Source organism: Falco peregrinus, chromosome 3 (genome assembly GCF_023634155.1).
Source record: "Falco peregrinus isolate bFalPer1 chromosome 3, bFalPer1.pri, whole genome shotgun sequence".
Lineage (NCBI taxonomy): Eukaryota > Metazoa > Chordata > Aves > Falconiformes > Falconidae > Falco > Falco peregrinus.
The window spans coordinates 21,243,221-21,521,985 of record NC_073723.1 but is presented as its reverse complement, the minus strand read 5'-3'; the positions used below and the strand labels follow the sequence as shown (position 1 = coordinate 21,521,985).

Below are 278,765 nucleotides of genomic sequence, written 5' to 3'. Positions count from 1 at the left end.
TGCTCAGCTAAGAGACAGCAAAATCCCTCGCTTACGTTTTGTGCCATTTAAAATGTTATCCCTAGAAAAACTGGATGAAGCTAATGTGATGTCTATGAAACCTTATAATGGCCTGTGATGACATGAGCATCCCTGAAATTTCACTAGTGCTGAGGGTGAGGAGGTGGCCGTTTTTATTTACAGCTAGCCGGTGACCTGATCCTGTGAAAGTATGCTTGTTAATAGGCTTGATATGAGTGGGATTATTCTCATTACTCCAGTAAAGAGAGCCCACCAACCGAATAAACATTGGCAGGATCAAGTAGCAGATGAGTCATCTTTTCCAAACACAAAAAGCCAGTGAGCCAGTAAATAAACATGTTAGTCAAATTAACTATCACACACAAATGCCGTATATATTTAAAACAATCTTGGGATAGCCACCACCGCATACTAAAATACTGTTTAGATCTCTGTCCTAACGCAAGTGTCTCCAGCTAACACCGTCCCAACGCACAGCAATCCCCCGTCCACAGCTGTCCCCAGCCAGGGGAACGCTCCTCCTAATCCAAACCATGTGCCATCTGAGCGCCAGCAGATAAACTAATGGAGTCCAGCAAGACAAACATCTGTGGGGTTAACTTCTGCTCTCCTTTGCATCCTCTACAACCTGTTTGAAGTCTGTGGGGCCATACTAAGTAAATTAGAGGGGAATCGTGTTCACAATGTCTCTGCTGTAAAAATAACACTACCATATTCCCCCATGGACATTTCAAATAACTTTCAAGAATCAGTAAATCATTAAATTAATAAAATAATGTTTAAGCCGGTAACTCTTCCCTGAGGGTTTAAAACCTTTTTGTTTTAAAAAATAAAACCTAAAATTAAGTAGGTGAACATCTCCTGAGTAACTTCCAGAGGACCAAACAGGAACTGTCTGATAAGGTCATGCCACAGTTAATTAGACCTCACCTATGGGAAAGTTTTACCAACATTCAGTCCACATTTTTCTTGCTAGATTTTACCCTACAGCTCCTTGCTGGCTCCATCGCTGGCATCCTTTACAGTAAGGAACTGATCACATCAAGAGTCTTTGAAGGCCTGATTCAGTGCCCACTGGAGCAGTGGGAGCACTCCCAGTTACTACAACATGGTTACTGGTCTGGGTATCCTGGCCCTGCCCTCTAGTCAAAGCAGAAAGATGTGTTGTCACAGGTAGGTACGAGGTCTAGTCCTCCAGCAGGAAGCTGGTGGACTTATGTCCAAGAACTTTGATTTAGGACCATTCTGGGCAACAGCTAGTGCCTGTTTTTCAGTGAGGCTGAGAAAGTCAATATGTGTAACGTGCTCATTGTCTGTAAAAGTCAGACACATGTAGGGATAAACACATGCTCACCACTGGGGAAAACAGAGCTGTTTGGGCAGTTTTGATGAGTATGCATACCATCACTCCATACGGATATCGTGCCTTCCAAAAGAGAGCGCTGTGTGGTTTGTATGGACTTTTGTCGCCAGAGCTGTCAACTTCTAAATCATAATGAATCAATTTTTTGGGGTCTTTTTTTCCTCTCATCACTGGCTTAATCCACTAAGACAAATTTTTCACATTGTATTTCATTCTTAGAAGAAAACTGCAGGTAACAATGATGCTTGTTGAGATTCCTTTATCTCAAACCTTATTTTGACAGCACTGTAAATTAATTACAGGACCGGGCTTGGCTGTACTGTTAGCCATTGGTCCCATTTTCATGGTGATTTTGACACTATCTCTAGTACCGTCTTCAAAGCTCCGTATGGGCTGGATGCCATGTGGTTTAACAGTGAGCTTTCTCATTGAAATCCACACAAGTCTAGCACATGGGCAATTTCACAGCATGGAAATGATGTTTCCAAAAATGTACAGTGTCGATATCTTTTCCTTGGGCATGGGGCCCACTCGCTGCCTTCTGAGCTGAAAAACACTCCAGTTGTAGCAGTGGCTTTGCGCAACTTATTTAAGGAGCAGTCTCAGCTGCTGCAGACTTAATAGCTCCACTGATTTCTGTTTCCACCTGATAAAATTACAGCTCATTTGTTTGCTTGTTGGTTTCATTTAAGGTTTGAATTGTGCTGATGATCCTCACAAGATCCATTTCCTTCTGCATCTTTCATTGAGACATCGGTGCTGAATTGGGTTGAGCTGCGATGCAGGAACTCTTCTTCTTAAAACAAATGTTGGGTGAAATTGTGATGCAGGCTCTGGCAAGGAGAGGAGGGTGATGGCCTTTGGTGGGGCTCCAGCTCTGAGACCTGGTCATTTGTCCCTCAGCCCTCTTACCTGTGCCACAGGAGAGCTGACAAGATAATGAAATTTTTTGATCTGGGAATAAAATCGCAGTATTGGAACCCAACACAGTCACAGCACTGAATTCTTCCTGATCATTTAGTAAGGCAAAACACACCAGAACAAAGCAAATGTAAAATGTTACTGTTCTTACTTTGTAGAGCTACTTCGTAGCCGTATAGAATTTTTCTCCACATGGTTTGATTTCAGCAGTCCAAGGGCACAGCATGCATGGCAATGGAGTATCAGACTGTGTCATTTTAATATGGAGTTTTAGCTGTGTTTCATTTCAGTAATATTTCACAGGAGGCTTCTATGACTGACAGGTACCATATAAATAAAATATATGATCATTTCAAAAGCATAACCCGTGGGTTGCTCTCTTGTGCTGACTACAACATTTGCTACTAACATTCTTCCTCAGCCATAAATACAATGAATCAATGAAGCTTCTGGACAAGGTGGGTTTTAAACCAGTCTATAAACTAAACATGTAAAAGAAGTATATAAACCATAAGGTAGAGTACATATATATATGCACCAGTTACTCACTCACTGTCACTTATTCACATGGTGCAAGATACCAAGTTCTTCCTTCTCAATCATATACTTTTAACAAATGTAAAAATAAATCACCAGTAAAAATAAATCAAGTGACTCAGTTGCCCACATACTGTGAACTGTGATATGCCCTACTTGTCAGTAGGTGTCATGCAACACCACAGTTTTTAAACCCCAGGCTTGCATAAATATGTTCCTTAAACTGGATATTCATCTCCAAATGGGTTTTGCTCTTTTTTTAAGGTCATAAATATTCTCATCTGGGTGATGAACAAGTGTAAAGTGAGTATCCAGTAATGACGAACTTGAATTAATTCCCCTCTTTTTGGTTATGCAGTTGGTTGTGTTTGGAAAGGCAGCAGTAGCCAACACAGCAGTGAGCTGTGTAGGCAGGGTAGCAGAGAAGAAGGGAGCCCTTGTTGGAGAGACTAAGCACGAAGGCACAAAGCCTAATACCTTCTCACCTTTGTATTACCTCTTCTTTCCCCTTTTCTCTCCATGCCCCCAATAATCCAATAAAAACTTTTTTCTCTCATAGCTGCAAACACAACTCAATAATGTCATCATACAGATTAGCCAGCTCAATTTTTCTCTAATCCAATCAATAAAATGACCATGCTGTCTCCCTGCTCCAATTTAAGATCGAGGGTGATAACCTGAAAGAAGTAAATCCCAGCCCACTGCTGATCAGACCTTAGGGTATCATTTTGTTTGGTTGCTGCTTCCACAGCTAGGTCATATGCACATCAAACCTACAAACACAGCAATGAAGCTAAATGGGGGGTGGGAATAAAAGTTGATTTTTACAGATTTTAGGCTGATTGGAGCCCTCAAAAAGCTCATCAGATGCCCCATGGTTAAGAAAGTGGCTGGGTGACTGGTAGGAAGGAGGAGGGTTCAGTCACATGCCCAACATTACATGTGCAAGTGACATGACAGATCACAGTGATTTATGTTTCTGTGCCCCAAAACCTAGGTCAGTCCACAGCCCTGAGAGGTTCAGACTGCCCTGAGACAAGGCGTTAGATACAGCAGTTGAGATCAGTCTGGCATTTCCATTCCAGTTCCCTCTGGCTTATTCCTGATAACACTTTGAATGTCTATTGATCAAACAGAAGTTTTTCTATTTGCTCCTGCAATCGAAATCTCATTTGATTTGTTGGCATGAAGCCATCACCAGTCTTTATTATGAAGAAAAAATTTGTTTCCAACATCTATAAAGAAGAAAATTGTTGCAACTTTTTTTTTTTTTTTTTTTTTTTAACCAGCTTTAATGCCAAAGCAGCTGGGGGAAGCAAGTCTGAATTTGTCAGACAGATAGATAGCCCTCATTGTAGAGAAGTGTCTTGGAGTGTTCCGGTTAAAATTGGTTTTGATTTGCCAGAGTTAAGAGCTGTTGAGAATTGCACATGCAGTAAATGTTTTAACACTGATAATGCTGAGTTGGGAACTGGCAGAAGCTCGCTGCTGCCGTAGCTGCGGTCTGGCCAAGTTTGCTGAGGCATAGGATGTAGGAGGCCCCCAGAGGCTATAAACCAAAGGGGCCAGGTGGAGGGATCCTGACCACTAAATGAAGTGAACAGGAGCCAAAAAAGTGCCAAAGCCCCCAGGGGGATCTGACCTCTCAGACCTCTATTAAATCCAGCCCTAAGACAGGCTGATTTTTTTTTTTTTTTCTCCTGCATAGAGTCACACTCTCTAGGGAAGATGTCATGCTGGTGTCGCCAGTAAGGCAGCAAAGCACTCTGACAGCATATTGATTTTGTGCAATGTAAGATACTTCATGGAAAGAGAAAGATTTACCATGTGACTGATAGACAGAAAGGCAGGTAGCTGTGTAATCAGAGAAAATGGAGTCTACTAGAAGCATCTTATTTATGGTTGTTTATTGTGAAAACACAGAGCACCCAAGAAGGACTGTTATTTTGTCTTTAAAAGCTCTTGGAACAGCTTCCCAGCACCGCATGCAGTATTGCAGTTAGTGAACTATTGGACTAAGTAACTTGGACCAATGTTTTGTTAACAGATATGTATTACTAGTAGCATATTTATTGATCTATCACTTGAACTGTGGCCAAATCTTGATTCCAGTCAGAACATCTGGGGTAGCTATAAGCTGTACAATGTACAGCACCAGTACAGCATCACCCTCTTCCCCAAAGAGCACATCACCACCTATTTATGTCATTGTTTCTGCATCCTGTATATGGCTACAGGATACCCCTCTATAGGTCCAACACTGGTTGGACCTCCAACATGCTGGTGAGGAGAGAGAAGACATGGATGGTGGTAACATAGTTGTCTGTAAGGTTGTCAGTAAAATCTATAGATTGAGAAAAGGATGTAAAAGTGGAGCATTCAAACAACTGAAATATACGGAGATGCAGAAATATGGAGACTGAAAGACAGAACTTCATTCATGAGATGTATTCAAATGAATGTCTGCAGATACACAATTTCCAGACACATTACAAGGCAGCAGAAAGAGGAGGGTGGATATGCATTTGCAGAGATATCCAGTTCTCTAAGCATGAGAAATATGTAAATATAACAAATAGCTCAGAGCAGCAGAACTAATGCAGGCCGCTTTCTTATGGATTTGTGTCCTTGCTTGACTATACAGCATATAATAACGTGTGAGCTCCAAATGACTGTTGCCCATGTCTAGGAACCTGACAGTGTTTTCTAGCATCTGACGAAGGGTTAGACAAAGCTTGTGCTGCAACCTTTCCTTCAGTGGAGATGACAGCACAGCTCTTTCCTCTACTTGGCTGCCAATTTACAATAAATCTGTAGGGATACAGTACCTCTGAGATTGTCAAATATGGTTGAAATTAGTCCAGAGGTTGAAAATTTATTAGTAACACATATACATATATACATACACACGTGCAGTGTGTGCTTGCAGAAGCATGGGCTCATAGGAAGACAAACTAAGAGGTCTCTGATCTCGAAGCTCCTCATTCCCAGTGTGAAGCAAAACAGCAGAATGTAGTTTACTAAAATATTCATCAGTGCCTTCTTAATTTTAAATCTGGTTCTTTCTATAGGAGAAAAAAAGAGGTGCCCCTCTCAAGAGCTGAACAAGAGTCAAATGTGCAACTGATCATAGATTTGAAAGCTGGAGGACAATTACACTCCTGTAGTCCCATGTCCTGTATCACTCATGACAAAGAGTGTACAGGTGAGGTAGTTCCCACATGCACAAAGCACAGTTAGTGCCGTAAGCTGAATAAGACTTTGGCAAGACTATATCTGGGAGTCCCACACCCAGTTCTACTGTCATGTGATAACGAAGAAGGATTCAACCTGGAACAGGGTAGAGCAGGCCTCATAGGATGCTCAGGGATTTTGACATTTATTTTTTGAGAGGAGACTTGTTCTTAGCAAAATAGAGGTTGAGAGACAATATGGTAATTCTCCATAAAAATATCAGAGAGGTAAGTGTGAGCACAGCAGAAGTACTGGTTAAATGTAGAGATTGTTGCTAGCGTTAGACGTCACAGTTGTAAGATAATCTTCCAAAATTAGACTAAAAGTGGAAAGGAGCTACTTAGTGAGCAGAAAAGTCAGTTCCTGGATCTGCATTTTAACACAAGTAGAAGTAAACAACAAACTCAGGTTAAGATGTAGCTTAATAACAGATTTTCAGGAGGGTGTTTGACACAGTGATATATGACGAGTAAAACCTGCAACCCAAGGTGTTCTCGATCATCATGAGGTTCTAAAGGACTTCATTCTCCAGTTCAGAGGATGGAAATTTGGAGTTGAGCTTTACATTATGTTGGAAAAACAATGTGACATAGGGTAGCTCTGCAGTGCAAAGTCACATTCAGCATTGAAGGAGGATTGGGATCTACCCAGGAATGAAGGGGAATTTAGGCCCCTTCCCCTACACACCACACCACACCAAGTGGCATACCACGCAAGCTTCCAAGTGATGTGGTTGCAGCCCTATCACTGCCCCCACTTAGCCTAGCACCATGTCAGCTCCTGTTAAAGGCTATCCCATTAGCAAGAAGCACAGTGCTCTAACCTGTTTCATTACTCTATCCTTGTGTTTGCTCATGCCCCTTTACTGGGTTTGTAAAATGTGTATAGGCTATGAGTGGCAGAAAGAGTTTGACTAAAAATATAATTAAGAGAATTCTGTACAAAGCAGATACGATTACTGTTGAAGGCCATAATGACAATGCTGTTGGACACGCATAATTGAATGTCACTAAGCCACCCAACAGCATTCCATGTTATGTGGGTTTGATTTCTTTTTCCTGGATACTGCTGAACAGATTGGTGGGAGTTTGAGGGGAAGAAAAGAGAAAGAATTATATTCTGACTTGCACCCTAGATGCTAAGCCCCACCTTTCAACAGCTTTCTACCCTGAGATTGTTTCTCCTGGTGTGTAGTTGTAGGAGAAACCTCATTCCTAGTGTGGCATATAGGCTGTATTTCGGTCTCTCTTTGTGTTTATCAGTAACATAAATCTCTCTTCTTACAGTGCAGAACATCTCTCGGAGGCAGGAACTCATTGACCACATGCTGCAGCAGTTGGAGAGGCATGCCTACTAATTACTGGCACTCTGCAGCACTTACATCAACATTTGCTGTTGCAAGTAATAATAATGAGCTACAGCATGGTTTGGATCACACAACCAATAGCCTCCTTCCTACTTCTTGGTTTTCACCCTAGTTTGTTCCTTTTACTTTCCACCCTGATCACCTCCCTCATCGCTGGGCCATGAACAGGCTCCAGGTCTGACAAAGCTTCCAAGTTGGAATGAAGGAAAATAAAGGCACTAACCCTGTCTGGAAATTTGTCTGAGATGGAGATTTCCCCTGAGCCACTATCGCTTATTTCAAAAAGTATGTTCAGGTTAATGTTTCTCCAAGGTATGGCAACCCTGGATGTGACAGCATGGGCTGGTCTTACAGAACAGTTTTCCTATATCAAGTGAGCAGGAAGCCTTTGTAGATCATAGGCAGAGAAAACTTGTTTTATGTCCATCCAGTTCTGAGGTGTTTGCCATCTTCATTCAGACTAAAAAGGTGTCATGGGAGCTGATGGTGCACTGAGTTACCGGAGTGAATCAGCAAGGTCTCTTTAAATGAATGGAGATCTAATGCTTTAAAATACATGTGAATGTTAGGAGAATGGAGATTTTATATGGTTAGCTCTTCATGGTGGCCTTTTCATCTTGGCAGGTTCCTCATAAGCATGTAGTATTAGCAAAAGCTGGACGACTTACAGACAGCTGTGGTGGATACTTCAGGACACCGCAGCAGCCTTGACTGTCCTTGTAACAGACATTTACTTCCAGGTGCTTCATAGGTTATTTCACACAAACTGATGTCTGTAGTCTGAGAGCTACTGCTAATGTGCTGGACTCACTCGTGTGTTGCTCTGGTTTGTGACAACGCCACCCTGCCTGAAACAGGACACTGCACCAGCAAGAAGAGCAGAGCATGGTGGGTGCCTTCCTCCTTTTCTGTCCCTGGTCACCTTTCCACCCAAGTGATCTTGGAGAAGTCAGCTTTCCCTGCATGCCAGTGGGAGCAATTGCCAATCCATCTGAGGCAAAGCCCAGCTAGCATCAGCTCAGGAACTCCCCACCTTTTCCTGCAGTACATCAAGAAATTAGATGTAACATCAGCAACTCCAGGTCACATTGTCTTCTCAGGCTGGGCTACACAAAGGATGACTCCCAAAAGATGCCTAAGCCCTCACCCCAGATCGCCCCTCACCAGAAAGTTACTTCCTTATTGCTTTTCTACCTGGTAGACCAAATCACCTTCTTCTTTCTATCCACAGGCCCCCTTAGTCCCTCTTTAGTCAAATTAAAGTACACTAGCAGTCTGGAGACTCACAGAGAGAATTTCAGCAACATGTGCTTGGCTCCTACGACAAGTCCATGCAGGGCACTCACATGCAGCTACACAAAGTGAAGCAAAGTATGTCCTATGCAGCATGTGAAGCCTAAAGTTTAGCACTTTATTTTCTATTCTCTTTTCTTTCTTATTTTGATTAATACTTAAAAAACCCACTTCCAGACTGAAATAATTGCCAGTATCTTGACTGGCAACTTATATTTTCAGGTTTAAGAAGCTAACGTTAATCATAACAGCAGTCCAAAGGGGCGTGTTGCCCAATATCCTATTTCTGAGAAAAAGCAAGGGAAGAGCACAGCCACATGTACTGGTACTGCCACAAAATAACCTCCCTGCCTCCAGCAGCTTGGGGACTACACAGGATGTGCAGGCAGGTTTTGTATGAATGATAATGTGATATATGCTCTTTATTTTTAGTCAGCCAGCACATATAAGAAGCTTCTAGGATTTTAGTTCACTCAAGTAGGAGGCAAAAAGATTTTCAGACATTATTTATTTCTATATATAAAGAGAAAAGTACTGTTTATTTCCCCCAATGAATTCCTATTTTCCTCTTATTCTTAAGGCTCTCCATGCTGGAAAAGCAAATATACCTGTAAGTTAAACACATGTCTTTAGTTGAAACTGATATGATAAAGACTTACTGGGAGGAAAGAAAAAAAAGAAGAGGTCTCAGTTGAGCCTGATTTTTCCGAAATAAAAATCCGTACTGACAAATACTTGTTGAATCAGAAGATGAATGTTTAAACAGCCAGGTAAGCAGTGTTAGTTTGCTAGCTGTTTGCCCAAATCAGACCCAAGATTTTTAATAGTGCCAAAGGTGAGTGTTCATAGGTACGAAAGAACGTCTGTACAATGCATAACAGGAAATTTTAGTGGTCCTACCAAGTCTAGAAATTATGCCACATTCTCTGAGTGTCCTTTCTTGGCACTTGTATATTGATCTGCTACATACATATGTGCTATAACATAGTTAAGTTTCCTAATTTGAAATATTACTGAGTCTTCAGCTCCCACTGATCTCAGTGTTTAGGTTTCTGGGGAAAAAAAACAACAAAACAAAACAAGAAAAAGATTTGGCTGTCTTTTCAGGAGTCTAGATATGGAGACAGAAAAATGGATACTCAAATCCTGGCACCAGATGTCTGATGGCATGTTTGGAGAATTAGTAAGACTGGATAGACAGGAAAAATCGAGAGAAAGGCTTCACCCAGTATAATAGGAATGTATCTGCAAGCAATTATTATGTCATTATAATTTCACAAACAATACGTATTAACCAGTACGCAAATCTCAGTAAGTGCTAAATGAAATGTTAACCGTTATATTCCAAATGCTTTATCACATGAGACGTTTTGTGACATCAGAAACTAGTTTTCCTTCCACTCAATTATCTCTATTAACTGGTAATGTATACTGAATCCCTGCCATGCGTTTTGTAATGCTGATCCTCATTAACTGAGTAAACAGAAATACAGCCTCATTGGCAAGGCGACTCAAGTGACCAGAAAGCAGAGATCACTCTGGCCAGAGATCATCCATCATCCGTCCCTGTGCCAGGGTATGAAGTTAGCATGTAATTAATAGGCACTTAGGGAGAGCTGGACTACAGATGGAGTCCAGAGCAAGCACAACACTTCCACAAAAGCCCACAGCTATGGCAGGGTGCAAGACTTTGCTTTATAGGAAGCATTTGACAATATCAGGTGATTTCAATCCCCCCAAAATCTGAAGCAATTTGTAAAGCAAAATGACATAAAACCAAAAAGCACAGAGCACACAAACGCGTAACTTGCTTTTGTTTTCTCCTAGTCTCCCAGCAATACAAAATTGGACAATTATCCTTCTCTTGAGATATTTGAATTATAAATGACATTTCTAGATCTCTGTAAATGTGTAATTCTCACACTGTCATGTAGCAGGCCTGATGCTTATTAACTTTGACCTCATATATAAAATTCTGTCAAACCAAGGACCTGCTTCAGCAAAACATTTAAACACGTGCTTAAGCTTAAGTGCTGCAATGAAGTTGGTGGGAGTAAAGCTCATATTTAAATACTTTGCAAAGTGGGGTGTCATTATGAGTTGAAAAGCAGTCCTGGACTGCAACTGCTCTGACTCCAGAGTGTCTACATCTGCTTTGTCTCACTCTGGAGTGTTTTGAATGACCAAGCAGGGAGCACAGCTGTGCAGAAACAGCCCCTGCCCCAAAATCCACCAACTTCAGTTCTGCTGGCCTCTCCCCTTCGGTCAGTATAATTGCATGAGCACAGCTTGATTCTCTTCTCACTTCTGTAAGTGTAAATCACAAGTAAATCCTCTGAGGAGAGGACTGCATAGTGGAAACAGGGAGAGACTGAGGCCAGCTCTTCTCGCTGTAGGTACTCAGTAAAATCTCACCAGTGCTGGAAAAACAATCCCTAGAAAAAAAAGAAAAAAGGAAAAAGGTTTCTGTAAAACTGTCACGCACAACAGCTCAAGATTTCCTACTGTGCTTCTGTCATCACCTTCTGATCACCCTTTAACTTTGTAGCTTATCTAATTCTTCCTGAGTTTGCTGAGCCTGCTTGTCCCCTGACAACACTTTAGTGTAAATCCACCGACTGCAGTTACACACAATTTACACCAGCAGGAGCGGGTGAGTGGAGAAACGGCCCTGGTGGCTCTTACCTTCCCACCACTGAGCATTTTTAACACACAAAGACTAAGGATCACACCCGGCAGCTTGTCCCTTGTGGGTTGGGTTGTACAGGCATGGAGTCCATTATGGGATTTATTAACGGAGAAGGTGGTGATGGCAGTGCTGTTCTTCCTGAAATTTGCATAAAATCTGTGCAGAAAGAGGGAGAAAAATTGTGAACATCTGGCTATACCCATAGCAGGTACAGAATTCCATTATCGTGTTGGCACAAGCCTGTGAGCATGGCACTGCTAAATAATTCATTAAATTAGCAGAAGTTGCACGCGGAAGATGTACACTAACGCAGAGGAACACTGTTTTCTATGGCAGAACAAGCTTTACAAGAATGAGGTATTTACCACCTGATGTCGAACCAAAGCCTAGAAGGATGTTGCTCTTCTTCCAGTGTATTTAGTAAGTGATAGAAGCTCGGAGGATACTCATTGCCCAGTCCTGTCGAGGTTCATTCTGCATCATGGGGAAGAAGGATGGCTGCTTTCCCTTCCCATGGCAGTTGTGTTACTGGGCTACAGAGAGACCCTGCCCAAGCACCATCAAGACAGAAGGTGTGATACAGTCAGGACTGACACTGTGTCACTCACTTGGCATAGCAGCTCTCCCAGCATCACTCTCTAGATGAGGCTGATGAACAGCTCTCAGCTAGGCAAGACACGTGGCTTCTGCCCACCTTGAATTCTTCCATTGTGTGGGTGCTGCGTCTCCCAGTCTCTGGACAAGAACGACAAGGCCAGCATGGTGAAACTTGAGCATGAGGCTCAGTATGGAGCACAGAGTTCCCCAGGGCCAGATCCAGAACACAAGAGCGCAGGCTGAGGTTCTTCATGGTCACAGAAGAGCTGCGAGCAAGTTCCGGGGCCAGAACTTCTGCTGCAGTTCAATACATCTCCCCGCGCAGGAGAAGCCTTTCCTCTCTCTGTGTAATGAGATGTCTTGATGTCTTTGGTGTCTGCAAGCAGTTCAGGTACTCACAGGATTAAGCCGTAGAAGAATCTGCTTAAACAGCAACAAGAGCATAACCAGAAATCAGCATCAGCTGGAGAACCCAGACAGAAGCACAATGTTGGCCATTTATTCATGATTAATTCAACCATCTCTAATTTGCCTAACATACAGAATTTGCATTTACTCTGAATTTGCTATATTAGCTTTCATGCAGCATGATGTCTGCTCCATGCAAAACCCATTTCTCATCTCTTCATAATCTAAGTATTTCCAGCCTTTTTCTTTCCTTTTTTTTTCTGTCTCTCTTTATTTTTAAGGCAATGAAATCAAGTACAGTTCCTCTCTATTGTTTCGCAAACAACTGTTGAGTAAAAGAGCAAAACCGTGTCAGATCTCCATATCACCTGAATGAATGCCATTCTCAGAAAAGACAGCGCTTTCATCTTAATTGCTAGCTAGCAACAAAAGTGTTGGAGTTCAGCACTTCAATATAAATCAATGATGGAAAAAAATCATAACCATTTACTAGAAAAGAGAGTATCTTTTATTGTGGGTATTTTATAATGCTGCAAAGAAGGGAGAATTACACAGCCTACTTGCTCTGCTAACACAGTATTTATAAATCCCTATTATGCCAGTTTCCAGAATTTAAAACTTTTTTTCTATTCTTGAGCAATTTTCAAAGTGGTATGTGTTCTGATAAACACTTGAAATGCAGATACCTTGCAATACCCAGCACTTGTGAGTTTACAAATGAGCTGTACAAAGCACTTGTAATTTAAATCTTATTTTTTAAAAAACATACGCAGCTCTGAGACTGCAGAGCTATAAAATAGCAGTCTGAATAGGCATGTGACTCACTGAAATGCATTTAATGTCAGGGCTTTCATTATTTAACATGAAACCTGGCCAGCATGGCTGGCCCAACTCCAGTGGGCACTACAATTCCCAAAATGAACCCCCCATAATCATGTAGCCTGATCTAGTGGTTGCTTAGCCTGGTGTAGTGGTTGCAACGCTAAAAAGGGGACTAGTGATCTGAAATATCCTGCCTTACCTGAGAGCTTCACCTCAGAGATGGGGGAAGCAACTAAAAGTCTATTGAGTATCCAGAAGCAGAGGTGCCTAAAACCACGGACACCAGTGGGTATCACCCTTCCCAAGAGAGAACTTTCTATCAGAGAACATTAAACTGACATTTGCTTTTAAAAAGACCAGTCTCTAATTAAATAGGATTAGTATATCTTGTGATTCAAGATTAATCTTTCTGGCTAAAATGCCAAGACTTTATTATAAACAAAACCAGGCTTTTCCATATGTCTGTGGTGATCTTCACTATGAGGGTGTTGAAGCAGTGGCACAGGTTGCCCAGAGAAGCTGTGGATGCCCCATCCCTAGAAGTGTTCAGAGCCAGGCTGGATGGGGCTTTGAGCAACCTGGTCTGGTGGAAGGTGTCCCTGCCCATGGCAGGGGGGTTGGAACTAGGTGATCTTTAAGGTCCCCTCCAACCCAAACCATTCTATGATTCTATGTATGTTTTATATACATATATACAATTATAAAAGTGTTTTAAATGTGTACCCACAAGCCAGTGTGAACCACTTTCCTTAGTATTTGAAGTTGATATCCAAACTTCTCCAGCAGCTGGTCTCTGTATCCAATTAGTTTTCTTGACAGGACCTGAATATTAAGTTGTTGTGGGTTTTAATTAAATATTGAAGAATTATGGTGACATGGCATGACAGCCTACTGCAAAATAATTTACAATATCCTGTTACATTGTTATTTTAAAACAATTTTCCTAGCATGTTTAATCTTCTTAAAACCTGCTGCTAAATGAAATTACTGTATTTTGCTATATATCAAATAATGATAAATGGCATCTTGCATTTACTTGTGCCTTCCATATCTAAGAAGCAGAGTACTCACTCCTTACCTGCCTCCCTCCTTCTCTTAAAAAGAAAAACATTGCTTTCAGATCAGTACAGATCCTCAAGGGTGTCACTTATATTTTAAAAACCAGGCTTACACTGAATATGTGCTATTACTGTCAAAGGCAGAGAGGTCAAAATGGATATTACAAATCTGTACAAACGTTCTTTTGTCTAGCAGGTCGGGCCAAAAAGTGCCCATTCATGTGTCTGACATTTTGATGCCGTTTGTGCATTGGCTGATAAATGAATCACAAAATCCACCATTCAACAACAATTAGGTGTGTAATAAAATGGGTTGGATCCTGTCCTCCCTTTCAGCTGCAAACCCCACAGAGCATGATGAAATTCCTTGGGTAAGTGCAACCCAGAGAAGGATTTACCTGGTGAGTACCAGTATCTGCAGTTACTGTGTCAACCTAGTTGGAAATATATAGAGAGCTGGGCTGATGTTTCTTTTCAGGTTTTTTTGCAGTGTGCATCCCCTCATTAGCCAAGCAGTGATCCACTGTGCTTATCCTTCCACACATCCTGAGATCCTGTGTTTAAAATAGACCTTCATGATACCAGTATTTGAGTATCACTGGCCACCTGAATGATGCTAGAATGGAATTTTTTGATCAGCTTTGTTTGAACTAAACCAGAAGAGGAACATTAGATCTCTGAGCACACAGCATATTTTTCAAAGGTTAGAATGATCTTTTTTCCTGCACAAGCAGGAAAAAATGCAGAGTTAATTTTGACAGCGCAGACACTGCTGCCATTGTGCAGGCAGAAACTCGAACTTCCCAGCTGTCTTGCTGGCTCAACACTCCATTAGATGTTTGAAAGGGAAGAATACATGCTGGAAATTTTGTTGGGAGGAATAGCTCAAGGGCAGAATGTTAGACTGCTTTCACAAACAGCATTCTGGAAGCCACATTACTACTACTACTACTACTACTACGACGACTACTAAGATGACGACGACGACAATGACGACAACTACTACCGTTATTATTATTATTGTTACTGTTATTGTCATAATTTCTGTTTGCCCCTTTATAATCTCCAGCTTCCAGGGACATGATGACACACTGCTATTTCTCAAAACCATAACCGTAAGCATGGCAAATGAAACTTGTGCCAGCATCATCAACAGAAGCAGCTAAAAGCATGCAGCACTGGTGTCGTTTTTTAGCTTTATGAGGGCTATAGCATACGGATGGTTCGGCTCGCTCCCTCCTCCTCAGACCACAAGGAGCAGGGACTGCCCAGGCAATGTCAGCCTGCTCCACCTCTGGAGGAAAAACATCTCAGCAACAAATGCAGGGCGGGCAGGAACTATTTGTGGGCACTGTGATCTTCTCTTCCCCACCTGCAACCCCCCATTCAATCTCTACAGTGATATTTTGTGCCTGCCTTGGTAGATGATTTCCATAGCTCATGTGCTGCCCACAGAGCTGGGGACGCACGAATCCATATCTAGTGCCTGGCTGACACCCTCCTCCCAGCTGGTGTCGTCTCAGGCATGAGCTCTGGTACTTCTAAGGAGATCCCCATAGAGTGACATACCTTTGTGCAACCCTACCATCACACAGTGTTTGGCCAGGCTGTCCATAGACAAGTCCAAAAGTTTCCTCTCCAGAAGGTACCCCCAGCTCAGTTTTTGGGACTAAGTAGTGATGTGGATAATATGAAGGCAAGCTATCTGCAGGTTTTAATAGCTTTGCTGAGCACACAGGTCATGAAGAGTGTCAGAATTCAATTTACTGTATAATTTTGGATTATCAAGACAGATGTTGCTTGCTACAGCAAGAAATGCCAAACCGAGCGATGCCATGCTAACCTGCAGCTGGAAAACAGGCAAGGTAGAGGTGCCTGTGAGCCAGCCTGCACGTCACTGCAGAAATCCTGCTCAGTGTCAGTCTTATCTGGTACAATGTAAGGGGCATCTGTCTTCTAAAGCCAAAATAGTCAGCAAACTGAATTATTTCAATCCAGCTGCAAACACAGCAACAGAGAGAAGGATCAGGAAACAACGGCATGGATTAAACATCTTCCCACAACGGGGCTGTTTCTCCATGGCACTGCATGGCCCTGCAGAGAGGCGATCCATGCTAATGGCAGCCCTGCGCACAGCACAGGTGACATCTTCGTGCTGGAACAGAGGAAAGAAGTTTTACTCTCCCTACTTTCCCCTTAATGTATACTCATCTCTCAAACTAAGTGACTCGGATTGGTGCCATGGAAGTGCTTTGGGGAGCCCATGTGACGAAAGCTTTAAAAGCACAAAGGGAACTATTAGTTTTTATGAATCCCAAAAGGCTATTCTGAGAGTTGCCCAAAGGGAACACATGAGTAATACTTGAGAAGAAGAAATATTATTTTTCAATAAGGTAAAAAATATTTACTATCTGCCAGTGATGGGCACTGAATGATTTGTGGATATCGCTTTGACAGCACAGTATTTAAGGATGCATTTCACCCTACGTAGGCAATCATCAGAGCAGTATATCAAAACCTAAAAATCTCCTGCTGGTATAGATATTGACTGCATCTGAAAACAAATACATGTATAACTCACCATATATAACTTACCTTAAATCTGTGTGATTTTTAAGTATGTGCATACATATTGTTGGACAAAACTCACAGCTGATATGTTTTGTTTCTCAAGAAAGAAAAATCAAGGCTCTACTTCACATCAGATGCGGAAAATTTAGATGCCTTTCTCATTATTTACTTAGGTAGGGTGGCTGTACTCCATCCTGCCAACCGATGAATAAAAGCTTCCTCCATAGTCAGAGCAGAGCAAAAGGTAGCCCTAGGGATAATTCATCTTTTCTATCTTAGATCTTGTTTTCGGATGGGAGGGGTTGCTCTCTGGAGGTGCCTACCTCTCACCACTTGATGCTGATGAGTTGCTTAGCCCAGAGACCACAGAAGGGAAGTAAAAATAATGTCTACTGGTAAAACAGATGTATTAATATTTTGCATTTATTTAAAAAATATTTTCTCAATGTTCTGGAGCAGCATCCTTATAGCTTGTAGATCTGTGCAAAACGCCCATGAACAGTTTTTTCCTCCTCTGGTTTTAATCCACTTACACCCCAGCCCAGTGGACTGCATTTCTAATTCTGGCTTCCACTGAACTCAAACTGATCAGGAAGGCTGTGGCTATCACTTTTCAGTATACAAGAGTATTCAAAGCCCCAAGTTTTTAATGGTTCCACAGCAAGCAACTTAAATCCCTTCAGTTCCTCACTTTTTTTCCCCCAAATGTTACGTTTCTTTTCAAATTGGTTTGAAATAGCAAATTTAAACAAAGACTTCACATTTGCAGCAAAGATGTTGTGTAGATGTGCATGTAAAACTCTAGGCCACTTGAGCGATGTTATTCTTCTGAGTGCATTGCCCGGTAGTAGCACTGGACCTCTGGAAACCTAATTACACACTTCTGGATTATTCACAGGAGTGAAGCCTAGAAGATCAGTCTCCCCTAATGAGAGATTGCTTCACCCAAACCTGACATGTAGCCACTTCTGATATGGATTGTGGTAGCATTTAATAGTGCACAGGAAGATAACCCAACTAAATTAGGACAAGAAGTGGAAAAAGAATAATGCTGCCAACAGGAACTCCAGGGAGACTGTAAGGCAGATTGCAGCTACCCAAGCTGTAATGGGGCCAAGGGGCCAGGGGGACTGCTGTCGGTAGCACAATAGTGGCTGCACTGTTACAGTGACCTGAAGGTACTAAAACCTGGTTTATCTCTTACACCTTGTATGAAACTGCACCCCCCCCTTTATAACTGGCACAGGTGGGAGTCAAGAGCAATACCTCTGAGTCAGTTCTCTAGTTTGCAAAAGGGCCAGTGTATGCTGCTGCCTGGGTGCATCCTATGCAGCAGGTGACCCAGCTGACCTTGTCTGGCTGTGTGCTCAGAAGGGAGGACTTCAAGCTCTAGGAAGTAATCTGCAGCTATTACATTTGCTATTACTTTTCCAGTGCTTGCTTGCTTTATGGAGCTGTCTGGGGCCATTAGGAAGTTTCTGGATTGTACGAGACTTTTAAACTCTTTGGGTACCTATGAATAAACTGAGCCACATGAAATCATAGCCTAAAGGAAATTAAGAGTCAGAGTCTAATACTGCATGCATGCCTGAAAAAATCTGTGAGTACACCAGCAAGCTTAGATGCCCTCTCTTCATACCAAATTCCTAGTGAGCCCTTGGTTGCTTTTATCATTTTCTGTTGCTCAGCTTCAACCTGAGAGTATTTAAAATGACCACAGCACAGGCACCTGAGCTGGCAGGGCTAGAAAGCATCAGTTTCAGCCTCTTAAATATGAAAAGACTTCAAGCTCTTCTGAAATAAGCCTTTTGTTGGCTGCTCAGAGCAACACAGAAAGTGCTAGCAGGAACATGAAGTTGGCTCCTTAACACCAGGAATGCAATTGTTCAGGCATCCCATGACACACCAGAATACAAATTAATATTAATGAGAAAGCTCCCTCTGCTGAACTTCTCTTCAGCATTAATTTCTCAGCCATGTTCTGTGAGCCTGAAACCACAAGTGGAGTCCATGCAAAGAGAAAGTCTGGCATCTCACAGGGGTGAGAAGCTTGGAGCCCAAATCCGCCCCCGCTGGGAGGGTCCCCTTGCTCTTTGTTGATGGAACAGTTATTCCCTGTCAATGCTAACTTGTTGCATAAGGACTTGCATATGGTTTCTGCAGTTGTCTGAGATGTGCTGCATGCCTAGCAGTGACCCACTTCACTTATTTACTCCTTCACCAGTAGTGTGATACATCTGGTTTAAGGCATTTGAATTGTAGCCCAGAGGTTCATACAGTGCTTCAAATAATAGAGCTGACCGTGAGAAAACAGATTTTTTTCTCCAGGTCTGGGGCTGGCTTCCCAAAGACTACCAAACAAAGTTCACAATGTGATGGATCATTCAAATGATTCACATCTTTGGCCCAAAAATATCTTAATAACTGCTTAAAGCCCTCAATAAAATATGTACTCAGTAACTGTGCTCTTCTGCTGGAACTGGACCTCTCTAAAACTAGGGCAAAGCTTATCTGTGGAGGAGACAGAGCTGGTCAGTCTGCGACTGTGGAATGAGCTCCCTCAAGACTTAAGGTCCCCATTTCTCTAACCTTGCCTTCTCTAAAATAAATACAGAGCAATGTGTGCATTTTTCAAAGAAAACAAAGCCAAACAAAACCAAACCAATTAAGCTGTACCTAAATAAGACATTCCAGGGCACACACTTCCCTCCAGAGGAGGGGAGAAGAGTGAACATCACATGAAAGATATTAATCTCATCACTTAAGGCACCAGTGCAAGGCATTCAGATACTGTCAAGATGAACATATGCATATTCAAAATCTGAGCTATTCAGCCAATTTTTTGAATGGTCAGCTGTGATACTTTAACTTCTCCCTTAAAACCACTTTGGAACTGGAAAACTGAAATGTCCTCGCTTTCGGTAGGGGAGATCAAGGGAGCTATTGACATCTAAAACTGACACAAATTAGTAGGAACTGCAGTAAAAATAGAAAAAGGTGATGCCTGAATACCTATGATGTATTTTTTGGAAGTCAGCACAGCTTTTATAAAGGTAAGTCCTGCCTTAGAATTCCATGATAGGCCTTTGAACAAGGTGGAAATAGGTGGGTGAAGGGGCTGCAGTCAATAAAGGCTTTTCCTTTGCCAAAGGGTTTTGTGCATGTAATTTTTCTGGACGGTTTCACTGAACACCCAAGAAGTTAACGGGAGGGGAAGTAATAATAATGTCTTGTACAGAAAACCTCTGAACTGAAAACAGTTGAAAGCTGTTCTCAGTATCGTGTATGTTTGTCTTATTCTTACATCTTCATTATACAAGCATCTTCGCTCTTTCTTACACATACAAGGATACCAAACTACATAAGCCTTTGATTTGACTGTTTGCCATTTTATTGGGCTATTGATCATTTCAGCACCTTTCATGAACTGGCAATAAAGGATCATCATCAGAGTAAGAAACGAAGTTGGGAATTAGTGAATGAGTTTGAATCTCTCTTTTCCCAATTTCTTCCCACTGGACTTTAAATGGCAGTCACTCTACTTCCCTACTTCAATGATGTGATGTGAAAGACTGAGAGGTGCTTTGACTTTGCAGTAATGAGCAACAGTAGACACCCTATTTATAGAGAAGGCAGGAAAAAATGCATTGTAGGAATACAGACATGGTCTGTCCTTGGTTTTATGAAAGATAAAGAACAGAATTTACTTCAGCAGAGTGTTTTAATGACTCCCAGGTTGAAAGCAGGGTAAAGAAATGCTACCTGGAAGCATAGCAGTGCGCAATAACACAGTGACAATGAATCTCTTTCTTTTAATACGATCATCTGTGGTTCTGTTGACATAGCCCTGTAAGCCATGTTCCTGTGAAGTAATGGAAGAAAACCCTGGGTTACAATTTCCAGGCTCTCAGAGAAATCCAGTTATAGCTTGATATGACTTCTATCATGCCCCTACTAGCATTAGTAGCCTGCAAGAAAAAAAAACTAGAGCCCTTCAAAAAGCTATTTAAGAGAGATCTGCAGTGAAAACAAACCCATGTGAGCCGTAGTCTAGGTTAAGGACTATCTCTGTTAGCAGGGGTTAAACAATTTTCTTCAGAAGTATAAGGTAGACAAATCCTGCTGCAATTCCTTTAGCTGCAAATAGACATCTACTATCTTTGAGATGTTTTTGGGTACCCAGGACAACCACATGAGACTGCCAGATGAGACTCCAAGTTTCCAAGGGGCCCATCACTTTCGAAGGGTCGGCCACGGAGAAAGGTGTACCGAGGGCATCTGCAGTGGCTCAATGAACTTACTTTGTTTTTTACAGCCACAGAATGATTCAAGCTAGATTGAGCTGCTTTGGGTTTTGACTCCTGAGGACCAGAATGAGAGCAGAGGCCTGCCCCACCAGTCAGTATAGATAGGAGCTCTGGCCTTTGCAGTGATAGAAGAGAGCTGTTCTGCTAGCTGTGAATCACTGCCCACTGACAAGGCCCTTCAGCTTCACGAAGCTGATGATCTTTTCTTCTCAAAGCTGTGCTGTGAGCCACTCTTCTATGCAGTAAATCAGATGCCTTTTATCTCAAGCCCAGTGCCTGTGTGAAAAAGTAACAATATACATGGCTCTACTTTGGGCTACAGCAACCGTGAGATGCAGCCACATTGCAAGGAGCAGGTTCCAGAAACTAAGGCAGAATCAATGTCAAGCCTTCAGCACTGATTCGATTTTCTTCTATTTTTACCTGATTTATTGTGGTTTTATGTAAAGGGCTCAGAAAATCACTAGTAGATAAGTGCCCTGGAAATACAAATATAAAAATATACTTATGTTCCTATTTTTCAAATCACTTCTTAGAAGCCAAGTCTTGTGGCCACAAGAAAGGTACATTGCACATGTTAGTAAGTGCGTACGGGAGACACTGAAGTGAAGCTGGGGTCTGCTAAGGAAAGCCCATGATAAAAAGAGAAAGGCTAAGAACCTCTGGGAAAGCTTTAAATATAATTAAAACATGGAAAGGAGAATGTCAAATGGATTAAGGTTAATGGTTCATGAACTGTCACAGCTTGTTCATGAAGAGCATTAATGGTTTTATCAGAAAAGAGTGGAAAAGGGGAGTGTGCAGCAATCTCTTCTGAGGCAATCTGCAGAGTGCTAGCTACTGACCTCAAAGGCATTTCTTGACCAGGTCAAGAATGGACACCTAAAGACTACAGTATATTAAGATGAGGAGGAAAAAAGTCTTAGAAACATGGCTATGCATCCTGAAATCTGATTGAACCTCACTTGGCTTTCAGTTTGATCCAAAAGAAACTGTAGCTGGAAGCTTGGACAGACTTGAAATATTATCTCAGAGCATCTCTTTCAGCTCCCTCCTGCATCATTTGACACTGTCTTTTGATACCACTGTTCTTGTCTCAGTGATTTCAGACACAGCTGGCTTTCCTCCAGGCAAATGCTGGCTGGGGAGCTGGGGGAGAGGCCACTGAGGCCTCTGAGGAAAAGCCCTTGCTGTACATTCTGTGCATGGAGAGGAAATCCTAACGGTGTCCACATCATGTGGAGGGGTGGGAAAGAGGGTGCAGGGGCCATACTGGGGAGCCAGATAAGAAATGGAAATCCCAAATCTGGCATAAAATGTGAAATAAAACCCCAAAACAGTAATATGTTAAGAAATTATTCAGAAATGTAAAGGTTCTGGTTTCTTCAGGGAATTAGTAACACAAAAGTCAGCCTGATTTTGCTTAGCAGAAGAGAAACAATACCTAGCTGACAAGATAGCTCCAAGTACAGGAGATGACTAGTTAGATTACTCTGAACAAAGGCGCTGTGGTGACAGCAAAGTTTCCTTTCCTGTGTCTCAGGGTCTTAACAGATGTTTACTGAGAGCACTTTTTTTCCACTTGGTCTTTTCAAAAATTGAGTTCAAAGGAGTTAGGAATTCACGACCATCAACATAACAAAAGAAGCAATAAACTTATGCATATCAAGGCTGATGTGTCAAAAGCTCCAAAGACCCAAGCAAGCAATACAGTGATGTGCTATGATACAAATAAGATGCTGTAATCCATCTCAATAAATAGTCAGTGTCTCCAAAAAACACACCTTCTGAAGTGAAAGCTTCTCTAATAGAGAAAGGTTTCCCTTATGAAAAGATGTATCTGTTTTACAGGTATTCCAAGCGCTCTTTGTTAATTGGACTTTTTTGCATTAGCAATACCATTCCTATCCTAGTTTCATTTGCCATGGTGTCATTTCTGTCATAATAATTAAGCAGACTGGGGTTTGTTTGTTTGTTTATTTATTTATTTATTTATTTACTTACTTATTAGCACTCAGATGTAGAACCACCCTGTAAATACAGGCAGGCCCTTTCATCTTGACTTTTCAGTTGTGGAAACAGAGACACCTTCACCTTCATGGAGATAAGACCAATATTTTCAAAGTGATCACTACTAGTCCACATCGCTCGCTGATAGGAATTCATTGAGCTTGTTTATTTCTGTTTCCACATTTTGGCCTAATTTAGCTGCTTTACTATCACAGACTAGCTTCACATTAAAGACAGCAGCAAAGTGTGTGCTTCCTGATGTGTTACCCTCCAAAAATGTTCTCTATTTTTAAAGAAGGAGTGGGATCAAGCAAAGACAGGAGTTACAGTAAGGGTAGGGTGAATATGTTTGAAGATGCATTGTGCTATAATGAACCAGAGCTGCCACTGCACACTTTAAAACCTGAACAGCAATTAGTAAGAATGTCATCCACGTGTGACAGCTGCAGAGCCTAGTGAGGGTCACAGATTTCCTCAGGTTTGGTATGAGAAATGAAATTATTTTTATAGATTTACTGTTGCACTGGGAGCTGTTTATGGCAGTCAATGGGTGAAACAGAAGACCCCATATTTTTGGCGAATTATTATAAAAAATGACAATTGTATTTCAAGAAAAGAAGTAATCCCTCTGGTACTGTCATCCAAGCTTTTGAATTCAGTCTACAAGCTCATGGGCAAGCAATGCAACTTTTGTCTGTGCTACAAGCGTAACAATTGCCATAGCCAGTAGTGTTCTGCATCATGGACTTGCTTCAACTTCTGAAACATCACAAGGCTAATGCCAAGGAACCACCTGAGAGGTACAGTTGTGAGGCAGCCAGAATATCATTAAAGCAAGGTCCACAATCATAAGAAAGAAGATGCTTCTCTCATCATATTTCACAGAAAAACATATTAGTTGGACAGCAGCCACTTATGTCCAGTAAGGGCCATCTGCCTCATTACCCAATATCACACACCAGCTGCTGTGCCTACAACTTGAGCAAAAAAGGGTAAAATCGGCCTCTCCCTCTTCAGTGCTCTGTAAAAGAGACATGATCGTGTCCGTTGGTATACCCTCATAGCAAGAGGCGAGGATGATTTGACCCAGCCTTCTTACATGGATTTTAGTGTTAAAGCAGTGAAGCTAATCTCCAGCAGAGTTCTTCCATCCATCCAGACACTAAGGTACTTAACTGACTCTAGTTGCCATGATTAGTTTAGCTGTGAACACTAAGGCATGCAGACAGAAATATGATACTACCGAGACTTTGGACTTAGGCCAGTCAGTCATAAAGGCAGGGGAGTTAGAAAGTATTTTCCAAGCGAGGAGGCACACATACATCTGGGTAAGTTAGTGCAAGCAGTAAAGGATGGGCAGATAGCCACAACTTCTGAGGCACACATGTATTATTTTAAAACAGTTTTCCTTCAGTATGTCTGTCACACCCAAATTTATTATCTTCACATAAAACTCATTCCTTTCACAGAACTGGCTTCTAGTCATCTCTTTCTAAATTATATGGGTTTCTCTAGCACAGTTTTGCTGTTTGGGAGAGGCACTGTAATCATCTGGAGTTACAAGGCCAATTCACACAGAAATAATTCTTGCAGAAGCTCAGTATTAGGGTGGTAATATGCCTTAGGCTCAGTATTCCTACGTCTGGAAGATTCTGAATTTCACTGGAGAGGCGTACTCTCAAGAGCTAAAGAAATGTCTGTCTCTATGGGAGGTTCACTTGCCACGAACTTGGTAAGTTATGGCCCGTCTGTGCTACTGGTCTTGTGCCATGCTGTTATCAGCAAACAGCGTTTATCCACCTTTGTGCCTGCTTTGAGATCTCAGGATACAAACCGGTGATCATAGAAGAAAATCAAAAAGGCAATTCAATATCATTGTGAACAGGGCTGTTAAATTCCTCTGGGCGGTGGCCTCTCTCGGCACAGACTAAGTTCTTGCACATTGTTTGAGTATGATCCATGTCTGTTTTGGTCCAAATGCCTGAAATATTACATGAGAAGGAGAAACAGGGGATAAAAGGCTAAAGGAAAAGCTCATGAGAATAGAAGATCTCTTTTAGTATTGCAGCTGCTTAGCTAGAGACCCTTCTCAGCTGGCCACCCTCTCCCAGGGTGCCACCAGACATGTCCTGTGGGTCCAGAGTCATAGTAGTGACCCACAGCCTGTCTGAAGAGGCACAGCCCAGGCTCAGCTTCTGGAATACTTGTCCTGTGTTGCCTTCACAGGCACACGGTGACCTGGTTCAGGAACGGCACGGCGGCCGACCCCTGGCCCCGCGGTCCATTAGCTCACAGACACCGATGTGGTGGATGGCAAATGGCGTTTATTGCTGAACGACGTGACACTATATAGCCTAGGTTTACAATGTCACTTCCGTCTGCTTACATCATAAACTAAAAGCTGTTGGCTACCTGGAGGGGGGCCCTATGTTTCCATACAGCGCGAGATCTTCCGGGCGCCAGGCCCTACCTAGCAACATTTCCCCCCCCCCCCCCCCCCGCTTAACTAAACAAGCTAAAATAGTAAAAATATTTCTAAAAAAGAGTACAAAGATAAGGCACACTGAGCAATTGGCACTTGAGAAACGACTGGGGGTAATGGAGTGTAGCTTGGGATATTTGGGGAGAGCCAGGGAGAATCAGAGGAAATACTGATCAAGTACATTTTTAAAGCAGTTGCTGGTGTTCTACAAACATGATGTTGACCCTTTCTAGCCGGCTCTGGACCCCCCTGCGGGGGCTGTATCGCCGTTGTCTGGACTCCGCCGGTGCAGAGCCCTCAGATGCGGACAGGCCGCTTGCCGACTCGTCGTCTTCTCTTGTCACCAGGGTATACGGGTTACGGGGGTGTCCGATGATCCGGTCCTGCAGATGAAACCTCACAGTTTTCATTAGTTTTATTCTGAAGGTCTGGCTTGATAGACTTAAGTGGACACCATTTGATTCTGTTATCTTTTCTGACCGCAGCAGTCCTGAGAGGCAGATAACAGTTTAATGTGACAAACTGGCTCTGGAGACCCCCGTTTCCCTCCTCTGCCTGTACATGAACCCCTTTCCCTCCAGCTCTCTTAAAGGTAACCCAAGCCAGTACTTCCAGCTTGCTTTTCCACTTACTTTTTGAGTTGCCCTTGACTGAACCAACTACAAATGTAGAGAAATGTCAGGTTTGATACTGCTGAACACTTCTTCATGGGTTATGGAAACCTGCTGAACCAACTAGAGGCCAAATTGTCCCGTTAACATATGGGCCTCTTGTGCTTCAGGCGGGTGAGTAATCACTTCGGGCATGTTTCTGTCACTTGGAAAGAGCAGCGTGCCCAGCAGCCGGGACCATGCTGGGCCTGGCCTCCCACCCTGTCACCAGCACCTGGAAGAAGGCAGCTCTCCCAGTGCCTGCCACCCCGCCGCCGGCACCTGGAGGAAAGATTCTCTCCTGATGCCTCAGCGAGAGGCCCCAGCGCTGCCTCAGCCTGCGCTTGCAGGCGCACGAGGAGTGGGGCTGACAGCGAGGCCGCGCTGGGCCACCACTAGCCCACAGAGCGGGCAGCGCCACTAGCCAGCCAGCCCGCTGGCTTCCCGGCTCCGACACGCTTCGGAGAGTACAGCTGGAAAGTAAGGACTAGCAGAACAACTGCCAACAGTTTTTAGCTTCTTGTGAGCATGCTGTGTTCTCCTCTGGTTTGGAAATCACGTCAAATCAAGCTATCTTTCACGAAGCTCGTATGTGTGCCAGAACGGTGTACCTGCAGATGCTCTCTGCAGCAGGTGCAGCCCCCGTATGGCGCTTGAAATTGCGGAGTGAAATAATGGGAAGGCAAAGCTCCTGTTCTGATCTTTCCTAGCAAGCCCAGAAGACAAAGGGATAACTAGCAATAAAATCCCAAGCTTCCCTCTGACGGTCTTAACAACAGAGGAAAATGCCTGTATTGAAACACCCGAGGAGAGCCGAAGGGAGGAGGAAAGTTGTGCTGGAACAGGCAGCAAAGAGTCCCAGAGCAGCTCCTAGCACCCGTCTGGGCTGCACTGGGCTCACCAGCCATGCTCAGAGCCTTCACCCCCAGCACAGCTATGCCACTGCGTCCAGCTTCCTACTTTTTGTCCCTGGCAAATAAGTTGAGGAAGCATTGTATTCAGTCTCATCATGGGGCAAGCAAAAGGGTTAATCCATCACTGCCACCAGTATCACCAGCTTTCTGATGTTGCCTTGTTTTAAAACAGGACTTTAAACATTTCTGACCCAGACCATCAATTATTACCATGTGCTGCTCAGTGGCCTTCCTCAAACATTTCTGCAGCACTGCAGCACCTGTAGATGGTTTCGATATACCGCAGCCACTACTTAGCCACAGGTTAACTCAGATGGTCTCCTTCCCTCTTTGCAGTCAGTTTGCTTGCTTTCCAAATGGTAGCTCAGCAATTGCATTTTTTCCCCTTTGACTTAACAACCCCTGTCCTTTCCCACCTAGTAGATCTGTGTGCTTGTCTGAGGGTTTCGATAATAAGAATAGTAGGAATCCTAACCAGCCCTAAACATTCTCTCAAGCCATACAATTTGTAAAGCTCTCAGCTCCTTCACTGAGAAGCTTTCATGGTCAATTAAAGCAAGGATTGTCAAGACGTCTGCTTTCAAAGTCCAGAAAATTCTTTGGTTTGGCACTTTTTAAAGAATATGATTTTTAAAAAGACTACAGTTGCTGAACAGCCGAAAAAGTTGACTCTCTTCAGATTTACTCATAACGATAGGGAACTTGGTTTTCTGTCACATTGTTCTCTATTCAGACAATTGGTGGATATTTATGATAACTCCCAAGTTTCATACATTGTGGGAGGGATGGCTATCCATCTGAGAACACCCACTGAGTGTGTATTTTCTGCAGTTATTATTTGAATTGTCCAAGCTCCTTACAACCCCCAGTACGTCTATATAAACCAGATAGGGGCTGCCAGAGAAGGCTGCTTCTGATTTATCAGATGGCTATCTCTGCAATCTGGAAGACTACATAAACTCAGAGAACTGCAGTGATTTCCCAAGATCATTTATAGCATGTGTAGTAAAAGCTCCTTTTGACGCCCAGCCCAGTACCCTAATGAGAGAAATCAAAGCATTTCTTGGTTTAGGTGGTGGGGGAATGTTGGTTACTAATATTCAGTGTTCATCTTTTCAATCAACAGAAATAATATCTTGAGATAGAGATGACCAACAATTTTCAAAGTAATAGAGAAGTGTAGATATCATCAATAGATGAGATTAGAGAGATGTTGTCTGTATTGCATTTATAACTGGCCTGCATTACAATGAACATATGCAGTTTAATGCAGTTAAAGATAATCTGTATCGCTTGCTAAACACATTCCATCAGTTTTACATTTATGCAGCTAAAGGCAAACGTTTAAACATTTGGTTAATGCACCATATGTCTAAAATGTTTTAGTTCCATCTGACATTTAAAAAATATTTTTATTTCAGTGGTAGCTCACTGAGTAAATTCATTTTTTCTAAAGCCGAGTATCCCATACTCCCTTTTGCCACAGCATTCCTGGACCTGTCCGCCATGATGTCTTAATTTTTTGGCTCACTAATCTAATTCAATCTAATGTAATTGGTTTGGCAGCTCTATTAACTTTTTTTTTTTTTTTTTTTTTTTTTGCATGTAGGTGCTAAATGAGGCAGAATGTGTGCATGGTATGTGAAGCTGCCTTTTTCCACTTGCCCATTTTAAAGCATGATTGCAATTTTATGGACAGGGGCAAGAAAAGTGGGACAACACAGCCCCTCTGTGCAACCCACCTGGCAGCAAATGAAGCATCCTTCATGGTAGATTAGCAGTGAAGCCTGCTGGCAAGCAATGGCACAGTGCAGATCAGGATCAACTTGGTGCAGGCTGCTCAGGGTGACTAATGTGCATGAAAACTGGACCTCAATAAGACGACGTTATGCAGGCAAATATAGAGACAAGAGAGACAATGCAGAGCAAGAGACCATCTTACCTCATCCAAGGGAATTGAGATAATGGCTGGGAACCTTCATGACTGCAGGCTGTGCTTCGGACTCCTCATAAAAACATTAGGCAAAAATATCCAAGCAGGTATTATTAGTTCAGTGTTTTCATTTGATGACTGCTTTTTCGCACGTAACTAACATTCTACTTCCCAAAAAGCTGTAGCTCTCTGAGAAGTGCTATACTGAGGGCAACAGTGCAACGAGTTTTTCACTAGGACACCAAAGCCATTATAACAAATATCAAAACAGCAAGTCAGCCTAAACGTTTAATGAAGCGAGATTCAAACATAGCTTAATAGATTTTCTTCAAAACTTCACAGAAACATCCTTCTTGGTTCTGAAAGAAAATCTTCTAGTTTTCTGTCTGGATCAATTTTGTAAATTAAAATTTACTGCTGAAACCTCATCACGCAACATTGCAAGGAAGATTTATTAGTGTGGTACTAAAATCAGAGTTGGTGCTCTGACTGCAGCGATAGCAAAACAAACTCTCTGCTAATGTTACTTAGTTTAGATCCTGGGTGCCATGCAGAAAGGATACTTCACCTGACGCCACAATCAGGCTGCTCCAAGAGGTAGATTAATTTAGATTCAATGGATTTATGCCATGAGAGAATTTAGCCCAATATTCCTCACTCTGGCTTCTACCTAGGGAAATATTCTAAGATTAATTTTAAGTGGGTTTTGACTGATTTTATTTATTAAATTTCAATAGAAGACCTTGCTGGAGAAAGGAGGAGATCAGCTTTCCTCAGCACAATCCAATTTAGATGATTGTCAGAACAACAGCAGGTGGGTTTGAAAAAAAAAAAGGTAAATATTTTTCAGAACTTAGGGACAATTTCTTCTTCACAGATAGCAAGGCACCGCTTGGTCATGATGGAGTGCAATTTCCACAGGTATGTCTTTGCCTCTGTGGACATCAACATTGGTTTCCCCAACGTCAGTGGAAGGAGGCATTAAGCAAGAAGTTTGCACGGCTGCAGGTTCAAGCCACAAAGGATGAGCAGGACTTTAAGAACAATTTACACAAATGCTTGACAGAGAAGGCAAACGGTGGGTTTAATCAGATCTGCCTTGGACTCAGGGAGAGACTGGGCAACTTCTTGGTTTCAGCTCCCCTGCCGACCTCTGTGCAGCACAGGCTGCTTTGCTGTCACCTCCTCTCATACAGATCCTGCCCTCCTGGCAAAGGAGTAAAGTCCCTCTGCAAGACACTGCTTTATACAAATGCTGGCAAGTGAATCCTGATAAAGTAATCAATCAGTTTAACAGAATGAAAGCCCTGTGTACTAAAAGGTGATGTGAAATTATTGCCTAACCTATTAAAGGAATAAGCCTGCTGTAGCCCAATTACACCTTCACTATATACAATGAAATAGCTTTCAAGCAATTCCTCAACAAAGGAATAAACCTGTCATGAAAGAAAAATTTATTGTTCATCAAGGCTATGTATTCAGGAAGTAAGACTTCCCTCAGGGTCATGTTGGTAGTAACTCAGCATGAGATTAAAGGAAATTAGAGGGAGTCTTCATTGCATTTTACATTTTCCCTTTGTGAGCTACGAAATGTCTATCTGAATCCCTAAATTCCAACCAGCAAATGATTATTCAGTGGAAAACAAAAGTTTAAATTGATAAATACAAAGAAAAAAGTTTATATATGTACAATTTTTTACTTTGTAAGAACCTGCTTCCTAAAAATAATCTTCTTAATAGTTACAGCAGCTAAAAAACTGAAGTAACTACACTGACTTTTGAAAAAATATTCTCCTGATTTGCACTGGTGTAGCTGAGAGTTTAGTCTGTTCTGTTTTCAATATGAAGTTTTCAGACTCCAGGTTCCTGTAGCCATCTATAATTCTGTTTGTAGCCTAACAAAGAAATTGTGAGGTGCAATAGTTCTAATGATTTTCAGCATTAAGTATAATTCCTCTATCAATCTGTGCAAAAAAAGATATACTAAAATAGAAAGGGTCATATCACAGGCTTTTGGTTAGCTGAGCAGCATCTAAAAGTCACAGGTAGAAAAGGTTGTGAAATAGGCTTAAATACTGATTGGATGCCTGGTCTCATTCCGAAAAGTTTAAACTGTATATTCCCCGTGAGCTTCAATCGCTAAAATCTTTTCTAACAGCTTTTCCAGTCTATGCAGGCAACTGTATCTCTCACTAACTGCTTATCTAATCAAGTTGTAATTAGCATGGTTTTCTTTAGAGAAAAATAAAAAATGACCCAATGCTATGTTATAGAAGATGCACATTTGGCGAAAGGAAGAAATGCAAGAGATTTGAGAACTGTCATTTACAAAATGAGTGATGCTTTTCCCATCATGGGTTTTTGTGAAGATCAGTGGAACAATTGCTCCAGATAAATATGATTCCTGAATCATTTAACAATCATTTTAAGAAGAGCAGGTTCTGCTTCTGAGCAATTAGAGGTATGATTAGAAATCACAGAGCTGCTGAGCAGGGAAAGTGAAGCTAGTTATAATTCTGCTCTTCCACAATGGGGTGAAGAATTGCCATATAATTAAGCTTCTTCAAGCTTTTATGGAAATATTTATGAAATTAGAACATCTTTTAAATAAATTACTGGCCTATTTATTATTCAAAAAATGTCGCATTGACAAAATATTCACCCTGGCTTGATTGTTAAACTTGTTCGTGAGTCAGGCTCAGCAAACAGTCAGAAGCTAAAATGCTGAACATTACAACCACAGGACATTTTCAGTCTGTGCTGACTACATGACCCTATCAACTCAGGCAGAAGAGACAAAACATACTGGGATCACAGCAAGTGGAATGGGGAAAATGTGCCTCCCCAGCATTGTCTTCCCTTACCCTGACTACGCAAAGGCTGTCAAACAAACACTATGTGAATTACGGGTCCCCTTAGTTCAGAGAGAATATTGCAGAGCTGCAGGGCTACAGGAAAGCAAGGCAGGTCAATAGACACAATAAAAGTACTTGAAACATTCTCCTAGGAGAAGATACTGCAATGATTGAAGTTATTTATCTGAAAGTCCCAGTTCATGAATAGGAACCAGTTAGCTTAGGATGGCTGAAGTGGTTCAGACCTCCAGACATTGGCTCTGCCTTCTTGGAAGACGTATTTGTGTAGCAGTACTATCAGAGAAGTTTGTAGAGCTACTGCTGAGCACCATGGTGCAGGTCAGCTGGAGTGGGGACCACTAGGGCCAGCTCCCTTCTGGGCTGTGACATAAAGACCTTAGAGAAGGCAGAAAGGACATTTGTGTTCTTTCTGTCTCAAGGCACAAGCTGTAGGCAGGATTGGAGGTGGTAGGAAGGCAAACACTGAAACAACTCAAATACAAGAGCAAATTTCTTCCTGACAAGTGCACGTGTGCTACAGAGCACCATTGAAAGTGAGAAGGTGAAAGAATTAGGTGTGAATACTGCTCTGTTAAAGATAGCATCAGTGAAAATTACTAGTTTTGACTTTCACTAAAACCAGTAATAATCTTTCTTATGCTTACTTTGCAGTCTTACTTCATTGCTGGAGCCAATCTGTAATGAATAGCAGGCAGACAACTCCTAAAGCAGTAGCTCTCATACATGGAAGTCTTCTGGCACCTTCCTTTAAAAGGAGGATGATGGGACACTTCCAGATGTCCTGTCAGAGCTGGCCGACTGTACTGCCCCTTGTGCCCATTGCCAGCCCCAGCAGGCTGCAGCCCCAGGATGGTCTGCAGAGCCCCTCTGCTCAGGGTCACAGTGAAAGGACGAGGCAATGGTCACAGGTTGCAGCAAGAGAAACTCCAACCCAGCACAAGGAAAGAAGATCTCGTAGCAGGAGCAGGGGCCTAGAGGCACAGTGCCACCTCCCTCTTTGGAGGTATTCAAAACCAGCCTGGACAGGGCTTTGAGCAACCTGGAGTAAGTTAGTCCAGCTTTGAGCAGGAGACTAGAGCAGCTGGTTCCTCCTGTCACATACTCGCACATACTTTACCACAGATCCAGATTAAACATTGATACCTCAATATTAGTGAGACTTCTCCTGTGAGATGCTGGAAGGAAAGATGGAAGATTGACTCAACACAGGAATGACAGTGTGGACAAGTCCTGGACTCTACAAGGTTTTAGGTGTGGGAGAAGAGCTGACGCTGGACACCACCTGCTCTATAGACTGTGGATGGAGGGGAAGGAAAGCAATGTGTGACAGCACTGCAGGTGTCTATCATGATAGCTTGATTCTTGATTTGCTAATGGATCTACTTTAGAGAGAAGGGAGTTAAATAAAGATTAATCTTTGTATTCTTAGGGAACCGAGAAAGAAATGTAGAACAACCTTTTGCCAATTCACTGATACACTTTCCTCACTATGTCTGGTAAAAGGCAATAATAATCACCCTACAGAGACTCAAGGAAAGTCATCAGTGTGCATTGTTCCCATTTGATTTTTCATCATTTCTGTCTATCTCCTGCCACAAATCATCTGAAATTGTCTCCATTCATTAGAAAAGAATATAATTAGGGATCATATGAAAACATTTCTTTTTATAAAGAGCACTAACTCTGCAAATGTCTGGTAGATCAAGAACATTTTCCAGATTCCCAGGCCCCACTGGAATGAAACTGAACCTGAATTATTTTTCAGAGATCCACAAACCTCCAACATTTTCATTTTATTTCAGTATTTTTTTGCTGTCCCTACTGATCTCAGAAACTCATGCCCCCAAAGCATGGAACAATCAACTTTTCTGTTATTATTTGAAGAGAGATATATGTTCCATATTTTTAAATAGCAATGTGATGATAAGGCGGAGGTTTATTTGACTCACAGATAGCAGAAGCTGCAGTTCCCCTCAGCAGAATAACCACAGCTTCCCAGGCTGCAAAGTTTACATGACATCCTTGCACATCGTATGCAGATTTATGGGCAAGGCCATCTGCAAGACTATTTTAGAAAAATGATTGTGTAATTCTAGAAATCGGGGCTCCCAAAAAGCAATCTAGTATGTATTAGAAAAAAAAAAATATTGAAAGAGTTTATGCTCTGAAAAAAGATTAAAATTCATCTGATCACAAGGAGCTTGTCTTAACAGTGTCTGTGTGAGTACTCACATGGCTTGTGTAGTGCAGAAGACATTACAATGGCTTCATGCACTGGTGCTAAACGCAGGCAGACTTGACTGTTGTTTATCACTCCACTGCTTTCATTCAAGTCTCCAAACATGCAGCAGTCATACTTGGATGCAGCATTTCTTTATATCTTTTTGGCCACTTACTCAGTCTCCTTTTAAAAACACCATCACATCCTCAGCAGATGCAGTTCTTTGCTCTTCCCTGTAGTTTCATGATATACTACCAAAGTGTAAGCCCTTGGCTTTTCAGACTATTAAAACTCCCCTTTATATTCTGTGGGCATCAGGCGTTCAGTGTGAATGAGATCAGGACACCTACACGTTACGCAAGCACAAATACAAAGTGCAGCACAGTTATTTTCTGACTTAAGAACTGTAGTGTAGCCACTGACTTTTTCTCCCTCCATTCCCATTACTGTTGTTAGCAGCATATGAAGGCACTAGTTCTGCATATACTCCAGTGAAGACAGCAGGATATCTTTTTCTCCTTTGACTTCAGTAAGGATGAGATTTCTTCCATGAAATCTAAATGATTTTGAGAAAAAAATATTAATTTTAAAGATAGCTGCATAAATCTGATCAACAGCAAATTTCAGATCAATCTATTTTAAAATGTCCCATTTCTGACTGAGTCTCATAGTCCAGAGCTGCTCATCCAGGGTTGTTTACCACTGTTGATGTCAGCAAAACTTGCCATTTTACACCAATTAAGGATCTGTGTCAATTTACAAAGCAAAATCATATAAAAGTGATTCTCATTTATTCTGTGACCTTCCCTTACAAAATTAGTCACCCAGTGTGAGTAATTTCCATTTAATATGTTTTCCCCATTATGATCAATAATAGAAGCAGAGAGCAGATGAGAAGATATTGTAGCTATACTGGCAAATTTTCCCAAGAGATTTGAACGACTGGTTTATTTCTCACAAATACTACATTTTTAAAGCAGTCTTACATGTTTTAACTGTGATGGGTAACGCAGCTCGCTAGACCATCACTGCAAAGCAGAGCCTGAAGCTCTAAAACTTTGAAACTAATGATCTAAAATTTCACAGAGAGAACCACAGGCTACATAGTGGGTCTGTGTTTCTGTTACAGTAAAATATTTTTATGTAAACCAAAATGACACATATAATTTCATGAATAGATCATAGACCACGGGAAAAGCGGTGTAGCCAGTATGTATTTATACAAAACATCTCTTGCAAGATGCAGTGTGACTGCTGGGAGTCTATCTTTCCCTGTCATGTCAGTCTAAGTGTATGCATCACATTGGATGGGCTAAATTCATTTTACTTATTTTCTCATCCCAGGAAATTCAGCCTGATGATGAAAAAAAAAATGTCCTTTTTGTTTTCATACCAATTCTTATAAACATTTGATAATTTTTTGTTATTGTTTTTAAATGTCTTCACTGACTTTTGACAGGCTAGAAAGGTCACCAAACAGTTTCAAAAGAGTTGTCTGATGATTTTCCTATTGTGTTGGTGAGCAACATCTTTATTTTGAATTCATGAACAGCAAAACACGTTTTATTTTTCTTTCCCCACAGGCAGCCTCAACACCATGAGTACTTGGGATTTCTGTTTCACATTGGAAACTTAAGTAAATCATTTCAAGCTCACTATTTACACCTTTTACTCTGCTTCAGAAATGAAATAGAAGTTTACTGAGCTGGTCACAATGTTCCTTCATATAAAAATAGTTAAGGGTTTTACGTTAAGGAAGTACAGGCTGGGATAACAGTTATGACACAGACCAGCAACAGCGTACAGCTGGTTATCCAAAGCTTCTGGCCAAAAGTCCACTGGGGCAACATTTCTAGTGGTAGAATAAGGATAAGTTCTGGGTTTGGTTCTGCATCTTGTAACATGCACGCTAGGGATGTGCAAGGGATGTCTCTGCCCAGTGTAGGCTGTGGCGGGATGGGATAACTCCCTCCCTGAAACTCACCAACGCCCATTTACATTGCTCAGTGCAAAAGCAGACTCCATCCCAGACTAAACCAGTACACCTGGCTAGAGGCAGGAGACAGGCTACTCTCAAAAAATCTCACGTGAGCATGAATTTGGAAGCAAAAATGCTTGCAGCTGGAGTGAGGAAGGGGACATCTGTCCTGCTTACTGCATGCTGCTGAAGAGGCCACCCACCTGGGAGATTGAGCTCATCAGCCATGTGGCCCATGCACTAGTAGCTCTGCCAGCAGGTATCACCAGCACATGCTGTCCTTCAACCCCTGGCTGGACCCCAATACCTACAAAGTAGTTGTGTCACCTCGTACGGCCACCCAAATTACACTGCAAGCAATGCACAGTGAGGGAGCCAGAGTCACAGCATGGGCAGGCATGAGGCGTGCCAGGCTTGGGCATCTTCTCACAGCTGCCCATTGACTGCTGTGGAGCCACAGACAAAAATCTCCACTGTCTGAGTGGCAGACAGTGTCCTTCACTGGAGGCTTTATTCTGTGATCTTCATGGGTGGTAAAGAGATGGAGAGGGAAATGCTTGTCACCCGCCAGGAATTATTAATGCTTTCCTTTATGAAATGAGAAAGGCATGTATGAGCAATCACTAAACACAAACTAGATGGCTAGATCAAGGGGCTGCTGGTCTGGCAAGGTGCCATTTCCTATTTTGCTATGAGTTTTCAAGGGGGGCCTCCAACAGTTCCATGAATTCTCAGATTTTCTTCCCCAGTTAGCACGGGCCATCTGGGTAAGGGCAGCAACTGCCCCTCTTACAAGCTATGAGCTCTTCCAAGCAGTGAAGAAGTAGCTACTGACACTTTGCTTTTCCAGAAATCATGTCAAGTACAGGGATATGGAGCTGAGGTTAAAGTCATCAGCCTGCTTTTAGAAAACTGGATCTCTGTAAATATTATATGTACATATTATACATATTACATGCATGTATCCATTTGCAAAAAGAATAAAGATGCACAATAAAGTAACAGTCTGGAGTACTTAAAGCTGTTTTGCCTTATTTTTTAATCACTATTCTTCTCTAGAGAAAACCAAACTGGGAAGGGTGGGGGGAGCTCTTCAAAGAGAACAAGAGGCAAACTAGATATCCAAAGGCAGGATAGGTTTCTGATTAGACTGCGAGAAGGAGCAGGTTACAGCTGTGTCTTTAATTTATGACTAGGTACTTTTTTTTTTTTTTTAACACTCTGTCCAATTATCCTGATATTTTTAAAAAAACCCTATAAATCCACAGGTATTCAGTAAAATATTCCATGAAATATGGGGGTGTTGGGGGGTTATAAAATGCTTTGAAATACTCCAACAGGGAAAATTTCTGTGCTGAAGCAAAGGAGCAGCCTTCTACACTGTAACCAGAACTTCTAAGAATGAAAGTCCTGACTGAAACAAACATCACACAGAGCTGAGACCCTAAATAACTTAAGTGCAAGTATTAAGGAAGTGAAAAGCATACCAGAAATTTCTTTAAAAAAACAACAAGCAACAAACAAACGCAAGAGCAAATCTGTCTGTGATTCTTCTCTAGGAAAGGCATTGTACTTTATACTTGAAAATCCCATGTAAAATTCAAGGAAACAAGACTACTCCCACCCTTTAAAAAAATGTGCACCAGCTCTTCTGGACATCTATAACCCAGGAGTGACAACTGGCCTTTGTTTTGCCAGGTGTTCATTTCTGGCAAGTACTTCATTGTATATGATCTAAGATTTTGTTATGGGAAGAAACCAGTGGATTCAGGAACATTGTGCAACCCCCAAAAGAGCCAGTCAGTATGGTTCTATGATTCTGTGTCTCCAATGGCCTAGATATGTTATTTAGCCTTCTCTTCCTCAGACCCTTGCTTGTGAAATGGGTGAAAGGATGCTGTCCTCCTCAAAGAGCTTTTGTGTGAGAAAGACATTGAACAGATAGTACCACACCCATGCTTTTTGGTAACTCAGATACTATATGCATACAACATGAATAGCAAAGCTGCACAGCAGGGAAGTTGTGGATGCAGCCCGCGTGGCAGAAGGACTTCTGGGTTCCTCCATTGCTCCTATATTCCCCAAACAGATGAGAGGAGCAGGATTTAAAAGAAAATGGAGTCTTGGGTATTTGCAGGTTTCCTAGCATGGGTATCAGACTTCCAGTAGTCAGCATTTTAGAGAACAGTAATATTAGAAAGCAATTTAGGAAAGAAAAAAAGAAAAGGAGAATGTGATACTAGAAATAACAAAGAAGTCAAATGTTCTTGTGCTCCTGCTAGATGAAATGCAGCAAATTCAGATTTAACAAAAAGTAATCAAAGATAAGACTATAAGTCATAAAACCCAGCAGGTACTGTACTAAGACAGACACAAATCTTGCTGCATGGGGTGGCTGCTGTAACAAAAGAAAACCACACCAAAGAGGAAAAAGCCAAGGAAAGGGTGAAATTAAGAGTACACAAGAACTTGAGGTAAACAATAGAACTTTTTTCAAATATATAAAGAAGAGGACAGCAAAGGAATCATTAGGGCCTCCCAGAGACAGAAGAGCAGAGACCAGATGCCAGAAGAGGTAAGCATTACAGAAAAATTAAATGAACTTTCTGATTCCCTGTTCATGAGGGAGGAGAATGAACTGTTACCAAAGAGAGCAACGCACTTTCCCAAGTGAGAAAAATGAAACACAAAAAAAAGAACTCAAGGTCAAAGAATAAAAAGTGATAAAGCAATTGATTCTGAGAATGTTTCTGAGACTCTGAGGCTGAACAGGTCCCATTCCACTCATTGGGAAGAGCACAGCAAGGAGTCCCTTAAACTGAGTTAGCCTGGATTTACGAAGGTATATAACTCCTGATCAAACTGATTGCTTTCTATGACAAAATAACTGGATTCGCGGACAAGGAGAGATCAGTGGACATCACTTATGTCAACATTATCAAGGCTTTTGGCAGTGTCTCCAACAACATTCTTGTAGGAGTTGGGAGCTATGGTCTGGGTGGGTGGACAACCAGATGGGTAAAAATTGTTGGGAGGGTTAGACTCAGAGGAGAGTGGTTAATGGGTTGTACTCTACTCAGAGTCACGCTGGGGCTCGCTGGCTTTACTGCAGAAGCTCTGGAGAGTCCTGGTGGACATCATGCTGCCCATGCATCAGGAGCGTGCCCTGGCAGCAAAGGCAGCTAATGGCATCCTGGGCTGTGCTACGGGGACCATAGCCAGGAACCTGAAGGAAGTTCCTGTTCAGCACCTGTTGGACCACATCTAGACACTGTGTTCTTTTGAGCCCCCTCAGTACAAGAAAGGCATTAAAAAACTGGAGAACAAATTCTCAGGAGCTGGAGCACTAGGTTTGTTCAGCCTGGAGAAGAGGTGGCTTCAGGTAGACCTGACAGGAGGACCTGTGAGAATATCATCAAGAAGATCAGCAAGCTCTTCACAGCAATGCATGGTGGGCAGATGGGAGACACCAGGCATAAATTAGAACAAGAAAGGTTGAAACTGGGTATTAGGAAAAACCTTTTCCCCATGAGGACAATCAGGTATTGGAGCAGGTTACCCAGAGAACTTGTGTAGTCTCCCTCCTGGCAAGTTTTCAAGCCTAAACCAGATAAAGCCCTGAGCAACCTGATCTGATCTTACATGTGGCCTTTCTTTGAGCTGAGTTTGAACCCGAGACCTCTTGAGGTCCCTTTCAGTCTGAATTACCCTGTCATCCTATGACCTGTGGGGTTCAAAGAGGAGCCAGCTGAGAAAAGAGCAATGGAAGGCCCCATTAGACCTTGGAAACTCAGACGTGAGAAATAGCATCAGTGCCAATTAAAGACAAGATTAGGAACAGAGATTAACCAGCAAGATAGGAAAAAAGGAGCATATAGGATCAAGGGTAGAGTCTACAGTTCAAGGCAGAAAAGTTGTTTCTATGAGACTGTCCTTGGCTTGTGGAGATATGGAGAAGTCTCAGCGAAAGTTCTCCCCTGTGGTTAAAACCATACTATTCCCTGCCCAGCTGCTGTAAAAACACGGACAACCAACAACCCAGCAACAAGGGTGCTTACCAAAGCAGGGGCAGCCTTCTAGGAGCTAAGGGCATGATGATGGCGACTGTGTTGAAGATATACAGATAAGTCCATGTGCATGTTCTCTCCAGCAAACACCTGTGGTCCAGGCCTGGACCTGTCTGAGACAAATTTTCTACCTCTGGTGAAACCACCCACCAGAGAAGCTCACCAGCTGGAGCAGCCACCACAGCAGGAACCGCGCAGAAACCTTCCACCATTTTTACCAGTTTTCTTCATCGTGAGTTAAATGCCTACTTGCCATGGTGGGCTAGTAAACGCAAACACACTGATTCTGCCTGGAGAAATCCCTGGGAAACCCCAGCTGCTAAAGGCTGGAAAAGTATCCTAAAGTATTGCTGCTGTTCTGTCCTATTCCTATGAGGGACTGGGCTGGGTAGACCTTTTTCCTGTTATCTTTTGTAATCTTTTGTCCCAGGTGATTTTGATTTCTATCCATAATACCGGGGGGGCGCGGAAATTATTCCAGTAATGCAGGGACTTTGTCACACTATATTCACAGTAATAAGGGGCTGTTAGATCTTCAGAAAAATGCAGATCACAAAAAACCATGTGTTCTTAAGCTTGTAAATAATTACATTTTAAAATGCCATAAAGAGAAGTCAATAAACCCATTCCCAGGAGATCAGCAAAGAGCATTGTCCAAAGATTATAACCCAAGACTGGGGTCATTCTCAATAGATAGCTGTCTCATTTCCCTTTCAAAGAAGCAGCCGTATATCACACTGCAACTCATCGCAGAAGTGTAATAAACAATACACGTTCATTAACCTGCAGAAAAGAAATGAGAAGGGATAAAGCATGCTGATGAAACAAAAATAAGTCAGCCTAGCCAAGACAGGAGGTTGTAAGGAGCTCCAAATGGACTAAACCAAACTAGGTAATTGAACAGTAGCATACTAGATGAAACTCAGCCTAGACATGTGGTTTGCGGGAAACAGTTTAAAACTACTTGTAAACATTTATGTTCTCTGAATTAGTTGTAACCTCCAAGGAAAAAGATAAACGCATTATTGTGGGCAGCTTAATGAAGACATGTATTCAATGTGCAGCAGCAGCAATCAAAAAAAAAAAAAAAAAAAAAAGAGTAAAAAGCTAGGGGATATTGAGCTGGAACAGACAGAGAATAATACAGAGAACACTGGAATCAATGAGACATCCTCAGCCTTGCCAAGTCAATAGACATTTGTTTTGTATGCCACCTCTCCTGAAATCCACAGCCCAAAGCAACCTAATTGCAGAATTAAATAATAACAAGGGGAGATAAATTTGATTCTCTGTTCACAAATTGAGTAAAGAGCAAAGGGTTGAAGTGAAGTCTGGATGAGGGCTGCAGTCCTTCACAACTGATGGACAATTTCTGCCTAGAGATGATCAGAGACAGAGGAACAGATAAGCAAGGAAGCAAAGAAAAATACAGTCCTGCTCTGACTGTTGAGTGGGAAGCAGTGTGAGTAGATGGCTAGGTTGGTTTGTGGGTATGTATTCCCATACATAGTAAAAAAAAAAATATATATATAATGGATTATCAGAGGTGAACCCCAAGGGAATCATAGTCACTGGTTTAGTAGTTGCAGTGGTGGACCTCAAGCGAGGCAGCCAGGGTTGAAAGTCAGCTGTTTCAACTTTCTGTGCCCATTCATCATATCCCCTTTTTTGCCTGTTTTTTCCCCTTTGGCTATATATTTTGTAGGTTACAAACTACTTCTTTATGTTTTCTGTATTTTGTGCAGAATGGGAAAAACACAGGGTATTAACCATGAAACAAATACACAGAACAATGCTGACAGGCTCAGAGCAAGACAGCTGAACATCTGATCTGTCAAGGCCACGTCATATATGTGCAGTTTTACAGTGGTAGTAATAAGGTAGATGTGCAGACTCAAAAGGAGGAAAAAAAAATGCAAGGATACTACCGAGATAACAAACAGTAAAACTAATGGGAAGCCTGAGTTAAGGAGGCTTCATGAAACCTAGGTAATAGTAGGTAAACCTCAGATGAATGCAAAGTCGAAGGCAAAGTAATGATGCTGAATTCTACTCGAGTGGTTCACATTCACACTTTTAAAGGTGGAAAGGAATCGCTATCCTCATGGTACAGATGAGAAAAATAAGAAAGCAGTTAAAGATCATCCACAAAGTCATAGAGTCAGGCATTAGTACATAGGGGAATGAAACAGCTTTGCAGTGACCTACCAACAGACTACACTGCAGAAAAGTCACTGAAATGTTCTATTATGAGAAACACCATTAATGTGCTCAGAAAAATTCCAGTTAGAGGTGAGCTACAAAAAGTGAAAAGGTGAATAAGGAAAAAAAAAAAAAAAAACAAACGTGTCCTGAAAATGGCACTAACTTGGGTCACCTCATTTCAAGAGCGATGTAGCAGAAACAGAACTGATCAAGAAAGAATAAAGAGGCTGAACTGGCACTGCTCAGCTTTTGGGTTGTAACCCCAAGAAAGGGTACGAAAGTCAACGCAAGAGGGCAAGCTGAAGGAGGACTGGCAGCATAATACGCTGCGAGTTTAACTTCAGTCTAAGGCAATCTCACTTGCCCTTTGCCTACACATCCCACCTTTGGCGTCAATCTTGCACAGCACACACTTGGGTCCACTGTATAAGTTTGGCATTAGTATCACGGATATATATTTTATTCTTACATGCAGAGTAAATTTAAATGTTTCAGGAACTTTTATTTTTCTATTCTAAGTAAAGGAATTTAAATCTGAAAAGGCCGCATGGAATTAAATTAGAGAAAAGATCAGCACGGGCAGATATTTGGAAGGAAAAATAAATCAGATATTGAAGGTGGATCTATTTTGTACCTGTTTGTAACTGAAAATATACAGAAAAATAAAAAGGAAAATCTTACTAAGATAAAAAATATTTTAAATTTGGAACTGGATCAAAAAAAAACCTACAGTTTTTATTTACTAAAATTCTCTTTTGAAAGAGTGGAAGAAGGGGGGGGGGGGGGAAGGAGGAGAAGAAAGACGTTGGAAAGAAGAATGAACATTATTTCTTAAAGAAAGTTAAAGAAAGAAGCTCCAGTTTAAATTTGACTTTGTCTAATACAGAGATGATGACCTTCTCTCTTTTGAAGAGGTGAACAAGTTAAAAAGGAAAATTCAAAAGTGGTCCTCTTAAAGTAAACACTTAATATTGTTTGCTTCTATCTGCCTTCCTGTCAAAAGGGAGAAAAGGAAAAGGGTAGAAACTGAAGTAAGATTAATTCTTTTTCTTCTCACTTAAAAAAAGGCAACTTTACAATCTAATTTTGAAAATAAAAATGACATAAAATAATTTGAGGAGATCCTATGTGATCAAAGAGAAAGTGTCACCTTGGTCACAGCCACGCAGGTCACTGTCTGGGGTAAGAGTTGAGGAAAGACACATAGGATCTTTTCCTACAGTCATAATCCCATTTGTACAATGAAGTGGTAAAGCATTATGTGGTAGAAATCCAGAAATTTCAGAAAACTGAAATGGAAACCATGTCCCCTGTTGCAGCACTCTCCAAACTATCAAACTGCAACAAGGTCTTTTACCATCTCATACCAGCACACTCTTCATGCCAGTCCCTCTGCTGCCTTCTCCTCATCTCACCTCATCCAGGACGCATATCCTGTCTTCTCTTGCTTTTTCCTCTCTCTCTTCTTCCTTGGCTGCCTAACATCGTAACAAAACAGCCACAGCTGCACCTTATCTACATCAGCCAACCCACCGCCCCTGAAGCCAGCCCACAGCTGTATGTTATCAATATTAATTAACTCAGCTTCATTCCTCTACAGTTCTCCCTGCAGGACCTACTGCTTCCATGTTTAAACCTATTCCCTCCTTTCAGTGCTGTCTTGGCTTCCATCTCAGTGCTCCCTCCTCCTAGCACTTCTCAAAGTAAAACAGTTGATTAATTTAACCTGAAACTGTCATCCAACTATAAAATCTATATTATTCCCAAGGTGGTAAGTTCTTTTCATTCACTGTCCTAATGGTACTTGAGGACAAGAGTGAATCTGGATTGTAATAAACATAAAATATTCCCAAACCCTTTTTTCCATACACAGCTGTCCTGAATACACACCACATCCAGGTCTTACATGACAGAGAAGTGCTTGAGCAGTCATGGCCTCTGACCGCCTGCACGTCAGTTTGACTTGCTGAGCAACTGAAAGACCTTTGCTTGTGCTGTTGATGTTGAATGGCTCTTTCTCATTTGCTAAAAGATACTAAAGTCAAGAAGCTTCTGCAAAACTCCACCATCATCCTCTGTTGTCTGAAGGCACTATCCTCACTGCTGCTGGTACCGTTTAAATACAGTGGTTTTAGCTTTTTTTCCACTTTTCTTCCACGTCACTGTCTGTGATCTCCTGTTATATCATATTGTTGGGACAAATTTGTTCATTGACTCCTCCTTGATGGTCTTACTTTTTCATCTAAAAAACCCTTTTTAGATGTGTTTCTCTAAAATATTGGGAGATTGAGGAAATTCCTTTCTGCCTCAGTCAGGTAAGTAAAAAAGCCACGGCTATGCTAACGGAAGGAAGATACAGCAGCTCTCCTTAAATTGACATTCACCTCCCACAATGAAGTGACCTTGCAAGAGGGTCCATCCATCTGGGCAGAGCAGAGTGCTGAGCCCTCCATGCAGACTGTCCACAGGGCAGAAATGGGGCAGTCAACAGCTGCAAAGGCAGGCAGGACATTTGGGACATACTGCACTTCTTTAGCAACGTGACTGCTGACTTCCTGATCCAGCAGTGCAAAGCTGTTGCAGGCTCCCAGGTCACTATATCCACCCTCTGGAGCACACCAGCCAGGTCCACCTTCCATACTGGTTGAACACCAGCAAGATCCACACCTCCTTCGAGTCCCATGCAATGCACCTTAGACCCTAAGACAGAATTAGTATTTTTGGTTTTGTCTCAGAGACACACAGTGGGGCCTGTGCTGCAGCCACCAAAGCTCCACTTCATAGTGTGAAAAAGAAGGCACGTGTTGCCTCTGCTGCACCATGGCACGAGAGCACCTGGTATGTTTTTGGGTGAAGACTCCATTATCCAGCTTAATATATGTCAGTAACTATCGTCATGGGTGACTTGCCATCTTCCACACTGAGAGAAGTGAGTCAGTCCCAGAAAGAGCACCCAGTTCCCCCACTTAGTTTTCAAAATAAGTTTCAGGCAACTGAACTCCTTTAGATGCTATGGACTGACAATATCTATCTTACCTTCATATTGAAAATGCCACATCTGGTCCCAAGCCTTCCCTAAACAGTTGCCTCATATTAGCTGTAACACATTTCTTGGTTAAAAAGAAGAAATAAAAGAATAGTTTTTTAGCCTTGTTAGTCAATTGAGCAAGGGATTTGGAGTCTGTAATACACTATTGCCCAAGAGTCTTTTCAGAAACTAGAAATATAAAACTGAAGCATAAACCAAACCCAACCCTTAGAACCATGTGTCCTAATGTTTCCTGGTGCTGTGTTTTCATAATGTCTGTGTATCGTAGCCAGGACAAACAATATGTCATCGCAGTTTCTTTCTCCCTCTCTGCCCTGTTGTTTTTCAGTGGAAGATGCCCTGCCCTACATTTACACTGCTCCAGCAGTTCAGTTATAACTTGCTGCAGGAAGCATCCTGGCAAGATGCTCATCCCCAAGAGAAGGGGATGTTACTTCTCTGAAGCACCTAGAAATTAATCAGCTGCTCTGAGTATGCCTGTGCAGGCAGGATGAGCAAATCAAGTCCCTTTTGCTCTTGTCTGGGCTTGTATTATATATTTTATCCCTCAGGGACTCATGTAAAGGATACAGACAATAAATGGATGACTTTTAAGCAGATTCCAGACCAGAGGGAGTTAATGCAACTGTACATAGCTGCCCCCAGTCAAGAAGACATCCTCCTGGGAGAGGAATGCACTCCTGGTACAGCAGCTTATCATTACTGTTCCTGGAATATATACACTCCTCTTGTATCAGTTCTTGGTAGCTTCCTTCTATTGTACTCCACACCCATTTCAGAAATGGAATAGCACTCCAAAGAACTGATTGCTTAGGATCATCATAGAAGTAAGAAATATTTCTGGAAATCAGTTTCCCCTGATTTTGATTTTGATGCAGAAGTCTGGGTTTGGTAAAGTCTTGCTGCTTCTCAATTATGCAGTATAGCGGTACTAAACACAAGGAGGTTGAAAGAATGCCCAAGGTCACAACGGGAATCAGTATCTCAGGTTGAGTGAAGTGTACAAACATGTGAGCTCTGATTTTCGTCATCTAGCTATTGGACAACACTTTATTTCCAGCTACTATTGATTTACACCCTTCTACCCTCAGAATCCATCTGGCATTTTGTTAATTCAATACCCAATAGCTCATAATGATCCTGCTAAAGATAGACTGCTACGGGGCAGTCAAATTCCATGAAATGATTGTGTAGAAGTGTGATCAGGAAGTCATTCTTCTTACATAGTCTGATATATAATTCCTCAGCCCAAAGAAACTTTTTGCTCAGCTAAGTTTTATGTTGAGCTGGTAAAAAAAAAATTCAGTGGAAGAGCTTTCTGGCAGAAATAGCTGACTACATTCAAACAGAATGGTTTTCAGGAAAGATTTTTTTACTTTTTTTTTTTTTTTAATTTTCAGTAGGATCCTGTTGAGATTTTCCATTTTGATAAGATGGATTTTTTTTTCCCTAAAATGGGAAAGAAAGAAGGAAAGAAGGAAGAAAAGAAAAAAAAAAAGAAAGAGAGAGAGAAAGAGAGAAAGGAAGAGAGAAAGAGAGAAAGAGAGAAAGAAAGAAAAAGAAAGAAAGAAAGAAAGAAGGAAAAAGAGAGAGGGAGAGACGGGGAGAGAGAGAAAGAAGGAAGGAAGGAAGGAAGGAAAGAAAGAAAGAAAGAAGGAAAGAAAGAAAGAAAGAAAAAGGGAGAGAAAGAAGGAAGGAAAGAAAGAAAAAGGAAGAAAGAGAGAGAACAAGAAAGAAGGAAAGAAAGAAAGAGAAAGAAAGAGAAAGAGAGAAAGAGAGAGAGGGAGAGACGGGGAGAGAGAAAGAAGGAAGGAAGGAAAGAAAGAAAGAAAGAAGGAAAGAAAGAAAGAAAAAGGGAGGGAGAGAAGGAAGGAAAGAAAGAAAAAGAAAGAAAGAGAGAGAACGAGAAAGAAAGAAGGAAGGAAAGAAAGAAGGAAAGAAGGAAGGAAGAAAGGAAAAAAAGAAGGAAGGAAGCAAAGAAGCAAACAAACTGCTCAAGAGGCATGACTATTGGGAAGATATCCTTAAAAGAGATGCTGATCAAAAAAAAGACGGAATTTTATCACACTGTTCATTTTCCAGGTTCCTTGAATGACACAACATGTCAACCAGCACCACTCACATTATTTGCCACGACAGACCCAGCCTGACGCAGTGAATCACAGTCACCCAGGGCATGTGACTGGCAGTCATTAATATAGCGGGGCTGGTAAATCACTGGTTTTCATTTACACCGACATACCGTGCACAGGCAAAAGCTGGGGTTGCACACGCAGCCAGCTGCTCTTGGTTTGTTTGCAGATTCAGAGAGCGCAATAGCAAGGGACAGAGAGCCCCTTTCAGCACTCCTATTTCTTTCCAATTCTCCATGCAAAATGACTAGAGATTTCCATTAAAACATCAAAATATCTTTCTGGGTGTAAGACCAACTCTGCATAAGATAAAGAAATAAGAACTGTATAAACAGTCTTAGCATTCAAAAGCCTTTCCAAGCCAATTGCAGTATAATGAATTCAGTGCAAATTTGTGCTGACCTTGGATACAAAATGATCTCTTTCTGCCAATAATTTGCATAGTGGATATTGCTTTTGAGTCAGGAATACTGTAAATTGCAGTGTGAAGGTTTTAAAGGATGAAAAGAAAGCAGAGACTGAGTCTCAGCTCAGAGAGACCTACATGAGCAGGAGGGACACCAACAGAATCAGCAGAATTTTCTTCCTCAAGTGAGGAGAGAATTGCATTGTTTTTGAGGAGCAAATGCCTTTGTGTTTATTCATGTATGTTAATCCATCTGCATGATCTGGCTGGAAGATCATAAAGTAAATTGTACATAGCGCAGAGAAGACAGAAAATGGCTGTTCTAGCTACACCTGCTGTGCTGACAGCCAAATGCTTTCTCATCAACCTGGGTGCACCTTTGTGCTTAGGGCAGGGGCTGGTGTGGATCTGGGCATCTCATTCCACACACTTGTGATCCAGCTGGATCCAGAACCAGCCTGCATGAAAGCAGAATGGAAAGGAGAAGGAGTATGTAGAGCATAAATTGTGGTTGCTATTTCTCTGTCTCTTTTAAACACATATAACTGTTCAGAGAGCTATTCACACTACATGATCTTAATCTAGTTCAGTCATAATAAACATCATCTCGTGTTTGTAGAACACCTTTGTCCCATAGGATCTGAAAGTACTTAACAGAATTGTACTGTTTTCCTGGATAGATTCATTTTTATTCAATAACATCATAATAAGCCTCGTACAGCCAGAGACTTTTTAAGTGAATCTTTAGATGTGTCAGCCCTTGCCCAAGAGAATTTCACTAAATATGCCTAGATCATTGATTCATGCAATTCTGGACCTCTTCCACTTTATTCTGAAAAGTCAATATTTTTGAAGGGTTTGGTATAGGAATGTTAGAACAGTATGTTGGTAAAGACAGCTCTTCTGAGGGGATATGAATGCTAGCACCAGCATAACACTGTAAATATTAGGAGGCTATTGCTCATGACAGAGGGGTAGATGACGTAAAATGAGGGCCTGACTAAGCACATGCATTGTTTAATGGGTGGGCACTTCTAACAGCAAGGAAGGGTTTCCTGCTACATGGCATGACACAAGAGATGTCAACAAACACAACGTGGTTTACAAACCATGCTTGACTGGCTGCCTGAAGGCATATTCCACCACCTTCCCCAAATCCTGAGTGACGAAAGCATGGGAGCACACAGCACTGTGGAGCACCACAGGGGAAAGGATTGGGTGAGGTTTCAGAGGAGACATGGCAATGGAGCCCCACCTCTGTCCATGGCATGTGGCACTGTGGATGTCACAGAGGCCAATGGGACCCCTCATACTTGATGGTGCTTTTGTCACCCTGTAGGCTCAGAAAGGAGCCACGTTCAGATGTCTAGCGCCTCTACTGCCAAGGGCTTTCCCTGTCATCCCTGTCCTCCTCATCTGCACAGTGGCGAAAAAACACCCTGCTTACTATGGTGACATGATGGGCTTTGAGATGATGCGGTGCAAAGCACTGGGTAAATGTAAATGACAGCCAGGTCACCAAGAGTAAAGAGCATTTGACCTTTCTTCCTCTGTTTGCACAGGGGAGGGAAGAGAAGGGGGCTGGCTTCAAAATAGAGATGAGCTATTTCTGTTTATATTATTGGTGCTGATGATTCTTCCAGATGAGCTGAGAACAAAGGACTCAGACATACACTTCTGCCCAAACTATAGCAATAGGTCACTTCACAATGTCTTTGCAGTCACAGAACAGTGGCCAAGTGACACCCTGCCTTCTGACGCCTTGGCCTTTAACTGATACTGGCAGTGTAGGCAGACTGCAGACACTTTGCCTTTGAATAGTCTAGCCAGTATAGCCAGGCTGCCAACACCCTGCCCCTGCCTGACATCAGTAGTGTAGGCAGGATAGTGCCCACATGATTCACGTTAGGTACGCTTCTCTCAAGTTGCACTGCATCACTGGCTGCTGCTGACGCACAAGAGCCATGGCATTGCCTACGACCCTGTGTTTGATATCAGTGATTGGTTGAATCACTGTATTGGTGCGCTGTTGCTCATCTTTCCTACTACCTCAATAAAGCTTTGTTTTATAAAGTGTTGTCAGGCTCCAGTACTGTTTGGACCACACCAAGTTAGGTGGAAACAGTTAGCAATCTTAGAGCACAGCAAGGGTTTTGAATGAAGATGCAAAAACAAGGGTTAGAAGGTTTATGTGCAAGGAAGATTTAGTAATTCCAAGCACCCAATCAATATTGCAAAATTATCTCAGCAACATGTGTTAGGCTCATGACAGGGTCAGAATGGTTCAGCTTCCTTCCATAGTTTAAAAACAAGCAAACAAACAAACAAAAGCCCCTTTCTCTAGTACCCCGCAGCCTCATTCTTCAAAATATCCCTGGAAAATGGGACCCTAGAGCTGTCCCTAGACAGAATAAATCCTACAGTGCATCTCGTAACAGGGGACATTTATTGGGAAGTCCCTGGACCTGAACTTTCTAATCCTGCAGCATGTGATCCTCATAACTTGTTGGGCCTGAGAAAATGTTCTCTAAGTTAGTTGGATTTCCCTAATTGATTGCAGTGGAGTTTGCAGGTTGCTTTTACTGGGAACTCCTTGGAAATCCTTAGAGAACAAAAGGCTTTAAGCCCTCGGTGGTAGAAAGGAAGGATGACTTTTGGGGGTGCTTGTGAATGCCAAGCTCCAAAAGAAACAAGTTTTGAGGTAGGTCGTGGGGGAGACCAGACACAACCATTCAAACCCACATACTTTCTAACAGAAAACATCTTCATTTATTTCACCTAAGGACAGAACAAAAGACAAAAGCAAAGGGAGATAGAGACTCACACAGATCTGCTACAGGACTGCCGAGTTCTTGAGCAAGACCAGTGAGCCCTCTGGCCTCTTTCTTGCATATTCTTTCTCCCAGTCATACAAGATGGATAACTACACATGCTGCAGGGTAGGTGCTGAAAGGAGAACTACACAAGTCTTTGTTCTGTGTTTTGGAGCCAAAATCTGTGCTACAAATGGCGGAGATTAATATTATTAATTCCAAGATAAAGTCCTGTATGGAGCTAATAGAACTATTTTTTATCAGGACACTCTTTCCTCTAACCCCAAGGTTACTGCTGAAAGCTTTCTATTTTTTTCATTTCTTGCTGGCGTACAGCAGTGGAGAAGGAAAATTACTGCTATACACATAGGTGGTCTGAAAGTTCAGAGAGCAGAGGTAGATGGTCAGGGATGTTAAATAAACATGGTATCTTGCAAGCAGATGGCCAAATTTGTAAGATAGAAGCAGTCACCGTAAGAGCCACACAGTCTTGGTCCAATGTCACTCGCAGCGTGCCTTCATCAATAGCTGAGAAAGGGCTGCTTGTCCAACACCCTGATGCCATCCCATCCGACACCACAGGCTGGTTAACTAACAGCACGTTGCAGTGGGTGATGTGGAGCAGCAAAAGGAAGCAGCTGCAATACGGGATGTGCAAACTAGGCCAGAACTTGCTGAGTATGAGGTTATTTGCTCCTAGCCTCCTAGAGAAAAAGTAATAGTTGCCCGATACAACCACATGGGTTGGATGAACTGGGACAGCTACCAGGAACCAGATGAAACTCCCATGCTGGGCAAGAAGCTGACCCAACCTGACAATTTTTGTGTTGCAACCACCATGCCAGGCTTGAGAGGGGTGATTTTTCAATCAGATTCATCTCTGAAGACCTTTCTAAGCTTAATTTTACTGCTTTTGCCTAAGGGAGGGTAACAAACATGACTGCTGAAATTTCTGCCTTCTGAAGGCTAAAAATATAGGTGAAAGAAAACTTCATTTCAAACACTTAAAGCTGCTCTGTTCTCAGAAAGGAATCCAAGTATTCATGTTCCTACCATGGTGTGCACGGAATAAATTAAGCACTCATGCTCACTTCTTGCTCTCAGTGCTTAGAGGAGAACTCAGGTACTAAACCTATTAGTAAATGGAGAGGAGGACAAAAGACAGTGAACCCACATTTGACAGTGCTAAAGCTGAAAGTACTGCTGCTAGTCATTGCAGCCAAAAATCACATTTTACGGATGAGTGTTACCAGACTCCTGTTCAGCAGTGCCCGGCGATTCAGCACACCGTGTCCATGCTGCTGGCTAGACCACTGCGCAGCACAAGTGGGACTTACAGTGAGGGTGAAAAGACCTGAAAGCTGCTTGCTTGAAACAGCCCCTGTGATGCCGACATTGCAGCTAGTTAATTGCTTACCTTCAACGTTACTATTGATGGCAGACTGACAAGAAGCCTGGGAACAGCCTAGGATGGAGTCTTCTCTTGTTAGCCCCCATGCCACCCACAAAAAGGGATGTTCTTCAGCTGCACAAGCATTCTGGTTTGCCTTCGTGGCCAGACAAGTAGGAGGGCTGGCCATAAGCAACAGCGTGCCCAGGGCCAGAGATCAGCAGGGCTGCTTGAGGGAGAGGAATGCTGATGAAAAGAGATGTCACTTGGCCACTGAGTGATCTTTGTCAGCCTGAGCTTAGCAGGAAGGTTGTTGCTTCTCTTTAAGACCAGAGAGAGGGCTTGAATAGCTGAGAACTTGCCTGCTTTCTTCTAGATATATTAATTGGTCTGATAGAAAAACACCTCTCCCTATGACCTTCATCTCATGCAGAATGTAAACAACCCTTAACATAAACAGCAAACTCCACCTACATGATGATTATTTAGTATTAAGTGAAAATGGAATATGCTGCTTTATATTAGCTGCACAGGAAGGCAATGACAGCTATTAATGGTCTACAGAGACTCAACACGGAGCAATACCGGCAGACACAAAACCATGGTGGAGCTGGCCTTATGGACACGTGGCTTCAGTTCCCAGTCACGCGCAGGCAAATTCCTCACTCCTGGATGTAAAATAGGGGTAACATTGCTTCTCACATCCCAGGAGTTTCAAGGAGACCAATGGCCTGATGCTTGCAGAGTCTTCAGCAGCCACAGGCATAGAACTTTTGCTGCTGCTGGTCTGTATTTTTGAAAGCAGCAGACACAGGGACATTTCAGAGAACCTGTATTGAGCTGGTGCACGTGTGTCACAGCACTCTCCAAACTATCAAGCTGCAACAAGGTCTTTTACCATCTCATACCAGCACACTCTCCATGCCAGTCCCTCTGCTGCCTTTGCCTCATCCAAGGCCCGCTCTCTCTTCTCTTGCTTCTTCCTCTCTCTCTTCTTCCTCAGCTGCTCTCTTCATTGACTGCCCAACCACTTCACAGAACAGCCACAGCTGCACCTTATCTACATCAGCCAACCCACCGCCCCTGAAGCCAGCCCACAGCTGTGTATTATCAATGTTAATTAACCCAGCTTCATTCCTCTACACACATGGAGTGGTTCTCTGTTCAGATGTCTGGAGACTGGGGCTTCAGATGGTCCATCTCACAGGAGTGAGCACCAGGGTGTCCCTTGCACTCACCATTGGGGAAGGCTACCAGGAGCGATGGGTCAAGGCACCAGCTTCTGTCATCCCCAGGCACTGGGTTTGAGGCAGGTCTGGAGTGGACCCACAGCTGCTGGCCGCCTGCACCACATGCAATAGCAACCTGGAACTGCTGTCAGCACAAGCTGAACCCAAATTCAGCAAACATCTACTTATCTCAGTCCTTGCACACCCTCTTTATCACAGTCTAGAGGTAAAGAAACTGTATACTTGAGATAAGGAGGGTATCCACCGCTGGGACCCAGGAGGTCAAGAGTTTCACTGTGGTAGGTGCCAACCAGGAATTCCCCTGCCTGATGAACTTCCTGACAGGGCAGCACCAAAGGAGAGCTGGCAGCTACTAAGGTCAGAGAGAGCACAAACCAAGTATTCCCAACCATAAATAATAACTTTATTCTTGTTCTTTGCACAACATCAATAAAATTGTATGAACCTACTCTTTGCACATAGCAATAGCTGATCAACAGTAAAAGCAACCTCTTACCACAAGCAGGCATTTTTATGGCACCAGTTAAAGTGCAAGATGAACTAAAAGGGGACACCCCCACAATAATTTCAGCATGTTTGTATGTTTAAAAGCTGAGTGGTACTCTTTGTTTCTAGTCTTGATCTTCAGAGCCACACCACAAGCACTGGAGCCTGAGAAGCCTCCTGCCACCCTGCATGCAGCACCAGGCTGCGTGGAAACATCCACCTATTCACCCTGGTGCCAGCCCTGCCTTCCCGAGCATGCTCCCTGTGTGGCTGCATCTGACGAGCAAGGAAGGGGTGATGCCAGGTAGGCAGAGCTGGCTGCTGGGATAAACAAGCCCCATGATGAGCATGGCAGAGGAGCTCAGGAAACTATTTCAAAGCAGAGGCTTCATGGAGTAAGTGGTAAGGGACTTCATCCCCTCCTCAGGCCATCAGCAGCAGCTGAATTTGGGAGAACAATGCATCCAGAGCAAGGGCTTTGGCTCAGCACTCACTTTCCTTCTTGGCTGGAGAGAGCCCTTTTCCATCGACTGTCATGGATCCGGGCAGTCTTTACTCAGGTTTCCACAGATGGCAACAAGTCAAGGGGCCCAGGCAGAGAAAGTAATTAACTTTTCCATGCAAGCTGGATCTACCATTTATGGAGCCGACTGGTGCGCTCAATGTATATCACAGGCCTGGCCTTTGGAGGGATTTCAGGAAGGCAGAGGGACATATTTTATCCATCAGTCTTCTGATTTCTGTGCTGGTACAGCCAGAGTTGCAGCAGTAGATCTGCAGGCTTTAAGGCCAGTGGGATTGTTACGGTCGTCTCATCTGCCCGCCTGTGCAAGGGAGCCCATCAGTTTTCCCTGGCGATGCCCTCATCCAGCCCAACGCCGTGCAGTTTGGTGAGACTACACTCCTTGGAAAGACAGCCAGGCCTGATTTACAGGCTCTGAGTGATGGAGATTCCCTCCCATCCCTGGGTAACCTGTTCCAATAATGAATTATGAGAAGGAAGGGAGCCATTTAGTCGATGGTATTTGTGTACGATGATTTTACATGTTGCAACAGTGCCCACTGCAGTAAGTAAATTGCCCCCTGGCTTTCATAAACATCATCTGTACACAAACATTATCCAGAGCAACTGTATGGCAGAGAAATTCTCCAGTGTAAGATAATGTCATCTCCACAGCAATAAGAAAGGTAAAACAGTACATACCAGCTGGGAAAGAGGGAGAGGCGACAAACAGCAGCCAGCTGTAAAATGACCGTGTCAGGGCTACAGCTGCTTGGGTCTGCCTGATTTAAAGCACCAGCCCTGCAAAGGCATGCTGAGGAAACTAATTCTGTAAGAGAGTAAATTCATACCCAGAAAAATTACGAGGCACCCGGAGGTCAAGCTTGTTCTGTGGGGTGCCTTTATAAGACAGCCACCAGCAGAAAAAATGTCAGAAATTAAGTTCTACCTAATCAGATGGAATTGGCAATAAAGCCAGGACTGCTCCATTTATTTATTTATTACATTAGGTCCAAGGCAACAAGAGCCCTTTTTCTTTCTAAATTTGGATGTATTTATAGCCCGTTCTTCATTAGTGCTTTCTAACCTCCATCTTGGAGCGCTTTGCAGAGGAAGCTGATGGCATCGTTCCGGTTTTACTGGCGGAGAAACTGATGCTCAGAAATTGAGAAGTGATTTTGCCAAATTCTTGCAACATCCCAGTAATAGATCAGAGAAGGGAACATGGCCCCACTGCATCATATCCCTTCCTTGTGTCCTCTCAAGCTGTGCCCAGCAGGAGAAAAGCCCTGTCATTTCAGCATAAATCTATCACTACAAACCAGGCACAGTCAGACTGAATGGTCCATTTTGACCATAGCCAACTCCTGCCTACATCTCTGAAGACTGCAACACCCTTCTCCACCAGACAATGAAGGGGATCAATATTTTTGCTCATGCAATGTAGACTGATCTAATCGTGCTGTAGGAAGTTATGCAGCGCTCAAGCGTCTCTAGGTTAGGTTATGTGATCTCTCAGTTGAGAGATGGGACAGAACTGCTTTAGGCCATTTAGTCATTTCTCTAGTCATTGAATGTTACTTTCCAGGACAGAAAAACTTGTCATTTTGTGGCTGAGAGCAGGGCACCAGGTCGGACTGCTTCCAGACCTCAGCATCCACCCCACCACCCTACTCTGACCAAGGGAATACTGCTTCCAGCAGCCACACTTTTCCACTGAAAAGCAAAAAAGGGAAATAAATAAATCCTCAGTCTGCAAGCCAAGATTTCATAACCACTAGTAGTAAGGGCTTTTAAAACACCGAGTTGCTGAGGCACCATAGGCCCTTGCCCGCAGGTGCCCAGCTGTGAGCCTGTCCCTGCACAGGCAGGACATTAGCCAAAGCAGACCTCAAGGCAGAGCAGGCGGCAAGACTGCGGCAAGGCTGCCCTTCGCTTCCAGAGGTTTTTCCAGCTGCCCATTAGCCAGCCGAACTGGAACATCTGTTCTCAGCAGCCCAGCTCTTGGAACTTCTGCTTTTATTACCCTGACAGGAAACTGCCCAGGAGAAAATTTTAATCTGCCTTTAAAACATAAATGGGTCTGTCCTACGTGGACTTCTGACTTCTTCAGATATGTTTAAAAATTAACACTTCTTCCTCCAGCATACACCCATTAACACAGAGCAAAATGAGAATTTCATTTCTACCTGATGGTGTCAACAGAGCAAGCAGCCTCGTCATGCACCAGGAGAGAGCAGGAATCTGAAGCCTTTATCTTCCATCAGCATCTTCAGCTTCCAAAGAAAACACTAAGCAAATTGCTATCAGTTCCTCCAAGGTGGGGACTAAAGAGTTAATTTTAGATGAATCATCAGGGCATAAGCCCAACACCAATCCTTGTGGTACTAGGCAAAGCATAAAATAAACAACAGTTATTGCTCCCAAGGGCTTACAAATGGCTGGATCTTTCTGAACAGTTCAGCATGGCTTTTTTTTTTTCCCTTTTTTTAAAAAAAAAATATCTATGATTAAGTGTCCCAGGGGAGGCAGCTGCCTGATGAGCACTTCAGGAAATTTGGCCCTTATCTGCAGGTGCTTAAATGGGAGCTGAGCCCTGGGGAAAAATCATGCCTCTGAATAGCCCAGTAAGTGGCAGTGAGGATGGCAGGGAGCTTATTCCCTTGCCAGGAGAGCATGGATGTGATTCAGTCTGGACCAAGGCAGGAGCAGGGAGAGCAGCCTAACCTCGTGGAGCACTCCCCAGCCCAGGAGCTGAGACGATACAGGCAGCCAGAAATGAGTGGGAGGAGAAGGAAGGGCAAGGATCCAACAGCCCCAGTACCACACCAGCACCCCTCTGCCTGCAGGCACGGACACGCTGCTTGATCTCGGCCAATGTCAACACACACACACAATGCAAAAGCAGGATCTACCAAATTAAAGCACTGCACTAAGCTGCCTGAAGGATGTGTGCTCTGTTTTGGTGGATCTTCTGGCTGTTTGAGCCTGTCAGGCAGCACCAAGCACTGGTTTTGTATTGTAGGTCCCCCTCCTGGGTCCATGAGCAGCTTGGTAGTATTTCTGCAAGTAAATACAGCGGGGCCAGGGCACCCAGCTGCCTGTGCTGTTCCCCATAAACACACCTCCTGGTGCAGTTTTGGCTTGTGCCACCTTCTTGTCTCCCAGACATCTCCCATGCACCATTTTGGGGATGGCACAGGCTGGGGACTGTCCCTACCAGTATCTGACCATATTCACATTGGATTTGAAGGCAGAAAGAGAGCGAAGGGAAAAACCCAAGGTGAGTGGATGCAAGTCAGGCCATGACACAGCTCCAGGGCTGCAGAACAGACCCTGTGCTGTTTTAGCTGCATAGTTGGAGCCACTTTCCAGCCTTTCCCCATTTCCAGTCCATGGGTGTCAGCAAGCTCTCCCCTGCTCTCTCCTGTACCCTCTGTCCCCTTTCTTTACACCAAAGTCACAGGTCTGGGTCTAGCACGCCTTACTGCAGCAGCAGGACTTGATGCCTTCATTAACATGTTACAGAACATTGACAGTGGAAGCCACACAAGCCAGTCAAATTTCTGTGCCTCAGAGACAGCTCTCATCTTCTGTTTCTGTTCTTTTTGCTAAACAATCATTTTCCAATACAACTCGGCTCAGGCTTCCAGCCAGCCATTTTTCTCCCACTCTTCAAATCCTCAGCTTGTTCCATCTCACTTTTGTCTCCAGGGATCGCTTGCAAAAGAAACTAGGGAAATAACATGTGAGCTTCTCCCTCTGCTCACTTCATTCTCACCTCCTTCTCCCTTGTACCAGCAGGTCACAGCTTTGTCTCCCTCTAGTTGCTGAAGTCCCCCAGGACAAAACACCCTCTGTTCTCTCACGGCTATACAAACACAATCTTGATGCTTTTGCTCTTTACAAAAAATCTGGCCCAGTCTTATCTTCCCCTTCCTTGTCAGTCTGGAAACCTTTGCCACTACCCCTGGTTGCTCTGGTATCTTTTTAATGGCTCCTCTGGGATTTTCTTCACCTTCTTTACAACTTTCAGGGAGAAATTATATGGATCTCTGCTCCCACTTGTTCTATCTTCCTTTTCCAAAGTTTATTCCCAGCCTATTCTGCTCATAAACTGACTGTTCCTGGATCTCGCTTCTCACTTCACATTTGCAGGGACCAAGCACATTGTATTCCTCCATATATTCTACCACATCTTTCTGTTTGCTTGCTCTCTAGCCAAACTAATTGTTAATTAGTCATAAAAAGTGAACATTTCCAAAGGAAGGAGGCAAAGAAATAGGCTCTGCAGCAGAGCAAGGAGGGTGGTCATGGGGGGCCAAACCCTGGAAAACTCCTTTCCCTTAGCTCTTACCTCTGGAAGCATCCAAGCTACTGACAGTCCCTGGAAAGGGAACAGCCTTTGTCATTCCCCTTTTCCTCCTCCTCTGTGGAAATGGCTGCACAGAAATCTCCCCTGAAGATGCTGGGAAGCAGGTTTGGCTTCCCAAAATGCACAACACCTGTGAGCCTGCCAGTGCCCCGTCACACTCCATTGCCAAGGGGATGGTCCAGGTTGGCCTCGTCTTGCATCCCAGACTCCCTCCCCAGCCAGTGCCAGGGCATTCCTCACTCTTCTGCTGGTCAGTGGCAGGTTTATGTTTTTATTAGTACCTTCAGCATAATCTGGTTGTCCCCTTCTTTCCCTTAAGTATTTTTAAATATACTAGACACCTAGCGAGGAGCAGGCAAATCCCACTCCTGTCAATAGCAAAAGCAGCAGTGTATCGCTGCCCCTAATAGGTTGTTTCCAGATGCCTTCATTGAATATACGGTCACAACATCTATAGATGAAAGACTTGTGCTATACGACTTGCAAGGGCAAGCTCTATACCCCAGACAGAGGACATATACTAGATATTAAACATTGAGGACCCCATTTTCTGCTATGCTGCAGCTGCTGAGAGCCACTCTCATGCAGCAGAGTAAACATAAACCCAGTTAAACTGGGTTTACAGCTGCTATGTGCCAGTTTACTGGCACAAGGCAGCTGGAGTTTGCCAGGAGAACCGGCCCCTACAATATTCTTGAGGCCATGTCAGACCTCATTTTATCAGCACACTTCAGATGGCATGGGTGGGAAGTGTAGATCATGAACAGAAATACAATTAAAGACAACGATGCACTCTCTCTGTAAAATTACACCATAGCAAGTATTTTGTAGGAAACCCTTCGAAGTCGGCTGCTTTGGAGCACAGAGGAGAGAACTGAGGCTCCCAGAAGCAGCAGTGCTTCAATGATCTTACCCAGCATCCTCTTCCTCACTCCTCAACCCATGTTTGAATGTTGAAATTAGTTGTGCTGGGGGGTGAAGAAAAGCTGATGCATTGCCTACTTCTAAGTATTCATATAGTAACTTCCTGCCATGGAGTCAAAGAGATTCTTTTAGCCTGGAGTTACGTGAGGAAAGGTCATTGTTCACACAAGGTTTGCAAAACCCCTTAATGTGATGTGATTTAAAATTGAAGTAGTATAAATTTGTAACCAGATAAAAAGGGGTAATTGCAAAAAAGGGCAAGGCAGAGCACACTTAAACCAGCGTTTTGGAAATTTGAAGTAAAAAAATGAAAGACTCAGCACTCTTTAGCAAAGAAGAAGGTTGTGTAAGCACTCGAGAGGAAAAATGGAAGAAAGAAAAAGCTTTTTTCTACATGGAGAATTAATCTGGGCACTGTCCTTCAACCTGCTCTGGCACTTACACAGTGGTACAAGGGGAAATGCGGACATAGTGCAAATGACATAAACAAATTCCTGCAGAGGAAACTCTTCCGATGAAAACATCCATTCTCCAGGCTCCAACCCACCATGCTAATACACTTGCTTCTTGCACTGCGCACAGCTCCTGCTCTGCTGATGGAAAACCTCCCGCACAAAGTGTAGCTTGCAAGTGAAAAAAAAATCAGTGCAGGCAGGTTTGAATTTCTCAAGAGCAAGAGCTGCCATGCTTTGGCAGTGAGAAAAGCCTTTGGCTTTGCAGGCTCACCTAGCCCACGCTGAGCCCGAGCGGGTTGCCAGCCTGGAACATCTACAGCCCCCTGATCTATTGCATTGCTTGAGGCAGGACTGATGACAGTGGGCTTGGGTTATCAGCTAGACTGAGTTACGCTGTCGGGTAAGAAAATGGATGCTATTGCCTGCTCGGCAGTAAAAAGAAAAGGGAAACGGCAATAAGGGATAGAGACAGTTATAAGTTTGACTAGGGACAGAATTAAATTGATGCAGTAAATGGCACTTAATGCACTTTAGTGACCCAGTGCATTTACTTCATCATACTGTGCCGTGCGGCTGATCACATTTGATGCATAGCGTATGAAAAGCACTAGAGGCCATTTCTGGAAAATCTCAGGATGCAAAATGAATTGTCTGGGCACCTCAGGTTTTCAGCATTTCTGCGTGCACAGGCACAGTCTCTCTTGTGTGGCACAATGGATTTGATAGCATCTTTCAGAGGTCATCTTGGCACCGACTTCACACTGCCACTGAGTTTGCCTTGTTGGGATCAGCAGTCAGGGCTCCAGCCCTGCATAAATTCTGACAGTTTCCCTGGTTTTGTTTGATTGAAATAGCATAGCTGCATTTTTTTTGTTTGTTTGTTTTCAGACCAAAAATCCAAGAAAACTTGGTACAATCTTGGAAAATTAAATAAGCAGTCAAGTTTTCCAGCTGCAGAATACAGTGGAACTTCACTCATTCGCATGGCATTGGTCCATACACACAAACCAGGCAGGCTGTCCTCACAGAGTTCAGCTCTGAGGGCTACCTGAAAGCTCAGATTTCTTCATTTACATGACACCCTGGGGAATATCCGATGCCAGAGCAGTGGAGATGTAAGAAAAGCAACACAGTCCTAGGAAGATGCTGGATTCTTGTCTGGGCATTGATTTGCCTTTTTTTTTTTTTTTTTTCTTTTTCTTCTCTGTTGCCACCTTAGTCAGGGAAGTTGCTAAAGACTCTTTGAGACCCTCTGAATCTCCTTGAGACACAACACTGGGCACCCCAACAGCTCCCCCCTGCCCAAATCTGCAATTCCTGTACCATGAACCAGGCAGCGGGGAGGTTTCTCTGCTACTCCGCACCCAGCTCCAGAGCTGAAGTTGTGAGCGTCTCTAGCCTGGCTTGCTATCAGTGAATTGGGTTAGGAAGAACCCCCATGGGTGCTTTGGTCAGGAGGTCTGCACTGCAGGGTTCCACAAACTCTGTGCATGCATGCTGTGGACTTGCCCACTGCTACTTCCACCCCCATAGTCATTCTCCTTCGGGACAGCATGCTGAGAGTCTGCAAGCAGATGGAGAAATAGCACATGAAAGCCAGACATCTCCTAAATTGATGCTGAGGACGCAGGTAACCTCCACAGCAGCTGGAGCTTCAGACAATGTATATCGATAATTGTGACGAACTGGGACTCAACAGGTTGAGGTAGCCATGCCTTACAAGACTGGACCTCAAAAGTCTGTCCCCCGGTTATACAAGGATAATGATTTTGAACCATTCTTGTAAGTGCTTGTGACTGTGGTATTGTTATTGCTGTGTGTCACCATAAATCATTATGGTTTTCCAAGCCTTCTCTTCATTTAGAAGTTAAATAGAATAAATGAGTGGAGACTGCAACCCATTACACATGCAACAAAATGAGGGGTTGGAAGCAGCCACCTCCAGCACTCCCACCTACTCGTATCAGTTCCAGAGCTTCTTCCACATGATGTAATAAAAATTTACTTTAAAACCCAGTGCTTCACCTGAGGACCAGAAAGCACTGGCATGAATCCCTAAAGCTCATATTCTTCCTTACAAAATGAGGGTGTTTATGAATATCCACTTGCTGTTTAGGAACAGTGAGGGGCAGAGAGGTTAAATGGGTTTTTACCTCAGAATAAATCATTAGAAGAATTTGGAACAGGACCAAGAATCCTATCGGCGAGTCCTCGGTCTCATTACAGGAAAGCTGTCTTCCTGGGCACTTTACTGAGTCCTGACATTATTCCTCTAAATGTATCTGGCTTGACTTCTGTTACTAGGGTCATAAAAAGCAATTCAGGGAGGCCAAGCCCCATCCCCGCCCTATCCAACACGTCCCACATTTGGACTTGTATTGCACAGCAGCGCAAAGCGCCGAGCAAAGCCACCGCTCCCCCTCAAGGGACTTGGAGGGGAAGAGTCAGTCCCAAGGTGACCTCAGGCCATGCTCACCCCCGGACCACACAGCTAAGGAAGCTCACTGATATCCCGTGGGACCACAGCTTGGGGCTCAGGGGAAGCGTGAGGAAGACTGCAATAACTCTGCATTTACTCCAGTGTTGCTGAGAGCAGAATTTGGCCCTGCTCTATGAGAGGGAGAGAAAAATATATATTGGATTTATTTGCCTTTGGAGTGAACTAGACAGATTTCAATACTTAAGGGGATTGCATTTAAATCATCTGTGGATTTTGAAAACAACATTATTGCTTGGTATCACAAGCAATTCCCAATTTTTAGATCTTCCTGAGCTAGATTCAGTTTTAGTCCTAATAGCAACAATTCTATTACTGCTGCAAGGGAAATGGAATTGCAATGAACTGGTATACATTTTCCTTAAAAATTATAAAGTGACAAATGTTTTATTTCAACTTCTTTTGAGGATTTGCTGGATATTAAAAATAATCTTAATGTAGTCACTGGTTGGCGTTAACACAGTACTCTAACTGTCTGTTTCAGGGAAAGCAGAGGATTGTGTGTTTTCTCAGCAGACTCTCACAAGGTGCTGCTCACATTATAAATGCGCTTTGTTATCTATCAGCATCAAGACATCAATGAATAAAAACATATTGTAACTTCATGTTTTGAAAGTCTAATTCCACCCTTTTTCAGGCTCAGAACAATCCATTGTCTTTACCACAAACAAGAAGGAAAATCCATTTCCTCTTGCCGTATTGCCCTTCATTGCTGTGTTTTAAATTCTTGGTTTCCAAACCCAATTTCAGCTATTCTTAACTTGTCCATTTTCATATTGTCTTCCCAGCTCCCTGATGCCCCATCAGTGGTAGCAATAGCATGTACATGGCAATCAGGCCACCGGTACATTATCTACTGCATCACGCAACTCCACGGCAGGTTTAGGTGGTGAGATGGTAAGACGGGGCAGATTTTCAGAAAAACCCCTGGTATTCATATAGCAAATCATGGCAGAACTAAAAACCGAACATTTTTAATGTCTGACTAGTCCATTTCAGACTTATATTTTCTAAAGAACAGAGTTGCTGCAGATGCCTCTGTTTCTCCATCTCCCAGTCAAGATGCTATAAAAAGTCCTAAACTCTTCCTGAAAATGTAGGACCTTCTCAGTCTTCTAAGGGGCTACTGAATGAAAACCCCATTGGGGCTGCCACAGACCTCAGGGTGCTTAATACTAGCAGGAACTGAATGTGGATCCCTTTTAGAAAAAAACAAACCCCAAAATGTATCCCTGTTGCCACCAGGTGGTCTGCCTTCTGGCTGTTTTGTGACCCTGAATAGGAGCTGCTTCTAACCAGAGGGGAAGGGAGAAATTTGAGGAAAAATATTTTACAGACTCAAAATTCTCGTTTCTGCTGCAAGTTCAAGAGTGTTGTATTGCTTTTTTTGCAGTCACTGCCTCAGCAGTTATCATTAGTGTTACATCTTTCTTCTTGTGAAATCTCAGGGATGGCTTTATCTTATGTTTTCTGGAAAGAAAACCAGCTCTTTCTTCATTTGCTTCAGCACCACCAGCAAAACAATAGTTAATTACAGAAAGGAAACGGGGAGGAGCCCAAGCTGCACAGAGGAGCCACTGCAGCATGGAGCACCCATCCATCCTTAATGCGCAATAGAAATGCAGGTAATGTGCAAAACGAGCTACCCAGCGCCAGCAGTACCTGGAGCAGGCAGCTCATAAAATCCGCATACAGCCCTGAATGCCACGGAGAGGAACGCAAGTGTGGAAGAAAGCGTATGGTGCAGCTCCTAGAATGTCACCATCATACTGCTCAAAATCTTGAGCAGAATCTGTTTCTCCCTGATAACATTGTAGGTACAATTAGCAAACAGCTTTAGAAAGGGAAAGCAGAAGCTTGTTTCTTTTCTTTCTGCTAATCATGTAAAAGAGAAAATAAAATAAGAGTTGATCAGTGCCAACTCTTTTCTATCTCCATTCAACTGATAGCACAATGAGTTTCAGTGAGATTGTTCAGAAAAGTCCTCAAAAGGGCATTTAACATTGACCTGATTATTAAATATTTTGGGTCAGATCCTCTGTTCATGTAAGCAAGGTCCCAAGGACTTCACGGACCTGGCTTTGGTTTATTCCAGCTAAGAGCTGGTGTCTGTTCCCAGTGTGGCAGATGAGCAAGCAAAACTGACGCTCGGTGTGGGATTCCCCTGACCTAACAGCAGCACACAGAGATCTCCGATGGAGCTGGTTCCTCCTTTACAGACCGCTGTTCTATACAACAGAGGGGCAGCAGGCACAAGTCTCAGAGGACAACATCCATCTGATTTATTCTGGATTTGATCTCCACTGGCAACAGAGGCTGTGAGGGCTGCACAGCGACAGCAGTGGTTTGGTTCAGCCCAGCCCGGCACTTCTGAGGTGACCATCCCGACTTTCCCCACTTACCTCATTTTGATTCACACCATAGCACAGCGCTGGAGCACACAAACTGGATCTTTTCCAGATGAACTGAGCTGGCAGGTGCAGATGTAGATGTGGTGCACTACATCCCCACATCCAAGTCACCCCCTCCAAGATGTGTCTAGCACCAAAGGTCTCACGCTACAGCTCCACACCAGCTAGCCCACGCTAACTGCTAATGTCCACAACAGCCTTCTGGTACCTCCTGCAGGTGTAGCTATCTGCATTTAATCGAATGAATTCCACCTCAAGTTGTTTTGCACGAATAACATGGCAACAACCCAAGAATTCAGGTGTTGAAGGAGTAGGAACACTGTTCTCAGATAGTTTTCAGAGTAAAATTTTTTGTTCATTTTCTGGCAGAAAGAAGCCCGTAGCCAAGATCAAACACCAACAGCTGCTGGGATGCTCTCTTTTGGAGGAACCTGCAGCAAACCTCAGAAAACCATGAGCAGAGCAGGCTCGGCCACATCTGTCAGCCTCTTCCCAAGATACAGCAGTCTTCTATGACTGGCAGATCAGATGGGATGCTGATATAAGGACCTCTGAATCCCAGAAGGGATGAAGCCAGTCTGGACATCTCCAATGGGAACAAACCCGTGGCTAATCCCTCAAATTTACAGGCCATGACTCAAGCCCTTTGGTGTCATCAGGAACTTTCCCAGCGTGAGATACATCTGAGCAGATGTTGGTATCTATGCTGCAGGACCTGCAATCGGCGTGCTTGTACTGCCAGCAGGGAGAAACCAGCACACTTGAGGTGCAATTTACCTCGTGCTAAAGCCTATGTGTGAAACAGGAGAGGAGGATGATCCCCAGCAGAACTTTGCTCTGTCCATTGACAACGCAGGGAGACAGTGAGGTCTGGCTCTGACAGGAGTGCTTTGTAAGCACCTAGAGATAGGTGGGATGAACGTGACCCCCCATGACTGCGACAGGCTTCCGATAACCCCCTAACAATAATTATGGGTCAATAAATGACTATATTCTCAGCCTGCAGGGATGAGCCCTCACGGCTTTCCAGGCTGCTGAGCGATCATTTTGGCACACGCACATTTACAGCGACTCCTACAAGTCACCATTCCCTACCAATGACCACGTCACAACACAGGGACACTGTCCTGCCGCACACAAGTGACACAGACTGAATGTATTTTCTGCCCTCAGTAAGACAGTAAATACCTGTCAGTGTCGCTGGACTAGTCACCACTGTGCATAGATGCTATACCACATGTATTACCTATGTAACAGAGCCCGAGGATATATATCTAGCCATTGCTCAGGTCAAGCTGAGGAGAAAGCAGATAAAGAGCCATTCATTTAATGACCCTGAACTACCCATGGCAATCATGCTCCCAAGTTTGCGTTATTCTACCTTAAAAATAAAAAACACACTGCAACAGAAATGTATGTCCTTTATTAACAACTTTTCAAAATAAATCTGAAGAAAAAAAGTCTTTGGTGACACTATCTATAAAAACAACCTATCTTAGATGGTAAACCTATGATGTTATACAGGTTAATGAAGTAAACCAAATTATATGGCTTTTAAATTTCTCATTCTCTCTTTTTCTCTCACTCACACACTTGCTTTAGGTTTAATTGCACCATGTTGTCAATAGTCAAACAAAGAGGGAGAAACACTTTAAAAAAGATGTGGCAGCACTATGAAAACATTGGTAATGCATTAGAAAATTTTTCTCAAAAATGTACATTTTATACAAAATAAGATTGTATTTTTGTTTGCTTTTTTGCTTTACATTTGCCCACCTAAGAATTCCCATTTCAGGTTTCCATTCTCATCATCCAAACACTATACATATTTTCTCTCAAAATAAATATACAGAATTATGTACAAGGTTGCAAGGCCCGTTGGATCATCACTAATCCACTGTGAAATAGTCACTAAAAACATCATGGAAGAGTGGGAGGGAGCATCTCAAAGCATCTGATGAGTCCCATACCTCCCCCACCCCACCCCGCCCCCACAATTTAACTCCTCCTAATTTAACTCCCAACTTAAAAAACGTGTGTGAAGACAGTTAAAATGGCATAAAGGCCAGCTTGACTTAGTTTTAAACAAGGGTGAGATGTACAATATTTTGGAAGATGCAGTTTTATTTCCAGCAGACAACGGCTAAGACCCTGCGTGGGGCAGGTCCCTTCTTGGAAGACCAGAGGCCCATCCCCGTGGACTCCCGCTAAAGCCCAGGGAAATGGCTCTGTCAGGCTGACACCCTTGAAGGGCACATTTCTGCAACAGACAGCAGAGCCAGCCTGGAAAAAAAAAACAAAGGAGCAGACCACCAACCCACCCCTTGCTGCAAGAGGATGTTTAACTGGAGGAATTAATCAAGCTATTGTCAATCAATACAGTGTTATGACAAACACTGAGTAGTCTAGTTTCAGTATGGGGGGAGTGAGAAAGAGGGGGACACAGCATTTTACACTGGGAATGTAACGATTTAAAAAAAACCCCTAGTCTATGTCTAGCTCTTTCATTGCTTCAGTGTCAAATGACGACTTTCATTCTCCAAATGACATCTTTTGGTAAATGAGCTTTTTAAAAAGGCGCTCATTGGTGAAAGATTAATTTCTTTGTCAAAGTTGGCTCTAAAAAAGAAATTGCAATCTGAAATTGATCAACTCCATGATGTCTTCCAATGGAAAAGATCAAAGCGCTCAATAGCCATGCATTAGCACACCAGTGTGTTCACTATGGAGTTGTTAAAAAGCTTAAACATTCACATCTAGAAAAAGTTATGGTAACAATTAGTGTTTTCACAAAATAGGAAGAGGGCAAATAAAATCTTCTACAGGCCCAAGGGACTGCAAGGAGAGCCAGGCACTTTCTATCTTGGAAGTCTGCCCCTATTTTTGTGTCATGTTTTTCTCCTGAAACCCTCCTCCAGCAATAGATCTTATTCAAATTGTAACTGGGAAGGGTTTCTTTCCCTATTTCCCCCCCCCTTTAATAAATTCGATTAAAAATTCATCAGTTCTCCCAAACTCTAATCCCTACTTTTATTCTGTTTTAATGGCATGGATCTATTCACATTCATCCATCCATCTCACCCCTGATTAAATTAAGGTCAGTAACCTTTACAAAAGGCCACATGCGTAACACTCAGTCAAGTCATCAGGCATTCAAGTACCTGTAAAGTAAAGGCTAACATAGCCTGCTGTTAATGAAAAATAATAAAAAAAAAATCAACCTACAAAAGGAGCAACAAGGAGTGAACCTTGTTTCAGCACCATCTGATTTAAGGAGGGGGGAGGGGAGAAAAAAAAAAAAAAGAAGAACCATTAACTCATACATAGGACACGACAAAAGGGTGATTTCATTCATTAAGGAAACAACACAGCTCTATCCAACAGGGATACACCCGGGAGGCTCGGAAGCATGCCTGCTGTCCTTAGGAGCACTGGCTGGTAACATCTGCATTGAGCGTAACACACCAAATGTCTAAGCTGGATCTGCATCCCGCTCTTCCCCTGGATCCCTGGCCGTGGACACGGAGACCGAGGGCCATTCTTGGGACTGGCTGCTAGGCACATTCTTTCCTAGAGAGACGGCTATGCCCCGGTAACTTGCTGCAAAGGGAAACGCTCCTACCTATCCACATCCCTTCTGGAGCTAAGCCTTTCATTGTTACTTGTTTAATTAGCGATCTGTAAACAGAAAGGGCCTCGAATCACATTGAGAGCGAGCTTCAGCAGAGTCTCTTTCAGCCACCCCTAAAAGTGATGGCAACAGAATGTCAAACAGCTTAAAAGTTTGGCCTCGCTTGCTGTACTCCAAAAATGGTTAGCTACTCCCTATTTTACTAAAAACCCAACCCACGTGCCCCAAAATGGCATTAACTAAAATCTAAGCAGAATTTTAATTCTTGTTTTTGTAGGGTCCCCTCTTTCCCTCTCCCTGGCCCCTCTTCCTGGCTACGGACCATTAACTGCTTCCCAGAGCTGCAGATGCTCTTTGTGGACACATTCACACACATGCCTGCAAACCAGGACACGAGCAAAGTGTGAGCCCTGCCAACCTCATCCAGGGTTTCGACACATTGTCCAAAACCCGAGACCTAGGAGAAGGTCTATTCCAGTCCCTGAAAGAGCTGCCTGATCTCCCAGAGTCAAAAGTGGCACGAGAGCCCCTGAGGCATTCACTCTGAAAAATCAAACCACCAGACTTCACCTTCACCTGCAGATCAGCAAGCGCAGACCCAAGAACATAAGGAAGTGAGGTTCAGGTTTTTATGGGATGTGGGGAGCTGAATTAGCAGCTCACCCTACAAAGGCAGGATCATATCCCGCTCCCCTTCCCTCCCTGGCCCTGCCTACCTACTCTTGCCTCTTTATACGTCTCTCCACATGCTGATTTAACTCTCTAAAATAGCATTTAAAAAATCCAATAAATCACCAGACACTCTTGTGCAATTTTAGAGCTGAACGGGCTCACAGAAGCATCTGGTGGGCACCAGCGTGGCAGAAGGTGACAGGCAAGGCTACGTGGCCAGGGGCTGGGAGACCAACGGGAGTGGAGGGAAAAGTGGCACCTCCTTCTCTCACCAACTCACTAGCTGCAGTCTCACACATGTTTTGGCAGATTCCTTTACAGATTTGGTTCAGATTTACAAGGGCGTGTAAATAGGGCAAGGGGTAATGGCTTTAAACTGAAAGAGTATCTATGTAGATTAGATGTAAGGAAGAAATTCTTCACTGTGAGAGTGGTGAGACACTGGTAGAGGTTGCCCAGAGAAGCTGTGGATGCCCCATCCCTGGCCGTGTTCAAGGCCAGGCTGGATGGGGCTTTGAGCGACCTGGTCTGGTGGGAGGTGTCCCTGCCCATGGCAGGGGGGTTGGAACTACATGAACTTTAAGGTCCCTTCCAACCCAAACCATTCTATGATTCCATGATTTTAACACAAAATGTCAGGAACCTGATGTTCCTGCCCTAACTCGCTGTGCTCTGTTCAAATATTGCAATACATACACAAAGCAAAGCATTCTTTGCAAGTCTTTACATGTCAGGTTGCACACAAACATTTAGCAATATGTACTTCGCACTTTTAAAGCAACTTTCCATTTAGGGATTCTGATCTTACCAGCATAAGAAATTATTTAGGCTTCACAGCATTCCCTCTACAACCAGTAACTATTACTTTTACAAATGAGGAAACTGAGGCATGCCTCAGTTGTGGGAGTTGCTTAAAGCTGCATAATAAATCAGTGCCTGAGCCTGAATTAAACTGGTGATAATGCTGGTCCACCCTTCCTAGCACTCCAGCTACTCTTCAAACCTGCTACCGGACCGCCTGTTTACAAAGGAATGAGGTATAGAAAGGCTTGCTGGTCTTCTGGGCATCGGCAGCAAACCCTCTCGCTGTGACCTTAACAGAGCTCTTGAGGGTGATGATTGTTACAGAGCACCCCAAATGCACCTCATCAAATGTGAGAGTTCAAAACAGTTTTAAAGTGCTTATTTTCTTAGCAAATTGGAACGGCATCTTCTGGCCCAAATCACTGCTTTTGTTTTCATTCTTCAATGTAAAGAAACACATAAATAAGCAAAGCACTACAGAGAAATAAACAACTTGAATATTTCAATTTAAAAATACTTCCATTTGAAATGCTAAAACCATTTTGGAGCAACACCAGTACTTCAGGGGAAGGTTTTTTTGTCCAAGTTATACTGCCTCAAGTATGCCTGGGAGCACCCACTGCCGCCAGTACCCGGTGTCTGACCACACACTTTACTTCAGGTGTCAGACCTCCAGGAGGGAATTTCTCCACCTATTTGCACTTCCAAAAAAAAAAAAAAAAAAAAGAAAGAAAGAAAAGGAAAAAAAAAAGAGAAGCCCGTGCTTTGATTTCAAATAAACCAATTTGTTACAGGCCAAATTCCTGTGTTGCAAGCACTAACATGCTTTCTTTTTTTGCCAACACCCCTCCTGCCCTCAGGACAAAGTTGTTTCTAGAAATCTAGCTGCTGTGCATGGCTAAGCAGCACCGCTGCCCCTGGGCAGCAGGGACTTACTCAGGCTTTGCTGGCCGTGCTGACTGCCCCTGTGGCGCTCACCCAGGGGCAGGGCCATTCGGGATGCACCTCTCCTACCAGAACACACAACTGGCACGGCATCCCTGCTGTGCATGGAGCCCTCCCTGTGCTCCACGTCACTGGTTTGCTTCTCTCTCCCTTCAAGGCAAGGCTGATGGCCTTTACAAATGGTTTCCCCAACAAGAAGGATCTACACTCCCGTCTGGCTTGTTGGGGGTTCTCCAGTTTTCCATTCGTCCCAAGGAGTTTTGCCACAGTGGCTGCTACTGGCGTGGGGAAAACAGGAAAAAAATATTAAAAAGTCAGCAGTAATTGAGAAACGTTAATACTTCGGTTCTGTCCTGTTTGTGCTCAGTTTGTTTCTGAACCTGCTGCATTTTCTCCCCATGAGATTCAAGTGTTTAACTTTGCATGGGAAAATGAATGAAAATTGCATTGACAATCAAATGCATGAAAGAAAGAAACGGCAGCTTTGAAATATTCACAACCAACACAATTTTGATTAAAGAAAGAACTCTGTTTTTAATAGTTTTTTTTTTTGATCATTAAAAAAGTTTAAACCTGCATAGCAATCATTTCAAAAATAATTATTTAATGTTCCATAATGAAACTGTACACGACCTAGTCTTGAGCGACAGAAGCCTGCCGGGTGGTGGGGCGCAGTCTGGGCCAGGGCAGCCCCGCCGCTGGGACGCTGCTCGCCGGGTCGGGCGCTTGCCGGTGGCGGCACAGTCTGGCTCCCCGTGCCGGTGGCCGCGCAGGGCCGGGGGCGGCTTGGCCCCCTGGGCAGCGCTCCTCAGAGTCGTTCAATGTCTCGGTACTTCTTCCTCAGGATGGAGACCTGGTCTTTAAAGAGGACAGGGTCGAGCCTCATCTGAGAGTGGATCAGCGGCATATAGCCAAACCAGCTGGCAAAAGTGTTCATGCAGCTCTGCCGCTGGGCGAAGTGGTCGGGGTCGGCCCAGCGCGAGGCCCGGGATGTCTGTGCGGAGAGGAGAGCAGAAATCAGACGTCAGTGTGGCACAGCAGAACGGCAGGACAGGGCCGGCGCCACGGCTGGGCTGACACCATGCTGCACAGCAGCCCCAGGGCTTGACAGCGGTGTGGCCCCCAGTAGCTGTGTGAGGGGTTTCAAACCCAGGGGAAGACGCCGGGCCCGCGGCAGGAGCTGGCAATGGCGAGCTGGCCACCCTGACTTTGCAAACAGTGCTGAGGGCAGTCTGGTGTGGTGACCCCGTGTGTGACCATAAGCCAGCCTGACCCTGAGCACGACACCTGTGAGCAGACCCCAAAAAGCTTCCCAGCAACTATTTCACCCCAGCTCACACTATTTTTTTCTTTCCTCCCCTGAAACCCTCAAGCTACTCCAGAGATAGAACAAATCCATAAAAAAAACCAGGAAAGACAAGGCCATGGCCTTCCCTTAGAGGTGCACATCCAAGCACAGGCCAGCTGCTGCCCATGGCCTTCAGCCATAGAAGGAAACCACGTTACAATTATTACAGTTTCACAGGTGAAAAATGCACTTTTGCAGTCCAGATCTGCAGAAATTTATACACAAGCAATTTCAGCTGGCTTGTAACTGAGCTCAGAAGTTCTTATGTGCTTGGCATTACTCATGCGTGTAGATGTCCTGCCAGGAAAAGCAGGGTGCTTCCAGGAATCCCATCAGCTGAGGCAAGTGCCTAAGACAATGCTGTCTTATGGATAGAGAAAATTAACGGAAGTTCCACATTAGATCACAATGCACGCTGACCCAAGGAAAAGACCATGGTCTTTGCATGCATACATGCAAAATACTGTGGCCCGATTTTCCAAAATTTTGGGCAGCTGTAATTTCTATGGAAGTCAGTATCTCTGGATAAGGCTCTAACAGCTCTGAATATATAATTACAAACTACCTTTATAAACATAATAAAACTATTCTTTAAGATAAAGTATGAATGCTGAGAACCTACAGGAATTTTTTGTGCCACTGCTCACGCAAATCTCTTCTTTCCTTATGTTTCCACTACACTTTAAAAACCAAATACAAATTCCTAAACTCCAAGTATGTTAATTAAAACATGAAGAAACTGATAAAGTCAGGGACATGCCAAATGAATGTGGAATCAGACTTGATCTCTGTCCAAGGCCTGTCCAGTTTAGCTCAAGTGGTAGGTTATAATGTGCATTGATTACAGATCCTTGATTATTACTGAGCTGCTAAAGACCAAGCAAAAGCTTGTTGCTAGAGGATTATAGCAGACATTCTGACCATTAACAGTGAATTTCCATATGACTATTAATCTCTGTCACACACTGAGGTTATGTTAATTTTTTATTTGTCTTTCAAGGAATTATGAACATGGTCCATTACATTTCCCAAAGCTGCGGGAACAACTTGTCTTTTGAAGAGAGTTATAGTTCATGGCTGACTCAAGTCACCCGTGCTACAAGAAGAAAAATGAATGTTTAGACTTTGCCAAACAGCCAAAGCACAGCCCTGTGGAGAGGTGAAGTGCAAATTGGAAGCAATAGGTACTTTCTGGATGGCACCTTCTTGTCCCTGTGTCTTCTGGGTACCCAGATGCAGAACTGCTGAATGCTACCCACACCTCAGATGAAAGTGCAGTGGCGTACAGATAAAGGAGTCTACCAACTGGCATTGCCACTCCCCAGTCAAAGATCCAAGTGATGCTAATAGGAGAAAATGTGAGGGGAAAATAGAGGGCCCCTTCATTCTCCTGCCCCCTTGTAATCACGGCACTGTTTGTAGTGAGGATCACAGACACTGTGGCAGCACAGATGGGAGGTTATTTAGGACTTGCAGGTCTTGCAGGACTTGCTGTTCCTCCCATGGCTCTCTCACACAGGGCAGGAGGAAAAGTGCCCCCAGGCTACCATGTATCCCTGTTACTAGAAGGTATATCCATTTCTGCAATAACGAGTGCTTATCCAGTAGCTGGAAGGGGATCTAAGGCAAGTATTTCATGGCTGCTAGTGAGTGATGTCATCACTGTGGGACAAAATGTTCCTCACTGGGGAAAACGCTTGAACATCACAAATTACCTCTGTTGTGACAGTCCAATGTCAGTGCTCGAATCACACTATAGACTTCAAAATATCACAGGGATAGCCTGGTACATTATATTAATTAATAATAATTAAAAATAGAAAACCTTTCTAGAATTTACTTCTGTTTCTAGCATTCCACGACTAGGTCTTAGTTCTAGAATATTTAATTAGAAGACTAGAGTTTAACTGAAATTTGGTCACCACAATCATTAATTCCGTAAGTTTGGGATCATCGTGAGAGAAAACTAGGAAGAGAAGCTGTCATCCACAGTAAATGTTTGCCATTTCACCCTTTCCTTCATTAAAATAAGCATATCTAAATCTATTTACATTCCTGATAAACTAAAAACTGAAAAAAAAAAAAAAAAGACAGACAGAAGTGTATCATTCTGTAAGCCTAACCTAGAAATAAAACTGCCATATTATCAATACATCCAAACTGGTAAAACGTGCTGTGGATACATACCTGTCCCATCATGGTCTCCTTATACTGTTTTTTCTGTGTTACTTTGATTGGAGGCAATTTTGTCACAGCTGACACCAAAAAATTCATTAGAATGTCCTCACAATTGGCCAGTTGGTCCACCATATTCTTTAGGCTGGCAGGCAGGTAATGAGTGTACAGGTAGTGATAATATCTGGAAATCAACAGCAGCATTATTAATACAAGTCACTGGGCTTTCAGGGACTTCTGAGACTTCAGGAAATTTCTGCCTCAGCTGAGAAACAAGTTCTGTACTCAACTCTGGATATACCACTTCTTTTCTTTGGTCTCATCCTCCAAAAGGAAGGGAGAGCAAATGAGCATCTCATCAAGACAGTAAACAGCGCAAATGGAGAAACAAAACATACGTCTTTTTTGTAACTGCATTGAAAGAAATAATGTGGATCTAAGTATCAAGATAATGGAGTAGCAGGAAAGAGAGCACTACGTTGCTGTAATGTGATAGACAACACTGATGAATCCATCCTCCCCCTCTTCTTTCAAAACTGTTCAGCTGGAGAGAATTCTATTAAACTGGCCTACTCCTGTGCTTAGATTATCCTTACATATCCCTTTTTGGGGATGTGGATTAGATACTCCAGAATTTGCTGACCTTCTCCTAAGATCTAGAGAGGTCTTTGGTCTGCTGAAGTCCTAACAACAAGAGTTTTCTCCGACGTGCTGCAATATGTTGATCTGTGACATGTCCACTGTGCTACATTTCTAGAGTAGCAGGAAGACTGCAGTTTGCAGCTGTCAGCCAACACATACCCAGAGCTGGTCTGGAAGTAACCTCCTTTCTGCTATGCTACAGGCCATTCAGCCAAGCAGCTTAATGAATTCGGGAACTCTTTGAAGTGTGTAATTCCTGATGTTAAAAAGAGCAGTCCGACTGCCTCAAAATACAAGTGACTTCAAAGAGACCCAACAAGCGCAATAATGATTACCAGATCCCCAGAGCTAAACCAAGAACTTAAATTATTACCCCATAAAAATAAACCCATTTATTATCTTTCCATTTTTTCCCCTCCCCGGAAGAATGTTCTTCACACACACACCCCCACCCCCATTTACTATTTTGCTTCATACAGAAGGAGGACAACAGATGCTCTAGATTCTTACTTGTGGTAAATAGCAGCTCCTGTCAATACCATGGAATAGTCATTAGTCCATTTGGAGGTATACCCCCACCTCTCCTTAGTGTTGTCCCAGAAGTGACTGCGAGCAGGGTACCCTACAATCCTCTCTGGAAAACTCTGCCAAACTGTAAAGGCAAAATCCACCTGCAGACAAAGGCACAGGCCAAATGAACACCGAAACTGTTTCAACAAATGTCAACAAAACAAAATATTACCTTGCCAGTAATTCGTAATTCAAAATCTTGGAACTGTTGCAAAACATTAATTCTATGTATTCATCAGTAAATTAAGCTGACTGCTTGACATTTTGCCCTATAATTATGCACATTTTAATGGTTCCTGTTAAAGGGAGTCTAGAGCATCACAGCATTACATTAACATTTTCAAGCTTGCCCTTTACATATCAGACCTCTTCCAGTTACAGAAAGAATGGGTGTAGGTGCACGTATTTATACTTAGATGCAACATAGAGTGGAAATAGCTTTGCAATAAACTGAAACGCTGGCACATCTTTGTGCATCTCACCTATGATTTCAGTACTCTTAAAACTTGGAAAATCAGGAGTCAAATGCCTGAAATTACAAGGGTGACTCAGCGAGATTAAAACAGGCAATCAGTGCAGAGTCCTTTTATATCTTCCATCCACTCTGTGCCTTTGAGGACCACGCAGGTCATATTTTTAAGACTGTCTATACATCCAAGAGGGTTAAACATATAGCTTAATAAAGAGGAAGGTAAGATTCCCATGTAGTTAAATGGCTTTAGGAGCCTATACTTTAAGAAAAAATGACTGATAGTGAATGAGCCACAAGAAGATGTCAAATGCTGCTGAGTGTTTTTTTATTTTATTGTCTTGCCATAACTATTTTAATAACTCAGATCTCTGAGAATTGAAAAGGTGACAGGACATTGCTTCCCCAGGATCCCACCAAATTCCTGGTGACACTAGTAAAGGGAAGATTGTGGTTGTCTGCAGAAGGCTTCTCAGCACTAGATTTGAAAGGAGTATGGTAAAAATATGTATGGAAAGATTTTTAGTGCTGTAAATTTCATTGGCAGTCCCTCCACTTCAACTTAGATTTTGGAGCTCAAGCTAGACCAACATTTTAGAAAGAGCTAAAGACAAGTGTAGTTGTCCTGGTCAGACCCAAAAAAAGGAGCACTTTGTTTCTGCACTACACACCAAGTTCCTTCCAGGACCAGAGGGACCTAAATATGTGTTCAAAAATGCTTGAAAAACCTTCCAAGCACCTACCCAAAGTCAAGGGTGTAGAGGTTAGATAAAGAATAGCTGCTCTGAGAACAGTCACATTTGGTGTGATTACTGTCAGACTTCTCGCATTTACAAGTGTTTTTATGAAACAGAAGAGTCGCACATGTACTGGAACACAAAGTTAGGGACTGGTTATTTTCTTTCAAGTTGTTTCAAGGAATCTGAGGCCAACTAGAAAGACAATATGCACAAGCCAGTTACCGTTGTGATAGTTCTGATCTCATCCAAATCAATACCACATGAAAGAACTAAAGGGTTTTTTCCCCCGTAAAGGCCTTTCCCATAAAACGTGACATCTGTTTTCTTTAGAGAAGTCTGAGAATCTCAAACTAAATAAATAATAAAGCAGCTGCACTCAGTGCCCTCACTTACGCTTTCAAGTATCTCCCCTTGCACCAGGGAGATACGCTAAAGCAACTACCCTAAAAGAAAACTCTCTTTATTACCCTCCCCCCCCCCCCCTCCCCTGCCCCAGCCCTCATCCTGTATAAATTCCAGCAGCATTACCACTCAGCTGATCAGCAGGAAAAGCCAACCAGGCTGCCAGCCTCTTAAACCCCTGTATCACTTCTGACCCGAGCTGATTTCTAATTACTTCCCACGCAAACATCCCTCTGCGCATGTGAAACAGCTCCTCTCAAAAGAGCAATGATGTGCTGTTCTGTTGTGAACAGAAAATCTTTTACTACTTTAAGAGCCGGACAGTGCAGAGGATGTGCCTGGTGACTGCTCCTCTCAACAGGAACGTGATCGTGTTTGACCACATTTCTAAATTGCCTTTTCTGGGCCCTGAGGCTTTGCCACAACGACCACCCATGTGCAGCTAGTTTCAAGGGAAGCTTCACACCACACGCTCCATGTCAGTGTTTCAACACGCTGCTCCTTTGCGTAAGTTGTATGATGGGGGAAGTGAAGCAACAGAAAGGCCACAGTTCTTCACAGAGAGCCACCAAAGAGAGCTGCTGACTCTGGCACCCCAGCAGAGACATGCCGAAGCTGCGAGGCAGATGCTAGGAGGAGCTGGACAGCTGGTTCTCTCTGCAGCACTGGGGCCATGGGTCTCGTAGAGCTTATACCCACCACACAAACATGCAGTATCAGCTGCAAGCTGCTCACAGGAGGGAAGAAGCCAGAAAAAAATGTGTATGTTGTCTCACACAACAACAAATATTTGCATTTCAGAATCTTTGGGGTAAAACATGGCCAAGCTGAATGAGAAACACTTTATTTCATATGCGTTCCAGAGAAGCCTGAATGACTCCAAAGTTTGGATGATGACTAAATACCAGTCAAAACAAAACAAAGCCCCTAATCCTCATGGAATCCACAGGCTGGATTGCTGTAAATAGCACCTCAGTGCAATGAAGTCCCTGAGACATCTTACCATGGCCCCCAGGGCAGCTGAGACAGGACCCTTCATCCTGAGCCACAACCTGCTTAGGAACTCCAGCTCTAGGATAAATGCCTTTTATTGGTTTTGGGGCATTCTGGCTATGCAGGGCTTTGCACACATGTGCTTTGGCAGCAGCTGTAATTCCTCCTCATCTAGCAAAAACTACCAAGGTATAATCTTTGGATCAAATAGGTTCAATGCCAACTACTTATTCCATCTGTGCAGGAAAAGAGGGCTATCGTGGCTCCTTCTGGAGCAGTCTGACTCCATACTGAGGAGAAGAGCAGTTGCAATCTCATCCATTTAGAAGAAATTCAGTGACGTCTTAGGGTATATAGCAGTGACTGGTGACTAATGTTAGGCATTTCTTCACTGACACATAAGCAGTGGTAGCATCAGTGAAAGATCCCCACCGCTGACAAAAAGACATTTTTATAAAGGTGAAGTGGGGAGAAGGGAATGGCCATGAACATGGGGAAAAAAAGGGAAAAAGAAAAGAAAAATCGAGTTTTTCAAGCTGTTCCCTGGACATCATTAATAATGTATTTCCCAAATATTGCACTCTATATAAACTGTCATCTGTTTCCCCTGTGATTCTCAGGAAGAGGTTCCAGAAATCAATACTCATCCCAGTTGTAAAAATTGGTTTTCTACAGTATTTTTCTTTTCTTAGAGCTATCTTGCTCTTGGCACAAACACTCCAACACCTAAACTAGCAAAGACCTCCAATTTTATGGGGCAACACAATGGTGAAAGAGCATTCCTCAGTGAAATCCTGCATTAGGGTGATAATGCTGTCTTTTGGAGCGACAGCAGTCCCCTGCTACTGACACCCCTCCCTTCCCCACCTACACCCTACTGATAATGTGGAGGGAAAAAAACCTACCCCAATCAGAAAAGTGAGAACAGAGTATTAAAGCTGACTGCTCTTGGCTGCCTACACCCGCCTGCAGCTATGTTACTAAAATAATAAGGAATGGAAGAACCATATGCTAATGATGAGCCAATTAACCAGGGCGAAAAGCTCCTCTGATGGCAGGCAGTGGCAGGGTTGCTGAAACAAGTGCAACACATTAAATCTGAGGAGCATAGCAGAAAATCTTATAACATTTGCTCACTGGCAAAGCCATGAGAAGAGCCTGTCTGCTATGCTCAGGCTGAGCTGAGGAACCAAGCAAAGCCCCAGGCCGACAGGGACCCTTACCTCAGTGGTTGAAAGCACGGTGTCCTCATCCAGGCTTAGCACTGCATCTGTCACTATGTTGTCGTAGGGTAGGAAGCGACTGCTCATAACCTGTGGGTATGCAAGGCAGGAAAGGGAGGAAAAAAAAATCACTTGAAGGACTCTTTCCAAGGGAAATACTTTATTTCATTCCTCACTCTTATTTCCTTTTGTCTGAGGTACACTGCATATCTCTGTCTGATGGAAAGGACACTTCAGCTCAAGAGTGAAAGACTGTCATTTTTGTCATCCCAGCAGTCAGCCTGCAAGTTCTACCTGAGGAGTAATTTCTGAACAGACCTCCCTCTTTGGAGCAGGCTGCTTTCCTTTTGCAACAAACTGCAATGGTCTGTACTGAGAATTACATATACCTACAGCTTCTTCAGGGACGACACTTTCCTGGTAGCTAGGACTGTCCCTCTGCTCTCCTACAGAGTGTGAGGATCAAAGATAATGAATGCTGAGAAGGACTTTGCAGCATTCATAAGGGTACACAGCTGGGAAGCCAAGCAGTCCAGGCTGTGTGAAGGACGTTATGCTGCCAGGATGGTTCTCCTGTAAAGTGGTACAGCTCCATCTCTGTGCATTGCTGTTGTATCCATAGGGAGCTGCTGCCAAATGGTGCAACATTCTCTATCAGGAAAGGAGAATATGATAAAGAACATGTGTATCAGTTGAGCTTCACATGCATCAAGGATTATATTGGTATTGTAGCATTTTAGAATGTCACATTCTTAAGTGATATAGCTATATAAAAAAATCTGTATGGAGAATAAGCTTTTAAAAACTATGGCAGCACAGTTCTCAAAGTAAAAGGAAATAGATGGGAAAGCAGGATCAAAAAGATAACAACAGCAAGAAATGAGAATCCATATGGTTTCTTTAGCAGACTAATTAGCACCTCTTGAGAACTGATGAACAGTAACAAGGACACAACACAATTTGTTTCCCTCATTTTCTAGGAAAATAGCCTGGCTAGTTAATAGACTTCTTTTCCAATTTATTATGGCAAGAAAACACTACAAAGATCAGGCCCAGTAGGAGGAAATCACTGTATGGAAACAGGGACATGGAGAAGTTTTACACATCCCTCATAATGGACATGGTCACTTTTGAGTCCCCTGAAATCAGTTTGGAAGCAACTCTTCGGAATCTACACCTTGATTCAGGGAAAGCTCTGCCTCCATAATCACGATGTTCACGGTGCCTGTCTGGAGAGCATCCCTTCATTGCTACGATGGCCTCGGTCCAGGGAGGCAGGGGCTGTGAGGAAGAGGTAATCTGGCAGCAGCTGATCGTTTTGCTTTGCTTACACTAAGGCAAAGCAGAGCAAGTAGTCAGCGGGAGACCCAAATTCTCACCCCAGCTCTTTTACAGACCGTGTGAAATTGTCAAATAGTACAACAGTCGGGAATACCCATGCATTTGTTTTCGTAGCTAAAGCTCCCTTTTGTAAAATGGGTGTGACAATGTATCGTGATTTCAGGGGAAGAGTGAAGGTTAGGTAAAGGCAGACCTCTGTGATCACCTGCACGGAGTAACTGCCTGCCAGTACGCTTCAGTTAAGTCTGAAGATGAAAAGGAGTCCCTCTGTGCAGCCTTTGAATTGCACTGCTCTGGCTCTGCAAGCTTTGTCCAAACAAACAGCTTTTCCGTGCAAGAAACCATTTGGCCTATGTTGGGATATTAGAGGTAAGAGACTGTCCACTATAAACACACCTTTGTGTACTCAGGAGACTCATTTGTAATCTAAACAGTGCCTGGGGCCAATTTCTACAAACACTGTAGAACTGGTCAGAGATTTTCTCCCCTATCTCACCTCTGAAAGTTTTCCAAAAAGAAAAAAAAACAACCCCCACAATGTTCAAAAGACTCAGAAATCACCACAGCCTTCCTTGGCCCTGCAGCAACTCTCCTGATACTGTTTACATGGCTAGCTAACGCAAGAACCGTTAGCTGCCAACTTCACAGGGCTCTCACCTTCCCCTTGTTAAGGTGACCGGGGGAAAAGACCAAAGACGGGACTATAAATGCAAAACAGCATTGTACAGCCAAAGCAACTAAAAGTTCCCTTTGCAAATGCAGAGCTTGGTCTAGAGCTCTATCAAATGCAAGGCCTGCGTTTGGAAAGGAATCATCTACTTCAGCATGGATTTTAAAAAAAAACCACCTCTTTTCTTATCTGGGTGGTGTCTGTTTCAGCTTTGTGGAAGTACAAACAAAGTGTTGCACAGCAAGAGATGACACAATGACTTTGTTCTCAGGCAAGTGTCCCTTGCCTCTTCTTTTTTTTTGGTGGTGGGATCCCATCACCAGCAGCAGTACCCTACAAGGCCATGAGAGAAGGTACTTTTCAAAGGGAAGTTAACACCATTAATTCTCATCTCTTCCTCTGCTTTTGAGTCCACAGCTGACCCCCAAGTCTTGCATCTGACTGCTCAGACTCAATGAATCCAGCTGCATCACTGCTTTCATGCACCTGCAGACAGAAATCTCCAAAGACGCGGTCAGCGCTACCTACTCTCGGGGCCACATTTCAAAACTAGGTCCCACCTGTGAATCTCAGATTCATGGCATTATTTGCCATGCTGATGATTTCTGAGAACATGGGCCTCATGCATGAAACACAGATCCGTGACCAAGCTGGTACAAAAGGCCAAGGAATAGAAAGGAGCTATCATACTGCTGGGAACTACAAAGCTTTCACCAAAGCGGCTAGAAAAATAAATTCTGGTCCCATTGGAGAATACAGGCAATCTTTCACCATGCTTCTCTCCACCTACCTTGCTCTCTCCTTCAATGACTATGACAGGCACAGAAGTGGCAGGCCAGCGGTGTTTGGCTGGGAGGGGTTTATCACAATTCCATAAAACAATAATCTGAAAGACAGTATCGGACCATGATCAGAGACCTTTGTGGCAATGCAGTTCAAACCCTAAGGATCTCCAGACAGAAATGTTAAATTCCAGTTAGGAATTTCAAAATCAACAGCTAAGAATAACACTTCCTACAGTAATTTCACCCATCCTGACTATTTACAATATACATCCTCACAGGCAAGTATAGGCTGGACAGGAACTCAGGAAGTCTATCTCAGCCAGGTCATACGGTTGTCACTGATTTACTTTGGCTCTCATTAAAGGCTAAACCACTTGTAACACTTCACTGCAAGAGGGTGCTCCTCCTGAACTCCCCAGGGTTTCTTTTAGACAAGCCAAAATTCTGGCACTGCTGAGACAAAGAGCCACCGGCAGCAGGAAGGAAGATCACATCGGGGCTCTTAAGGCACAGACATCCTTTTGCAATTTGCAGCGCACACAATCCTGATCTTTAAAGTGCATTCATTGTTCAACCTGCTTTGTGAAACAAAGGGGTTTAATTACTGTCTCTATTCCACTCCCACTACACTCAGAATTTTTGTTTGCCGTGCATGCAGGTCACAGACAGTAGAAATCTCAGAGAAAAGAAACATCAGAATTGAAAACAGGGTTAAAACAGGACTGAGAAGATTCGACATCAGTAGGCTCTTCACTCCTGGGTTAATAGTTTTGTCTCCCTTGTGACTGACAGTCAAACAGCGCTGCTTACCTGTGCACAGTACTGGGACTTGGCTACAGCAACCAGGAGTTTCAGCACAGGCTGAGACTGGGAAACCAGGGGAGTTACTGCGTGGATAACGGCAGTGAATGTGGAAAGAGGCTTCAAACCTGAAGTGAAGAGATATGTGTTCAGTAAAGACAAAATTGCCCCGGTTAGTACAGATTAAAGGACTCTGGAGATGGAAAAATAATCTGCACTTAATGCAAACCTTGCCATGTTTTTTTAGACCACCTCCTTTCGTCTCAGATAGTAGGATACCAGATGCTTCAGAGGAGATCACACTTCCCTTTAACTCCCATGCCCTCTGAAATCCCTGACTCCAACACAATTACTGCCTTTTCTTACTCAGTATTTCCACAGATGTCCTGCAATCTCTTTCTTTCATTCAGTTTGTCCCACAGATCATATTGATATCTCGTTTGTTCAACTAAATGTGTTTCTTGACGCGGGCTCTGTTTTGCTGCCTGGCTCTGGATGCTTGATGTTTTCTACAGATTATCTCTACAGCTTCCAGAAGCTTGTTCGGTTTCTTCAGTTCCATTACAGACTCAGATTTTTGCTCTTTCTGGGTTGATCCCTGTCCACATGCATCTTCAATTACCTCCTGAGCTGTTAATTCTGCTTGCATCCTTGCCTTCCATTCTGACGTTTTTGTCTCACTACGATTTCCTTTTCTGCCTGAAGTAACAGATCCTACTGCCATCTACCCTTCATTACTGCTCTCAATCTCATCTAAATTCATCTGTGTGGGGTCACAGTCATTTTTCATCAAAATTCCCACAAAAAACTTCTCCTCCCTTTTTAACATGGCAACTGTGCATTTTTAGCAGGTAAGCAGTACAGATCCACACAAGTGGGATGGCACAGGCTGAGCCAAAAGTAGCAGCAGTCTGGTAAGCAGGATCACTTCAGCATGCAGGCACACTCCCCTGCAGAAGTCATTGTTTAAGTTCCACTTCAGGAAAAAGCCACGGACCTAAGCCCTATTCATTCCTGCTAGTGGGATCCATATGAAGACACATAGTATGGAGAATAAATCCATACCAGCTATGCACTCCAATAACAAGTGTCATGGGTAAATTACCAGTTTTCCAATTTGCCAAGCACAAATAAACAAAGAAAGCAAAAAGCTATTCCTCTTATGTCCCCTTGGGCCATGAATGGGTCAGCAACTCAGACATTAATTACTGGCAACTGAAAAGTATGAAAAGACATAGATTTTTTTAAAACAATCTTTGCAAGTGAGAGGCACGTGATGCATGTTGATGAGTCAGAGACATTCCAGTCTACAGTGGGCAGGCAAGATTGAGACAGGATAAACAAAAGGCACCATTAACTAGAAATGAATGGTAAGTCACTTGGCCCAAGCTACTCAAATATCAAATTCCAAATTTCCGCTAGACATTCCAAATACCTCTAGATTATAGCAAGGATTCACTCACCAAGATTAGCATAGTAGTAAGGAAAATCTCCCAGATATGAGGAATACTGTGGCAGTACAAATAACCCTCCAGGATGTTTGTTCCATATTAAGCTGTTACGTGATATGTGCTTAAATATTCTGTCCTGAATAATCTGGAAAACAAGAGAGGTAATGATTTTTAAATAGACTGTAATAGTCACCGGTAGAAGCTTCAGGGACTCCAGCTGACTGGAATCATCACCCATTCTGCAAAAAGCTGAGGCACACAAATTACTAGACATTCCTGCTTAATCTCTCTTAAAATGACACCGAACTTGCACACTTTGACACCACTTCAGCACCTCAGGCTTTGTGCAATAGGTTTCAGAACACCTCGTTAGCCTCTCTGGACATGGAGACCTTGCAATTCATTGCATTTTGTATTTCAAGTCAAATATTTTGTCTATTAGAGTATCTTAGCAGTTGTAAGCCTGATTAGTTCAATGTCAGTTTTACTATCCAGAACTAACAGAAGATAATTATTTGAGGATAGCATTACAAAGCTAGGTATTATTTTGAGATAATGAGAGCATTCAAAACCACAAAGACTTTCAGCAAATCAGGCTGCACTAATTATTCATTTTTGCTTAATTATAAAGGGATATTAGCATTCAGATACATCATCTCAGTTCTGTAACAGCTCCTTGTTGAATGAAACAGAAAAAGATCTTTTGGCAACTACTGTCTCTGTAGAGGGCTGCAAACGCAGATTTCTAGATTTCTAAAGGTCAAAACGGATTGCTAAGTCATCTACTTTACCACCTAGAATACCGCAAGCCACAAAAAAAGTTAGAAAGCTATACAATTGATATGTGTTTTACAAACTAATGACGGTTAATTCACATCAGATGCCTGTACGCAAGAGCCATAGTGGTTCTTATACCAATGGGAGCTTTTTCAAACTTGCTGCAAAGACATAACAAGACTCAGTAACTGGACAAATTCAGCCTCCAAATAAGATGCAGCTTTCTAAGTGCAATACGCTGTTGGACATATGTTCTTATAGATTTGCCTTCCCTCAGAGCATCAGAGGTTGGCAGGTCTGGAGATGGGACATTGCAAAGGGCCAGAGGGTGGTGAGGAAAGAACTTTGCCTACGTCAGCTAAGCAGGATCACCTTGCCGCCTTCTGCAGCTCATGTTCTGTCATCAGCTAAGGAGATTTCACATAAATGGCGGTTCATGTATTGCACAGGGCTCAAGTGCCAAGAACACGTTGGCTCTCCTAACCTAATGTCTCTGGCCTTAACACAAGCATATCTGGGTGAAAATCTAAGGCTCTGAAGTTGGACTAAGTCTGATCCCTTGTCATTCATTCTGGCCTTAAAATCTATGCAACTAAAGAACGTATATACCCACAGCACAGGAAAACTAAAAGCAAGCAAAAAGACCCAACACAAGCTGAACAGAAGCAGCTGTTGGAGTCTAAACAAGCTAAAATCTCTGTAAGCAGCTGAGTTCAGGGACATTTGGTCAATACAGAACATGAATAAGTGTTGCCACAAGCAGTGGTTGTCCTGTAATTTTTGATTGCCATGACAAAAAAACATTATAACACCAGTTACATTGCGCTAGACAATCCACTGCTGGTGGCAACACATATACTGCTAAACAGGGGCAAATGTTAGGTGTTTGCATGCTTGTCTACAATTTAATTTTGCCTACAGCCAATTACCATAAATAATATGCAATAATTCACTCACAGGAGTAAGTAAATGTAACTTTTTTTTTTTTTTTCTGAGCGCATCTGAATTTTTCTGTTTGGAAAATTAGGTGCATCAGTTGTCAGATCTTGTGCATGGTGGTGGGGAGAGGAAAAAAAGATGCTGACTGCTGTTTCTCCACCTGCAATTTATGCCACTAAACAAAGACAGAACCTAGAAAGTATGTATTTTTGAGTGTTTACCACAACGCCTAAATATTACAGCTCCTTCATCCTGCTTTCTCAGAACTGGGGCATAATCAGATAAGGAGAAGTCTGCAAATTTACATGGTCAGGGGGTTTTCACAGATGATGGAGTTTTCCACCGTGCTGGTAGCCAGCAAGGCTGCAGGGGAAACACATGGCTCGCATTCAACGCTGCCTCGGTGCACCCAGAGCTAGCGCAGCTCTAACACAGAGCAGGCCCCGGGTGCCACACAGCCTTCAGTGCATGTCAGGCACACAAATCTCACCAGCACAGTTCCGCACCAGGCTGGGGAGCTGGCCTTGGTGATTTATCACAGTTAACAAACGGAAGATTAATTTATCACACTCCTGGTCTACATAAGAAATCTAGCTGTCCATCATGATAGAGAGGAGAAAAGACCACTTGGCAGAAAGAGAACAGAAAAGTACACAAAAAGATAACATGGAGGACCAATGAATTAAAATGCAGAGTGTATAGTGTTGCACATATTGCAGAGACAGACAGCAGCTACACGGCCTCTCCAATGATGAGGCATGAGAGGAAGTTTAATAAGAGAAGGAAGGGGTTAGGATCTCTGGCAAGATCTCCCTTTTCTTTTTGGAATTCATTACTAGTCCAATATTTTTGTCCACCTCATCCTCACACTTCAAGAAGTTCACATATTGCCTTAATCATTGATGCTTCTCAACATGCCTCAGCCAAGAAGCAAACATTTCTTGTCTGTACTTTATGCCGCCCCTCTCCCCTCCTCTTCCCAAGCAGTGGACTGAGCATGCTTCACAGAGATTTAGGGAAGTTTTAGGTTTGTTTTCAGAGAAGACCAAGCTAAAAAAGTGCAGATACACTGCAGCATGCATCTGGATGGTGTTTGCAGCAGTTCACTGCTGCGCTGCCAGCGTTCCCACTCACCAGCCTGCAGCAGACACTCGTGAACAGTTTCCTGACCCACACGATAGCCACGGCACAGGGCACTTCCTCTGTGCCTGCAGTAAGCGCTGATGGCCAAGTGATACAAACCTCTTATTTTGGCTATGAGCTGTCTGGCTTAGGCCACCAGATGCCGTGAGAAGATCGAGGACCTTAAAACGTGACTTGATGCTTTCAGAGGTGTGCAGGATAAAGGGCAGAGAGAGCTGTGATGTCCTTGCAGACATCTGAGTGGGTGAATACTTTTTCTATACCGATATCCTCATATGTGGACATGTACCAGCACTGCAGTCAGCAGGCAAGTGATTATCTTGATGATACCTAGCATCATCAGAGCATTCTGACACAACAGTGTCACAACAGAATACGGATAACATCCACCAGAAAAAAATAATCGTGCTAGGAATTTATTTGCAGGCATCAGATTTTAAGAAGAGATTATCTGCTTGTAGATTTCAGACACTAAAAATCACGCTCAACTGTTTTTTTTTATTTTCTGTCTATTTTTATTTCTGTAACTGTTTATTACTTTCCTAAGGAAAGTTAACTCAGGACTTTACTCAGGCAAGTTGAAACGTTCATAAATCTGTTCATAAAACCAGAATCCCTCTTAGCTGTCTCAAAAATTTCTGAGAGTCCTGTATTAAAAAATAAACAAAAAACACCTCAAACCAAAACCACCCCCGCAAACAAATGAAAAATCCCAGAACATAACTTCAACACCAGGCATGCATTACTCAGTTTCATTAAATTAAACCTTCTAGGAAGATTTTTGTTTTCACTTTAGTTTTTCCCCTCCAAGCAGAAACTCCAGATCGCTGGTTGCTCAGCTGCTTCAGCTTTATTAAGGGTTTTGCTGTCCCCTGTGCACCTGTGGCCACATGGGCCAACGTGTCCCAAAGCAGCACTGAAGACACATCTGTGAGCGCTGGAGCTTGATGTGATGGACACCAAGGCTGTGGGGACTGCAGGTTATGTCCCCTCAAGATCAGCCCCAGCACAGGCAGGAGAGGTGCAGTGAGGAGAGCCGTGCATCTCTCTCCTTTTAGCAATCCCTCGCAATAGCAGGGTGCATGCAGGGAAGGGGCAGATGGTCCAAGAGGCACCCTGACTGTCCCTGGGAATACGGGTAAATAAGGCTGTGAGCAATGGCACACGCTCTTCCAGCTTTGTGAGTTTGATCCTGGCATGGGCCGTGATAATTATAACTATCTCATCAGCACTTATGGGGAGTTTTGAGGATGCAGAGCAGTTCCCAACAGGCAGCACAGATGAAGACAAGCTCCTCCAAGGGCAAGGAGAGCATTGCGAGGATAGCTACGCCAGGAGCTCTGAGAATGTTCCCTGGTTGGTTTTCTTTACTGGCACAGAAAAGCCTAAGGGACTGTCCTGCAGCAGCTGGAGTTAGATCCGCCACAGGCAACCTGTACTGCAGGCAGCAGCACTCATTTGCAGTTTTCAGGGGAAAGCAGGCACAGCGAAGAATGTGGAGCCTTACTACTGTGCACAAGAAAGGATGCAATTGCAGAAGCATTAGCATAAAACAAATGCATTCGCACCTACAAAGTGAACCACTTCCAGTGGTAAAAGTGTGTCAAAAATTTATGTGCAAAATTGCAAAACAATTAGAAGAGAAATCTGCTTTTGAAACTGTAGCCTGGGCCCTACTTCTAAAGAGCCTTTCATCTCTCCTCTATCTCTGAATTCAGAAAGGATTCTCTCCACACTTGAGATCATCTGTCTCCCTGTTTAACAGCAGTCTAATTATGATTATTTATTAATATTTTATATGGATGATCAGGCCCATCCCTTATCCTGTGTGTGAAGATAGGACACAGTGATTTACAAGCCCCCGCTTTTCCTTGAGCCAGACCAACAACCCCATCACAAGGCATCAAAATGCTAAGGGATGGTCAAGGAAGAGCACTACTGTAGCGTTTTTACCAAAATGAATTCCAGCAAGGTTTCTTAAAGAAACACATTCACTACCAATGACAAGGATAGTGATTCATAAGCCACAAAGCTTTGCGAAGGCAAGATCACACATGACAGCTTTTTCATGTGTTGTAGCTCCCATTTTTCACTGTGTCAGTTTTCTCATGTGGATTCTGATAATGAAGAAAGTATTTCCTTAGGGGAGAAAATTTATCTAGATGACAAACTTTTTTCCCATTGACCAACTGTGCGTCATGAAAACCAAGGTCCGAAGCCAGCAAGGACAGGAGCAACTGGACAGGTATGGAAACCTCGCTGTTCAGCAAGGTCCCAGACAATTTTTACTTACCTCTAGTGTAGTCAATACAATCTTCTCAACTGAAGAAAAATAAGCCTCCCACAAGAACTGTGTCTGCTGTCTAAGTGCTAGGATTTTATCCTGATGGATAGACCTGATTGTAGAAGGAATCTGTAATACAAGATGTAATATAGTCAGAAGCTTCAGAAAACAACGGAGTCTCATCAAATTAATATGCTGCTGACAAGCCCTCTCCTCTATTAGCAAGCTGCGCAGCTTCAGCACTCCTGTCTGACAGAGATGCGTGTGTCAACAGTTAAAGCTTCGATGTAAAACGAATGAGACACAACCCTTTATAACCTTTGGTACTGAATATATGAATTTTCTTTTTTATCTGTTTTCTTTTAGGTTTTGGTTGTTTTATGGAAACAAAAGCTCCCTCTCCCCAGCCAGCACTGTGCCATGGCACAGCAAGGAGCTCCTCCTTACATCCCTCATGCACAAAGCTTTTCATGGATTAGTATTTTAACAAACTAGTACCTGCAGTCTTGAGAGTCCAACAATAATCGCCACTTTCAAAGTGTATTAAAAGGATCTGGAACTGCATTTACCTCAGCATGGTAACACTAAGTGCCCTAAGGAAAACATAGCAATGTCTTAAGCAAGACTCCACTTTTTGGGAGCCTGTGGATCAAATTGCATTTTACTAATTGCTGGGGGTCAAAAGAATAACGCCTCCCACAACACCTGTTATTCACAAGGGAAAACACTGCTTCTTTTTCCCTCCTTTTCATTAAATCAACACATTAATTCTGGTATAAGTTGCCTTGCAAATAAAACCCAAATTTCCCTGCTGCAATGCTTTCCCATCAAAAAATTTAACTGCACACTGGATCTGATGGGCAGGGTTCACTTCTACATCTTTCCCCATTCCCATGTCCCTCATCCAGACTGGAAGGAAACTAACATATGTACATGTCGTTAACTTAGGACATTGACCAAGGCCTCCAGTACACTGGTTTGACAATGTAAACTGACATTATCAAGGGAATGTAATTGCAGTTTTCTTCAATTACAAGGGCTACTCACAGCACCAGAAAGGCATCTATGATGTTGCTGATTTATGTTCATTTTTAGTACGAATGAAGAGTTGTGTTTTTGCACCTACCTTTTTGTGATTTCAAATTAGGCCACCTTGTTCTCAGACACTCGTTTCTCATCAATCTTTTACCTAAGTCGTTAGTTGTAAAGGCATATACCTGAGCAGTGTGTTGCTTTTTGCAGATCCCAGCTTATTCTGAGTTTGCTTGCACCCCACTACATCCTGCCCTTTCCTGACCAGAACACACGTTGCTTATTCCTAAAGTATTCTGAGAGGTTGCAGTGATCATTATTTGCTTTCACATGCTCCCAAAACAAGTTTTCCTGAAACATTTTCCTGAAGAAAATTAGAGATTTTAAGAATTGATACAAAAACAAATTTCCACGAGCATCATCAAATTCCCTGTAAAACTAGTAAGAAAGATAGAAGCTAAAAACATGTATTAATACATGTTTTTCTAATCAATTACATTACTATTCATGACGTGATGCAGTAAATAACTCCATCAGATTTCATCTTTTGGGGTGAACTTTCTTTGTTTTCATTACTTATCCAGTAAGTTCCAATAAGCAGAAGGATAATGAACATTATCTGTACTGGCTGTACATAAATGTGTATTAATCATCTTATCTTTATCAGCAGCAAATGAAAGATCAAAGTCACTTCACAGTGTTGATATTGCATTTTTTCTATAAACGTAAAAATTTCATTGCGTTATGTGCAACCTTGCGCCTGTGTGCGTACGTGTGTGAGCACCTAATAAAAGCAATACTCATTGCCAACTACACTTTTAGAAAGGGAAGGCTGCTCTGACTGTGAAGGTTTACTGGAAGAAGTTATGATTTTACAGCGCACACCATGCTTGTGAGTGCCTGCAAACACAGTGCCAAGGCTAAAAAGCAGCCTTGGCGCCTCCTCCGTTACAACAACCAGAAAGAAAAAACAGAGACTCCTTTTTAACTGCATTTGCCTTTTAGTTATTAATCGACCTGTCCAGAAAGACAGGTGGGAAAAATGATGTATTAATACTAATCTGACAGAATTACACTGGAATTATTAGAATGGGTGACGTCTTAATAAAAGGTCATTTCAGTAATAAGTAGGGGGAAGGGAAAAACCACCCTGCACAAATAAATGCAGGAAGGCTGGATTAAGCTCTCCTAGCACTGTGACGAGGAGAATATGCAAATAAAAACATCCAAGCTGCTCTCAAACAGGAAATGAAAAACTGTAACATAACAAAAACATTTCCCAGAGCAGACATTCAGGCCCTCTGCCAGCTCTTTAAAAACACTGTTAATAACGGTGCAGTAGCTGTTCAATATGGAAGCAGCTGTGAAGAGAACGAACAGCATGTTACCGGAAAGCACGAAGATCAGCAAATTATTATTATTTAAAGAGAGAAATAATTCTGCTCAGAAAAATGTGCTGTCCACCGAAGCAAAAATCAAATGGCCCTTTTATATTTGCAGCTTATATCACATTAAGGAGAACAGGCAGCACTTTGCAAGGCTTGCTAGGCCAGCTCTTCACAAATATTTACATCTTCCAACATGTAAATAGGCATCTAACAAGATTTTCAAAGGTACTTCATTTTTGGGGTGCCAAGACACCTGTACTTTTGAAGGCTTCTCTCTGTGGATGACTATAGCTTGCCACTTTGGAAATTAGTTAAATTTAACCATAAAAAACCACCCGCTTAGTGGCTACTTAGTGCCTACGCCAGATCTCGTGGATCTCAGCTTCATGCTGGGCAATGGCATTTTATCAAATGCTATTTTGGGGAAATGAATTTTTCAAGAGTTTTTCCTAACATCAACTTCTTCACATACTTTACAGAATGTTTTTATACTATAAAACCCACTAGGAAAACAGAAAAAAAAAAATCTAGTGAATTTAAAACCAAGGTAGATGCTGAAGGTGGCATGGAATTTCTAACTTCTCAACTTGCTTTTGTTCCATGATCTCAAGGAGATTAACAATAAGTGACATGAACGCTGCTTCAGAAAGCCATGTGACACAGTCTAGACAACTGAAAAGGGACAGATGATGCTTCCCACAAAACTGTTAGGTGGTAACTCCTGCCTGAGAAAGTACCTGCTTTTCTGAGGAATCCCTTCAGTACCTGCCAGCCAGAGACACAACGCTGGTGGGACAGATGCCTGAGGATAAACTATTTCTGAAGGACTAGAGCAGACGCTGCCTTCAAGTGTTTTCTCTCATCAAAGCACACAGTCCAGGAGAGCTCTGCTTCAGAGAGGCATGCAGGTGCTCCACACCAGAAGAGATTTCATGCTTTTAGGAAAAATCAGAGTCTCATGCACTTAAGAATGTGGCCTGGTGGCTGCAATGACCTTCAGGTCAAAAAATGAATGATGTCATATTAAATGAGTTCATAGCCGATGTGACACAGACAATCCCTTCATGATAAAAATTCTTATACAGCCCTGACCTTTTGGATTCATCTTCCCCGTCCATTTAGATGGCAGCAGCAATAATCAACTGATCCGCTGAAGGCTGCGGTCTTTTCCTTACCTGTAATAACAATCTCTCATCGCCTATGACGGCAGCTTGGTTCCAATCAATCACTTCCGAGAATGGCAACTCCCATCCGTTGCTGAGCATAACCGGGACACAGGCAGCCTGCACGCACACAGAGGCATCACAGTTGTCAGCGGTACCCGATGGTTAGGGCAAGCTTTGAGGTTTGCACCAACACCATGATCACTGTTTTCTGTACAAGCTCAGGAAAGGCAACAGGGCAAAGAATAGCAGAAGCTAGAGGCCACAGGAGGGTAGCCCAAATGTTGATGGTTTTCCATTTTGTACTTATGCACGTTCACTGAAAGGTGGGGTTTGCATGGAAAGTGGCATTTGAAATCTGGTGCTTATGCTGCCAGATGAGGGCTGGACTGTTAAAATGCTGCAGATGTAACACCAGAGAATTTAATAAGAAATGATGGCCACGTCTGCTGCTTTGTGAACCATTCAGAAAGGAGGTAACTCCCTCAGTTTTTATACATTGCAAGACAACCCTACCGAAAATATAGATCATATTTAATTCCAGAGCACTTTTCCCACAGAGTGAATTCCCTATCCTGTTTGATATGAACTCTCCAAACACAGGCAAATGCACAAACACAACTCATCTGTCATCACCTGTCTACAAAAATAAGAATCGTTTTCTGTCTTAAAACAAACAAAAAGCATACACATTTAGTATCTCTTTCATACCAGTATGATCTGTCTACATTATTTAATCTTTTACGAGTTGCACATGTTCCTTTGCACAGCAGCAAGTTTGGGAATATTCAGTAAATAGGGCAGTATTTCTGTAAACAAATGATCACCACTACGTTCCAGTCAGCTGGATCACAACATAAGAACCAAACAAAAAAACCTCCTGATGTGATGAAAGAACCTATTACCAGAGAATATGCAATGAGCCTGTACTCTGGTTCAGTCTCCTTTGCATCAAGTCAAGCTTAAGTGCTCTGAATCTGGTTCAGACTAGAGTTTGGATCTCCCCACACCTCCAAAACGATGGTATAAAGGGGATCCTTTCAGACTGCTGTACCTTCCTTGGTAACATGTATGACACACAGGATCTTAGACTGGTCAAGTCTCTGCATTATAGCAGTGCTTATAATGTCTAAAGAACTGTGATCTTTCATAAGGAAATTACATTAGTGCATGAAAAAAGCCAACCAGAAAACACTTAGCAATGTGTTTTATGTTTAAAATATTCCACTAATGTGGATTATGTCTTTCAACATACCCTGGAGCCAGGCAGAAATTGGGAATTCATCATAATTGGTGAATTCTACTACCAGGCTGCTAAGAAAAAACTCAGTGCCTGTATTTTATCATCATCAGCCTGGAGCCTCCAAGTTCTGTACAGTGAGGTACACTCCCTGCTTTCTTTTTCTGAGATGATGTATCTAACAGAAGCTGTGTGACTTGTGTCCCAGATAAGAGAATAGCTAAGCAGTGTTCTTCAGAAGGATCTGAAGTGACTCCTCATCCTAAATAAGCCAGTCTCACTTCTTCCTCTGAAGAGGCTGGAGAGGGAACAGCACTTTGCAGGCTATCAATCTGAGTAGGAGCACAGAGGTAAGAGACTGTCCAGAACCTGGATCTCAAATCTGACAGCAGGTGTGGGGTTCAGTTGTTAAACCTAAGTGTCCAGCACATTTGGGATTCTCTAGGCTATCCAAGAAACCCATCAAAGGCTGGTGGACATGACACAGGATCTCCTGGAGGCCTTCTGGAAAAGCAGCAGGAAGCCAGAAAGGCACCCCTGGGCTTCTAAAATGACATTTATTATACACCTGCACTTATGTACCTGAATTCTGTTCTGCGCAAAACAATACTCTTTAATAGCGGCTGGGACATTTTACGGTTGATGAAGAAAAGTGATGCGATGATATTCATTAACAGCTTTACTGCCAGTGCTGGAATGCTTCCCAAATGGCAAAAGGACAGCAGGAGGCAGGACTCAGTGAGGTGTTCTCATTTGCCATCTTACTGACACTAAGAAGCACCTCAGCCTCCCCTTCACTCCAGCCCCCACGGAAATCCAGATGCCAGTCCTAGAGAGGAGCTGCAGCCTCTCTCAGGATGCTCTGTACGCCTGGCTGAACATCCAGGACCCCAGGGCTGAGCTGATGCTTGCCAAAAAACAAAGTCATGTTGGCTGCAGCCAGAGTAGGTCAGTGTCAGGCTCCATCACTGCGCTGCCAAACCCTGCTGCCACAGTGACTCAGGAGCCCCTCTGCGTTGCCCTCTGCTGCTGGCCAACAGCCCTGGCTAACCAGGGAGGTCCCAGAGACAAGAGGTTAGCCGATGCGATGCCCATCTACAAGAAGGGCAGGAAGGAGGATCTGGGGAACTACAGGCCTGTCAGCCTGACCTCGGTGCTGGGGAAGGTTACGGAGCAGGTCATCCTCAGTGCCATCACAGGGCATGTGCAGGAAAGCTGGGGATCAGGCCCAGCCAGCGTGGGTTTATGGAAGAGAGGTCCTGCTTGATGAACCTGATCTCCTATGACAAGGTGATCTGCTTAGTGGATGAGGGAAAGGCTGTTGTCTGCCTAGACTTTAGTATAGCATTTGACACCATTTCCCACAGCATTCTCCTGGAGAAACTGGCTGCTCATGGCTTGGACAGGTCTACTCTTCACTGGGTAAAAAACTGGCTGGATGATCAAGCCCAAAGAGTTGTGGCGACTGGAGTTAGATCCAGCTGGTGGCTGCTCACAAGTGGTGTTCCCCAGAGTGTGGTACCGGGGCCAGTCCTTTTTCATACCTTTATTGATGATCTGGATGAGGGGATCTAATGCACCTTTAGTAAGTTTGCAGATGACACCAAGTTGGGCAGGAATGTTGATCTGCTTGAGGGTAGGAGGCTCTGCAGAGGGATCTGGGCAGGTTGGGACCGATGGGCCGAGGCCAATTGTGTGAGGTTCAACAAGGAGAAGTGCCGGGTCCTGCCCTTGGGTCACACCAGCCCCACACAGCGCTACAGGCTTGGGCAGAGCGGCTGGAAAGCTGCCTGGGGGAAAGGGCCTGGGGGTGCTGGTCGACAGCCGGCTGGGCATGAGCCAGCAGTGTGCCCAGGTGGCCCAGAAGGCCAACAGCATCCTGGCCTGTATCAGCAATCGTGTGGCCAGCAGGGCAAGGGCAGTGACCGTCCCCCTGCACTGGGCACTGGTGAGGCGGCACCTGGAACCCTGTGTTCAGTGTTGGGCCCCTCACTGCAGGGGGGACACGGAGGGGCTGGAGCGTGTCCAGAGACGGGCAACGGGGCTGGGGAAGGGGCTGGGGCACAAGTCTGATGGGGAGCGGCTGAGGGAGCTGGGGGTGTTCAGCCTGGAGGAAAGGAGGCTGAGGGGGGACCTTGTCGCTCTCTGCAGCTCCCTGACAGGGGGCTGTAGGCAGGGGGGGGTCGGTCTCTTCTCCCAAATAACAAGCAACAAGACAAGAGGAAATAGCCTCAAGTTGTGCCAGGGGAGGTTTAGATTGGATATCAGGAAAAATTTCTTCACTGATGGGGTGGTCAAGCATTGAAACAGGCTGCCTGGGGAAGTGGTGGAACCACCATTCCTGGAAGTGTTTAAAACACGTGTAGATATGCTGCTCAGGGATGTGCTTTATTGGTGAACTTGGCAGTCCTGGGTTAATGGTTGGACTTGATGATCTTAAAGGTCTTTTCCAACCTAAATGTTTCTATGATTCTATGAAAAAAGGGAGATCATTAACCAAAGTTTAAGGGGATTCAGGTGGTGTCCCAAACACACTGTGAGCTCCCTGAGATTAGCCTATATCCACCTTCATGTGAAGCTTCCATCTGGGGCTTTACAGCCTCCAGGCCACCTTCTGCATGTTCAGCAAGCACCACCTCAAGATAGGCAAGGCATAAGCAGGTCTGTTTTGGCTAAATAAAAATAAAAAACTATTTTTACTGCCCCGGGACTTACTTGTAGTAGAGGCCAGTGTCTCATGGAAAGTCTTGCAGCTTGATAAAATACTGCTCTAAACCGGTCCAAGCCTCACCTCACCCAGGGAGACCCTCTTCCTGGAGGTAATGCAATTCAACCTTCCAATGAGCTCAGTGCTCAACCCCTCCTGGGAAGAAGCTGCCAATTGCTCCAGAAGTATGAATAGAGGCTTTCGCAAAGTGGATTACTGTCCACTAGGGAAATGAAACACATTTCCCTCCTCCCCACCTCCTTGCTATTGCATGCTGAATTGCAGCCAGCATAGCCAATGCTTTAAACTGCAGCTCTTACCTGCAAGGCTTCCAGAAACCTGAAAGAGCCAAGCCTGCGGCCACGGGGAACCAGACAGAAAGTGGCATTGTGCAGCATTTCACGGTAATCATACCTAACAAGAACAGGGGAGAAAAGAGAAAATTCAATTAGCGGTGAGTCCTAGAGTAACTGGGCGTGAAAATGCAAACAGCTGCTGAGACACATCTGGATAAAATCACCGCCAACCAAGACTGCTCACCACCAGGTTAACTAGCTCCCTCCCTGCACACGTGTGCTAGCCATCTCCCTGGCTCCTTTTTGTTCATCCTTAGGAGCAACCACCATGGGAGAGAGCTGGGGAGGGTGGCAATGAAACTGAGAAGGAAATAATTTTGCCTTTGCAATAATCGGCCATTTCTAAATAAACAGGTATGCATGAGTTCTAACAACTGTGGTTGTTAGAAGTGGTACTTCTGTGACCCTCATTTCCATTCAGATTTAGTCAAAGTCATGCACAACTGTGTTCATTTCTGTGCAAGAGGTTTGTACAAAGAAAAAAAGCATTCAAGCTATGCCAAAGAAACCTTCCCTTATCAAGCAGGCACTCAAAAAGGGACAGAGGGGTTACAATGACTCACTTGGTGGTTATTGTCAAGTGTGGCGAGAGGGATAACTGCCAAATTTTGGCAATTAACTACATAGCTGCAATGGCCCCTGCTACTCCGAATTAAAATTTTAAGCACCTACAGACACTCCTGAGCTTTATTCTGATTCCATCAATCACCTCAAAAACACACATGCAAAAATCCTCACAGTTTCCAGCCTCTTATTAGCTAATTGTACTTCTGGCAAACCCATGAACTGTGAATGGCATCAACCTTGACTGAGACAAAAGGATCCAGATTAAACACCCTCTGTTCTCCAGAGTGTCCTGGACTCTGCAGACAATTGTTATTTTCACAGTAACTTGTGGCATTTACATTTTCTAGAAATAATAATCAAATTTAACTGTAACCTGCAGGCAGAGCAATTTTTTTGTATGTGTGTTTACATGTATGTATATACATACATATATGATTATATTTTATATACAAAAAAGTCCGGATCTACGTTTTTATTCTCAAACAGGCCAGACAGATGGGAGTAAGCCAATTTTCAATTATAAGCTCTGTCTTTAGGAAGAGACATCTTGCAAAGGCCCATTTGCTTAAACAAGCGTGTACAGCTAATTTGCACAAGAAAAGGTCACTGTGAATGGATTAAGATTATCTCCACAGAGAGTAAAATAAAAAGCCTTGTTGCATTAATTAAAACTACAAAACAGACTTCAAAGTACTTTTTTTTTTTTAAACCGTATCTCAACTTTGGTTGAAATACATATATACATATTCCATTTAAGTGGCAGCCATTTCTTTTTCTCCATGTGGGATATTGATTGGCAGCCATGTCCCAGCTCACCAGCCAGCAGTGACACAACACACAGGGGAAAACGTCAGGAAACTGGAATACAAAAAAATAATAATAAAAAAAATCTGCCATTTTTAAGCATTCCGTTTTTTACATATTGAGAGGTCTGAGGCTCACCACTTCTGCTGTATATGACAGAAAATGTTAATAAATACCAAAAATAGAATACCCCGTAGGGCTAGAATACGCCAGTCAGAAGTCCCCCATCATTAGCTAGCTAAAAATGTAAAATCCTGTTAATACCCCAGAATGTAACAATATCCACAAAACACCGGTGGCAGAACCAGAACACAAAGACAATCAGAGAACAAGGCCAGCACAAGTGACTTCTCCATATGCCAGTGATATCTTACACTGGGCACCTTTTCTTTTGTAACTGATTTGTTGATATTAGGATAGATGTACAAAGGAATAAAAAAAAGGATTTTGTTGACCATTTCCCACCTGGAAACCACTTAGCGTCTTCCTCCCATTTGTGTGTTTTAAAGCCTAACGTGTGATTTATTGCTGAGCTCTGGAATAGCATGGTTCATGGTCATCAAGCAATTTATCTACATAATACAGACACAGAAACCTCACCCTAACCTTGATGTATGGCCACAAAATTTCCACTCACTTCAGGGAGAACGTGCAAATACAACAGGAGCAGATCCAGAGTAAAGTAATATCCATTGAGAGCTGCTGCAGAGAATGACATGCAGCAGAGATTCTTCTCATGAACAAATTTCTTTACGATTTCAACCCAAGTGTTTTCAGGTGACTCAACAAGATCTTTGAGCTCAGTGCTAAGGGGCTGATTTCCAGTTTAATACCCCTCAGCGACCACTCTAGGATCCAGCATTTATTTGAAATCCTTAAATACAAGGTGCTAATTTTACTCCTACTGGTTCGTGGGTAGCATGCAAAACAACAGAGGCACCCTGCCTTAGCTGAAAGACAGAAGATAGCCCAGTATGTTTAAATACAAAATTGGAAACGCTTTTCACACAACACATGTAGCCAGCCACAAATACATAAACATCTCTGTCAAACTGCAAGCATAGCTTTGTAATTTGAAGCATCACTTATGGAGGAAATTGTTTACATGTACTTCAGTCAGCCTGCAGCAGAGGCCGTTTCACTTTTTTTTTCAGGCTGCCAGGCAGCATTTGGAGGAGATCTTGGCCACAAAACATCACCTGGTGAATGAAGCTCCAGTCCACAGGCCATGGTGGGGGACAGAAGGTGTCAGAGCAAGCCCCAGTTTCAGATTCCTTCCCATTCAGCCGTGTAGGAATCACACATGCAGTAGGAGGTTTGAGCTTTGCCAGTGTTTTGTCAGGGCAAGAAAATAACTTCTGTATCATTGGCATTTTTTTCCACATAGAAAGCATACACACATCTCACCTGAAAGCATCTCTGCATTTCCCTTAACTCTGACTTGAAATACTTCCAGTGAAGTCAGTGAGATAACCTCTATGATTAAAGGTAGGTATCTGAGTTAAATCTTTGCTGTACTTGAAATTTCTCCTTCACTTTTTCAGGAGAGAAACCGAAGCTGGCACAGACATCCAGGAACACTCTCTCAGCCAGAGCAGGACACTTGTACATTAAGTACTGATCTGGCACCTACTGCAAATACCAGTATAGCATCAATGACGGGCTTGATTTCCCCACCACCTTCACTGACTAATCTCAACAAGACCTCAGGGAGGCAATGAAGTATTATAATCCCGCTCACAACTGGCAGAGGGGCCTTAAGTTACAGAGAAGCAAGTCAAGTGCTTAGAAGAGGTTCTTCCAGAGCCTCCTCTTCTTCTCCCCTGGCAATGGGGGTTATATCTGTTTTCAGAACTACTTATTGCCATTAGGCGGTAATGGCTGAAGATGGCAGGGAGATTTGTTACGGTCTTCCATCGCTGTGGTTTCTGCAAACCTGGAACTGCCGGCTTGTGGGGACAGCTCTGCATTACCTGCCTATCCGGATGCACTGGTTTTACCCGGCTGCAGAGGTTTTTCAGGCTTCACTTGCAGCTGAGGAATTGGAGCTCAGACCAGCGTCGTGGGGCACCACGCAGGCGGCTGGCCAGGCACTTCTTCCTTACTTGTGCTGCTTCGGTGTCGCACTCCTTCTGGTGCTTTCCTTTACTGCTGGCAGTTAATCTTTCCAAGTATTTACTGTAAGAAAGCTTTAAGAGGAGTCCTCTGCTTTGCTTGGAGGGTATTTATTTCCAGAATAATCCTGGTTTCTGTGTTAGAAGACTGCTGGGAGAGGGGGCACATGCTTATTGCTCATATTCCCATACTCCTTCATTCTGCACGCTTGCATGGAGGTAACATTTTACTGCCAATTTTAGGGTCGGCTTGGCCTGGGCCTCAGCTGCATCATTCAAAGATGTTAAAATCCAAAATGCATATGCTTTTAAAATGACAGTTGGGGCTTTAGAACTAAAATAGCTACAGATTTAACCCAAAGCTGGCATCCCTCTGTAAGGATCAGCAGTGTGTTTTATTAACTTTCATGCTTCCTTCTGTAATGATTAAGTGCACCTTGTTCACAGCTAATACCTTTTTAGGCAGCATAAACAAATAGCTCTATTTGTAATCAATTCTAATTTATTCACACTTTAATTGAAATATCCCCTCCCTGCTACCACCCATAGCTGAGAAAACATGTTCGGCCCCATCTATCACGCAGGTGTAAACACTGCAACGCCATGCGGGCAATTATATGAAGGAGAAACGCTGCTCAGCCAAATGCTCTTACCATCTTAACTTCTTGATCCAACACATTGCTTCTGTCTTTCTCCACCACCCTCCCCCCCACCTTTTTTTTCCTTCTGATGTGCCGACCTTGTCAATCAGCAAACGGATTAGAGGGCTGCTTGGGATTCCTGGTTCACCATTATCCCAAGGAGCCCAGGCAGGCTGCAGAGGCTCTGCAGTAACTAATCAGCCATGCCATACATTCCTTCTTGCAGCTTAAGCATTTCCCCATGTCACTACACTTAAGAGATTATAAACTAGCCTGGGAAACATTTTCACTACCAATTTTAACATAAACTATTTTTTGCCCAAGCCACATTGTCATCACTATTGATTGAAGAGAGGTCTAAAAAGACGTTGGCTGTTTAGATCAGCAGATATGTCCAGCTACCCAGATGTGATGATATCATACTTTATCCAGCTATATGTCACCTGTCACGCAGGACATCATAAAGCAGTGTACATATTTTCTTATCTAATCCTTTCAACACTGATATGGGACACCATCACCATTCCCATTTCGTAGACAGAAAACCTGAGATACAGATGACTGGTGGCTTCTACCGCAGCTAGACAGACCTTGGGAATGCTAACCCCGGCGTCCTCATCTGCCTCCTTCCTCTCTGGTGATAACAGCACTCACCGAAAAGCAGCTGTATGTTATGGCTATCAAAATTCAGATGGAGATACAGGAGCAGAAACCAAACCAAATACAATGGGTTTAACCCAGGAGTACATATTTTAATAGCGCCACATATAATCCATCTTTTGGAAGATGCTGGAGCTCATCTTTGGCAGGAAGTATCAGCACGTAATGCCATAGATATCAGATGGGACTAGAGCTGTTTTTTTCCTTTCCCAAGCCAAAAATTGCGATGGCACTTAATCAACTATGTCCAGGGCTCCCTCCCTGAATCTACACACTACATCTACCAGAAATCTCTGCATCAGTTCAAGTGCTACAACAAAGACAGATATAAGACATGTGTAACACAAGGCTAAGCGGTGGAGTGTTTCCCAGTTTTCCAGTATATTCAGTTTCAGCTACTAACCGGCCAGTTTTCTATGCATGAATGCTTAATGCAGATGGCTCTGAACTAGTGGCTGGAGAGCCTGAAAAGAAACCCACTCTGTCACACAGAGCATCTTGTTGCTTGGCTTCCATTAAGGTATGTTGGCTTTTAAATAAACTGTCAAGTAAAACTTGGCATTGAAAACACCAAGTGAGTAACTGTCTTTGTAGAAAAGCGGACGGCTCAGCTGTGCATCAAATAGATAGCTGCCCAAGACTGAGCTCGAAAGACTAACGCATCCTACTTGGAAGGGTGCCGTCGCTGCAAACTGCTTGCTTTTGGATTTACGGCTGCACAATGCTTTGGGGTGATCTTAATGCCGGTTAACAGGCTACTGGCTGGCAGTTCATCTCCCTCTCTGCAAGCACTGGTTCTGGAATTAGAAAGTTTGGAGGTGCAAAAACATAATTGGAAAACTTTTTTTTTTTTCCTGCTTAAAGGGCTAATTGATTTCACAGGTGTTTAATTATCATTTGCTGTGAGATAATACCTTGTAGTGCCATAAAAAATGGATTTAATTTTCGAGTGCTTGCAAAACCACTGCCAAAGCCAAGTTAGAGCTAAAGCTAGATAATTGTTCTATAAATCAAACACACTGCCTCCTTTCTTTGAAATTTTTAATACTTGGCTATAATGATATCTGACGACCTTGAAACTAACATAAAAAGGATTTTCTTGCCAAGTGCTGAAAGGCAGCCATTGGAGTATTTCTTTCAGCCTGGTTCATTACTGCAGCCGCCACAGACATGTGCCCTGGCTGCAGGACTCCAAGGGATGCTATGGTGTAAGTACAGCAGCAGCATGCGTGAAAAGTGATTTCAGCACAAGGTAACAGCGAAGTACAGGTATGAGCATGAGCACAATCTGAAAATACTCCTAAATTAATGAAAATACTGCAGTTCTAGATATGGCAATGGAAATTAAACTCAGCAAACATTCAGCAAATAATGTCAAGGTACAACTCTTTCCTCCTTTCCATGCCAGCATCTTCTTCTAGTTCAGAAGGTTGGAATAATAAAGAAAACCTGGGAAGCAGAGTTTTCACTTTAATGTACTGCTAAAGCAACTTTGTCACAGTTAAGATGGACAGTAAGCATTGAGATTTAAATAATATTTAAAATCTTCAGTGACATCACAGTTGGATTCAGTTCGCTTTGGTATTACACACAGAAACATTTCGATACGCAAGTCATTAAAGTCAATATACATTCTAACAAATAAAAAGGCTCTAATGACTTTTGTCTAACTATTTACACAGAATGCCCTGTAAACCTATATGGTGCATATAAAGCACACAGAATATCTGCACTGCCAAATACTATCCAGCTGGCTCCCAGCATGGCGGTTACACCATCTATAATAAGTAGTCTTATACAGTAGCAGATGTGGTCCCACCAACCCAATTTGATATTTAAAGATAACCGCTTATTTAACAAATGCACCACAGAGGGTTCCTAAGCAGTGTGTCAGAGCTAAGCCTTGCTGAGGTGCCTCTCTAGGCAGTGTTAAGCCCCAGCTACCAGCAACCTGCTAATAGCATGGTGTAGCTTTTCTTCTAAAACCAAATGCCATCTCCTAGGCTTTGAAGTCCTCTAAGAGTGCCTGTTTCACAACAGCACCTTGCTGTGCTGGCAGAAAGAAAACTCAAAACATGCCTGAATAAGAAAAGTCCATGAGGAAGCAAATGTTCTGCTTGCTTGTATCTTCCAAGGAATGTAAATGCAGCACCACATATTGTGAATTCAATACCCCCTAGGTCGGTGGAAAAGCAGTGAAGATGCTGATGCTTACATGCGTGGATGCATGCACAGGAACACACACAGAGCCACAGCGTAAGACTATGGACCCACCTCCCCTGTCAGCCCCTCTCAAGTGACATGGATGTGTATGAATCCTCTTTGCCTGAAACATGCCCATCTAGCAATTACTGCCTGTCAAGCTGCTGAACCCTTACAAGGTAAAGACAAGACCAACCTGTTAAGATGATCCAGTGGTGCAAGCAGGCTCTTTCTGACAGGATTCTTCTAACAATAAATTATGCCAACACTTTGCATCATTATGGTACCTCTACCTTGCCATTATCTGGAGATCACAGACTCCTTTTTGAATATTTTAATATAAAGAACCCCAGCCTGCCAGCAGGAGAACAAAGCAGCATCTCCATTTCACTGATGGGGAAACCACCACACAGCCTGAACTTGGGCTTCATCTACTCAGCCTTGTTCCCCAGTACTCTGTACAGAAAAATATGAGTAAGTTGAAAGTAGCATCTAACTCTTGACAGTATGCTTTGGCATTTCGACAGAGAACTAATATCCTGGGCTGCATCAAAAGAAGCCTGGCCAGCAGGCTGAGGGAGGTGATGCTCCCTTTCAGCTCCGCTCTTGTGAGACGCCACCTGCAGTGCTGCATCCAGCTCTATAGCCCCCAACACAAGAAAGACAGGGACCTGTTGGAGTGAGTCCAGAGGAGGGCTATGAGAATGCTCAGAAGGCAGGAGTACCTCTCTGATGAAGAAAGGCTGAGAGAGTTGGATACAAGGCTCCAGGCAGACCTTATAGCAGCCTTCCAATATATAAAGGGGGCTTATAAGAAAGATGGAAAGAGACTTTTTATCAAGGCCTGTAATGACAGGACAAGAGTAATGGTCTTAAAACTAAAAAAGGGTAGATTTAGATTAGACATAAGGAAGAATTTTTTTACAATGAGAATGGTGAGGCACTGGCACAGGTTGCCTAGAGAAGCTGTGGATGTCCCATCACTGGAAGTGTTCAAGGCCAGGCTGGATGGGGCTTTGAGCAACCTGGTCTATTGGAAGATGACCCTGCCCGTGGCAGGGGGGTTGGAACCAGACGATCTTTAAGGGTCTCTCCCAATCCAAATCATTCTATGACTCTGTGTGTCTAGTTTTTAAAATTGGGGATATTATATTGTGTCCTTCACAGAGTGACTTTGTTTGGATTTTAGCCTTTTCCTAGCAGTGAGGCAGTGTCAAACACTTGTCCTAAATAGCCCAATCTGGTCCCATTAACCAGCCTCATATGCTGTGATGGTCCAGCTGTGAACATCTTTGGGGCAATTTCCCACTGCAAAGCCCGTTTCCTTATTCATAGAACCATAGAATCAGAATGGTTCGGGTTAGAAGGGTCCTTAAAGATCATCTAGTTCCAACCCCCCTGCCATGGGCAGGGACACATTCCACCAAACCAGGTTGCTCAAAGCCCCATCCAGCCTGGCCTTGAATACCTGCAGGGACGGGGAATCCACAGCTTCTTTGGGTAACCTGTGCCAGTATATCACCACTCTCACAGTAAAGAACTTCTTCCCTCTATCTAATCTAAATCTACCCCTGTTTAGTTTAAAACCATCACTCCTATTGCTACAGACCCTACTAAAAAGTCTGTACCCATCTTTCTTATAAGCCCCCTTTAAGGACTGAAAGGCTGCTATAAGGTCTCCCCGGAACTTCTTGAGGCTGAACAACCCCGACTCTCCCAGCCTGTCACAGGAGAGGTGCTCCAGCCCTCTGATCATCTTCACAACCCTCCTCTGGACCCGCTCCAACAGGTCCGTGTCTTTCTTATGTTGGGGGCCGCAGAGCTGGACACAGCATTCCAGGTGGGGTCTCACCAGAGCCGAGTACAGGGGCAGAATCACCTCCCTTGACCTGCTGGCCATCCTTTTTTTCAGAGAATAGATCTATTAATTTATTCTCTAACTTTAAAGAAGTAAAAAAAAAAAAAAAAAAAAAAAAAAAAGCCTACTATTGGAATTTCAGTTATTAAAGCATCAGTTTGAATTAAAGACCCAAACAAAGAAAAATCCATACTGCATTTTCTGAACAAAGAAACAAATTCTAGCTCATCTGCCACACACTCTAATTCTGAGATTACAGGGCATACCTGAAAGCCTCAGAGTGCAGAGAAATAAAAGACTTATTGTGAGATCTCTCACCTGTCAGCACCTGCTGGCTCTGAATCTGGCGATTCCCTCCTGAGGGTCAAAAAAAAAAAAAAAAAAAAAAAGGGCTCCAAATTTTTCCTAATAGCTCTTTATTGAAAACCTGAGGTTAAAAAATGCTGAAGAGGAAAAGTTTTCTAGGGTTTCATGCTTCAGTATCTTGGCCTACTGAATGTTTTAACTAACCTAGAAAGAGAAGTGGTTGATTACAAGCCCTGGATAGTAAAACATGAATAAAGCATCTGTTTATGTCACAGTCCAGTAACTGGACCCAGCAGAGTCCAGAGGACGCTGGTGTAAAGAACACTGGCCTCTCCATTAAGCTGCCTGTAGGACTGGGACTTCAGCAGGACAGTAGAGAAAGCACAAACCCCTGCAGATTGAATTAGAAGGGGTTATCATTTCTATTCTTGCTTTGAATGTCTGGCTGAGCTCTTTACCAAACGATTTAGAATAGTCATTATGAAGCTTATCATTTTCTATTCAGCTCCACAGATTTTCCCATTACGGCTATCGAGCTCCTAAGTGGCTTGTTGGCATCTTTAAAAGTTATAGTCCTCCAGACGCAACATCTAAAAATGGAAAGCAAAGATGATGTGCAATACTGGCTCTAATTATGCAGGAGTTCATTTCTATGAATGACTGGATTTGTTTCCAAGGAAAAAAGAGGGACTTTACACAGGAACTGCTGGCAGAGCCCCATGTTGTCTAGGCACGCTGACCCAAAATGTGACCATTCTTGGAGGAAAAATTAGTTCAGCAAATGCATGGAACAACTTTGAATGAAATAGAGAAGTGATTTATTTTTACTCATAAGAAGTCAGCTGCAGCTTAGTCCCCAGGAGGCGTAACACCACAAGATACCTAGATACTTCAATATTTTGATTCTTTATTAGTTCTCATATTTGCTTTCATCTGTGGATCTCAAAGTATTTTCTTTCTCCCTTCTATAAATGAGATAAAGCTACCTCAAAAATAGGAGTAGGACACAAAGCAGGGGAAAAATAAAAAGAACCCTAATTCAGTGTATTTTGATCTTGTAGCACTGAACTTTAGGGTGAAACCCCAGCGCTGTCAGTCCAGGGCAGGCTTCCACTGACAGCGGGTGCTGATATTCTGGACCTAATGAGGACTAACTAACTTCTGCAACAAAGCAGTGCAGGAGCATGAACTGTGGAAGGGCAGGAAACCGCAGATTTTTTCCCTATTGCAGTGAACAGTGAGCATTCAATTAATTTTCATCTAAGCGAGAAAAGAGGAGACAGCAGGAAGAAATATAAAAATGCACTGATAATTGTTTTTCAGTGACACCTCCCATTCCTGTCCTCAGTTTTGTTAACAGAAAGCTAAATCAGGCCACTTCATGTAAGACTGTGCTTCAGAGTGGCCTGATAAAAAGGGATCTGTCACTCAAAGATCTGCTCCTTCTCTGTGCTTGCTCACTTCTGCTGACTACAGTAAAATAAAAGTTTTCTATTATTTGCTTTTCTCAGCAAAAAAGGCAGCTAGAAAAAAAGTATGACTCTTCTGCATCTCTGCATCACCAAGTCCCCTTCGGAACTGGACTCTTTTCTCCTCTTGAGCCAGAGGAAAACATGAGCTGCACACCGTTAAGTGCAAGCTTAGAATTGTAGCTTGCTTTTTTTAGCCAGTTTGTACCTTTTCTAGGGTTGTTTAGGCAACTCCAGCGGTCTTCAGCTGACATTACACCAGAACAGGGTGACTGAGCTGGAGAGTGTCTTATCTTACACACTTTCAACAGGACAAGAGGTAATGGTTTCAAACCAAGAGGGTAAGTTTAGATTGGATACTAGGAAGAAATATTTTATGTTGAGGGTGGTGAGACACTGGAAGAGGTTGCCCAGAGACGTTCTGGATGGCCCATCATTGGAAGCATTCAAGGTCAGGTTGGTTTGGGCTCAGAGTGACCTTATATATTGAAAGATGTCCCTGCCCATAGCAGGGGGGGGGGTTGGACTAGATGATATTTGAAGGCCCCTTCCAATCCAAAACTTTCTATGGTTCTACGATTGCCCATGGTGGCACATGGGACTTTTAGGTCCCAGCTTGAGCCATGCAAAACTGCTGTCTAAAAAACCCCACAAGCACGTTTGCATCCATGCATACTTAGACATACACACTTCCACACTATTTAAAAAGGACTTCCATCTGGAAACCACTGATGCATGCGCATATCCTTCTTCTCTTGGCTGACCCTGCCCTGACACACAAAGAATGTCACACATGATTTTTGCAAAATTACTTTTTTGAAAATTCAAGGCCCATTTTGAGAACAAAGTTAGAGGAATAGCCAACCAAAGCAAACTGAAACCTCGTTTTGAAGGAGACGTCTTCTCAAGCATTCAAAGCAAGTCTTTTGAAAACCAGTCTGCAAACATGAGTGCCAAACACTATCTAAACCAGACCATATCGTAATTCTGAGAGCTGCTTATCGTTCTGCTCCTAAGAGTCCCAGGGAAACCACATACCTGCTGATGGTGAATGCCTGACTGCTCGCATCTGTAGCCCTAATGCATCACTGCAGTGTCAGGCACCTGAGCTACGTTGGGACCAATCCTAAGAGATGCAGACAGTGTTTCTCGGTCCCTATTGATGCCCACTCTCACTCATGGTGTTCAGCACCACATAGAATCGTCTGTTTCACTTTTTTTAGCATTCCTGCCCTGCTGGGCAGTGTCTGCCTGGAACATGCTATGTCTGTTTGTGAGCTAATACATTATTTACACAAACTATTCAGGCATAGAAGCAAGGATATAAAACATTTATCAACAAAGGGACCTGTTTGTCATTTTAAAATAATTATGTTTCTTTAAAGAAACCAACAAATTCAGTTGTCTCAGAATTATTTATTAGGTTGCACAGGCTTGAAAGGACTCTCTCCTTCGGGGGGAGGAGCCTCCACTCCACATAAAGCTTTAACCATAAGAAATTTTATACCTCAGCAATGAAATCTCAAGCTTGCAAGTTTTGTAAGTCAGAACTCTAATGAGAAGCACAGGTCAGGTTAGGTGTATAGCGGCACCTTCTCCTGTAACCTGCCAGACACTGAAACACCTGAAATGAACTGTGGGGTTGCAGGGCAAGGAATTCCCGAGGGTATTTACAATTCTGCTCTACTGTCAGTAGCTGGAACACACCTACACTACACTTATACCTGGAAGCAGCTCTATCAGCCCCAGCCCTAGTGGGATACAGCCAGGCATCTCCTCCAGCCCCGCTGAGAAGTGTGTGGGGCCACCCTGGCACTGCCTGGCAAAAAAGCCCTTTGCTCTCTACCTGCTCCAGGCCCTGCCCTGCCTTTTTATACCTCCCTCCAGCAATTCAGGCGCAAGGACAAATGGAAAGGGAAAGGCATAGTCATGTAAGTGTTCAGATCTGAGAGGGATCTGTGATCTGGTGTGCTTTGCAGATTGCTAAGGAAAACATGACTGTCCATACAAAAGGGCTTATGAGGGGATGCCAGCAGTGATCACATTGGTTGGAGGAACAACAGCTCTTTGACCAAGAGCTAACAGCCAACAGATGGAGGGGAATGATGTTCACTGTAAGAGAGGCCATGTGATGACACACTGCAACATGCAACTGGACTGTTTTTTTATACAGGTGTGTTAATTTTGATACTAATTTTAAAGTACTTAATGTTATTTTTTAACCTTCCAGTGATAAGCACACAGCAGGTACAAAGACATCCCTAAAGGAGTTTTCTGCATCAGAGTAACTTCAGCTTCCTACCTCTTATAAACTATAACCGCAGCACCCTGCGCTGGCAGGAGAACAGGCTGCACCGTTTCCAGCTGAGTCTGGGTTTTGTGTGCTGTGTCCCCACGGGGCATACATGAGACCATGAGCTCTCCCTGCAAACTTCCAAGCAGCTTTTCTCCCTGAGTTCCTCCCCTCAGATTCCAGATGGGCTGCGATACAGGCATTTTCATACAGCAGCGCCTCAAATCATGTGTTAGACATGTCAGCAGTTTTTGCCAACATTGGAGGCTAAAAAGGTGCAGACCTCGAGCAGGTTTTCTGGAGCATCCTCATGCAGCACAGACATCTTTTACATACTGTTTAAGAGACTATAAAATGCAGTAAACCAAAATCCTCTGTAATGCTTGGTATCTGAAACAAGACTTTTTACCTCTGAAAGGAGCAACTCTGTAAAGGATTAGAGGGTCACTGTGGACAAGCAGCTCAAGGCTGTTACGAGGCAAATGAATCCTTTGACACATCAACCACACTGTACACACAAAGAGGAAACAGCCCCTAGGTACCCAGAGCTGGTGTGGCAGACACCAGAAAATACCCAGTGCTAATACCTCCACATTTTAGAAAGATGCTGAATAACTCAAGACAGAGAAAAGGGACAGGAAAGTTATTTAAGGGACTGTAGTAAATACCCTTCTGATAGAGGTTTAAAGAGCTCAGTGTATTCAGCTTATCAGAGAGAAGAGGAAGAAGTGGCTTGATTACGGCATGTAAGTGGCTCCACAGGGACAAAAAGAAAAGGAACTGAGAGTTCTTTAAGCTGCTGAAAAAGGACACAACAAGAATCAAGAGGTGGAAGTTAAAAGAGAAACAAACATCAATAGAAATCTGTACTAACGCCCCGGCACCAAAGGTATTTTAACCACTGAACCAAACTGTCATGAAGGATGGTCGCTCCTCCATTAAGCCATCTCTGGAAATCAGAAGCAAGTGCTTTGCTGGAGGATACGCTTTAACTCATCATGGTTCACTGCAGCACAGGGGTAAAGCCGGTGACACAGAATGGGCTGCAGCGTGCAGGAGATCAGACGGAGTAATCTCCTGGTCCATCTGGCCTTCCGTTTTCTGAAAAACCTACTAGTTCTGGTGCTTTCTGATAGTCCTGAGCATAAAACCTCTATCTCCAATACGCTGTCATGCAAACTTCATCCAATTAGATTTGTATTGAAATGCAGGGGGACATGAAAAGGGATGGTATCTTCCGATAAGCAACCCATAGCACTACTTAGATCACTTTACGATACAATAAATTCTGTAAGACTGAACAATAACAGACTACACTTAATAACAAATAACCTTCAGGATTTTTGCTACTTCAGACCAACATATTCAACTTACTCGAGAATCATTTATTTGATGAATGGGGCAGTTTAAAAAGTACCTATCGTTGTACAGAGATCAGTATTGTATTTCTGTAGATCTCCATTGGTTTCATTCCTATAAAACTCTTAAGACTTTTCCATAAGGATGATCATTCCAATCAAAGCACCAAGTGAAAAGGTTCACTCTTTGATTATCATTCGGGTAAACTTAATAGAGGCATCCATAAATTAGTAGGGAAGAAGGAAGGGAAAAAACCCAAATCAACAAATGATTATGCCTGGGTGGAAATTTTTAAATCTTTTTCAATGGATTACTGAAACCCTCCCGAGTTCATCTGCAGATACTGGAAACATGAATGGATAAAACTGGAAGCCTAGGGATTAGCAAAGTCATTACCATAATCACATTTTCCTTATGTGAAATATTTTGCTTTCTCCTCCCTCCACCTTTCAAAGGTTTATGATCTCTGTCTAGTAATGCAGTCAGTTTTTCCATGAAATGTGCCAAGTCCTCTGTAATTTAGCTGGGAACATCGGTGTTTACTATCTTTTGCAGTGAGCAGTCCTGTTTAAAACCAGTTTCTCGTCACACATTAATATTCTGGTGGGGGAGGTTTGCAGACATGGAGAAGGAACAATAAATAAGTTTGAAGGCAGCTCCTTGCCTGTTTTATCGTCTCACAGGTTAGTCTGCGTTCAGAGGGGAGGAAGGTCTGCGTACTGCAGTCACACCTCACAAATACAGTTTTCTTGGTTTATACCATCCTCTGCTTTGAGTTTTCTCGCTCTGCTGAGTAAATACATCATTGGCAGAAGCCCAATGAGGCGAGGAGACATGTGGTTTGTGCCTTGCCCACACCTCAGCATCTCGAGATGGCTGTGGTTTCCACAGGTGTCTCCCAGCTCCGCTCAGCTGCTCAGCTGGCACCAAGAGCAGCATCGGACCTCGCCTTGCTCACAGCGTCTCTCACCCCCTTCTCCCTTTTCAGCCTGACAGGTTCAGTGTGGTTCTGCAGCGACCTTTTCCATGGAGTTTTGAAGGATAACGTAATTGCTGCCTCAGCATATTCCCCAAGAAATTCATGAGAGAGCTTTCAGCTCCAGTTTTGTGAAGAATTTGGAAAAAATTAAGCCTTTAAAGTGACACACGACCTTACTGTCTGTCCCAGCGCTGCCACAAATGTCAAAAGCCTCAGCAAACACTGCTTGAATGAGAGATCTGACAAAAGCCCCATAGAGAAGTTATGGCAGATAATGTTAACCCGTTACTCTGTGAATTTTATTATTGCCGCTGATTTTTGGGCTTCTCCTCAACCCCCAAACTCCTGATGAATGTGTAAATTAGTTTTGCCTAAGGACACCAGCACACAGTTACTGAATCGCTGTGTGTTTAGACGAATGCTGCAGGGAAATGTCCATGTACATCCTGTAGCTGTTTATATTCATCACAGCTGCGAACTAGCAGTCTCTTGGCCTTGGGTCCTAATGCACCTACAGTCTCACTCATTTGCAGGAACGTAACTCATCTGCATGTGCTGCACGTGGAGGGAAGGGCGGCTTTAGCTGGACTGCAGGTTATGGTGCTCCACAGCATCCCAGGTGCAGTGGTGCAGTGCTGCTTCTCCAGTAATACAAACCAGATTCCACTAAAAGCTGGTACCCGTCTCATCCAATTTAATTTCCAAGCAGCAGAGAACTCAGTAACCCCTGCTGCACAGACCAGGTCAGAAGGGAGCAGGCTCAGGAGACAGTCAAATGCTGTGTGGGAGCAGGAGCCGCCTGCCTGCAAAAGGAGAGCTGGGATCTGGGGTTAACCAGGACTGAAAGGCCAAGCACCCAGCAGAGACATCCCCGCAGGCTGGCTGGGACCCAGCAGTGGCTGGGTCCCCAAAGGAGAGGACAGAGCCTGCAGGCATGATTCTACTGCAAAAGGCTCTTACCCACGTACTGCCAAGACATGCTGCCCTCAGGGGACAGCCCAGACGCTCTCATAAATTAGTGCATCGAGGTCACCACAGCCAGGTTTTCACACGTCCTGGGCTGCAACAGCCCCACTAAAAGCTGTGCTCCTTTCCCAAAGTCACGAGGCTGCTGACAGCAGTCCTGGGCCAAGGACAGATGGTGCCTGTGCCCACGTGGCCCCATGGGCTGTTTCAGTGCCATCTGCCTGGGGACACGGTGCAGCAGTAGGCATCCTCTGTAACCTCATCCCCTGAACTTCAGCCTCTGGAGTTTGAAAATCTGGCTGTAGTTCTCATACATTGACAGCAACACAGCCTTTACTTTGCTCTGTCCGCTGCTTAGAAAAACACACCAAGGTCAAAGAAAGAACATGACTTGAAGGCTCCTCCCAGCAGCATCAGGGTCTTGGTGCCTAACAGAGGTTACACCATCAGGAAAAATGCTTCTGCCTCTGACGTCTGTATTGTGACCCCGAACAGCCAGTACCGGGTGATTTTTATGCTTAGCCCGAGGAATGTTTGCAAAATGATCAATGACGCACACAAATGGGCTCTTGTTTGCCTTACTGTACACTGCAAATACTGTTGTTGATGAGGAGGTTTTTGCCAAATGGTTCTGAACACACCCAAAATGGGATCCCAGAGATAAAACTGCAAAAGCAAAGTAATGTGATCACCAGCTGTCTTCTAAAAGGCATGGACTAGTGTCTTCTGATTTGGGCTTAGCCTGCAGGACTGTTTCAGCAGAAGTGAAAACAGACGCAAGTAATGTCACCTACTCACCTCTGCTGCTCTTAGGACCAGCCTGGATTGCAGGGAGCTGTTGTACTGCTTTTAAGCTGAAAATCCTTTCCCACTCAGCTTCTGGAGCAACTCTACTCTTTAAAATTTGAATTCCCTCAATTTCCAAGCAACACTTAATCGGAACTTGTTTCTGAAGGGGTCTAAACCGGGGGCTGGAATGAGATGATCTTTAAGGTGCCTTCCAACCCAAACCATTCTTTGATTCTAAGTTAATAACAACTATACAAGTGCAGGTTTTGGTAGCAGAATCTCTAATTACTTTTACCAATCATTAAAAGTAAATAGGTGGTTACTGTATGATTGTACCATGTCCCCAAACCAAGTAAAATTGAATTCACACCTCTCTGAAAATCAGATGTGAAAGGCTTGTAAGAGGAAGGTAAGCAAGCTATTCCCCATCCGAGCCCTCTCCTGAGGTCAGGTGGATGATGTTGGTCAGATTCTGCTCTCAGTTACTCTGGTGTGAATCTCAGTGGAGTTGCTCTGGATTTACACCGATGTAGCTGAGAAAAAAACCTGCCCTGTCAGTTTTCCTTCTTCGGTGACCATTCTTCTAAATCTTGGGCTCCATCTTAGATCTGCTTCTTCTTACGAGTTGCCTGACTTCACCATGATGCCAGCTGGCATCGCTCTGCTGATCTGCCTGTGTTTAGTTCAGAGGATTTCCAGACGGCTTCACGGATACTTTTAGTTGTTAGAAAAACCCCAGCAGCTCAAGAGGTACCTCTCCTATTCTGAGTGCAGTCATTCGGCTAACAGGTCCAAATGGTTCTGCCCGTGCCCCAGAAAAAAAATAAGCAGCACCACAGAAATTGGAGTTTAATGTTCTGCATTTAAAGCTGAGGGTTTTTTAATCTTTGGCACCCATGAAAGGCTGTTTTTCACAAAACTGAGTGATAAAACCCTACAAGAAACACTCATCCTCAAACTATCTGTGTGGCTTTAGCACACATCTGTTTCTCTCCTGTCCTCAAGAGATGTCTAAAATCTAATTAACCAATTAATTTGCAAATATATTCTAATTTATTCAAGGCAGATTTTCTTAGTGTTAAATTATCTGACAGTGAACCATACGCTGTACACAGGAACAGGACTTCATTAAAATACCAAAGGTTACACAAATGGAATAAAAATTATATTCGTACTACAGTCAGCACATACTTATATCCCCTAATGAGAAAATGTGTTTGTATTTCCCTATTTCTAATTTGTTTTTTCATGTTTGGTGTAAACCTGCAGTTAATACATTTGCAACACCAAACTACTACACCTAGTATGGAAACACAAATACCCTGAGAGGTTTCCACCTCCATCTAACTTGCAACAGAATTTAAATACACCAATAATCCACCATCAGCACTGGTAAAACTCTTCTCTAAGCCCAAGCAATGCCACAGCTCATTTGTTATTGAGAATTAGATCCAAGTCCCCAGCCAGCCCCACTCCTCCTGCCTCCCTCTGCAGGTAGCACTGTTGGCTGGGAAATCTCAAGTTCTAATTGACGGCACTTGTGCAAAGCCAGTCTAAAGGGAAAAGCTGATGCCTTGTTCTTGATTGTTGCATTGAACTGCTTGCTTCCCTCCCACCACCACCCCCGCCCCCCCAGCTCAATAGCTGTGTGGGTACAAAATATCACAGCTGGTTTCAATTCTGCCAGCTACTGGAGAGATTTTATCATTCACCATCATGTAGCATCAGTCACAGCTCCGCTCGACTTTCTCGAAAGCACAGGAGGTGCACTGTTGTGCTCAGTAAAAACCACCCAACAACATCAACAAACACCCCCCACCCCCACCCCACTTACTAACTCTCCAAGTGTGTTATTATACAGTGTTAGCACAAACAAAAATACTTTGTCTGTATACACTGGGCACAGAATTATTTCTTGAAGACATTAATACCGAACAGTTGTTTTCTTTGCTTCACAAGCAACTTAGTATTTTTATTATAGTTCATCACATTCCACTTGCGCCACGGTCAATTAAGACAAGTTACAGTTCTAGGTGTATGTAGGCTCCTATACTGAAAGGCAGTCTATCATTAATGCATTAAAAAATAAGGGACTTCCCCCACATCACACACCAGATCAGTGGCTCAGCTAGGAACGGCAGCCAGACCTCTCTGCGCTGCAAACCCCGGGCTGTCGAGATGCACCCAAGCCTGTTTTCGTGCCACCAGGGCTACGTGCTCACAGCAGGCTCCCTAAATCAAGCACTGCTCCTGGCCGCGGGTGCCGGAGCTGCAGGAATCCATCAGTGGCAGTGCCGAGCCCCCAGGAAAAGGGCCGGGGGCTGTGGGGGGCACAGCAGCTCCCGCGGGGTTTGGCAGCCCAGTGGGATGGTCTCAGCAGCAACTGAAAGCGCTGGCAGCACTTCTCTTGATTAAAGAAAAGGTGTAGGACCAGCTAGCTATTCTGGGGGTGGGTGAATTAGGTTGGAAGACTGGTAAAGCTGGGGGGAGAGTGAAACTCCTACCTTCTGGGGCCCACTAGCGATTTTAAAATTACACTTCTCACATTTTTCTCCACTTACTTTTAGCAGCAATATTTAAGGCAAGTACATAAGAAGGAAGAAGTGCCCTACCTGCCCCTAACTCCTTATATTTAATTTTTAAAGTGTTTTCTTTGAGCAGGCACTGACCTGGAAGAGGAGATGACCTGCAAAGCAACTGACTCTGCAGGTGACTAGATGTATAGCTAGATGTATAGCAACTGTCAGAAGGGCAAGAAAAATATGAAAGCAATGGAATGAAGGAGGAGGAAAGGCCCATTAGAGCACAGTGGTAGGATATGAACGGCACTGCTCAGGCAGCCCTGAATGCTCCCACAAGAACATCTGGTCTGAGTCCAAAGATGGTTAATGAGAGAAAACAGAAACAGTTTCCTAAAAAGAAAGCAAGTGTTTAAGTTCAGGGAGGAGACCAGAGCCAGATCGACAGGGAATGCAAAACAACGAGCAATACAAAGCAGGGAGACTTGGCACTCCCATTTGTTTTTAGCTGTACAATAAGAACAGCCAATAAAAAGAAGATGGATTTAAAGCGCTACAACATCTTATTTTTTTTAAAGCCACAATTTATAATTAAGACGTGGAACTAATTGTCTCTAAATATAATTGAGGCCAGGAACTTCTGGGAGAGGAGAGAAAGGACGAGCAATAGATAACATGACTACCACGTCTGTGTTCTATTCCATGTCAAATGGGTGAGGGATGCTTAAACTCCACAGATCTGTGGTGCACCCTGGACCGGAGGTGAGGCAGATGCCAAACCTTGGGGGAGTTATTTTATAATTTTCCCTTAGGGACTGTAGCATCTTCCTCACACATCAGTACTGACCTCAGCCATAGGCTGGAGGACACTGCCCACAGATGCCAGCTGGCAAGGGAACAGCCCCATCAGGAGAACAGCTTCAGGAGAAGCAGGAGAGACTCCCTCCGATGCCCCCAGGAGAAGAAGGGATAAGGAGGAGAATGGATTGAAAACAAGTTCTGGATGACTGAGGAGCAGAGACAGGGTCTGAAACTAGTTTTAACTCCTTTTCATATGCTTCCTTTACAGCTGTAGGTGAAGTGTGGAGAACGCAAACACCCAGGTACAGGGCCAGGAGCACAAGGGGCAACTTTGGTAGTGAGGTGAACTGTTTTGAGTTTCTTATCGTGGCCCATGATGTCAGGAGGAGTTGTCCACATGGCTTGACGTGGATGATCGTTCCTCCAAAAACCTTTCAAATTCATTTATGTTTGCTCATATCCGAACTGAAGGATTAAGTAGCTATTTGCTTACTGCAGTGGTCGCTGACAGAGCTACCTAACAACCACTGAGGTCTGAAAACAAAGATCTTACAACTTCACAAATAAACCACAAAAATAATCTCATAGATGCTCTCAATTATTTCTAACCTTTGACTTGAAACCCCGCCCGTTCCAGCTCCTGCTGACTGAATCATGAAATGCAGACAGCCACACACCAGTGCCTCGGTAAGTGTGTGTGGGGGCACTGGGTTCATGTTGGTTGCCTTGTGGGTCAGTGTGGTTGTCAGTGTACATGGGTGCAATCTTGTTCCCTTATGGAAAATTGATCAAATTTAAGTATCTGAGAATCTTTCCCGCTTGTGCTGCTCCTGACCCTTTTTCTGCCCTCAGCCTTTGGTTGAAGACCTTCAAATCCTTGAGTAACAACAGGGTATTGCCTCCTTTCCCCCACTTTGAAGTCTTCTTGTCCTACAGGCTATACATCTTTACATACTTAGCTATAATGTACCACTTCGAAACTGTGCAATCAGACAACACTTTAGTTATTAATACATTATATTATACATACATATGTACATTAATACAACTGCTTGTTATTAATAAAATGCAGATGCATCCACCACTGACCAAAGAAACGAAGGTTGTGAAACATGAGAAAGGTTGACCAAAACCCAGCTCCTGTTTTAGTGACAGCTTAAGCTATTAAAAAATACTCAGTATCATTTGCCTTAATGTCAACCATAGTAAATACTACTGTTCTGATACAGAGCATTGCTGGAGCAAGAGCACATTTTCTTCTACATTTCTCATATGAAGCAGATGACACTTTTTACCTTGCTCAAGCAAGGTCTGCTACCACTGACAATATATTTCGTATGCATACTGCTTTTGGCTTACATCTGAAATGGCAGTATATGCTCTCAGATCTTCCCAACAAGCTTCAGCTTATTTAAGACCCGCTCAATATTTTCATTTCAGCTGTTGGGAGAGGAAAATAAGGTGGGGAAATGTCTGAAATTGTCACACCACCAAAGGGCATTGCCTATAATCACGCAGCTGTGATTTAAAGCTAAGTGACAGTCTATAATTGAATTGTCTGGGGCTGCCGATGGTTTACTTACTGAAATCAGATGTACTGCGGGGGGCCAGGGGGAGGGGGGGGCCGGGGAAGAGCACAGCTCTTTACTTATTCCTAGTGAAAGCAAGAGGGGGGCCCTGGCGATCCAGGTACATCTGGTGTTGAGGAGCCTTCTACATGTGTTGTGGCTTTTACACCAGCTTCAGCAGAGCAGCAGCAAAACATTGCCATGTTGAGCAGAGGGGAAATGCACCCATCAACATGGGACTTCTCACCCGAGGAGAGGATGCAATTCCTTGCAGAAAACTGCTTAAGTCTCTCTAGACAAGGGCTTCATCAGGCTGAGAGGACAGAGACATTTTTCAAGCTCTCACCTCCACACCCTCCTTTTCTCCTGGGTCTTTCTTGCATGGGTCTCAAGGTGGCCTTCTGGAAGCAGGCACAACTCCTTCTTTAGCATACTTAGAGGTATCACCAGGGTAAAACCAAACAGCTGTGATAAAGCATCCAGATGAACCCCTCCTGCTGTCCCAGCATGGGGCTGCACAAGGCTGCAGGATTCATGCTAGCCCAGGCTCCCAGCAGTACAGTCTTGTTTGCAACAGCCTCCAAACCCAAGTGGATGAATGAATGGACATGGTGGAAGTGAAAGACTGCTGATGCCTTCGCTGCAGGGAGCTGATGCTCCAGCCCTGACCCCAGCCTCTCCATCAGGGCTACCAAGAACAATGTGGACATCTGTCCGTGGAAAAATAGGAAAACAGGTTCTGAACCACCAACACATTTAACACCGAAGAGCTAGCACAGTCTGTTAATCTGCACCACCACGATGTGTTAACCATCAGCCCCTGCCAGCTAAGGTCTCTGCTTCTCAGGAATCACAGACTAAAAGAACCACAACAGGTACCGCACGTTTGTCCCAGCGAGCATGCACTGATACTTTGGATATCTCTGCAATACTTACACTCAAAACTACAGACATACAGAAACACTTCTGCAAATCTATGGGAATGGCTTTCGTATGCTTTGCCACGTGAGCTTTTAGGGACACCCTGTTGTGCGCCCTGTTTGCCCTACCAGTGAGTTAACAGCACGCAGGTGTAAGGAGGGACAAGAAGATCTCCCCTCATCCCAACTAAAGGAGTAGGTAAGGAGAATCAACATACATATACACGCACCCACAAACACACTCAGATCCAGCCTACTCCCTTCAACTTCAAACTGGCCTCGGGTCCACTTGTGGCTGAGAAGCCCCATCCCTTCCTGGCATGGCAGATGTACTGCGCTGTTTGCTAGGAAAGAAGATGGGAGTGACACTGTGGTTTAGGCTATTCTGCCTGGGTAAGTCCTTGCCACTAGCAAAAAGCTTTTCAGAGCCTTTGACAACACTGTCCTTACATTTCTGCGCACTTTAGCTAACTCTAAAACAATCTGATCACATACTGGACATTCCCCAATGCTGATCTAATGAGTGCTTTGAAACCCCGTATGTTAATTATAGCATTTCTCTTGCCACTTTTTCAGTTAAGGACACTTTACCTTTGCACAGTATAGATATTCAGACTCATTGTACTAACCTGGGGCCATCCAGCTGAACCAGCTGACATTTCCTGGTGAAATGAAGGGTGTAGAATTAATGGGGTGATCAACTCTGGGACTTTTGGGATGGCATTCTCTACTCTGATTCTCTGCTCTCTAAGCCCTAAGGAGTAGAAGGAGAACACCAGGTTGTAAGTGGATGAAGCCCAAGTGTTATGGATCTGCTGTTCACACTGTGGCAAAACTATGGCTGTGACTGAGAAAAAATAATTAGGTCCCAAATCTGCGTTAAAACATTTTTGCAGAATTTTGCTCTTCAAGTGGAAAACTGTATCCATGACGTCTATTTTTAGGTATTTTATATTAAAGAGATTGGAAAAAGTCTTCAAGTTTCAATTTCTCAGTGGGAAGTTTTAACAGCGAAGATACTTGGAACCAAGATAGTGGTGACAGAAGAGGGGAATGGGTGAAGACCGCTGCCTCTGAAAATAGAAACGAACGTCTGGAGCCAGTGCAGGGGTGGTGAGGGACACGCTCATGTCAGTTGCTCTAGCAGCCAGTGTGCACCCTCATTAGCCACAGCTCATTCGCACCTTATGATTACTTGCAGAATAATTTCACGTATATTGCTATAATAAACCACCCAAAGTACTGCTTATCCATTTCATTCCCACAGCGTAAGACCCAGCACCAATTCCTTTGACCCAGCTTCATTGAGACAAGCATCATGCTTTCAAGCCAAAGTCCAGAGCAGGGTCGGGGATGTCCCCACACACTGAACAGGATGCGCCGGTCCCTCCAGCACTGCAAGGCGGGGAGAGCAGAGGGTGAGGAGAAAAGAAATACCAGGCTTCAGAGAGTGAGGAGGCTTGAACAGAGAAAGGGATGAGGGAGGGCTTTTTTTGCCTTTGAGATTGAAAACAAGGCAGGAGCTGCTCCAACCGCTTTGTGAAGCTAGCAGAAGGATTTTCTGCATCAGTCCCTTGGTAGCAGATGCTTGATTTTTTTTTTTTTTTAAATTGCTTTTGAACAGACTGCAAGGTCACATTCCAGCAGAGCCTCAGCACCCTGGATACAGCTCTCGGGCCAATGCCCAAAACTCTGAGATTTTGGTTTCTTACAAGCATGTTTTGTGAATCCCCCTGAGTCCAGCATTGCACATCCACTGCACATCTCCCTGGGAGGAAATTATCTGTCAGTACAAGAAGCAGCTTCTGCAGTATCCACCGCATGTTTCCCCTTTCACACAGAAGGAAAATCTCATCCTAATTCTTTCCAACCCACCCAAAACCATGTCTTCAGCCCTGCAAATTCACATCCTGCATGTTCCCACACACCAACAGGCAGAAAATCCCCGCCTTTGAAAATGTGCTCTTCAGTGCCTAGCCGACTGCACTTTGCTTGCGACTTGATGGCTCTTTGGAGACACACGTGACATTTCGTCCAGCTTAGGGGGTGATGAGCTCCCATGGTAACTACTGAGACAAGATGCCTCCCAATGCCATGCAAATCTAGGCATGAGGGACTTGCTTCCATGCTGCTGGCTGGAAAACACCAGAATATCATCTGACATCCACCTATTTGCTTAACACAATGGGATTTAAAGGCCTAATCCTGAGAACCGCTTACCAAAACCAGTGTTTCCCATTACATCAAAGAACAGGGAGAGCCCAAGTGAGGTGGAAAGCTGTATGTTCACTTAATTCCTGTCAAAATAAATATGCAAATGGTGCCTATGCGCTCATGCATATCTAGCCTGGAGTGTCTGTTCAGCTGTGGGACATGGACACTGAGAGCACTGGAAAGGGGTTGCATCCCTCTAGATCCCCAGGGAGAACGAAGCCATTATGAGCATTTGCGGTACGGCCCTGAGCCGTCTCTTGCCTCGCTGCCGTCACTCACCTCTGTGCCATGTCTGCCTCAAACCTCAGAATTCAGGTATTTTACCACACAAAAGGTGTGGGAGGGAGGGTGTAAGCAAACATGGTGCTGAGAAATGAACGAAAGCAGCAACTTTTTTCATGTTGACACAGTCTGCTGCAAGTAATGGGAAAACTTTTTATTTATTTGGACTTTGGAAGGTAAGTAAATTGGACACAAAGGGTGCTATGGATGGTGTATCACATGTCCTGTTTCAGGCAGGAACCTCTGAATTAGCTCACCTGACAGCATCTGACAGCCAAAAGCACTGCTATGGGGCAGTCTCGCATGAGCAGGAGTCTTGTGCCCCCAGCCATGGCCATTTCACATTGCTATGGGGGTAGATGGGACAGACAGCAGCCATAACGGTCACCTTGAGTCGGTCACCTTGAACTGGTCCAGGGAGACCTTTGGCACAAGTGTCCACCTGGGTGAGAGGAGATCCATTCATCTTCTGCAGCCCTCTGGTCCAGGGCAGTGCTGGACATGGACACGACACTAACCTGACCAGAGCTTCCACACAGCTCTCTCTTCTCAGAAAGGAAACACAAATCCTGAAACCCGTTAAATAAGAACTTAACATCACCCCTTATAATAAAGAGATACAAACAATAAATTTCTGACATCATCCAGTTAGAGCATTGCATCTTGTCCAATTTTAGATTTAGTGCTCCTAATTATTTAGGCTCCAGAGCTTCCAGATTAACATCGGAGCATGCAGTCACTGCTGCACGCCAGCATCTCTCTCTGCAAGACCAGTCCCACTGCGATCCCAGGGAGCTGCCTCACAAGCGCACAGCCAACTGTCTGGCTCCAGGCTCCAGGCAATAACCAGCAGCAGACACGAGGCATGTCGTTGCATTCATGCAATGCTTATGGTTATTCTAGGAGTAAATAAGAGGCTCTGTCATGTCACCAATCACTTGAAGCAGCTCCTGATGATTTGAGCAGTTTTCTCTATAAAGATGAGGACATTGTGCAACTCAAGAGCAGAAGTAACAAATGCCTGAAGGACCAAAGCAAATCCTGGCCCAGGCTAATTTTTAAACCGGCCAATTTTTGAAAGGTTATTTGGCAGGGTTTGCTGTGTGTTCAGAGACCTGGGCTTTCTTCTATTGTGCTGATGAACTCCACTTTTGAATTTTCTGTGCTTTAAGCCATTGCCCATTACCACTCATTATGTTACAGATTTTCAAACACTGCCAGAAAATAAACCTGTATTTCAAGCAGGTTGCTGGAAAACAGAAAGCAAAGGGGAAGGAAGGTTGTGCGAATGGGAGCCGCACTCCTTGGCTAAGCCCTGTTACAGGCTGGATGATGATCTACCTGGTTTGGTACCCCGTTAGCCAACAACCCGTACTGCACAGCGATGTCCCCCTGTGAAACAGCTGACCCTCAACTGCTCATCCAAAGCACTGGGCACTGGGGCAACAGAGCTGGATTTTGTTTCTGCAGTGCAGGGAGCAGAAACCAAACACAAAGGAGGTATAATGACATGTCTCTTTAGGGACTATGAATCAACCAGAGACACGAGTCAACCAGAGACACAAGTCAACCACAGCCCCAAGCCAACCAAGAGCTTTTGATCAGCTTTAGGTGACAGGCTATAGTCCAGAAACATTCCCCAGGTTTCACATGGGCAGGTTTTGGTTTTCTGCCTAAATCGTTTTCCTTCCCGTCACTTCTGCCATGGAAGCACCTGAAGCACTCTGCTTGGGAGGGCAAAAATTTGCAGCGGGGAGTGGAGACTCCAAAGGAGTCATTTTTCTTTCAGAAATATGCTTCTCTCTCATTTTGTGTCAAGCTTGAAAACAGCATCTCAGTAGGCTTCTGCTTACTCGAATAGAGGTTAATAAATTACTCTGCTTGAAAAATGTCCATATGTTTCAGACAGTGAGCTTCTGCTCAGAAGTTTCTTTAAAATCTGTTTTCACGCTGACAGAATAAACCCAACTATTTTTCAACTTCCCCCCACCCCCACCCCCCCATGGCAACACCTCTCAGACACCAAATAAGCACCCAAACCCAAACATGGGTGCAGGTTCACTTTGGGTGAAGCCCTCAGGGCAGTGGGCATGTTTCCACCGCGGCACATGCCCGGCAAAAGGATGCAAGAGTGCTCGGAGCACCGTGTCCTGTGTCCCGCTCCTGCTACCTGCTCCTGGCATGGCCACCCACTGTCCCCTGCTGTGCTCTGGGTGTAGTTATGGAGATGAGCATCCCTGGGCTGATTAGAAGGAAATATCTTACATTCACTAAAAATGTGTTCCACAGCTGAAAGTAAAAGCAAGGAGAAAGTCTTCGTTAAAGATGATTATGAAAAAAATCACCCTTCATTGATTAATTCCTTTTCAGCAAGCAATGCCCACTCACGGAAATCAACATTTTTAGTTAAAACTTGATTTAACATTTTTTAATGCAAAATCAAATTATCATTATATTTGGTGTTGGTATTTTAAGTAGTGGAACAAGTCTCGATTTCTGTTTAAAAACACTTTTGATTTAAAAATGAAATGAAGTTTAAAAGAAAAGCAAGAGCTTAAAATCCGTATGAGGCCAATTCTCCTTTCATTTCCTGTTTTCTTCCATTTGAATTTTATCTCTGTCTCAGACTCTTCCCATATTTTCATGATTTCATAACCATATTTTCCCATTAAAAATAAGTTTCTTGTTACTGGAAGAACATCCTCAAAATCACAAGAGAGCAAATTACTGCCAAACGTTACTGGAAAAATAATTATCCTGACTACCCAAGGCACTGTCACACAGAGTCAAGGTGAAACTCCTTCCCATGAAGAGGTTCAACAGAAGATTTAGGGAATTCATCGACTTAATAAAATAGAAAAAATACTTTTGCTACTTTTCCTCCTAATCTTTCTCTTAACCTATGTTAAGGTTGTACCGCGCCTTTGTAAAATACTGTGAGGCTTCAACTGCATGTCCCTACAAGTTTTCGTTTCTGAAACTGAAGAGTCAGAGTCCTTTAAAAGAATTATATGCTGAAGATAATGCACAAAGCATGTGACTTATGTGCAAACCATCATGGACCAAAAAGGAGATACTGCTGCTAATAATCAGTAAATAAAGGGAAAGTGGCTTTTTCGATTTCCCAATTAAGCAAGATAATACTTTCATCAATTATATATTTGTGTGACATATTCCCAATATGGATATAATAAATGGTATTATGACTCTTGGTTAACAGCTCAAAGAAAATCCATTTAATTGTCCCTGCCCTTGCAGAAAGTAGCACCCGTTGCCTGTAAACCACTGTCTAACTCATACACACGACTGGTGCATTTCTGGAAGCCCAGCTCAGCTTTACATACCATTACTCACTAATTAGCAACTTCTAAATCCCAGTCTGACACCATTCCATTGCTCAGAGAATATTCTTCCCTCCAAAGCAAAGGCAGGATTATCCCAGTCCCATGGAAGTCCCCAGGGAAGACAGACCCTTTGCGGTCCCTGTGCCAGCAGCCCTGGGATTGCTGACTGACGTTCACGAGGCTGCCGTGAACGAGAGTCATCAGGTCTTGGCTGGTTTCCCCCTGGGAGAGCTCCAGTGCCACGTGGAGAAGCAGCAGGGAGAGGGTTGGTGAGGTTCACCCTTTGGGGACAGTTGATGGTGGTTTGGGTAAAACAGGGTAGAAAAGACAAAGTGCTGCTGCTGAAGGGCTGCAGTGGGATCCAAGCATCTCATGCACAGTAACTAAATAAATGTAGGTGATTTATGGGAAGGCCAGCACAAAACACTGCCCCAGCTCAACTGAAAACTTCAACTGCAGAGGAGAAAAGCAGAAATGAAGAAGATCCTGCCCTGCCAGCCCCTCTCAAGGGTGGAAGAGGAGAAAGGTCTGTCCACTTGTGGCTATAGCCTCAGCTGAGGCCTCCTCCTCATCCTTCACTCTGTTTCAGGGCATCACAGCAGAAACACATTCGTCACATATTTTTCCCAGAGCCGTTTGTCTTCCAGTCACTCATTCTGTTCTGTGTAAGCAACATGGTTTATGGACTCAGCGCTTAGCAGCTATTTGTAGAGCTTCCCCATATGTCATGAAACACTTTATCCCTAAATTTCATCCTGCGTATACCTATTTCATTTAGGTTGCTGCTTTGCATCAAAGCATGTAGTAGTGGCAGGCAGCGAGCTGCAACCTCACCCATCTCCCCCACCTGTGCTCTGAGCACGTTGGCTGAACACGCTCGTGCGTTTGATGATTATACTTTTATTTTACTGCAGGATGAATGGACTGAATATCCCAGTTAGACTCCAAATCCTTGAGAAAATTCTGTTAAATTTTTCTGAAGCCAGGTGTTTATGTAGCCTGGCCAGGAGAGCTGCTGAGCTTTTGGATGCTCCACTGAATGGCTGCATGTCCAGCCAACAGCAGCAAGGCATCTCAGCACATACCCCACCACAGGCCAAGTGTCCCAAGGGAGCAGGTGGTCACCACCAGCCAGCTTGTAAGACCTGTAAAGCCCCTGCTAAAAGACTGTGGATGCTGCTGAGGATCCCACCGCCTGCTTTCAGACCTCACAGCTGTAATCTCATCAGTTAAAAACCCACGAAACATGATGAGATAAAATCTTGGTAGTTTCTTCATTCCTCTCCAACAGTGATGTCTGAAGACCAAATGTGATGGGAGCTGGGACTGCGCTAGAGGCTACACTGTTTGACTGCAGACACCTCCTCAAGAACACCACCACTGCCTGATGCTTTAAAGCCCAGCAGGCAACTATTTCCCCCCATGTGGAATATACTGTGCCAGGCTTATGGAAAATAAGCCAATGCTTACCTGTCTCTAGGTCTTAATTTCAATTGGGTGGGCGGTGAGATAATGGCTTAGAAACAGAGCCAAGACACAGAGTCACCAACAACTTCTATTACTCAAAGCTTTGTGAAGGGGTAAAAAAAGAAAAAAAATTAATCTATTATTTCCAAGGCAGGTTGCTTCCCCTAATTAGTGAGTCAGCTCCACTAATAAAGATTACAACAGGGCATGAAAGCAGTGCTGAAGATGGGAGTATTTATGCAGGTCAGTGGGGGTTTTCCTAAACATTTTGATTACAACTTTAACTGCACTAAAACACATGCAAAACCCCTATCATTAAATTTAAACAGCCTGATGATATGCGGTACCAGACTATGAGAACTGCAAATAAATTGTTGTAATCTGCCATACTGTCACTTACTCCTGTTCCTCAGCAGCCACAACTGACTAATAGGATAATAAGGTGGCAGCTACGAATCTGAAGGCTCGACTCCGTTGTTTTAAATGCCCTTGAGGAGAAAATACTCCAAGTCAAGAAGACAAAGTGGCCTGATTACAATCATCTCCCTTGATTCAACATATTTAAATGTTCATCTGGACTCCTCAATTACTCGATGTAAAATGTGATGCCATCCTGGTCTGTTCTGCAGGGTGACAAATGTCCAAGCAATGCCCTTGTTCCACTGAGCCCCCAGCTTCCTCCCTGCCCTTCGCTGCACAAGCCTGTGAAGCAACAGCAAGAAGGATGCTCTTGGGCTGAGGAGCTCAGCAAGAGACCCCAAGCTTGTGCAGTCCTACTCTGCTGCAACCTGGAGAAAATGTCCTTTTACCCCCAGAGGCCAGCTTCACGTGCCTGTGGGACCAGAGTACCAGCAGCTATCCCATCCCATGCAAGGGCTACTGAGGAGCCACCTCATACCCATTTCAAGCAAGTGGACCATCACCATGTGAAAATGGTCCTGGTGAGCTAGGACATGGTGTATCAATGACTGGGGCAGATCAGAAGGATCTACTCTTCAGTGCTGTTTACAGAATATTTAAGGGACTAAGATCAAACAAGGGATTTTCCAAGCAGAGCAGAGGCCAATCTGGGTTAAATGTTATCACAGCACTCCAACCCATTCTGTAGCCATCCTATGGCTGGACTCAAAGCCCACACACAGACCTCCTACTGTGTGTGTACACACACAGGAGAGCTGGACCACAGGAAACATCCTCACTAGCACTCAAATCCTTAGAGACTAAATCCTGGGGCAAGATAAGCCGATGTGATATGGCTACATGGGTACCAGAGCAACCCCTCACGCCAGCGAAGTCTTTCAGAGAGATGAACTGCTCCTTGGTATAAATGGAAAGTCAGCGATGAGAAATGAATAAGCAAACTGACCTCCAGGGTGGATCAGCATCTGTACTTCTGCAGTCATATGTGCTCCTCAATGCAGCTCAGCGAGGAGGGAAGGCTGGAATCGGTGCCAGCCCTCCAACTCCCACATCTTGCCTCCCCACTGCTGCAGCCTGCATCCCAGACAAATGCTTTATTGCTTTTTCCCCTGCCCTTTGCCTTTCTCAGACATCAACAACTCGTTCTTCCTCTTCCTTACTGGGAATAAAAAGGAACAGCAGGGCTGCTCTGCTGTGCTTCCCGCGGCAGGGCTCCCCCACTGCCAGCCCGCACAGTGCTGTGGGGTGGCCGCTGCCACCACTTTGTTTCACCCTGAACCCATGTCACTTTGACCGTCCTCTGACTGGGTAAGAAAACCACAACAGAAAACTCTCCGATCTTCTCACAGTAATTTCTTTTAAAAATCTGAGGCACTGCTACCAGTTTTGGGAATCAGTCTCACAGACCCCCATTGCCTCCCACCCTTTGCCCTCAGCAGCTACAGGGCTCCTACTGCGACCCAGAGCATCACTTCTCCATGGAGAGCACCCAGCTTGCTCCAGCTCTTTCCGGCAGAGCAAGTTTTCCAGCAGTGCCAGAGGAGAGGAGAGCCCTGCTCCATCAGGGCATCCCCAGCCCATCAAAGAGAGGAAGTCACAGGGTCTGTGCAACAATGGATTTTCAGAAAAAGGCAAAAAGGCATGGCAAGCCTCAAAGCAGCAATGTGGGTCCATGATCAACAGGGATAGAGACAAACCCGCATGACAGAAATAAACAGCCAGAAATACGATTCCAGAATCGGGGACGGGATTGCTCTAGAAGCACTCAGGGCTAAAAATTTGGATTAAGAACTACTAAACGGGCTTTTTTTCTTTTAAGGACTTAGATTTAAGAATAAGGATTAACTCTTAATTTGAGCCAGGGCCTTTAACCCTACCTAAGGACAGAGCTGGAAAGACTGCTGTTTATCCCTGATTCAGTCTGTTTACAGCACAGAGTGTTAAAGCAATTAAGGGTCCTTAAAGATAAAATACTCCTGAACAGTACACCATTAAGTCCATTTGAGCATGCAGTGTCAGCAAGCAAAACAGTATCTTTGACTCAGTGCTCTAAGAAAGTTTGAGCCTGGGTAATAACTTTTCTTTAATAATGCAAATTACAGAAAATAATGAGAACATTTGCATGCTTCCTCGACAAAGAGGGGCATTTCAAAGTCTCGGGGAACAGCCTAGGCAATAAGAAATGTTCTTGTTCTCATGTGTCAAACTGCTTTGCTTTTCCTCTTTCCTGCTGACCGAAGGGTTTCATGCTGGAAATGCTAATCACGCTTGCATTTGCCATAGCTCACCCTCTTGTTCTTATTGTCTATAGAAACCTGCAATTCAACCAAATCACCGTCAACTGTGGTATTCACTACAGCACATCTATATGCCCACACATGCTTTACTCAGGAACCCCTCTGCACATCCACATGCATGAATCATCGCAGAATTCACGGCGACAGGCAAAGGCTGAAACCTCCTAAGTGTTAAGCTAAAGAAGATGAATCCTCTCATTTTTCTCTCTGCTGCCAAGTTCCTAGCTTTATGCTCCCATCCAATCATAAGATTACAAAGCTTGGTTTCCACAAACTTTGAAATTGAGCTTATTTGAGAGTCAGAAGATTAGAAGCCAAGGGTGCCTTCTGCTGAGGCACAGGCACTGCTTGGACAAGCTAGACAGTCATTTAGAAAACTTGAAAACAAAGAAGCAAAATATTTTCCAAGGCCTCGACAGGAATGTAAAACAACTGGAATAATAATATGTAAGTAAGAGATTTAGGGGCCCCAAACCAGTCCAACAATACTGCTCTGGGCTAGCACAAGCCATTTGAAACAAAGCTTTTTCAACTAGCATATACAGGAAAATCAAGGTGCAAGACGCAAAGTTGTACTACAAAATAAAATCCGTCATAAGTTTTCCCAGTACCATAACCCACACTCCACGCCCATACACCATGAAGGTCCCACTCAGCGCACATTCAAATTTGCTCAAAAAATTTCTAATAGGCCAAGTTTGACTGGCATAGACCCCAGGAGAGCAACTCATACATCCAAATGCAGATGTCTGCTAGGTTTTCAGGTGTCCCAGGGTCTTCTGCCCAGCCTCCAGCTCCCGCTTCAATAGGGTGCAGATGTCCATTGTGTCCTGAACCACATCTGCCTGGGAAGATGCCTTTGATGCATCTCAGCTGCTTGGGATGCTTGGATCCCTCCCTGTCCTGGGGTCCTCACGGTGCTGATAAGGAAGCAAGACAGTGCAGGAACCTTCCAACCCAGCTGGTGCTGTGCTTTGGCTGTCCAGAGGGTAAGGGCTCAGCCGTGATTGACACATGATACCCTCACTAAAACAGCACAGGGCCTCTGAGATACCTTCCCTTTCAATTATATTTGTGGAAACCAGAATGATGTTGGGATGCTGAATGCCTGAAGAAAACAAATCTGGGATCATTTTCAAGTCCCAACACCCCACCACTGTCTCAGGTTTTACAAGCCAGGTAGTTCATTCACACTTACACTACTTACATGCAACAAGACCTTTAAAAAATTACTGTTTGTTTTTCAGCCATCTCGCTGTACTTTTCCCTGTGACTCTTCTGACAAGGTTGGATGTGAGGCTTCTTGAAAGTGCTGTTGAAAAACTTAAAATTTCATTTGTAAACTGAAAAGAAGCAAACAAGTAAAAAATAAAGACTCCAGTTTTTCCATTTCACCTGTGCTATTTATTTCCAATAGAAAGCTCTGAATTACCTGCTAACTCTGGCTGTATCACAGGGAAGAAAAAATGAATGAATAGCAGTTTCTAGACCTAAGGTAATGACAGTGATCAGCTCAGAAGACAGTGTGGGAAATGACTTCTAGGCAAAGTCCTGATTTGCTTTGTTACATGGGGAAAAAAACCACTGAAAACCTAAAACTCTATTACATTTTCCCTAATCTACACAAAACTTTATGATGAATAATAGGGTCTTCAAAATGATCCTAAACCATCTTTTGAATGAAAGGTCACTTGTCTGTATACAGAGTTATCTGAATGCATTTATGCTGATGTAATATGCACTCTCCCACTACAGAGGGAAGGTTGCATTCAGGGAAAGCACTTATCAAGATTAAATTTACATTTTCTGAGATTGTCAAAAAGTGCTTTTCATGAAGAACAACTGCAGAAGCCACGCTCACATTTAGAAATGCTGCAAAAAGCACTTTCTGAAATAGGCTTTACTACTACAGAACCTGATGGACGGAGCTAGAAAACCCACAAAGGGGCTGATTTATTGTTTTTAAAGAAATGTGTGGATGTCTCAGAGATTAAAACCAATATCAAAATTAATTCCTAAATATAACTTAAATGAGAGCTTCATAGACTGAACTGCATGCTTAGCTACATCTCTGACTCAGGACCTTTATATGCACTTTTACATATATCAGCATGCACAAAACACCTTTATTGTATTTATGTAGGTATCAACCCAGTAAAAATATATTTCATGTATGTGAGCCTGCTCTTTCACATTAGAAATGTGTGCATTTTATACACTGGGGACACACATGCAAGAAATTCCTGAGACTGTGGGAAAAAGGGTTTCCAAGTTACATGAACAACAGTTTTCTCTTAGCACAAAGGACCAAAAAACAAACCAATTCCAGCAAGGCTCAGCACCCAATCTCTGCTGTTTCAAGAATCTGCACTTTGAACTAGAAGCAAACCCCATGAAGCCTGATAAACCGACAGCCCTGAACGATTTAACGCATCAACAGCTCTGCTCCTCTCTCCATCAGCACACACATCTGTGATGAGGGTTATGTTCTCATTTCTACTACTGGGGAAATCCATACCTACAGCAGCACTCATCAACAAAAAAAATACACTCTCAAGTTTAACAAGTGAAGCTGGATTTTGCAGACAACATTAGCAAAGTCATTTGCCAAATGGGTTGCTGCAGCTCAGAATTCCTGACCACATGAAAAGAGTTATTGGAGAAATTAATCCTTCCTGGTCTGTGCTCTGAAATATCAACAATTTTTCTGAGTTACTGTCTGCATTGAACCCTTTCCGGTGTCCTATGAGAAATGAGTCTGGTATGTTTAGTCCAGTTGCCAGAGAGCTAATATTTTTGCACCACAAAAATTATAACCTCAGTTATTGTTCCCCTCGCTGGCAATTCTCAACAGAAACCTCAAAGGCTGAATATGCCTCAAAACAGAAATGACTAAATGCTGGAAACAGCTTATTTTCAATCACAGGGAGCACTGCTGTTGCCATCAAAAGACCCAAGATTTTTTTTTATCCAAGAGGAGGAACCCCACGCTCAAGTCAAAAGACTGAAGAAGTTTGCTGTATTACTGCTACCTGTTCTGGGACTACTTCTGCTTCCTAGAAATGTCAATAATTACCTATTATTGAAAAGAAGAAGCTAAAAGACGTGACTTAAAAACATTCTCATTTTGATTAATTTTTGCCACTTGTGGGCAGTTACTCGTTGAACACTCAGACTTGAAATCGGTAATTTGGGGAGATCAGTAACACATTTGCAGAGGCCCAACAAGCAAAGAGCTGCTTCATTTTTAGTAGATACTTTTTTGGCTAGAAATGTTCTCAGAAAGTATAAAAAAATCAGTGTGCTAGATCACCAGCATCTTAGTTCACTGAGATGGTTTTATTCTTTTCCTCTGATTTCTGAATGCATTGAAGATATTCTCCTGTGTCACTTCAAGAATTACATCACTTCAGTGCCAAAACCAACAGTAATAAACCAAGCTTGTGTATTTTTTTCTATGCATATGCATGTGTGTGTATATCTCTCTCTCTTTCAAGCAAGAATATAGCACAGCATTCTCATCAGATAGTTCCCTTTAGCTCTAAAAAAAATGAAACCCCAAACACTCTTTCTTGGCCAGATTTGATTTACCTTGATGTATATTGTATAAAGGTGTTGGTTTCCCCCCCCTCCCCCTTTCCTCTCAAGGCAGAAAAGAATCAAAGTAATTAAAAAACAAGAATAGCCTCCTCCTGACTCACAGTAAAAGCTGATCATTCCCACAAGCTTTCCTACTCGCAAACAGCATGTTGCTCTTTCTAGCTCGTGTGAAACTCTACCTTCTTTTTCAGGAACCAACAGCGACCTCCAGTAACAGTTGGTGGATTGTAACACTTGAAAGCAATGGAAGAGGAAAGGAGAGCATTAGTAAGGAAGAAGATGAAACCTACTGCACTTGGTGGCCCAGGGCTGGAAGCATGATGTGTTGGAGTATGGATGCCGAGGCTGCTTTTATAGCCCTGGGACCATATCACTGCAGCATCACCTGGTAGCAAGGCTGCCTGTGAACTTGCAACAGCTACCTCCTGAGCACTTCTACTGCTCAGCTACTAACACAGCTAGAAGGTATTTAAGATCAACCATATTGTTGTGCAGCTATCAGCTATTTAATACCATTGCCTTGCTGAAATCTGGCAGGGGTATTCTGTGCAAAGGGTGATAACATCTGCTCCTTTCCATGGTGGTCTGACCTCTCCAGATGATAAATCTGACTCCTCGTCTTCCTTCTTCCTCGAAGAGCCAGCATGCCACAGAAATCAAGGCTGACCAGCTCAGGTTTATTCTGCTATTAATCAAATAAAACCTTTATCAGCGTCCAAAACAATAGTAAATTCAGGAAGGACAGAAGTGGTATTTTCTCAAAAGTTGCTCATCTGGTGAGCACATACAAAAACAAACGAGGAAAAAAACAGCGCTTGTGGGACAGTGCTGTATCCTTCCTCCAGGGTTACGACTACACACTGTGGAAGCAACTCAAACTCATACCCAGACGATGTTTGATGCCAAACTCATACCAAGATGATGTCTGGTGCCAAACACTGACTACTACAGACCCGCTCATCATCCAAAACTGCTTGCACACATGACCTTCTCAGAATATAGTCTATCTTGTATTAGTATCATCTTGCCTTTGCATAAACACAGAAAATTAAGGGTCCCAGCATACTGCACAAGCCTGAAAACAGTTAGTAATTCCAGGAAGAATTATCCTCATTAACATTCATAACTATGGAAGAGGAGAAATGTAAAGACTGAGCCTGACCAATTTAACTGCTCTGCAGGCTGCAACACTGCATGGAGCCAAGAAGTCAGACCCTAAACCTCTGCCACAAATTCAAAATAAAAATTCTTTCCCTGTTATGGAAATAATGATTGATCTATAGCAAGAGAAAATAAAGTTGGCAGGTTTAGCAACCCATCCACAGTTGCCAAGAATCAGTGGCTGGTCAGGAACTGGCTGGTGGAACCCAAACCTCTCCCTGCTCCGAGTCAACAATGAGTTCATCTACGCTGGTGAGCACACACAGGACTAGAAAGGCTGTTCTCCCAAAGCCAGCTAGTTATATCATTTTCCCCTCTAAGAAAAAAATAAAATACACATTTTGGACAATTTCTGATGACAAACTCCTTCCCACAAGCTCAGTATGATAACTGCAAAAGAGCAAAAGCTGGGGGGGAAAAAACCCTCCCCAAAACCAGTGTTAAAGATGAAGGCTGGTACACTTAATCCCAGGATGTTTTAAAGCTTATATGTGTGGACCTACGACGATTTCCAAAAGAAATTTGGAAACACTCTTGGCAAAGGGCAATTCCCTTGTCTCTTATTTGTGCCCATCCAAAAGAACGAGACAGAAAATAATAGCTGCCTCCCTGCAAATAAGTGCTGCTGGAAGTGCTGGAAAGAGCCAGTGACCAGAGGTTAATTTTTTATTAATTACAGCACAAAGCATCCTGACTTGTCCCTCATTAGGGCATCTCCAGGCAGTTTGGCTTGGCTAAACAGAGAGCTGAGGGAGGCGGCAGGCACCCTGCGACAAGGCTGTTGTGGGGAAAGCTGATCGCTCCCGCTCCAGGAAAGGTTCTTCAACCGGGACATGGCAAGTCTGATCAACAACAGTTTCTCAGGCTGAATAAAGGCAATCCCAGGGCATTGCTGGCTCTGGTTGCCTGACAAGGATCCTGAAATCTGAGCCTGCAGCAACAAACCCCGTCCTTTTTAGCCAGGCTGGGTTTTTTAAATAGTTGGGGAGGGAGAGAGCGCGCCAGGGATGGCTGGCAGGGAAAATCATCAGAAAAGTAAGCAAAGGGAGAAGAAAAGAGAGTGAGAGTGGGTATTACAGATTCATATATTTAAATATAACCCTACTACATCTGATATGCCAGCACACAGGGTCTCAATATGAAGATTAAAAATAGCTCAGACCGAGGAAATTAACCTCATGGGGGAGCATGTCTTGAAATACATAGCACCAGGAGTGACCAAACTTGATTATTTTTTTTTCTTGCTGCAAAACAGACTTCCAGCATTGAAAATTTAACCCCTGTAGATCATCCCCAAATCCTGGGAAGTCAGCTGAACATCTCCAGACGTGACTGAGAAGAGAAAGAACATACAGTGCCTGTAAAAACATCGCTATGTATTCTTTCCCTACATCGGTATGTATCCTTTCGCTGCAGATAAGGAAGGCTGCTTTCCCCAGGACAAGCTGTGAGGAGGTGTGTGTCCATCCCCACACGCACGCTCATGCGCCTGAATTTCCTCTTTTTTTCATTTCTTCTTCTCATTTTTCATTTCTTGTTCTCCTGGGAAGACAGCTCAGACAGTGTCTGGCCTTACCCGGAGATAAACCTCCTTGTTCTTGTCAAAAGCGGTGCTGGAAGAATGGCAGCACAGGCAGCACAGTATTTTAACTCTTCCTTTTAAAAAAGGATTAAAGAATGGCAGCATAGCATTAGTCCTGGCACAGGTTACACATAACTCAGTGACAATATCCATGTCTTACCAAATCATCTGGTATTTCATTTAAGTGTCAGCTGAAACATTCTTATTTGCAGTTCCTAACAGGAGAATATCAAACAATAATTGCAACGTGGTAACACATTGCATCAAATTAAGGAAAGTTTAAAAATTAAAATTAATCACCAATTTTAAATTGACTCCTTGGTAAGCCCAATGCTGCTGCCTATTGCTGTTTCTGCCAGGCAAAGGCAGCTTCGTTCCTCAGCTGTCCTTTTTAAATACCATGTTTTAGATTCAGCTGCATTGCATCTGCCTGAAGATCAAAACATGCTTTTCAAAAAATTACAAAACCCTGAATTAAGTAAATAAATGCATCAGCTGAGGCTAGAAGTATCTAGGAAATATACCCCAGAGTGAAGTTAACAAGCAGCAGAATTAGAAATAAAGCTGATCTCTAGATTCAGATTTCTTCTAAATTGGAAGTATTTTCAAAGTTGTGAAGACGCTGAGCCACTGGGATGCAAACCCAAGTATCTATTTCTTTAAATGACTTTAAAAGGTAACTTTATACATCAGAGCCCATGACTGTTCAAGTATTTTCAGAAAATTTGCTGAAAACTCATCAGTATGCTTTTTATACACTGTACTGTAGCCCAATACGGAGGCAATAGCCATAGGTACCACATTTGCATTTTTATGCAGACATTTACATGAATAAATGGAGTGTTTTGTACGTCTGGATTCCCATTTAGACACAAATCCCTGTTTCCGAGAGCACATTTTCAGGAGCATGCTGAAAACAGAGCCCTTAAACAATGTCTTGCTGCAGCAGCCTTCCCCCCATGTGGCAGTGAGCTTGCAATTTTAAACTCATTTTCCCTCTGTATCTCTGGAGCTGTGCAAGACCCTTTGGGTATTTTAAGCCCCTATGAGTGTGCCTGTTTACCCATGGCAACACTACAGCTTACAGCAAATTCATTCCTTGCAAATGATCCTCTTGGCACCATGTTTTAGAATGTGCTTCACCATCATTTCCAGAAAAGGTACAGAGAGACCTAAAGATGCATCTATGCACGTGCATCCTGTGCCTTTTTAGCTCACTGGCAACCCAAACAATGGAAATGGGGGAAAAGCACCCTGGACCATGGGGGAAAAAAAGTGATTAACCAAAATACTCAGATTCCCTGCAGGAAGGCTCACTTCAGCCGCAGCTTTTCCCAGATAGTTGGTGATGAAGAATTGCCAGGGACTTCACGCCCTAATCAGTCTCTGAGGAAGCCTGCTCCAACAGCGACAGACAAGGGCTCTGGTCCTGGGTCTGCTCTGAATTTCCTGTGGGACTGGGAGAGTTATTTAAAACTTGTAGTGCTTCAGCATTTCATTAATTCATCAGTGGGTCAAATCACAGTTTAACACCAGTTCCAGTTTCTAAAAGGAATGTATTCGGTTCAGAAGTCAGTTGTATGCGCTCTACTTGCTAAGAGACAAAAGAAAAAAGAAATCCCCCATGCCATTATCTAAAAAAAAAAAATATCCAAACTGTCCCTTGCTGCAGCACTGCCTTTTGCTAAATCCTGTGAAATGCTATGACGAGCTATTCGTTTCCATCCCCAAAGAATTCCCCTTAAAACCTCAACATCCCAGTTGCAAAGTCTTTATTTCAAGCCTTCAGAAAGCTGGATTTTCTGAAGGACACTGCAACCTTCACTCCCCTTGAGTCCTGCAGTACACACGCACCTGGGAAGCATGGCAGGGGGAGCACGGGACTGGAACCCATGAAAGCCAAGCATGGCTTGGAAAAAACCCCCAAACTCCACAATTCCCTTAGCACGCATGTTTTTATCTTCAAGTTGAATTCCCTGCTTGCTGCCTCTGAGGCTAAAGCTAAAAAAAGACCTATAAAGTGTCTAAGTTATCCATTTTTTTTAAAGGCTCAGACATTAAACTATTTGGTGAACAACTGGTTTTAGGCATAAGAACAGCAAATGAATCATTATTTTTATCAAGTTCTGTATTTAAGGCAAAAATCCTCTATCAGAAAAGAAGACTGCAGAGAGCCTGGCTTTGCAAACACAGCAGTAGACAGTAATACTACTTCTCTGCCATGAAAATACACCAAAAAATACTTAAGACATATATCTTAAAATCCTTCTCTGTGATAGCTCCTTACCTGAAGACAGTGCTTGAGGTGTGCTGGACCACTCTGAATCTATGATAAACACCGTGCTGCCCTGATATCAGTTAAAAACTTGCTGGATCATCTGCCAGCCCCACCAACCCTCCTTTCTCCTTACAGCCACCACCACAGAGCACGTACCAAAAGGTACTGCTCTACCACTGGAGCTTAGAGCCCCCCATAAAATAAGCCAAAGGTGAAGTTTCCCAAATTGTTCAATGTCTAAGGCCTTGTTTTTTCCCCCAAAGAGACTGGTAGGATGCTTCACCTCCAGCCTGGTCTGCTTGCAGCTCATTGTTAGCTTTTTCTTTTTTTCTTCCTCTCACTGTGCTCTGAGCTGGACAGGGGCTAATTGAAAAAACAGTCCACACATTGCTTGCATGGTACAACGCTATCATCAAAACATCACACCTCCTCTGTCAGGTATGGCAGAGCACACCTTCAAGCTCAGCCTCAGATGGTGCGATGAAGGACAAGCTGCCAATGGCCCCCAACAGGCTCCAGTGCTGTAACAGCAGAAACAGACAGGACCACGTCCCTGCAGCGATGAAGGGAGCATTTTCAGTCTAGTTAGTATGTTAAGCTCAATGAAAATGAAAAACATGCCTTTTGTCCATTCAGAGAAAGGCATCGGATCAGCCACTGGTCTCATCTATTTTAGCTATTTTTCTTAGTACGTGTGTACATTAAGTCTGGACTCCTTTCTTTACACCCTCAGTGTCTACATCTGGTACCTGAAGCACCTTTCTTTTTGCTGTCTTTCAAGTGGGCAGGGGACCCTGCCCTCACTTTTCTGGGCCATGATGCAATTCAGCTGCTGTTTGCAACATGCGATGAATTTCTGGAGGAACGCAGCGCTTTCGTTAACTGCTCTGTAACTGAAAGCTGCCTGACTCGAAAGCTGTTTTCCTGCTTGGCTCTTCCATGGAGTGGAAATTTCTACAACAAAGGTAAAATCATCAAGCATACCAGGAGCTACTGTAACAGTGAGACTCATGCTCTGGCTTTTCAAGTCTGTAATTCCACTGGGCTTTGCGCAGGGTGCCAGGACAAAATCAGCGTGGCAGGGAGAGAGACCCAGAACGGCAGACAGGAGCCTGTGACCCTGCACCCACTGCCTTCCAGTCTGCTTCACGCCTGGTCTATGCAAAAAGGCTGAGACTCTTACTTCCCTGCAAAGTACCTGGAAGAAACATCAGAGTTGTGTGCACACCCACCCGAGGCAGCAGGGATGTGGGTTTCCCAGCCAGAGAAGTCCACGTGAGCAGCTCACATTTTTCCCCAAAGACTGGATGGAGTGTTTCACCTGGCTAAAGACTACGGTTGGTACAAGGTTGCGCAGCACTACACTGCTAACGCAAAAAATACTGCTGCTATTAAACATGCCAGTAGTGTGTCGATGTGCTGGAAAACAACTAAGGCTGCCAAAATGCTCCAACGGAGAAGGACGATGGGGTTTGCAGGTCCAGTAACGCCAAGCACTTTTAAGCTCTTGCTTAAAAAACACCTCCTCTCACACAGTCAAAAAAGAAAAAGTGCCTCCAGATATTTGGTGTTAGCCACCAGGAGGCAGGCAAATCTAAACAAGTTCACGTAGATGCAAAATCGAACCTGACAGCCGTACTGCTCCTTGGCAGGCAAACAATATGACCAAAGGGAAGCGGCAAAACGGTCCCTCGTTTGTAAGGCCAAGCTTAATTGTAAGCAAAAATCCTTCCCTAAAAAAGGTATTGAGAACTGATGGAAACCGATGACATGGCCTGTCACCCTGGGGGGCATCATGTGCTTTGCCTAATGCTTCTGCTCCTTGGGCAGTTTGTGGCTGGTGGCCCTTGGACCCTGCATGAACTTGCTGAGCAAAGCCCCAGCAGCTGAGGACACACCGGCTCCACTGTCCCAGCCCAGCCTGGAAAGCAGAGGAGGAAGATGCCAGCCTGCCCCTTGTCCTCCAGGTCCTCCTGCAGAAAGGGGCTACCACTAAGGACTGACCTGCAAGCGTGAACACCCAAAAAATCCTTTAAAATGTCTGTATGTAATGAGGAAAATGCTGTGAACTACAGTGCATAACTCACAGGTATCTATAGACTGTGAGAAGGCATTTCAAGGTAGCTGAATTATCTTGACACAAAGGAGTTATTTATACATAAATTACAGTAACTTTAGCCATGCTAACAAGGCTGTCATCCCCCCCTGTGATTTACCATGATCTTGTAATGGAAAAGCTTCATTCCCTGACACCAGAGTGGTAATGGGACCGGTAATTCCTGCACTGTAAGTGTTTCCCAGAGGCGGTGGCAAATCCCGGGTGCGTTTGCAGGTCAGGGGGGGTCCCGCTGGCTGTCCCCAGCCCGGGGGGGCCATCCCCACACGCCTGCATCGGGCCCCGACCCACGGGCTGCTGGGGCAGTCACAGCTGGAGGATGCCTGCCCTTGCCTAGCAACCGGCTCAGAGAAAATGGCATCAATATATGAGTAATTAAAATGAGAGAGACCAGGTTGAAAGCTGAAAGCTGAGCAGGAAAATTAAAATGAGGCTGAAGTGAAATCTTTCCCAATAAAGGCATGAAGAATTAGCCTCGTTAGGGCATTTGCTTTAATAAACAAGGTGCGTTTTTATCCACCCTCTAGATCAGTCATGACCCACAGGCTCTCCCACCAGGCTGGCTCTGGCTGCAAACTGGGGCTGCCCATGGCGGCAGCCCCCAAGCTAAGCAAGGGGAGGGTTGGCGAGAAGTCCCCATCACAGGGCACAGCTCAGCGATGATTCAGAGGTGCAACCACAGCTCCAGGCCTGAGAGGGGGTCTCCAGTAGGTACCCTTCCTTTCATCCCTGCAAAAACATTCCAGCTTTCCTTTCCAGACCAGCTCCTACTCAAGACATGAATCTGCACGAATGCGACCTTGGTCATTCTGCTTCCCGCCCCGCCCCCCCCCCCATTTATGAGGCAGTAAAAAGATATTTATCTCAATTCCAAAGCAGCAGTCATCCTGTGCGAGCCTAAAATTTCCAACGTGGCAATGTGCTGGCCCTTGGTGAAGGGTACACAGCCAAAATGACGGGAATCTGTGTGAAGTCTGCATTTATGCTAAACTGGAACTCAAACTTGCTTAATTAAAATACCTGATGGCAACGTACTGGGACCAAGTAACAGCAATTAGTCGAAGTACTGAGTTTTTTGCAGCTAGACTTTGACACAGAGCAAAACTTGGCCAAAGGATTGCAATAATCTAATTATGCACTTGCAGCTAAAGACCAGCCTCACACTTGCCCAGCCTGGGTCACCCCTCTGCCAACACTGTGACCCTATCTACCTCACTTAGCACTGACAGACACAGATCTGGGGGAGCCCGGATCCATCCCACAGTGCAGGACTGGCTCCAACAGCAGCAGCCCTTTTGGGAGAGAAGGCTACAGCATCTGTGGCCACCATGCTGCGCAGCCAGCAGCCCCCGCTGGGTGAAGGCCACCCATTCAGCAGCAAAACAAGGAGCAAACCCCCCCAAAATCAAAGACTTTTCTCGAATCTGTGGAAATAAAGCACACAGTGCCTCCCTAACCATCTATGTAAACTCTTCAGTTTCCAATCTTTCCCCATATTTAATACAAAAAATAGTTTGCTGCTATATTGGCAATTAAAAAGGTCCCTTAACTCTCTGTAAGAACAGAAAATGCTCCCTCATGCTCAGCAGGGCTGTCCTGCAGAAGAAGATAATCCGTTTAGTTATGACTGTAACTGTTCTTGGAAAGAAAACAGAAATCTCCTTCAGAGACTTCAACCTCATTCTCAGAACTCCTAAGTTTTAGCAACAAGGCTGCTACCCCTCCTCTTTGCAGCAGGACCCAGGAATCTTGCTTTAAAATTAAGAAAAAGGAGAGGGAAATGCAAAGTGAAAAAACTGCCCCTCCTCCAGTTTGAAAAGAACTACTAATTTTGATTTTCTGTGAATGAGTGTAAGAAAAACCAGGAAAACTATTTTGCATTTTTTTATTTATTCAAACCATGACCAGGCAGTGTAAATGCTAAGGCCAGCTACTAGCAACAAATGTGGACGTGAAAAAGGAGTAATTTTCCCTAAGAAGGCTGGCTGGTTTTCTAGTGATACTTAGGAAGCCACTCTTGACCAGAAGCTCACCAGGGTATTTCTTGGCTGGCAAGGCTGCTGCAAAGTGAACTGGAATAATGCTAAATGAGGGGGAATCCCTTTGGTTGCATTGCTAACAGAAGCTAAAAGAAAATTGTCTATTTACACCTTCACGAAACGTCCTCTCAAATCATCTGAGCACAAAGGTAATCAGCATTTGCCAGTGATTGCTGCGTTGCATGGCTCATGGCAACCTCACGTTGGCCTCATGGGTCATATCATACGCTTCAGAGAAAAAATAATTATCACCACAAGCCTAAACAAGCTGAATAAATAGGAGATCTGACCAAGTGGCTGCAGTGCTGTCCAGCAGGTTTATGAAAACGAGTAATTGCTACTGCCATACCTTGAAGACATAGAAGAAGAGGACAAAAACACAGAGGTAATTTGGTGCACGAGATTTCATACGCAAAGTTGAGTGACCATGAGTGACTCAAAAGCAAACTGCAAACCACACATTTTCCTATTTTGCTGATTTGCACCCTTTTTTGAGCTATTGTGACAAGAACTTCTCAGAGCTGGCTCTCCAAAGCAAAAAGTGTGGTAGGAAGCCTACATGAATCTGGGACTAACACTTATCTTTCTGATGGATGCATCATATCTACATGGCTGCAGAAACAAGAACTCCTATCCCACAGCACTGAAGTGCTTGAGAGACAAGAATTAATGGGGAAATAATGCAAAGAAGTGGGCCAGATAAGAGGTGAGAAGAGCACAGCACACATTTCATGCCGCAGAGCAGGCACAGGATAGGGCAAGAGCGCCGGACTGCTTGGCTCCTTTCCAGCTCTGCCCTTCCAGCTCACTTTGGGGTGGTGAAAAGCCCAGCAGCTAGCTTCCACAACCAGAAAATAGAAACAGGAGTACTCATCTCCTTTGTAAAACTCCTCAAACTTTATGTCTAAAAAGTATTCTGTAAGGTTTTACTACGGCATGCATATGCGCACTTTACAAAGGATTTTCTGAAATGAACTGTTCCTGTTGTTATTAATACACTCCATGTGGGATGGGGAGCGACTAATTAGATTACAGCTTTCAGAAAAGGACCTGGTGATTACAGTGAATCACAAATAGAGCATAAGCCAGGATATATCCTCCTGTTGAAAAAAAACAACAACCCAACAACAAAAAGAGAACCCTAAACGCTGCCCAGCCTGGAAAGCAGAGACAGAAGCACAGGCTGCAAGACACATGAAGTCATCTTTCCACTGCTGTCAACAGTCCATGCGGCCCCAGCTGACAAGAGCAGAGGTGACGTGCCTTCAGAAATATGTAGGGCAATTGAGTTTCTAGAGAAAGCCCAAGTGAGGCCACGCTGTACACCAGGGGAACAGGAAAAGTCCTTGAACCGGAGAGCCCTGCTGCTCCATGCTGCCAGGCTGGCTGCGGGTTTTACCACTGAGGTGGCCAAGAGGCTGCCGTTGGGATTAGCCAGTCCAGTGTACTGCTGCACAACTGACACGGAGGACGTTTAGCTGTCCCTGTGGTGCACAGCCAGGGAAACACCTGATGCTACAGATAGCAGCCCAAGACAGCCACCACAGGTCTGGAAATAAAGCTGTGTGCTGGGGATGGCACGCTCCTGCTGGGCACCACAGCAGCTGCGATAGCAAGAAGAAGGAACCGTGAAAGGCAAGGCCGTGAGCTCTCTCCTACCCCTTCACATCTCCTGCTTGGCCCTAGCACGGATCCCATTTCCAGCAAGTTAATAGAGCAGCCTTGAAGGCTCTGCAGGTAAAACACTCTGGGTCAAAACACTTCCCTCCCCTTCTAGGAGGCCTGCTGTATAATGCAGTGAAGAGAAGATCACAGAACCGCAGCATCATACAGGGACACCTTCCACTAGACCAGGCTGCTCAAAGCCCCATCCAGCCTGGCCTTGAGCACTGCCAGGGTTGGGGCATCCACAGCTGCTCTGGGCAACCTGTGCCAGTGCCTCACTGCTCTCATGGTGAATAATTTCTTCCTAGCACCTAATCTAAATCTACCCTCTTCCAGTTTAAGAATGTGGTTTGAGTTTAAGATGTGGTTCTCTCTCCTCCTTCCTTCTCTAACTTGGTCTGTGCTTCAGCCTCTTCCCTCCCCTGCTCCCAGCAGCATTTCCTTGGGCTCAGCTGGAAGGGTTGTAAACAGAAACGGGTCAGGATATGCAAGCTATCCAATATTTGCACCAAAAGAGGTCAGGTGCCTAGGGAACCAAAAAGCCCATTTTCTTCCCAGACAAGAAGCATTAGCACTTTCTTAACAGGACTGTACCCAGTTAAATTTAGCGACTCGGCACACACGTTGCACAAGGTCAAACTGGCTTTTCAGAAGCCTATCTAGCTTTGAGATCGTCGCACCTCATTTCTTTTTCGTATATTTGCGATAAACCAATTTGTCATTCATGCTTGAACATCTATCCTCTGAGTCATGTCTAGGCACAAGGGTTTTTTAAGACCAGCGTCTGGGGGCATGAACAAAAAGGCCATTAATGGCAGTGGAGGCTACAGACAGTCAGAGGTTTAATTCACCCAGTTTATGAAAGTAATTTGTATTCAGGTTATTTGTGATGATGGTAGATATCAGATTCACATTGCAAATATGAAGAAAGAAAAAAATCAGAGACTCAAGAACCAGGCTAAAAACAAAGCTGAAAATGAATAACTGAGGAAAACATTACTGGAAAATATTATATATTCTCTTTCCTAGAACAGATAAACCTGTGAAAAAGCGGCAAGATCTGGAGACTGGTTCCCCTACAGTCTCTTTTTCTCATTTCCCCATTGTTTCTTAATACTTCATATTCACCAAGTGCAATATTAGATTATGACTGGCATTTCTCTATGTGGCTTACATTAGAGAGGGGCCCAAGCAAGCGCCAGCTGGAAGGAAAAAGGGAAAACCTTTCCCAAAATTTTTCATTAAAGAAGTATCTGCTGTGAAATCCACATCTGGATTTTGCTGCTGAGACTTATCTCTACCTTACTTATTTCAATCTCTTTATAATTTTTGCATATCTGTTATTGAGTTTTCCCTATGCATATACCATTACGTATACTCTTGCATAATCTTGCAGCCAATAAAATCCTTTTCCATCTAAAATCAAATTACTGTCCCCAGTCACCTCCAGTCCCGCTCTGGGTATAATGCCTACCCAGTTTTCAAGTCATAATTAAGTTGGATACTGCATTACACTCTGCTTGGGTTTTCTAAGTTGAATGATGCCTTTCCATACATTGTTAAGCAGATAACCTGTTTCTTAGAGACTGTAATTTTACTAACAAGCAAAAAGATATAAAACATGTTTGTATACAAGTTTAATCTCTTCCCAAATTTCAAGGTCCTTTATATTAGGTTACATAACCTAACACTTGAGAATGGAAGGTACTGTATGAGCCATTACTCATACACACATAATATGTATACGTACACACTTATATATAAATATATTATTTATATGGGCATAAATATCTCAAATGAAATTAATGACTTTCAGTACTATCACTTAAACAATATTACCAGTTATTTGTGCCTTTTTTTCCTTTGAATTTTCCATGAGACTCACAGTGATTGAAAACAACTGCACTACCAAGGTCTCCTTGTTAATGGATGTGTCAAAATCCCAGAGGTAAAAGTAGTGACCGCAGCTCTGCACATTACACTGCATTTCTCATCCATTTCACAGCACAGACCTGAAGTTATTTTTTAAGCCATATGGTTTTGCTATACTTGCAACCTACAGCTAACACTATACTTTTAAGTGCATGAGTAGGCATTTACATACAGACAGAATACAAAACTCAAACCCCCAGTACTCATTTACATATATATCTTTGTACACACATGCAAGATTTATGTAAATGGATGCACTTAAGAAGCCCCTTCTGATCCTTAAGGTATTGCCACCTCCAGTAATATGCTCCATGTTTAAGTGGAGGCAGGTATCTCTCCATTCCCTACTCCTTCCACATACTACTGGAAGGCATAAACCGGTCTCTATAAGCATTATGTATTTATAATATATGGTATATTTATACCCAGAGAAGTACTCCCCATGTATCCATTTTGAGCAACCTGTGCACAGATTGCCGCATACATCACTGGTGCAATCTCATAAATCAGTCACCCCTAAATTGAATCTCCACTGCCACAAGCGTATCTTGTATGAAGATGCTATAACTCAGCAACAGTACAATAACCACCTCTCATGACCTACTAAAAATTGCATGCCCCCATTTGTGACCCTTCTGCCTTAAAAGTCAATGGTGCACAAAGTTGCTGTGCTCATTTGTACGCTTATGTTTGGAGATGAGCAGCAACCAAAACTAGCCTATGCTCAGACACAGTCAGCACCGGCATCTCCCTGGATGATCTTCCATTACATGAGGAACAAAACCCATGGAAATCTCCAGCCATCTTAGCCAGGGGGCTGAGCTGGGGGCTGCCCTCGCTACCCACTGATGTGGCTGCTGCCTCCATCCCCGTTCCTGCACGCTGCCTGACGCTTATGCTTGGCACTTGATGAAGAGGAAACAAGGCTTTGAAGCCACTGTGGATTCCATCAAGAGAAAGCCAAGCAAGGCTTCTCAGCTGCTCCACATCACACATTGCCCAGTGCACTTTTATTTGTTCCATACGAGCCAGGGACAAACAGAAAGATAAATAAATAATGAGAGCTAGTGAGATGCTACCTTTTATTCAGATTGTTCATTCGCGAGGATAAAATATCATTGCCTCTACAGACCAGTTCAGCTCTCCTGAGTTACAGCAATACAATCAGCAAGAAAAATTATGAGGGGACCCTTCCCAAGACTAAGTGCTATGCAGACAGGGCATGGACGATGGGTTTGAGTTTGGCTGGGCATTTGTCTTCAGCAGGCCAGGGAGTAGGGTCACGCCGCACTGATGTATACAGAGAATATAAACTGGGGAGGAGAATTTACAAGGCTGTAAAACACATTGTGGGGTCCAGCCAGCACCACATAAACTAGGATAACGGAGCTCAAAGGGTTTGCAATGCCAAAGGAATGCTGTGAAGTGTTTACCACCGCAGTCAATGTCACTGTCACTTCTCTTTTGTACAGTCCTGTTATTCAGATGCTGCAACATGGGCCATTTTTACATTTCACGGCTTTTGTGAGACTTATTCCTATTTCACCACCTTTTCCCTGAACTACATCAACATGAATTTCAGCATTAATTCCCACCCATTACCTGATCTACAGACATTTATGCACACAAATATTTGTGCATGCCAATCATGTTGATTCAAGAGAATTACTCAAATATATACAGATGAGCAGAAAGGTAACAGCAAACAGGATAATAGCAAATAACAAAAGATGTATCGCGTTCAATATTCTTTAAAAAAGAAATACATGTAAAAAGATAGTGTCAGAAACATTCTTGAGATTATTAATGAAGTATGATGCTGCATGATATTTTATTTCTTACTGTTACTTACCTGACTTAATTAAGGGAATAAGTTAATTAAATAAATGAGTGGCACACAAAAAAATTATAAAAAGCCTGAGGTACTGGTGTTCATATCTTGCCTCCAATGTCATCCATAAAACTACTTCCCTGCGAGTCCTCCTCGAACACCTTGAGGCTAATTTGCCTATAAAGCCAAGGAGACTTATTTTCCCCATGAGAAAGAGTAATTTCATTCTGGAAGCAATTGTGCTACACAATCAAGCCCAGGACCAGACGATGGAGAGGCCGCACATGTATGTGGGGTGGGAGCACAGATGCTGCAGAGGTCAAGGAGATGAGGCAGCCACTGCTGCTTCCCTCCAAACACCGAAGTCTGAGCAAGATATAACTGGAGGCCTGTGTCAGCAGACAACTCGCATCATTTGACAGGCATGCCAGCATTTCAAACAATTATGCCCCAGCACCTAGAGCCCAAAAACAGAATCTGGGCCAGAAAACATATTTATTGTGTTTTTAAAACATGCATGGATGCAAGGAGGCACTGCAATGAAAGATAGGGGAGAGAGTTTTCCTTCTGCCACCGATCACTCCCAAAATAACGTGAAGAGCTGTAGAACTACAAAAATGAGGGGGGAGAAAGTGGTGGTGTCAGTAAGGTCTACTGGCATGGCACAGGCAGGCAGTGTAAGGGCAGCACAGAGACAGCCATCCGCCTCAGCTGAGCACAGCCCTGTGTGGTAAAAGGCTCTGCACAGTCTGGGATATACTGGCCCAGGCAGGAGTGAGTGGGTAAAATCTGTTTAAGGATGCAACCTTTTCCATGCCTAGCATGCAGCTCAGAAATTAGGTTCCTTTTTTTTTTTTTTTTTTTTTAAGAGTAATTCTAGCTGACTCCATGGGAGTGATTCCTGTTGCAAATGAAAGGCTGAGGAAGGAGGGAAAAGGTTTAACATGTATATTAAATTTAAATACAGACATTTGACATTTGTAAAAAATTAATCTGCAGTATTTAACCGCAGAGCTGTACAAATTGGTGCTTTCTGGTTACATAGGAGGTTTATGCAGTCAATTCTCATAGTTCAGTGGATACTGTATTTTAGCTTTTAACTCTGTTAAGCTTATTTTTCTGTGACAGAGCAGAGGGGTCCAGGGTGCATGGTGTAGATTACACTCAGAGAAGATATCCTATGAACACATCTGGAATGGTTTAACAAACTCTTAAACTGACAGCCAGGACGTGATAGCTTTCACGGAGAAAGGGCTGGAATTAAAAAAAAAAAAAAAGAAGAAGAAGGAAACAAAAAAGGTCATTTTAAGAACATTTTTGTGCCTCCCAGATGATAAGCTGTTGCAGAGCTGCTGGCTAAACTGGGGTTGCTTCACAAGCGAAGGACTCAGGAGCCACACACCCCCTCGTCCCACCGGCTGGTTCCGACACCAGCAGGACCTCCAGAAGCAGCTTTGCGCCACCCAGCACAGAGCCCAGGCAGGGGACAGACAGATGCTGCCCCTGACCCACTGCCCTGTGCTGGCCCTGCAGGAGCCCAACCCAGTCCCACAGAAGGAGTGAGCAGAGTCTGTCTGCTCATTCAGATTTAAAACAAAAGAAAGAAGAGACGTAACTCTCAACAATCAAGAAACAAACCCTGATTTTGCCTTCCTTGCTCTGTAACCGAAGGCAGATTATCTATATGCTGGCGGAAACAGAAAGGCAGCTGCATGCCCCGTATCTCCCAAACAACAGCGCAGGGTGTCATTTATTGCCGGTCCTGCACGATGATCAATCAAGCCCTGTTTTGGCTGCTTATAAATTTACCTCTGTAGATAACGTACTGTGTAAGAGAGAGATGAAGGGAGGGAAGGAGAGGGAAAGAAAGCAAAACAACACTACCACCACTTATCCCCAAGGCAATCTTAACAGCTTTTGGCAATCTGATACAAATTGGATTTTAAAACCTCAACAAGCATCTCAAAAAAATTGAGATGGCAACATATAAAGGTATTAATGTGCTGAAGATTCATGTCCCTTCTCCTTTTCCTTAAATAAATAAAAGTTGGAATGCTAACATCTAAACCCCCCGAACTTGTCCTGTGAAACACTCGTTTCAAGGAGGTGCTCAATAATACCCTGCAAACAACCAGGCTTGCACAGTACTGATGTCAAGTTGTCAGATGCACAGATCTCCACCATCAGTCAGGCTGATTAATATTTGAATAAAGCCCCTATCTCTACGTACACACGAAAATATGTGCAAATGAGATACAGCAATGTAAGGGAGATTAAGAATCCAGTACAACATGAGATTAAAGATACTGCTTCTGCCTGGGGTCTGAGGTCAACATCATTTGCTCTTCCTGAGATGCGAAAGCATCTCTTTCAACAGTACACTAAGGGCCCTCCAAGGCTTTTTGGTCAACTTCAGTTGCAGGAGGAAGGTGACACAGGTCCCTTGGTCTGGTGGTGGGTGCATTTGGATTTCCTTTGGCTCTTATCCAATGCAAGCCAAATACCAGATGAAGATGAGATGCTCGAGTACCCTCCTGCTGGGAAATGCAAGGTCTGGAGAAAGGTGCCAAGGAGCCTGGGGCAGGGCTGCGCGTCCCAGCACCTGCATGGGGACTACACCAGTCAGCAGTGCTCAAGGGGCACTGGGACACACTCTTCAGATCCGATACCTCCATGATGTGGCTTCATGATCTCAATGTAGACGGGGTTCTCATCTCTAAGATTACACGTGGCGCTTGTTCACAGCTGCCTGTGAAACACTGAGAGGCTGCCAACGCATGTGCCAGCCCTGCTGTAGGTGGCGAAGGAGCGAGACAGCCCAAAATGGCCTGGAGCCATCCAGTAGCCAACAGCTGGCAGCAGCTCTGGGTCACTGTCAAGCCCCAGGACTGCCAGGGAAGTGCTTCTATTGATTGACCTTTCTAATCCTGCTGCATCTTATACACACTATGGTGGACTGAGCCAAAGTGCTAAAGTTAGGCTTGTGAGTCCCGTTCCTCGAAAGCCTTATCCCTCTGACACAGATCATCATCTAAAAAAGAGATTTTCTTAGTCAACTGGATCTGCTCTGAGTGCCTCTCTCTGAAAGAAGGCCAAGAGCAGGGATTCAGGGGAGATGAGGCCAAATACCCTGCCCTTCATGCCAAAACCCATCAGCTACTGGTATTAGGTGCTGGTGCCAGCTGTTCACAGGACAAGAGCTGAAGCTCATCAGCCCAGATGAGTGGATCTGGATGTGCAGCCACAGCAGTCAGAAGCAGTTTGGTGGCACAAAACCAGGCAGTGGCAGCCCTGCAGAGAGCCATGGCACTCCCCAAGGCGGGCAGCGTGGCTGAAGCTGGGGCACCGGGTGTGGGTCCGGCCAGGGGCAGCAGTGGTACGCCAGCACTGCTGCTTCCCTTTCCCTCCCTGCCTGTTCAGGCGAAGTGCTGGCATGCCTGCTTTGTAACAGAAAGGGTTTTAAAACAACAAAAAACCCCAGACAGCTCTGCTTTCTGCCGCTTTGTTAATGACATGCTGGCCTCTAGTCAATATGTCAATACAATAAGATCCAAAGGAGGATACAAAGGTCACGTTAGGAGAACACAAGTCCCCCAACTTCAAGAGAAATGCAAAACCACTGGCAGCAGATTATGCCTTAAGATTGCCTGTAGGTCTTCGGGTGACACTTAGCACTCACATCCCTGTATGGACCTGGCCCCTGCACACAAGTCAGCATTGCCACTCTGCTCTGCAGCTCCCTTCTGTCATTCTTCCAGTGCCTATCTATCCATAAAGATATTTTTTTTCTTTCTGTGTCTTGTTTTTTTTTTTTTTTTTTTGTTTTTGTTTTTTTTTAAATTTAATTGCTTTCATTTACTGGCATATGCTGTGCATCTGACATACAAGAACCTTTCCAGACCAAGAAGGAACCACCTTGCCTGTTTCCTGACATGAACAAGCTCATGGAAACATCCAAGGTCAGGCTGGACAGGGCTCTGAGCAGCCTGATCTAATTGAAGATTCCCTGCTTATTGCAGGGGGGGTGGACTAGATGATCATTAAAAGTCCCTTCCAATCCAACTATTCTGTGATTCTTTGATTTAAAACAAAATATACACTTGAGGCAGGGCAACCTGTGCTGAAGGGCTGAGGCACAGCAATCATTTCCTTCCTGAAGAAAGCAGCAAAGATTAAAACCACTCTGACATCAAACTGTCTGACAAGGACCCTGTTTGTTCCAACACATGAACAATCAGGCACACATGCATTCATGCCTACTGCAGCTGTAAACCATGTCACAGCCATGACTGGCAAATAAAAAGCAATCAAAACCAGGTCATTATCAGCACGGATAATGGCCTCATATAGCTAATCATACAGAAAAAGTCAATTTTCAATTATTTTGCATGCAAACTATTTATCACGCTCAATTCCAGTGAGTAATTGATGAGTAATGGATGCAAAACAAAATTCTGAAAGCACTGAAATGTCTGGCAAGCCACCTCAACCCCACTGACTTCAGTGAGACCTAAGCCAATTCCGTCACACCTAAATACACCTTAAATACTTTTTACATAGTCTCAAAACTGTACTTTAAGTGGAAGCACAGTCCCATAGTTTGAACACTGGCTGTCAGTCCTGAACTGCCCCTGACAGCAACTCTACAGAAGGGCTTTAGCAATTCACTTTGCTTCTCTGCCTGTAAATTTTGCCTATGTGCAGAGGATAATAATAACAGGGTTTTACTGAGTATAAAGGGGTTCTGTTGGGATTAACATTTAAGAAGCACAGTGCGATCTAAGTGTTACGTTTGATTAGGAGCAAGGCTCAAACTCTGACACGGAGAATATCTAAGAAAATATAAAAATCACCATATGAAAAGCAGCTATGTAACACAGGAATCATTCTACCCTGCCCTGCAAGACCATCCCGATTGGAAACCTTTAAGCTATGATCTGGCATTTCTACATAAGATTTTCTCCTCTCTCTCTCTTCCCCCCCCACCCCATGTGATTAACAGCTTTATTAATTTAACAGCTCCTTACTTAAGAGGATTCCACCAGCTTACTGGTAGGATCCTGGATAGACAGCGCAGACTGCACTGTATACAGGAAGGCAATATAAGCTCATCCCAATGTAACAACTTCACATAATACTTCATATAATCAAAGACACACAAGAAAAGTATTCTTCCTAAACTACTCAAACCATTAAAATGTCAGCTTCAGCCCTGATGCATGATGTATTGTGTTCAACTGGTGGGGAGACAATTTGAACAGCATCTCTCTGAATCTCCCTGATTTATTGAGTCTGACCACCATGCTTCCCCTCCGTACCCCTCCTCGGCTTTCAGCACTGCCTGTCCGTGTAAAGCCTGAGCAAGCAGATACCCTGGCGCACCGCCAGGCACCGAAGCACAAAGATGAGGCTTCTCAAACCCTTCCCCTGTGGGGCTCTCGCAAACACTAGTAACAATAGTTGCAAAGGAAAAATTAATAAAATAATCCACCTCAGGATGCAACATGCTTTGGTGTGCTTTGCTCCAAGCCACTGCTCATCAAACCAAACCATAAATAAATACAACGAAAAAACTAAAGAAAACAACCCATACATAACATGCGGCGAAGCGGGAATGGGCTGGGGTGTGCCAGCAAAGCAGCACATACCACAAGTCGGATACAGACTGATTACTCAGCAAGCAGGAAGCCGGTGTCATGATCTGACTCACATTTCTGAAGTCACTCTGTGATGACTACAGTATCCACAGCCAGAGATGGCTCAGATTGCTCCTAAAGAGGTAATGCCAAAACTATGAAAAGCTAGTTTACAAGTTCATGGGAATTGTGTGACTTTTTTTTTTTTTTTTTTACTTGAAAAACATTCAGTCTAACTCAGACAGCAACCTTCTTACCCCCTCTGAAAAATGCTCATCTCTCCCAGAGCCAGCTCCAAGGACACTGCACCCAATGTGACACAGAGGTTAGTTGCTACAGGCCCTGTGAATGCTTTTCTTGGTAATTGCATTCACACAATACAAAGTTTTTGTATTTTCTTCAAAGCAAGGTTTTCATATAACTTTCGTGCTTTTTTAAAGCATTAATGGTATTTCTAGTATCTGTTCCTCTTCCCTCCGTTCTGTTTTTTTCTGCAATGCTGTATTACCTTCTAGCACAAGCAGTGAACGTGGCACAAGACAAGGTATCCAAGAGCCCAGCTCGTGCCCCAGCCCCTACATCCCCAGCTCCTCCACACTCCTCAGGCAGGGCTGGTCTCACCCACTGCCTACGACAGTCCATTTTATCCATCCTCCCCTAACACACAATTCACAGCTCTCCTCCAGCCCAGTTTCAACAGTACAGACACAGGGAGTACAACCGTTGAGCTTGCAAGAGCCTTCTCCCCACTTTTTAGAATTAGGAAGGAGCAAAGCTCAAGGGTAGGCTTCCTGGTGGCTCGGCTTTCCACCCCCTCATGCCAAAAGAGTTGGCTGACGTCCACTCTGCTCTCCCTTAGGGCTGCAGCCCAATGTGCAATGTGCAATACTGCATCTGGCTGGGAGCACAGACACGCTCACACGGTCCAGGGAGGTCCCTCCTGGACCACAAAGGATGTCAGCCATCACGCCAAGAAGAAAACTCCCAAACTTCCCATTCCCTGGAGAAGCTGTGGGGAGGAAATGAATGCACTTCTCTTACCATAAAATACAGAGGAAACAGGGTAGAGTAACATCTTTTCAATGCATACTAGTGAGGGCAGCTCATACCAGCAGTCTCCCATGGTCTGTGTGTGTATCTCTGTTTTGCCCCTTTCTGGGGGTCTGGTCTATCAGGCTTCACCTTCCCTGTAAGTCTTTCTCTGTACTTTGCGTCTGAGTCTCAGCATCATGGTACTCCCCTCCAGGGTGTACATCCTCACCCAGACCCCCTTAGCCCTCCAGACACGCTAGCTGGTGTCACAGTTTAACCCCAGCTGGCAACTAAGTACCACTAAGAACCACTGATACATCCTGGACTGGCTCATTGTCCTGCTGCAGAAATTTTTTATTTCCCTGGTCCAATTTCCATAGCAATGCTCCTGCAACCAGAGCTTCCAGCCTCAGTGCCACACATTTATTCTGGTGACAGTGATCCTTCCTGCACCCACCAGCCCCTGAATGCTCAGCCTTCTGCAGGAAGCTCTGAAATAGGCTCTCACATACAGCAGTCTCCTCCAGATTTTACTCTTTCCTTCTTGGGACAGCACTGGCCTGTAATGATCTTTCCTTTGTCCTTACAACTCTTATTCACACGCGAGCTGAAGGACACCTACAACCTCTACCACATAAGCATCCTGCAGTCCTTGTGTAACAGTTTCCTCCTATCAATTTTAACCACAATGATTTCTTGCTCCTGAGGAAGTGTGAATTTATAAAGAACATACCAGAATGTCTCCCTGGGGTATAATTTTGCTTATTAACTAGCTAAGGGTTAGAAATAGCACCAATGAGGTTCAACTGAAATCTCCCTGTCCTGTAACGGGAAATCCTCCCCTGGCTGATGGCTGAAGCTATTGCTGAAGTCAGATAAGATGGTATCACTCTTTTCTGCTCCTCTTGGTAGGAACTGATATAAAGATGTGAGCAAAAGGATCCTTTTCCCATGTGCAGCAAGACAAATATGCTACATACTCTGAAGAAGTATTTGGTGAAGGTGTTTATGGAGTAAACTGTTCACCTACTTGCAAGCAGAAAGGACTCGAGGGATGTTCCCATTGCCCACCATATCCCCAGGGAAAATCTTCCTTTTCCACCCTATTCCTTATTTGAAAAGATACACAGAGTGGAAGTTGCCAGATGGGAAAACACAAGGGAAACACAAGGCATACAATAGCACGTAAGACTAATGAATAGGAGAAAGAAAACACATTTTTTCCATGGTATGGTGTGATCTTGGCCAAATAAACATAGCAGGATTTGTGCAGGTTCATAACCTGCTTCAATAAACAACATACTTTGCTCCAGAAGATAAAATGTCCCTAATAATTAACTTTCAAGTTGCTCTGTGGGATTTTCTGATGATCCCTTGCTGCCATTTGGCATCTCTGCATGGGACTTTCTGGGCCTGACTCACATCTCATTATACACTGTTTCCTTATGCCACTATAATTTAATCAACTCCAATAAACTTACTCATGATTTACATCACCCCCAGCAAGAAAAGAGTTGAACCCTCCATCAGTTCCTCATTCTTAAGCAAAGCTTATTTTTTAATTTGGCTAAATTGTGCTCAGCACAGTTTCTCTGTTAGAAACTTAGACATAAGGAAAGCTAACACAAAGTTGTTTGGTTTTTTTTATTATTTATTTTAGGGAAAGGAACAGGTTGACTCAAGACATTTATAGGATGTCCTCTGCAATATGAACACCTCCAACACTATACAAGAGAGACATGCACAAATCCAGGTCAGAAATTATCTACATACATGCACAAAAACCTGCATTTCCACACCTACAGAACCTTCCAAAGCCTTCTGTGCTTTTTATGGTACAATGTAACCTTAAATATCCTGTTCTCCTTTATTTTTAACCCAGGGTTCACATAAAACTGTTTTTCTCCTTCTTGTATTTAACACTTTTTTTAAAAGAAGCTAAAACCCAAAGAAGATAATTTAAAAGAAAGCCTTGACCTTTCTGCAGTGTAAGGGAGAACAGCAGGAATGCCGCAACAGCACTAGCAGGCAGAGATGCTCTGTCCGCTCCACAGCATGTCTGCACACCCCCACGGTAACAGTCTCTCCAGCTAGGCAGGACCCTTCCCTAAGTGTCATTCCCCATCCCAGATTTCCCTGGGAAGGGGCCAGCCAAGCTCGCACTGAGCTGGGGGGCTGCAGACCCAGCAGTGTGACCTATGCCTGAAGCTGGCCCAGCAGGGACTCCGCGACTCCAGTCCCTCCGGAGCACAGCTCCTCCTGCCTCGGGAGGATTAAAATCCTAAAGACTGCCAAGTATTCAGAAAAACGTGCATTCAGTCTCCAGAAGACCAGGTGCTCATTTCTGCTACAAATTTGACCTGACCTCTGAGAAGACAGCTACTGAGCGGCGCTGCCACGTGGCCCCCAACGACAGCTTCCCTCAGGGGGCAGGCACCCTCCGCGAATTAGATTTAAACTTGTTCGGTTTTGCAGCAATCAGACTTGAATTTAAACCAAGAGACTGAGAACAAGCTCCCTGATTTTCTCCCTGGCTCAGTTGTTTATGCATTTTCTGCCTCGTGTCTCCAAAAAGAATAACCAACTTCAAGTGCACTTGCACAGGCATTATGAATAGGAATAACGCCTTAAGCAGCTGTTAGTCATTCAATTCTTCGAGGATTATGAGACTCGCTTCAGTGATCTCTGCTTTAACCTACCCATATAAACCAGCTGTGCGTTAGCCTTCCCCATTTATGGTCACTGACACTTCTCGGGTAGTGTTTAGATCTAAACCCAGGTTGTATAAACAGCACAAGGCAAGGCTGCATTGTGATTTCTTTCAGGCACACAAGCCCTGGCTTCTTTCTTTTTTTAATTAAAAAAAAGGCCCTCCATTATTTGGTCCTTATTTGCTTTTCAAATAAGAAGGCAAGGCGCTTTAAATAAGGAGATCTGCACTCGAAAAGATTAAGAGGGATAATTACAAAAGCACAAAGGCCACTTATGCACCCAAGGCCCACGGTAAGGGGACAACAGTGGGGAGAGGAAGAAACCAGGAAAATTCAGGAGCTGAATTTTCCTTAATTTTCAGGAGCTTAAAGCTGCTGCTGCTGGTCCTGCCTCCCTCCATCTCGGCTGCTGTTCCCCTTCACTGCATCTGCTGAAACAGCACTTGAGAGCCGTCTGATGCAAGTATTGCAGCCTGCATTGAAGCCCATTGTCCTCCCGCGGCAGAGCTCAATCCACTGCTGGGGACCTCCCAGAGTCTTCTTTTTAGCTTGAGAAATAGAAACCAGTAGTTTGCAGCTGAAAATTTTGGATTCTCTAGCTATTTTGGTTATGATGTTCCCAACAGTTTATCCTCTAGTGTACTTTGAAGCTCGACAATGTCCTCCAAAAGGCTCAGATAAACAAATGTTTAAGGGCATGACATGGTGCCATACTGGGATGGTGAACATTGCCATTTATTTTTGGGTCCTTAGTTTTGGCCTAAGATTCCCTCCTTCTGTCCTATTAGTTTAGAGTGCTCCAGCCCAGAAGCATCTGCTTCTCAGGAAGGTTGGATGTGAAGTGCTCTTAAGTCTTCTCTATTATAGTCTGACATACAAGTATTAAGCAATGACAAAAACGTAAAAAAAAACCAAAACAAAACATACCCAAAGAGAACAAAGCTCCGGAACACACAAAAAGCTCTATTAAAAAAAAAAAAAAAACCCCAACAAAAAACCAAACACAACCAGCAAACTACAATCTGAAAAATGGTGTCAGGTGCATGTTTCTGAAAGCCACGTGGCTGAAGAGGCATGAAACCGCAAGCCTTACAAAGTGACTGCCAGGCTCTCACAGCTAACTTCAGGAAGGAATTCATGTCCTGCTCTGCTTGGACAGAAAGAGCCAGCAATAATTTTATACTAAAGAATGCAGCCTCATCTTACACTCCTCAGGAAAAAAAAAAACAACCACCAACTCTAAACCAAACCAAAACAGAACATGCCTAAAATGCTTCTGCTCCTGTCTAGACTTAGGCAGCAGAAGGGATTAATCAGCTCCTTTTGCCCAAGCTGTGAACCATCCCGGCCAGCCAAGCGATGCTGATGGTGGAGGGTGATGCAGAGCCCACAGACGTATGGTCCCCACAGGGGCAAGAGCCCTGTTTAGAGCAGCGAATGCTGCTGCATGGCTTTGTATCTGCTCTCTGAGGACATTCAGCAAGCCTTCCTTCCTCACTGCTATAATTCTTTCCTTGGCACGAAACTACAGCAGCGGTGCTTTGGTACAGAAAAAGTCAAAACTGGCACTAAGAGAAGCAAGCTGGCCATCCCTCCTGGCAGGGTCCACGCATCTCATTTGATCAGGGCAAATCCCCACCCCAATTCCACATAATCTTCAGAGCTGCTGGCTTCCTCTCCAGCTTAAGTGGCTCCCGCACTCTCAGGGGATGGCGAGGGGCAGGGAACCACTGGCCATTTCCATACTGACCCCAAGAAGGTTCCCACTCAGGGCCTAAAGCATCTGAGCTGTTTAACACGCTTAACCACCTTTTCATTGAAACGTGTTTCGTTATAATTGCAAACTGGTCTCAGTAAAATAAGGCTATTGGGATTAGATTACCAAAGTGATCTTATCCATTTAACCAGCTATTAGCAACGGCTTTACGGAAGGCACTGCCAGGAACCAGACAGGCCAGCCCAGAGCACAGCAGCCTCTCCATCAGACCTCACCATCCACAGCGACAGCCCCAAAATGGCTATTCCTGCAGATGCTTGTCCCCTTCCAGCATGGCACACTGAGTGGTGAGAATTCATTGGGGCAGAAGGGGAAAGCACACATGTAAAGAAAAGCCCTTACTATAAAATCTTACCAGTAACTTTTTCAATAGGTATCGAGAGCTCTCAAGCTTGTTTTAAGATCTAGGAAGCAGTGGGCGAGGAGGGGGGTTGGGGAAGCTCAGCAGCATATTACAAAGCTTCTGTATGAAAGCCTCTTGGAGGGTGGCTGGGGATTTTTTATGATTTTACAAGAATCCCTTGTAAACAGAAAAACTCAGAATGATTCAGATACCTGACTTATGAAATTGTGTTAGCTTCAGCCCATAATGGAAATTTCTGTTCAGGAAAACATCTGTGTTGGTTTAGGTATCACTGAAACTGAACGTGTTCTCTAAGTAGTGGCACTCCAGTAACAAAAACCACAAAAAAGGGCAAAAAAAGCTCCTGTCACCTTGTACGGGATTCGGATCTCAGTTGCACAGACACAAATGTAGAGGAAACATTGTGACTTCAAGGGGAACACCACTCCAGATTTACACTGGGCTCACAGATTAGCACCTGCCCTTTTACCTCCAGCCCAATGTGCAAGCAAAACGTGAAAAAGAAAGCTCCAGTCCCAGAGGGTGCCCAGCTAGTTGTAAGCCAGTAGGGCAGCTGTAGATGGACAGGAGATGGAGTAGCACAGTTAGCAGAGCCAAGTGTGATGCGGAAATGGCCAAGCCTGCTGTCCTCACCAAAGCCTTTTCTCCTGATGCCTGTACTCTGCTGCACCTGAAATATCAGCTCCCATACTTGACAAATTTTAAGCATGGCACATCAAACATTTCAGATCCAGTCCAATCGTCCTCCCAGTCGGTAAATGTCCAACATGAAACTACACCGTTCAATTAATTAAATAACCTGAAGGAAGTTTCTAAGAGACTGTCATGCATATTCAGTCAAAGCAGCAGAGGAACTTGAAAGGCTAATATCCCTGATCATTTGATGCTTAGGTTAACATTCCCAACTTTTTGCTCATTAAAAATTGGCTGTTCCCAACAAAAAGATCTTTTATAGATGGGTACAATTCAAACACCACAAATGCCAGGCAGTAAAGGATACATTAGGAAGTTTCAGGAGCGTCGAGTATTGAAGACTCAAAGCTAAGTTTTAATATCAAGCATATCAAAAGGATAATACTCACTCCTTACACAATGCTAATGGGGAGGGAAACAAAGAGGAACCTCCACAGAAGGGATAGGGCTCCTCACTGGGCTCAGCAGAAGCCATCTCCAAGTTCACGTGCTGAGAAGCCTATCTCAGCACGGCTAAAACTGTGACTTGAATTTGAAATGAAAAAAATTTAATTAAAATGGTCTCTCTCAGCTGACAGCTGTAGACAGCCACCTTCCTGATGTGACAGCCTCTGTGACAGCAACAGTCCAGAAGCCAAGAGCAAGACGGAGAAGAGCAGTATATAAAAGTAACAGTAATTATATAACACTCTCTGGTGGAAAAAAAAAAAAAAAAAAAGCTTTTTGTGATCAATCATTAATCCTGGAAGAGAAGGGAGGGTTGTTGTATCTGTGTGCTAAACAAAGGGGTCAGATAGAGATCTGACTCTGATCTCAGCTACTCTGAGGTAAACCGACATCACTTCTGGAGATTTTGGCCAAGTCAAGCCCAAGTCACAGTAGAAATGTGGTAACACACCCAGAAGTCCATGCAGGGATGCACAGGGATTCTGAACTGGGAGTTTCTGGCCCTGATATTTAGTACATTAGCTCACGCTGCACCCCTGTGTCATGGAGCTGCACAGAGTCACTCTCCACTTCAGATGGCACATCTCTCGTTGGGTACCTGGAGGTTAACCAGTGCAGGGATGGAAATATTTCCAGCTGCCCCCCATGAAGGATGCCAGCTTCCTCACGGGTGAGCCACCGCTGGACTCTGGCCACACACAACATTTCCCCAGGCAAGACCAGCAGCAGCAGCTCGGCAAACTGATGATGACCATGCTGATGGTGATCATGATGATGAGCAGCAGACTCCCCTAAGGGCCCAGACAATCAAATACAGAGGACGTCTGCTGTGTCATAAGACCTCTGAGTTGTGAACAAGCTCAGTCCTTTGCCCTCTTCCCCTTCTCCTCCTCACTTAGCAGTTACCAAGCATTTTCTACACGCTGCTTTCATCACTAAAGGTATCGTAGGGCGCTTTTTCCATGCGTTGCAGTTTACAACAGCAGCCAAAGTGACTTTGGACTATTTGCATACTAATTTATAATTAAAAATGGAAAAATATTCCCGACAGGGTAATTTTAGATTCCGGCAATCTTTTCCCCCCTGTAAATTTAACAGGTAATGCTATAAATCCTCATTTCCTTTTACACTGATGAGCAATGACAGAGCCTTGCTCTGCGTAACAGGAGTGTCTGGAAATCAGTTCATTTCCTGTCCGCATCCCCCCAGAATAAGCATGGGGGCTGGCAACACCTCTCTTCTGCATCAGCAATCCAGCAAAAAGTGTCCTTGAGCCCAGCAGCCACCGGCACACAATGGAGAGCACAAGGAGCTATGCATCATGTCTGGCTGGTTGTGGATCTCCAGCCAGGCTGACACTTTTACAGCTAGGTCAGCCCAGAAGGCAAAAGGGCAGGGGGAGAGGAGGCAGTGTTCAAAGCAAGCCCCCAGTGAGCCTCAAACTCCTGCCTCCAGATGCAAAGTTGCCTTCAAGATGTAAACAGAAGGAATTGCTGTCGTGTCTGGCTTGCCTGGTGATTTAGATGCATTATTTGACTTCAGAGCATTGCAACAGCATTGTCTGGCAACAGGTAAATCTTATTCACCATGGGAAAGTCTGAAAAACTGAAAAGGCGGGGGGGTGGTGGTGGGGGGGGGAGTGTGTGTGTGGAGGGGGTGTGGGGGAGTGTTAACATTTGCTGCTGCTGTTAATAACACAAGGGTGCTTTAAAATTCCTGACTTAACTACTCTCTTCTTGTGTTTGCATCAGAAACTCTGCAAAGACAGACACTAATTAGCTTTGACTAATTAATGAAGAAAAAAGCTAATTAGCAATCCTCCAAACTTTGGATGACCTCCCTCCCTGACACTTGCTGTTGCAGCCCATGAGTACTCACAAATTCTCTCCTCGCTGCAGAGCGAAAGGATGAAGGGTAAGAAAAGGGTAAATAGCAATGGCGGCTAAGGGTCAAAACTCAAGCTTTGTTTGGTAGCCCTCCACCACCAGCATAAAAAGGCAAAGACTGGTTGAAAACCCAGGAAGTAAGGTACCAGATTCCCGAACACTGGCTCCTGCTCCATCCCCTCCAACCTGAAGCCAGCCAGCCCTACGTGCCGTACTTACAAACCTTTTACACCACAGCCCACCTCCAGCAACGGCTCTGCCAAGCCCATGAAGAGCTACCAGCTGCCAATGGTTGTGGGTCACTGTGTGTCCTCTTACATCTTGCTAAACCTTGGGCTTAGCCCACTGCCTCGGGTGGGTAGATAAAAAGGAATTAAGACTAGGCAAGTAAAAGCTCACACTCAAGATGTCCTGCTCTCCTCCTGCCAGGGTGGGGAGAGGCGCTGGGTTCATTCTGCTTTGTAAAGCAGGATCCTTTCTGGTGGGACCTCAGAAAGACAAATGCTCCCAAACACAAGCACTCCACCCCACCTGATGGCCGTACAAGGTTTGCATTTTGAGAGGAGAGTTCAACAGTTTGATAGCAGCACCTATGAGCAGCACAAACACTCTCATTACAAATTTAGGATAAAGTGAAACATTTACCTTGGCCTGAAAGCCTGAGCTATTCTTTCCTAAAATTTTCCCAGTAAAAGGAATTTATTTGCATTACAGGACGTTTGAAGAGCTTACATTGGCCAATAACACTGACACTGCAGTATCAGACAGTGCAAACTGAGGGCTTACCACCCATTTGATGAATTCCAAACATTTGGACTGGGATCAGCTCATCCCACCCCAATTTTTCCCTTCCCAATAAAATATTAGCAATCCACTTTAACTCCCCATTTCCCAGCTGAATTAAAACCCCCTGAGAAATGCGTATGTTTACAAGGCTTCAGCTTCGTGATTTCCAGTTAAAATAAATTTGAAGACACGATTAACATTGAATGCATTGATCTATCTATTTATCCAGTAAGATGATGTTTTAATATACCCAGGACAAACGGTAATTCATGTGCAAACATATTTGAATTGAAAAATGAAAGTCAACTATGAATTATTCCACTATCCATCATATTTGCAAAAGCTGCTATGGTCATTTCTAGCTGGCTAAATCATAACATCATCCCTAGAAATACTAAGCAATCTATCTAATATTTCCTTCTATCTTTTTGTGGCTCATTTTTTACTTCTTTTTTAAAAATGTGCTCTCTCAATTTACCCTTCATTTCTTTAGAATTCTGTTTCCTCTGCCATTCCTGTGAATGTAGTTAGTTACCACCACTGAAAAAGAAAAATAATTTTCTCTTTTTTCACCTTGTTTATTTTGTATATTCTCAGCTTCTCCATTTCTTCTGAATATCTGGCAGTTTCTCTGTTTTTTGTGTGTTGTCTCTCACATAGCAACAGAAGAATGAGCAAGAATAAAGGGGGAAAATAAACCTTCACACGGGAAAATATGAGCTCCTTTATAATCCAAAGAACTTAGTACACTCAGAAGACCTAATTAACAAACTAAATAATATACTTTGGAAGCAAACACTGACGCACAAATGCAAAACAAGGAATGAGAATCTGAGGGTCATGGCAAATCACAACATAAACATGAGTCAACAAAGTAACGCTGTTACAAAAAAACACAAAATCTTGATTTTTAGGAAGAGGAGTGGCATACATAAGAAATGAGAGATAATTGCTCTGTTTGTTCAGCCCTTGTGAGACCTAAGCCACATTCCTGTGTCCAGGCTCAGACAATGCACTTTAAGACAGATAGAGCAGCAGACGAATTTAAAACAGCCCAGCCCTTGAATAGAGGAACACAAGTCAAAGAGGTTTAAGAAATGCAACCAATGACTAAAGGGTAATAGAACTAGATGTACAAAGTCTGAAATAAAAGAGGATTATAAAGTAAAAACTTGAACAGTGAAACTGGAAAAAATTTGAATTTAAAATATAAAAAATACAGTTGAAGATGATTATGTCCAATGGCAGATGGATCAAAAAATCTCCAGTTGCAACAAAATACTTTTTAGTTGGGTACCAAATGAAAAAAAAACCCAACAAATCAATATTAAGGATCGTTAAACACTGGAACAAAGGCTTCCTAAACCTGCTGTGATACTAACTTCATGGAAGTTTTCAACAGCATCTTAGACACATGAGATCAGGGCAAAACTTCTTCTTGTCCCAGTGCCAGAAACTAGATCATTTCTTGCAAATGTGTCATTGCTTCAGGATTCTTATGGAGTCCTGATCCATTCCTGAGGCTGAGGATGGAAGGGTAATACAGGTAGTAACGACCTAGGTCAGGACAAACAAACAAACAGAAATTATTCACAACCATCCAGCACCTCTTCAGATCACAGGAAGGCTAATAGTTTGACAACAGACATTCACTGCCTCTGCATTTCACTGACATCAGTGCCAAGATCCTTGATGTTCATCTGTCCAGCACAGAAATGTATTCATATATTTAACTAAACATCCAACCCTGACAAATGAATGTTTCATCAGCAATATTGATTAGCGAGGATGGAAGAGTACAGATCTCCACTGCAGTTACATTCCTGTTCCCAAAAAGTTTCCCCCACCACACCCAGGCTTTCTTTATGGACCAGAAGCAAAGTCACAGGTTCCCACCCTGGCCGCACCGTGCTGCCAGCCAGCAGCACTGGACCCACGGGCACGGGCTCGGAGCGCTGCTTCACTGGTGCCTAATATCACTTCTGGCTACACCTGATTCCCCCATGCAGCCCATATGAAATACCCAATCCATTATGTCCACTCCATTCCCGGAGGTGACTGAAATAAAAAGCTGTTCTGGCAGAAAAGCTTAGGAAATGAAACACGAGAGAGACGGGGAAAGAGAAGGAGAAAAATAGAAATCAAGAATAGAAAAAAGCACTCAACCAGGTGGATGGAATGAGTCCAGAATTACTTACAGCTCTAGAGCTGAAAGAAAAAGAAGAAAATGAACACCTGGGCACATTGTGAGATTAAAAGTGTATTTAGTATGTGTGTCCCAAAAAGGGCAAGTCATAGATCTGAACCATGGGCTGAGAAAAGAAACTCTTTCCCACAAAGATGGAATCTCAGTATTTAAGTTCAGGAAAGAAGTATTTATTCAGAGATAGTTTTCTCCTTTCCTGCCAGAAGTAATGAAAATCATACACAAAATCTACCACCTGCACATGATTACCAGTTATTTAACCACAATCAAAATATTTTTAAAAATGTAAATGAAGTACGCTGATGGACAAGAATGCCAGTTGCAGCCAAACTTCCCCATGAAATTCCTTCCGTAAAGCTGGAATTGCCATGGGCTATAATTAAAAAAAATGTCAATGTCTGAGGTCCCAAGTATTTTCTCACAGAAAATCCACAGAGAGATCCAAGATTTGTATGCTCTGTGGCAAACATTAGCATAGGCACCAGCACTGGGAAGGTACAACTTGGGAATAGCAAAATGGAGGCTGGTTCCTCGGTACTTCTTGTAGTATTTCAGCACCTCTCGTTCTTATTCTGTTTCTCCTTTGTCCTCTTTTGTTCATGAAGGAGAAGTATTCAAGACTACTGATCCTACATGGTTAATTTGAACAGCAAAATAGCAAACTACACCTAAACTGAATTTACTAAATCGAGTCAAGTCTCTTCCTCTCCCTGTCTATTGGGAGACCTTCTGCTGCAACTCATGTTGACTTACTGTAACGCTTTAACCCTTACAGAATGCCTTCCAGTTTTCAAAGGGAAAAAACCCCACACAACCACAAGGCATTCATTCTGGTGCTCCACACAGGCAGGTAGAAAAGCCTAGCCACACCAAAACACCAGGGCACTGCCTCCCAAGGTCTCCAACCCAAAAGCTTTTCCACATGGCTGCGCTTCAGCTCTGCAGCCAGCACCCAGCAGGTGGGTTTGTGGGTCCTCCCGGGCTGCATGCACCAGCTCGCATGCAACCTGACATGGAGACCACTGAGCCACCCCAAGGAGCACGATACATGCTCTTCTGCACCACCTTTCACTGAGGAGGGATTTTGTGCCAGTTCGTGGCGGTTATGTTATAAAAGGAGTTTGGAGTGATTTGGTTTAGACAGTTAGATATGGGTGGTTGCAGAGGTAAATGGGCCACTCCCTCATCTAAGCCAGGAACTTGAAAACACCTCTTAAAAAGAGTATAATCTGTTATTAATAAATCTTCAAAGGCCTGCTGACATGCCCAAACACACACAGAAAATGAGGTTTTGCAAATGACACAGCATTCAAGGCTAGTGCCTGCTTACCATCCAGTCAAGAACCAATACAGAGAGCAACAGAGGATGGCTCTTGTACAAATACAGACACTGGAAACCTTAAAATCTCGCTAGTGTCCCCTGCCCACTCATTAGCTACCCTGCCTGTTTTTTTGCTGGTTTAACACCACATTTTCCTATTTTTACGAACCTGTTTCCTGTAGCTATAGGAAAGTGCCATGCAAACAACAAGGGGAAGCTGACGACACAGGGGAAAAGAGTGAAGCTGCCTAACAAATGTGAAATAAATCATCTGGAAAACCCCAATCTCTTTCCTCTAAACTCACGTAGTTACAACAAATTCCTGTAAAAGGAACAGAGAAAAACAGATTTCATGCAAAATAACACAAGGGCTTTTTTTTATTCCCCTCCTTTGTTAGGTTGGCAGGGCTCCTTGAAAAATGTATTCCTTCCATGACGGCAGCCTTAATCTCAGTCTTCAGAAAGGGTGCTGGCAAAGTTAAAACATGTTTCATTCAAAACCAAAACAAACTTCTCTTTCTGGCTTGCAAATATTACATCACTGAGGTAAGGGACTGGCAATACTATTAATTAACTAGTGCATTTAAGGTTCTTTAATCCTGGAGGCTGCCTGCATGTAAGCTTGGCGATGGTCCTCAAGGGACAACTCACCATGGTAGCTTATTCCAAGCTGATATTCCTTGGTATATCCTTTATGCCAACTATTACAAACCACACTTGTACCAGAGTCCAGGACTAGTACCAACTAGCAACAGTCATACTGGGGAGAGACAGTTTAGACTGCATGTGCTTCGGTGTTGGAACTGCTCTTTTGGAGAGGCTGCCCTCTGCCAGGACAAGGGACCAACTAATGGAGTTACTGTTTGACAGGAATTGGCTAGTCTGGCGGCCCCATGACAGCAAAGCCTGCTATCATCATGAAAATTATGAAAAATCAAGCTGGTCCCATTCACCGTGGGTGGTCCAGGGCAGGAGCTGGGCCATGGTCAAGGGAATCTATAGGTGCGACTTCACTGTTGGTAGACACCTTTAGGCACAGTGATGCTGTTTGAAACACTTCCTTTTTTCTCTCCCAGATCTCTCAGCAGGGTTCATGGAAGGATTATTTATAAAGCCCTCTCTGGTGCACTGTTTTAATCAGATATAGTTTGAATATCCCAAGATATATTAATTACCATTGCCGCACAAGTGCAACTGAAGAAGCAAAATGTTTTTCATTTGCACGGGCTGAGTATTTGTTTAAAATGCTCTTGGTATCATTAGGATCTAATCAAAACAGAGTGCATGATAGTTATGCAGGAAATACAAAAAAAAATCACCTGCTGCTTAAGTATCCAGTTTTCTAATAATATTGCAATAATGTCTTGACAGATAATTGGCTTCCCAGTTATAATGGAATTGCTTATCTAAGTTGGTAAAATTACCTATTGGTATTTTCAAAAGACAAGGGAAGGTTGGGAAGGAAATGATAATTCTCTCCAGTATGGAGAGATTTAATCAGAAAGATAAGTAAAGATATATCACCTGACTTCTTTTGAAAAATAAAAATAAAAATGATTGAAGTAAGTTTTACAAAGGCTCCAACCCTTTTGGAAAATTATGCAAGTGCAATTTTAAATTAAAATTTAGAATAAATTGTTTCATAACTGCTGGGTTGTTTTTAATGACCTGTTCGAAGGTCCCTGCAGGTAGAATACCTGATTTGAATTTTAAGAATAGACATAGGAAAAGTACAAAATATTTAAAATAGTTTTACTTCAAACTGTTACTAATTGTGACTTCTCCTTTCCTGTCTACCATAACAAATGGATAAAGGGCTACATTTTCACATACTTTATGACTGCCTTTTTTATTTTTGGTTGTCACAATTCCAGGGAAGTTTAAAGTGACTCTTTTTCCCAAATCCTGCAAACACAACTTTAGAAAAGCAAAATCTTTTAAAACTTCCCAAAGTAGTCTTCCAAGAATCGTAATGCTGCTTTTGAATTCAAAGAAAAGGATTTTAGGAACTATTAAATGTTCTCAAACTGTGAAAAACACAAAAATCTGAAAGCTTTCATTCATTCAGCCCGCACTGCTGTGGACATCCTCTCATGCAAACCCACCTTTCCAGCCTTTGCAGCTTCAGTTCTGCAGCAACTCCTGCAGCCTTTGATTCCAGTTTGTCAGTTCACATGCAGAAGTGTATCACTGAAATCATGAGCTGGACTGCAAGTTATTTTCAAGAAGATCTTAGTCTTCATAGTGTGTCCTGTGAATTACAATTGCCTAGGAATACAGCTAAAAGATGTTGCCCCTAACTAACTGAATACCCTAAGCTAGATTTCCCCAGGCTTTTAAAAAAAGTTTTTTCAAAGCTTTGGGGGTTTAATAAACCAATATATCACTTTTTTTTGGTTTAGGCAAAGAACTTCTTTAAATGATAGCTCTTTTAATATTATGACATTAATACTTTAATACTAAAGCTAAGCCATGATTTTAACATCTATCATTAAAAGTGCATCAAATTCTGCACGCCTTTTTCCAAAAGTGTTCAGGCCTTCCTCTCCAATCTTTTCTTGACTGTTCTGCATTTTACCTTAGCTGGGACATTAACATCTCAGAAGCATGAGTATCTGTTGATAAAACGTCTTTCTGAGGAGGCATCCCTCAGTAAGGTCTTATTTTTCCTAACGGTTAGCAAAGTATGAGAAAGCATAGAGCAAACATAAAGCAGACACTTTAATGTGACCGTAAGAGGGGCTGGAGGTGTGGGGTGGGTAGACAACAAACCTACAGTGTTAGCATTTCTAGATAATACTCTCTGTACTACGAGTCAGCTAAAACCACTAGCTACTAGCAGTACAGATGGTATCAATAGAAAGTACATCATTTACTAGTTGTGAGAGTTGTGCCCTTTTGCAGAAAGAAAACTAAAAGAGACATGCAGAGATGGTAATTTCTAAGCAGTGGAATTTGTTTAACGCTCTTTATCATGCTTTGATAGTTCTTATGCTTTGACAGAAACAGGTTCTAGCCACAAAATCTCATGTCCTATCTGGGCTCTGATGTCAGGCTCCAAAATGAAGTTTTTTTAATCGCTGTGCAGCTGATAATAACATCCAAAATTCCACTTCAGATCTAAGTTTGGATAGAGAAAACAGCCACTCTTTGTCCCACAGGTGAATACTTGAGGGTTTGAATCCAAATGTCTCGTTCAGGTCTATTCTCCTCACAAAGAGGATAAACCAAATATGTCTCAATAGAGTATGTATTTGCAAGGGATCTAAGAAAAAAACCCCACAACTTAGCTATTCAGTACTGTACAAACTTCTAACAACTCAGTATTTATTCTTCTGGAGGACTTCCTATCTGATGACTTCTGGGTACTTTATTAACACTCAAGTTTCAGAACATGTATGAGGCTTTATCTTCATTTTGCAGATAAGAAACAGAGATATTTATTCAGATAAGGCACAGAAAGGTGGAGTGACTTGCCTGAGGTCACATGAAGGTTTCTGGCAGAGGCATGATCTTTCCAAATCTTCTGAACTCTAGGCCTCTGCTTTAAATTACGAGACTTCATCAGGTTTATAGCATCTCACCCTCCCCTCCCACCAATCGTTTGCAGTGCTGAATTTGCTCTGAGCAAAATGCATTCATTGATGAACTCTATTACTTGTTCCTAAACATTACTTATGGACTGCAACTTCAAATGAAAATCTCTGCACCGCAGTCATATTTTACCTACATGGTTATTCTAATCGAGTATTGAGCAAAGTGGCTAATTAGAAGTCTTCAAGGGACTGTTTGTTTAATTTTGTTTTGGAATGTGTGCTTGCAAAATGCCATACATGAAAAAGTCTGGAGGCCACAGTCATCTGCAATGTAAAAATATTTCAGTTTCTGTGAAGTTTTCCCTCCCCCAAGGGTTCTAATTCATCTCTACTAGTTGATAAATCAAGTCAGAAACACCCTCCCCCCCTCGCTTTGGTGTCTAGCAGAAATATGACCCTTTTCTTGTCCAGGCATGCAGACAAGTGATGAATCAGACTTTCCCCAAGAAAATGCTGCAGCTCTTTTCCTAAGGCACATTGCTGCCTGAATAACTCAGGTTTTCCTACAGTGGGCCTGCTTTAACAGCCTTTATTTACATGAACGAAGAGAACACAAGCAGTACGGTCTGGGTCTGGTCTGGAGAAGGTTATCAAGTGCCACCCAGACAATGCCTACAGAAAACCAAGAGGTCTTTCACAACACACTGCTTCAGTGCCTGCCCTGGTCCTGTGTGACTGCTGAGATAGTGCCAGAGGTTTCAGTTGCTCGCAGCAATCCCAGCTTATTCTCTACCATTAACGAAGGAGCATTTAGGCACTCTGGGCACACCAAAAATACCCATGAAGACTGTCAAACACAACCTACCACTACCTGCAACACATACAAATAACCCTACCTCCTTAAAGCATTAAAAGAAGTTTTAACTTGAAACATTAGTTGCATCATTATGATCTAAATCACAAGTATTTCAGACTATTTTCAACTCATTAGAGCCTACGGCAAGTGGATTTCCCCAGAAAAGTGTTTCTTCCCCTTCAAAGTGGAACAGGGCCAATTTCTTTTCTGCCCTATAGAGAAAAGATAGAAGCTGATCCAAAGAACAGAAGAGATGCAGGCTATTTAGAAATGTGAAAGTATGTCTACTATAACTTCAAGTATGCAGCTGCTCCCCTGATTATCCAGGCTTTCTATTTATCCAGTGGCTTAGCCCATCCTCTTTCTTAGCATCACATTCAACATTGTGGTTAATGAAACTTTTGCTCACATTGTTAGGCACCAACATGACTGAATCAAGAAAATACAAGTTTGGTCAATGTTCAGGCAATAATGAATTAATTTGTCCTCACAGTACTCATGCAACATTTATGAACGCTCCTATTTTACAGAAGAAGGAAAAAAAAGACTGCTGTAGAAAGACAAAGGGTAGTGCCTCATTTGCTACAGGTCAAAAACAGACCAGGTCAGAATTTTGGGGTCTGCTAACTTTTATTTCTTGTACCCTGGAGCATACAACTAAGTGCAGTGATTCAGGTTTCCCTACCCATGTTCATCTCTGTAATCTTTAACTGCAGAGACAAACATGGCTCTACTGAAATCACCAGCAACTTTCACAGTATTATTTAATCAGGCCAGGATCTCACCTTATCTTATATGATGAGCCACTGGTCACAGGGAAAGAGAAGCACTTGCTCACAACAAACCCAACAGCCAGTACACGGCATGGCAAGGACTCAGTCCAGCTAGGAAGGAGCTGAAAGTCAAACACAGCTCAAGCAGTGTATTATTCTTCTTGCACTAAAAGCAGAGAGAACAGTGGTGGTCATCTTTCATCTTCCAATTACTGTTAGTTAGGGGGTTCTTTTATTTTTTGTTTTACTTAGGAATAACCTACAAATTGGCAAATGTGCCAACTACTTGGAAGTGTAAGGAGAAAGCAAAGCATAGAGAACCCGTTCCTGTCCATACTGCCTTGCAAGTACTTTGCCCTTTGCCTGCAGCATATGGTTTGCTACAGTATACGCTCTATAGCATACTAAAACCAGAAGGGGAGCAAGAGGGTAAAAGTAAAAAAAAGTCTTCCCGAGGCAATAAGCTTGTGTATGTTGGACCCTCCTGTAAGTGCTTTCAATTGTTCCCAAATCTCTCCTTACCTGATCACATGTATTTGGATATGTGTGTTTTTACAAACAGCTTTAAAATACTGTCCTTTAAGAACAGGTAAAAGTAAAGTGCATCCCATGGCTTTACAGTTGGTAATTGCTAATCAGCTGTGTATGGGCACTAGTATTTAAGAAATTTTGTATCAAATTTGGCAAGCCACTGTAACATGAAACAGACTCCCAGTCTTGAATGTTTTTTCCACAGCCCTGCTCCCATTTCTTCCCTTTGAGTAGATACTAAACAGACTTTTTTCATCTCCCAGGAGCTGTGCAATAGAAAGAAAGTGCTGCAGGATGTACACATCCAAATGATTGTTTATTTGGATCACTATAAGCCAGACCGATTTACAGAAGAAGAAGGGTCCCTATTTAAGTGAGCTTGTTTCATTTCATTCCTACTGCACACTTACACAAGGACTCCCCAAGCCCCACGAGTTAACACAGATGTTTGAGAGATTAATCGGGAACAGAGACTTAATATAAAGTTTGCAGACACCAAGCAAAAAGAAGCACAGCTGTAATGCACAGACCCCCACTGTGCAAATGACTCCAGCTTCCTCTCTAAAATAGCTCCAAGTATTATTATTTCAGAGAAGGTCAGACTTACACATCAACATCCATTAGTTTCAAGATGGTCTATGTTGCATGTTGTGAGATCTCTGGGTACAGTAACTAGCTATTCAGATATCTGTTTGAGGAATGAATACCCTCCACATGGCCGAGACCAGAATTCAATTCCTCAAAAGATAAACTGAGCCTGCACAACACAATGAACTGAAAGCTTTTGGTAAAGGCAGGGAGCTCACATTTAGGATGCTCACTGGGAAAGATCAGCTTTAAACTAGGAAGTGTATGTGAGCAGTGCGTTACCTCACCTCTGTGAGTCTTCTGTCACCTCTATTCTCAAACTGCTGCTCCATAACCTTGGGAATCATATACTCCACACAATTTCAGGGAGATGACTGAACTTGTGCATTCACTGTGCCACTCTGAACACAGCACAGACAGTGTGACCAAAGCTGTGCTCTACAGACTCCCCCCCCCCCCCCGCCAGCATCAGGGTGTAAAAACTCCATGACACTCATGGATTTGGGCATTCATGCTGCTTCTAAGTGCTATGCCCCACACATGATGGGACTGCGCCTCGCAGCTCAGGGATTTACACTGTCCTGTATTGTATGGGGTGAGTGCAAATGACTGGAAAGACCAAGATCCAAAGTGCTTATTAAAGTTGTTGAGTTAATGAAATAACACTGATTGTGCTGAGCTTCACCCTCTCTCTGCTAACTGAGCCAGGCTGACAGAGGAGGTCTAGGGGGATGTTAAACTTCCTACCTACTTAATACCAACTAACTTGCAAAATTAATCAAGGAAATTCACATTAATACAACTGACAGGCAAATGTAATTACAGTGTGCATAACATTTAATTCAATATGGTTACTGAGCCTAAAAAGCACATTACTTTCTTTATGAGATTGCTTTGCTATTTATTAGGGAAAAGGTCTTTGTAAAATGACTCTTTATCCAGCTGCTGGGAAGAAAGAGAGATCTGGGAGCTACTCCCATGGCATGGAAATTGCTTTATTCACTTCAGCTAGATTTGCTTTTTAAAAATGAGACACAAATCAAGGCCAGAATTGAATTGCTGGTCTTCCACTTCTTTAGAGCAACTTCTGGGTGACCACTGTGGAAATCCAGGTTGAGCTGCAACCCTCCTATTCCTCTGACCCTTCACACAGCTCCTACAAATACACAGCTCCTACAAATGTTCCAATAAGACAACTTTTTTTTTTTTTTTTTTTTTCTTGCCCAATAAATGTCCTGTTCAATTCTAGGTTTCAAAGCTGTATCAGATGGCAGTTTTATCAGTTTAGCTTTCTTGCTTCTTGGGAAAGGAATGAGTAGCAGTGGTGACAGAAGAGTCACCTACTTGTAGACCTCAGCAGAACACACTAATTCCTTTTAAATTAATTTGAAAGGCTGTCTTGGCAAAGAAAGGCCAGACCTTCCTCTTTTTAATTAAAACTTAAAATAAAAAAAAAGCAGGGTGAATTTATGCCTTAATCTCCCTCTCTGGTCAAACAACGCAGTTTCACTCACTGCTAGCAAGTGGACTCTTTTTTTTTTTTTTCCCCCAAGCCCTGCCCTTCACTCATAAACAAAACCAGCCAGAGTTCCATCTCATTATAGCCTGCACAGACACATGGTCCTGCTGCGAGGGCAGCCCCATGCAGCGAGGCGCACAACGGCAGAAGGAGCAGTTGTCTGCTAGTTTCTTATTATAACAGAGCCGCCGTTCATGCAGCGCTGGGGCTGTTTAGAAATTCCATTTTAAGCCCTGTTCTAAGGGTTTGCAAACCTGGATGGGAAAATTCGTTACGGATTGAATCACCACACGCCAGCCCTGCTTGTGCTGCAACATGTGGTCCCCTGTCAAGGGATGCTTACGGATCCAGGGTGCTGGCTCCCTGAGCCCCATCCCCTCTGAGCTCTCACCTCTGCTCTCATACAAACTGACTTTTGGTCACCAGCTGCAACAGCAAACTGTGGTGTTCATATTTATGTGTTACAAGAAATATGGCATGAGGAAACAGTGGAAGTGTAGATTTTCTCATTTGCTCTTCAATTTTGGGTTTGGGCAAAATGTGCCAAATTTGGCAAGCACTGTGAACAGAAAGAGATACATTGGTAAATAAATCCATTTCTTTTGCGAGCCCAAGCAGTGCTAGCCATAGCTACACTTTTACAGCTGTCTTAATGAAGTTTACAACTGTCTCAATACAACTAAAAGAAGCAGCATTTTTGAACCCTGCAGTAACAATTATAAAATTAATGTAATCCTGACAGATATGCCAAAACATGCACCAGGACAAGCATGATTTCTTGATCCACATATCAAATGTTACAGCAGGCTTGTCAGTCAACTACCGATGAGCGCAACAGCCCTGAGGTTTGTACGGCAGTGAAGACAGATTAATAACTGGAATAAAATCATGGATTGCTAATACCTAGAACAAGGGAGGTGCTCAGCACATGTGCTGGTTTTGCTGATGGCCCCTGCGCTCCTGTGGCTGGGATGTAGGCAGGGATGGGGGCAGTGGCACGGGCAGGCAATCTGCCTGGGTGCAGGCAGCACCCCAGTGCCTCCAAATGCCAGCGCTTACGGTGAGGGGCCATCTGCCTGAACACCGCTCCACACGCCAGCTGCTGACCACCAGCAAAAGCCACATACATTTTAAACCCAATCCCCTGGATTGCCCCAACCTTACCACCTGGTGGCTCCTCCCATCTGATGGCTAGGAGAGAAACATGGGCTTCCTTCCTCTCTCCTTCCTTCAGATGCACATGCACGCACTGTCTGGCTTTGCCGCCGCCGCTCCGCCATGCCCGCTCCTCGCCCGCACCGCCTGGCTTTGCCGCCGCCGCTCCGCCATGCCCGCTCCTCGCCCGCACCGTCTGGCTTTGCCGCCGCGGCTCCGCCATGCCCGCTCCTCGCCCGCACCGCCTGGCTTTGCTGCCGCCGCTCCGCCATGCCCGCTCCTCGCCCGCACCGTCTGGCTTTGCCGCCGCGGCTCCGCCATGCCCACTCCTCGCCCGCACCGCCTGGCTTTGCCGCCGCCGCTCCGCCATGCCCGCTCCTCACCCGCACTGTCTGGCTTTGCCGCCGCCGCTCCACCATGCCCGCTCCTCGCCCGCACCGCCTGGCTTTGCCGCCGCCGCTCCGCCATGCCCGCTCCTCGCCCGCACCGCCTGGCTTTGCCGCCGCCGCTCCGCCATGCCCGCTCCTCGCCCGCCCCGGGCAGTGCTCAGCAGGCTGTGCCCCGGGGTGCGTGGCCGGGCCTGGCAGCCAGCTGCTCACCCGCAGCCGGACCAGGCTCTCCGCCCTGGCAACGGCGGGCTCCAGTGGCCCTCCGTGACAGATCTGTGTCATCGATTATCAACAAGAAGCTGTAAAAAACAAGAGCCAGGCGAAGGACGTCCAAGACACCCCTTGTTTTCCAGGGCTGGGGGGTGTCGCCTGCCCACAGCAAGGGGCCTTCTGGCCTTCCCCTCGCCTGGAGGCCACACTCCTGCATTCATCCCATACGGCTCCATTGTAGCACCAGACTTCTCTTAGAATTGCCTTTGTCAGGCAGAGCAGCCCAGGGAATCATGGCAGCAGGAGGCGGCCACCAGCCCCGAGCGAGAGCAGGGAGGGAAGGCCGCTGGACACGGACATGGCACTGCCCGGCTGCTTGGCCACAGCCCGGCCGCCGCCAGGAGCCAAAGGCATGCGGTGGGCAGGCGCTGCTCACAACGTGATACTGATACACGAGTATTTGGTAACCTACAGATATAACCAGCAGGGTCTGTATTTGGGAAATACAAAGTGACCCAACTTTCAGAAAATAGAAAAAAAAAAACCAAACTAAAAATCTACTGTAAGTAGAAGCCTTTCACTTCCACACTCCAGGCCATTTTTCAGATAGCTGTCACTTTTCACTTCAAAGGTTATTCCTTAAAGCTAAATAAAATATTTATGTTATCCAGTACCAGGCATGAAAAATTTCCGTTTTGCTCATTTCTGCACATGGATTTGAAACCTGCCTACAATTTCCTTTCTGTTGTTTGCAGGTTTAGCTGTGAATATTAAGTGCTCATCATTACTAAAACTGAAAAATCAACAACTAATCCCAAGGTCAAACCCGGATATTAAGTGCTGGGTCATTTCCTGCCTCACTGACAGACCTTCCCCAAAACGCTTGCTATCACATCAAATCAATTAGATTTTTTTCTCTCTGTATCAGAGGTTATCAAGAGCTTATTTAATCAGTTGGCACAAAGTGGACTTCAGCCCCGCAGGGAACCTTGCACAGGTTATAGACAGCCAGGCCCCTACTTACACGCATGCAGTAGATGTAAATACCATTGCTCAACTTATCAAACAGATTTGGTTTTATTTATTTATATCAATACATCAAACACAACCAATTTTATTTTCTTCAACCAACTTGGTTAACAGCTCACTGCATATACTGTGCAAATAAATCTCATAGTATTGCCACTGCATTTTCGTTTGTTTGTTTAAACCCCCAGCTTCAGAGCTAGCAGCTCGCAAATCACAAATAAAAGAACAGGTTTAGTCAACCCTGAACAAATTTAACTCCTGCTAGATTCAATGTTATTTTGTTACTAATTTCATTTAGGGTAAGAGAAAGTCCAAGTCTTTCTATGTACCAAGTTAAATACTAAAACTATAGTTTTCACCAAACATTGGAAGTGAAAAGCACCATAAAAATGATAGTTGTCCACCTACTCCCTGTACATTTGCTAGCAAAAACTAACCTTTGTAAAGGCCAACTTTTCCTGTTTTGCATGAGTAAATCTAATGCTGTTCTACTGACCTCACTCCTATTTTTATGTCGTAACTCAGCTTAGGCAGGTTTGAGTCGTGTGGACAAGAGCACGGTATCTTCAGAGACACAGGATTTACTTTTTGCAAACACTGGCCTTATCAGAGTAGGTGCTAGAATCCACCATTGAAGAGGTTTTACTAAAGCATTACAAATATTAAAAAAATAAAGATTAATGAAGCACTTCATTACCTTCAGTATAAAGGGCCACAACACACCTCCAATCTGTATTGGGTGAGAGGGAAATCCCTCCCTGTACACGGGAATTGTCATCCCTGCCAAAGCAAGCATGAAAGTAAGATGCTTATCAAAGCAGAAGAACCAATCTAACCTACAAAGGAAAATGAAACGTCCATTTTGAGGGAGCGTAATCAAATATACCTCAGATGCAACACACAACATTAGGAAGCCAACTTAAAGATGAAGGCTGCATTCACAGGAGCTATGGCCACAAGGTGTGCCTGTGTCTTCTCAGATCCTATGAACACAAATGAGTTTCACTGCAGGCACAGAGACCCATCCATCCAAACGCATCTGGGAGCATCCTCCGGAGCTGACATACACCATCATGTTAAAAATAACCCACTTGGTGTGATGATACATGTGTGTGGCCATCATTGCTTAACACTTGCCCAACAGGCAGAAGAATAGCCCCATCTAAAGAAAACTTTGAAAAGAGGGCCTGTTGTCACAAACCATGAAAAAAAGTTGTCCTCATCTTGACAGCATAAGAAACACAAATGAAGAATAATCCAGTAAGTAAACTGTTACCACTTGGGGGATTCATGTATTAGAAAGAAGCTACTTAAAGCCAATTGGGAGATCAAATATTAAATAATAATGTATTAGAACTAATAAATTAAAGATGAAACGTGCTTTACAATTTGAGTCAGAAGTACCACTGGCTTTAATCTGAAAAAATGCAACACAACTAAGAAGAACTGAGACAGCGCTAATCTCTGAATTCAGCACTGTGACGGGGAAAAATAAAACGAAGGACTTTAATTCCACATGAGGTTTTATCTTGCACTGTTTTGATCTGGCAAACTTACTTTGAGGTTTGCTTGTTTTCACAGCACTTACTAGATAATGACGACAAGGGGCCAAGGTCCCCTCTTCAGCCAAAGCTTCCCAGTAGCCACCAGTCCTGCCATCCCTGCTCTGCAGATGAAGTGGTACAGTGTCCAAGCTCTGCTGGCTGCACCTCCATATTAGAAGATAAGCATGCCTGCAATCTGTTCCACTTCATGCTAATTACAGACAAATCCTGTTTAGACTACTCATGAAAGTAAATTGATTTGCATGGGATTATTTACAGGGGTAAACGGGATCTAGACTGGCCCTAAGGATTTGGGGCTTTTGGATGAGATATCAATGAAGTCTCCAGTTGGATGAATTTTGAGTGTCTTTTACATTGTGTTAATACAGGTCACCAAATGTGATAGAGAGATATCCTCCTTCCACCAGCCCTACACAATAAAACTATTTTTTTTTTAAATAACAGCGTTGGTTTACTATTGTAAATCTTAAGCATTGCTTTGAATAGCCAAAGGTCTGGTAATAGTAGATAAATCTAATTTTTTAAAAAATTTTTTTTAAGGTATTCCCAAAGGGACTACCTTCTTCAGACCAGTTTGCATTTTTGAAGGAGACAGATAAAGCAATACAAAACCTTGGCCCAAACCTTCGCTTTGCCCAGTTTACTCCACTCCTCAGGGCCCTACGTATCCTTTTTAAACAAGGCATAGCTTATACGCCTCACACATTATTAGCACAGCATTTCTCCCCAGGCTTTCCAAGCTCTCAGCTCCCTGCACAATCACTGTTGACACTTCACATGCACCTGCTTTGTAGACCCTTTGACTTAAGACAAGATAATCAGCAAGGCAGCTAACTATAACGTTCTTCCATGTAGTGCCTAGGGTGGCTTTAGCACAGAGTAGTCTACCTTCAACAGCAACAAGACTGAAGGTGACATCAGGAGAGACAGCTACAGACCTCCAATCTCTGAATTTCAACTTTCTGGAATTCCCCCATAACATGACAGCACCAGCGCTGGCAGAGAGGGGAAGGGGGGAAAGCCTCTCTCCTGTCATGCTGTGAAGCTCAAAACTTCACATCTACAGCAGCTTCATCTTTCAGCAACTGCTGCATTGGCTGGGGGTGAGAGCACCACAGCTTGTTGGATCCTTGCATACATACATACCTACATACGTAAGTGCACTTGCTGTCTTGACAGCAAAATCTTTCATGCCTGGGTGGGTCTTCCAGTGCCTGAGGTCTCCCAGGTCCAGCTCTAGGGCTCTTCCATCACAAAACAGGTGTCACGGATTAAACTGTTCCCCCAAAGACCACTGTGTTTCTGCACTGACTGTAGTAGATTCATGGATATTAACATGGATGTTTCTCTCTTGGATACCTAAACTGAGGCGAGATTAGCCTGGTCTTGCTGTGACCCACCATCTCCCTCAGGCCAGGCCAGGCCAGGAGTACACCACTTTCTGGCCTTACTGCCAGACAGAACCAAGGTCACCTTACTGCATCCAACAGAATGGGTGGGATTTTTTTAAACCGTTTGCAGGTTGGCAACATTTTAAAATGTCCTAAATGTTGCACCAGGTCAAAAAAACTTCTCTTTGCTCCAGCTCTCATAGCTGGGTGGCTCCATGAGTAGGCTGTTTTGTTTTTTTTTTTTTTTTTCCAAGAGGCAGATAACCTTCCCCTTTAAAGCTCAGCAAATGTCAGGTATTCACAGTGTCATTGCTCCTCTCAGGTTTCTAAAGCCTCTCTGATACAGATACTCAACCATAATCAGGGCTTGTACACAAGAAGGTTGCTTTTTTTTTTTTTTTCTCCTAGTTTGCCTGCCCTAACAGCACTTCAAAGCTTTTTAAGCAGTAAATTCTAAGTCAGCTACAGGACAAGAGACAGAATTGCCTTAACCTAGCTCCTCTGCTCTCCCTGTGATCCTTGCTCACTCTTCCCATCAGCGACCTCATGTTAACATGACAGTTTGCCCGGTTTACTGCTTGTATCCACCGCAGCCACTCCTCTGCTGCTTAGGACAGCAGCATCTCTTTGGTTAACAATTGCAGGGAAGCAGAAGGGCAAACCCCAACTCCCTGCAAGACCCCAGGTCTGATAACACACAAAAGCAGCAGCTGCAGGGCAACATCCTACAGTCCAGATATGTGCACGGTTCCCACTCCTGGGAATCAGCTGGCACTATGAAGAATTATATATGACCCTACAATAAACCCAGCAGGCACCCCGGCCTTCAGCAGCTTAGGCATGGCAGGCGGTCAGTCACAGATCTCCCTGCGCATACCCGTGGGCAGTTTATCTGCAAACCAGCAAGCCTTCAGGTGATGAGCCAGACCCTCTGTCAGTCATGCAACATGTTCCTGACTCAACAGCAGCTCAGTTCATGACAGCTCGGGATTTGGCCCAGGAAACAAGCTCGGTCAGTCATTTCATCCAGCATCCCCCACTTTCAGAGAGGCTTATCTTCACTGGTTCAGTCTAGCTAAGAAATACCACAAGAGGTTTGGCTCTGTTTAATGGAGGGTGTATCTAGAACTGATATCACAGACAGCAATGACAATAAAAGCCTGCAATTCCCAAACTTAACTAATTAGAAGAATAAGGCAAATTCAGACTGGATAAGGAGATCTCCTCTGCTAACTCAGTTTATTGTCTTATTGACCGGCACAATCTGGCCAAATCCCCAGTGCAAACAAGCAGTTTTAGCCAATATCATCACAAAGCCAAAAAGTCTTAATTTGCTACAGGAAATGCTCATTTTACTGTATCTTGTACATCTGGCAATGGCTAAAATGCATCTAACTTAGTCAACAGTCAGATGTGATGAATCACAGCCAGCATTTTTCCACTGGTATAACGCAGAGCTCAGCAGACAAGCTGAATCCAAAATTTGAACACCACTGAACATCAGATGTTTCTACATTCATTTTCAATTAAATGTTTTTTTGCAGGGCTCAGAGAGAGAGGCTGTCTAGAAATACACTATATGACAGAACATACATAAAGGAAAAATAAATAGAAGCACCTACATGATGTGCAAGCCTGTGCCAGCAGCACGGCAGAGATCTCTTCGTCGTCTTGCACATAAGGTTTTCTCCCCATCTACTGAAAGCTGCTTTATTTTTTAAAGTTCACAGAGGGTTGGGGTGCTATTTTTTGACAGTTGCCCAATAGTAATAATTAAGTTCAACAGTTCATTCCCATCTGAAGCATACTTAAGCCTTCTGACCCACATTAGATCAAATTCCCAATATTTGTTTTGCATTTGGGCAACATTTTATAATGTTAATATATATTATATATGATAATATATATGTTATAACACAGTTTCCTTCTAGCCCTTTGGTCAGAAGGGAGCATCATCTCTCTAGATGTCAGTGCCCCCTATGAAAAGATGCAGCAGCGGATTCTCCCGTCCACCTTCTCCTGCTCCTCCCTCCAAACACACACACTCTCCACACTGATTTCACGTTTTCCAGGATGGAAAACTGCTCCACACAGTTGCATAGAGTCACGGGGAGCAGACTGGGAAAATTTTCCTCCACTGCTGGAAAACATGACTAACCAGCATCTGAGATAGCTCCAAAACTGACTTGTCCTCCCAGCAGAACACAGGCATTAGTTGCCAATGTGGAAAGCCCAAACTCCCAGCAATTATGCTTAAATTCTGACTCATTCCTGTTGGCATAACTTGTTTCTCCCTCTCCCCTTTGATTTGATCTTTCTGCAACCCCCACCTTTCGAAAAAGTAATGCCGTAGCAATTGCATTATATCTTACATTCACTTTTGAGAAATGGTCTGTATTTTCCTTATTGATCAAATGGAAAGAGGAGGTGATGATCTCCACACCTGAAAGTAACAGTTTGAGGATAATTCACTGATTACACCAGTTTAGAAATACTTAAAACTTTGATACCAATTGGCTGGGTGGACTTTGTTTATCTGAAGTAGCACTTCCCTTCTCTTCGACCTGTTTCTCCTAGAACAGCAGATAGAACAACAACCACAACAGAAACATCCCCCACTTAATTCTTTGTTATTTGTAGTTTTCCATTGCACTAAAGCCATGTTTAATACCAAAGCACTGCAGTTCATAAGAAGAAATATATTACTGCAAATGAGAGAAAGTACAGTCAAAAAATTAAGTCACTTGATCAACAGCACAGACATTCATGGCCAGAGAAGGGGCAAGAAACTGGGTCTCCAGTGAAAGCTGACATCTATTGCCCTCCAAGCAAGCTAAGCTTCATATGGAAGTCGGGGGATTTCTTGCTCGCTCCCTTCTTCATGCTATCACTCACTTTGGGAGTCTTTATTTTGGTCTGACACTTTTAACAGGGTTGGGATCAGCTCTGAGATTTGCCAGTTTTCTTGTGGGAGGGATCTGTTTGGTTTAAGAGGGAGTGGGAGAAGAAGTGTTAGATTTTGCAAAGAAAACCTGCACAAAAAGATATTTTTATTCCCTTGCCTTCCTATCAAAAGGTCTAGGCTCAATACCACTAAGCAAAAGGTGGATTTAAAATAGTGAGATTAAACTGAAGGCTGCAGGTGGGAGGACCTTCAGTTTTCAGTGGGGGGTTTAATCCTACCACCCCCGATTGCTTTGCTACCAGCCAGGGAATCAGACAGACACCCTGGATGTAGTGCGTTTTAATCCTGCTACACTGCTGCTGGCATCCTAGGAGCTTGGTCTGATTTTTTCTGTCATTTTTACCTGTCAGGCAGCAGCTGGAGTTAAGAGACAAGCAGTGAGTGTGGAGAAGTCAGGGCGTCCCTTCCTAGGGCTTCCAGAGGGGATCCTCACGGTGCAGCCGCTCATCCCTCCAGAAGCCAGGCAGCTGAACAGGGATGGCCATCAGCTGGGACCAAGGTAGCTGGGGCTTGGTCCCAACTCTCGTCCTGCACTTGTCCAGCAGCACACAGCACAAAATAATCTTTCCAAATCATGTTTTTTCATCTCTAAAGGCACAGCCCGTCTAATGCTGAAAGCATCCCAACCTCCTCTCCCCCCTGCCTGGGGGAGGGAGCCGTAAGTCTCTTGCACTCAGTGACTGGAACGCAGGACCCCCTCCCAAAACCTCCAGGGAGAGACAAAACAAGCTTATCCCAGGGCTTAACAAAAGGAGGTTTCCTGTCAGCCTCCTCTAATGAGATGCATCACATGGGCATTTTGCATTAAATCAGAGCAAGTCTTTACTGCTGTTTCCCACCCCCTCACCAGCAGAACTCTTCGGCCCTGCAAAGCCCCGCACCTCTCATGGGCTCACTCAATGGCGCCAAACACCCTTTGGCTGCTCGCACGGCAGGAGCACCCCAAAGTAGCTGCCCAAATGAGCTTCAGCTGCCCAAGGTCTCCAAAACACCAGGCCACCTTTCTTTGGCCTCCACAAGTGCGTTGCAGAGCAGGGCTATTTGCTAAAATTATGCAAATAAGTCAAAAAACTCGAAAACCAGTGCTAAAGATGAAGTACAAATGGGATTAACTGCCAAACCTGCAGACCATTGGAGTGCTACTGAAGTCAGCAGCAGCATCTAAAAGTATTCATCACATTTGAAGAATCCATCAATAACCCGATGGATTTTTATTATTTTTTTCTGTGTGGAAATGTTACTTTAATGTGATTTCCCTAGTGTATTCAAAAAGACAGGATGTGTATCTTTCTTCTGATCCAAAGTAAAAATATTTTTTTATATCTCAGTCAGCTATAAATACCTATAACCTGTGAATGCAAAAAATCCCTAGGAAACAGATGTAAAATCTCCCTATCTCTATATTCACTTTTTTTCATGCAACAGATCAGGACGGACAGAGTGCTCTGGAGATGGAACAGATTTTTGACTGTGGCAAAAAATGTGACAATTCTTCACCACACATAGGAGAATCCAAAACATCAAGCTTTTTTTTGCCTGCTTCTAGTGCTCCACACATAGCGCTCTCCTTTCAAGCAGTCTTAGGAGTGAGCTGTGAAGGAGCATCTGTTGTTTCATGGTACAATAAAAGTTTCAGTTGTTTAATTAATGCCCCCCCACCAACTGAAAAAAAAACCACAAAAAAACCCACCAAAAACAAAGATGGAGGAGGGAGAATGGGACAATCCCACATTCGTATCTGGAGGGAAGAAAGCCAAAAGCATTCCTCATTAAATTCCAGTTAAACATTCCCTGTGTAAAATGGTTACATGCTGCAAGAAAGCAGCAAGATAAGCTTCATTTCCAGGGAAAAGAAATACCTGGTTTGAAAAAGTAGTTGAAATGAACTGGTGTAGATCATGTGAATGTAATCCTCAAAGCTATTTCCAGTTAGGCAACAGTAATGAGAAAAACTCTTCAGCTGAAGAAGTGGGTTATTTTCAAGCTGCATTCCTTTCCCTCTGGATTTACCTCCTTCTCCTCTTCCCCAAAATACACTATACTTACGGAGCAAAGTTGTAGAAGCTGGAGTTTTTTGTTTCATTTTGTGGGTTTTTTTTGTTTCAGAGCAACCATTTCATAACCAAAATATTCACAAGCACTGTTTGCTTTTCAGACAGATGTTAAATTACAATTCTGTCCAAATGAGTTGGTTTGGGTTTTTTTGTTTGATTAGGGAGCAAAGCTGATAAGAGCAAAACCACTGGGGCTACACGAAATTTGTAGAGTTTCAATGAATTAACTTGCGAGATTGCCTGAAAGCAACAAGACTGACCACTTGCACTTCCAAGATAAATTCATCAACAGCTGCTTTCTATGTCCCTCCCTAGTATGTATCTCAAAAGAAGCCTCAGGCAGAACCTCTCTCCTAATCCATCAGAGGGCTGAAGTCTAACAAGCTCCTGGGGATGGAGGTGAGAAGAGAGGAGCAGGACACGGGGACGTGCACACGCACAGGCAGAAGGGCACTGCATAAGCCCTCTCCCCGCGAGCCCACACTCATCCAGATTGTGCAAAACCAGACCAAGGTGGCAGAACGTTGCAAAAGGACCTAAAAGCACAGCCTGAAACGAGGCTTGTTAAAGAAGAGATAAGGGAAAAAAACCCACCCACACATGCCAGCGGAAAATGATGGCCCCAGAAGGTCAAATACTGCACAAAGGAAAAAAAATGTTGGCTATTATGCAATATGAGATAAATTAATCAAGGCCAGAGAAACAGCAGCTGCTATGCAGATGGCACTTTCCACATCTTGACTGCCAAACCGGACAACTCAGGACTCTCTATTTCCGTTAATCTTCTTGGGCAATGACAGGCCAGAGCAAGCAATTTAAACAGTCACATCCAAGCATCCTAAGAGTCTATGGAGAGCCTGTGGAAAACGATGGCTCTGGGGTTAACCAAGCCACGATTCTGATGAAAAGCAGATGCCATTTAATTATTAGGGGGGGCTTCCACTAATTATAACCCGTGGAAGTATATTTTATAGTACACCAAAGATCAGAATTAACAAGAGCCCAAGGCTACTGGTACACACAGTTCCTCCCATGCCATTAAAATTGTATGTGTGGGAAGAGCAATGGGCCACTTCAACAAAAAGAGCGATCTCTTCTGTTGTTACAGGGAGTCCTGCATCTAAAGAGCAGTACAGACTTAGTTCAGGCTCCTGTCCTACTTGTTTGAGAGACTTCCTTTGGCAAAAAGAAAATTCATAAATTACATCTGTGTTAATTCAAAGGTTTCTTCCCTAGCCTTCACCTTCGCCAACAGAGTACCATTCATGACTAAACTACAATAGTCTTTGGCAGCTGACTATTTTTCTTTAACACACTGTTTTACATTTTCTGTATGTAGGAGCCCCGAATTATGCAACAGGATCTTGGTCAAAAACTAAGACACATTTTTTCTCGCCTGTCTGCATGGTGTGGTGATTGTAAAGGCATCTAAACCATGAGGTCTTTTAAGCTGTGAGTTCCCATTCTGCTATGTTTGGAAGAAAATGCTTTCTATGAAGAGTGAGGTAGGAGGCTGTGGCAAATATCCAGATAAATTCCTCGCTTTGGTGCATATGCAATCATTTCTCAGTACAAAGAAATCCTAATGACCTCAATTTTTGTGCCTAAGGTTCACTTTTCACAGTATTTTAAACACTCCACCACCCCAAATGCTCTTCAGATCTAATACATGCAACAATCCCAGGAAATTCCTTTTGGTTTACCCTTTACTTACAAAGAAAGCCTCACAGATGAAATTCATTTCTCTTAAATTCTTTAAACAATATGCAAGCAGCATGGGCTTTGAATACAGTGCTAATTATGGGTAGCAGACATTTTCTATTTAAATGGTCAGGTTAAAATTTATGGTGTGGTTTACAGACTACGAAAATTCCTGGTTTAGTAGGTAATGTTTGTAGTCCTTCCTCATGAGGATCCTATCTACAAGCAGGGGAACGTAACAGCATTAAAATGTACATCAAGACAAAAAGAGCAGTATTTTACATCATGTGTAGCAAAGACTAAGGTAATCTCACCTCTACGTTAAAAAATGCCATGGGCACAATTCTCCCAGTGTTTTTATTTTCACACAGAGGGTTTACTACATGAAAGCTATACATAGGTATCAAAGAGGAAGGAGGTACAGAAACAAGACGTTTGTGTAGAAAGGTGACTTGCCATCCTTCATTGGAAGAAAAGTCAGCCTGACTCCTTCAGCATCAGCCCATGGCAGAAACTCACAACTTCCCAGGTTAGTGGTGGCTTACACATCCCTTACAGTATTCAACACATCTTTCTAGTCAAGGGAAAAAAGCCTGGAGAATGCCTGTACAAGTCCCTTGCCACAAAGAACTCTCCCTTTGGGGTCAGGCAAGAAACGACACCATTTCGCATTTACAGCTGAAACTACACTCCTTCATTGCCTCTGCACCTTTAACTTCGCCCAAGATGCTGCTTTTCTGCTATTCCATAAAGACATCAAGCCTTGCGTTTCCTTACATTTCAGCACTGCTCCTCTGGCAGGCAGGAGATGCCAGCAGACAGCAAGTGTAAGGCTGGAGGAGCAGACTGCGTGCCTGCTTTCCTGCAGACCCTCATCCCCAGCAGCAAGTAGCCTGGAGACCATCCCGTTAATTTTAAATCCCCCAGGAAAGACAAAATCGGATGTGCCAGGTTGCAAAGAAAGCTTTTTTTTTGTACCACAGCTTCCTCACTTTGCATGGTTAGGGCTTACTTAAAAGGACTGGAGGGCTGGTTTGAATTCTTAGACCACTTCTCCCCCTTCCTGAGGAAGCTCTGGCATTCTGACCAGATGCTGGGAGCAATTCCAGCTCCATCTGTTTGAGAGTTTTGAGTTGTGCAACATAAATTTTACTTTAATGTGTGGTAATAATGACCTCCAAAACCCCATCTTGCCTCATTCAAATGTGCTAGCTGAAAGCCAGTTTTCATATATGTTAACACATTAAGTATTGCAGGGTGCATGTTAATGCTGTTTATGAAGATTAAGGCACACAAATTCCCATTAGTGCTAATGGCGGTTTCATGACCTAATCCCCGAGAAACACAAAAAACATTGTATCTTTGAGAAGCTCAAATCTCACCCCTATACTCCCTACCAGTGCTTGTCTGATCACTCCCACGTTTAAACATCCTATGTGCATCCATTCTCATTAGGTCTCACAAGCTCCACAGGTTCAGGATAGGTCAAGCCTTCAGACTGAAAAGGCTTTCACAGAAGTTACAAAGTGCTACAGGAAACTGCACCCCTGCTTCATTAAAGTGCATTTTCCCTCCTAAGGTAGTATCAAATCAGTGCTAGGGTTTGTCAGAAAGTTTGAAAATCTTCAACTTTGCTGAGAGTTAGTCTTTTGGCATTCTTGCGCAGACATCTGCACAGGCTGTTTTAACAAACCAGAAACAAACACTGGCTGTGCTCCGTTTCTGTAGTTCTGCTTTTTCACAGCCAACCTATCCCATTTCACCTACTTTTTCAACGGCAAAATGAAGACACAAAAGCTGATGAACCGAATGTTTTCAAATGTAAATCTCAAATCTCTTGTGAAATGGCAGAAGGCACTGTATTTTCCTCCCACAGGATGCTCCCCCTAATCTTTGTGTTGCTTCACTTTAATTCACGTCCTAGGAGATACAGAGAAGCACTGAAGTATTGCTTTCTGGGTGATGTATTTTTATCATAATATATGTTATTTGTGTTCACCAGCACATACTTAGAGAGAGAGAAAAAAACTATCTGTTCTTTTCCAGGTGGCACATGTTATTCAACACTTTTGCAAGCAAGCAAACATCCAGCTTTGGCAAGAATCAGCATGATGGTTATTTCTTTTCATTCTGCAAAAATCTTTGCAGAGGTGAAGGTCACAGAAGAAGGAGCTGTGCAAGCAGCAACTTTTGTCAGAAACCAAGGAGGGGGCACAGTCAGGTTTTGAGGCAGGTTCACGCTCAGACAGCCTGAGTTGGGATTCCCAAAGGAGCAAGTCTCCTCTTCATGCTCTCTGACCTCCTCTGTCCCAAGATAGATATTGAAATCAGCCAGTTCCTTCCTCTCCCCACTTCAACCCCCCTTACTCTCACAGCACCCTTAAACCTGATGGCTGGATCTTCCACAGCTGTTTGCTCTGCACTGCCAGGCACAAAGCAGCTCGGGGCTCCATCTCAGTGGATGCAGGACTCTCACCTAGAGACTGAGATAACAACGTGTTCATACCATTCATTCTCTTTTCACAAACTAGGGTCAAGGCAGTAAGCTACACACCAGACAACAGAGTAAAGCAATGATAAGCATCATTTAGCAAAATTATTCAGCTCTTAAGATCGCAATAGTGTCTGTGTATCTAGTTACCACAGAAAAATGTTGTCCCAAGGCACACAGAATGAAGTCACACATTTGGCCTTTGAGCTAAAGGGATTTTTTGTGTGAACTGTCACTGGTAATAGATTAACAACAAAGTGGTCATTTACTCTTTGTTGATGATACTACATAACACTGGGTTATATGCACTGCACCAAAGCTTGCCTTTTAGTTTAATCTAAATGGCAGTGAAGAAGACTAATAGATAGAGAGACTTCAAATGCATGCTCTCCTGAAAAAGAATCAAAGGAACTGATGTTAAAAAAAACCTGTCGTAATTACGTGAAACACAATTCTGTGCATACTGAAACCTAAACAAATTTATCAATTAACTTGTCTTGCATTCAGCAAACAGGCACAAACATTTGTCTGTGCTGAAACCACTCTCAGCAGCGAGTGGTTTTTTGATGGACACAAAATCCTACATCTGCAGTGGACCCAAAAGATTACCATACTTCTGATTTCATGTTGTCTATAATTATTGTTCCTAGCATCTTACAATAACAACAAAGGAGGCAAAAATTCAAATGAAAAAATAGGAGATTCTTGCCTAAGTAACCTACAAAGACAGAAGTTCAAGAGGAACTAAGCAAGTAGGGAAATTGGATGAACTTTGATACAGAGCAGCAGATAATATACATTGAAATAAGCCCTAAGCCACGTTTGCAAAGCTCCAGTTGGATGCAGTGAAAGAGGAGAACCAACAGCCAGGACAGATTTGAATGCCTGCGATGAATAAAGGACAACAGAGATAAGGCCAAAACATGATGAAATCACAATTTATTTTGTTTAGGGCGAGGAGCCCAGCCTTTTCCCACTGGCCCTTTTCTAAAATAAATAGGAAAAACTAATAGTCACTAACTACAGAAAGTTCAACAAGCAAAAGGATTTAGCCATGGGTTCCAGACAACAAATTCTAATAGCTGGCACTGGCATCCTTCATCGTGTTCTGGCTTGCCTTTCACCAATATTTCAGTGCTCTAAACAGTCAAAGAGCATCATATTTGGGGCTGAAGAGTTTTGGAGCAGGGGAGAATCCCGACCCTCTCTTCCTTCCCACATAATGTAACAAAAAGACTTAATCTAGTTTCCTCAGTAGGGCTCACTGCCAAAATACTTAGTCACTTTTAGTCTGTTTGCTTTTGATACAGTTATACGTTTCTGGTTTGTCATACCCTTATCTGATTCAGTTTGATATTTGTTCAACAAGAGTGTTTGGGAATGGGGTACACAGTTTGTGTGCACATTCACATACACCTTTGACCATCATTCTCTGAAACACACACATGCAGGGACTGTCCCACGCTCCCACACACAAATATGGGCAGATTTAGTTAATTGCCATATGGAAAAACAAATATGCTCAAGACATCCCGTGAAAGAAAACAAGGAGATTGGTAAACTCCCAAGCAGTACATAAAGAGGGGTTTCAAGGCTTTCATTTGAGGAAGAGATCAGATCATCTAGCATTCTGTTTTGGCGAATTTGTGTCAAATTGACATTCCAATTTCGGCAGCATACAGAACACTGCACAATTATTTAGCACTGTACAGATTTTACATAACTCTTGAAGTTACTGACTAGATTCATTTTCCTTCTGACTATAAGACAGATTAATCTGAAATGAATTAAGACAGGCAACCAGAAGTAATGTTACTATAGCTGGTAAACATTCTTTAAACTGCTATATCAGTAAGCCGCTTAAAAGCCTCACTATCACTGTATGCTACATCTGCTTGATAATTACTACCTCTCAGACCAAAGCTTATGACTACATACTGCATTATTGCAACACAACAGGCGAAGCAGTACAGGTAGCCAGCAATCCCAAAAGTAGAATTTGGTGAAGTACTTAATTATTCACACACAAAATGTTAGGCCCTGGAAAATCAGGCAGTGCAGTGCCCACTCCCTCATACAGGCAGATGCTCTAAGCCTTGAAATGAGAAATCCTGTCTCACCTTAAAAAAAAATCAAAATCAAGCCACCATGTGCTTCATTATACGAGGCAGAAATAATTCAGAGAAAGACATAAAACCTGCATTATTACGGGCAGGAGAGTATACTGTAATTATACCTTAGAAAGGTTAACAGAAAAAAAACCACCAAAACCCCAGCACCCAGACCAGGGTGAAGGAGGAAGGAAAGATTCCTCTCAATAAATAAAAGGCTTTAAATTTTGAGACTGAGACAAGTAGCACTTTGGGAAAAGATCTGTTAATTCCTATAGGACTGTGGTTCTGTGGTGGTTTAGTCCTTTACACCTAAAGGAAATGCAAGTGTTTAACAACTCCACAACTCCAGACAAGTCCAGGATAAAACATAACCTCCGCCCACAAGCACTTCCATATAGAAAAGGTTTCAGATTGCACACAAAATGTGGCAATTGTGCACTTAAAAGAGTTTGGGCTGGTAGAAAGGAAATCATCACCACTGAGTGTGAAGCACTTGCTAAATAAGGCCAGATTCTGGTTGTACGCAAAACTGGTATTACACAGCTGCAGTAGCTGCATGAACTGCAAAAATAAAAATACCCTCAAAACAAAAATCATGCTGTTCAAAAGACAGGCATAGACCACAGTGTGGAATAAGAATAAAGAGAAATATGTATAATAAGAATGTTTCAGTTGTACGTTTAAAATTAATTTCTCTAAACTTGCCAAAGAAATATTTATCTCAGTGATCTTAATTCAGTGATGTCTCGGTCTACACAGTGAGACACAGAAAAGAATCAAAGGAAGAATTAATTGGCAATGCAACAGTTTCCAGTCTTGATTTGGTTTGTCTCCTCCAACCGTATCTTGCACATACATGTTCTAATACCTGACATTGGAGGCATCTGAATTTTGCTCTCAATCCCCAAGAATGCAAGAACACAAGAAAATAGCTGTCTTCCACCTGGGCACTTGTTTATGCTCTGCTTATCAGATTTTTTTCCTTTAAAAGTGAAAAAAAAATCAGTTTAGTTATTCACACAGAAATTTTAATTACTGCAGCTAACTCCTAGGCTACTGGGAAGTTTTCAATCTCTTGTCAGAACTGATTAAGCAAAATTCATCCAAATACCCAAAGATACTTAAGTTTAGAGGGAAACAGAGCTGTACTGTTAACTCTTTAGTTTCAGGATGTTCGGTAGCACATGGAGCCTCTCCTCACTGAAAGGCTTTTGAACACAAATGTCACGGAGTTAAAATTTAGGTAGAACCAGAAATGTGTTTAAACTGTAGTTCTGGAAGAAACTCAAAAGAAACACAGAGAACACAATCCTACAAGCTGCTTTCTTTCAAAGCCATCATGTACAATTTAATATCAAGTAACATTATGGCTGGCTAGCGCAGCTTTCCTGAACGGGTGTGCTTCATAGGACTTCAAATGTGCTATTTAACAAATCAAAAGCAATGGACCATGCAAATGTTTCAACAAAATAGGATCAATGCTTGATATAAAGTTACTTAGACAGTGCTGAAAGTAAAAGAAAATTACACTCTACAATGAGAATATTTAAGATTATGATAACTCCTATATAAAATAAGCCCTGTCTTACTCTTGCCCCTTCTTTCACATCAAGAATTAATTTGGGCTAGAGGACAAAACAATGCAAGGACTCCCATGTGTCATTACCCACTATAAAGGGTATCTATTAAATTCAAGCCTGGAAATAGTTCAGCCTCAAGCTTTTGATCAAGTCCTCTAGCATATTTACACCCTCACTTCTGCTACATGGCTTCAAAATTTTCAAAAAGAGGACCAGCATGGAAACGGAGGGATCAACTCAAAGGGCAGCTAAGGAAATTACCCAGTTACTATTTCCAGGCTGTTTTCTGTCCCAGTCGCGTGCCCCTGTGTAGTCAAAAGGGAAGACACCAAGTCCAGAGGGCCAAATTCTGCAGCATATAGAGACAGTCCAACAGGATCTAAATTATTCAGGGATCATGCAACCACCCTGGGGCCAGAGCTGGTCAGTGACCACCAGCTGGTCCGACATGCTCCTGCCAGCCGGCTGCTGCGTGCCCAAACTCTCCCGGGGACACAAACGAGGATTTAAGCATCTAAATGCTTAATTATCAAAACCACACAGGGGACCCACACGGGTGTCCGTGGGTGTTACACTCACTAGCAGTGCTGCAATACTGATGCTCTGAACAGAAACACCTGCACAGGCTCCCCAGCTACACACCCCTGCTCCATATTGTACAAAACACACAGGAAGCATTTGTAAAAGCTGAGAATAAGCACCCACTGGCAGTTCTAACAGCAGCTCCTCCTATACTGATAACCTTACCCATCTGCCCACGTCTGTTTTGGAAAAAATAATTACCCCTACCATCCCCAGAACCCGGCTTTGCAGGCGCATATCCTCCAACCCAGTAATCCGTTTTACGTATGTAAATGGAGTTTGCGTGGTCACTCCTGATGGCTTGCTATCTACTGGTCCAACAGTTAGGAGACTGGTGCTGGTTTCCTACCCGAGAGAGCACCGGCTGATTGCTCTACTGCATGCCAGCCTTATTATTTCAGGGTGACATATCTCTCTGTGACAAAAGGGATGAGGACTTCAAATGACCTGGTGGGGGGAAGCTTCTCCTTTATCTGTGTTTCATTAGGAAACACTATGGTTCCAAAATCCAGTAAGAAAATTTCAGTGTATTATCTGAGCAGGCAGAAAATGCGAACCTTTTTTTTTAAATCTATAACTGCAAAGCATTAGACAAAAGACAAGTAACTAATCTTTGTTTAAAATAGCTTGCTTTGTTTAAAATATAACATATGCCCCCCGGCATTAACTACTTCACATCTCAGGGGCTTGAGGTTATTTCAGGATTCAGTAACTAATGGAATAATTATATTACTAGGGGGTTAAGCAACAATGTCTACATAGTTTAAATATCTTCTTGTAACTGCTTGGTGATAAACTACATTACACATCCTCCAGAAGGCAATATATTCTGAATGCTCAGACAGTATTTATGAGTTTGTTTCAAAGGTTTCTGATTTTATTTAGAGTGTTCAAAGTGTGTAGGCATAGTCAAAGCAATACATTTTAAACCCTGCCATAAATCATTCACTGTGCAAAAGCAAACTTTCATTAAAAAGAAAGCCCTTAATTGGTGAGAACTTCCTGAATGTAAACCGTCACTCTGGATACCACCTCTTGAGCCTTTCTTGTAGCAGATGGTCATTAACTTGCGGCAGGATGGGCACACAGCCTGCCCAAATCATCCGGCCCTGCTGTCCCGCCTCGTCGATCCTTGACGGGCCAGAGCCCCCCAGCCGGCTCCCGATCCAGCAGCGCAGACCGCCTCACCACCCAGGGGACCCAGCCCATGGCTGTAGCTCCCAGCCTGAAATTCAGCATTTCAGCACTTGAAGACATGGCCGTGAGCTGAACCACCAAATAAGCATCAGCAGAGAGACCCCAAGTCCTCTTTTGCCATTATTCAGATTTTTCTCTAGTGCAAGTTCTTCAGATCATACATTTAGCTTGGTGATGTTAATAGGCATTTATTAAGCTTATGGATGTTAACGATGGTCTGTTAAGATTTCAACTGTCTTCATGCTACACAAGATCCAAGAGAGATTTCTAAAAGGCACATGCAGACAATGCTACAAAATGTGAAACCAAATTACCATTTCCTTCCCTGCCAGTACTTCTAAAGGCCATTTCACACCTGGATGACACCATTCACATGTTTATGTGTGTGCTTTGACTTCACTGAGGGATGTTGATTTGCCTCTGCTTTCGAGGCTGCTCCACCTGGAGAAGTCCTAAGGCACACTGACACTGCCCAGCAAGGGACCCAGCAAGGATCCTTTCACATGCAAGGATCCCCGGGCCATATCCAGGTGACACCATCCGGTTAGCCAGGAGGAGTTCCCAAGTGAGAGTCAAAAGACGGAGGTGTTGAAAACCACATGGAAGGCCAGAATTCAGAACTTGTTCTGAAGACAAGACAATGTCACTTTAACAGACCTCATCAACATATGCAGGAATGAAAAAAAAAAAAACCCAAAAAACAAACCTTTAGTGAAAAAGAAATCCAAAAGATTCCTTCAAGCCAGGTGATCAAAAAACAGGAGAGCAAAATATTACTTTCTGAACCCAACAGTTGTTCAAAATATAGACACTGAGTTGTGTGCATCACAGCTTTTACATCAGCCCTCTACCCCTGCACACAGGTAACTCAGAGACCACAGAAGGTGAGGGAAGGAGAGGAACTATAATTATCGATAAAACCCTGATATCATTTACAAGCGTTCTTAGAAGAAGGTACCTCACCCCTTCAAGCTTGGCTCCCAGCAAAGAATGCAACGATGTCACACAGAAGAGCACAGCACCGGTCTCTTAGTCTCTTATCCTTCTTCGCATCCCACCTCTGATCACATCCCTTAACTGGAGGTGTTGGTGCCATGGCCCAGTCACAGCTGCTCTAATTACCGGGAAAATGGAGCAAGTCTCCTATGCAATGCCGATTGATAGCATTTAGGAAGCTGATTTTGTAAGCATTAGAAAAATCAAATTAATTTCATTTACATGACAAAAATCTGATTTATTTCTTTCTAAGCACTAACTGGCTTTGCTCATCCAGATTTTCCAGCAACAAACCTTGCTCTTAAAAGCTGATCACTGACTTCTTTGTGATCGACATTCTTCTTGTACTGGCCTGAAATTTCACTTCACTTTAATCTCACTTTGTATCACATAATTGAGAAAAAGAACATTCTGTAACAGCCCTACCCTTCACAATGCTATCATCTTCACAAAATTTTACACAGTGTGTTAATGATGGGCAAAAAAAAAAAGCTGTGTGAGGGTTTTATCAGCCGCTGCGGTGGTTGTGACAGGCAAAACCATGCTCCAGGGCCAACTTCACCATTATAAATGTTCAGGGAAACTTCCAGCTTCCCGTATGGTCACGGCACATAATGCAACGCTTGCCAACGTAAAGCACATAGATATTTTAATACACACTGCAATTCACGTAATACAAAATCAAACTCAGTAAGGAATGGCAGTAGAACAGGGACAGCCTAGCGGAGTAACAGCTGTAGATTAAACACCATCCACAGCGCTTTGCTGAAGGGAGGACAATAAATAGACACAGAACGGCTGATCTCAGCTCAGCCCTTAAGGAGCTGTAAGGTCCAGGCCACAGAACAGGTACCAGCATAAAAATGCAAAAGCTACACAGACAAATTTGGTAATGTCTGTTCAAGACAGAAATCTAGGCTTGAGCACAGAAGGATCACAGATGTGTCACTGCTGAGAAGGAAAACCCAGTCAGGTAAAAAGATTTAGGTCACCTGCCTAGCAGGACTAGGAAAATCCACACTGTCTGTCTGCCCTGCATGTGACCCACCAGAAAAAAGGCTCCAATTTACCCTCCAGACAGACAGTTCTGTACAAAGGAAACTGGAGACTAAGACTCCACTGGAAATTACCACTTTGGTGATTTAATATGTGCACACACATACGTGCACACACACAAACGCATCGGAAAGGCACTGCCGGCAACACGGCTGAAGCAGGTGGAAATGCAGCACGGAGAGCAGAGCGGGCAGGCTGCTTCAGGCTGTGGGGTTTAATGCAGCCGTAAATATTACCAGTCTCAGCTATTCCAGCTCGACGCAAGCGTCGCTCGTCAATATTACTGTCAGCTCTGCGTTAGCAACAAGCCACATGACAGCCACGGGTCACCCGTTCCCCCCGGCCAGGAGAGAGCGGCTGCAGACAAGCTCAGCGTGCCCGCAGCCCTGGACACCTTCACGCAGGGGCAGAAAGAAGCAATGCAGATGGGAACCCAACACAGGGTGTCACTCAGGAATTCGCTTGAGAGCAGCTCTGTGATCAATTGCTCAGGGCAGTGAGCTTTTTAGGACTTACCCAGGAATGCAGAGGCAACCAGAAAGCTCCCTCTGAAGTTTCGCTGCAGCGAGTGACCTGCCTAAATGCCAAGGTGACAGATGCCTGTGTCAGGCAGCCTGTCCTTGCCTCCTGGCCTTGGGGGGGCTCACAGGCAGGGAAGAACAGAAAAGCTTTGATGCAGTGCATGGGTATGCATGTCAGTGGGTGTCTATTGATGGTTACAGAGCTGCCAGACCACTTCGTTAATGCAGCCAAGCCTTTAAATAGAAAAATGAGAAAATATCTTTAATTTTATTCTTTTAATTTTATTTCAAATTCTTCTCAAACCACTTCTGATGCTGAACTCGCCTACAGGGAGGGGGCTTTGCTTCTTCCTTTGCTAAAATGACAGCTTTTAAAATGGCATCTGCAGTAAGGTGCATCAAAAGCAAGGTTCAGTCTATGGGTTTTTAGAAAACTTTTACTATTTGTTCATTAGTATTTGCTTTGCATTCCTTAAAAAACTCCCCATTCCTCTTCACTTTTACATTATGTCTCCTATAATGTCGTATCTACAACTGGGTCAGTTTTCAGAAGGAGCCAGCTCCGGCACAAAATCATCCCTGCTTAAACCGACAGTAAAAATATCAAAGCCTTTGATCAGCAGTCATCTAGTAACAGCAGTGCTGAGGAACTTCCACTATGAACATTAATTTTCAAATTTCACAGAATCACAGAATGGTCAGGGCTGGAAGGGACCTCTGGAGATCATCTAGTCCAAACCCAGGTTCACCTAGAACAGGTTGTAGAGAGACACATCCAGGCAGGTTCTGAATGTCTATAGAGGAGACCCCACAGCCTCTCTGGGCAGCTTGTTACAGTGTTCTGTCACCCTCAGGGTAAAGAAGTTCTTCCTCATACTCAGGTGTTGCAGTTTGTGCCCGTTGTCCCTTGTCCTGTCGCTGGGCACTACTGAAAAGTGCCTGGCCCTATCCTTCATTCTAAGTATTGCATTCTGAGTATTCATTTTCAAAGTTTTAAAAACATTTTAGTGCCCCTTCTCCACAAAGCAAGCAACTTTGCCACAAGATTGATGGGCTTTGGTGGGTCTAGACTTCAAAGGTGCCAACATCCAGTGTTCTTTGGGGAAAAAGATGCTGAGAAGCAGGTTAAACTTTGCAGAGAGGGAGAACTAATGGAGACGCCCAGTAGAAGAAATATTTTCTCTCCTTCAGAAAAGGTTTTAATGCGTCTCACCATTGCAACCTTCCTGCAAATGGACTGGCATAATTACACACTGGCCTTTGCATGGGCCAGGGGGAAAGCCTGGAAGACTATACCACATCAGATATACTGAGCTGCGACACTTTGAAGAGACAAGAAAATGAGCTTTCTAGTTATTTATGTAAGCAATTCAGAAAGCACATCCACCGGTTTCTCATCTCAGAGAGATTTTATTTTTGTGGGGACTTCTCAAGGACAAAGGCTTCAATTCCAAAACTTTATTCAGGAAAAGAAAAAGCAAAAGAGATGAAAACCCCATAGCACTACTTGAGTGACAAGCAATGCTGCACCAATTGCTAACATCAGTAACGTCTTGGCATCCCTGGCACATACAAAGGCCCAGGTCAAACACGTTAGGACGGCAGCATTTACTGCTCGGTCTCACTTCCACAGCACTCCTGATGGATGCTGCACTGCCTGCGCTGCGTGGCATCCTCCCCCCAGCACCCAGAGCTGCTGCCTCCAGAAGATAAAAGGCTCCTGCTGCAACAAGGAGTTAATAATGAGATACAAAAATAGTGGACTCTCATTTCCTTCAGGCAAATTAAAGGGAGGATTCAAGTTCACAGAAAGGTTTGAAATGGAAGGTAGGATGGAAAAAGACTGATAAAATACACCCCAGAGCATTACAGGGTGCAGTCTATGTATTCTCCCCTCAAACGCAAGTCGTGTATCAAACAGGGATCTCTAAATATCTGCCCGTAGGAGCTCTGAGTGACAACCTGGTTAAGGCACAGCAGATGTCAGAGCCAGGCAGAGGGGCATGATGGCCCCTGCTCACCCAGCACCGGGGAGGGACACCCAGGGCTACCCGGCAGGCACGCCTGGACAGCCCTGGGGACAAAGCAGATAAACTGGATCCCTCTACCTTTTGGGGGGTATTCCAGCATTCTCAGAAGGGGCTTAGCTTAAGAAATAGACATGGAGGTTTCTAGACCTCTGAGCAGAGGCAGGAGTGCGCCCTGCACTGCTGGCACCAGCCGGGGCTCTCCTCTCCCTGGAGCTGGCCAGGCCAACCCTGCTGTGCCCTCTCTGCACTGCCCCAGAGTGCGGGAGACCCAAAGCAGGGCCGCAAGGCTCCTTCGCATTTTCCCTTCTTTCCCGGTTTCCTGCGCTGCAATTACCGCTGGCCACAGCAGACATCTAAGTGGCAGGGGGGAGCGAGAGCAGCAGTGAGGTGCTGGCCCTGCTGCCTGTAATGGTGGGGTCCTTCCCTGGCTCCGTGCCGTGCGGGCAGAGGTTGGCCATTATGGGCCTCATCAGTCATGAAGCCAGAAATTACAGAATTGCAGATTTTAAAGAATAATAAAAGGCACCATAAACAACTCCATCTCTCTGGTGACAGGAAGGACGTACTTGACCAGTCTCTACAGCATCCACACTAATGATGGGGACAGCAAGGCAATGAGATGCACACTGACCCAGGAGGACAAGGGCATCTGAAAGGGTTGTGCGTAGGGGAAAGAAACCACTTTTATCCGCATTTCTCCAGAAAGCCCAAATGATAGAACACGGGATGGAAAATACCAGTGTGACATTCTCAGCAGCACAGTGTCTCACTACCAAAACCGTCCCGTTAAGTACAACTGGAGCATTCCTGCAATAAGGTATTACCGCCCCCAACTCAAGAACAGCACAGCTGTTCGCTAAAGAACAGGCAAACAATGCATGAATCTGGGATAGAATTAACCCAAGCAAAACGAGAGGTTTGCAAAAGGCTACTAGATGCAGTAAATCAAAGAGAACTGAAAAAATGAGTGGCTGTAGAGAAAAACTGGGAGGTAGAGCTGACTTCCCCTTCTCAATATTTCTAAGGAATACCAGTGCAAAGTTTTGACAATTACAAAGCACATTAGCTAATCATGAAAATTCATCAAATATGTCATAAGTGACAAGGCAAGAGTACTTGACTGCTAAAATTGGATGAGCCACAAAACCTCCTGACAATCACTTACATAAATCACAGGAACATATCCATCATTTGACACAGAAGGTGTTTCCAGAGAGTAATATTTTCATGCCAAGAACAAGAAAGTTTGTATACCTCATTTGGAATCACACCATATTTTGATCATTACCATATCAAAGCATTTCAGTGTACAAAATGGGGTTTGCTTTTGTGGTTTAAAACTGAAATATTTGCAACTGAAGCTGAGGACCTTCCCATCCACACCAAGGCAGCATGATCAAGGCAGAGCTGCATGCCAGCACCTCAGGACTGCCACTTCCATGTAAGTAATGGGGACTGAACAGTAAATGCACATGTACACTACGCCATGACACTTCGATTCGGAAGTAGCACCAGATTACAAATGTTAATCCTAAATGGTTTGTGACACCACTGGAACAAAAGAAACAAAGAAGAAGGTTTGTTCCATTTCGTTTCAAGGACTGTACACATGGCATTACAATGTATCAAAAGTTAAGAGCATTTAAGCGAGCGCAATTGTGATTCTTTTTTTTCCATATCTTAGGTTCTGGGTTTGCATCTGTAACTGCAAGTGTCCTAGTTCATTTTGTTGTTGTTTTTTTAACTTGTTTCTTCCCCACCCTCCCATCCCAAGTATTCCAAATATGAATTTATAATGTCATTAATATGAAATTTCACTGCTACTTAGTACAAATACAAATCCAAGGAAATAACCTGCAATTGACTTGATGATAAAGTGTTCTTTGCTTTTTTTTTTTTTAAAGGAAGCCCTGCTCACGCCCTGTACACTCTTCAGAGCTGATCTAGTCATCAGCCAGAACTGCTCTGCTCTTTAGACATTTGGTTGCATTCACCCCACACTGGGTACTCTCTGCATGCTTCCTATTACAGCAATGAATGCCTTCTTTTTCCATAAATCCCAAGTGTAGATCAGGAAACAGCACATGGACTTACATGGGTTAGCAGCTTACCGGCTTTAGCAACTGAGCTTCACAGAAGGCATGGGTTTCCCTTCAGGAAGGGGTAACAGACAAAATACAGTATGTAGTTCTGCATGCAAAGTAAGAAGAGGATGCAAAGAGCAGCAATGAAATATATATTTCTTGACACATTATTCCCAGAAGAAATAACCTGCCATCCACAACTTCTTACCTTCCTTCTGCATTTTTTTTTTTCTTATTCTGAGTCTCGATAGTAGCTCTCAATATCCAACCATGGAATTTTATATAATATTATGCATCGTCAACATCCTATAGACTTTGAAGATGTCAATGATAGCTTAAAAAATAGCACACTTGTTCTGTTCTCTACCATACTTGAAATGCTGTCAAGAGATATATTGATAATTAAATCTCTGTGTACATCAAAAGACACTGCTCAGCCAGGTAAAATGCATCCAATCCAGCAGTACAATTAGTCTGACAGGACATTCTAGATTTTCTAGCTAACAAGGTCAAAAGAGAAAAGATGGGAAATAACACCTATTCAACTGCAATCATTACTGGCATATGCCTGTGAATACATTTGCTGTACTCCTTTTTTAAATTTAAAACTTGTCTTGCTAGCAAAAGGAGAAAAAAGATCGATTTTATAGTCCATACACTAAAATACAGCATGCTGAAAAACAGATTTTAGAACAATGTTCCACACACCCCAGCAAGACCAGTAATTGTACAGAGGTGCTCAACTTCTTCATGTAAAAATTTCTGCACAGTTGCCACCTATTTGACAATGAAATAAAAAGTAGTTTGTCAATAAAAATAAGGCATCTCCATAAAATAGCATGGGCAAGATACCTTGGCTACCAGAATCACAGGCAGGTGGACAGTTGAAAAACAATTCATCTTCAATTACTTTAAAACAATATTTGCCACCAAATGTACTCAACTAAATTACTGACAGTATATCTGTGCTTGAGCATGCGGAAACATGGTAAGCAGCTATAACTCTCTGACAACCACAGCACTGGTTATGGCCACACAAAGGAAACAAAGAAGTCACTGATATTTGTACTTTACTCTGTTTATGTGACATTATTCCACAAAAGTGGATAAATCTGAAACCTCAGTTCTTTAGATGACCTGCAGGGTATGCAATATAATACAGCTCAGTAATTTTGCTCTTTACCTCTCCACGGAAAGAGAATTACATTTCTCTGCACATGCTGTGATTTATAGCGTTCTGTTTTGTTTGTGCTCATAAATTCCTATTAAGACCATTAAATCATATAGCCACTGATGGACCTCAATTAGCACTGAAAACACACAAGAAAAGCTTTGTTACAAATAGTTAGCTGACAAAAGACATCTTCGAATCCAAGTTTTCTCATACAACAAAACAAATAACCTGATGATACAAAATACAATAGGAAACTAGTTGCAACCTCAACTATGGAGAAACACCCCACCAGTCCATAATGAGCACGGAACTGTCATTTATCCTGAAGCTCAGAATAAGGCTTTGTTCATCCGCTCCACCAGTTCTTTGTTACTATCCCCATGATTGTTTGCAAGCATATTCCATCCAATTAACAGCTTTTAGGAACAAGTATCTGGCCCTTGCTAGGATCTGGCCCTTGCTAGGAAATGTAACAAACCCTTTGGAGAGAAATCGGAACCTCTCACTGAATTCCTTCCCATTGCACAAGGAGTCCAGGCTCCTTCCCACCCCCAGCCCCAGAGGATGGATTTTGTCACGGTCACTTCACTCAGGGCTGAACCCTCAGAAAGCCAGAAGACTCAAATGGATGGCCTACAAAAATTTATGTTCCAGAAATTCATTTGAAACAAGGATATATGGCACAGTTTGAGTAATAAATTCAAATTCATCAAGGGCTAAGGGGTGACAAGAACGTTAAACTTCCATCAACTTTGGCATTTGGCACCACTGTAATCAGAAAACCAAACGAGCCACAGAGCAAAAAAAATTATCCAGTCCCATTTAACAGCCTATCTGCAATCTACTGCCAATACTATAAAATTGGGTGTTTTTTTAAAAATGTATCAAAATGGTACATTAAAATCCATTTAAACGTACCAACAGAAGATAAAGAATTAAGGTTAAATTAATGACCATGAAAACAAGTTAAAAGGTGGAGAAAACAAGTTAAAAGTCTCTGGTGGAAAACCCTCATTACCGTCTTTATTTTCTAGAAGATGTGGAACAAGAAAAATTCCTTTCCAGCATCTCCAAACAGATTATCTCACAGGTTAACATCTTCACTGGTCACACTTCTGGCTAATAATTACAATAGACTAATCTTTTGTAGCAAGACAAACCAAGATTTTTTTTCTTTAAAAAAAAAACAACTTGAGAATGTCCAGTGAAAATTATGAGAGGATGAAAAAAAACCAACAACAAAAGAACAGTTCCTTTTTACCCATTTTACTTCCTGAAAACAGCTGAAAATCATTTTTCAAAATATTCAATTTTAAAAAGCTTGCATCAGTTGGCTTGGTCTGAACCTGTGTAATATGTTTTTAATTAGCATAAGAGAAATTCTTCATGTGTTTTTAAGAATAATAGAGGGATTCAAATAGTAAAATATGAAGTGCAATAATGTACAAAAAGAACTGTCAAACCTTTGCACTGACAGCAAAGTACCAACCCTATAAACCCTAACCACTGAGCACAGCACTTTCACTCTTTGTGCAGCCCTGGAAGGAATGGCTACTTAATGTTTTAAGCAACGCATCCCAAATCAGACAATACTGGTCCTTAAGAGGTCATGGGAAATTTGTAACACAGCTAAGGACCATATAACATGAACACCTTTAACAGCAAGAACATCCTTAATAGCGGGCTACTTTCTGAACAGCAGGCAGTGGGAGGAAGGAACATTGCGGAATGCCAAGGAATTAAATTTGCCTGTTGGCAAGAATGCACCAATTTTTGCTTTAGACGTAGGGGTAAAAATAGAGTGAGAGAATGTAGCCAGACCACGGCCCCTGGTCCACAGCTTATAAAGAGCAAGCTAAAGACTGTAAGTTTTCTTTTCCCTTCTGATCTGATGAAGCCATGGCCAGTTTAGGCCTTGGGGGAAAAACGAAAACTCCAGTACAAAGCAGATAAATTCTTAACTGCAGGAAGAGTCAATCCTGCAGTTATCCTGGTGATCCAGGGATTTATAATTAGTGGCAAAGAGCTATGAAGAAGGAAAAACTATAGATATATTTGCACTGAACTAGCCATGGGGAACTTTTACAGAAGAGGCTCTGCATTTTCTAATATAAAAGGAAAAGCAAAACAATAAGCATTCTAATTGGAATCATCTCTTATAAATTAAATATCCAGCCTCTCTCTGACTGAAAGCAATGATCCGCATTCCATTCACAAACACTTGCAAGCTTGTGAATCTTTTAATTTCCAATTTTCTCCACCTGACTTCTGGCATTCATCAAAAGTAACACAAGTTTCTACAAAGGGAACTGGCATGCATCACATCGCCTTGTAAAAATACAATCAGGAATCAGGAAAGAACAATACTTGACTCAGAACTGCCATCTTGTTGCAGGGAGATGGCCATGCCTTCTTTCATAAGTATGCACTTTAACAAATTTCTGTAGTTCAAATAAACCAACTGACCTAATTAGCAGACCACAAACCACAGGACAAACAAGGGAAAAGTCTCCTCGGCAAGTGTGTCTGCCTTTCCATCAGTGTCTAGGACCATACTAGGTTTATTCCTTCAAAAATATTCTACACAGACCATACTTCGACTTAGTGTCTAGAAATACAACTATTCCCTTTCTGGGGACTTTAACAACGTTTTAGGGGTGGTAATGAAAACGGTTCTGATGGCAGCTTTTTGAAGAGGAAAGGATCTGGGTGAGACACTGTCAGTGGCAGGTAGGCTCCCGCGCCTTCCTCCTACTTCTTTCCACCGATTTAGCACATCCACATTAGCAGATGGAAAGACGACAAAGATTTATTTGCTCATAAACACCTCTCAAGTCAGCAGCAGACAGCTGCCCTCTATCTCCGGGAGAAGACTGACAGGTACATCAAATGCATTTGTCAATATATATTGATACCCGCTGCCTCTCATCCCCAAGCATCACCTCTTCCCCACTCCATGCCATGTGACATGGAATTTGACTTCTCCTCAGGAGAAAATGAAGAACACGTACACTCACATACATACATGCGTTTGATCCATATAAGCTCAAGACACAATGGTTTCACCTGACATTTGACAGCTGCAGAAGACAGCCCAGCCACTCCAAAGTGAGATCAATCTCAAACAAGTCAACAACACTAGAGGAAAAAAGACAGACACGCTTTCAAATAAGCAAAACACCTTGATCAGATGTGTGCCAAGACTCATGTAATTTCAGAGGTGCAAGAGATCTGGTTCTGAATTTCGCAATTTGGAGCTCACGCCAGGCCACCTCTTCCATCTTCTTCCACCAGCTGTAGCCTTCAATCGAGGCTGACTACAGCTAACAAAGTCATACAATTTAGCTGATCCAATAAAATAATCCAGATGGGAAAGATCCTTCCTCAAATGCCTTGTTATCTTAATTAGATAATAGAGTTTTAAAAGTTCTTTTGTTCGGGCTGCTAGGAGGCAGACACATACACATGACTCATAGAAATTATTATCTGGGCAAAGTTCAGCTATCTCCTTGCACCTGCATCTGATTTAGCATGACTGTTTCTGGCTTCTTTGCTACCTGCTCCATCAGCTCCTTGAGATTCTGCAATTTCCCAAAGCGGGGCAAAACTGTCTCACACGATTTCTTCGTGAAACTGATCTTTGGAAAAGGTCTCCTTTGCCTTCTCTGGAATAAGCCTTTTCTTTCAGCCCCCATGCTTTTCACTCCAAATAAAAGAGGCTACACATACTAACCAAGCCAAGAAATGAAAAAAGGTCCAGATGGTTTAGTAAGGAGTCTGACATGATTACAAGAAGTTTCCAAAAACTAATAACTTTCATGGGCTAAGCTGTGTCCTACATTAGCAGAATGATTTGTTTTCCATGATCTCCTTTGGCCTTTTGAAACCTCCCAAAAGCTGCACATTTCAGATTGTAATTTGCTTTGGGTCCATTAATTTCTGCTACGTTCTTCACAGAAAATGCTTCTCCTCCCCTTCACAACAGACGTTTCAGGAATCTCCTTCTGTTTGTTTTCTGAGAAGCTCCACACGTTCTAGATGTGCTTCTCTAAGAAAAGCTCTGCTGAACAGGGCAACCACATGTAGACACAACTAGGCTGGGCAAGAGGAATGGTACTTAAAACTGCCTCAAAATAAAACACAGTAACAACCACAATATCCACAGCTTATACATGAAAATAATGTGATGAGAGAGAAATTTGTTAATTAAAGTTCTGGAACTTTATTAGGCATCCACTGATGGAATGAGAGGTTTAGGATGGGTCTCCTTTTTATCTGAAAGCCAGGCACTGTAGGTCAGCTATACAGGCTGAGTCAAGAGAAAGGGATGTGTTTCCCCAAAAGCCAGTTCATTCCATCTGTCCATGGCCACAGTGACATGGGTGTAAACCATGTGGATACCACCAACCTGAGCACAACCAGCCCCTGGCACTGCCCTCACTTTTCACTGCCTAGAACAGGACCCTGATTGCCCATCCTGGACAAGGTGTTCATGTTTCAGAAGACTAATTCAGAGCAATACAAACTCTCTTTAATAGCAGGTACTTTATACATCTCAGAGATGCTATGCACTTTCATGTACAGATCTCAGCAGGTGTTGTATACAGATACTGAAAGACATTACTGATGGAAGGAGCACACACCAGGGCAGCCTACTTTTGTGATGTGCCAGTGGCACACAACCAACACTCACCCAGGTCTGTCGGTCAGATGCAACAGCCTTAAGACTACTTTATGCACCAGAACAGGCACATATGGGCATGTTCTATAACATTCTGTACAGCTCACCCCTGCGCTGTTTGGCACATCTGAACACAGACTGTATAAGCAAAACAGGAGCTATCTAGTGATAGAAGTGTAGTAGCAGGAAACAGAAACACTGAAAGCCACTTCTTTAAGCACAGAAAGACACCTCCCAAAGCGAGTAATTCACTTTCTTCTTCACAGAGCAAAAATTATGTGGCAGTCATGTATGAGTAAAAGGAAGAGGAAATAACACCGAAAGAACTGAGCACAGCCTAAAGCCCATAGTGCAAACCATGGACTTTCAAGTTGAGTGCTGTCTTGAAGAACTACTGCCACTGGGCCAAATAAAGCTGAAACAACCTGTTGTTTCCAGTCCTCAAGGTGACATCTCACAATAAATGGCTCTAAAGTATTATGAAACAAGATTAGCCGCACACACCGTGCATGTAAAATCCAACATGCAACATCAGGTCTCCTCTTCTGCAAAGGAACAGCAGTAAGACAGAGTGCCTGAATTTACTCAGAATATAATCACTCATTTTATTCATCAATCTAGGGCATGCAAATCTTAAGGCACTATGCGAACAGCCTACAACAACAATTTATGACCCACAATGATATTTTAATACATGCTCAAAAGCTAGATATCCATGTCCTCCCAAGTGGAACTGAAATATATAAGGCCCTTATGCAAATACTGAAGCAGTGTTATTAATCTAGAGATCCCAGCACAACTACTGTAGGCACTCAAAAAAAACAAACCCAAAACCAGCCCTGGCATAAATCAGATCAAAACTAAAGTTTAGTAAGATAAACAATATCTGGATATAACCAAACAGGGAAAATACAGAAGGTTGCTTCAAAGTTAAGGCTGTCTGGATCTAGATAACACTGGGTCCATTCTGTGCTTCAAGATATTGTCATTATTATTTTAGCCTTTGAATTTTTTGTAGCTACAAATAAGGATCAGGCTCAAGCATGTCTTCCATCCAGTGACCCAAACACTTTCTGTCCTTGCTGCCTGCCACACTCCAGCTGCAGATCAAGTCCATACCCACCCATCACATTGCTTAGGAAGAGCTCAGTCCGATCACCTGAGCTGCTCAGAAAGGCTGCAGCTTGCTCCATCTTACTTCTGACCCCATGAAGACCTACAAGGCAGCTGGACCTCTTTTTCTAGGAGCTTCAGAGCTGAGCCAAACTCCATGCCTGAACACGTGAGCACTCCCAGCAGAAAGGAGGGCGTGCTATGCCTTAGCCTCTCCATCCTACTGTCTGGATTTGTGGGCAAACCTATTTTCACTGTCAGGTTACGCTAATATTTAGGGCAATAACCCAGAAGCTCAGCTGACATCCAGGTGCACACAAGGGGTTCACCAGCTCTACTACAAGCCAATCTTCCAGCAGAGCTATAAACAGCTGACAGCAGTAGCATCTTAAAAGGCTGCAACAAGATGCACGAAGTCTCAGTGGCACACAAAAGCCAAACGAGGGAGGAAATTCTAACCTCCAGCATGCCTTCAGCCAGACAGAACCAATGATAAACCACAAGAGAAGCCAGATTTTGCAGACATTAACCTGCCAGATCGCATTAAGGTTTGTGAACACAGGTGCCAACAGCTAGAAATTCAGCTCAATAGCCTGACTTCTGAAGGTCTGTAGATAAGGTGAACAGAACTGTCAGAGCAATGCAAGGAGCTAGAGGGAAAGGGTCACTGGTGGCCGTGACAGTGGATCATTGCTGCCTCTGTGTGGGACTCGGAACTGTTCCCAAATTTCCTCTTTGCAGGGGATGGGAAGGAAGGTAAGGGCTGCTGCTTTGGTTTGGATGGCCAAAAAGCTGTGCACTGAAAAGGATAAACCAATATAAAGATGCTGATTTTACAATGCTCAAGGATGCCTGTTAATCTGAGCACCCTCATTACAAAGGGGAGCACTCAAGGGAGAGCTGAAAAACAGAAGGCATCCATTGAGGCTGCCCACCTCTGCCAGAGCCTTTCTGAATGATGTCCTTACGCTTACTGTGGCTGTTCAGAAGCATTATGTGAAAGTGCAGTTACTGTAAAAGAGAAGTCAAGGCAAGAAGGGAAATCTCTCTTACCCACTGCTACATGGTTTTGACAACTTTCATATTCAAATTTCCACAGCGTAAAAGACTTCAGCTTAAAAGCTTCCCTTCACATCACCAGGGAGAATGAGCTTGCGCTTGCAAACACCCAAGTCAGAACTCAACCACAAAGCAAGACTAGAGCAAACCCATGCCCCAGGTATCCCACCGACATCGTGTGGCTGCAGCCCTTTAAACCAACGCTTCCCTTCAGAGCTGTCCCCACTGCAGAGGCACCACGTCTTTGTAGGTGTGACCAGTCTTCCACGCCACTCCATGCTTTGCCTTTGCCCCTCTGAATGGTTTCTTGTCCACATAACCCATGCAGGCGACAACTGCTCTGGGACACTCCCAGGTAAAAATGATGCGTGCTTTTCTAAGCTGTCTTATGAGAGAGGTTGGTGGGAAGGGAGGAAGCATTATAGGGAATTTAATAAAAAGATGAACACACAGGGGCAAAGTTAATGCCATCTGAAATCGTTGGGTTTGCCTTTCAGGTAATAATCTTAAAAAAAAACAACCAATATACTAGAGATATCAAGACAAACAGACACAGAGAGTCAGAGGAAACGACAAAACAAACACATAAACAGAGCAATTTTGGAAAGGGAATTAGCTCTCATAAAACGTTAAGCATGCTAAACTTTAACATGTTGATTTTCTAATACAAATGTAAATTTTACTTAAAACTTAATTTTCTTTGCGTTTTTCCAACACACACATTACAAGCAAGTTGTTGCTGGTGGGCTTACTCAGCTATGAACACTACACTACTGCTATCACTAAGATCAATCATGCACTAAATTGCTACTGAAAATATACTCTCTCTTCTCGCTTTATTTCTCCACATGGTTAAGCTGCTATTTTCCGCTGTACATTTTTTATGCAGGGAGTAACTGCATTTTGAAGTCGCCTGCAACTTAACCACTAGTTTTGCACGAGGGTCAATATGAAATACTTTTTTCCTATACTCTGATGATACCAAAAGCCGTGGCCAATATAAACACAGGTTGTGGCCAGGTTTTGTTTGGGACTGTGCTGGTTAACCAAGGAGTTAGCAGGCTCTTAAAGGGACCTGCATCCACTTTCGTTGGTTTTCACTGGCAGATGAAACCACGATATTTTCCCTCTTCTCTTCAGAACAGGCAGATTTCACCTACTTCTCTCATGAAGAAACTAATCAAACAACGATTACACTTAAAAAAAAAAAATCGGCAAAAACTATCAACCATCTAGCATCACCACTCAAAAATTAAAAGATGCTTAAACAGAAGGTTCACAAAGCCTCTGCTTGACTTTGATTTATCAACAGCGAAAACTCCAGGAGGAACCTGGGCACCCTTTAAAGGTTTCCAGCCTGTTAAGCAGATACGCATGAGTGAATGGGGGGCTGTAGGGTCAGGGGTAACCCTGTGTCAGGTGCTTCTGATGCTAAAAACACCGGTGGACCTAATGACCACCTTAAGGATATCTGGAAAGGAGGTTTATTTTTCTAACAATTGTTTGGTTGTTTGGTTTGGGGTTTTTCTTCCCAATAGATTGCTTATACTTCTCTGCTCTTTTAGGAGATTTAAAATAGGCCTGGAAGACTGAGGAGGTAGGGAAGCAGTGCTGGGTTTCTCAGTTAACTTTTACATTACTGTAGTGCTCTAAGACATACGAAATCTGGTTTTCCCCTGTGGGATACTGAAATGTGAGTTGTAAAGACACCTTCGTTTTAAGGTTTTGAAGGCTTTGAGGCGTTACATTTCTTCGGGCTCACTCCTTGTGAAAATTCATTAGATGCTGAATTTAAATCGGCTTCAAGAAAGCTTAGACACTCTCATTCAATTGTTTCTATCCTCCCACAGTTTACACTTGTGGTAACAAGTCTGGCCCACCGGTTTGTGCTTGGCCCATTGTAAACATGTTCTCCGCTGCATCTCCCAACATTGCCATGGACTTCAAGGACTTGTACCCATGACACTGTCAGCATGCAGATACCTGCCACTGCTGTGTCTTAACACCGTAGCTGTTCTGCTATACAGAAAACACTGCATAACAGAAAAAGAGGAAACAAAGACTGCAGCATTGTATTGAAAACTGAAGTACAAGCAAGGATGCTAGTCATCCCTTTGGGTTTGGTTCAGCACTGGGTTAGCAAGTCTAGGTTTTGTAACACACAGCACATAGGATTTTGTTCTCAGTGGTCTTGAAGACACCTGATTCAGAAAGTAAAGCCTCAGTACCTCTTCTAATTCTCCAGCTCTTTGAAAACACTTATTCTAATGCTGACCCAGCCCTTATGGGTTGGGTTTGGTAGTGTGAAATACATTAAACCTCACGCTCAGACAGAGTAAGGAATACCAAAGAGTGGGTTCGGGGTTGTAACTGGATATGCACATGGCTGTATCATCCTGAGCATGCCAGTCCACCTCCTCATGCTTCATTCGCCACCCGAAAAGCTGGGATAATGCTCCAAAAGTCTACTACAAGGCTTATAAATTAGCACCTGGGCCTTGGCTCAAACATACTGAAATGACCAAAATAGTCGCTTGGTTCCTCTGAAGCTGGGGGTGAGAAGGGGAGGTCTTTTACACTGTACAGGCGTCTGAAAGCATTGACACTGATTGGTAACAACAGCTGCCTTAAGGGAGAGTTTTTTCTCCTTAAGAAAAACAAAGTGGTTATCTCAGCCAGGACATGAAAGCGAGCAGGACAACCTGTCATGCACAACTGCAACCCCAGATCCTGAGTATCTGCATAGGTGGGTACTAGCACTGTACCATACCAGCGGGGCACGCAAGCACCTCATCTTTACTCTGAACAGTTCTCAGAGGACAGACTGTATTATCTTCTCTGTGTAAAAAGAAATTACAATGGCACAAACTGACAGGTCTAAGTTGACAAAAATTCTCCAGCAGAGCTGGGATTTGAACCCGCTTCCAGTCCAGGGCCTTATCTGTTAGGCAAAGCTGCCCAAAAAGATAAACTCTGTTTCCACGTCCTTGCTAACGAAGATTTTCTGTGTGGTTTTTTCCCCCCAATGACGTAACTCATTCTCACTACTGTTTCCCTTGGAAACAAAAATGGTTTTTGCAGTTTCCTTTGCAGTGCCTTTTTTTGTTTTTTGAGAATAATAGCTCCTAAAATTAAGGAATTCTTTTTTGTTTACTCAGTTCTATATGGCTCTTTCTGATAAATGCAGAATGAAAGGCAAATGGAGTTCAACAACCATGTTACTGAACAAACTTGATTTATGGATCCCATCACCACTCTGTACAGACCTGACCCAGTAGCTGAGAAATCTTGGCTTTGTGCTTGGGCAAGGTGGCTCCTAGACCAGCAGCATGTTGGGGTGGTTTTCAGGCTTTCCGAGCTACACTTTTACTCTTTTTCCTCACACTAAGGAAATATTTCCAAAATATGGCAAGTAAAATGGACAGCATACTATCTCCTAGACATCAGTCAATAGCCCCATGTCTCTGCCAGTAAAGAGTGCATCTTTGTATTTGTGCTGATGTCCTTATTTTGGTGAGCAAATTATGATACATTATATCAGAAGAAAACACTTTTTTTTTTTTTTTTTTTTTTTTTAGAAAATATCCACAATAACTGTTTTGTCAACTGGCTTAAAGTCCCAGAGTCATCTAGTTTGGCAATGCAAAGGCCTGGCCACGCTGCATGAGACACCTTACCTGTATGACAGGACCAGATGTAAAATCTCAGGTAGTTTCCGACAAGGAAAACTTTTGATGAACACAGATACACAGAGCAGAGTATACGTTCTGTTTGTCTGAGAACAGCACACTTAACGCTTACCCACAAAGGGACCTTTTTTGTAGGGTGAGCTTCACCTCTGTCTGAAGGACCCTGTGACCTTATTAGTGCAAGGGTTCTCTGCTATCGCTTCTCTCATCAGAACTGTGGCTGGCCCTTGCATCTCCACTGTAAGGTCAAAAGTTATTCAGAGGTGAACATCAATAAAGAAAAAAGATTCAAAATTTAAGAATCAAATGTGCTACACAAGCATGTCTTCAATACTTGGTTACCAAATACAGCAAAAGAGGGCAGTGGAAAACCAACAATCAACTCTGCAAAACCAGCAGAGGTAAAAGGAGAAAATGAAAACCCAGCTGACTCTGAATATACAGCTCCTAAACTATAGCTTTAGGTTTACAGAGCAGGTAAGGTGGTGTTCCATGACCACCGAGCTTACCTGCTAAGTTCACAGTAGAAAATATTAATATTCTTGACTGTTCGCCTCTTCATAAGCAATTACAACATGAATACAGTATGGTCACAAGCAGATGAGGAATTAGGAATGGCCTATGGCAAAGTTTTGTTCAGACTGCAGCATCTGTGAAAAGTACATCTTGCAGTATTGCTTATCTTCTGCCAAAAGTCATAGAGCAGATCCTGTTATGCCTCACTCAAGTTTATTTCTTTTTGGAACCACTAACAGTTACAAAGCCATTTATAAAATTCAGTAAGAAACAGTCAATTATCTTCCTTTCTTTTTTAAAATTATATTAAAAATAGAATGTGATAAAAGTCTAATTTCACTATGTCAAGAGTGCTACTCAAAATCAAGTGCTAAATTATTATTCACTTTCAATTCATCACTTTTGCACAATTTACATACATCAAAATCTCAATAAAAACAACCTCACAAGGGTTGTAGACAAGGAGAGACATGAGACCTGGACAAGTCTGAAAAATAAAACATGACCATCCAAGCCAAGCTTCTACCTTTTTCAGGCTGTAAACCTGAGTCCTAGCACCTCAAACCAAAACTGAAAAGTGGAAAAGTAAATATAAAAAATTTCATCAGTTGCAATGAACTGCAGGAGCAAATGTTTTCCATTCTGTAAGCTTAAGTTCTTTTGAATTAATTTTTACTCATATGCCCCTAAATAGCTAGGAAGCCAAAATTTATTTCAGCATACATTACCCTGCTCTTCTTGGAGGTGAAGAAAAGAAAGAAGGGATTGGCAAGACACATTTAAACTCTAAAATAATCCTTTAAAATGACATTTTGCCAGGACATTCCTTTCAGTGTAACACAAAAGAATTAATGCAAATAGACCGTACTTGTAAAGAGAATTGAAACATTCCTATTTTCTCTCTGGTGCTAAAACCTTTTAGCAGAACCACTGTAAAATAGTTTCATTCAGGAACGTGACCACAATACACCAGACTCCTTCTTTTCTCATTTCAGAGATACTGAAGCCCTTATTGCTCTAATCCTCCCGCAAGCGTCGCACTGCTCGTAGCCCACCCCATTCCAAACAGGGATGACACAGACACGCTGGCCTGCCTCCCTCTCTCACCCCACTCCCCTGTTCACAGCCCTCTCCTCTCCCACACCCAAACTTTCCCCAAAATGAAACTCCTGCAGCTGGTTTCAAATCACTTCTGCAGACCCTTTTCAAGCAGATGGGCACCTTGAGCCTGCTTCCCCAACGGAGAGCCAAGAGGAGACACATGCCCGGGGTTGCTGCGACGTGCCCACGTGCCAGCTATGCCACCCAGGCTCGGGAGAGCCATCCCGTCCCCGGCAGAGCACTCCCGTCCCTGGCAGAGCCGTCCCGTCCGCGGCAAAGCACTCCCGTCCCTGGCAGAGCCGTCCTGTCCGCAGCAGAGGTCTGTGCGTGCGGCCAGCTGCAGGCTCCACGCCATGCTTGCTGAGCAAACCCCGGCTCCATACCCAACTGCTCACACCTCGCGTCACCCCGCTGCCCCCCAGCTACTTTGGGCCATCCTGCCCAAGGGGGTTTAGCTCCTGTCACACAGAAAAGATGGAGAGTAATGGGTACAAGTTACTCCTGGGAAGGTTCTGATTGAATACAAGAGGGAAATTTTTCAGAATGAGAACAATCAGCCGTTGGAATAATCTCCGCAGGGAAGTGGTAGATTCCCCACCATGGGACACCTGGAAGATTCCAGCTGGACACGGTGCTGGGCTAGCTTGAGCAGACCATGCTTTTGCCAAGAAAGGTTGGACCAGATGATCCTTGAGGTCCCTTCCAACCTGGTATTCTATGACTCCATGATTCCTACACACACAGGCTCTACATGGGACCAGCCTGTGAGACACCAGCTGAAAACTGATTTTTTTTTTATTTTTTTTTTTTTACCTGATCTATGGCAGAGACCTGGAAAAAAGATGCTACTGAAAGACAAGTGACTGATCAATTGAAATGAAGACCCTTAACATTTCTGCTCCCTCAGGTTTTCTTTGTGATGTTTCCAGGGAGCAAACCCTCCCTAGCACAGGGGGTCACCGCAAAGCCAAGATGCTACTTTGATCCACCTATGAAGTAATTTGGCAGATACATGGGATTTAAGTGACATCTAGGTCTCACACAACACGGGGGAAATCCAGCTTCCCACAGATTAAAACCTTTATTGGATGTTTCTCTGCATGGCCCAGAAGCATTGCTCTCCAAAATGAAGACCTGTATCTGTCTGACAAGACTTGGCTACTGAACAACACACCACAGTTCATCCTTAAGGCTCTGCAATATTATTCCCATTAAACGGCATTGTTTTCCAAGCAGCCTATACAGCCACAAGAAGCTACAATTTTCTCTGGGTCTGTCAGCAAGATACTTTCTAAAATCTGTAGCCCAATGCAGGAGGGCTGCACTGGGGACCACGATAAGGTTCCCATGTTCATCCTTTTCATCAGGTTTCAGAATCCAAAGGAACCTTGCAGAGAAGAAACATAGAAAAGAGCATGCTAATAACTGCCTCTTCCCATGCCCTCTTAAAGATTTTTTTCTTTAAGCTGTCCTGATTTTCTAAGCTTTAAGATTCCTCTTTAAGCTGCCCTGTTTTGGGGGGTTTTAATTATTGTTATTTACTTATATATTTAGATTTCGCAATCCCTGCTCTGTGTAGTTTGGAGCTGGCTCCCGGGCAGTCTATCAGCCATGGCCCAGAGCAATCAGCAAAATCAGTGTTCACCACTGCCTCGAGAAGAATAATGAGCGACACACTACAGAAACCAACAGTGAAAACCACCACTCTGTAGTAAAATCCTCAAAGACAAGAGTTTCACCCAATTTGTCTGCTTCTCTTCTTCTGTAAAAAAGAAACCTTGCTTGCCAACCAATCACTTGATAAAACCTCCCCCTTATTTTAGCTGTTCTATCTATTTGTAATATTTGAAGTGCTAGAGAGGTGAAGGAAAAGGGTAACAGATATTGCACTTCTTTAAAAAGTGAAAGAAAGACAGCCAAATTCTGTTTTCATAGTAAACTGGCATAAGTAGAATAATGTGGAATAAACCCCACTTTTGAATTTTGTGTATTCTGGTTTTACTGAAAACACAATCTGCACGTTTACATGGCAGTCATGTGCAATATCTATACTGTCTATAAGATTCAGAAGTTAGAGGCCCACTGGAAAAAATAAATAGATGGTGATTGTTTGATTCAGTGACAGCACTAACTATGCATTTACATTTTAACTCATTTCTGTCTGAAAGGTGAAAGAGGAGATCTGTGTTTGTATCAGTTCACAAAAAAAAAGGGGGATAAAAATGCTTCATTTCCTTCTTCCCACTTGACAGTGTTGGGAGTTTATGGACTTTTGAACTCCTCAGGTAAAAAGCTGCCAAAGTTTTCCAAAACCCTGCATGCAGCTGCAGCAGCCTCTGAACAGCTGGGTCAGCCCATCAGTCCCTCTCCAAACTGCGCATCTCTATGAGGAGCACATGGACACCCGTAAAATATCAGCTTACAAAGTCAGGTATGTATGCAAAAGCTCATAGGCACTGCCTTGCACAGAAAAGGGGCTTTTAATAAGCACTTTCAGTATTAAAGCAGGGCAGTCACATTATAGTTATCCTAACTAACTCTGGTGCACACTTTGGTGGTACCTGAACCCATGTACAACAGCACAAAGCGAAATTCTTTCCTCTTCTTGGGAAGATAGAGGAGGGAAGTGGGACCAAAGGCTCTGCTCAGCAATCTGGATATTGGGGGCAAACGAGATTAAAAGAAGACCTGGCTTATGAAAAGATTTCCTCCTCCTATCTCCAGTTACCGTAGCATAGATCTTCCACACAGCATTCAAACCCTACTAAAAAAAGGCAGACTCATTTCATAAGCTGTAATTTCATAGGTCCTGTACTGTACTCCTCACTGTGGACCACAAGCACCGCTCGTAACAGTACGCAGTACACAACCACAGTGATCAGCAATTTTTAGAGATCAGCTCTGCAAATCAACATGCTCACAGAACCTGTGACTTACAACAGATTGATGGCCCCACTCTTATTCCTATAGACCATCTGCCACAAAACCAAGGGCACCAGGAAAATTCTAAGGGAGATGGGAAACAGGGGATCAGTTCTACATGCCAATGGGTATGCTTGCCTGCCTGCGAGGGTAGGACAAAGGCAAAAACACTGGGGGAAATTTCTGATGCCAAAAGAACACAGAATGGCACCTCTGAACTTTGTCCCTGTACAACATCCAAAAAAAGCAATGGGGAAAGCTGTTCATTTTCCAGATAAATTCAGCATGTAGCTTTTCCACAGGTATTGGAAATAGAAATATTTGTTCTGCCATGAAAGCACCACCTCTGCTTAGGCTGGGTTTAAGCACAAACCCAAACCCATATTCATCTAATCCAGGTACAAGTAACTACAACCTGAGCTAGCAGTCACCTAGTCTCTCTGCAGAGGTCATGGTCAAGCTTTAGGGCCTGAGTCATCTGACCTATTTTTTAATGCCACATCAGGACGAAAAGACTTGCACTCTGGAGTGCACTTTTCTCTCCAGCAACTATCACACAAATCCAGACAACCCACCTTGAACAAAACACATCCATATTTCATGTGTCCAGTTTATTTAGTCTGCAGAACTAATACTCAAAAGGCCATAATTCCAACCATGCTAAGCCTTAACACTGGTCACAGTAAATACCAACTTGGGGTATGACTGGTAGGGATATAACCGGCATCATCCCCTGCCTGGCATCAGTCCCTCAGACACACTAGTCCTGCACCCCCCTCTCAGTGCTCTGGGAAGGGGCTGGCAGGATAGCTGAGCTCTGATGGGCTGCAGACAGTGTGAATACGCCACACTCAATGCACAGCTGTCCCAGGGCTACCTCAAGGCATGCACACAGGATGGATTACCAAGAACATCATACTTTTGCATGTTTCCTCACTTGTAGACACTGAGAAGGGCTTCGTTGGGGCAGAAGATAACCCCTTTCCTCTGCCTCCACTTTGCTGGATTAGATAGATTCACTCGCACACCAGTTACATCTTCAAGTTCAAGAGAGATTTCCCTTTCTCTTGACTGTTTCTTGTTACAGGAGATTGAGGGAGCAGGACACCTGGGGATCAGATCTAATGGATTCCAGCACAGAATCAGAGCCTCAAAACCAAATCCCGCTGTCGCTGAAGTGTTGCTAGGTGTCTTTGTTATTCTTTCCACTATCTGTTTCCCTGTTTTGATGCTGTCAGAATGATCGAGTCCCTTAGCATGCGAATGCCCCAGGTGCCACTGTTACCACGCTCTGAGAGCTCATGTGGCATTTCCAGCGCCTAGGATGTAACAGGGATTACTGCAGCACATGCTCCTGCCTAGAAACTTGCAGGGTACAAGGACTAAACAGCGAAATAAAGCAATAGGTAAATTGCGACAGTAATTAGATTATACAGTCATCATGAATATAAAAATGTTTGGTTGCGGCCTGCATTCATTAAAAGAAGCATAACCAGACAACTGTTTAAGAAAGATTTTTTTATTAGCATGCACATATGTTTTGCTATTAGCAACAGCACAAAGATTACCGGTGATTGCACCTGCGCGTCCCAAGGACTCATTAGCTCTAGCTATTGATCCACAAACTAAATGTATTTTTCTGGGAACGTCTGGACAGAAATGTCCATACTGACCCAAACTACTACAAATTTAAGAGGTCGCTTGCAGGCTGTAACAACACTCTCCGTGTTCATCAGGTTCATGCTTCCAAACACATTATTACCCACCAGTCTCTACCACTAAGCAGCAAACTGCTGGGATTTGATTCTCTCTTTGTTTGAGGGTACTGATTTGGAGGGGGTGATGGGCTACTAACATCAGGGTTTAACTCAAGTACACAAAAGCCAGGAAATTCACAGCTAGGGGTGAAAATGTGTGCTGACACAGCAGCATTATCTCCTGCCATTAAGCCTTTTCTGGATCTTTTGGCACAACTGCCTGGGTTAAAGCCTGCGTCTCAGCAGAGATCTTTCAGGCTTCGCCACAAATTTCTTTGCTTAAGTCAAGCTGCTAACATCACTCGGATATATTCTTCTTAACATTTTATGAACACCTCATGAAAATGAAGCACATGTGTGCACACACCCCCACACCCTGTGCCTTCCCAAGTGCGGTTTCACCTTCGCTCTCCCACGGCATGAACCAACTTGCAAAATCCCAGCTGTTGTTCCAAAGTGGACACAAAGGGGGATTAAGCAGCACTGAATAGTGCTGACAAACAGACCTGGCTAACCGTAGCAATTGGTATTTCAGAGCAGCCTCACATCCCAAGGATTCAGCTTTGGTCGTCGTCGCCCCCCCATTCCCACCCTGAACCCAGGAAGGTGGGTGGCAGGACAACCCTGGGGATTAGCCACGGTATAGCTCTCCTCGGGGGGGGGAGAGATGCCAAAAACGGAACAAGGGGAACTGAGTCTTAGCTCTTTCAGCCTCCTCACTGAATTTAGTTGCTCTTTAAATAGGAGAGTGAGGATAGGAAGCTTTGAGGCAGTTTACTGGGAAGTGACTTCCCAGAAAGAGGAAAATCTCCATGCGGATGGCAGCTTTGGCTGCTGCCCTTCCCTCTCTCCCTTGCTGTCCCAGCCCCTTGAGGGACTTCTCTGACCTAAAAATACCACAGGGCAGGGGAAAAAAAAAAACCCAGAGCAATAAAGAGTGAGGTTTTCACCCATTTCTGCTTGTGTGACTAGCGAATACACAATGACGGGTGGTTTAAATCGAGTTAAATAGTGAAACAGCCCTAGTAGGTGAGGCCACTTTTCTGCAGGATGGCTCACCTGGGCGCAGGCGTGACAGGCAGCACTAGGGCTCTTCCCCTCCCTGGCTTCGCTGCGTCTCCCACTGCAGAGAGCGTATGCCCAGCACTGGGAATTACAGCTCCGGTGTGTCCCCAGGGCCTGGCACACCAATCACACACACACACGGGCACCACGCACACACAGCTTGCGCCAGGACCTGCTGTCTCGGAAGTGCTGAAGCAGGTGAACTCTTGGTCATGCCAGCTGGAAAAGAGAAAAGGGGACCTGGGTGGAAGCGGGGAGCTGGAGGAGGCTGCCCGGGTTAAACAGGTGACAGCGTGGCAGCTCTGAACCAAAACCTGCTTCTTTCCACACGACTTAAATGTCCTGTCAAGCAATGCCAGCTACAGCTGCCCTTGGGCCCGAGAGCCGGGAAGGGGTCCGGTACAGCCCAGACCCGCACTTTCTCCATCCACTTTTAAAATCCAGACCAAGGCTCTTTGCAAATTTAAGAAATGACTTAAATGTCAGTGAATAAACAAGAGATCCTATCTCATCAGAAACAAAACTTGCTAACTTGGCTTTCTAAACAGGCACTTTAGAAATTACAAACTCATCTAATTAGAGACTTTATCTTATCAGTTAACAAGGCACTTGTTATAGATTTACCAATAAATTAGAAAAATGGGAGATTACTTACACTCACCCCAAATTTACCAGCTTTATACAAAGGAGTTGTCAGAATGACTCAACATCAAATAAAAGGGCAGGGTTGGATTTTACAGTTTTAAAGACATGTAGTTAATATAATCTATAAATAACCGAAATTGTGTTTCTGAGTGAAAGGGCCATTGTTCATTTTTATCACAGGTATGAAGGGAAGTGCCATGGGGAATGCAAAGGAGGCTTTCCAAAGGAATGTTATAGATAGATTTTATTAAAAAAAACCAACCCAACAATACAGAACGATACCTTTGGGGCAGCAGTTTCAGGTGTGCTTCAGTACAGGGGCAGGAGCTTTGACAATATGGATGCCAAAGGGATGAACCTAACCAACACACACTGGAAAAAGAAAGGAGACACCGGTGACAGATAAATTTGCGTTTTATTGGGACTCTAAAAACCTACAGAATTAAAGTTACTGTTAATATAATATAGCTACTTAGGAGGATTTTTGCAGATGAATGTGAGCCATTTTGGACAACGGCACTTAAGCAGTTTCCTAGTCATGCAAAGCCTAAACCTAAACCAGTCCTTAGTTTTAAACCAGACCAGTTCCCAGTTCTGGTTCACTGGGCAACCATAGAAACATTTGTCTTACCACAGGGGAGGCAGAGGTACAGTCAGAGGCAGATGCGCTCCTTCTGATGGCAGTGACATCATTTTGACGTTAAAGCAACAGTAAAAATTTGGCAGGTGATAAATTCCTCTCCGACAATGCCACTGCAACAGTAATAGCTGTCAGGAGCATGCCATGTCTTGGGCTGGAGAGTCTTAACCGAGCCTGCATCTTTGCCCATTAATCTGACTGGAAACCAGCAAGTCCCATCCTGCTTCCCATGGGGTCCATGCAGAATCCACAGCACTGTCAATTGTTGAGGAGAGCAGAGCTCCCCAGATTGATGGGGCTGGCAGGAGAGCAGGAGCCCGCCCAATTAGTCTGCCCCGCAAGGCTGGCCAGCTGATGTTAGCCCTGCAGGGGAACCAACCCCTGGCTCCAAACACACAAGGGATTAAAAACCTCAGGTCGAGAGCACTAAGTCTTCCTTGCAATTAACTGAAATAAAAAGATGAACATCAGGGTGGAGGGGGTTGCTTAAAGGAGGCAGCCTTAAAGCCGTGTAGTAAACAGGAAAACAAGCTACAAAAAAAAAAAAAAAAAGCAAAGCCATGCTACATCACCCTTCCCCCCATACATATTTTATTCCATCAATGACAGAGGACTGAGTCAGTCAAGATCTGCAAATTGGTAGGCAGTACATTCTGTGCTGTCTGTCAGTATTACACATCCTAAAGGGCTGAATAAATAATTGAAGAATAAATAATTGTGCCAGGGCTTTGTCTCATGGGCCATTTTTATAGATTGCTGTCTAATGATAGCACCATCTGCGACACTCTGCATTAATACGGGATAAAATTACACAGTGCTTTGTTTGCTCTGACACTGTGATGTTATGATGTCTCTTAATATTATCTTGAATAAAAGGCTAGAGCAATGATGGAAGTGTCCCAGTTGCTTGTAAACTTTCGTTTAGGGAAAACCAAGTTGAAGCAGTCGGAGATGTTTTTCCGTCAGGGATAGGACAGGGAAAAGTGGGGAAGCCTCACTGTTTCCAGTGCATGTCATATCAAGGCAATTAAAAAGAGAGGAGCTTGTTAGTACATTTTTGTTATGCATGTCCAATTCAGAGACTGCAGGTTAAAACCCCAGTGCTGGCAAGGAGGCAGCCAGGCTCACCTCCAGCAAAACCACACCCCAGCTCCAACCCCTTCCTCAGCACCGAGGGAGACAGAGATCAATCGCAGATTCTCACTCCCTAAATCCAAAGGAAATAAAACAATAAAACGAGTTACACCAGTTTAATCTGGCACAGAAGCACACCATGGGTGATGGGGGCGTTCCTGCAAGGAGACAAAGGCTTTTTGCATGGGAAAGCCAGCAAGCTTTAGCTCTATGATACAACCACCACTTGCTTTCCAGTAACGCTTAACACTTCTTAACAATTCTCCACACAAGAAACATTTTCTTCCTTATTCCTAGAAAAAAAAACACCTGAAGCGATGATTAAATATTCACCAACAATACAGCTTACACTCCTTCGTCTTCTGTGCGCTTCTCCATGCCTGCAGGACACCAGCAGCATTTCCCTTCCCTCCAAAAGCGTCTTGTGGACACTGTCCCTCCCTCCCTCCCCAGCCAAAGGTGCAGGGGGCACGCCAGGAGCCCGTTTCCTCACTCCTACCCGTCTGCAGCTGCTGCAATGAGCAGCTACTGGCCTGGTAGGTCTTGCACAGACAGGAGCTAATTTGGATCCCAGGGAGTTAGAACAAATGCATTTTCTGCCTCGTAGCTATTACCTACTTGTGGAGCAAATGGTGAAATTTTAAGAAGGTTTCGCAGAGACCTGTCTCGCTGCCATGATGATCCAGCATCACCCCAGGGAGGCTGCGATAAGACGAGCTTTGGCCTCTCAAGCCCCAGCCCTCTGCCCTCAACCCCCAACCACCGCTTGACACCTGCATCCAGAACTGAAAATAACAATTTTCACATCCCAGAAAAGCAGCCCGGGAGAGACACTGGGCAGATGAGGCCCCCGCAGTTATAATACCCGTAATGCCATGACTGCAATTCGCAGGCTTCGGGAACCAATTTGCAAAGCAAGAGTTTTCAGACTCTCCATGGATCAGGTTGAGCTTGGCCTCAGAAGTACAAGGACCAAAGGAAGCGGGTTTGCAGAAGGCATTGGACAACAAAGCACCGCAGCTACTCCAGTCACGGGAATGATGGTGAAGGAAAAGCCTCTTGCCTCCAAATCTTCCTCCTACCATCAGATAAATATTCTTCACTCACCCGATCCCACCGTAACGCTAACAGCTGACATACAAACCAGCCCAGCACATATGGTTATAACTTGGCTGACCAGAGGCCAAATTACACCTACATTAACAATTAGAAAGAGAGACCTGCTGATACAATCCCCACCAGGAAGATGCCTTCAACCAGCACAAGGCTTCTGCAGACAATGGGTGCAGCATCCTACTTGTGTTCTCACCAGCATGGACCACGGCTGAGATAACTCCATGTACTCATTGGTTACAGTGTGCAGTCTGTTTTCTCTCAAACCTCAAAAACCCAAACACATGACAGGCTCCTAAAGCACACCAGCACAGCACCACAGTGGTGGGAACCGGCTTCTGCAAAAAGAGCTCGTGGAAGTTTTCAGACAGATTTGGCCACCTACACATTAACCAGCAGCAGCCCACACGCAGCCAGAAATCAATTAATCAGTGACCACGGTTCACATAAAATGAACTCAAGGGCTTCACCCCCAAAACTTGCATTAAAGGAAATATGCACCAGGAGCCAAAACCAACGGTGGCAGTTTTGCTTTTCATCTGTAGCAGTACACAGCTTTGCTCTGTTTCCAGGGCTCTCTGTCACAGGCTGCTCGCACTCGAGGCACCACATATGCTCAACAATGAAGCCGCCTGATTTAGGGGAGGTGGTACCTCCGTCTACGAATCACTTAAGCTCAAACACAACAAGATACAACTGAGCTGTGTGTTCACCACAAATAATGCATTGATAAGTTTCCACTTTATTAGTTGTAGAGGTTCTGCCTAAAAAGCCCTCCTAAAACAGTTTTAACTCTGGGGGCATACTCTTCTTGATGGCTGATGGCAACTTAAAACCAGGAAAAACTCCGTGAGTGGTATTAGAAGCAACTAAAAACCTGAAAGTGAAGCCATTTGGGGAAAACTAAAAGGGGAACAGACGATCAATGATCCCGCCACTGCAAAGGAAACATTCGTAACTTCGGGTAGAACAGGCATTGACTTCAATTGAGCTTACGTATGTTTTGGTATGGTTTTGTTTTTCAGGTAGAAATGCCACCAAATAAGAACAAGTAGGTCTCCCGCAAGCTGTACAGATCATTACTGCTCCTCCCTCCAGAGGAGGACACAGCAGTAGCTTTCTGAAGCAGTCAGCACAGACGTGGAAAACTGAAACCAACAGATGACTTTTTGGCATGACTGGGCGCAACACCAGCAGAAATCCCTGGTCTGCAGCTCATCCTGCCAGTGGTCACGAGCCCCATTCAAAGGCAACACCTGGGAAAAGCACATGTTGGATGGCCGCTGAGGAGCTCCACGTCCGGTCTTCAGCTCTGACACAGAGATGTCGTGCAGTTCGGACAAGTTCCATCATCTATCCTTCAACAACATCTGGCCAGCAGGGAATGTAAATCCCTACCCTACAGCAACGGCAGGCCTGCTCTGCATTAGTGATAAGGCATATTCAAGCATACCCACGCAGGCCTACAAACAATTTAGCAAAACTTATTCTAATGCTCAACCATCACCACCTTTGCCCCATGCAGCTGGTTATCCTGGGCATGCCTTCTTCTTCCTCCTGGAAGAAGTCAGAGTCTTCCTTAAAAGCAAAAGGTGGAACACAACCTGTGAGTGTGCGCAAGTAGGGGACAGGAGGCAACGCAGACACCAAAAAATGACAAGGGAAAAAATATTTATCAAATATATTACCAACAAAGAGCACTTGGGCTACAAATTGGAAAAATGGGTTTTCTACAGCAAAGAAATAAAATGCTCAGGGTGTGCCCCAGACATGGCACATCTGCATGAGCCCTCAGAACTGGCTCTGCCTTGCAGGCATTCCTCCATTTCTGCTGCAGGTAAAGAGGGGCCAGAGGCCCATGAAGCATGAGGAATTCATTCCACAGCACCCAGGCGCAGCACGGACAGCCACTGTGCTCCAGTGAAGCTCATCTGCACATCTCATCGGAAACGACACCACTCCCTGGGGGTTGCAGAGGAGTGCCAGGAGGAGGAGGAGGAGGAGGAGGAGACGTTTAGGCCCTTGCCAAACTGCAGATAAAAAGCTGGGGCGGGCGGAGGGGGCAGAAATAAAAAAAAGTATCAAGGCCACTGGCATTAGGGCAAACTTTCTCATAGCTACAGCTGAAAAAAGGGAGAGGGTGAAGAGGAAGGTGCAAGTAGGGTGTGCAGGGCATGCTGGCCACCGCCTGGTCTAGAGGGTGAACATCCACTTTTTTTGAAGCAGAGCAGCCAAAAAAAGAATAATAGTAATAAAAAGTACTGCGCTTGACATGAAATATTCACGGCAACAGCTACAGCGTGGCTAATGGAAAGTGTCCGTAAAACCTTTAAGAAGTTTGTTAATGCACAGAGACCGGCAGAGGTCACAGCACACTTGGCACAAATGGGGAGCAATCTAACAAAAATAGTTTGTCTCTTTTCAAACCAGCACTAAAAAGGTGTCCATTTATTGCACCAAAACCACTGAAGGCACCAGGAAGGATCATAAACACTCATTAAGACTGTTCCTGGTAGTTGGCCGCTCAGCTGCGCAGCCATTAAAACCTCCCTCGCAAACCTGACAGCAGGTTTTGGTCGCTGGCAGAGAGGAGGCTCCCCAGACCCAAGGACAGTGCTGCACACCCAGTGCCACCTTCCCTTGTCCCATGCTAAGAAGTAAGGGCCAAAATCCACATAGTCCAATAGTCTCCACCCTGCAGTGAGGCTCAGATGTGGTTAGTGAGCAACACATGTCTACAGAAACACCATGCAGGCCACTTTGCTATCTCAATTCCGTAAAAAAACCACATACAGACTTCGACACCCCTGTGCTTTTAGGAGAGAGAACACAACATCTGATGCTCCAAGGCCAGATCAGCACAACTGCAATTTGCCAGAGCACCCAGTTCTGTTCTTTGCCCTCGTACTCCAATAAATCAGTTACCCCAAATCGATAGTCACAAACTCAGATTTTTGCAGTTTCCATCACTATTTTATTCTGAACAGCAAAGAAGTTCCCTTTCCCATCCCACCCCACCCGAGGCCATGCAGAGGGATATTTGGGCTTCCTGGGCAGAGCAGGAGCTGCAGCAGTGCCAGCGAAGCTCCAGCTTCTTCCATCACACACCCGACGCTCCGCCAGCAGCACAGGCGGAGGCAGCGGGTATTTCCAGACAACTGATCTTGGTAGTATGGTTCACTCCCTGTTGACGACCCAGGAGAGCACCATTTAAAACCACCTCTGGCTATTTTAATGGAGAGGTCCTGCAGGATTATGGCAGCCAGAATAAAGAGCACCAGTTTTAAACACCGCACATTGACTCTTGCCTCTCTTTTTTCCAAGCAGAACCACAGATGCAGGAGATGACAGCAGTTTTCTGCTAGGAGCCCCACCTTGTACCATCTATATACATCCACGAGCCCCAGCACAACAGCGTTTCAAGTTCTGATGCCAGTCTTCCAGCATTAATGCCATGCAAATAGGAGGTATGATAAATCACAGAGCCCTGTCACCAATTCAGACATAAAAGCAATTAAAAACCTGTAACATGTACGTGATGAATACTAACTGCATGGACAACTTCAAGGCTGCCAGGTAAGTGCTGCCTGCAGAAGGTCACCAGACACATAACCGCTTGCAGCCTAAAGATCACACAGACAAGCATGCCCAGCTGTTTTAAATGTTGGAAGACGTTAAAGTATAAAAAAAATGCCCAGATCTCTCTTGGTCCCTGTTTGCCTATAATTCTAATCCATATGCAGCTTTGCTACAATCAGCATTGCACTTCTAATACCACTCCTAATGGCAAAGATCAAGACACCAGTTGCTTTGTTTTATTCTGGACTTCAGAAAGCATAGTGCCCATGTAAAACTGATTACAATGCAAGAGTAGATTACATTAGGAAACCAACATATTAGTCGTATTAATACATTTTTGTCAAGGATCTGAAGGCACAAGTATCTGTCACTTCTATTGCTTGGTTCAGTTAATCCGTGCAGGTTTATTTATCTCCTATGGCTTGCTCAGCTTTACCACCACTTGTTTAAAAAGGTTTCCTGTCTTTTACTTTTTAATTAAAAACAGAGTGGAAAAAAAAATAAATTGTGATTCACTCCCAGGACACAGAAAAATCCATTTGTGATGGAAAAGAAACCACCAACATATGCAAACATTTCCTAGAAAGCCAACAACTGCTAGTGGGCCTTTAGGTTAATACCCACAGTATTCCTTGGCTTTATTTTACATAGAAAAGGTTGCCATTAATCACATTTTCCTCCTGAACATTATTAATGCTTCATATTCTGCAGGTCCAAACACTATAGACTTTCACCATGGCAGAGCTTTCCAACGTATCATGGTCATTTATGAACCACAAGCTCTCCTGTGGAGCATGAGTGCTGGCTAAACCCTGCCCAGCACAGAAAGGGAAGCAGGACTCTCAGCTTGGGCAGCGCTGCTCTTCTCGCTGCTATGGCTAGGTCTGATGAACAGATTTATAAAATGGTTGTGAACAAAGCCTGCAAAACCCACCGTGTTCCATGTGCTGGGCTTTCCGTTTGTGGAACCTGTGCTCTGTAAAGCCAACTCTTTGATCTCTGTGGATAGGTTTGGTTTTCACACCTAACGTATGTGGGGAATGTTATTTCAGAGAGTTTGCTGTGGCCAAATTGTAAAGATGATTAAATGCGAAGAAAGGAGGGTGAGTTGGTGGGATGGCAACAAGTGAAACAGAGTAAGTCACAGCGCATTCAATTCCATGAAAAATGTGTGTATGCATGTGCATAAATGAAAAACATTGTCTATACATCAGTTCTGAACATGCACAGAGACACCCACACCACACACACCTCCATAATGGAGCAAAATCTGGGCAACACCAGACATAACATGCTCAACAGACTCAGAGCATTCCTATTCCCGCAGAGAACACAGTTTTGCAAATTTAACTTTCATGCAAGAAATTTCAGTTTGAGTGAAAGCTTTTATTTTTAAAAGCATTTGTTTTTAAGAGCATCCATTTAGCTTTCTGAAGCGATGCCCACTCAAGGTGAGAAAGGCACACCAGAAGACCATGTAGCTTTACGCTCACATTACATCAACATGCACCCCTCACCCATTCCATGTGTGCTCCCAGTCATCGTTTGGCCACCAATTTCCTTCCTGTTTTTTTCATGTTTAGATTATCTCCCAACAAACTACTAATGTATTTACACACACTTCCCATATACAAACACTGCATAGATACTAAATAGCAGAACCTTTCACACGGCAAGCGTTGAGCCTGGTGTTAAACCAGGGAAAAAAAGAGAGAGCAGGTGAACTAATCAAAGCCACAAACACAGCACAGAGAATTTGTATTCAAGACCTTCCCGGATTCAGGTTCAGCATATTAGATCACTCTTTCCTGCAATAGTGTTTTTCTTTATCTAGACTTTGCCACAACAACAAATCAAACCCATCCAAAGCCAGAAAGCATCAGAGATGCCATTATCTACAATAGACTTACATCAGGGATGAACATGACTTGCAGTACCCAGAGGAAAGAAAGTAAAGCGCTGAAAATAAGATATTAAGAGCCAAATTAATTGGTGACATAAGCAGGTACAAGTACATCGAGTGAAATGGAGTAGCTTATGCCTGCAATGAATATAACCGTAAGCATTTAGCAGGTTCTTCCTCGAGTCTTTGTTTAAACAGATCTGAATTTATTAGTCTGCTGCTGAATAGATATGATAAATTCTTGTTGAAATTATCCTCTGGTGAGCAGCAATAAATACTAGGCAATATTCTTTCAAGTGATCCATTATTTTAATCTGGCTAAGAGCAACTCCAGGTTTTCTGCATGGACAGACAGAAGTTATCTTCAATACAATAAGTGAGTGTAAAATAGTGTGATGCTTCGAGTTTTGGGAGGAACAGGGAAAGGTTCCCAAGCTTGGTACCAAATCGAGCAACTCTGACACCCCATCTCCGTGGAGTTCATGCGGTAACAATACAGAACATTTCCATACATAATTTACAAGCTACTATGAAATGCTAGAGGTCAAAACTTCCAGGGCATAATTTAACAGGGAAAACGTGCATGGCATGTCAGATCAGCTTTTGTGATGTCACCAAAAAAAAAAAGTGGAGTAAAAACGTAGGCAGCGTTTGCGACTAGAAAGAAAAAAGTCATCGTTTGTCAGATGTGGCATCCATTTGTTTCAGTAACAAGTACTTACACACACACACACACACACTGGCCCCAGAAAGGGAAGGAGAAGAAAAAAAAAGACCATTTATAAAGCATCCTATTTATGCTCCATTACCCAAACGCACACTCAGGGTCACCTCAGCTCTTCCCAGTGCCCCCCAGTTGCAGCATTTAACAAACTGTGGTGTTGCAAGACACTTCCAAGCACTGCATTTCAATACCATAGAAGATGACATCCTTTGGATGCTTCAGTCTCCAGAAGCTGAAGCTCAGGCTGCTGCCTGACTTGATGCCTTGCACAGGGACCAAAAGCAGGCAATGCCTCATCTTTTACATCTGTTCCTCCAAGATCTCATTTATAGCAAAGCTTCCACCACCACTCAACTTGGTGCAGCAGCGCTGAGCGGTGCACTGAGGACCTCCCCCAGACAGGCTACAAAAGCCCCCAGCAGCGACCCTGCCCATCAGGGGCACCCTGCCGCCACTGGCACCAGCTCTGTCCCCACTCCGCAGCTTGCTGCCGGCATTCTCCCACCCCACGTAGCAGCAAAGCATCTCAAATGCCACTGCCACACCTGCTTCCCAATGCAACCATGCCTGAGCCTTTGTACAGAAAAGATCCTAATACATGTAAGCACATAATATAAAATTTGCGTTAACGGGAGAGAGACAGCAAATAAAACAATTTGATGTCAGTGAGTACATAGACAAGAACTCTTTGCCAAAGTGACACGAGGCAAACATACTCTATTTAAAAACACACCTCACACACCACTGTTACCACATTCAAAGGAAAATCACGCTCTTTAAGCCAGAGTCATTTACTAAAGTTCGGGGCCCTCTCAGCCCCGGGCTTTCCCCAAGGCCTGGCTGCAATGCCCAGGAGCCTGCGGTGGTGAAGGCATCTCTGTCAGCTGCAGCACCTGGTTTCACACCAGTTTCAGGTGAAACAGCACCTGATCTGAGGTAGGATACCCCGGTGAATAGCTAGCTCAGCAGAGACCCTGCCAGATCTACATCACATCATCACACTTTGGTGTTTTGTTTTGGATTCTAAGGAAATTTGGATGTGGAATGAGTTCGCATCAGGTTTATGCTTTGAAATCACATGCTTGTGGTGCACCATCCGGCACTGGCAGCTCTCAGATTTGGTTTGTTTTTGAACCAAGGTGCCAGACACGAATGCCCTCGCACGAGAAGCCCTGCAGGTCAGCATGGATGTGTTTCAAGCCATAGTATCTCTGCTGCAGGTGTTTGTTTCAACTGCGTGGTTGCCCATGTGGCTTACATTTTATATCTCACATTAAAAATTGAGAGTAACCTTTTCACCTCCTCACTACCCAAACCAGAACAGTGTAACCCTACTTCTATCAAATACAGGAAGAACAGAGCTGAGAGAGAAGAAAAAGCTGTAACACTGAAAGATGCAGTGCTGCTTTGCAAATTCTTAATTCTCCCCCTCCTTCCATCCTTGGGCTTTCACAAACTATGCTTATCTCCTTGAATTTCTTGATGCCCAGCAGATGTCCCATCCAGTACACATCCAGCCCTGGAGTTGAGCCAGCCTGGCAGGGCAGAGGCCATCTCATACATCCCAGCACAGCTCAACCAGAGACACTTTTTTTTTTTTACAGTTGGAACCGTAGACCTTCACATCTTTGGTCATGAATATACACCCTACTACAGGGGTGTATTTTACTGTTTAAAAGAAAATGTGTGTTGGGTTTTTTTTCTAAGCCACTCCTGCTACCATTTTCTAACAGCAGGCTGCTTTAGGGTCTTATTATCTTCCCCTAACCCCCAAAATTTCAAGATCCAGTAACAGACAAATTCCTAACAAAGATACTGATAATCATAAACAGAAATGGGTTGGACAACAGCTCTGTCTATCCTTCAGGAAATATTGCAGCACCTGCAGCCTACAACTCTTCACTTTGGCTTTCCTTTGAAAGCCCAAAGATGGCATCTTTGTCTATGCATTTTTCTACCTCAAATGCCCCTGCAGTTTACTGCTATTTGCCTGTGAAAACACCAGCAACTGACACTATCCTCTGCCAAAGGACACCCATTGCCTTGATGCAGTCCCTTTGCACAGAAGCCTCCACCTGACAGAAGTAATTCCATCCTTTCCTGCATTTCTTTCCAACCCACCAAATAAGATGCACAGAAACACCATCTACATTGATATGTTCCATCAGCAGTACATTGCTCTGACAGGGAACTGCCAGGTTTCCATAAAACCCATCTGGGAAATGGCTGCATTTCAGATGACTCAGGGAACAGAGGATTAAAGAAAGTCACTGCATCTGCACCAGAGCTTCAAAGTCTTCTTTCCTCCTCCCTTGTTCCCACTGGTCTTAATTCCCTGAGTATCTTCACCCAGTAGTTGTAAGGGAAAGCAGATACAAGAATACATCATTGCTATTAATGAATTGGCTCCATCATGCCGTTAACAGTCCCACTTAATTGTACAGTAGTATTCGCCAGGCAGCTTCTCCCACCGTAATGTAACACAACAACCCACCGCACTGTCCCAAGTGAACTACCAGGGCTCAGTTTACCATGTCGCTTTATTCTCCGCACCAGCTACCCGAAATGCTATCTGCTTGACTCTTCCTGCCCTGTAATTAAGCATATAGTCAAAATCAGAGTAGTCAATATCCACTGCAGCTTTCATGACTAACTGTGCTGGGTTTGGCTGGGATACAGATAATTTTCTTTACAGTAGCTGGTATGGGGCTATGTTTTAGATTTGTGCTGGAAACAGTGTTGATAATTCAGGGATGTTTCAGTTACTGCTGAGCAGCGCTTAGCAGAGCCAAGGCCCTTCCTGCTTCTCCCACCACCGCACCAGTGAGCAGCTGGGGCTGCACAAGAAGCTGGGAGGGGACACAGCCAGGTCAGCTGACCCCAACTGACCAAAGGGACATTCCATACCATATGACAATGTGCTCAGCATATCAGGCTGGGGGAAGAAGGAAGAGGAGGCAACATTTGGAGCAATGGCGTTCATCTTCCCAAGTAACCAATACGCATGATGGAGCCCCGCTTTCCTGGCAATGGCTGAACACCTGCCTGCCCATGGAATGTGGTGAATGAATTCCTTGTTTTGCTTTGCTTGCGTGTGTGGCTTTTGCTTTACCTATTAAACCGTCTTTATCTCAACCCATGAGTTTTCTCACTTTTACTTTTCCAATTGTCTCCTGCCTCCCACTGTGCAGGTGTGAGCGAGCAGCTGTGTGGGGCTTACTTGCCGGCTGGGGTTAAACCACAACACCAACCCACAGACATGAGGTCAAATGAAGAAATATCACTGCATGGGGATACTTACCAGCAGCATCCTCATTACAGACAAATCTGTCATTAATCATTAGGTCCAAGATGGTGGTTTTAGCTTTTTGTAGTAGAGAAATGAAGTCAAGATTATATATACAGCTGAACTATCAATAATAAGACAAAAAAACAACAATGCAAATCAACTTCTGGCTACAAACATAATTGTCTTGCCTTGTGACAGGAAGCTTTCATTTACCGCCCAAAGCATTCAAACACAGTAATCTGGTTTCTTCCTCCCCACACTTTAATTATTTGTCTAGGCCATTCCCAGCTTTTCCCTTTCAGCATTCCCTAAGAAACAGTAACAGGCATGGCCTCTCTATCTAAAAGCAATAGCAATCCTTTCTCTTGCAACGGGTTTGGCCCAAAGATTCAAAGTAAAAAACTTTAAGTGAAACTAAATTAATTGCAATTCATTGATCATAAGGTATGCAGGCAATTATCCTGGCTGCACCTGCTCATCGACACTAAGGCTAATTTTTCCTAAAACCTCCCCTCTACTGCTAGAGACCAAGGTCCAGCTCTGCTACACCTGCATGACAGACCCACAACAGCCTTAACTGGCCTCTGTTGCAGATACCCAGGTAATGTCCCCTGTCCTCCACAACTGCCCCATCCAAGCATTCCCACCTTCTTCCTTGCACTCGCTGGTGTTCATCCAGACACATCACCCCATGCCAGTGAGCCAGCTGAGCTTATGGACCTGGCACAACATCCCAGCAGTGGGATCGAAGCAGTATCAGTGACAGTGCAAGAGGGACAGTAACTGTCCACCCACACCAAAGGTCAGGGACATGTCTTGCCCCATTCCCAAGGGATAAATGAGATAACCAAGTCCACTGCTGTCGAACCACAGCTGAACAGGGTTAAGCAAAAAAGTATGAGTTTTCTGATCAAGCCACAGGCCAACTACACTGACCTACAACACTGATGTGCTACTTAATACCATGCACATGCTGCTGATCATCTGGCAGCCCCAGTTCAATTAGTATTAAGCACAAGGACCCAAATCATATTTCTGCCAAACTAGCTGGAGCATGTGGTGTGGTGTTTACACTGGTATTGCCTCCCGCCTGAAGGATGCTTGCTTGATCTAACAAAGCCAGAACTGCTCTAAGAGATGACACCTAGCTTGCCACGAAGTCTGGGGCCACATCACTCCCTGTGTAGCATATCAGAGTAGTTTTGGCTTCAGAGACCAATTCTCAACCAGAGATCATACTGTTGCAGTAGTGATGCCTGCTCCATCTGATCTGTTGGTGGGCCATGGTCACACCTAACCCCACAGAACCGCCTTTATTCAAAGAATCTCCTCTGAGTCATCTTTATTTCTTCTTTGGGGGGTGGGAGTTGAAAGCAGATTAACAGAGCAATGGTGGCTTCCTCTTCAAGTCTATCAAGCCTCCCATGCAGCTTATTTTCTGGGAAGCAAAGCTGAACTCAAAAGCTTTCTGAACACACATACCTCCCAGGGCTGCAGCTGAAGACATTTTGGAGCACCCATCCTCCTGAGCCTGGAGTGGAGAACCACACAAGGAAGTCCACCACTTGGTGCTGGACCGTAGAAGCCCTGAAATCCCCCTTTCCTGGCAGCTCTACTGTCAGCTCCAGCAGAGCCAGGAGATACTCTACCTGCTCAAGCTCAAAGGAAAAACATAGAACAGTTTGAAGTAGAGGGTTTAAGCATATGGGAACAGAGATCTCCAGTGTATTGTACTTCCTACAAAGAGTCTCACAAGTGACTCAAGCTGCCCAAAGTGAGTTCAAGCCACCTCTTTCTTCCCTCCCTTTATCACCCTACTTCTCTTCACAGGACCACGCTCATAATGATGGAAGAGTTTGAGTTAAAAGTGTCATCTACATAAAGGTTGCCTAGATACTTTGAAGATGAGTACCACAGAATGTGTGCAAATAACAGGATTTCACTTTATGTCACATTTAAAAGAAAATGCACCCAATGCCACCACTCTACACACAACGGGAAAGAGAACAAATAACGAGTCCACATCACACTGATAGTGTGACTGAAGCTAATGGCTTGGAGGTGGTTATTTCCCCCCCTACATTTACCTGGTAAAATGAAACCCATTTATTCTGGCAAAACAAGAAGTCTGAATCAGAAGCTACCCAAACTTTTAATTACAGTTCTGTTGTTGTGAATGCAAAGCAACACTGGTCTCGGAACATTTTCCAGACATTAATTAATTAAGGACCAGTAGACTTTCCAGGGAGATATCTCCCAACTCCACATGAGAGAAGCAATACCCCAGAAAACAAAAAATAAAGATGCATTCCAGAGCTTGCATTAAAAACTAGAGGGAACATGACATAGTGTATGGGGGTGTCAAACATCTTGGATCACTTGACTTGTAGCTGGACTCTGCAGCCTCTGACATACATAACACATTTAGCTCATGTGTGTCATGAGACTCTGCTGCAAAAGGACATGTTTACACATCAGCCTGCAATCTGGTACCTGTCCTCTGCTTCTCTGGAGGACAGCAGGCTTCTATTTGAATAGATCAAAGACTTCTGGCCACGGAAAGTAATCTAAGTTCACACAAGGCAACTGGTTGCTCCTAACACCTTACCTGCTGCTGTTGGCCATCCTCTGGCTAAAGACCCAGAGCAGCCACAACAGAACCATTAAATAACTAAAGCCAGCAATGGGCAGGTTACACTAGTACCCCCAGACAAGGTGACAAGAAAAGCGTATTTCAAGGGAAATGTATGTCGAGGATATGACTCCAACACAGGGCAGCTCAGCACAAGGCTGTGCCTGGGCACCGCTGCCGCCCAGGGAACAGCACCTCCCAGCCCCAGCAGCAGGTTGCTGTGCCCTGGGCTGCATCATCGCAGCCTCTTTGCAGAGTTAAAGATGCAGGGAGCAAGGTGTTTCAAGAGAGGGAGATTTCTTTCTCTGCAAGGGTATCATTTAGCAATTTGTTATGTGCTCCCAACCCCATTGTTTCTGAGACTCACGAAAGAACAAAAGCAGCTGCTAATCAAGATTCAAAATTACAAGGCTCACCCTGCAGAGAGAAAGAAATACCTAACTCATAACTGCTTTTGAGGCTACGATTCACACAGAAGCTGAGCAAAGCTGCATTTCCTTTTCTGTCATTTTAATTAATTCTGCAAAGAACGGGGTCGAAGGAAACATTCCAAAGCACACTGCAGTTGAAGGTGCCTTGCAGACCCGCAGCTTTTAGTTTCATTACAAAAAAAAGTGGAATTTTGCTTATTGCTACTTTAAAGAAAAATAAACAGGCTTAGAATGAGTTTTCTAAAAGGATTTGGTTTTCACGCTTCACCTTTCGAACAGCCATAAGCCACTCACACATCTCACTTTAATATCTAATTGGTTTAAATGATCTAGTTTCACTTTTTACCAGAAAAAAAACCATGTGGTGGCAGGAAGGGCTTTTGCAGGGTTACAGCAAGCCGAAGGAAGCAAAACTGCATACTGCCCTACAAACAAATAGCAAACAGTAAATCTAAGGTGAAATGAGTATCATTAGCTCTTCAAAACTGCTGAATCCTGTGCTGGGTGTCCTGACAATCGGACTGGAAGTGGATCAAGCCAGCAATGCTCCAAAGAGGCAAAGATACTGCAGCAGTTGAGGGCTGTCAGAAAAGCAACAAGGGCCAAATCAGAGGCCTCTCATACACCCAAGCATGAGCACGGAAGCACGTCACTGTCCTTCACGCTGCCAAGGATAAGCCACATGCAGAAAGGGCTCAAACCCAGCTTTAAGTCCTGCAGCTCAGAAACACTGGCCTTGTTCGTGTAGCCCACAGATTCTCCTCCCTCTTAACTTTACCAAAGCTTTAACATAAAACCCATTGTTTGGAAGGGAAAATTTTCCAAAAGTCTCTTCCCCATCCCTAGAGATCCACCAGTGCCATCCTGTATGTACCCTCACAGTACCTTACACACCAGGGTTTAAAACACCGTAATAACTTACTCTCTGTTAATCTGGAGAGGGGCTGAAACCATACAAAGGCATCCTTTATCTTACAAAAAGACCAAAACAAGGCAGCAACAAGCTCATTCTTAGGCTTATAAAACAAGCCTTTACAGATAATTATGTTTTATTACTCTTCATTTTATGAGGATTGTGTTATACAAAACAAATACCAGATGCCTGTTTGTTGAGTTGGGCGGGGGGGCAGGGAGGAGAAGGAATCTTTGTGAGCACTGCTGTAAGCAGCCCTGCTTTTAACTAAACACAATAAATGCATAAAAATTAATACTGTTTGAAACCAGCAGGTAGGAAGCAAATGCATCAACTGTAGCTGTTGCTAGACCTCTCCATCCGAGCTCCTGCTGCAAGAGCACTCATAAGCCTATTCCTCAGGGATGGTGCTCTCTGAGCAAGGCTCCTCACATATGCATTTCCCTGAAAAATTATTATGAAACTTTGCAGATAACCAAAAGCTTAAAAAAAAGGTGGGGAGGTGGCAGGATTTAATGCTACGTCTGTTACAGAGATACACATAGACTCAGCCAGGAAATCCTGTAATTAACAGTCACAGCTTAAAGATGGGGGGAAAAGGGGAGAGAAGACAAGAAGGTGTAAAGGATGTTTTGGCAACCTTGAGATAAAGCAACCACCCAAAATGGGCCAGATCCTTCAACTGCTAACTTGCCAGACTCACACAACATGCTCCCAAATGGCCTGAGAGTGTGCAGGACCAGCCCCCATGCCTGAGCCAAGGGACACACATCTGAAACACAGGGACACAGACAGAGGGAGGCACGCAAAGCATGCCTGATACAACAGCAAAAGTGGGACAAGGTTCCTCAATGACAGTAAAACACAGCCAGCCATCCACCCCGCCAAGAGGCACCATGAGGAAATCTATTTCCCATTTTCAATGGTGGTTTCCTTTTCATTTTAATTGCATTAAAATCCAATCACAGGGTGACAACAGACACTTCTTACTTAAGGCTGATACTAGCCCTATATTGTAAATCCAGGTTTCAACATCATGCCTGATAATGCTTTAATGTTCTGCAAATGAGACTGAAATTCTGTACACCGGATCTCGTTGCAGTGGGGAGCCTTCTTCTAGACAGACTTTTTTTAAAAGGCACAGTGCAGCAGCAAATGCAAGGTAAGCAGCAGTGGGATGGTTTCCACACCTTGCTGTTCATTTCCAGGTTTCCATCTGTTGTAATTGTTGAAACTGAGGACGGGTCTCATCTATTATCCTCCACCAGTACATACTCTCAACCTACTTCCTAACGAAGTTTGTTTACAAATATTCATTAGATTCCATGCTTTATTAGCCCAGTCAGTTAATTGTAAGACCACTGTACCACAAAATGCAATTACAGTAATCAGTGCATTGATTATTGTGAAACACTGTTACCCTGAGACTAAAGCTAAAGGAAGAAAGAACTATTGCTATATCTAGTAACCACACCAACAGGGCAACCTGGGATCACACCAGCATCTCTAAACCCTTAGATCTCCAGTTTTATACCCAAACAACACAGACAACCTCACCGTTAATTATCTTACTATGACCTGTGTCAGAAAGATTTTTCATTAAAAATGAAAGAAGAGCAAAAAACCTTTTTTTGCTAGAAAATACTATTACAGGCCACCAGAAACAACTAACAGAACAAAAGCTAAGAAGCAGATTTCACTGCAGTTCACTGATGTTTCAGTGCACAAAGCCAAGAGACACACGTCCTAATGGCTCCACTGGTTCTTCTGGCTCTCAGCAGCTGACTGGGGGCAGTGAAGAAGAGTCCTGCAGAAGATGGCAGGTGCAAAGTGCAATGACTTTTTGATACCTTCAGAGAAATGTTAAGACAAGGACCAGGATCCCCTTGCCCAAAACACAGAGCAAGAATCCGTCCAGACTGTGCGGTGCTCAGCCTCCGATGGCACAGCAAAGAGAAAGCAGGGTTTGGAGAGAGGGCAAGGCAGGCAGAGGTGGCAGCTGAGAAAATGGCCAGCCCCATGGTTAGCTCCACATCAGGAGACATGCACAGAGGGTTTAGAGTTGAGCGAGGACTGGAGGCTCCCCCTGAGCTGAGGGCACCTGAAGCCCTCACGCTGGATGCAGAGCCTGTGGAGCAGCACCTGCACGCGGCTGGGCCAGGGGAGGCTGCTTGGGCAGGCCATGGGTGCTCAGGCCAGAACAGGACACACAGGGACGCTGCCCATGACAGGCCCAGCCACAGGCAACCAGGCGCTGCTTAGATCTTCTAGTTCTCCTCAACCTACCTACAGCAAGCTAAAAACAGCACTGACGGGCAGAGGGGACAATAAGGTGCTGGGTTGTTCTTAGCTGAAGGTGAACAATCACCATCAACAACGCATCAAGCCATCTTCCAAGGAACAAAGCTAAGAATTTATTGCCATTCTCTGCAATTACATTTTGGAAAAGGTGTAGAAAAGCAATTGCATTTGTGTACATGTGAGCTCACCAATTAAGCCCAGCAACTCTGTTTACAGCAGGAGGATCATTTATGAGGAGAGAGCAGCAAGCGCCTGTACCAACCAGCTTTGATGTGTCACCCACCTGCCTTCACACAGCTCCAGCCGCGTGCACACTTTGATTATCCAAGCTTTCGCCGCCACTGCTTCACTCAGTTGCTTTAATCTTGCCACAACAACAGCACCGTGAAAAGAAAGGGGGAGAGGGAAGAGGACGAGAAGGAGAAATAAAGAGAAAGACAGAAAAGAGATTTGCGGCTGGAAAAGTCAACCTGATGGAGGAATCTGGAAAGAAAGAATGGGCCATCAGCCAGAGATGAAAGCACTAGAAATAAGGGATGTGTCACATGTTTATTAAAATGGTGGCATGATTCGCATAAGGAAAGCACATCTTTGACACTTGCTCAAATCCATTCCCATGACAGAGCCACCCAGCAATCTAGGACTGCTAAATTTAGCACCGGTTTTATCTTCTGTCAAATATGCATAAAAGCTCCTCAAGACACACATCCAATCCAAAACTAAAACAAAATATATTTTAAAATCTTGCTTAAACTGATCCACATGCCAGACCGACCATCAAGACAGAGACAATGCCAAGCAGTGAAGGGAAACCTAACATCAGTTTGAATTAAAACCTGCAGAGCTGTAGTTAAAAAAAACAGGCAGGGAAAGAGGGGAGAGAGTTACGAAAATGCATGATCACTTAAAATATTTCCCCACATTCAAAAAATGTCGCCTTGAAATTCCTACCTGCTTCATTCACCTTGCTGCTAACAGATTTTTTTATTACCCTCACTTTTGAGAATTTCTCTGGCACTTAGTATGCAGGAGTGGTGCTCAGGAATAGATCCCACTGCCATAGATAATGCGGTTCTAAGGGAAACCCATCAATTGTTAATGGCCATGCAAATTGTTGAAACTAGAGAGTTATTCACAGTTATCTCGCTGTGATTTGGTAAGTGTCCATGCCTGATGTGATCACTCACTTGATATATTATTCCATTACAATTCAAGAAGTAGCCTTACCTTTTGGGTTTAGGAAAAAAAGCATGAGAGAGCGTGGGAGGGTGAAGGGATGTTATTTTGTTTTAAATTATTTTCAACAGTCATACATACCTTCTCGTGCGAAGGTTTTACAGTACAATAAATCCCTCCCTGTGACTACAGTCATGCCTTACTGAAACGTTTAAATCCCTCCGATCAGAAACTAAAGGGGTTTAGCATACAATTTCAGACCCCGATCTTGCAAAGCACTTTCTTAGGTTTCAACCGTACACATGGTTCCCATATCCTTTGTGGCACTGGATCTTCAAAACTTAGGTTGCACTGTTTTACATTTTCTGATCAGGGTCCTCTACTGCTTATGCTAAAATTTGCTGACATTTAATAAGCTATAGGCATCTCCTCAAATCCATAATGCATTCACTCTCTTCCAGCACCAACTTACTGATCATTAATTTTCAGCTTTATTGCAGCGCCAGCATATCAGATGCTTTTTTTTTTTTCTCTGAGATTTATTATATTTAGCAAAGTGTACTTTGGTTTTTTATTTTGTTTGCTCGTTTTTAAACAGCCCTTAAGGGGGAAATGTTACTCTTCTTTATAAAGTAGTTCTGAAATCACAGTATTGAAAAATAAATCCTATAATTATGTTTCCCATTAGGATTAGATAAATTATATTTAATTGAAAGAAAAATCTGCTAGCACCCAGCACAATGGTTGGTGGCAAATCAAGGAGATGAAACATTTATGTGTTTATCTTCCTGAAGGCAGCTGATTGAGTCTATGAGCAGACACACCCAAACAAGCCTTCAGAGGTACAAATTCAGATATTATAAACAAAGATTTGTCCTTCCCTTCAGATAAAGGTTCTGATTTTTAAAAGCAGAGTGATTTTATTTTTTGCAGACTACAGCAACTACAGTTTTGATGGGCTTTCTGGCAGTTATACACTGAACTACCTGATTGCACCAGGAATCCCAGTATTGCGATAAAACGTCTGCAATTATTCACGGGGCAAGAAGCAGTATCAGAAGTCAAGATCTTCCGGGAGAATGAAGAAAATCAGGATTCCTAACCAAACCCTGCCACGCTCACCCCTCTCCCACACCACTGTTGGGCAGGTGATGTTCCCCATCAGCCTGACGGCTGTAGAGGTCATGACACATACTGCAGTTGCAGGAAACTATTTATATCATGTTCCTTTTTACAGCCCCGGAGAACTAATTATTAACAGGACTGGGTCCCCCACGTACACTTTGCAAACATTATAGTATGCATTTTCCATTTAGGAATCACTGCCAGTATTGCTACGCGCAGCCCGTCAGCATCGCGCTCTCAATTTTGTTTAGGAGCTAAAGAATGATTGATCTTATTGATTTGTGTCAACGGTCTGACATGGCCATATCGACTGGCGGTAATTTTGTGGGAGGAGCTGGGAGGAGAACGGGAGATAGCATTTTCTGTAACACACCAGCCTGCCTGAAGAGAAAATGTTGTTAGAGATGCTGGTACAGCCATCAACAGGACCGCACTGGGACTCGAACCTGACAAGACCAAGCAACGAAACATTTCCCATGACCGTGTTTACAGCAAATCCACTGCTGAACACCCGACTGTATAATTATAATCTATTACAATTATGCAAAGAAGTAACATTTCAGAAAGGCCTTCTCATTTCCCATTCTTAGCATTGAATACTTTTGTTTTGCAGCCAATCAACTAAATTAGCCCTAATTCTGTTTCATTCACAAACACAAAGAGTTTATTAGAGGGAAAAAAGTGAACGAAGGGGAAATTCACTTTGAAACCCAGGAATTATTTCATTTTCATGTATTCCCGGACTAGAAACCATCATGGGGAAAAAAGTCAACTTAAGGCAGAAATGCTTTACTAAATTTGCTAACTGTGTTGCGAGAGCCCGTGGAGGAACGATCAGAAACAGCAGTGCCTCCCTTAGCGCCTGGAACAGCAGTAGCCTCTGGTAGCATCTGAGTGAAGCAAGGAGGGTTAAAAGGCTCATATACCAAACCTGACCGCGTACCCTGACCTAGGACAAGTGTCAAACCCCAAAAAAACTTTTGTGGGGGCTTCTGCCACCATACACCCACAAGAAGAGCTGCTTTATGCTGCTTCTGATGGCCACCACCTTTTATCAGAAAGTCACAATTTAGACCTACACTCACTGATGCTTCCTGAGAAGAGGATACAGAAAATATCAGTGAATAATATTTCAGCTTTACATAGCACTTTCTCTAAAACATTATAAAGCACTAAAAAAAGTATCCCTATGCATTTTGGGGGGTAAGCAAAGCATTCCTCCCTATTTTAAAGGCATATGGAAACGTAACCATGGTGGTCAGCAGCAATCCCAGCCATCGGACTGCAGTCCTGAGACCACATGTGCTACAGGCAGGAGAAGGCAGGAGCTCCTGTGACAGCCCTGCCAGCACCACACTCCACCCAGGGACTGCAGGAGCACGGAGAAGTCTGCCTTACTGGAATATGAAATGGGAGCCTGATTGAGCCAACACAAACAAGGCAATTCTTACCACCTTTCAGGGAACACCCACTTAGATCCTATCTGCATCCTTGCTGGGGAGACAGCACTACACCACCTGAAACACTGAGGCAAAATCTCTGCAAGAGGCGGTGGGAGAGACAAGCAGGGAAAAAAGATATTTAAAGAAAATTACATCTTCCTCCTCTTGTTATTGAGGAGACCTAACCCTCCTGACTGGCTTAAAGTTGCATTTTCTTATTCTAAGAAACGGTAACATTTTAGGAAGTCAGATTGCATTTGGAAAGCCATCAGCCTGGCAACACTCACACCAGCTCTTTCCCAGCAAAGCAGTTAGGCACAACGTTTTGCTGAGATAGGGCCTTTATTTCTTAAAACATTACTTCCCTCTTCTCATGTGAAACAAATCTCTTCTCTTTTGTTCTCATTCGGAATTCATTCTTTAAACTAGTTTCTCCTGCACCACCACAGCATGCTGATCTCCCACCTCTCTGCTTCCAAACCACCTCCCCGGCCCACACTGCAACAATCAGGACAGGGGCTGCTCTAAGCACACTTTTCGGTTTCTCCCAGTGCATGGGCGTCAATTATAATTTGCTCCGTAAGTGGAAAAAACTGACTCCCACCATCCTCTGGCCTCGATCTTTAATCGCCCCTGTGCACAGCTGGTGCCACAGGCCCCTCCTGCCCAAGCTCCCTCCCTGCCTGCTCCAGGGATGCAGGGATGAGTTGTATCAGCATTACGTAGCATTGATGCTACCTCCAGTTGACTGAGGAGGCTCCTAAATTAAGAGCAAGACAGGGATGATAAATGTCCTGTTTCCTCCTGAAATTTGGATGAAAAAAAGAGCAACACAAAGCTTTATGCAAAAGCACGGCATAGCTGGATGAACAGAAGAGAAGGAACAAACCTTGCTGCTCAGTGTAAACCACGAGAAGGTTTTGAAACCTGTATGTCCCAAAATACTCTGCAATGTGGAAAGCCACAGAACCTTAAATATAACCTGAAGTTATACTCACACATTGTCACATGCTGAACTAATCTCCATACGACATAGGACAGGAGTATATATCTTCCATCATCATCTAGATATAGCCAAATCCTTGAGAACTTCAGTCACCTTGGCAGTACGGAACACAGCATTTAACTCCCTTCACAGGCCAGACAGTTATCTACGTACCTACCGATTATTTTTCTCTGGTTAGCAAAATGGTTTGTTTACTCAAGACCACAAAACTCTGTGGATTTTCTGAAAGAAACCCTGCAGAGAGAAAGGGAAAACAATCACAGATAATACTCCAGAAATCATCAGATTACAGCACATTCTCTTGACTCACATCTGTTGAGTAAATAAGTGCTTCATGCCGACCAGTTTCATTTACCTCCCTCTCCCACAAGCGGCTGTCGGTTTACTTTCCAATGGGCTGTTCCAGGCTGTATGTGGGGCAAAAGGATTATTTCCAGCAGAATGAAACCAGTAGCCTTTTTCACTCGGGTTTGTCTTCAGCTGAAACTCACTCTCATTCAATCTCATCCTCCTAGGGAGATGCACCGCTTCAGAGCTGCACAGATGCAAAGAGGTCCACAGCTGGGAACAGCCTGAATGCAGCAGGGGAGCAGCAGGCAGCAGCATGCAAGCCTCCAAGAGAACCCCAAATTTGGCCACCCCTCTCCCTTAGGAGCAGTTTCAGCGAAGCTCACCTTAGGCTGGTACAAAAAGTCCTGCACAAGTCAGGGTTTGCTCTGTGAAACACCCAGCCAGGGAGGGCGAGAAGGTAGGGGCACCATGGGATGCTCTGCAGCACCTTCTAGCTGAGGGCACCTCGCTGGGGACTTGGCAGGGCTTTGTCTTGCCCAAATAGGTAGCTGGAAACACTACTTTTAGCTCAATTCTGATCTGGGTTCAACAAACCTTTCAAACTACGAATTTCAGGATTCATTCTGCTCAATATTAATATTAAAATGATGACATATCATTTTTTGGTCTGAATTCTGTTCTATTGCCAAGTGTCTTTTCAGTGATAATTAGTTGCCAATAAATTATCCTCGATCAATTCTCCTAGGCAGGAAAAAAAAAATCTGAGCCCCTCCAGCCACGAAAGCAGTGTTTACCTACGTTTCTGCATACAGAAAAATGCCTGCTCCGGACCAGATCAGCCATCTACTGTAATGCTTTGTCACCACAGAGCCTCATATAAGATGCTTCACAAAAAGATGCAGAAAAGCCTGAGGCAAGCAATTATAATAATAACTTGCCCCACAAGAAAACTTAATTACTTGGGGTTAGGAGGGTGCCTGGTTTAAGGCCCACGGGCAGGGTGGGCTCCTCGGCTCTGCTAGTGCCTGACCCTACACACCCGGCCACACAAGCTGCAGTGCTCAGCACCGCTCACACAAGGAAACAGGCTCATGCACACCCATCCAGCCTCTTCCATCCATTTTCCGAGAGGGAGGAGCCTGGTGCAAACAATGAGGCTGAGGATTGCACCACCAGCCATGAGCTCAGGGATGCTCCTGTCACCCCTGCTTCCAGCTCCTGCCAGGGCATCAGCCCAGAGCCTCCCAGGTGGAAGTTCCAACATCCCCCTGAACACTAGTTGCATTAAATCTGCATCGACAGGCACATAAGGACACTCTGCAAAACATACAGAGAGCAGAGGAGGAACACGACAGAGAAAATCTCATATTTCTCAGACATACGTTAAAGCTTTGTTATTTACCTGCTTACTGCATTTTGGAATAAACACATTGTAAAACAGGCAGATCTCCAGTTTCTTGAAAATTGATATTAAAATAAAAAAAGCAGTCTGGTGGGGATAGGTCTCTGCAGGAGCCAAGATACTCTGGGAAAATGCCCAAGCTCTCTCAGTAGTTTTTGAGTTTCATCCAAGCTCCCGAAGAAGCCTGGTAATATACAAGATGCATGGGCTGGTTCCCATCTCGGTTCAGATGCCCCAGACAACAGCCACCCTGGACCTGGGTGATTTCTCAGCCCTGCCCTAAATAGCTGCAAGGGAGCTGACTTGTGAAGACCTTTAAGCAATTCCAAAAATAATCCAGTAAGTGATTAAGTATAGCATTTATATTTGTATTTTAATACAATACACTGAGGCTCAGTGCGTTGAAAATGCAAGAATTTCACCTTTGCTCGAAACGTGCACACACATGCGTATGCAGCATCTAGATTATCATCACATGTTGGACGGGCATGCCTAAGCCTTACTGCACATTTTCATGCGGTCTTGTGAGTGGCAAAGTCATTCCCGGTGTCTATTTTTTTTTTAATGTATATTTTATTCCTAGTGGGAAGGAAACTAAACTAAAAGTTGCTTTTCTTCCCATTCAGTGCTTATTGCATGACTGTAACCTTTGCTCAGGGCAGCATTTTTATGGGCAGGAGGTTCAGCCATGACTGACACACTTTCCACCAGCAGAGTGCACACCAGGTAAACCTACAGAGTACCAGGGATCAATGAATATGTTCAGCTGGCTATTTTCACCTGTAAAAGTACATACACAACCCTGCTCAGCGCCATCATGTGCCCTGCAGAGATGTCTCACAGGCACAAGCAGCTGGTGCGCTGTTGCTGTCTCCCTCTTCTGCCGGCACACAGCAGCCCCAGGTAGATCTCTGCACAGCTCATTCTGTAGGCTCCTCCTCAACCACATGCCTCCAACCTCCTCTTGCAGAACTAGTCCCACCTCGTGAGGTCCTGCGTGTTTTGTCTGCCTTTCTCAGTTCAGTCTTGATCACATTGGCTTTGTGAGCACTGGCTAGTCGAAAAACTAGCTAAGTCTATGAAGAACACCTCACCACACTAGTTGTCCTCGACCGTAAGTTTGCATTTCTCCAAAAATACATTTTTCGCTCATTTTCCCTTCTCCATCCTACTGTCATCAACCCTGCTTATTGTTCAGTTTCTCCCCTTTGTTTCATTACCACCACTAACTTCAGCTGACCTGCACAGATATGAGGAAAAATCCTCCTCAAACAAGCTTTTGATGAGACCTTACGGTTTTGGATACCATCACTGCTACTCTTCTCCATCTTCCAAGGGCAGAGTTGTTGCAGATCAGGGGATACACCACAGACATTATTTACTTTCCTAGAAAGATCCCCATTTTGGTGCAGATCTCCTCTGCATTTGGCTTTACTAGAATAGAACATCACATTCCTCCATTTCTTTTGGTACTCACAGTCATTTATATTACCTTCCAAAAAGTAATTATTTGGAACCAGTTAAGCCTGTACATGAATTCTGCCTTTGTTTAAAACACATTGTACATATGTATATATTTAGACTGTCATTAAATATTTAAGAGGCTGTCTTCAAACTTCAGCAGCAGCACTGTTTATTCGCTTAACCCTTTGTGAAACAGAAAGCTTTTGATGCCGAAGTCTTAACCATGGAGGAATTCAGAAAGCCCAGCTGCCCTAGCACTGGGTGACAAAGGCCAACTTTTAACAGGCAAGGACATTGTAAAGAAACCAGGAGTTTTCTTTGTTTTCCTTTATATCCTGTTTGATAGTAATCCAATCATAATAAGGCAATTCAGTTTAGCCCGCATCAGTTTTATCTGCTGAGATGCACAACTGGGATGCAAATTAATTAGCTGTAACATCAGACAGATCTTTCAATACAATTCAGGGTGACAGAGTCAAATACGCACATGCCTGTCTCTGCTTCCCCCAGATGAAATAAGACACTTTACGCATTCTTCCACAGGTCAAGAAGTCACCTTTGTTGGCTTTTTCAGTCCCCTAGAGAGGAAACAACGCATTGGGTTGACAGGTGGACCTCGATCAAACCCAACACAGAATGTTGCACCATAGATGAAACCTCATCGCAAGTAACTTGCAACACGCACCAAGCACCAAGTGCAACACAACATAACGCTTCCACCCTGCTGACATGAGATTACCATGTTTTAAAGTCTGGTCACCCAATTTACCCAGTTTGGCAAGGGCTCTACCTAGAGCCAACCATTCGTATTTCACCCTGGCAAGGACCGCTCTCTTGGGGCCAGCTCTCCATGGCCTGGGTAGCCACGCTCCCGTCCTTCACACAGAGTGACACAGCACAGGATGGGAAAACAGACACAGAAGAGCGCATTATGTGACTTTCTCAACTCTATATGGATACACAAGTATATGTATCCTGGAAAATATGTTTTTCTTCTTTTTGATTAAAACCCTGAGGAGGCATTGTTAAATCCAAGCCCTAAAAGCCCCACAAGAGCAGCTCTGCATGCAGTTTTCAAGGCCCAGCTGTATTTAGAGACGTTTTTACTGAGCTGTAAAGCTCAGCTTATGCCACAGCCCTGTTCGTGATCAGATGCTGCTTTAGGTGGGGTGAATAGCGGAGTCCCTCCTACACCGTTCACACCCAGGTTACACATCGGCACAGAAGCATCTCAACCACCTGACTGCTGTTACGCTACCCGGGGGACATGACCTTGTCAGATTTTATAAAGGGAGCAGAGCGCCAGGCGTGGTCCCTATTTGCATGGAGAGACAGAACGCAGGCCACCGCAGGACGCAGTGCTGGGAGATCAGCAGATGGCATACTTTGCTGTGAATCAGCACCGAAGCAGGAGTGTGAAGGGGCAGCAGCAGGCTCCGGCAGGTGCGTTCGCTCAGATAAGGTGCTGGGTTAAAGAGCTTCAGCATTTGCAGTTGTTCACCAGAGCGAGCCTGTCCATCTCAGTGGCCCAACCACAGATTCAGCCTGCCTCAGTTCTTGGGAGTAATCTTATTCTCTGGTAATCATCTTTTTTTACTTACTGTCTTTCCAACGGCAGCGTTGCTACAAACATTGACAGTCCCCATACGCCACGCCAGATATGGCCACCTTTCAGCAGCAAGCACAGGTTTCGTGTGAAAGCATGGTGTAACAGTTAGGTTCGTGCTTCCATATCCCCGAGCGTTGTTACGTACACCCCTTGCTATAAAAAGTAAGTGGCAAAGACACTTTAGAAGGGGCAGAACTTATGGAGGAAAGGTCTACCTTTTATTAGACTAAATGGCATAGCTGTAAAAAACCTGAGCATGGCCTTACTCACATCGAACCACAAGCGGGTGTGTTTGTGTTTATGACAAGTCAACAGCACACACGCTCTAGAACGCAGCAAATAACCAGGACTTCTCCTATCCGTAAATTAGCTCCAAATGCTGAGATCTATGCCAAAAATCAGCACAGCCCACAAGGCTACAGTTGTCAGGTATCCCTTTCCCCCACCCCCCAAAAAAATATTCCCTAAAGGAGGTCGCAAGCCAAAGGGACTCCCAGGTTACGAATAACACGAGCTTAGCTTAGTGTCTCTCCACTGCTCACTCGGTACTGCCGCTGCATCGCTTCCACGTGTGCACCATCTCACCACTCGCCCGCTGGTTTTCTGAAAGCGCACGGGATTAAAAGTCCACCAAGTATTTGCACTGCTGCTTCCACCCCCTCTGCGGCAGATTTACACTAACTGGAGGGTGAGCAGAGTTCACCCAGGCACACGTAGGCTTCCCGGCGCTGCGGTGGTGACCTTCCCAGTCTCTCCCAACCCCCTGCGGACAGTTTCGGTGGAGAAACGGGCAGCCAGCTGGAAATTTTGATCGGCATTAATGCCACCGTAGTTTCTTCCTGACTGCTCTCCAGGAGTATTTTTCCACCCACGTTCCTCTGTGCATCGCAAACCCCTCCAGCCGTTGGCAGCTCTCCGTGCTGCTCCGCTGCACGCTACTCAGCGCTATACGGCTGGTCTGTTTAAACTCTGTGTCTAACTCCTGCTACACGGGAACATTCTCATGCGAAAAACTTCACATACAGACACCTACTCTGCAGCAAATGTAGAGGTGATCGGCATTTAAATGAACTAATCAGTCGCAAATGCCTTAGTCAGCATCGCAGTCCTGGAGGTAGTTCCCAGGAACCGATTTTCCCGGCAGCTATATACACAAACCTGAAAAGCAGACTGGAAGGCAAGGGCAGCACCACAGCGACACAAAACCTGACTACACGGTGACATTCCCCAACGAATAAAAATAAAAACTAGGGAAAGCCAAAAAACCAAGCATTCACAGAACGCACAATGCTGTGCTTGCGCTGCCGGCCTGTCCTCTCACATAGAAAAATCAGAAACTCGGACAGGACGTGAACACAGCGTTCCTTTTTCCTCCTCCTTTCTTTACTGATGCTGTGCCGGTTTGAACCGAAAGGAGAAGGACGGCAAGGTAAGTTACTGCCTCGTCTGAGGCGATAGGCAGGCACCCGCCAGACACCAGGCAGTGCTTTTTGGAGAAAGCATCCCAGCAGTCACCCTCAGCGACCCAACCACCGCCGGAGCCAGGCTCACACACACACACACACACAGAAGAGGGCTGAGGACTTGCACAAACTTTGTCTCGGGGCGAGGAAGGCACGGGGCACCGGTCCTGGGAGGCGCTGGGGGGGCGCTGGGCAGCGCCAAACGCCAGAGCATCCTCCAGCAGCACCTTCGCCGCTGGCCGCGTTGGCAAAGGCGAAGGTCCCCGGGCAAGCGACGCTGCGGCTGCGGGACGCCGCGCCGCCCTCCAGTGCCTCCCTGCCGGCTCCCCCGGCCACGGCAGCGCCGAGGCAGCCCGGCGGGAGGCAGGAGCGCCCGACCCGCCCAGAGGAGAGACCGGGGCTTTCCTCAGCGCGCATCGGCACACATCTGCTCACATCTGGCCGGCGGCCGGGGCCGCCTGCGGTGGGGCATGCCCCTGGCGACGCGCGCAGGGGAAGGGGACGGGGAAGACGGGGCACCGCTCACTTACTTTTCGTATTCGGCGTTGTCTCGATCGCAGCGCGAATCCTTGTGCTTTTGCCAGTCTTTGCCATGCTTGCAGGTGGTCAGGAGGACAACATCCTCTCCGTTATGGACGTGATATAAGGCATTCCTGGTGTCTGACCCTATCCCCGTCAGGTACCTTTTCCCCTTGAATACCAACATGTACTTCCTGAGAGGAGGGATGGTGTTAAACCTCAAAAATCCCTTCTCCCCTCCTGTCCTAGGATGATCCTTAGAAAAGAGCGGGATAGAAACGTCAAAGTTGGGTCTGAAGTTTTCAGTACTGATGCTGGCTTTGGCCAGCATGGCCTGGCCGATGTCGAACCCCACATCCTCGGTGTAGTCGGGCCAGGTGCCGGAGTATAAATTAAAAATCAGGTGGTTTCTGCCGTTGTTCCACAGGTGGAGGCTCTGCACCTTGGAGCGGAGGTTGTGCACGTACTGGGGGGACAGCTGGTCCCGGTCCAGCGTGTCCAAGCTGAGGACGAAGAGGCAGGCCTGCCCGGGGTCGGAGGTGTAGAAGCGGGAGCCCTCGATGGCGGCCAGGACGTTCTGGTAGCTCTCGGCGATCTTCTCCCCCTTCTGCTGCGGGTAGACGTAGACCTTGAAGCCGTTTTTCCGGCACTGGGCGAAGTCGAAGCAGGACTCCATGCGGCAGCGGCGCCCGCGGTAGAGGCCGGCGCTGGCGTCCCGCCGCTGCCGGGGGGAGACGCGCCCGCCGCCGCCCTCGGGGCCCGGCCGCTCGGCAGGCGCGAAGGGCCGCAGGGCGTCGGGGAAGCGGGGCCAGGGCCGCTCGGCGCCGGGGCGCGGGGGCGGGCCATGCCGGCTACCGGGCGGCGAGTGCCGGGCCGCCCGCAGCCGCACGCCTCCCAGGTAGAGCAGCAGGGCGAGACAGGTGCCGGCGGAGAGCAGCGTCAGGTAGCGTTTTTTGGCCTGCATGTGTCCGGCGGGGGTCCGGGGGGCTGCGGAGGAAGGCGGGGGCGGCCCGAGCTCGCCGGGCGCCGCTCTCAGCTCCGCTCCGCCATCTTCCCGCCGGCGAGCGCTTCAAACTCTCTTCGCCCACCTCCGCTCGGCGCCGTTCCCCAAGCCGCCGGCCGGGGCCGCGCATGTGGGCGACCGCCGCAACTTTCTCCCCGCCGGTCTCTCAGGGGCGGCGGGTGGCGGCGGGCCGGCGGCGGCCCGGCGGGGCGCCCCGCATGCACTCAGGGGCCGGCCCCCCGCGCGGGGCGGGCACCGGGGCAGCCCCGCTCCCGCCTTCCCGCCGCTGCCTGCCCTCTCCGCCACGCTCCCGCCCGCCCCTCCCCGCCCCGCGCCGCCAGCCCAGCCCAGCCCGGCCCGGCCCGGCCCAGCCCAGCCCAGCCCGGCCCGGCCCCGCCGGCTCACAGCCCGCGGCCGCCGCGCCGCAGCCTGACGAAGCCCTGCATCGCCCGGCGCCCCCCGCTCGGCCCCGGCGCCGCTCGCTCCTCGCCGCGCTCCCACTGAATGGCCCCCGGGACGGAGCGGCGGCGGCGGCGGCGAGGACCCTCCTCCCTCTCCTTCTCCTCCTCCCCCTTCTCCTCCTCCTCCTCGCCCCTCCCCCCTTCCCCGCCTCCCCCGGGCCGGCGGCGGCAGCGGCCGGCGAGCCGCAGAGCCCCGCGCGCTGCCCTGCCCTGCCCTGCCCTGCCCTGCCCTGCCCGCCCGCGGGCTGCGACCCCCGCCTCACCCGGCCCCCCGCGCGCCGCCCCCGCCCCGGCACCGCCGCGCTGACCTCATCCAGCCACGCAGCCCCGCGCCCCCATTGGCAGGGCGTCACGTCCGGGGGGCGGGGCTTCCGCTGCACCCATTCATAACCCGGCGGGCGGAGGACGGCGCCGCTGCCGCACGGCGGGGAGGGGGTGGGTGGTCGGTCGGTGGCGGCACGGCCGCCGCTACCCAAGGGCTCTGTGAGGCGGCACCATTACTCCACCCCGTACCCCTCCGGCCCGAGAGCTAGTGGTGCCCGGTCCGGCGCCTGGGATACACCTCCGCCCCAGGTTCGCCCCTCCTCCTGCCGCCGGTGCAGCCCCCGGCCGCGGGCAGCCCGGTTCGGCCTGGCCCAGCTTTCTGTCGCCGCCGCTGCTGCCCCCTGTCGAGCGCGCTGGAGCCGGCCCGGTGCACTGCGGGGCTGGGAGCGTGGCGGTGGAGCGGAGCCGGGCACCCCAGAATGGGGGTGAGACCCCAAAAAGCGCTGTTCCGGGAGGCGTGGGGGTGCGCGCAGGCCCGGGGGCTGGGGCCGTCCTGCCGCCCCGCCGACGGGGAGGGACAGTCCTGTTCCGGGGCGCCCGGCGCTCCGGCCGGCGCGGTAGGGCTGGCAGCCCTGGGGAGCAGGCCCTGCGTGGCGCAGGGGTGGGCGCTGGCGGCTGGCACACACCAAAATAAAAAGAAAATAATGCTGCTCCATGGAGTAGCCTGCAGGGAGTTGCCGGAGCACCTCGCTGTCCCTGCGGCTACGCGTTTGTGCAGCAGCCCGGCTTACCGGGGAGAGCCCAGCCCTCCCCTCCCGGGAGGCGCCGGACCGGGTGGTGGGAGCCCCGGCTTGCTCCGGCACGTGTGGCACTGGAAAGGGTAATGGCACTGGGAATGGGTGTACGTGGTTCCGTCCTGCCAGGTCAGCAGATAATAGCGGGGAAATTGAATGGGACAGGCTTCCAGCTGGTTGCACAAGACTCTGGATGGCGAGAAGTTATCCCGTGCGAAAGCCTGTGCCAACATGCTTTCCCTGCCACTTGTATCCAGCGTGAAAGCTGTAACGGATTTCCCTTCCCTTCCCTGGGCTGCGATCCCACCTCCCACCCTCCTGCTGCCTGATCCAGAGGTGTCTCATACCAGCTGAGGGACAGAAACTGTGTCTTAGCCAAAAGCTTGCCCATCCAGCAAATGAGGTAGGGCTCCTGTCGTGCCTTTCCTCTTCTCCCTCCGCTCCTGCAGGCTTGAGGAGGAGAATGTGGGTCCCTTCCAACTCGAGATGTTCTGTGATAACGTGTGAAGATGGTGTGCCTCCTCAGGAAGAGGTGAGAGCCTACCATGGAAGGGTGCATTACTGAGAGCAAATGAGGTTCGACCTCCCAGCTGGAGCCAAGAGATGGCAATTCCTTTCCAAAATAATTTAATTGTAGGGAGGGCTGTTGAAGGAAGGCCAGGGCTTGAGGCAGAATGAAGGAGCTGAGAATGATAATAAGAAAAGGTCAGATTCTGAGAAGAAAGTCATATTTATGGCTGGTGTAGATTTGGGTCCAGGGGGCAGAAATTTTGGCCAATGACCCGATGGGGGGTGAGGTGGGGAAGTGGAATGAAATATTAATGTGTTAATTAACCCTGTAATCCTTTCCTGAAACTTTTGTCGCAGCCCACATACCAAAACTGGGATGCTGTTCAAGAAAAAAATGGGTCAGCTTCTTGAAAGGTGAACCAAGGCTGCTCGCAGAGGCACCTTCTGTCAGGTGCAGGAAGGTTGAATCCCATTACTGTCTGCAAATTAAGCCTCTGGGGACCGGTTTCAAACAGAAAACGAAGCCTGTGCTGCCTGTGCCAGGGATGGTAGCTGTTGCATGTACGTTTTTGAGGATGGGGTGCTGGTGAGCCCATGGCACAAAAGTGCTGCTCACCACAACAGAGAAGTGTGGGAGGGAAGTGAAAGCTGTTGGGTTTCCAGCTGAACTGCCCCTGTGCCTGAGGTACCCACACTGTTGCCCATTTCTCTGCAGCAGTGAATACTTAAACTTTAAAATATTTGGATCTGTACAAAGGTAGTCAGGGAAGTAATTCTGGAGCACAGAGAATTAGATAAACCTCTGCAGATCACTGCCAGAAGGCTTTATCCATAGGATTCCTGAGTTGCGTTACAACTGCTCCGGGCAGACCTGGATCCCTTTGTGCCAGGAAAGACTGACTTAGGGAGATGTGTGTGTGCCCCTAACTGGGGTAGATAGGTTCTGTTTTTGAAGACCACCTTTCTAAACCAGCTGTCGCCCACTGTTTGTAATTTTCTGATGTGGCAGAATGAAATCAGCCTGCCTGCAGCCCGTTCATTGCAGCTGCTTGGGCCCTGTGGGCAACGTGGTAGCTGACAGGAATCGTGCAGCCTGCCTTTGGCTCCTCGGCCAGAAAGTTATCTGCAGCCCCGGCAGGCACTGGAGGCAGAGCACTCCAGAAATGGAAGCCTACCTTTCTCTGCGGTAATAAATCTGCCTACATTTGCTACCCCGCAGGTGGATGGTGGCGTACAAACCAGTGTGTAACAGAAATCCTGCCTGGAGAAAAGGAAGAATCTGTGGTGAAATGGTATTTCAATGTATCCCTGTGGCAAATGCACAAGTCACAAGCCCCAGGTTTGCTCTGGCCACCCATGCCTGCTAAGGGTCTGCAAGCTTGCAGGTGCCTTTTGACCCTGGTCCGTTACCCTTTGCACTCTTCCAAATAATTTATATCTTCGTATGGCTGGCAGTTGTCTGGGAATCTGTCCAAGCCCTCAAATGAAAGGCCAGGAGAGGGAATCGGTTTTCTATTTCTGGCTTTGCAACTTAACACCTGCCCAATCTATGGTGAGTCACTCGGGGCCAGATTCTTAAATGTGGTTTAGTGTGCATCCTTGTTTTGGGTATTTCTGTTGGTGCCCAGCTGTAGCTTTAGATGCCTCCAATATTTAATTCCTCAGAGTTCCTGCTCAGCTGCTGCCTAACTTTGGAGGAACATGAAGTTCATGGTAGCTTCCACTTTTTATATGCGAGAAATTTCCTACTGCTTTGCACACTTGGATGCACCTTAGTTTTGATGCTGTTGAGTAGGGTTCTTGACTGATCAACCCTCTGGGTGTCAGATGTTCTTCTAACTACTTTTCCTGCTGCGTTCAAGCCTGAACCTCAAAATGTGTTTCTCAAATTGAAATCCACACAAAACATAAGAAAAAATGCTGTCACGTGTTCACCTGTCCCTAAACTACCCAACTTTGCACACGCACCCTTTTTTTTTTTCAATCCAGTAACTCTGCTTTATGTGTTTGCCCAGGTAGGAGATGTGGAATCACCCTCATGACTTCAGGAGAGCATCTTCCCAGAGTGGGTGGAGTGGGACTCTCCTCCTGAGATTGATTTGTTACAGGTAACTGCCTGGGGTAATCACTCTATTAGTTTACCTGTGGGCCTCAGATTTCCAGCTAAATAGGGTTGACGATGCTTTCCTGGCTAATAGGACAGCACTAGAGCTGATTTATCACCATTGTCAAGTGTGTCATGATCCTAGGGAGAAAACCAGCATCAAAGCGCAGTGCAGCTAAGATGTTTGGAAGGGCTTGGTGACAGGCACATGTGCAGTTAAAAAATATTACCCTGTTGCTTCATTAGCTCAAACTGCCATTCTTTGTGCTGCGGACATGTTTTTCCATGGCTAAGTGGAGCAAGGGTTTCCAAAGAATTAAGCAAAACCTTGCAGAGCCAGCAGCCTGGATCTCCAGGCTTGGCTCTATATTTACAAGCCTAAGTGAATGCAGTCCGGTTTCCACAGATGCCACTTTGATTTGAGTGATTATACACAGGTCGAACAGCAAAGCTTTTAGCAAAAGTCCTCACCTGAAGGCTGCAGGAGAGGAACCAACACCTGTGTGATGTTTGCCTACCTTCTGGTGGGAGCCAAGAAGGTCACTGGGAGGCAAAGTCAATGCTCTCCTTTTATTCAGTAGTCAAAAGCACAGAGTTAAACTTTGGAAAGCATTTTTTGAAGTCCACTCCCCAGTCTAGAAAGACTGATAGCTGGCTCACAAACAATCTCAGCCTTCAACTAGCCATTGCCCAGGGCTGTGTTGCTTTATGAAAAACAAAAGGAAGAGGGAAAACAGAGGGAAAGATAGAACAGACTTTCAAATAGTTGTTTGTGGGATGGTAATACTCTGTTAAAATTATTCATCAGCTTGGAGCAAATCAGTGATCTTTGCTCCACAAATTAATACTAACACTATGTTTTTTTATGATGTCTTGGTAATATCCCATGGGAATAAAAATATCAACTCCTATCCGTGCAAATAGCAGAGTTGTAACTGCTTGAGCTTCGGCATTGCAACAGCTGTTTCTCATGTCCTCGGAAATAATTGGTTGTTACAGAGGCTGTTTAAATGTGAGAAAATCACTGTGGTTTTATAATTAGTTTATTTTTAAAGAAAAAACATAACTGTCCTTTGCTAAGAAGGTGAAGGCTTCAGGTGGGAAGGAGGGATAGCAGTGTAGGCACCTGATTTACCGTGACATTAAACAGATAGTAAAACCAGGAACTTGTAAATATTAAGATCTTAATCTTACAGCAGAGCTTGGCTGGGGGAAAACCAGAAATGAATGAGGCTTTGCCTGAAGCTCACTGTAGGGTCGGGGCCCCGGTGTGCTGTGTTACAGAGCCTGATGACTGTGCTGAGGGGGTATAAATACGGGCAGCTGGCTCTGACAGTAGAATTGTATGAGATTCATTAGAGGACTTAGGCACTCTGTGGCTATTTTTAGTGCATAAATTCATAAAAGTCTCTCTTTGGGTGCAGCCTAATTCGGAAACACCTTAAATCCACAAACACGTAAAGTGGTGGGATTGGGAAAGCTCCCTGGCTGCCTGAATGTCTGCTCTCAGGCGTGACCGGTGTTGCAGAAGGCTTGGGCAGGACCAGCTGCAAGCTCCCTAGCTCACACCTGGCTCCCCATGCCCAAACCTGGTGGCCCACTTTTTCACCTGAATTTAACTTTTCCCTCAATACCCCCCAGGAAGAGGCTTGGCCAGCAGCTGCTCTGGGGAAGGGCCTCCACTAGTTTGCATGGGCCAGCTGGGCAGGAGGGTTAATTAGCAAAGAGGGATTGTGATGTGGGCAGCTGAGAGTGTGGCCAGGTGGAGGGCAGCATCCTGCCAGAAGCCCTGCAGAGGTGCTGTGCCGTGGGGTAAAATCTCCACTGCCAGCATTGGGAAAGAGCTGGCAAATGCTGCTCACTTTACAAGTGAGCCAGGAATCCCCAAGGAGGGGAAAGGGAGGCATTTAGTGACTGCACACAGCACAACTCTGTCCCCAGTACTCTGTAAGGGCTTTTTTCATTAGAGCTCTGCCTATTGCTTTGCCTTGCATGTCCTTGGGTTTTGCTGGCCATTCCACCCCGTCCTGTGCTGGATGGGGAGCGCGTGGTGGCCTCTGCAGCCTGTGAGCCATCTGCATGTAGCCAGCTGGGCTTTGGCCCGTAGTTTCACTGGGACAAAGAGTCAGCTCAAAGGGCTCCTCAGACACAAGCCACCGGGCTCTTTCCTGCGGCATGTGCTTTCTCTGCAGGCTGCCTAATAAAAACTGTTTCATGGCAAAGGCGGGCTGGTGGACGGAGCCGTAGCTCTTAGGTGGGTGCTATCCCCAAGAGCACCAGCAGTCTTAGCAGAGCCTGTTTATTGGTGCTTCTTCCTTCGAGGAGTAATAACTTCCAGATTTACTCCCTTTATAACTGAGCATCTTTCAAAGTGGGTGTAGAACTATTTAAATAGCTTCTGTGGAGGTGGGATGAGAAATTGCTCTTATTCCGTAGTCTGCAATCAGCACCAAACAAGCACTTTTCTCCACTGCACACACAAACAGGCAAGCATCTGCCAGCAGCCTCAGCACTTTAGATCTGATTTTCTGCTTGCTGGTGTAAGACACGAGGAATTCCACTAACATCAACAGAATTTCAGCAGTGTAGTTTTTATTTTATTTTATTTTTAATCCGGTTAAATCTCCGTATTTTTTCTTACCCTGGGGACTCCCCAGTGACTGTGCTTCAGGAGGCGAACCCCTGCTGCGGTGCACGGGCAGTGTGGGCCCCCTGCAGCCCTTGCTGGCCACCATTGCTGAGCCATGGCGTGGCTCTGCACAGCCCTTTGCCTGGGCTTTGGAAGGGTCAAGGAACAGTTCTGACCCACTTCTTCCCAGACAGCCAAACACATCTTTCTGTACCAGAGAGAGGAGGCTGCAGCATCCCTGGAGGAGGTAGAGGCTGTGGGTGTCCTGGGGTGCTTTTGTGGGACATCCAAAGTTGGGATCTTTGTTTACCAGGTCACCTGTGGGGAGAGCCTCAAATCCAAGCACTGATCATTGTGGCAGAACGGACCCAGTGAAGGGTATATGTAAAGAATGCAAGGCCTCAAACTCATCCCTGCTTGGATGGAGCAGAAATGTTGTGGGGAGCAAAGAGTATGAAGAAGCCCCAGGCCTTCAGAGGTGGTGGAGTCAGAAGAGAGAGCACATCTCTGGTGGCTTCCTGAGGGAGCCCCTGTCTGTACCAAATGGAGGTGTAGCCACTCACCCTGGCAAACCCCAACAAAAGTTTGGGTCCTTGCTGAGTCAGTTCTGTAGCTGGCAGTGTGGTATTTTCATGCACTGATATTTTTTTTTTTCTTTTGGTGCAAACATGGGTGGCAATCTGATTAGCTTATGATTCACGAATTGGCTAATGTCCCTACTTCCCCCAGTCCCCACCTGTTCAAATAACTACTACTGTAATGTAGGCTGTTAACTTGAAATAACTTTTCCAACCCCTTTTGTAAATGAGTTCTGGAAGCTGCTTTTAAGTCTCGTCCATAGGCAGAAGTTGTAATAATTTAACTTAAATGCTTTTAAAACCAACTCAACATGGTGCAAAAATCTACATGGGCATTTAGGAAGAAACAAATCCACTTTGAGCTGTTCCTAATTAACTAACACTGTGACCAGACATGCTGTTCTGGGAGAGCCTGGTTTCCAGCCCCTGCTGCTCAGTGCTACTTGCCAAAGGCCATCTATCCCTCCCAGCTCTGCTGCGCAGTGATACTGCTACTCACCCAGTTCTGACAGCAGGAGCCAGGTGAGGGAACCCTCCTGTTCAAGGAGTTGCAGCTGATCTGGAATATTGTGCTGGAGCAGGGTGAGGAGAGGCTGCTCCATGCCGTTCGACTGCCAGACCTGAGCAGAGCAGAGGGAAAGCCTGCACAAGCAGCTGTGGTGGGTTGCAGCTGGTGACTTGAGCCAGCTCAGCTACTGTCACATCAGCGAGCCTGCAACTGCACCTTTGGTCACGCATTCTGTGCCCACTGCTCACTATTGCAGTTAAACCAACCTGAGTGAGTAACATCAGTGGCTCCATATACCATTTGCACCAATGTAAACAAGTCAATCAAGCGCAGGGCAAGTTCCCAAAACACCTAAATTATGTAAGCAATACAGTGCAATAAAAAAAAGGAAATACTGGTACTGAACTCACCAGAGGACTTATTTATTTTATTCCCCAAGAATCTGTAATATTTGCAAGATATTGCAACAGAAAGGTTAGATAATTTTGATGCACACATGCGTTGCAGCCTCTGTGCTTGCACCCTTGTGAAGACCATTAGACAACTCCTGACCTCTGACCATGCATTCCTCTGCATTCACCTGCCTCATTCCCTGCACAACCCCCAGCTGCTGGTTTGGTGCTTTGTAGTTGTAGTGTGTTTAGCTCTTGCTTCCTCCATTGCAACAGATGTTTGATCCTTCACCCTTCAGCAGTGCCAAGTTGGGGTTTGCATACAGTGCCCCACACCATGGGCAGGATGCAGAGCCCCTGGACCTCCAAAAAACAGCACAAAGGCAGTGAGGAGAGGAGCAGTTGCATGACCATGCTGCTGCAGTTAGGATCCAGGTTTTGCACCAGGGGAGGTAGATGCATTGCCTATGGGTAAAAGCAGTACGTTCACCAAGAAAGTGCCTCTCCATAGGTGGTGTACTAATTTCACCCCTGGCAAACAGCATTAATATAATACATCAAAGCTGGCTGCATTAATAGCAAACCAAGGGAAAGAATTTGCTATACATGCTAGCTACTTTTCAAATGCAAATGTCTGTTTTAAATCAGATTAAGACAGAAGGAAGCCTAGAGAATGACAATAATTAATACATGATAAAGGAATAAACATCCAGGGCATCAAAAGGTAAAATACAATCACAAAGATGAAAGTAATCCATCTTCTCCACGCAGCCTGCTCTGCTGCGTGGAGTAGGTAGGTGTGAGTCCCCATTCCTATTTCCATAGGTAGGTGGTGAGTGTAAACCCAAAGCAGCTGCTGAGGAAATAAGAAGAATCCTTAGGTTCAGCTGGGGAATGGAGAATCCCTTGGCTGGGCTGTGCTCGGCTCTCAAGACTCCCCAGATTTCATGAGCCAAGCTACTGTGGAGAGGGAGCCTTTAGTCGTCACTTCTGTTCATTGGCGTGACCTCAGTGCCTTCAGGGTGTACACATCCAGCTTCTGTGGCTTTAAACCAGTGAGAAAGGTGGTGTTTGGGATCTCCACTGAGCCACGAGTGGACCTTAGCAATATTTTTCCCTGTCTTCTCTGCATCCTTTTCCACATGTGAAAAGCAGACCAGCCTCTCCCCTCACTCCCCCAGATCTTTGTGTTGAGTTACAGCTGAGGCTATATCAACCTTGAATATTAAAAAGAGAGAAATAGGAAACCTGAGGGAAAATGTTAACAGACTCTATGCCCCTTACATATTTCTTACCATTCACACAGTGCTGGCATCGGACCCCCAGCAGAGCCCTGTGGTTTTACTTCCTTCTTCAGCTGATACTGAATCCAGCTTTACTAAGCTTGCATAAGGCACCAAACTGTAGCAGGCCTTGCATATCAATTGTATCAAGTGATAAGCAGGCCTGACTCACACACCGTCCATGCATGTGGGAAGCAAGCTTCTCTGAAGGCAGATAAACATCGCTGTTTATGTTTGAAAGCTGCTGCTCAGCTGTGAGCTCCCTCAGAGAAGCCCTGTGGGCTGCTGGTTTCCCTGACTGGTCTACATCCTGGTCCCTGGATTTGGAGGGTACGTATCTCACCAAGTGGTTCTTTATTTTCAGCCCCAGATACCAGAAAAGAAGCATAAGTTTCTTCCCAGACTTCTTAGGAGTTGTTGTTGCTGACTTAAAGGTTCATGAGGTGCCCCCAAATTAGAACATAGGGCTTAAAAGTCAAATCATACAACCACAGAAATGTTAGGGTTGGAAGGGACCTTCAAAGATCATCTAGTCCAACCCTCTGTCATAGGCAAGGATATCTTGCACTAGATCAGGTTGCTTAGAAGGTCAAAGCCCCATCCAAACTGACCTTGAACATTTCCAGGGATGGGGCATCTGTAACTTCTCTGGGCAACCTGTTCCAGTGCCTCACCACTCTCACGGTGAAGAATTTCTTCCTTATACCTAATCTACATCTACCCTCATTTAGTTTAAAACCATTGCCCCTTGTCCTGTCACTATACACCCTGGTAAAAAGTCTGTCCCCATCCTTCTTATAAGCCCCCTTTAAATATTGAAAGGCTGCTATACGTTCTCCCCGGAGCTTCTCTTCTCCAGGGTGAGCAACCCCAGCTCTCTCAGCCTGTCTTCATAGGAGAGGTGCTCCAGCCGCCTGGCCATTCTCATGGCCGTCCTCTGGACCCACTCCAACAGGTCCTTGTCTTTCCTGTACTGGGGGCTCCAGAGCTGGATGCAGTACTCCAGGTGGGGTCTGATGGGAGCAGAGTAGGAGAGCATCACCTCCTGGCCACACTTCTTATGCAGCCCAGGATACAACTGGCTTTGGTGCACTTTGCCAGCTCATCGTTATTGCAAATTATTACAAACTGAACAGTAAGGATCCTCTGGGATTCTCTCTCCTGATTTATTGTTGTCTTCATACAGACAAAACCTTCTTGCTGGCCCTTGGAAGCCTAGGAATACATTCTTTTAAAAATAAACTGGAAAAAACCCCATATGGTTTGCACAAGCCTCTTTTACATTTATCTTTCTTTCTGATCTTCATTCCAACCCCAAATTGGGCTGAAGGGAGCCCCAGGCTCAGCCACGGTGTGGACAGATGGACAGTGTGGGCAGCCAGCCCTTCCCACCTGACACAGCAGGGATGGAGGTTACTACTGCCGTCACCTGCTGATAAATCTGTGCTTGCTGCTGGCAGAAGCAAAGGCAGTTCCAGTCATTCTGGGAGAAAAGCCCACTGCAGCCCAGAGTGGCCAGCTATCTAGAATCATAGGATCTTTTAGGTTGGAAGAGACCTTTAAGATTACCAAGTCACGGTTAGCCCAGTACTGCCAAGTCCACCGCTAATCCACGTCCCTAAGTGCCACACCTACACACCTTTTAAACACCTCCAGGGACAATGACTCAACCAGTTCCCTGGGCAGCCTGTTCTGATGCTCGACCACCCTTTTAGTGAAGAAAGTTTTCCTGATATCCAATCCAAACCTTCTGTGGTGCAATTTGAGGCCATTTCCTTTTGTTCTGTCACTTGTTCCCTGGGAGAAGAGACCGACCCCCACCTGCCTACAGCCCCCTGCCAGGGAGCTGCAGAGAGCGACAAGGTCCCCCCTCAGCCTCCTTTTCTCCAGGCTAAATGCTGCAGCACACAAACTAGTAGACTGCAACAAGGCTTTACCATTGGTCAGGTTCTACTGTCTGTGCTGTATCTCCTTCCTCCAGAGGCCAGACCACACTGCTCCTCTCTACCCAACCCCCTCTCCCACCATCCTCAGGGCTATTTAACCACTTAGCAGAACGAGCTACACCTGCACATTGTCCATGTCAATCAACCCACTGCCTCTGAGGCCAGGCTACAGCTGCATGTTATCAATGCTAATCAACCCGCTGCCTTCATTCCTCTACAGCTGAACACCCCCAGCTCCCTCAGCCGCTCCCCATCAGACTTGTGCCCCAGCCCCTTCCCCAGCCCCGTTGCCCGTCTCTGGACACGCTCCAGCCCCTCCGTGTCCCCCCTGCAGTGAGGGGCCCAACACTGAACACAGGGTTCCAGGTGCCACCTCACGAGTGCCCAGTGCAGGGGGACAGTCACTGCCCTTGTCCTGCTGGCCACACGACTGCTGATACAGGCCAGGATGCTGTCGGCCTTCTGGGCCACCTGGGCACACTGCTGGCTCATGCCCAGCCGGCTGTCAACCAGCACCCCCAGGTTCTTTTCCGCCAGGCAGCTTTCCAGCCCTTCTTGCCCCAGCCTGTAGCCCTGCATGGGTTTGTTGTGACTCAAGTGCATCACCACACTGCTGAAAGCCCGTGTTCTCCTGCACCAGGTGTATGTCACCATTATCCTTCCTCAGAGCATTTGTACCATTGCATCATGCTGCAACTGGAAAGCCTGACAGCATAGGCTGGGCCTCTCACAGGGGTGGAAGGGGCAGGCTGCTGAAGATGAGGTCTCTTACTGACTGGACTTTACATTCAACTCCCTAAGTACAGGTATCATTGCTGGCATAAAGATCACAGAACAGTTGAGGTGGGAAGGGAACTCTGGAGGGCATCTGGTCTAACCCTCCTGCTCAAGCAGTGTCACCTAGAGATGATAAAATAAGAGAGATGCAGTCTGTGGCTGTGCTGGTTGGGATCTTAATGACACATAATGACAAAAATTCAGCAAAGCCTCCCTGGCTGATACTCTTCCACCCAGCCAAGTGGGATCAATCAGAGGGATCAAACAACAACCAGCCAGTCCTTGTCCAGCCCTTCTTCACTGCGGAGGACACTGACAAGTGTGCAGATCCAGATGTAATGGTTCCATCTGTGCTGTCCAGATTACATGAAGAGGAGATACCAGTGACACCAGCAGCATTAACATATTCCTTCCTTCCCAGCACCTATGGGTCTGCAGAGGTCATTGCAGCAGCCAGCAATGCCTGCAATCAGCAGTTATCCTTCAGAAAACAAGCTGGACCAGCAGAAAGGACAGTCCTCTCGATCTTCTGAGCGAGGAGTATGTATCCCCTCCACCAGTGGTTATTTAGGCTTGACCATACCCCTGTGGACAATATCAAAGACTTCCAGCAGATTGTAGGAGCATGGACTCTGATCTTTGGTTGCTGCTCAGAGAAAATTATTAATCAGTTCAAAAAGCACTGTCCTAAACAAGTCTAAACAATTTGTACTCCAGCATTCAGGATTTCATGAAATATCAAAGTTATGAAAGTTCTGAATTTCTGTCTTGTCCTTGGGACCCATATGGTTTGGTCCTACTAATTAATGTAATCACCTCGGTCAGGGGGATGCCTGAGATGGGAATTATCCAGGGGCAATGTTGAAGCAAACACTGCTTCGCACCAGTTACTTTATGTATGAACCGGAGGAGTGTCGCATCCTCAAAAGATGCAGGTTATTGCCATGTGCTGGACTAGATTACATGCAAAGCTTTACATATGTATGTGTTGGAGAAAATGTCTTTTTGAGGTACATTGCAATTCTGCTTTTGCTGTCACCAGGACTAAAATTCCACTTGGGCAAATCCCATCAAGGTGGGCTGCTATAAGGAACAGCCAAGCCCACTCCCTACTAGCCTTGCTGTTGAAGCCTGTTTGGTTTCACAAGATAGTCTAGTCTTTAAAAAAACAGCACTAATTAGTTGTAATTCTATTAAGAAAGTAGGGCTTTCACTGGGGAAAGAAACCAGCAGATTCTGGTGGATTTGGGATTCGACTTCACAAGGAGTTCACTTTTGCTGTATTTTTCTGTAATTTTCACAACCAGAGGGAGCAAGCTGAGCTTCACAACAGTTCAGATTCTGGCTGGGCTTCCATCAACAGACAAGGGTGACTTTGGCAGGTTGTCTCTTGTGTATCTTAGTGGCACATCTTGGCAGGTTGTCTCTTGTGTATCTTAGTGGCACATCTCCCAGCAGCTTCAACTAGGAAAGAGTTTTGTCTGCGATGTCTTTCACTGGCAGGGGTTTTGTTGCCATGATCAAGTCAATAACCTTCCTGTTCACCTCCGTCCCTGCAGTGTGATGTGGGACAGCATCCTTGCTCCTCTGTGGCCACAGCTTTGCTCCCTCTCATAAACAAACCCTTGCTTTTGGTTGATTTCTGCCCTAAACAATATTTCTTCTTATAACTTCATTTTTATTTATTGTCTAAAATGCTAGATTAAATGCCATCTCCTAGCAACTGGTATATTTTTGTCCCTAGTCTGCTAACTTTCAGTGCTTGGATATTGCTCTTCATTCATTTTGCTGTCTCAGACACAAAAGAAAACACTAGTTTCCAGATACCTAGTAGTATTTACATTTGTTTGTTTAATTTCTAAACAGCAGAGTCAAACAGCTAACTTTGTATCCACCTGTTTGTTGCCTCTATATATATGCTCCAGAGGCAAAAAAAAAAAATACACAGTGTAGTCCTCCTGTTTGTGGCCTCTTCAGGAGAGCGAGACCTGGGACAGGAGCTGCCTCAGCAGGGGCACTGCACCTGAGGTGTTTTGGGATGGGGCTCTTCTTCCCACTGTGCACTCTTGACATTTCTTGACATGTCAAAGAAATATCAAGAAACATGGTTACTACCTCTGGCAGACTAAACCATGTGTGTCCTCCCAGCAAGCCATGGCAAAAGCACATTATGTATCATGGCTGAGTTATGCCCACCGTGAACCTTTTACGGCAGCAGATGCCTGTCCTGTGAAATGGGTGCAGGAAAGACCTCATATTAAAAAAAAGCCATTTCTTTTTGGCTGTTCAGCTCAGATTCTGCAACATGACTTTCAAACATATATGTAGAGAGGTATTTGCAGCTTTTATCTTCACAGGTAGCACTGCAGGAGCTCAGCATACTGCGAAGAAGAGCTCATGCGTCGAACTAGGCATCTCATCTGAAATTCTCAAAATTATTAGGGACTTGTCTTTGGATTTGGCTTCAAGGAGCATTAGCAAGCAGAGTTCATCTCACCTAACTTTAGTAAACCACAGTCTTTATCCGAGCTTCCTCTGATGGTCAACAGAGGGAAAGGCAGCTTTTAGGGTGCGCTTGTCATTGCGGCTGCCTATTTTAGCCTGGGATGGAGAATCCCCAGGTAAAGCCCATGAACAGACATTGCAGATGTTTACTGTTAGTCAGGTAGATCCCACTAAAAAAACAGGGAATAATCCATCTTTAGCCTCACAATTTCTTGTTCTTGAAGCCGTGTCACTTTTCTATCCATGCAAACTTGACTTTAGCTATTTTTTCTCTTTGCAATGGTTATAAATCGAATTTACGGTAATAAAAGATGCTGTCCAAAAGCATAAAAGAACAACTGATGATTCATGACTTTTATTTCTGTAACTTCTCACTTCCAGAATATCTATTTGACAAACTGTGAATCATATACATTGGCTTGGATGGATATACTTAGCTCTGATTTGTACAGTGAGATGTAAATAATCGGTTAATTAAATGAAAATTTTCTCTGTGAATTACTGCCATCCCTCTCTCCTGTTTCCCCTCCCTTCTTTCTGCTTTAACTCACCACTGTTGAAAGCCGTGATCCTCTTGCCTGACAACCTGAAATCATGCCACACACCTATTCCAGCAGCAGCATTTCATTCAGGACTGTTGGCAGGTATGAAGACTGAAGCTGCCCATGACTTCTGGCAAAAACAACACGGTACCAGGACTACTTACAAGCAATGGGGTATTTAATTTTACATCGCTGCTAAAAAAAAGTACTTTCCACCCCATGCTTCAGCTGTGCTGGCTCAGAGAGAAGGATGCTTGTGACATTCTTTCATGCCACTTTGTTTTCCTTCACAAGCCCCTGCAAGGTACTGGCCAAAGCTCTGCTTTGACAGATGAGCTTGAAAGGGCAGATTTGCATCCTGCTAACTCTAAAATTCATAACATGTGTAAGGAAGGATGTGTGCAAGTGATCCCCTGATGGCTGAGTGCAACTGTAGATAGCTGTGATCACCTGATGAGAACATGAATTTTGTCTGATCTTGCTGAGTTGGTTGGGTCTTGCCTGCTACATGCTACGGTCTCATTAACACCTACTGACAGATGTTTTCCTCTCAGTTTGGCCAGAGGTGCCTGCTTGTCAATATGCAATGCTGAGTGGAGACGTATGTCAGCTTTTGGCAACTTTATGCAGTTTGGCTCCAGAAGGATTAAACTCTGCTTGTAACACAAAGTAAGGTAAACGTTGTGAATTCAGATGGAGACCCATTGTGCAGTTGTGTATAGGAGTACTAAGCTAACATATTCTGAGCGCCAAGGCTTTGTAAAAGGGGAAAGCAGAAGCAGTGAAGGCAGTAGATTGCTTCCGTGCATCTTTTCTCCTCTCTTCCCTGTCACCTCAGAGCACTGCTCACATGCAGAAGGCAAGCAGCCCTTCTGTAGAAGGTAAAGTATGGAATGGGCTTTTCCATGGTCTGACTTTTCCTTCTGTGCAGCCCACTCCCCCACTGTGGGACCTCCTGTTCCTTACCTCAGTTTACCCTTATTTACAAAGAGAGTCCTGTGGTACTGGTCGCCTGCACACCAGCTCGTGAAGCTGGGTTCACTTAGAAAGATGAAGAGCTTTAAAGTACAGGCTTTGTCTAGATGCAAACTGTACCATGCTGTTGTACGTCTTGGAATGGTATACAGGTATTTACTAATTCACATGAATGACCAGACCAGACCAGACAGAATTCACATGACAGACCAGAATCCAGGTCTGTCACAGACACATCATACTGGGTTTCTGTGGAAAGGTTTTGGCAGTGGGAGGGCTACAGGGGTGGCTTCTGTGAGAAGACACTGGAAGCTTCTCCTGTGTCCAACAGAGCCAATGCCAGCCAGCTCCAGGCCAGACCCACCACTGGCCAAGGCCAAGCCCGTCAGTGACGGTGGTAGCACCTTTGTGGTAACATATTTAAGAAGGGGGAAAAAGCCCTGCACAACTGCAGCTGGAGAGAGGAGTGAGGCTGTGTGAGAGGAACAGCCCTGCCGACCGCCGGGTCAGCGCAGGAGGCAGGAGGTGCCCCAGGCGCCGGAGCAGAGGTTCCCCCCCAGCCCGTGGTGCAGCCCCCGCTGAGGCAGGCTGTGCCCCTCAGCCCATGGAGGGTGGCGGGGGAGCAGATCCCCACCTGCAGCCCGTGCAGGGCCCCACGCCGGGGCAGTCTGTGAAGAACTGCAGCCCCTGGGCAGGGCTCCCGTTGGAGAAGCCCACGGGGGACCGTGTCCCGTGGGAGGGACCCCAGGCGGGAGCGGGGCAGGGTGTGAGGAGCCTCCCCCTGAGGGGCAGGGGCGGCAGAGGCAGCGCGTGAGGGACAGTTTTATATTGTCATTACCTTACTCTGATTTGATTGGTAATAAATTAATTTCCCCAAGCCAGGTCTGTTCTGCCCATGAAGGCAGTTGGTGAGTGATCTCTCCCTGCCCTCACCCCAACCCATGCGCCTCCCGTTATACATTCTCTCCCCCTGCCCAGCTGAGGAGGACAACGACAACAGCTCTGGAGGGTGCCTGGCACCCAGCTGGGGTCAGCCCACCACACACAGCTTGGCAGCGGTCCCTCGATCTTGATGCACCAGTCCAAGATTTGGTCACAAACAGCTGAAGGCTGGAGGTGATGTCCCTGCTGTAAATTGGAGAAGTGCAAATAAATGTCTCACTTGTCTATGGCTCTATCACTTTTTAATGCTCTGTCTCCCTGGGATTTACCTTTGCACTCATAAATCCTGCAGTGGTCTTGAAGACCAAACCAAGCTGCCAGGAAGACATGATATGCCACAATCTCCCCTCCTAATTCCTCTCTCTCCTCCCAAAAGGCGGATTTTCTGGACATATTTTTCCTGCCATAAGCCTTTAGCCATAGAGCAAGGGCCACAAAATGGTCACACATTAGAAGCACGTGTAGCTGAACCTAGCCTTATGGGTGCAGATACTCCCAGGATCTTCTCATTTAGCAGCATGGATGTGTCTTAGGGGCCCTCCCCAGGGACTGGTGCTATAGGACATCAGACTTGTTAAGAAAAAAATAAGGGTATTAAAAAAAAAAAAGTAAAATAAGTGAGCAAAGTGGGCCATGAGGGGCAGGAGTGAGCTGGTACCAAATGCAACGAAAAATCAGAGGTAAGGACCAGGCTGTGAGGGGCAGGAGATGTGTTGATGGAAAGGCAGAAGGGAGAGCCAGCGAGGCAGGCAAGGAGACACAGGAATGGCAAATGATCTTTACAGCAGCAATCTGAATGGACATGTGCCAGGAAAGATTTCATTTGTCAGAGGCAGAAGGAAGGATGTTGTGGTGAGATGTGAGATGATGTGAAGTTCAGCTGTGTGGATGGAGGGGAAAGGCTGTATTTTGGTATGAAGGAAGAGTCTGGAAGGCTTCAGCATAGCCTGGAAGTAATTGAGGTATGCCCTGTGGTCTCTTTCATGCACAAGGTCAGATTAGATAATCGCAGTGGTCCCTTCTGAGCTTGTCATCTATACATCTGAGAAATAGGAAGTTTAAACCACAACAAAGGGCTGAGTCCTTGCAGCATGACATGGAAAGCCTGGAGTATCAGAGTATCCTGAGATATTGGCCTTTAATACTGGAATTTGGGGGTATAGGATATCTATTTCAGAAGATTTTTTTTTGCTTTAAGGTTTACTTCACCTACCTGGTTTTACAGGCAGAGTCTATAAAAAAAAAAAAGAAAAAAAACTCTAATAAAATATTTAAAGACCTTTAAATATCCCTAAAAGAGTCTTTTCATAACATGTGTTTCATAAACAAGCTAGATGCTGCTGGGATGTGATATGGAGACATCATCGCTTTGATAGTTTCATAGATTTCACAGCCAGAAGGCACCACTATGGTGGTTTCCTCTGCCCTCCTGCATAATGCAGACCATGGAGCTTTGCCCAGCAATTCCCACACCGATACATGAGCTACATCATGTAGAAAGACATCCATGTTTAATTTAAATGTCTTTTTGGGTGATGGAGAACCTACTGTATCCCATGTCAGCTCCTCCAGTGGTTAATTACAAGGCCATTAAGGAGAAAAATGTGCCTCGTTTTCAACTTGATTTTTTTTTTTTTAGCTCCAATCTTCCTGGTTTATATGCCTTTGTCTGCTAGATTAAGTAATCCTCTGATACTGCAGTCCTCCTCCATGTACAGATACTTATAGATCTTGATCAATTAATCTCTTATACCCCTCTTTGATAATACAAATGGATCGTGCTCCTTTGGGCCATTGTAAGATACGCTTTCAATCAGTCTTATAGCTCTACTCCCAACCTTTCTCAGTTTTTCAATGCCATTTTTAAGTGTTGACAGCTGAACTGGACTATTTTTGTCTCATTAATGTCAGGTACAGAGCTAATACGTTTCCCCTACCACTCAATATTTCCATTTATACATCCTAGGGTCATATTAGCCCCTTTAGCAGGAGCATCACATGGGGAACTTGTATTCAATTGTTTATCCATTGTGACCTCTGAAGTAAACAGCCAAGAACAGCTTCCTGAATATTCCCTCTATAAAAACTCCCATGGGATCACTCTTCATTTGCAACTCCTCTTCGGAGACCTGCCATTTAACTGTCTCGTAATCCATTTAAAATGTGCCGTATTGATTTTTTTACAGTGCTACTGCTCAAAACTAAATGAAAGGCAAAACACAACCCCCAGAACTGCTCAGATGCTTCCCAAGAACCTATTTCCATGGAGATGCATGCCCACATTTTCTGTTTCACCACACTGTAACCCAGGCAGCTCTGCGCCTTGGCGGAGAGCAAGTAAACATGCAGGCTCCCCAGCTCCCGTTCCAGATGAAGGTCTGCTGCTTCTTCAAGTCTTTAATGGGAAGCACAGGAAACTGGAGCAAAAGTACCAGCCATGAGCTCTGAAAAAACTAGAGAGGGTAAAACTGGTTTACAGCTAACACTTTCAGAGATGGTAGAGCCATTTATTTTGGTGCTTGGATACCAGTGCCTCTTGATGGCTTTCAGGGAATATTTCGAGACAATATCCTACACTCAGGGGGTCCCAAACTGGCCTGTGGAGAAGTATCAGTCTGAAAAGCCCATAAAAATGCCTTGCTGCTAATGCTTGAAACCACACTGCTTTTAGCGTGGTTTTAATTTAAGTTTAACGGGGAGGGGTGTGTGACTGGTGACCCAAGAGAAATGCTGAAGGCTGAGGGTGGTCCTCGGTCCAACGCATTTGGGTAATATGCCAGACAATTTTGGTTTTCCTGTTGGTTGCCACGTCCCTCACGGGATTAGCGGAACACTATCCAAAGGGTCTGTATTTTGGGATTAAGAGGCAGCCTGTCATGGGACTAATAACACAGAGAAAGAGGGGAAGCATGAAGAATTTCCCTACCTAACATTGTACAATTCAGGGAACTGGAGCATGGGGGGAGATGGCAGGAGGTGGGGTGGGGGAAGAAGAGCTACTTTCCCAAAGTGAAACGAGCAGCTGTTGTCTCCAGGTGGAATTAGGCAGTGGGGGCCCAGGCTCCCGCAGTTCCTCGTGTTCCTGACAAAGTTTTACCTGCCAAGAATTGCCAAAACAAGGCCATGTCTGGGACAGGAGGGGCATGTACAAACCCAGTTAGCACAGCAATATCCTTCATGCTCTGAGTTAAAGCTTAAGCAAAGGCAGAAATAACCCTGCATTTTCCCCAAAGTACTAACACCTCTTGCCGTGACGATGACAGGCAGGGCCTTATCTGGCTTTTCTGCATGTGGCAGCGTTTTCATTGTGCAAATGCTTGCAGCTGCACTTTTCATGTGGGGCAACTTTTGCAGCTAAATAAAATTGTTAAAATGAGTTAATCAGCTTAGTACAATGGTTCCCAACTTTTTCCATTAAACAATCTGCCTCCCATGTAGTCTGCATCTCTGTCCCATTTCGCAGCACGGAGGAGAGCCAGAGCACCCCCTGCGCTGAGCATCCGGCACTCAGCACTGGCCGTGCTCTTCCATTTCACTCTGGAAAGTGCCCGAGCAGAGTGTTCAAGATGAGACTTATGATGTGCTTCGTTTCTCTGCAATAAAACTCCCCAGTGAAGGAAAAACATTTTTCCTAATCAGCCTACAGCTTTTGGTGGAGGCTGGGGATGACTGCATGCACCCTCTCAGCCTGCCTTCTGCAATGGATGGCTGAAGCTCTCAAGGTTTTGGCCAGCTGGCTATAAAATGTTGCCTCTCTTCAGCTTTTAAGTGGGCTCAACATATTTTGTTTTTCCTTTTTTTTTCTTTTTTAACCCACTCATTCCAAGACTTTTATCCACCTATCCTTAATATCTTGATGGTGCCCAGTAAAGACCAGATGAAAGCCTGGATGCTGGTGGTGGGCTGAAGCGTGATCCTCACCCTGACTCTGAAGAGTGCCACTCATTTTCCAGTCCTAGTCTCACTAATTGCTGCTATTTGTTGCCATATAGCACAGGAACTGGACTCTCGACAAGCATGGTAATTTTGGGTGGGAAGGTGGGCCCGGTCCCTGCTGTCACCCTGGGCTCTGCCTCTGCCCCTGGACTGGCAGTGGCAGCGGACGTGTCCCGGTTTCTCAGCTGACAGCCTGACATATTGACTTAAATGAGCCTGGAATTACTCATAGCTACATAGTAGTAGCTTTTTACCTCAAAGAGGTAGAAAAAGAAGAGCTAAATCCAGTTCCAGTTGAAACATAAAGTAGTGATAATTAACAAAGCTAACTCTTTGCTTCCCATTCAAGTCTTACCTGCAGAAAAACTGGACTGAAAGAGATTTTGGTAGACAACTTGGTCCATCCTCCTGCCCTACCGCAGGCTCAGGATGCTTGTCAAAGTTGTTCTCCGTTTCTTTAAGCAGTTGCTACGGCTTCAGCATCCCTGTTCCTAGAAAGCTTTTCCTAGTGTCCAGTGTGCATTCTTCTTGCTGCCATTTCAGCCTGTCACTCCAACATAGACATGAAGAAATCAATCCCCATATCACCCTAGAACAAAACTATAGCAATTTGTCCTCTGCTTTATCTCCTCCCAAGGCCAGTGCCTTGGTGCCATTTAGTTAAAGCAAAACTGCTTCACTTGGAAGTGTGTTCCTCACATGCAGTAATAGTGTATTTCCCACTTGATGTTAACAGCAGCAGAAGCCAAGAAAATATGTCAGGTGCAGAAAAGCAAGGAGAAGGCAATGACAAGGGAGTGGCATGAATGAGAGGAAGGATGCACAGAAGAGGCATAAACCTTCCACAAAACCAAGTCCAGGCTGATACGACACCTCACCCATGAAACTGGCACGCCATGCACTGAGACTGACAGATCGGCACCTGGGTGCAGTCAGTGGAACGTCAAGTAAACACGAGCCATGGATGGCAACTTCTTTTCTCCCAAACTGTTTCTTTGGTACCAAGATGCCTGGTCTGTTCAAATCAATCCCACTTGTAATACAATCTTCTTGGGAAATTTACAGTTTCTCTGTTGAATTTCAGCGTTTAACAGTGCCAGGTAAATGTAGTTCCCATTTTACAGATAACGAGGTGGGGCATGAAGAGATGACGTGAGGGAACTTATTCTTTCACCTCCAGCAGGTCAGCGCTGGCATTGGGAACGTGACTTGTGTTTCCAGGGTTGTGCTTCATTTACTGGACTTCATTATGGACTAAGGACATTTGCTCCCATTGTAAGGCTTTGCTCACACGTACACAGATCTGCTCAACTAGTATGGTCTTAGTTCAGGAATCCAATTTTTGGACATGGCATTGGAGCCCCAAGGTCCAAGCAGCATGACCTGGGTCTGTAATGTGTGATAGCTGCTCAGGGTAAGGTAAGCTTTGATGGACCCGTGGGACATACATGGATGTAACATAAGATCATGCAAGTTGCATCAAGGACTCACTGTCACTGGAGGGAAAACAACCAAAAAACCAAACTGCACAACCAGTTGCTCCACCGATGACTTCTGAGTAACAAACTGTGAATGAAGAAACTGCAACTCCATTGGTGAGATTTATAACGTAAAACCCGTAAGAGCACACAGGGAAACTCCTTGTTCCACAGCATCAGCAGCTATTTTCTTTGTCTCCAGGGAAGAGTATTTCATTATCATGGTAGCTGCTGTTTCATTATAAAGCAGATATGATTTAGGTGGCATATTCTTTGTAATGGAAATAATCTTAGTGTGCAGCACCCAGAGTAGTAATAATACAGTGCCACTGTAACCCCCTATGGAGACCCCAATGGTGAAGAGGATATGTGACACAGAAACAGTTTTCTTTACTTGTATGATTGCTCTAATTTCCTTCAGCTGGAGATGTAACATGCACAGATCTGTAGGAAAACAGAGCTTTCCCTGTTAACATATTCTTCTCACTGACAAAGTTTATGGAGTAGAAAGCTTTTTAAAGATATAAACAGAATTTAGTAAATTGCAGCCCCATCACGAGATGTTACAATAAAAACCATGATTTATGATTTTTTTAGCAGACAATTTATCTTGACTTTGTCAGTTATACTGCACACTATATAATTTTGCTCTTTTATTTTGTATTAGGCCCAGTATTTTGTGTTTGACCAAAACATGTCATCAGTCCCTACCTTACAAATGCAAGAACATTCAGAATTATGGCTGAAAAGAAAAAAAAAACAAAAAACACATCTACGAGAGAGCATAATATCATGCTGGAACTTCAGCATTAATTTTTCTGAAAACAGCCTTATCTACTTACTTACTGACTTTTAAAGTACTCTTATGCCATAAATGCTGGGAATAAATGGGGGGTGGGATGGGAGTGAAATGCCACTAGACCATAAACAGTCTAGTAGCTGCTCCTTTTGTGGTTTGGTCCTCTTAAGAGGATGCTTCCCTGCTTACATGGGCATCCCCCAAGCTTGAGAAATAAAGGCAATGAAAGCAGAATTCTTCCTCGTAGTGTGCAGTGTCTGCTTGCAGTCGCACAGCACTAAATCCGGATTAGATTGAGCCAAGTCAGCGGAGTCAGGCTGGATTTACACCCAAACCCTGCCAAGAACAGAGCCCTCTGCTCAGTTAACCCCTTCTGTGACATCTTTGAATGTGTTGCATTTATGTAGCACCTGTACCCCATACAGCAAACCACTGCAGGGACCCAAAGTACTGCAGCTGGGGAAGGACACGGGGTGGGGAGGTGGTGGACAAAAAACTTTGCCCACCTTCGGGTGCTGGACCCTCTGTGACTGAGGCTGGTGTGAGTGTCAGGTGAGAGCTGGACGCTGGCAAAAATCTCTGTTTCTTTTCCCCTTCTGTTCATGTCATGGATCAAGACCTGACCTTGTTTAAATCAAACAAAATACTTTTACTGTATAATAAAAATTCCATGTTTTAATACATCGCCATGCACAAATGAAGTCAAACAATGCAGAGTACAAAATTGTCAAATATACAAAATGATAAAGCAGATATCCAAAGCTTCCAGAGATCATGCCCAAAGATACCAAAAACTTGATATTGATTTTAATTTCGTCATTTAAAAGAATTCCTCCCTCCCACCCGGGTTTTATTTTTTGTCGAGTTTTGCAAACAGAAGGAATTAAAGAGTAAATATAAAAACTGTAGGGTGGAATTAACAGTGATGGCCACTTTGTATATTAAACATTAGATTGCATGATAATTTCTGTTTGGGGAAAAAAGCACTGCTGTACAGATGAACACCTTGGACACCTGGGGAAATGCAGTGTACATCAAACAAAAAGGCACACTTTTGTCTTATGCCACCTCATTTGCCTCAGTCTTTATAAAGTGCAGCCACAGACGACCAGGAATAACAGTGCACTGCTTTTTAACCATTAGAGTGCTGGCATTTTGATTTCAACCAAGTTAACATTAAAAGGCTTGGAGCATTTCCTTTGTGAGCATAAACCAGGACTGATTCCAAAGGCAGCTGGACTAGACACGATTTGCCAGCTTGAGGAGACTGGTTTGACCATACAGCATGGCCATGGGCTTGCACTCCGCCTTTCTGCACCAGATTTCCCAGGACCTTGATGACAGCCTCCCTCTCTCCCTGCAGCTCGTGCCCATCATCGGCTGCCAGTGCTGACACACCAGCGCAGCCTGGCATCTGGTTCTGTCTGTGGGCTACTGATTTGGGGACAACCTTTGGAGACAACTCATGTGCGGCTCTAATTCCAGCTGTCAGTTGTCTGCTCTCCTCAAGGTCAGGTTCAATCAACCTTAAATTCAACTCCCCGAAATGGAGGAGCCCAGATTTAGAGCACCCTTTGCTGGTTTATGCTGTGCAGAGCCAGGCAGGCATTACTCCCATGTTACCCCCACTTGTGAAAAAGAAGTAATAATTGTGAGGCAGGTCCAGATAGCTACAGTCTTTACAAGAAACTGAAAGCAAAGCCCGGCACATCCCAAAGTATGTCCCTGACACTTTCATATTC

At 44.3% G+C, this 278,765-nt stretch overlaps 1 protein-coding gene and 1 long non-coding RNA gene across 2 annotated transcripts; both read right to left on the bottom strand.

Annotated features, from left to right (window-relative positions):
- Window positions 1–66,617: 66,617 nt before the first annotated feature.
- On the bottom strand, window positions 66,618–253,910 carry EXT1 (exostosin glycosyltransferase 1). Its single transcript, XM_055800825.1, has 11 exons — window positions 252,609–253,910; window positions 97,869–97,962; window positions 93,614–93,721; window positions 90,028–90,147; window positions 84,888–85,020; window positions 83,434–83,552; window positions 82,629–82,724; window positions 79,828–79,917; window positions 75,941–76,101; window positions 74,801–74,972; window positions 66,618–72,259 (listed from the first exon to the last, which is right to left on the bottom strand). The coding sequence occupies exons 1-11, from the start codon at window positions 253,559–253,561 to the stop codon at window positions 72,074–72,076; spliced, it is 2,232 nt and encodes a 743-aa protein (XP_055656800.1). The 5' UTR covers window positions 253,562–253,910; the 3' UTR covers window positions 66,618–72,073.
- LOC114013156 (uncharacterized) lies at window positions 220,478–224,637 on the bottom strand. Its single transcript, XR_003556035.2, has 2 exons — window positions 222,724–224,637; window positions 220,478–222,015 (listed from the first exon to the last, which is right to left on the bottom strand). It is a non-coding gene; the product is annotated as an uncharacterized LOC114013156 (long non-coding RNA).
- Window positions 253,911–278,765: the final 24,855 nt, after the last annotated feature.

Excerpts from the sequence above, each read along its gene's own strand:
- EXT1 (XM_055800825.1), bottom strand. The coding sequence starts at position 253,561 with ATGCAGGCCAAAAAACGCTACCTGACGCTGCTCTCCGCCGGCACCTGT. Across the intron at positions 83,553-84,887 it reads TTACTACTATGCTAATCTTG|GTTTGAAGCCTCTTTCCACA; the intron begins GTGAGTGAATCC and ends TCTTCACTTCAG. Across the intron at positions 72,260-74,800 it reads AGGAGACCATGATGGGACAG|ACATCCCGGGCCTCGCGCTG; the intron begins GTATGTATCCAC and ends CTCTCCGCACAG.